Source organism: Dermacentor silvarum, chromosome 2 (genome assembly GCF_013339745.2).
Source record: "Dermacentor silvarum isolate Dsil-2018 chromosome 2, BIME_Dsil_1.4, whole genome shotgun sequence".
Classification (NCBI taxonomy): Eukaryota; Metazoa; Arthropoda; class Arachnida; order Ixodida; family Ixodidae; genus Dermacentor; species Dermacentor silvarum.
In genome coordinates this window covers 216,769,021-217,021,172 of record NC_051155.1, presented here as the reverse complement: position 1 = coordinate 217,021,172, position 252,152 = coordinate 216,769,021, and the positions used below count along the sequence as shown (strand labels likewise).

The following is a 252,152-nucleotide window of genomic DNA, read 5'->3' as shown; positions in this document are numbered from 1 at the left end:
CACCGTCATACAGTGAGTAGAGCGCATTGCGCGTTTGATTTTTCCCTCGGCAGCCGGAACAACGTGGTTCACAGGTTTATCACAGTTCCGCATGAAAGAGCGTCAGTAACAGAACTAGCTTATCCCCGCAACAATTGATATAGACCCGCGCGTGCTGCATTATCGTAGCATTATGACGCCGTCCCTGTCTCGCAGCGACGGGGACCTGTACATGTCGTGTGCATCCTGCGGCTTCCGAGGGCCACGACTACTCCGAGTACGCGGAGGACGCTACGGTCGCCGCCAACGGCAAGAAGCCCGACAGCTCACCGTTCCTGGAGGCATCGAACGCGAGAACTCGTCGGGGGCTTTCCCGCGAAACATCTCCAGCGCACAGCTCTCCATGGGTGAGGATATAAATGATGAGCAAGATCTATCTTCACAGCCTTATTACGCTCGGGAGGGCAGTAGCAGTGACACCAATCTCTGCGTACGTACCCTCCGGCAGATTAGAGAACATGATTAGAGATTAGAGAACTTCTAGAATAGGCTAGATGCTTGTGTCGGTGTTGTAATTGTAGTCGCATCGTCTAGATGCGGTTGCATCTAGTCAATGGCATCTAGTTTAATCTATATGCCAGCTATGCGATGCAATCGATTGCGATGCAGTCGCGAGCAGTTCTGTATAGTTATTGCGAGATAGGACGAAAGACCCTTGCTTGAATGCGTTTGTTTTGCCCTTCGTCCAATCTCGTGACTATGCAGAGCAACTGCACGTCAATAGAACAGACAGTTTCTATAGAGCAATAGACGGAGACCCAGTGCTCCCACTCCTGCGCCAATGCGCGAGATTGTGCCATACGAGATTTCCTGCACCATCTGATAAAAATACACGATTTTGCGCCGAAGTGCGCCAAAATTAGCGCCTGCGCATTACGTGTCTGGCCGCAGTGGCCCGCAGACGTGCGTAGCGTACATGACTAAAGCGGCTTCATAAACGAACGGCGACCGATAATTGGGCTCGATTGGGACGCCTAAAAGTACAAATAAATGGGAGCCGGAAGTATCCAAATTCGCCAGAAGAGACCCGAATTTATTCCGCCAGTGGCTAAAAAAGACAGTATTCGTGGTTTGACCACTTTCGGGGATACGTTCACTTTCGCGGGATTTCGCGTCACTAGCGTCAGCCTCGGCATACTTGGTAGTGTGCCAGGAACGCTATCATCCGTCGACGTGTCCAGTGCTAGTCGCGCGAAATGTCGCGCAAGTGAAAGTATCCCGAAAGGGATCGTCCAAAAATAAAGCCGAAGTTTGTCAACGCGTCCTGGGCGCACGTATACGCTTGCCTACTATCTGGTCAGTCCGTACCTCTACCATTGTTATGCTGTCGCCACAAATAGACGAAAGTACAATTAATGCGTGCACCGAATCTTCAACCTTTGGCAACAGGGCCCGCGATCTTGTAGCGATGCCTTCCTCTGCCGCTTCTTGCGTTTCGTCAGTGTATAAGAGCGGCCCCCGCTGCGTTATATGGTATCAGCTGGCAGAGAACGGTGGATGATAAGGCGGCATATAGAATTGAGCGGAATGCATGGCGACAAAATCGCCGCGCAGGCGTCGACCGCGCTATCATAGCGAATGACGGCGTTCTTCTTCTTCTTTTTTATGCGATAGCAATTATATGGAGACTCAAAAAGCAGATTTCTGCCGTCGGCGTCGCCGTCGCCGTGAGGTTCCGTATGACGTCAATGGAGATGAAATCGTCGCCGCGCGCCGAACGCTGTATGTGCGATGGGGGTGAAAGGGCGCGAGGGCACGCGCGCTTACGGGGAGTGGGAGTGAACGCACGGCGGAGAACAAACGCGCGTTCTGCTCTGTGCTCCCTTAAGGGCTGCAGAAGTAGGCGTCTCTTTCCTCCTCTACAATCACCATATATGTAGAGCAAACGTGCCTTCTTCCGACGCACGAAAGGCGTGAGGGGGAGGGGGAGGGAAGGAGGCGACGTTTAGCTGCGGCACCAAGTGCCTATTTATATCAGAGGCTCCGGCAACAGTCACCAACGGCGCAAGCATTTTGAGCGAACGAGGCAAAACGCCGACGGCGTCGACAACAGTTCTGCGTGTTGCCGGTGCTGCTGCATGTCCAAGTTTATACAGCTGATAAAGCTGCTATCATTACTCCGTATAGTGTCTTCAAAATTTGCTATCGCAATTGATGCTTCACCTTCAGGTGAAACTGCGACAACTTTTTTTAATGAAACAGTCACTGTCCTCGTCGGCGGAGACATCGAGGGTGTAGTCGTGCCGCTTAAACACACAAGTCGCCGCGACCGTGTCGCTAGTTAACACGTCAATGAATAAACGGTGGACGCGCGGAGCCAACCCGGATGCACTCCCGATGGCTTGCCGGAGTTCGCTAATTGCCCGATGGTTGGGGGCGCGGTCGGTGCTGGATCACTAGGCTTCGCTAGTTTCGGTTTCCAGCAGGTGTCGGCAACATGGCCGACCACATGCTGCGGTGATGCCAGCGACGTATCAACGCCAAAATATTGCTATTTCCGCTCAACTCGGTGGTCAAATTAGCACGCAGTCGTGCAGGCAGAGTCCGAATTATATAGAATGGCGTACCTTAAGGTGTCCGAAATTTCGGTCGTACTTGTACTTTATATTTATGGGCCAGTGATGGTGCCTCAAAGTAGCCCGAATAATCGAGCTTGTTTGAATTGCTGGTGTCGAATAATAGGTCGACGGCAGTTGTGAATCGCCCGGTTGCCGAACAGAGGATTCAGCAGAACAGAGGGGCGCTGCGCCCTTTGGCATGAAGCCTGGCTGCTGTCGATATGCAGCTAGTCGGGAGTCGCAGCAGGGTGGCCTTGTAGTGTCCTTTAATCACGTAGCCACCCACATCTAACGCCATAATTTTCTTAGCGCGAAAGAAATGAAAGGCTGGACACGAGACCACAAGCACGCTTTCGTGTACAGTCGTTGTGTTTTCCGTGGCAAGAGACTTGGCTACTATTCACCAACTAGCCCGAACGGACGCGTTAATCTCTCCGAGTCTTTTCTCTAGAACATTGGATGCGACGTCCGCGACTGTACTTTACGAGTTATGCGTTTTATTGCCACCCAAACATCCATCGCGACGTCCCGGTTCCAGCCACTAGCACTTAAAAGCGAAGTTTTCGTTTGCTGACCTCCCGGGGTTTGCCGTGGGTCGTTTGGTTGCCTCGATGGCTTAGGGGGTGGGGTGGGAGCGAGGTTTTAGTGCTCGCACTCTAGAAGCGTATAGGTACGAGCGAGGACGTGCTGCATATTAACAAAAGCTGTGACCCAATAAATAAAAATTACGTCTCCGGCGGAGGTGCTCAAACAAGGGTCCCCCAGCGGCGAGTGCCGAACCCCGACGCTCTACCCATTAGGCATGCATAGCACGGCCGAACTATACGTTACCAGTCCTCCCCTCGTGCAAGCCAGTGCACTGAGACGCTTGGCGCGTTCTTCGCGGCGAATATCAACAGTTTACTGATGAAAGTGAAAGCGCGCCACTTTGCTCAATCCTTCCCTCCCGGAAGCTAGCGCTTTGAGACGCTATTTGACATTGCACCGCCTTCGGGATCGCTCCAAGCGTAATGAACGCGTCCGACATTGCGCATCACGTGACACATTTTAATGCACGATGAAAGCGAGGCGTATGTTCACGCGCAGCAGTGGTTCTCGCCGTTTCTGTGCTGAACCGCCAGATGCAGTCGTGCAGCAGCCGCACAACACAACGACGCTTCAAGTAGGTAAGCAAAGAGCAGGGACGAGCGCAGTATGGGGCTCAAAACAGTGTTACTCTTGGCTTACTTTGACAATCGTCTTTGACTGTTTATGGCGCGCTAACTTTCCTCCAATGTTCGGCTCCTTCCTATACGCGCGAAATTTCTCGCGTTTGCCGTCGTTACGTGTACAAGTCTTTAACGAGGCGGCACGACGTCGACGCAGGCGGCAGCTCCCGGGAGCCCTCCCCGCCGGCGACTCCGCACATGGGCCGTGCGGTGGGCATGCCGGGCAACGCCTTGGAGAAGGCGCCGCTGGCCGAGCCCGAGCCGGTCTCCGTGGTGGTCAACGTGATGCCTCAGCAGAACCAGGGTGCCGAGGATGCCAACAAGACGTCCGACGAGCCCAAGGAACTGCCTTATGCCGTCAACCAGTTCCTGCGCAAGCAGAGGAAAGGAACCATCGACGTCTGGTGGCTGTACGACGACGGAGGTGAGGACGAAAGGGGTTGTTCGTACGACGAAACAGTTACAGTGATGACGATGATGAAGTCTTAGTTAAAATTTGGATGCCTCGTCGGTCTACTAAGGTAATCGGCTTGGGAAATCGGGAGTTACAAGGCCAGCTTTCGTGGAATCATTCCCCGCTTGGTTATGTACACGGTGCGGAGAATGGTGCGAGGACAAGCACACTCTCGCAGGCGCGAGCACCCGCTTGTCCTCGCGCCTGCTAGAGAGAAACGATGGTATTCCTAAATAAAAGCATCACTGTTTTGATGATCCAAATATAATCTCACTATCAGGGAGGGAGCAGTATACCTGACTGGAGCAGTATTTTTTTATTTGCGATGTTGCTGAGCGCAGCGTAGAAACACCCCAACGACCGCCGCTTCACGTCGGCGCCCGGCACCACGGCTTCCGCCGCGGCACCGCGGCACAAACGCGAGCAGTATCCGCTTGTTTACACCACCACAGTTTACCAAGATCAAAAGCCGTCATGCCACACAACCACTACTGCAAGGATTTCCGCCGCTAGAACAAACGCTACAATAATAAAGCGCGGCCGGCGTGAGCCAGACACCGCCAGACATTCAACGCGCCCTAAACGATTCGCTCCATACGCACGTAGGAGCTGTGCTCGGCAAGGTCGCTGCGCGCGGTCCCAGAGATAAAAAGAGCCACGCTCAGTAACTAGCAGCCGCTGCGCCAGACCAGTGCCTCAAAATTCCCTAAGCGATTATGTCCCTAGGCACCTAGGAGCTCCACGATTGCCATGACAACACGTGTTAAGCGGAAGTCACGTGACCCGCAGTGCCACGCCCCTGCTGTACCTACTAGCAATTGTAAAGTCGCGTCCGGGTCTTCGAATATCGAATTGCATCCTATAAAATTAAGCAGCTCGCTTTTGCCGAGTGCACGTACTAACGCGAAAAAACAAATAAAAAAAGTGAAACGCGAATAGGACAGTTAAGCAATGAGCACAGGAAATACGAAATTTTGTTCAGGAATAATACATAAGCGACTACTTAAATTTCTCCTACAGAAAGAAAATGGTTATGACGCGTCGATGTTCTGATTAATAATCTGCGCCCGAACTCACAACAATCTCTTACGCTAGAATTGTTCGTAGGAGAAAATTCCAGCCAATCATGATACTCTATATATTATTAGTGAAGGCCGCCGGCCAATGGCAACTAGCACTTCTTGCACTTACGAGCGACAAGTTTTGTGATTCGGCCCCCCTTCCCTGACTTAAGCAAATTAATTCGATTTCGCTGCTGTGGTTTGTATTTTCGCGTTCAGGTTTCATTTGTTCACCATGGCACTATCGTGGGAAAAGGCAGCTCCGAATTCCAGGGCTTATGCTAGGCTCCGGGCATACTCTTTTTTTTTTTTGGGGGGGGGGGGGAGATGCCGCATTAAGTCCCTTGCATCAATAGTATACATTTTTCATATAATGTCGTAACGTGTGCTTCAGGTACACAAACTTGCTGCCGGGCCAGTCGGTACAGATGTGAAGAACGTGCAGCAGATGCCAAGTCATGTATTTTCTTTTCTTCGCGGTTTGTTCGGCTGTGTGGTATACCGTGCACTCTTGCCATGCCTCGTGTGCCCATATCCAAACAATGGTAGAGCATCGTATGTGCACAATGCAAAGTTTGTATGTTCGGCTCCCACCTGCGACAAGTTGCCTTGTCGTCCCCTGTAATTTCCATTTCGATTGCGATAGCAATTCTACGAACGTTCGAGGCGCAAAAAACGCCGTCGGTGCCGCCGTTATAGTGATCTCTCGCTGGAAGGCGCATGTGCGGCTCATGCGCAGCATAGAGTTTCCTACAATAATGTTGACAGTCACTTAAGTATCCTTACGTGATTTGAAGGCGAAATCATGAGGACTTGTCTAAGTTGCCACCTTAAATTAAAACTCAACCTTAAACAACCTAGTTCTAATTTCAATCAACCTTAACCCACTTTAATCCACCTTAATTCAATTTCGGGAGTGGGCCAGGTCGGTTTTTTGGGTGTGGCCGCGGCGTGGCTGTTCACCGTGAGATTTCAAAGTGCGAGCCGCTACAGGCCCTGCAGGTCCAGTGCCGGGAACGTGACGTCACCTCTTGGTCACATGGGTTTTGGTACCATCGGATGATAACGCCGGATTCTTCGCTTCATGGCGCACATAAGGCTTCCGCCTTAATATAATTGCGCGCGGAGGGTGAACAGGCTGGTTAAGAGGGCCTCCAGGGACGACGGAGTACGTTTGTCCGCAACAACGACGAAGCGAAGTCGGTTTCACCGTCGACGCTACGCTCAGTCGCCTCGGTGGCGGAGCCAGGACGGTGTTCTACCTTCCGCTATCTGGCACGAGCGTTGTGCGCACGCGCAATGTAAGCACATTATAGCGTTCCTGCTGAGCGTGTACGTACCGCTTAAACGTCAAGCTAACGTTATCTGATGTTTCTCTGGGCGCCGACTAACGGCCGATGGTTTCCCGTCGGTCTTATCTCCTGCACCGTCGAGGTGCGACGCCTTGCGGCGCCGCTGGCGCCGCTCCTTATCACACCAGCGTTGGGAGACGCCTGGTAGCTGCCTGCGCAGCAGCAGTTGCCTCGCACGCTCCGTCGCGCCAGCGTGACGCACCCGCGCGTGGTTAGAACACCGTCCGGGGAATCCAAGTGCAACACTAAAACTTGCTATGGCTATCAATGGTTCACGCTTTGGTTGAAAACTGTCATTTTTAAAAAAAAATTCTACAGTTCAGTTAAGGAGAACAGTTGACTTCCCTTAGGCTTTTTTCTTTTTCTTGGCTTCGTTGCGTGTTAGATTCACATGGTTGTCAAAACAAGACAGGGACTCGCAGAAAGATGGAGACTTGCAAAGTGATAAACAGTGCTCGAAGAATAAGGGATACGTCTCAGACTTGGGAAAACGTTTCGACAAGGGGGACTTGTCACTGCTGATCGCTTGAGTGTGTGTTTGTGTGTCTACCCCTTTTCTAGATGGATATAAACTTTATTGGTGAAAGTGGAAAGAGGGTTTGGGGAGTCCTCTAGCCCAGGGTCCCACTGGCTTTAGCGGCAGCTACGGCAAACGCGGAAGCAAGGGCAAAGACAGATACACGGTAGCCATCACAGACAGCAATAGCGTCAAGGTGGTGGGTGTCCCTTTTATATAACTGACATTGCGCGGCGGTCTCTGCAGGTCTCACGATGCTCATTCCGTACCTACTGACCAATCGCAACAACTGGAGTGGATGCAAGCTGCGCGTCTTCTCGCTGGCCAACAAGAAGGAGGAACTGGACCGGGATCAGCGAAAGTGAGCATACCTCACTCCGAATCACCACACATTTTCAATCAATGGCCACCACAGGAATTTCTGGCACTATAGTGTCGAGGCTCACCCCAACAAGAAGCCGGTTTAACAATAGCCTGTGATATGACTGGTTGTGCATTCGTTTAATAAGAGCGCATATTTGCACTTGTATAGGTAACAGCCGTGATGAGACCTTAAGTAAGAGTAATGCTGTACGAGTTTTGACGTTGTGTTTATTTTTCGTTAGGTCTGAAGCTAGCAACACTCTAGAATAAATTTACAGCGAAAATTCGCAGGTGATTGTGAATTCGAACGTCACGTTATGAACGTTATGACCTCGCGGCATATGTACACAGAACTGTCGTCATTTAATTTCATGAATGCAAACATTCTGAACGTTAAATATTTCATTGCTGGAAATAAACACTGCGCAGTCAGTAGGCAGTGAGATTGAATCTGAAGTGCACATGCAATTAATGAAGTCACACTTGCGCTTTCAATTAACACCATGACCAAGTCAAGTATAAACGAACTCCATGTGAGTCCCATTGTCATTCCTACGGTGATTGAGCGATTGCAACTTCGGGATGCTGCCTATCATATGTATTAAGCTCTAGGCAATAGTTAGTGTCTAACACCTGAATTTCCGGCGTAGTTCCGTTCTCCTTGAGTGAGACCATCCAAAATTACGTAATTATCTGCTCTACCCGTCGTGGTGGTGTAGCGGCTTTGGCGAGAGCGCGGGATCAAATCCCTACCGCTGCCGCCGCACTTCGATTTGGGCGAAATGCAAGAACGCCCGTGTTTGGCGTGCATTGGGTGCACGCTAAAGAACGCCAAGTGGTCAAAATTAATCCGGAGTCCCCCCCACTACGGCGTCCCTCATAACCATATCGTGATTTTGGCACGTAAAGCCCAAGAACATAATTTTAAATGATTCCCTGTGCGAAGCAAGGCAGATGACAAAGCATCCGGGAGTTTTCTCGCGACTCTTGTACCCGTAATATAGTGATATAGCTGCATATCGGTCGTCGATGTCACGCTGAATACGCTGGTTCTAGTCAGATCACCGAAGCACATCATTCTAGAAACATGTATTGACACAAATGGGGCCTTTGTAAATGGGAGGCGCTGGTGCCAGAGTAGCAGCCGCCACCATAGGCGCTGTCTTCAGTATGGTGTGTCAATCTGGTACTATCCCTAGCTCATCAAGCTTCTCTTTGTTTAAACGTGTAAAAAGAGTATCACGCACGTGTTTCGCCGCGCCATTGAGGAACCTTGCGTTCTCGCGGTACGCCCAAGGAAACAAAGCAATATTTGTGTGCGGAGCTGCTGTAATTTAAGCGTAGGTAATAAATTACCCACCAAATATTAATTTAAGCGCCCGCGGCCTGCGCGACGGTGAGAGCCTCACGCGGAACAACTGTTGCCACGAGAACTGAAGAGCCAGTCTTTCGGCGTCACGGTGACCCCAGAAATTGCTATCGCTATGCTTAGGAGCCTCAAAATCGATCCGTGATCTCATAGAGGAAACCACATTGCGTTTCGTCGCTTCTGAATTTCAAGAGATGCATTAAAGCAATAGCCTGTAGCGCGATTTTTTGACACTAATCATAAAAAGTAATGGGGAAAAAGAAACGAGAAACTAAGGGAAATTTTTGACTAAAACGGGCGGCGCTTGCTTCTATGGGCGTTGCCATATTTATGACCCTTAGCTCAATTTCTGAACTCCTTATGGCACTGCTTTGGCATTTCTCAGCGGTACCTGCTTTCCGGAATCATTAGCTTTAGACTTTCACTTTTGCAGCTATGTAGGTACTTGTGGATCACTGCAATAAAGCTAAGAAGCATCGGACTGTGTCAGTCCTTGAGAGCGAGACGCCTTAGGAACGCTGAGTGATCGATGGCTCCTTTTCTGTCTTAGCACAGTTCAGGTCTCGTATTCATAAAACGTCACTTACGTAAGAGCGTTTCCTTATTGGATGGCATTCAAGAGCCCGCTATACTTGCGATAGCGATCGGCACCATGACAAGACGGACGGCGCGGTGATAGCCAATCGTATAGACGGCACTTTCGCATAAAAAAAAGTATTGCGAGTACAAACCCAGGGGTGCTATTCCAGACACTGTCAGATTCGGCCGTATTGTCGAACTCGCCATGTCGTCAGCTCTGACTGATTCACAAGACTGCTACGGCTTCTTTGATTGGCTGAAATGGTCCACGTGGCGAAATTCGACAGTGTTAAGAATAGTACCGAGGTGTCCGCTCGAAGCGAGGCAGCGGTGCCCGCATCGAAGGATGTCACTCTATGCCGTCACAGCCTGTGAAACCATGCGAAGCTCGCTCGAGCAGATAAATGCAGTGGCTAGTGCTTCAAAGCTGACCACTGTATCGGTTGCGTTCGCAGTATGGCGTCGCTGCTGAGCAAGTTCCGGATCGAGTACTCTGACGTCACAGTCATCCCGGACATCGTGCGACCCCCGGCTGAATCCAGGTATGGCACATTTTCCAGCTGTCAAGCACTTTATTCTCTGTTCGTGCCATCAGCGTCATTCATAGGATTCGCACTTTGCGTTAGCGTGCAATGCCTGACGCAAAGACCATGATACTAATAGAGTGACTAGTCAAAGAAGTTTCGCTCTTCTGAAACGTTTGCGCGGAGACAAAAAATAAAATGTGGGGATCTTTTCGCCAGAGCTTGAACTCAAGTTGCATTTCAGCGTGAGATGCAAGTACATCCGCAAGTGCATGCAGTTTAAGTCGGGACCGCTGCCTACAAGCAGAAAGCACGTGAGGCAAGTGCTGATTTAGCAAACGAAATGCATACGTAGAAAACAAGAGAACATCCAGGTAAATGCACATTTCGCCAGCTCGTTTATTATTTTTTTTTGTCCTTCGCGTATGAGCACCCTGGTCCCGACTTTCCTCGCGAAGCGGTCGAGAACCCTATGGTTGGGCAACACAGTGAAGGGCGCAAATTGGGCCGTAGTAAGCGTTTCACGCGTGTACATAATGTGTAAGGTAACACGGATTTTGCGTTCTGGTCCGTTATGTGTTCTTGTTTTAGCACCAAATTATTTATAGTTTAGAGAGGCACATTCCACTGGAAGATAGCCAAGCAAGTACTAGCAATTGATGTGTAAACTGTGAGTCTCGCAGCAATCTTAACTTCAGTGTCTCTTAAACGTTACCTTTTACATTGGACCACCCTGTACAAAGATGCAGTATAGCGATACCAGCGCAGTCGGACACCCGCTGCACAAATAATTGCGATAGCTTCCACAGTCGCCGTCGGCGTGAGGTTCCGTATAAAGTTCAAGAGCGATAAGATCTTATCGTGTCGTATGCTGTAGGTGTGCGGGAAAGCGCGCGAGGGCCAGCCGCGATGTCCCGTGGCTTGAGTGCGCTGTGTTCTCGCAAGCCTCTTTCTCTTGGAGGTCGCGTAATCAAGTTTCGGAGCCGCTTTGAAGCGAGAGGCAGCACTAAGCGTTAGCTCGCCGCTCCTTCTGCTCTTCATCACGGCAGCGTTGTGACAGCGGGTGTCCGTGACAACCGCATCTGTTAAGTAAGCGATTGTTTACTGCAATTTATACGACAGATATAACTATGACCCTTACTTCATGTAGTTGTCTAATAGTTTGTCACCGCTATCAATATCGCCTTTCGGGCGAAACTGTGATGTTTTGTTTTGTTGCGTCTCATGTCGCTGCTACTTTAGTTGGGAGATCGCGTGCATAATGTACATCGAGATGGGTATTTATGTTTGTTTGTTTATTTTGCTGCGCCTTTGCAGCAAGCGCGAGTTCGAGGACCTGGTCCGCAAGTGGCGCCGGACGGAGGACGACGACACTGAGGTGGAGCACGATCCACTCGAGATCTCGGACTCCGAGATGCTCGCGCTAAGGGACAAGGTGAGCGATCCTGGCCTCTCCGAAGAAATTTGTTGAAGAACATGTTTAAGGATGGACTTTATGATTAGATCAATCAGCGGAACATTTCATCATTAGACGTGCCATGTCCTTGCATTACCGACTGACGAATACATCAAACACATGATCAATCAAGCGAATGGTCACATTTGTGATGCACGAGGCAAGCGAGCTGCGTAAAGGCAGATAGCTCTACCATCAGTTCAACGTGACTAATACTTGACCCGATAGGTCGATTCGTTTTTTTTTGTTTCATGTATTTCATACATGAGAACATATATGCTCGAACAATTATGACACCGATAATTTTAGGGATGATCCTGACAGTGGAGTGAATCGGAGCATTCGTGTGCGTTTCACCAATTTGTGACCGTAAATTGGCAAAAAAGATACGCGACGCAGGACGAGTAATATGCTATGTGCTTCTAGACGTTCCTGGGAGCAAAAGAGAACGTAAAAAATTATATATATATATATATATATATATATATATATGTGTGTGTGTGTGTGTGTGTGTGTGTGTGTGTGTGTGTGTGTGTGTGTGTGTGTGTGTGTGTGTGTGTGATATAAACATTGCTGCTGCTCGAGCTCAGATGTGTCCACAACACAAGTCTTCAGGGTACTATATCAACAACGTCACCAAATCACTTTCTTGAGTTGTCAGCTGCGTGGAGTAATTTTCGGTAAGAGCGAGCCAACTCTCCGGAGAGCCCATATACATGCACAGGAGTTCCCAAACTGATATTACCTGACTGGCAACTAGTAACGGCCTGCCGCTGTAGTTTCGAATGGCAACGTTTTTCGTTCCCTTCCAAATTAACAAAATTTGGGGGTCTTTTTCAGATTGGGTAGTCACAGCACTGTAACTTTTGCGTAGTCGCGCTTAAGTGGGAAGCGTAACAGAACGCAATGAAGGTGAACAAATAAGGAGCATATTTTTTAGACTCTTTAGCACCCGTTCCTGGGGCGAACGTAGGAGTCATCGGCGTAACCGAGCGAACGAGCACAGCGAAGATGACAGAGCGAGCGCGGAGCGCAGCGGGAAATGAAAGACAGCGATAGCGAAGAGAGCGCGAGGTGGAAAGCGGAGGAGGGGGGTATGGCGAAAGCGTCAGAAGAAAAGCGTAGTACCGCGCAAGACAAGCGTAGTGCCGCGCAAGACAAGTTCTGCGGTGAAGATGGCTACGAGATGGCGCCAGAGTAGCACGCGTCGTCTGTTCACCGATGACGCCAACGATAAGGCATGCGGCGAGCGCGTCCGCTGATACCATATATGGAAACAAAGCGCTGCATGAGCGGAGGTCTGTCTGCGGCGGCTGCTGTGAATGGCGATCTCCCTATTAGCGAGGCAGTCGCGCCACATATCGCTCCGTTTGCAATGTGCCGTACGAGACAAATGGTTCGCGCCAGCCAATATATCGCGAAGTGAAAACACGTGTAGAGCTGCGCTCAAATTTCGCATTATGGAGTATCGTAATCGTAGGTGAAATTTTTTCCCTCTCCTTTGTATTTGTCCGCAATTACTTTGTCATTTTTGTATAGTATGCAGTTCTCGAAGAGATACATTACCCGTTGCTCTGCTCGGGCACACGCGTAAGAAGTTAGCGTGTGTTTCGAGCTTCGTGCCTCTGTCCGTTTACCGATTGAGGCGCAGTATACGCGCTTATCTGCGACGAGAGCGGGATATGTGTACGGTCAGTACAGGATGAGATTAGATTGAAGGGTGTTGCGTCGTTTGGACTCCTTGTCTGGTGCCCGCCTTAAGCCCGACCACGCAAACGATGGCCGCCCTATCGTTGGGCTGTATCAGCTGAAGACGAATCGCTGAACTCACCAAACGTTGTTCAACTGCAGGAAATTCCGCGGCCTATTCGCAATGTTTACTCTCCTCTGTAGAACAGGCGTGGCAATGTTTCTGTGCCGAGGGTTATGAACGTACTCTTTGGAATACCAGCAGTTTTAGAGCAGTCCGGCTGTGGATGACAGAAACGTTTTGTCTTTTGCTGCAAGAATCGTTCGTGTAACGGCAGAACTGACACGAAAATAGTAAATGCGTTTTCTTGGCAGGAAGACCACATCTGTTGCATAAAGACAAAACTTTCGCTGCTGCGACATTTCGCGCAGAGGAACTGCTGCCCGAAAATAGGAATTTTAGCCATCACATGGGAAAAAAATATTTTTATCTGTGAGAGAGCATTCATTTCTGCTCAATGGTTTTTCAATCAATGCTACTTTTTTTATAACGTGAAACTAATTGGGTAAACGGTCACAAGCGGCATGAAAAAAAGAGCATTTGTGCTACAAATACCAGCCAAAGAAAACAAGAAAGAAAAGTAAAAGCGCGGTAACCGCAAAAGTAAAAATTGATGAAAGCACACTGGAAGTTTCCTTGCAGTTTTGCTTAACCTATGGTATGTTTGAGTGCTTTTGAGGATAAATGTTGCCTAGACTTTTTGACCGGTGCATAGAACAACCAAGTCAGCAGCTATGAAAAAACGGGCATAGCGTAGGATCCAGCGCACAGTAAAGTGAGTAAAATACGAAAGATTCACGATCGCAAGAAACTAGGGATTAATGATGCGAATACGATTTGGAAAGTTTCCCTGAAGGAAATCGTATCACTAGTTTAGACTAATGTTTTAGCCCAGTGAAAGAGTCATTCCTTACTCAGAGTTGCGTAGTATATTTATTCATGCTTGAGTAAGGGCATGAATATACAGTGACTGATCAATGAAAGCCTGCCAACGTTCAGCATGAATTTGCATACTAAATACAAGTAGCACAGAAAACTTGCAGCAGAGAATACAAGCAGCAGAGAAAATGACGGTAATACGTTTTGCGTACGAGGTGGCGTCTGCCCCATTTCATAACGTCACCTTCTTAAGATAAACTGTGCACCTATACTCCATGTAAGTTGCGTAACACAGTTCAGTCTCGGAACACTCCTCCACGTTGATAAACCATCAGTGCGAATGGTGGCGTGTGCGGTGGAGTAATTTCTTTCGCGATAACACGTAACCAATAAAATCCCTCACTGTATAATAGATAAGGTGAATGTGGGGCATTTTTTGCTAGAACATCAATCTGCATTGTCAGTAGCCACAAACACGTAGGTATCAGGATCAGTAGCGTTGAAACAAAAACAAACAACAAATAATAAAACTGGCAGGTATGGGGCACACGCATGGAGCCTTTCATTCGACGAGATAGACGAGATATCGCGGGACGACGCACGCAACGTATTCTTGACGTCGTACACCTCTCGAGATGCCTGATGAAACGCCGATGAGTGCCGTTTGGTAATGGAATGTGTCGCGACAGACACTTGCGCACTCGCGCGCCTTGTGACAGAGTTCGCTGCAACCGTGCCGGTGTGTCGATCAAGTCGCCTGATAGCGATTGACGAGAAGGTATATGGCGTTACACACGGCATATCGGGGGGGGGGGGGGGGGGGGGGGTTTCTTCCGCAAGACAATCTTTGTGACCTTTGAGCCAACGTTTCTTAGCCGGTGGAAAGTACATGTACTCTGTATATGCGCACTTCAGCCAAGCTATCCGGCGAGGAAAAGAAAAAAAAAAAGTGAGCGAAGATAACGACCGCTACGAACGTATATAGGCATTCGTTAAACGTAACGAGTAATTGTGGCTAATGTCTGCGTGTGTTTGCAGGCATGCAGTAAGCGTAATTAAGCAAAGGCCTATGAATTTTCTTGTCACTACTTGAGCACGTACAGGCTGTTTTGTGTATTCCCCTAAACGTGTTGTGGTTTAAGCTCCCAGTAAGCTTTGCGCTCTTAAAAAAAAAAAAAAAGTCTGATGCAGTTTCATTCGCATTAGCGAAGGTACCAAATCTCTTGCCATGTCGTTTGCGCGCATCGTGGAGATTCATATGTGGGCGTGGCAGTTCAGTAAAAGCAGCTAATGCGTACTGTTACCGCCTGCTCTTTCGAAAAAAAAAATACTTTCTGACTATCAGTTCAATAGTCACTTATGCATAGCTTGGGTTAACCTCCCCTCCTTTCCCACCCCGTTTCTCTCTCTCTATGCATAACTTGTCAACAAACCGGTATTCGCTACGTGGAAACTGATCAATACGTCGATGCTGGACGCCATTCTTCTAACTCTCCGTGATACCTACAGGAGGTATGAATCTGGACTGACTAGTTTCAACAGGGCAGAAAACGTCCAGCCAAGTTACAGTTCGGCCACTTTTGGATTTGGATAGGAACATTTCGAACTCGCAGTGCGGCTTGGATTCACGAGTGGCCGATACAGTAGAAATGTGAGAAACGATGGTCGCTGACTTGACTGCAATGAACAGCTGTCAACATGTTACATCTCATGACTGTGTCCACGCCATCTCTTTTTCTTTTTTTTTTTTGCTTCTCCAGACGTACCGACATCTGCGTCTTCGCGAGCTGCTGCAGAAACATTCCAAGAATGCCACTTTGGTCGCTATGTGAGTACATCCTCCCTTTGTATCTTTCTCTGTCTCTTTTTATTGCGATAGCAATTATATGGACACTTCAACCGGATTTCTGCCGTCGTCGTCGCCGTCGCCGTGAGGTTCCCTATAGATAAAATCTTCGCCGCGCGCCGTATGTCCGAGCGGAAGCGTGCGGGGACGCGCGCTATCACGGAGAGCGAACGCACTCAATCTCCCACGCGCAAGCAAGGAAGCAGGAAGCCAGCGCCGGGGGAGCGGAGGGGGGGGGGGGGGGGCGCACTTCCACTCTGCCAACAACCGCGCTCGTCGCTCGCTCGCACCGTCGCTTATCTCCACACGGCTCTGACCTTTATGGGCCGTGCATTCGCCGCTCAGTTTCCGTTGAAGCGATAGACCGCACGTACCTTCGCCCGTTGGTGCGGCGTATGCGCTTGCTGCCAGCGTTTTGACAGTCGTTGTCTGCAGTCATTCAGTGTGATCTGTTCATGTTTGCTTGTGCGCGCTCACACCACGCTTGTTCAATCAGTTAGTAATAGTCGGGCCACATTTTCCAACGCACGCTACACATGCAATGCTGCCCGGGTCGGCAGTGCAGCGCTACAGGTGTGTCCCTTCGCACGCGCGCTGCCCACGGGAAGCGCTTCTCAACAACACCACCGTTTCACACGCGCCTTCTCGTGGTCATCGAGTCTCTCTTCATGTCGGTCTACTTACGCCGCAGCACACCTGCTTACTTAATCAGCTCATGTTTACTACAATTCATATTGCTACCAAAGCCGCTCACCTTACTTCGTATGACATTGCTGTGTTGCTATCGCATTCATTGCTTCGCCCTTAGGGCGAAACTGTGACATTTTTGTCTACGTAGAACATACTCTTATAGACTGCTTTCGGCGATGTCAATCACACGCGAGCGAGTTTCTGCAGAGTACTTACCAGCCATCTCAAGCACAGCTAACGATGACAACGTCTCTAGCGACAGTAAGCGCGATCTTCGTATACGTTTATGCAAATAACATCGTCAAACGTGTGTTGATTTTTCGACGCTCTACAGAGAAGGTGAGAAAAAGACCCACCCTGAGACACTCAGGCTGACATTTGGAGTACAAGCAGAGTGTTTTGCGAATTATTTTGTATATCCGCACACATATATCTCCATGTTTTGCTGATATTTTGGATCGAAGTATATGCAATAATGAGAAGGCGCTTCTCGCTATATCTCGAATCTTGCACACCTTACCGTGGCCTTAATGGGTTGACCTGTGAAGCGTGGTAGTTGTCAGGACTGAAAAACTTTAGCCCAAAAATATAGATTCAAATCGAAGCGATACACAGTTTAGCAGCGAAGAAACAGAAAATTAACAAAATCCACCTTTCGCAACATTCTAGTACGGGGACAGGAGGGAAATATCCCTGAGTTTTCAATACTTTGAAGGCCCTTCCGCTGACATAAAAGACCCACTACGACGATTCAGAAGCCACCTTCATCACAAACCCATCGGGAATAGTGCTTCTGATGAAAAGTAGCACGCTGTGAAAAGTAACACACTTATAGCACTGCGGATTCTACAGGAGGTTGGCCTGCACCCACATTCACGATACCTTTAAAAGCGTAGCTTTTCTTTGCGAACCTCGCCGGGTTTCGTGACCGTGAGTGCTGCGGCCTGGCTGTTCTCCTGCCAAATAGGCCTACCAGTCGCAGCGGAGCACGCGCGCCGCTTGGTTCCTTGCACCACCACCAGATGGCGCTCGCCTCTGTGCATCCACGGCAGCGGCGGTGGCATTGCATTAGCATCTCTACAATGCCTAAACAAAGCCTTGCGTGTCACTTTGTGCCGACATTCGATAAACACAAACTCGTGTTTCGACTCTTTATGCACTCACGCAAAGCTTCGATGTATATAGATTCCAACTCGTTCGATCTGCTGCATTTTTCTTACGTAAGGGCTCTCTGCAATTGGTCACTTTTGCGGCTATCATTTCACCATCACGCCGATCGCTATCTTTTGTGGCGAGCGTCATAATGCCGGCCGAAAAGAAAACGCTCTTCCGTAGCATAAATTTCGGGAATACCAGCTGAGACGAGGTCCCGGAACCAACCGCTGTCGCGCGCGCACTACCCTTTAAAGCGAATAGTTTCCTTTGGCTCTTTCGCCCGTTTTCGTGGTGTTCGGTGGACGGACTGCAAAGGCGCCGATGCATATGGCTCGTGCTCTAGCGCAACCGGATTTCGTGGCGAGTTTGTCGCTTTTTAGTGCGTTGAGCCGCGCGTGATGTCGCACGAGAACGTTAAATTAAAAATTAAATTATGGGGTTTTACGTGCCAAAACCAGTTCTGATTATGAGGCACGCCGTAGTGGGGGACTCCGGAAATTCGCACGAGAACGTTGCGGCGTCTGAAGGTTCAGACGCTGTGGGGGAACGCTCGGGAAGGACAGCCCTCGACTTCTCCCTTTCCTACTGTGGTAGCAGCGGGAGAGGAGTATTGCAGTCACCGTCCACGTCGACGCTCGCGCCGTTGGGGACGGCACACACATGAACGAATAGGCTTATATGTGTAGCCACCTATAGTACTACTTCTACTGCAACGGCTTTGTAACGGCTTTGTTCTCTGTGCAGTTATGCTATGAAACAAGAAACGATACCTAAGCATCTTCACTGCGACAGATATACGACTTCGCGTTCGGCTCCTCGCTCACATTGTCGATCATTAAAGTTTGTTTCTCTCTCTCTCTCTGACAATCATCGTCGACGGTTTTCTGCACGATTTGCGTTTTTCTATTTCTTTCGTTTACAAAGAACGTACAGTACATGGCCTGCACGTTCTCCCTGTTCCATTGGCGACTATGTGGTTGCAGGCAGCTCACAAACCGTCTTCTGAAGCGTGCGCGGGCACCTTATTCTGCCGTCACATTCACGTCCGCCTTTCCCGACCTCCTCTTTCGGCAGGACCCTCCCGATGCCGCGCAAGAACACCTGCTCGGCCTCCATGTACATGGCGTGGCTGGAGACCCTAACCAGGGACCTGCCACCGTTCCTGCTCATCCGAGGCAACCAGACTAGCGTGCTCACCTTCTACTCTTAGTGACGGCGTCGCGACGTGCCTTCTTCTGGCGCGAGCGCCTTGGGCCACGCAGCGAAACGTATAGCACATGCTGCGTCGTCGAAGCAACCTGATGGCGACGACGACGACGATGACTAGTGCGTCTTCGAAGACGACCAATCTTGATTCCCTGCTGGCGGCATTGTGCGCGCGTCTCGCTGTTTGGACACGGGCGCGAGCCGGTGCAACTGGGCTTCCAGCCCTCTCTTATTTTTGTGTACGTGTGCGTGCGTGCGTGTGTGCGCGTGTGTGTGTGTCGCGTTTATTGTTTCTTACGGCCACCGTGGCGTCGAAGTAGCAGCCGCCGCGAGCACTTTCTTTCGAGGGTCCACTACACTATAGAACACTCCGGCTGGACAACAGCCGTGCCAAGGTGAACAGACTCTTGTCGTCGTTACATGGTGGTGACGGCGGTGCGTCTCGAAGAGACGTCAGTGTGTTGTTGTCCGCCTAGAACTTTAGTATTAAGTTTCGTTGTTAGTCTTTTCTTTTCATTGTTCTTTTATCCTTTTTTACGCTCTTCTGTTCCGTACCCTTCTTTTGTGTGTTGGCGACTATAGCATCACATAGTGACGGGCCGTAGCTCGTCGGACATATCGAAGAACTGGGTGGTCTTCCCTAGGCGCAGTCTGTTAGCGCGACCGTCGCGCCCCCCATGTACAAATGTTTCGGCGGCCCCTGCCCCCTCTGGCGATGCCTTATAGTTTGGTTGGGAAAACGCCCTCTACCTCTGCTGTAATTCTGTCGTGATATATGTCTTCTGTTCTGACCGATTCGTCAATAAGTGCCCACGTTGGCAAGCACCTGAAAACGATCTCCAGATTGTGTGTTCTGTAGGAACAGTGCAACCCTGTTACAAAATAACTTCTAACTTCCCGTACACCGGTGTAGTGCATGTCCGGTGATATTGTATTGTGCCATCGTGGAATCATTTGGACCGCCCTGGCCCTTTGTTTAACGCTTGTATAATAACCTGCGATCATGACCACATTTCGGCGTCGTGTGCAAATGTGCGTGTGAGATCTGAGTGCGCAATCATAAGTCATCTCGCCTTGTGCCTTACGAATGCATAAGCACGAAATACTTGCGAAAACATAATGGTTCAGGCAGCATAGCCATGCAGTAATCCCATTTTCATTCAAACCTGCCCGTCATGCAACTTTTAGAACTCGCTGCACTGGTAGACTAAGTGGTAGTTTTTCTTTACAATTATTATAGATTAGCTCTTGTGGTGCGTTTGCGCTCCCGACTTGTTTTGTACCTTTAAAATGACGCGATGATCTGCATGTACAGCTCGGCCAACATTACGTTACTAAGAATCATGCAATGTGTCCCTCTCATGACTGTTTCTGTAAGGCACTGTCCCTACAGTATAAGGATGGGACGTAAGCTCATAGAAAGAAGGAAAAGTAGGTTTAGCATTAAACTGTTGCGTGTACCCAATGTTAACCCACAAATCCGCCCATTGAATGGACTTCCATGCGACCCACCTAAAAAAAACTGTAAGCTTTGGGACATCGTTGTTATGCGTTCGATCGCCTGTAGCCCAGTTTTTTCTTTCTTTTTTGTCACAGGTCAATAATTTTGATTAAGCACGTAGTACCGGGTCGCTTTACTAACGCATAGCTGTAGACTGCTTTTGGGCGGCGTCGCATACATATATTTAACACCACGACGACAACATTTTTGTTCCAGTCAATGCATTTATGAGTGTAGAGTTTGCCCGCGGATCGCATTTTAAGTCTGCGGCCAACAAACTAGCTGACGCGAAGAATTTTTACTATTGTTAGTCTCGAGTGTTGTTCGTCAACTCCGTTGTGAATCTCTCTGTCATTTTGTTCTTTCTTGACAAGCCTCGTGGATGCTTTTTTTTTTTTTTTTTTAAACCGCTGTCTCCGGTTAGAACGACCCCGTGCACGAAGTTTTACTCTTAGGCGACTGCGGTATTGTATTGTTAACTGCTGCGGTATTCTGAAAGAAACTGGCTCGCAGGATATTTTACTTTTAAGAAAATTTCTCATCGAAAAATAGACAACGACCGGCCGAGGAGAAAAGCAAATTTTGCTTTTAACGTTGCGTTGTCGCTACAGTCTGAAGTGCCAGTTTGTTTCCCGGAAGACTAAAGTAACGGGGCGAATCTTTACATCGCCTTTCCGTCGAACAGCATACATTAACCATTTAGGCATCGTGGCAGTGCCTTTCACGCCGCGGACATCGGTAATTCCTTGTGGTTTTATTTGCCTGCTGGCCAGCTTTAGTTAACGTTTCACCGTGAGCCAGGCAAGCAGAAAGGGAGTATACGTATATGGATATTTGTGAAGTAGTACCGCGCTGTTATATTTTTTCCATGTTATGCGTGAAGCGACGTTTTAAATGTCGACTTCTCCCGTTCACGAGCACGTCTTCCAGCTTCCCCTACGAGTACTTATCCTGTAACTTTTCTTTCTGTACTGTTAGCAATGCGCGTCTGTAACTTACAATGTATAGACGTATACTGTTAGTGGCACAGCTCATTTTTCCGCATTTTTTTTTTTTATTGGTGAGCATAAACGAAACGTCGTCACATTTCCGAGTTCAGTTATTTCGCAGGGGGCCCTTAGGTACATTGAGTCAAAGCTTCAGTTTATTTACCTCTCAATCCCCCCCCCCCCCCCCCCCCCTTCTTAACATGGATTACAAGCGTTTTCTTTAATGTTGGGGTGAGGGAGTGCCCTCTAAGTAGCGTGACGCAGAGAAGCGTGAAATTGTGACGTCACGCTATTCGTCTGGGTGCTCATACAGTCAAAGGCGAGCGCTAGCAATGCGTGCTTTGCGGTGGAAACGTCGGCCCACTAACGTCGAGTCCTTTTGCCATGCGGAACGCCTTGGTTCGTTTATAAGACTTCGTGAAGAACATGCGATTTCCGGTCAAGCACGGTCAACTTCGCTTCACTTTGCTTTGCCATCTCGCGGCAAAATTTGTTCCTGCGTATGTTTTTACTTTGTCATGCATGGAAACAATCCCGTGTTGGATGTTGTTCCTTGTGACGTAACAACAATTCTGACGCAGCTGAACGACACCTTCTATATGTCAGAAGAGCTGCGCGTTTTGATCGTAACGTCATCTAGGAAGACAGCATTGGCTAAGAGATGTCCGAGGCTGCAAAGAAAACACAAATACGCAAGTGTTCTTTTTTTTTCAGGGCCCCTTTATATTCTGTTATCATTTATAATAGAGATAGAGTGTAGTTCCCTGGAGATTGCAGTGGCTATAAATATAATGGCTTCACGGCAGATTTTTCCTCCCTCGATAACTCTGTGTGTAATTTGTCAGGAGCCGCATCATTCGGAGACGCCGGTTCCGTCTTCGCTAGAAATACAACTATTTTTGTACTGCAATGTAAATAGGAAAAGTTTTCGACTACCACTTGAGGCAGTATTTTAGTTGTACATAGTTTGTCGCAGTGTCCTCTTCTGTGCATTTTTTTTTTTTTTTGCGTTGGTGTAAAGTTGGCAAATAACGCGATATATATATTTTTTGCGCCTTATTTGACGCTGACCTGTATCCGTTCAGCTTTTTTTTTTTTTTTTTCTCGAGTATGCGTAGCAATTTGCAGTGTCAAAACAAAGTGCCTTTGGATAGGGAGCGCATTTGAACGCGCCTTTCACTGTTCACACTTGTTTTTAGAAAACTCAATTTGCCTGGCCCACATGGTCATCTGCATCTCCTCATATTGACTGTTCCAATTTGTTTCTTGGGCTTCAATAAATGAGAGGATGTGGTCCACTTACCTTCTCGATCGTGTTCTTTCTTCGATCTCGACATTTCACTGAAAAGATTTCGCATGCTTTGCATTACCAGTGCAGGCTGCGTCAAAACTTTACGGACAGCGGAATCTGCGAAAGCGTTGCATTACTGAGCTGTTTGTGAGCGTAGCCAGTAAAAACTGCAGGCAGTTAAATCCAATGTCAAGCTGCCTGCCTACGCTGTGGAAGTATTCGTATTAAGGGGAAAGCCTTAGGTTTTCTATGTTGGCGGTGACCTTGCAGTGACCTTGGCGAAACTGTGACGTGACGAAAAAATGGCCGACGCCGCAAAGAGTAAGAACGCGTCTAAAAATGCTCGGATTGACGTCACATTTCTCAGGGAGGTTCCTGTAAACAGAGTAAATTGGTGGCTTCGAAAACAAAATTTGGTAAATTTCGGTCTGAGTGGGAATCGAACCCGGGGCTTCCGCGGGGCGAGACTAGCACGCTTCTCTGAAGCCACAACTTCTAGGCTGTTGTGGGCTTACTAAATGTGTGCCTAGAGCGCGCCTGATTGCACACGTCACGCGGTCACAGAGACGTTCGCGTGCCACTGCTCGCGCGTTCGTAATCGTCGTCTTCCACTGCTGGCAGGCTTTCGCCTTCACGTTTCACAAACGTGTAACACTTGGTCACTTTTTTTTTCTCTGACCTCGCGGTCCGTAAACTTCTGACGCTGGCTGTAAATTAGCATGAACGGCCATACTTTAGAAATTGCTGCAATATATTTGAAGTAGTTGCGAACATAGGATGAAAGCACATACAAACTAAGCGGAATTAACTTGACAATCATATATTCAGTGCGTGAACATTGGGTGACTCCACGCCAAATCAACCAACATTTTCTCGGCCGTCACAGATATAGCTGCAAAAATGTTCGCATGTTTGTCGAAGTTTGACACTCATCCTCCACGTTTATATTTCTTGTCAAAAATTTCTAGCATTTTGGCAAATATTCATTGTTCTTGCCCAGTTGAGCTAGAAGCCACAATCAACATTGTTTTTTTCAGCGGCATGTTGTATGACTCAGACATTTAGATTATATGTATATGGGAAGACAATGAAGTGTGACAGCCAAAATAGCAAATTTTTCACATATTTGAATGAAATACTTCGTGCGGTTCTGGCTCCGGCAAAAGCGAGTAAAATATCATAGTTTGAAATTTTTGCTCGGGACGCAGAGAAATGCAGAAGGCACAAATTAAACAGACAATGGTAGCCCGGTTGACATAGTATAGCTGAAAAATATTTGAAGGTTTGAAGATTCGGTATATCGCCTGAAAAATAACTGTAAAGTTCTTTTTTTTTTTTTTTGCAAGAAGCTTGGTTTTGTTCGTTTCGAAAAATTGGCTATTTTGGCAGTCAGACCACTTCATTGGCCTGCCATACACACCATTTGAACGACTGGTCGTACATTGCGCCTTTGAAAAAAAAAATATTGATTGATGCCTTCTAGGTCAGCTGGACAGGAAAAATAAATTGTCGCCAAAATGGTATAAAATGTTCTGCAAGAAAAATAAACGTGGAGAACGAGTTTGGAACTTAAAAAATTATGTGGCAATTGCTTCAGCTATATCTGTTATGTCCGAAAGAAACGCTGGTTTATCTGGCCTGGAATGACCCATTGAATGTGACAGGAGACTTCAGTGTGCCGACAGTGCACGATTCATTTCTAATTCGTGGCACTTCAATTCTTGTGACGGTCTTCTGAACTACGGATCCAGCAATGTTTGAAGAAAAGGCCTGCACTGCTTTGTGCGGCCACCACCATTAAACACGCAGGACATAGGTCTGCGTATAGCGCTTAAGCAACCGACACGGAAAGAACGGCACACTGCACAACGGGGAGGATGCGTACCCTCTACAGCCGTTCTTGTTTCTGTGTGGAACCACCTTTTTGGTACCTGTGCAAAACCAACTAGCTCAAAAGTATGTTCTCTTGGACGCAGGGCATGGTTTAAAAACAAGCGCTTTGAAAATCGCACACGTTGTTACAAATATGACGTAGAGACCTGGCACAACCAATGCCAAAATAATCCTAGTCGCTAAATCTGGAGCTGGGTGTATTCTCAATACATTAGAGTTGCGATGCGGGCTGGCTGTATGCCATCTTGAAGTACTAGTGTAGTGCAAAGTAAACGAAGAACGCAAAAAAAAAAAAAAAAAAAAAAACTCCACGAGCACAGCTGCAGTGCCCTGTCTCAGCGCTCATCAGCTTTTCTCGCGTTCTCGTCTATTTTTCACTACACAAGAATTTCGAGCTAAATACACCGCACACAGCAACCTCCGTTTGCCCTCTGAACTTACAGCTCAGCATCGACACTTGTATGACGACTACAGGACGCCCTGTACTTAGCTAAAACACTATTTCGAGTGCGTTCTAAACTACTGCACAGCATGTAAACTACTAGGACGCACCTAATACGTCCAAATGCAGAACTAACCCTTCAAAATCGACGGCCCGAACGGTAAATGCTGATTCACACTAGGCCGACACGGCGCCGATTTTGGTCTGCCGTCTGTTGGCGACAGCGTGTTTCTTCCTTTAAACCGTTGGCCAGAGCGCTTTCCGTCCTGTAAACTGCTGTCGTCATCAGCCGGCAGACCAAAAATCGTTGTCGTTGAATCAGCCTTAACGAACGGCGGCACCAGTGCATGGATAATCTTTTGGCAGAGCTGTGACGTCGTGCAGCGTATATAGTCTGCATTGTGTATACTTACGCACTTGACACCGTTCTTGCGTCAATTGTCGCTTACGGGGATCATTGTGCAACCTAAGCCGTCCCGAGTGAGGATTGCTTTCGAGATATGGAGTTCAATACGCACGTCTCGATACGCACGACCGTTCGTCGCGAGAGCAGTAACCGTTCGCTGCAGAACACTTTATATGATTTATATTAAACCAAGCATGCGTAGCATTACGTATACGTCAACTGGAGTTGAGTCTGCTTTTTCGTGTCAAGCATTCTTGTCCGAGCAGTTTTTGTAAGCAAGGCAGAAAACTCGACTATTCGCATAAAACTGCGACAGAAGGGACTCGCGAAAGCAAGTTGAGATTTATCTTTAACACCGTGTCGGCTGATCTATACGCTCTCTTGCCCATCAAACTCAGTTTGAGATGCGTATTAACGATCTCAAGGCGCAGATACTGCGCGCCTAGGTTTATCCCCTGTGGCGCCGTGTATACGGCAGGTATGCCAGCTACATATCATGCATCGCGTTTTTAACAAAAGCCAGATCATTGTACGCGAAGATAACCAAGTGCCTATTGTTCACAGTCGAGCGGAGCAGCCGCGAGTATTATTTTGTTGATACCATTCCATTTATTACTTAATTGCAATTAGCTACTTCTTTAATTACTGCTCTGAATGGCGTGCTGTCGATGAAGAATTTGTATAAAATTGAACGAAACTTAAAACTGGCTCGTTTTCAGCCAGGTACTGGTTGCCCATTTATTTATTTTTTTCTGGCTGATTAAGAAAGCCCGCGAGAAATAATAATATATATATATATATATATATATATATATATATATATATATATATATCACGTGACTAACCGTCAGCCCGCATCAAAAGGCGCTGCGGCCTCGATAGCGCGACGCCTTGGTGTTGCTACGGGAAGAGCGCTGGTCCCTCTGCTAATTGCTATGCACCTCGTTTAAGGGTGCTGATTTTGATGCGGGTGGGCGGTTAGTCACGTGATATTTTTCATTTTTTCGCGGGCTTTCTTGATCAGTCGGGAAAAATAAACGGGCAAACAGTACCTGGCTGAAAACATGCCAGCTTCAAGTTTCTTTCGATTTCCTCCAAATTCTTAATTGTCCGCACGGCATTCAGAGCAGTAAATAATAATAATAATAATAATAATAATAATAATAATAATAATAATAATAATAATAATAATAATAATAATAATAATAATAATAATAATAATAATAATAATAATGTAATTGTAATTAATTAATCAATTGAATTGCATCAACAGAAAATTACTGGCGGCTACTCCACTCGACTATGAACAATTTGTGCTTGGTTATCTTCGCCTATAGAATGGCACGTCTTTTAAAAACGCGGTGCATGATAGCTGGTACACTCTGTATATTGTGGGGCCAGCTTATTCCTTTTCTTCTTTCTGGGGTTTTACGGGCCAAAACCAGCTAAAGCTTGCACTTGGCAAAGACCTGATGTTGCATTCGAGATATCGGTGCGCACCTTTGAGTCTTCTCCCGCCTTATTTTTTTTAATCACGTGATTAGACATATCACTCAAAGAGGCTTACCCGCCGCGATAGCTCAGTGGCTATATGTGGCACTGCGCAGCTGAGCTCGAGGTCCCGGGTTCGAATCCGGGCCGCGGGGGGCCACAATCCAAAGAGGGGCGGCATGCAAGAACACTCGTTTACCGTACATTGAGTGCACGTTAAAGAACCCCAAGTGGTCAAATTCAACCCGGAGTCCCCCACTATACGGCGTGCCTCATCATGAGATGGTGGCTCTGGCACGTATTTAATTAATTAAATTACCGGAGAGGCTTCAGGCAAGACGGCACCAACGAGTGCAAACATTACATAACCTGCTATCGCAAGTAAAAACGCACATTACCCGACGCCACATTCATCGTAGATCTTACATACAGGGTGTCCCAACTACCTTGCACCAAGATTTAAAAATATGCAAATGCGACGTAGCTGGACAAAACCAAGGTATTCTTACCAAGATTAATTTTTTTTGCGTTCCTCCCAATTACGTAATTAGTCTTAGTAATTAACTTCTCAAATGTTACAACTATATGAAAAGTGTCAATGAGAAAATTGTAGAGCAACATGAGAAACTCCCGAAACAGCTTTCTGTTTCTCAATACGCGCTAAATAAAAGGTTTTTCCGAGCGTGAAAGAAGCCCGCGAATGCACGCAAAGTGCCTCGAGCGGCCAGTCGCGCTGTGGCGGTGTTTATCACTTGTTCGCTCTGTTTCGGAGGTACTCGATCACCTAGTCGAAGCGAAGAACATGCCACCGTTTTCTATTGTATGACGCTTCCGCATGTTTTCTATAAATGCATACACCACGCTAGCGCCCAATTCAACTAGAAGCGCCTCCAGACTCTTTCACTATCCTCGGTTCCTGTTAGCACAAGTTGCGATAGCGTGAGGTGCTCGTATCGTTACGAGCCTCTGTGCGGCGTAAGCATGTGACATTGTTCGCTGGCACGTGACAACGAGATTGCTTTACTCATTTCAAGTGACGTAAGAAAAAGCGCGATGCCTGCACTCCACAGGTCTCGTGAGTTTTATTTTTGCTCCGCTAAGACGACTGATATCTTCTGTCCTGATAGAAACAAATATCTTATGTGCCTGCAAAGCAGGGAAACTCCTATCTAGCCCATTTTGCACTTCCCTTACAATGCACACCTTGCCGCTGAAGCTTTTTACAGTTGACAGCTGCGCCAGATGCACACTACCTATAGCGAGCGGTGGAAGCAAAATGGAAGGGACGTGATGCACATTTGCCGTGACACCTCCGATCGCTTATCACATGACTTGGGGGTCATAGACTTGAAGCGCGAACGTTGCTGAACTTGAGATTGTCAAAGCGGGGGGCGTGTAACACTCAGACAAGCGATGAACCATGGGTCGTTGTCATTTGGACTGTCATCTCATTTTATTCGCGTCTTGAGCATCTTTGGCGGCCGGAGTTGGTGACGTTGGGGTGATAAATGAAAGCTTCGTGCAGCGCCATCTTGCCGTTGGGAGGTGCCTATATAGTTCTAATCGATCCAAGTGCACATTTTGAACCAGTTCTGCAGGTTGCCTTGCTCGGTGTACCGCACGAGTTTCACGTCGTGCGGGCGCAGCACCTGCGGCGTGCACAAGAAAAGTGCCGCCATGAATGACGCTATGTCAACTGCTGAGGGTGGTGGGCAACCATACAGGCACAGAAATTGCAAGTTTGGTCCGGCTAGACTGGCTGTTGTAACCAAAGCGGGGGACGTTGACGTCCGCGCACGAATGATCAACTATAGCGTTGTATGTCATGTCGTTTGCTAAAAAGAGCTCAGTGAACGACGCCTGCACTTCCAAAGTAACGAGTGCAGGCGAACCGTGAGCAAGTGCTGAACTGGCTCCTGCATGATTTCAATTCGAAGAGCGCTATGCAGGCGGTACGCACTATAACTACATGAACGAGGACGAAAGTTCGGCATTTCCTGAATTAGTATATACATAAATTGCAGTCAAACTGAAGAAATGCAATGAGCCTATATTCCAGCACAGCCTTCGAGGACCCGGGGACCAACTTTTCTTGATCACAGGGCTTCCAAGCTCGTAGCTTTGCGGTTACAATATACTCGTAGAATGACGGTCTACCTAATCAAACAGAATCACCGACTACGAGTGAGCAAGTGCTGCTTGTTGCGTTTATGCTTTCCTCGCTCCCGACTGTCGCGCGGGTCAACAAAACGGGGCTAGGACAATCCGAAACAGAAAGAAAATATACCGTGATTTCATTAGGGAACTTTAAATAAAGACCTGATTCGTTGTCCCCTTCAAATTGCGGCGTTATCACACATCAGAGTTCTATAATCGAAGACATTGATACCTCTCCTTCATAATGTCAGAATTTGAGCTTGTTAACCGATCATCTTGAATTGAGGACAAGAAAAGTGCCGCCATGAATGACGCTTTGTCAACTGCTGAAGGTGGTGGACAACCATACAGGCACCGAAATTGCAAGTTTGATCCGGCTAGACTGGCTGTTGTAACCAAAGCGGGGGACGTTGACGTCCCCCGCTTTGCAAAACGAGACATGGCCAGAAAAAAACGCAGACTAGTGCTGACTCCCAGAACTTCTTTATTCCGAAGAAGCAGACGTATACAAATAGACGAAAATAATTAAAAAAAAACAGTAGGATGAAAAATGAAACTGATATGTAATCATGTCATGTCACCACCTCCACTGACACCCAAGTAGCGTAAATCTTTTCGGGACAGTGCCACTGACGTCATGCCATCCTCCCAAGCGACATCTCATTTGCTTCTAGGATTTGTCTAGCCAAACGATTGTAATGCCTGCGAAGAATCCTAGGACGATTAACATCCGGGCCTCAACCACACTGCTGGCGATGACTTGCCAATATAGCATCTTCCTTCTTCCTACTAAGGTTGCCTTCATGCTCATTCAGCCTATCATTAATACACCTTCCATTTGCACGTATGTTTCACGAAGGCGCGCGTTGGTGACACGACAGATGGCGGGAGCTTTAAACACAGCCGCTGGAAAAGACCGCGACGGCGCCGCTCAGGGTGATAGATGGAAAGACGGTCAAGAGAAAAGATTGGCGGACGAAGGAAAGAAGAAACAATGCGCGGCTCGCGTGGCTCTGGCCACGCTCTGGCGCTGCGAGCAGCCGACGCGAACGGTGGGGGAAGGGGCGGAGGAGGGAGAGAGAGAGGCAGCGAGCGGCATTTCGAGTTCGCGTCGCTCTTCGCTTCCACCTCCGCAGCGCGCTTATAAAGTCGCGCCCGGCGCGAGTCGGCGGGTTCGAACCGCCCAGAAAGCGTCGTCGTTGAGCGCTCGGTGGCGAACGCAAAAGACAGTGGTGACGAGAAGGCGTGCGCGCACGCCATCGGGTACGGGCGGGGTGGGCTCTGCAAAAAAGAGAAAAACAACAACAACAAAACCGTTTAACCTTTTCGTCAATTCCGCCGCTTCGGGAGCACGCGCTAGCGAGACGCGATGGCGGAGAAGTCGCGCTTCCAAGTGGCCAAGGTGGACTACGTGAACGAGGCGATGGCGCCGGACGAAGACGATGAGGACGTGCCCGGGACGCCTACGGCCGTGGCCGCCGCATCCATGGGTGGTGGTCCCCAGTGCGTGGTGACCAGCGCGTCGACGTCGCCCACCGAGCTGGCCAACTACGGCACCGTGTACGACACCGTGAACGTGAAGAGTCTGCTCCACTACACTCACGAGGCGCTTCCCCGCGTCGACCACTACCGGAACGTGATGTCGGTGCACGGACACATCAGTCGGCCCACGCTCGACGAGCTGCACTACAGCGGACGGGGATCCATCGCGGGACTCACGCAGGTCAGTGCGACTCGATTGAAAATACCGATGAGCGCGAAATCAAGTGCGAACGCGGCGTCTAGGAAAAGCGATGACAGGCACGACCTGTCTCTCATTGTTGGGAACATAAGCAAGGTTGGTTTAAAACATGGTTTAAGAAGCGTCGCACAACGCTCAGCGCGTCGTCTTTCTTGAAGTGAGGAGCACTTCTGGGAGGCTAATGTTGTTGTCACTAGTAATTCTAACTCGGGCTGCGGAGTATTTTTACAAAATATGGGTGACTTTTCACCGTCGTGTCACATTGCTTTTCTTTCCCTTATTCTTCTTTTTTTTTTCTCGTTTGCCGCCTGCGTGCTCTTTTCTAGATTGACATACGAGCAGCTGCACACGGGAACAAACGTGGAACAATACCTATCCGCCAGCGAGAGGGAGCTCAAGAAATCTTGGCCACAGATACAGAAAGCGAGCTATCTTGCGCTGCGCGTGTGTGCGATTATATGTTTTAAATGACTGCCTTAGTACAACAGCACTCGCAAGGAGAAAGCGACGCTGAATGGGAAGTTCTGTAAGCTAGGACACTTAGCGCAGTTCATAGGCACTATCTTATGTGGGTGCGAGATATACTAAAAAAGGACGATCTTGTCTTCTCAGCATTTTTCGTTAGCTCGCTTAAGTATAGTTTTGCCGTGGCTAAGTGGCTGAAACTGAACCTCGCAACTATATAGTTTAGGAGTTCCGAATTATTCCAGAGTACAAAAGCACAACCCGTATAAACGCATAGCCGACGCCAAAAAGCCGTATATCGGTGACTCCAAGTTAGCGAGGATGGGAAAAACATTGCTCGATCCGCAGCTTGTCACGCCGAGATAAATTCGGGCTTCAAGTACCTAACTGAAGCTGACCGTTTCCAGTGGCACCCCTCAATCGCTGGCTCGTCCTGTGTATTTGTAGATTAGTTATCTGATATGGCGGATTCAGACTACATAGCCGCCATGCGCACGTAAACAGCTACACTACACACGTGCCTGTTCAGATCCGACTCGCGAGGGTGTTTCCATACCGAAGCGCTTTAGCACATTGTGTGTATACCACGCGGCGCGTAGTGACGTTCGAATGCAAATGACGATGCACCAGCTGTGTAGTTTGCTCCGCCTCTCGCCGTCGAACAAATATCGGCGCGTAGACGATCCACCAGGGCATCGCCGCCTGTTCAAACGAGAACGCCGGGAGAAGCGCGTCAGTGCGAGATGACGCTTTCAGTTGGAATGTGCGCGCATGGCGCCGATGCGGTTTACGTTTGAATTTCCCGCCGTCGGATCCGGATTATTTTTTCTTTTCAACCTATGGAGTGTTCGCGAATGGAGAAAACGATATCACGACTTATTCAGCGTGCCTACGGTCAGTTTTTCATAAGGTATATACTTAGCAAACGCTATGCGATCATAGCTAAACTTTTCTTGTGCAATAATATAACAACCAAACGCCGATGGGCCAGATAATTATGAAAACAATAATAAAGTATTCAACGAGGCAAATTCGCACTTTGGCTTTGGTGTAGTGAACACTGCAACTTCATGGGTAGTGTTACCTGGCGTTATTTTGCTCGTCCTGAGGTCTCCTTTCACGAAAGAGTTTATTTTCTTTTTCTTCGTTTATAAAAATGTCTTGTTCCCGTTTCCAACGAAACGTGGTCTCTCCGCGATTCTTGTATTAAACATGCCGCCTCGCTATCGCCATGTAGCTGTTGTCGCCAATGGCACCAATTCTTATAACTAGTAAACACAAAGTGCAGCTTTGGCAAATCGCGATGTCCCTGTTTGATACTCGAATCGTCAAATGCGATCCTGTTCTGTTCTGTTGGCGAACACTGTCTTTTCAGCTCTTGTTTACTTGCTTCTATAGGTAAAGCGTTATCTCTATTTCAGTGCTTATCTTTTTATTTGTTTCCCCTTACCCAGGGCAGGGTCGCAAACTGCATAGTTATCTTCCGGTTAACCTTACCACCTTTCGCATCTCGCTCTCTCTCTTTTCGACTCACCATCGCCAAATTCAATTTTTTTCCCGCCTCATATCTACTTCGGCATCCAATCAATTTTATTTGCAGTATCGGCGGCTTTTCCGTCCGTATGCTTCTTCGTATTTCGCCATATACGCGTCGCATTACTCGAACGACACCTCGATATATCGGGACGTGCTTCCAGAAGCAAGAGACGAGCGATATTCTCGCCTTTCAGTTCGGGCGCACCGCGATTCGAACCTCTCTCGCTCGCGTATAATCCCTCGCTTAAGCCCTGGCAGTTCCGGCGTGACCCATTCAACAAACGCCAACGTTAATGAAAATGACGGCCCGCGTCAGGCCGCTCAGTTAAGTGCTATATTCATTAGCCCCCTATGCTCATTTAGAGTTCACACGCTCGTGTAAGGTCTTTGTAGTTGTGTTCAATGTTTCGAACTTTATTTGGCATTGATTTTTTTAGCATACAGTTAAGGCAACCGGGATAACATCTTGCGATACAGTAAACCCGTCAAAGGTCTTTTCGTAGTAATTAGGCTGGATGCCTCCGCACGCGTTCAAACAACACTTTATTTTTAATGTTAATGCAGTTTTGTTTATTTATTACTTATAATTGGAAGTTATAAGGCCGTGGCAATTACCATCGGTGTCCAGCAAAGTTCAAATGCAAGTGAGCTGGTACACTGTTTAGTTGACAATGAACACTGTCATTGCCCTATACGTTTAGGGGGATTGAATAGCCGAGCGAGTGAGCTATCAATGTTAAATATTAAGCACGGAAAAAAAAGTGTTTGTGTCATAGTGATGACGTTAAGATAACGTCAGTGTCAGGAACGTGTCGGTGAGAAGGACAGCTACTTGCATATTCTGACGCTTACGTGGCAGACGGTTCCGTTTTGCGTGCATATGAAGTCACAAATCTGATGTCGTGGACACGCGCCATTAAAGTTGTGCCGCAAAAGCCAAAGGCAAACCGCTCCGCCAACTATGCCCCATGAGCCACGAGATAAGGGCAACTTTTCCGCGTGATAACCGCCGACCATAAACGCACGACCAAGCGCACACGCATGCATGCGCGGACGCAAAGACGAAACAAAACGGACATTTTCACAATTCTCTGCTCGGGAATTCATCAAATTCTTGACTGCATTTTTTAAATCTCGCGCACCGATTAACCAAACAGGATCAATCGCTGCATTGTCGATGAATTAAGCTTCAATTCAGTGATGTATAGTGCAACCAACATGTTCATTGCCTTACAATAAGCAGCACTCAAACATGATATGCAGTCTTTTCGCGACTAGTGGCCCAAAAAGATGTACTTGTTACTTGACATTGAATGAAGGATGGAGCGAACGCTTTTCAGCAACTGTTGTAAAGGCTGATCTGAGCATACAACCGAAGTCGGGGTGTTAGTCACGACATGCTTTCTCTTTATCTCTTTACTTTATTACGTCTCGAAGCCCGTGCAGAGATTTAAGTACCGAAGTCGCGTATACCACTAAAAGCTTCTAGATAAACAAGGTTTATCTTGGCGCCTTACGTAATGCAGGGCGCACCCGTGCTTCAGCGCTCGTCTGACCGTTACGCACCGAGATTTGCACAACAGTTCGTTTGCGAGTATAGTGCTGTTAAACGGGATAGTTGACTTCGAGCTTCTTGATTCACGTTACAAGTGTGATGGAATCGGGATACAAGTGGGAGGATACAGACATGAGAGACGTCGGTGGTGTCTGCATCTCCTCTTTGAGTCAGGTGCATGGAGTAAGATAGACAGGAGCGCCGACTCAGCTCGTCTGGAAGGGACAGATCCTGTGACCCCAGTTGCCGGTTCACAACGCGTTTGCCAGACGGCGCTATGCATGAGAGAAAGATGTGGAGGGGAGGGGTGGGGGGTCTACTCCAATCAACCATGGTTTCCTACAATGAGTAATTACTGTAGGAAACTCTATGCAATCAACCGATGGAGTGGTTGCGCGGCTGCGCCAAGCTCGGCTCTCTCGGCCGTTGCTATAGCAACGACGCTAGGCCATGCTTGGCCATGCTCCCGCCCCTCCTTGCAATAGGTGCATGGCCTGGCGCCAGTATCGCGCATGCGTATTGCAGTTCGCGGAGAGACGTTAGCAGAATAAACATTTTACTTTAATTCATTCACTCGAATTTTACCTCACAGGCCCCATGCCTTGCCTCTATTAATGGAGGTTACATGTAATTGTGCTAGGAACAGGAACAAAAAAACACAGAAAATAAAAGAAATACGAAGACTGTGCAAGAAAAAAGAAGCTGAAAGGTGGTGGAGGGGGCGGATACAACAGCCGTCTGCGTGGTCTCGAGCTATGTCAGAAGACAGTGAAAACAAGATTTTAGGGCAAGGGTGCCTTTTAAACTGTTTCTCCGTATACCTTGTGGCGGTTCCATGAAGGCGGAAGCTGATTGACTCATTCTGGACGCAGAAATTGCTTCGGCAAAAGTGAACTTTTTTTACTTGCGCTCGGAGAGTGTGTTCTGTCGCTATTTCGTACTGTGGAACTGCTTGAGCCGCTTTCTTCAGCAATATCGTCGTTTCAAGGCATATTCAAGCTATGCTCTTCGCTGACCGGATTCCTGTAGACTCCAGGCTGTGAATCGGGGGAATCATTAACTTTTTGAAGGCAACGCTGAAAATTATCATTACGGCACGTGCCTTAATAAGGGAACACACCTACAGCCTGTGCAGTTGTAGACAAACTGTTGTCCTTCTGCCTTTCCGCATCGGTGTCTTGTGGTTGCTTTTGACATTCAGCATCCTTGAGTCGCATCTGGCTTCCCTCGAAAATTATAGAAACTGCTTCCTTTCGGAGTCGGTAAAAGGGCTTTCTTTTCGTCTAGTAGGACATTCCCTTTATGTTTGCTGCAGTACTTATCAAAAGTCGCGCGCTACTCGAAATGTCGCGCACATGTTTTGCCTTTTGATTTAGACGGTCGCATACTTCCAGGAATTTTCTGTCGCCACTGCTGTAGCAGCTGCGGATTAGATGTTGTTGCGAAGAGAGAAAGCTTCTCCCGTCCTTTGCCATACCTGGATTTACAGCGGGGCACAAAACACTTCATCAATTACTATTCGGTTGTTCCGCTGTTTCAAGCGCGAGTATCAACACACCTTGTTCCGTCGGGCATGATTGAACATAGTGCACGCATGGTAAACAAAGCGCCCAGCACAAAATTACGTGGCACATAACCTTCTTACTCGCAGACGTTCGGACGAGGAAAAAAAAAACACGTGCACATCTGCTGTGCCTTTTCGTACATTTTTTTTCGTCTTCTTTCTCCAGGGACGTGTACAGTCAATCACAAAATATTACGGACCATGAAATCCGAGGAAAAAAAAAAAAAAAGGCCGAATATCTCCGCAGTCTCACAACGCAGCCTGGTATTTGCAATTCGGGTCTCCACTAGAGTATGCGAACAACATTGTCGTGTACAGTGTTACTGGCCACTGCTACAGGCTGATCGGAAATTGAACTTTTTCTGAGATCCCGTGGTCCGTAAACTTCTGCGGTCGACTGTACAAATGCTTTGCGTGCGTGCAAAAAAAAAAAAAAAAAAAAAAGAAAGAAAGAAAAACAGGGGCACGTTTTCATTTGCGTTCTTTTTATTTAATCGCTGTCGAATCGAGACGGCCGAGGTCCGAGATTCTAGCATGAGCTCGACGCACGCCGCGCCGCCGTTCTCCGCCACTGTAGCGCATGCGCATATGGAAGCAACCTGTGGAATAGTTTCCACGCGTCTCAGCAGAAGGTGCTATGAGTAACTACCTAAGAGGAAAAAAAATGGAGGACGCTGAAGTTTAAGAGTGTAACGCGATAGCATTCAAACATCTCTGGCTGCTTCTCAGGCTTTTTTCTCGTGTATTTAAATTACAATCCGACGATATCACGTCTGTAGGTTGCGGTTAAGTCGTACTTTACGATTTTTTTTGACAGATTTTACTTTGAGAAGTTCAATTTCTGTTCACTAATGCCTTGCGCCACGCAAAGGGCCTGCCCGGGCGGGGTGGTTCATGATCATGTGGTTCGGCATGATTATTTCCGCCAACGACGCCGGCGCTTACACCGACGCCGGATTTTCTGCGACACGGGGCCCTTAACGCTGTCGCGTTAAAAAAATGGAATCAGCAATGAAACAATTTATGTTAAATCAAAGGGAAGCGCCTTACTTTTCGAAGTGAGATCAGGGTGCCTTAGAACGCGCAGTTGTAAAGCGAAGTACACCAAGGAAGAGCATGTGCTTGCTGCGGTAAAGTTAGGGAAATGATGGGACATGTTTTCTTGGAATAGGAAGAGATCTGCCCGGCGGTCGGTTTAGGCTCCTTGGCCCTTGGGTTCAGAGATAATTGGGGGAAAGTAAACATGAGTTGATTGCAGGTTTGGTGGCAGAATATAGGGAGACCACAAACAACGGAGGCGTACAAAAAGCAAAGTTCCCAGTAGTGGTTCAGAAAGTTTGATGCTGGGAATTTTTTTTTTTCCAGAAAAGGGGGGGGGGGGGGGGTATAGGTAGGACATTAGGCAAAAATAAGAACAAGAGCTTAGGGTTGTAACCCTCCACCCGGTTCCAAAAGCACGCTCATAGCATCCATCCATCCAGCTGGTCGGATTCGGAAAGAGGAGAAAGCATGTGCGAACGCTCGGAAGTGGAGCGGAGGGAGAGAGCACAGACGTGAGCTACAAACCCCGCGTCCGCGTTTCACGATTTGTCCCGAGCGAATGCGTTGCGCGGAGGCGGAGTCGGCGCTTAATATCCGTGGTCTCGTACTTGTCTGTTGCGCTGGTGACGTGAAACGAGTGTTGTTGTGGCCTTGCGCATCGCAGACGCACGATGTCATGCATGTTCCCAGGATGTTCCCTTCCATAAAAGGGGTGCCATCAATTTTTTTTTTCTTAAGCGTGTACGACTCACGTTTGCACACTACCGAAGAAGCTGTATTTGAGTCTCAACTGGAGATAATGTTTTATTTTTCTTCGCCGTAAGACGAGGGTCAACCTTGCGATGAGGAGGTGGTTTGGCGACGACACGATAGCTAAGGACGACGACGCCGTAACGCAAAGGACATACACCGCAAAGCCACTTTCATGTTCTTGGCTGCTGTGAGAGTAATTTTTTTAGCGATTATGACAGAACGTCCTGTGATCTGATGGATATGTCCAATATAGACGAACCAGCTGGAGCTAACCGGGGCATCCTGCCGTTTTCCTCGCTCTATCGAAAACTCGCATTGTCACCTCTACAAACGTCTCGCATCACACGCACACACGTGGCTGAGGAGGCATGCGTAGCACGCGCCGACTTCACTGGCTCGCCGTGTTAGGCGAAGAGCTCGTCGCCCTCTTTCCGACAGGAAGCGTGTGACGGGGCTTCCGACCGCAGTGGCCTCTGTCAGCCGCAGTTTGCGACACGACATTCTTTCTTTACGTAAAGTCTGAGCGTTCTTTCGGCGGTGCGTCACTCTCTTGTGTTGCGTAAGCTTGCACTTCGCGCCCTGCAGTGATGCGCCTGCCGGCTGCTGATGAGGCTACGTACTGCTTCTGTCACTGCTGCTGAAAGGTCAATGTTACTACGCTGGAGAAACGGCGCACAGCTGTTCAAATTGAAGAAATTGCGTGCAGTAAAAATAAAAGGGAATACCGTGCGGGGACGCTGACGCGCAGGTCGACATTCCGGTTAATGATAAAGGTGGCGTAAGCCTCATCTACATATTTGTTCGCGCTGATTGATCTCGTAAAAACTTTCAAGCCGTTGTGGTCGTACTTTCACTACGTATCGAAAGGTGTCCATGCAAACGGCCGCGTACTCTCGCGCGATTAATCGTGTTGCGGGGAGCGTTCTTAGCCGAACACCAACTATATTCCAGCTCTCTGAGACGTACGTCGTGAAGCTCGAGAGGCTCGAGGCGTCCGAAGGGTTTAGCTGCTGTGGTAGAGGGCTCGGAAAGGACTGCCTTCCTCTGCCTTCGAAATTCTTTGGCGTTCACTTTACTTTCCCAGAAAGTCGTCCTTACGTACTGTGAAACAGGGCACAATTTTGGTGACGAATGTCTCAAAGGTGGCGAGTGGCGGTTTCAGGTTTCCCGCTAAATGCATATTCTTCGAGCAGTCGACCAACTTCAGTTCCACAATTTCAAAGCGGGACACAAGTAATTATCACGAGAGTTTATTAGTGAAGTTAGTTATAATTAATTAACTATTGGTTGTCACGGCATTGCTGACGTCTACCGCCACTAACAATGCGTCGTCCAAAAAAAGCGTTATCTCCGCTATCATCACTGCAGTATATTCAAGCAAGTAGGCTTTTTTTTTTTTTTGTTAATGTACACAATACAAGGGTGATGTTGGCGCACATATATAAAGCCGGCTTTCCTTTTGTCTCTCGTGAACAGGTAGTGCACTCACACATACTCGTATATTATTGTACAGTGTACACCCCCCCCCCCCCCCCCCCCCACACACACACACACTTTGTGTACTCTTTTCTTCATTTTTATTTCATTTCAGGTATCCTTCTGTCATATTCAATACACCTCCCCCCCTCCCACCACCTATAGTACGGGGTAGCCAGCCATTTACACTGGCTACTCTTTTTCCCGCTCCTCCTTCGTACACTTTCCCTTCTGATTTTTTCTCTCTATGCACTTGGTTTGTCTCAGGCCATGTTCTCTCTCTCTCTCTCTCTCTCATCTTTCTGTTCTCCTGTTACCGTTCGCCAACGAAGGGCGACCAATCAGACGCTTTTATGGTTAACATTCGTGACTTGTCTATATATATATATATATATATATATATATATATATATATATATATATATTGCTTGCTCTCTACTTTGTGTAGAATAACGAGTAGAGGAGCAGTTAATGTACACGCAACGACATTACAACATAATTCAAAACATGCACTCGGCGACATTACGAAGAATCTAACAAAGCAACGATACGGACAAGAACAATATCTCTTAATTAGTCGAGACAACTGGCATATATCCTAAACGGAACGAAGAGCGCCGGCCTCCGCAAGCAAGAGCTGATCGAGCGAATATCGTACACTGGCTCGTCGACTTCGAGAAGCGCCCGTTTTTTCGCGTGCGTGCAACCGGAGCGCGGATCGGTTTCCGTGGCTGCTCATACCGCCTCGCGTGTCGGCAGCAGCACCGTGACGAACACGTGCGCCTGGACCGAACACGTATGGTAGTTTGCTTCTGTTATTACAGCGTTCGACGCTGCGCTTGCGATGACCAAGTCATCGATCAACCTTCCGGTCAATCGGCAGACGCTTTAATTGCAATCACCGTAAAAGCCCATTTAGTTTTGCGTCCCGTAACATTTCAGGGAACGGTCTCAATGAGTCTTTTTCTTGTTCCTTCCTTTTTTTTTAAATTCGTGAACACTTAATATCGTGGAATGGAAGGATGTGTCCTTTCATTCCAATCTGTGTCTCGGTGCCAATTTTTTTCCCGAGCGGCCGGCCGTACATGGAAATCACGAAAATTAGATCCTCTAGAAAATTGACTAGGCGTGGTATATTCAACTGCTGCTGTTTTTTGCGGTGCTGGTGGTGGCAGGCCGAGCTGGTACGACCCGTGGTGGTGGCAAAGCACCTGCCGCAGTCGCATAGTGCGTGGCCACGTATGTCCTGCCGCTGAACACAGGCTCTCGGATTGAATTCTTAGTCCTGGCGGCCGCATGCCGATGGGGACCACAAGCCGAAGACGCACTTGTACGCAGATTTAAGCGCGCGTTATATAGTAAAGAACATCAGGTGGTCAGAATGCAGAGCCCTCTACTATGACATCTCAAAACCCACCTCAGTCGCGTAAACTATGATGTTCTATATAGCTGTTCCTCAGCGCCGTTTTATACTTCCGAGCACCAGGTCGCGGATTCGATGTGGTGGCCGCATTTTGATTGGCAGCGGAATAGGAAAAAAAAAAAAAAAGCTGGTTTACCGCATTTTGGCGGCAGGTCAAAGAAGCCCATGTGGTCGAAATGAATACGGAGCCCACCGTAACAGTGTCCTTCGTAGCTCTTGGGCTGCTTTGGCAGGTTGAACTGCGCAAGTTAACTTCATTTTTTTTCTCTTTTTTTCTTTCTTACTTTGTCGTATTTTTCTTTCTTTTTCTTTTACGCTGGAACAGTTGCTTCTTCCACGCTTGACTTCAGTTTTCATACTCCCCGAAAGAGAGTACGTCGTTTAGTAAAAGAAAATTCAGTGGCGATTTAGCGGTAAATGGGAGAGAAATGTGTTGTCATTGACTCGCACATCTTTGAGGTTCCGGATCCAGGGTTTAAACCGCATTAACCACATTGCAAGGTGTTGTTCAGGAGCTCGCTCGACGTGAACCTCCGGCCTATTCGAGGAGCGAAGTGCAACTGACAGCGGAGCGGAGTAAACCACCGTCAACTCCCGACAGTGACTTTTAATATGTAACAATCAGTTGCTTCTGCTGGAGGAAATGCCAACACCTTGTTACGTTAGGCTGCGCGGGCTGTTCTCGGGGTTACAGAAAGAACAGTAAACAGGACGATACAAAAAGGAGCATGCAGACAGACGCAGTTCCGGCTGACAGCTGTACCTAATCAGAGTTGTTACGAGTTGTTAGTCCCTGAATAACAAATGGCGGTATTTAACACCTCTGACTGGATACCGATTAACAGCTGGCGGTCTTGCTGTTCGCAAATCATGTTGGGTACTGTTGTCAAACAGCACTATGATCGCGCGCTCCTTTTGCTTTTTTCTGTCAGATATAGCGCTGTTCTTTTTCTTTCTTTCTTTTCTTTTTTGTTATGAACCAACTAACCTGTCAATCGATCTCTGCTGCTTTTTTTTTTTTTTTCAGCGGGCGTGGACGGCGGTGATTCGTGATATATTTCAAAAGCCTGTGACAGCGTTGCTGTAACTTGACTGACGCTTCTCGTGATTAACTTTCTACCACGTTGGATACGCTGTATATACTGGTCGGTACTGCCCGTGAGGCCGAACTGCAATGCGTACATTCACTACCACGCTCCGCGTAGGCGCTCTTTTACTGGCTGTTATCTGCTGCGTTATTTCTGTGGAGTTTTCTTTTTTTTTTGTGTGTGTGTGTTTCTGTCTCGTCGGTTCGTGCTGCTGGATTCTCGTGTCGCTCGCATACCGACCGCTCGTTTGCGAAGCGCTATTGTTTTGCAGAAACTCGCGAGGAAGTCGAAAAATGCGTGGGTCGATAGCGAAAACCATGCGTCGACGCCGACAGCAGCTGCAGCGAAGGCTACTTCCCTAAAGCTATGTCCTTTATACTTTTATTTATTTTTTCCCCCACGCATCTCGTTATGTTTTCGATTTGTTCGATTTTTCTAGTGTTATTGTGGAGATGCATTTGTGAGCACCGGCGTTCTTTTTTATCTCGACACGTTCCGAAACACTTCATTTCAAATTTCGTGCAGTTAAATCACGCGTGAAAAGATATGCCAGAGACACGGACTATAGCCAGAAGGCTATCACCGCTGAGCTTTTTCGGCCCCCGTTCGCTGCCTCGGACACCGTAGTTGTATCGCTATTCGCCGGCAAATGGGAAGCCGTGAGCGCTCGGCTTTCACGGGTGGTTTCCCTCCCAAGGTTGGAGCGAACCCATAGCTGCTTAGCTTCGACGACGTACGACGGGTTAGTCTGCACCACGGACAATAAAAGGGAAGCTACAGGTGCTGTTCTTCTACACGTGTTAATGCGCCAAGTAGTCCGGCAGAGCTTGACAGCGTTTTCGGTTTCTTGGAACAAATATATACCGACTCCGTGTAACATAAACGCGCGACGCTTTCTCGTTTGCCCTAACGCAGAAGGGAAAAGCAGAAAATTTTGTAAAATTTACCACTCAGTTGAGTACTTTCTCTTATTTTGCTTCTGTGAATAAGATGCTTGTTTCCTTTTCCCGAGCTTCAATGTAACGCGAATGAGAATGTGGGACTTTTTTTTTTTTTTTTTTTTTCAGGAGCGCTCTGTGCACGCTTCTCCTCCGTAGCTTGCCTTTCATGGCCGCTGAAGGTCATCCGCGAGTGTAACAGTGCATTCAATATAATGACATCGCATTGCTTCACTGGCCTCGATGTTTTCGTCACTACGTGCCTTGCTACGGAAACGTCAACTCAGCAGTGTTACGTCGTAACCTTAATTGAGTCTACTGTTTTTGTGAGACATTGGTATAGGTGAGAGCTCTTGTCCTCACCCTGAGGTTTGTCGGGCTCTAACGAGTTTGTTATACGGGTATTTCTGGTCGTACGCCTTCCAGAGGCCTCCAAATGAGCCAACCTGTAAACACTTCTGAGTCTCGTAAATATAGAATACGGCTAGTTCATCTCGTCGTTGCTATACACGCGTATACGTAATCAGTCCATATTTCAACTCATTCAGAACGAAGCGACTAACGTGAGAGGCAGCTCCAGGAACGTCGCCATAAGCTGACAACACCAATCCGATCGGCTGTCTGAACTCGGTTCATTTTTAAAGCGAAGCTTTATATGTCTAGGCTAAATCGTATATGGCTAGGCGAAATTGCCTTTGTACATAACACTGTCATCATCAGCATTGGCTCGAGCGTCGTCGCGTTCTTCCGCAGCTGGCTCGTTGGCGCCCCTAGGGTGGCGCTCGTGCTCGGCACGCGCTCGTGCCACTGCTCCCGCGTTCGTCGTCGTCGTCTTGTTCCACAGCTGGCTGTGTTGCCGCTCATCATTCCAGCGTTGAATTTCACTTCTCTTCTGTCGTCGTAATGGGGAGGCCGCGTTTACGGGGGTATGACCCATTCATTGTCTTACGTAACGGACAGATTTAATTTTGAAGCAATTTAATTTCGAAGAATCGCAAACGGAAATGACTGGTGAATGCTGCTAACCAGCCGCCGAGCAAACTCGAGACATCGGACGCAAGCGATAACGGCGGACTGCGGGCATACCGTCAGTGACGTCGTTCTCTCCGTCGCAGCCGAACGTGGGTGTAACCTCATAATTGAGAAATACTTTAATGAACCCTCGGGATTAACCCAGTGATAAACACCGGCGCCGCACGTGTCAGCTTCGCTGGTTAACTATCTTCACGCAGTAGAAGCGCCGACGAATTTTAAGCATGAAGTGCTTTTAGCTCCCGTTGTCGGCGACTTTCAAGCGACCTTGAGCCAAAAGCCAGAGCCGTTATCCGGGCACTCAAAACGAGAACATGCCGCCAAGTTGCGAGAACAAAACGAGATTATCCGGGCAATCAGTCAAAATTTAAGAGAATGCGCTGTCTGGCCCCCAGCACTTTGTACAGCTAGGACCGCATTACATACGTTAGTTAATCTCTAAACAAGTTACAAAAAAATAGTGCTTCCGAGTTCTTCCTAATGTTTCTTCACAATACTCAAGCTGTAACTTCTAGTACGCTGAAGTTTTATTTGTCATTTCCAATAGCCACGTTCAAAAGGCAGATACAGGGGACCTAAGGCCGTACATTTGCAGCCGACCACTTCGATGCGACAAGAAGAAAAAGTGGCGACAGACGCTGAGCGTGTTGGACTGTTACAAAAGGAGGAGGAGGAAAAAGAAGGAACGAAAGGCAGGGATGCTAACCAGACGCACTTCCGGTTTGCTACCCTGCACGGGGAAGGGGTTTAAATGGATGAAAAGAAAGGAGAGCGAGGGAAGGGAGTACTCTCAGTATGAACACGTGCGGTTTGTCCAACACTTCACAAAGAAACGCAGTTGAAGACGGCGGCACCACAGGCAGCAAAAGATGCCATCTGATAGCCATTTCATGCTTACAACTACTCTCGATTACGGGGGAGCCAGCAATTTTTTTTCGAGCGCGTTGATCACAGATTAGAGCTGTTTTGATTCCTACAAGAACATATCCAAACGTGGTGAGGTCTCAACGCCAGCATGCCAGTGACAAAAACACAAATAAAAAAATTATAAATACATATGCAAGCCACAGCGCTACCGCGTGGGCTGCCCGGAACAGGCTTCTGAGCTTGCCCATGCCATTTTATGGCCCCTGATACGTCGACGCGACCTCGGCATCAAATTGAGTTGAAGTCACGGATGCTAGTTCGGAAATAAAATTGGACGTTTCTTGGTTTAAAGCTCCTTGCCCTTTAAATATGTTTGCCTAGCGTTTCTTTTACATGCGTCAATTTCCTTTGTTCCTTTCTGCGCCATGAAAGCATTGAACCGTGCACTAAGCTGTCGGTCCCGCGGTCGTCAACCGTGCCCGGGAAACGCCGGAAAGCGTTGGTTCCCGGTGACGTCATTCTCTTCGTTTTACGTAGTATGCGTTTCCATGTCTTGCGTCATTGCCCCCCAATCCACCCCGTCCGTCTTTTTAACACGAAAGTGTTTTATGCCGGGGTCCACCAAGACTTCACTGACGTATTTCCGTCACGGAAATACGTCAGCTTACAATGTACACGAACATAATACAAAGAAAGAAACCAGAAGAAAAAGTTCCACAAACATGCAAAATTTGGAATTCGAACCCACGACCTCTCGGTCCGCGACGATAGATCGCCGAGCGTTTAACCCATTGCGCCACAAACGCATTTGCAGAGAGCTACACAGACGCGCCTTATATATCTAACACTCCTCCGTGTACCCGCGCTCTTGCTCGGGGCGGTGCCGCCGCCTACGAGCAGAAAAGAGAAGTACTGCATTATGACACTAACGCGCACCGACAGTGAACGCTTCGGTGGTCTCAGCACTACGACGCCTCGATGCCAGCATTCGAAGGGACGCTGGCATCAAGAAGCACTACCAACGCCACCTAGGTGGCGTTCACCGTACTCAGCACAGCGGAGCGTGGCCTCCGCAATTAGCTCTGAAAATGTTTCTGAAGTTGATCGCGGAGGCTGCAATTACGACGCGCTGTACGCGCTGATTTGACTCGGTGACGATTCAGTTACGTGCTTTGTCTTGCGCGTTGTATTAGTGTGTCAGTTACGTGCTTCGTCTTTCACGTTGTGCTAGCGTGTGCAGCGTAGTGCAGCTTCCATATGCACGACGGTTGCTCATGGTCATCGACGTTGGTAGTCGTGATGGAGGAGACGTGCCACCAGGCGTCAGCGTGGGTGCATCAACGCCTAAGTATAGTGCCTAGAATATACTTACTAGTGTGCCGACCGTCGGGCGTTTCTAATGGGAGACGCTGGCACCGCCGGTGATGCCTTCCGCCGGAGGCCACCAGACGGCGACACTGTTTGGGACCGTGCTAACCGAGCGGCGCATCGCGCGTCGCTTGCGCTTCGGATGCACTTTGGATGCAGAAAGAGGTCATCTAGTAACGTTGCTTTGGATGTGCATTCGTAAGCGCAGTCGGTTGCGGCGCGTTGTAGCTTTCGAGCAAGTAGCATGTGGTACCTCCGCATGTCATTGCTGGGTTTCTTTTCTGTGCGCGTGGTTCGCACTTGTGTCTGTTCACGGACGCAACCGAGATGTCGCAGAAAACGAGGCGTAAAGACAGCACCTGTTTTGTCCCATATTGTACAACTGGATAGCGCTCAAACAACGACCAAGTCTCATTATTCAGCGCGCCTGCTAAACCAGAATGTTTTGCGAGTGGGAGAAGAATATAAGAGGGCAGATCGAAGGCTAACTCTGGCGGCTGTCGCTTGTGAGAAACAGTTTAATAATTGCTACATTGAGCGCTCGTTCAAAATTAGTCGACGGTGTTTCGCCCATGAAAATGTGCCCTGTTTAATTACCGTCATTTATGGTAATTAATTTAATTTATGGTAATTAGATACAACTTGGTGTGAATTTAGCATTTGTGGACATGTCTGTCTCGCATATAATAGTTTACTGTGGAAAAAAAGTTACACTTCTTCGGAAACCACGTATTTATTTATTGGTATTTTTCGCAGGAACACCCGGTAGCGTGTAACGTTATAATGATAACTGTGCGTACGATCGTTTGTAAGTGCAACGAAATCATATTCTTTCGATTACACTTTGCACCTCAACCAACGTTCCGCAAAGCGAAACGGGCTGGGGCAGCCCATTGGCGTCTGTCACACACGCGCGCGTTGGCTAGAGACGCCGCTCGGCATAGCACAGTCCGTACGGCTATCGCCGTCTGGTGGCCGCCGGCGGAAGGCATCATTCTCCGTGCCACCGGAAAGCCCGCGGTCGGCACACTAGTAAGTATATTCTAGGCACTATAGCCTAAGGGCGCTTTAGCCACAAAACACCAATAGACATTATATATCAATGTGCAATAAACATTACACTACTTCTGTGAAGACACGTTTCACTTTCGTGTTCTATACCGATTCCTATATAAGAGGGATCAACCACATTTTTTCTATACAAAACCAAGCCCAGCATATAGCTTCCAAAATTTTCTAGAAGTGGGTCAGAAGTTTTTTAACAGCGAAGCTGTTTAAGCCAGCCGTAATTTATGGTTCGTAATCAAGAAACAAAAGAATAAACTTTCTTGCCGAAGCGGTATTTAAACCCGCGTACGCCCGGTCCCAAGGCGAGCGCTTGCAGAACATGTATTTATGCGAACCATATGATTGCGTTCGAGCGTCGTTGTCTTTGTCCACAGCTGGCGCGTTCGCACGCTTGTGCTCTGCGAGGTGAAGAGTTTTTGCGCGCTATGCTCGGGAGAGAGATAAAGAAAATGAGAGAGAGAGAGAGAGAGAGAGAGAGAGAGAGAGACGCATTCACGGAGCGGGTCTGCTGGAACGTGTTGTCGGCATTGCAACGCGGCGTCGGTGATTCAAGCTGCGCTATGCAACGCGCAGTGACAGCCGTAAGTTCGAGACGCGCGAGAAGACATTATCATCATCATGAGGAATAAGATGAAAAGTACGCGCGCACTTCCGGAAAATGCTGGGCTACGATCGCCCAGCTTTGCTGTTTTAAGCGTTGCGCGGTCGAGTGCAAGATTCAGCGGGGTTTTTTTTTTTTCTTTTTTTGTTTTTTTTGCTGGTAAGCGTAAAGCACATTGGCGTCCGTGTGCCGCGCGTGTTGACGCACTCTCTACAATTCAAGTCAAATGGCGTGAACGGCTCCATTCTCTTGAAAACCAGCAGAGGATGATGCTCTCGTGCATTATGATGGCTGCTACACGCAAAAGAATGCTAACGCATTAAGCATCGCAGGTTAAGTGCTTGCAGACAGCGAAGTTTGAACATCTGCTTCGTTGCCCCGAGTTCGCCGCAGGAGGATATATAAAACGCTAACCCGTACCACTTGGCTTAACACTCTAAAAAAAGTTTACGCCCTTTGGGTGGTTTCTTGTTCCCAAACAATAATTGTCATCTGTCTTGTCCGCATTTCCTTTCTTTAACGCTGCGAGCGCGGTACTTCCTAGTCACGAACGGCACGCACGTTATCAGCGTGACATTGCATTCTAGACAGGAAAGTAGCGAGCGCCGAGTTTTCAAGAAAGGAAACGTAAGCAAGGCAGATGACGACTATTGTTTGGGGACAAGATACAACCCAAAGGGCGTAAACTTTTTTTAGAGTATCCGCTGACAAGTGGGGTGTCTGCTCTGGCCGCGTGGGCCCGCGGACAGGGGCCAGATAACGCCCATTGTAGCTGGACCAACATCATTTACCAGTAGCGACTTGCAGTGTGCCTTGTGTTCGCAGAGTGGCTTGGCAACAGGGCGTTACAGACACGGCAGGCGCAGCGGCATTTTTTTGCATTCCCTGTTCTTACTAATGCGTTTAGCGTTCAGCTGGTGAGCAGCTTCTGTAGGGAGATCTTCAGCTTGAAATCTAGAGTATGACCAGAGCCCTCTGAATGCTTTTGGTATGACGCAATTCTGTGTGCTCGTGATGTAACGCGGTGAAAGTTGATACTAATAACCAGCCACGAAAGATTTAGTGAGGTTGCCACACTTGATTTAGTGTTTCGGCTGCCACACGGCATCCTCTTTCATTGTGGACTGGCTCCCCTCCCCCGTGGGAGCCGGAACGCTAACCTTACTAAATATTTTCTGGGTGTTGTTCGTCTCCATATTTCTTCTCTTCAGCTTCTTGTCCCATTCTATTTCATATTTTGTCCTTTTCACCTCTTTTTCCCACACTGACGACTGATGTTCACATTCCGGCTACTACTAGGACAGTTGCGGTAACTGTCAGTTACCGAGCTGCCCAGCAGGCTTTCACTTCTATGTCAACCAATCTGTCTCACTTTTTCTCCAAATTTAACCTGAAGCATCTCATTTCACTCAACTACGACCTTTCATATATAGACTAGGCACGTATAAGTGGTGGCCACGCTCTGTATACGAGATCTGCCTTATATTGAAGGACGCCTGTCTAGTGTCGGTTACCTTAGGCTTTAAGGGGCTCTACTGCACGTGAGGTACAGTTCTCAGTCCTGGCAAATATCTATTACCTACTATTAGTTGCTGGTAGATAATTCATATCTCTACATGTGTGTGTTACATTTCTATTCCTTTATGCCGGTCATTTTAGCAGAAGTCGCGCACTTATAACGCCTTACCGGCGCGGAACAAGAAATATCATTAAAGTACCATTCAGCTATCGGTGAAGGCAGCATCTCAGTTCTCCAGTGCTACCTTGTAGATTGAAACCGGGCCAGCATAGTTGACCAGGTTTTTGCACTCAATGACCGCGTTTTTGAGAGGTGGAAGCTGCCTCGAGTAGCAGTCGGCCATATCTGTTATTCCTCCGCGATAAGGCATCGAGCATGTAAGTATGGCTAAAACAACCGAGATAAATGCAGTGCGCGAAGATAACAGAAGAATCGTGACAGACAGGATGGCTGCCAAAAAGTGGACGCCAGTTTTCTTTCTCCCGCTTCTTGTATGACCACACGTGTCCTGCTCCTGATGTCCAACATCAATTGTGACCTCATGTGCTGAGGCTGTATAGCGCGAAGTGTATTAAAGTTTAAGTGCTTAGGTTTCCTCTGTATGATCGTCTACGACATACGTACTGTGCGTAAGGCTCTAAGGTCCGTCGCGTACTGCCTTCGGAAAGGCTTTGAACCCGCCAAAGTTTCGGGTAGGCCAAATATAAATGTGAGAAAAGCTGAATAAATCCAGCAGTAAGGAACTAAAGGGTTGTTTTAGTAGAGACCAGTTGCTAAGTTCGCACAGATATGAGGGGGAAGTAAATAATTCTTTCCACTACACCACTGGGAGGAGCAACTTCCACAAACGAATAAGATTGACGCTTCTTTTGCTTCTCGGGAGGACATCGCTCGCTCGCACCTGCTGACGTTCACTCCAACAAACACCACATGAAACAGTCGAAGGGTTGCTGCGTATTGCATTTCGCCAGCTGCCGCTTCACGTTTTTCTTTTTTTTGCCTTCAAGGCGAGCGCGAGCCAAATATCACAGCGCCTCTCCCATCTCCTTCCATGGTACGTTGTCTTTTTATTGGGTTAATATCTATCGAATTCACCCTAGGCTGTCTGTTTATATTGGGAGCACTGAGTCATCAATAAGCAGCTAGCGTACCTCAATGCCGGTATTTGTAGGGAGTCGGGAGCACTGCACTGGTTCGCCACCGGAGTGGCTGGCTTTTCATCCGTGAAAGATGCTCTTGCCAGACGCGCGTGTCGATCTGGCCATGGCGCCCTCTTGTACAGCGCCGCGTCTTAAGAGACGCGTTCACAGCCTATCCAGCCAAGCTCCTTTCAGGGAGAAGAACCTTCAACGAAATCTCGCCTAGTGACGCAGGCACGTTCCTGCTACCGCGCGGCCGGCTTCGGTTTCTTCGGCGCGCGCGCTGTGTGGGGCCTCCATTCTCAATGAGCCCTGGCGCCGGTGATCGTGCAATAAATATTTCGAGGACGCTGTAGACCGCGTCACTATATAAGTCCGGTGTCGGCCTGAACACTTGTAGGTCCCTCGAACGGTGGCTGTCAAATAGCAGCTAATCGCAGTTTGCTTTGAAGTACGACTGTCAAAATAGTGTTCTAATGAGGCTGTTGGACTGAATGCAGCCCCTATACACACACGTGGGCACTAAGTGCAAGTTCGCTGTAAAAGCACCGCGATATACAAAGTGAGCGCAAATATTTCCGCCTCAACATGAACTTCAATTTCCTAGCTGAGAACTGTAGGCTAAGCTGAACAACCTAAATAGAATCCAAGGTATCCAAGCTTTCAGGATATGCTTTGGTCTAGCTCGAAGCGCGTCAATGACAGAAGTTATTGCAATCGCTCGAGATTACACTATCAGAACGCACATTACCATTGAAACAATGCGTCTGCACATAATACATTTCGCCCGGACCCCTACCCAGCACCTCACCCCACACGACATTCAGTACAACTGTATTCGCGCACCGTGGCTCTCTTACGTCAGGGTACGCCAGGGTCTTACGTCAGGGTCCATGGTGTGCAAGCCGTACTGAAGTGAACCTCACAATCCCCGGACTTCAGAAAAAGTCGGACTTACCTCCATATGCACTGAAGCAACTTTTTACTCCGCTTGCACGAGAAAAACGGTGACTGCACACACGTCTATACTGATGGCAACACAGCAGAGACTTAGGCTAGACATACTCGACAGGGGAACAGTGCAAAAAACACGAAAGACAAGAAGGGAGACACGCCAGCGCTGGGGTGTGTCTCCTTTCTTGTCTTTCGTGTTATTTGCACTGTTCCACTGTCGACTATACTGATGGCTCAACTACATCAACGAGTTCCGGAGGCGCTGTAGTTATACCAACGAGGGGAATAACCCAACTGTTCAGGACTTCCCATATCAGTACGTCTGCAGCTGCAGAGCTCGCGACTCTCCGCTGTGCGCTTCATGTGATCAATACAGAGAGTCCAGAAAAAGGGGCAGTCTTCTGCGATTCAAGGCCAAGCCTTTTACATTGTATACAGTCGTGTCTCCGACATGGAACTCACGATCAACTGACGTCCCAAACCGTGGAATTTATCCATCACTTGAGCGAAAAAGGCCGTTATATCTCTTTTCAATGGATACCAGACCATTGCGGTATCATTGGAAATGATGACGCAGATAAGCTTGCTCGGACGTCAAACCAAGAACACCGCCGCGTCCCCATTCATCTCTCAAGGACAGACGCTGCGAGGCAGCTTCGCATTCTAGCACGCACACTCTCGTTAGCTGAGTGGAATACCGCACATGCAAGAAGCACCAGACTGCACAGAGTAAACCCTCCGCTGCAACTCGGACGTCCGGCCGGACCGCACCGACGCGAAGCATCCCTTCTGGTGTCGGTTGTGGTTGGGAGTTGCCTTCTCGAAGGGCTTATTCAGCAGTAATTGGGATGGATGACAGTCCTGCATGTATGATGTCTGAGGCTGCGAGGAGAACATTGACCACATATTGTGCCAACGTCCTCGGTTTGAAGCACAAAGACAATCCATGGCCAACGCATTCGGGAAACTAGATGATCGTCTTCTGAGTGAACAGACAACGCTAGAACATCGGCCCCACCGATCATCAGCTCAGAAGGCAATGAAGGCACTTTTGTGCTTTCTGAGAACGTCTGACTTGTGCGAGCGCCTTTGACTCTGTGGTGCTGTCTGTGCACATCTCTCTCACTCCCTTATTTCTATTCCCCTTCTCCCTTCCCCCAGCGTAGGCTAGTCAACCGGACTCTTGACTGGTTAACATCCTTGCCTTCCTTTTATCTTTCTCTCTCTCTCTAGCCGAGAGCTCAGTAGGTTGCAAAACATCGCGTTTAGGTCAAGCATTCATTAGTATAGATTATACGGCGATTATTGATCCGTTATAGCGAGTTGCAATAGACCAGGAATTATTAATAACGCTCTACCATATTGCAAAACGCGCATTTGTCTGTCGTATGTTTAGCGTGCGCGCTTAGTGTATCGTGTTATTCAGACTGGTTCTTGAAATATCGTCAGATATCCAGGAAGTTTTACCCTGGTATGCATACACTATTTAACGGTTCTCTACATACATATTGTTGGATTATGCAATGCGCCAGCTGCATTCGAGCGCATGATGGACTCTATGCTGCGCGGCTTGAAGTGGTCTACATGCCTCTGTTACCTCGACGATGTGATTGTGTTTTCGTCGAACTTTGAGAGCCACCTGAGGCGCCTCACGACCATACTCTCAGTGTTTCGCAGGGCTGGCCTTCAGCTAAACTCCTCCAAGTGCCATTTCGGTCGCCGTGAAATTACCATGCTCGGCTATCTCGTAAACGCCGCCGGAATCCACCCTGATCCACAGAAAGTCCACGCTGTGCGCAATTTTCCTGTACCTTGTTCAACAAACGATGTCCGTAGTTTTCTGGGCTTATGCTCTTATTTCCGGTGATTTGTGAAACAATTTGCCGACATCGCTCGCCCTCTCACTGACCTTCTTAAGAAAGATGCCTCTTTCTCTTGGGAACCACTGCAGGAGCAAGCCTTCTCTGGACGCCTTCACGTCGAGTCGGCTTGTCGGAAAAACTACTTTCCCGTTATTCTGGTCCATACCCGATCTTACGACAACTGTCCGACGTGACATACGAGATCGCCCCAGTCGGTCAGCCTTCAGTGTCTCCCAACGTCACCAGCGATGTTGTTCACGTCGCCAGGCTCAAGCCCTATGTCTCCCCATTAAGCGACGCTCCATAACCTGCACCGGGACGGAGCTAACCCCACCGGGAGGGTGATGTTACGGTGAAGGGAAAGAAGGTGACGCGAACGAGAGGAAGACGAAGACTCTGGCCGTTGCCTGAACGCCATATTTCTTCGCTTGTAAATATACATCCTTCTACACTCGTGGGCCTGCTTTCTTCCTGCAACAATATATATATATATATATATATATATATATATATATATATATAAGGAGAGACTTTTTAGAATATGAGCACGTCATACCTACGTCTTGCAAGCCTTGCCCCGTCAGTCTGCGATTATTAATGTGGTATGAAAGAAGCGATAAGGATCCTACACATACGCAAGCGCACGAACGACGTGTGCACAAACCTCAAAAAGTCTCTCCATTAGTCTTGGCTGCCGCACGTGTCACCGAGGCGCTGTATGGCGCGGGCACGGCGTTGTCGTTCGATCCCGGATGAAAAAAAGAAATCATTTGACTAAAGCTGGCGTACACGAAACGCTGTCTACGCTTTCGATGCCAAACGCTGTCTACGCTTTCGTGCTCAATCCCTGTTCACTTCGCTCTCTCACAAGCCGCGTCGTTCTTGTTTTGCTGCTGTTTTGTTTGCGTTTACAACAATTTAAGAAAAATCGGATGTTATACAGACAGCTTCATTTCGCTTTTTCAGTGAGTTCCGTGAACAGGCGGGCATTACTTGCACGACAAATATCAATGTATGCTTAGCTATAGTTAACGCTGCCTTTCTAATTAACATTCTAACTAAGCACTTCAGTGCCCTTGTTGCAACGGAGGAATTAGCCTTAAATTACGGCCGCGGCGGCCGAATTTCGGTGGGGGGCGAAATGCAAAAACGCCAGTGTACCGTGCATTGGTTCGCACGTTAAAGAACCCCAGGTGGTCTAAATTATTCCGGAGTTCCCCATTACGGCGTGACTCAAGATTAGATTGTTGTTTTCAGTGGATTTTTGCGGGAGGCACCCACTTGACCGGGGAGGGGGAGGAAGTTGAGAGGGGGGGCTCAGAAGGCCGCATAGAAACACAGAAAGTTCGGGGCAAGGGGTAGGAGGGGGGAAGGAACGTGCCCGGTGTGCCACCTCCCGGCTACACCACTGGTGGTTTTGGTACGTAAAACTTAAGGCTTTTTTTAAACTAGCCTTAAAGACTAAATGAATACATGCCCGTTTAATAGCAATCCCTCGACAAGCTTTGCAAGATAACTTCTCCGAGAAAGCAAGACAATTTGCCGGAAGATAGATTGACGCTCTAGCTCAGCTTCCCAGAATAATATTCACAAGTGACACTCATCTCCGGAAGTGTTTCAGGGTCAATTGCTCCATAGTGGTTAAGTGTAGATGCTTGAAGAGAACAGGAATGGTACAAGCTATCACTGCTTCGCGTTTTTGGACAAAACAGCTTTTTTTTTCGGTCTGCCTTTAAGTTTACGTTGGCAGTACGTGACTTCTGTGCTCTGTATATGATCCATAGATGTCCGGATATTCATTTCTTTATCATGAGACTTCCCACACCGTTCAGCGCAAGCAGCAACTCGAACTGCGAGTTTATACACGAGAGTCACACGTACACGCGTGTTCTTTCCACGCAGCTCGAAGAACTAGGTCCTGCAATCGATGTTTCGAGCCTCTTGAGACATATCGATAATGCGACGTTCCCGTTGGCCCTATCGCGCAGCCCTTGTTCAGTTCCAAGAACGTGGGCTTTGTTCCTTTGTTGTGCAAGCGAGCAGGCTAAAAGGCTCGAAACTGCCCGGCTATGTCCACCGTGTGAAGGTCTATGGAGCTCGACATTCTTTCCGTGTCGTTTACAGGGGACATAGCGAAAGCTGTTATGCCTGAGCAGTCTCTACTGGAAGCTCATGAAAGTCGCGGGTTACATAGATGCTACAATACTAGTCCATCGTCTGCACGTGGTCCTCCAGTTAGTGGTTTGTTTATTTCTTGACCCACACATGTAGAGCGATATTGCCGAGTTTTGAAGCGGAGATTTCTATTGGCGTGTGAATTCACCGCCTCATTTTTCTCTCGCAGCCAAAGCAAAGTGAATATTCGCTACCGACGCTCTCGAAGATCGATCGCATCCGGCATTCATTCCCTCACGTTCTGACGCGAAACATTTAGACGGCATGTTCGACATTCCCTAGATTTATTACACTTGATAATGCGCCATAAAAAGTCCGTGGGTGATATTTTGTGTACGGACGTACGGCTGGTGGTGCGAAGGATTAACTAACTAGGGTTATCTTTCTAATTAACAGTCTAAGCACTTCAGTGCACGTTTCGCAATTGCGGAATTAGCCTAATGCCGAGATGAAGCTATGCCCGTTTAAAAGAAACCTCGAGACCAGCACGATTTGCAGGTTAACCTTTCCGAGAAAGGAAGAAAAAAATTGTGCAGAAAGGTAGGTTGATGTTCTTGCTAAGTTTCCTGAATGCCCTCTTCTTGCGCCACCTGGCGTTGGCCCATATTTGTGTTCCGATCAACGAAGTATGTGGTGCTGTGTATTTTGCCTAATTTAGAACAGGGCATATAGTATGGAAACTAAACCTTACGATGAACGGATGAATGTGTGTATATTACGTGCGTCCCCCTCGAAACGGGGTGGAGGCTCGTGCGACCAAGCTCGTTACGTTTAACTCATCTTTGGTCCGTGTTAACAAACAGTTGTCACTTATAAAAGCGTGTTGCACTAAAGAGCAATTTCTTTTCATTCTGTGTGTACCACAATTTTAGGAGGCCGCCAAGGCGGCAGCCCTCTTTTACTGATATTCATCGTGGATTCATTCACCTTTACTCTCATATCTCTAAAGTTCAAGCCTCTGGCAGGGTAACTGTCCATTTACCGCTGGATGAGGCGTACACGTTGATAATTTATTGGCATTCCCTTTGAAATGGGCCGGTGCCGAATAGTCACTTAGCCTGCTTGATTTAATCAGGTATGTTATACATGCTTTTCATTCTAGCATTTTTTTATACATCTCCTTAATATTTTTTTCTATTCCGAAAAACTCCTATCTACCTTGTAGCGCTACCTATGCCTGTAACGGATCCGGTTGTATCAATCTTCCCTGATTTTTTCCCCACCAATACTCTAAACGTATCTTGCTTATCTCGACTGCTTAACGAATGATGCTTCCGTCCACTTTAAATCCAAGCGCTTTTGGAAGGTGTACGTTACCTACGGGTCTCACTGGGTGAATCGAGTACACAGATATCAAATATAGCACCATCAGGTGGCGAACCTGCGTTTGGAAGGGCGAAGTTATTTCCCAAGTTATTAGTTCTCCCCAAGTTATTACATTTCAAACTTATACCTGGGTGGCCCCAAACACGTAGAGGTGTGCATATTGTTTCCCGAGTTTTGCATACGCTTTGCAATCGTGATGAACTTCATGACACATCGCACCTGCAGCCATTGATTATGCCCCGGTGGTTCACCTGCTCTCTTTCTTATACCCGCCATCCTCGTCTTCCTTATGTGCTTACATTAGCTGTTGGTATAGCTTTCTGGTCGCATGACAGCAATATCAATGCATTTTGTTTTTACCGTCTGGTTAGATTATTTTTGCAGCGTCCAGTGACCGATTTCCTGGAGCTGTCACGTGCGCTAGCAATTAGCTCATCTATCTCTCCTGCATATCGGTGAAGGGCTTGGACAGTCAACCGCGCGGCCACCTCCTTGTTTTGAGCCTCGCCACATCTCTCTCCACTTCCCGCGTCCTCTCCTGTTTCGTCGAGGAAACTGCAAATGTTTCTCCAGCGTATGTCACACCACGTGACCTCGTGTGGAAAGCCATCCATTTTTTTTCTTTCCACTTATTTGAAATTCAGGAGAACGCATTCCTATCTTTGACCTAGTGGGGTCTGTTGCTAGGCGCATTCTTTCCCGTTTCTCATCTTTGTTGTCTTCTATGATTACAGCAAGAGATATGAAAAAAAAATTGTTTTTCTCCTGCACACGCATCTTCTCCTTCGTGAGCTAAGCCATTTTCAGGGCACGTGGCCTGCAGACGCACATTCGTTTCACTTTCGCCGAGTTCCAAGAAATTTCAGAGGCCCGCCGCGCTTCGCCTATACCCGCGGACTACTGTTTTCTTCTGTTTGAGGCAGCGACATTTCTCGCGGTATGAGCTCCTCAGAGCTATATAGACGTCGCACATACCCAGCTGCCGTACGTCGCGCGGCTTAAGTGCGTCGTTGATTCCTTTCGTCCTTTCTAGGACGAAGAGAGAAAGAGAGCGGGTCGCTTTTTCACTCGTCCGTCGTACTCCTCCTTAAGCGAGTCGCACAATAAGCCCCTCCATACCCATCCTCGCTCCTTCCGTCGACGCTTGTGAGACGCTCCTCCTGCTGCGTTGGTATTCAGCTGTGTTTATGCGGTACTAGATCAATGTCTTTCCTTCCTGGCGTTTTGTGTATTCAGTAAGATGCACGCGTCTCCTTCTTTTTTGTGTTGTTTATTGTTATCTGCCCCCCCCCCCCCCCCCCCCCTAGCTGAGTTGATGTCAAATGTGACACGGACGAGACATACCTCCGCTATGAGCTCAGTATTCGGCTTCATGACAAGGACGTCCTGGTTCATGCCAGCTGTGCTTTGTAGAGAAGCCGCAAAGTTAGAGTGCGGTGCTGAGTCAGCATAATTGTGACCGGTCATTGTACCGGTAAGCTCACTGTACTTGGGGTGACTTGATCGCTGGAGAAAGGCATTTTTTCGAATACGAAATAAATTTTGCACAGCTTGGAGTAGACCCCCGCGAGACAATGTGAGTCATGGCGGCGAATTACTGGCAGCGACCCCAAACAATGAAGTGTTGTCTATAGTACTTTCTCTTGAAAGTATTCATTTGGTGAATGGCCGCGCTGCGCGCGGCAGCTCGTGGTTTGGCGAAGTACCTTAAACACAGCAGCCTGCTTGCCAAGAGTATCTAACTTCAGAATCTATGTATAGGCACTCAAAACGCAGGTACTCCGCACTTAATGAGAATTTTCTGAGCATATCGTGGTTATTAACGCGATAGCGTTAAGGGCCCCGTGTCGCGGAAAATCCGGCGTGAGCGTGGATGGCGGCGTCCGTGGCGCAGAAAATCATCCCCAACCACCCGGACCTCCGAATGCGCAGGCCCTCCGCGTGGCGCAAGGTGTTAGTGAAAAAAAAATTGAATTTCTCACGGGGAAATCTGTCAGAAAAATGGTAAAGTACGACTTGACCACAACCTACAGACATGGTGGCGTTGGATTGTAATTTCAATGTACGAAAAAACATAATTCTGTTATCAGGAAACTCAAACACAAACCCCTTTTCCAGCATTTCTACCATACGAACACGACGCGCTCGGATAGGTTAGTTGCGAAATTCATATCCAGATGGCTCTCGTATCCTCGGCAGGTCAAATTGGGACTTCACCTGCCTAATGCGTTTGGGACACGCGCGCGCGTCGGGGCAATAGCAAACAATTAATACAATAATAAAAAAGGTGCTAGGGCCTTCACTTTTTTATATAAGACGATTTATATTGCCCCTGGAAAAACGTTTTTCCAGCAATGCATTTCTGTTCTGAAATGCAATGCATTTCTGTTCAAAAATGAAGCCGACTTTTAGGGGATCGGTGTAAGCTTGGTCTTTGTAAGCTGGCTTTCCCACGTTCTGTGTTGCAGCGAAGCCTACTCAAAGAAAAATGCGATGCGAACTGGGCATGATAACGCTGTCGCGTTCCACTCTAATATGCGAAGGTTAAGCGTCCTACAATTTTTTATTACATCATGGTGAACGAACAGAGGGATTCAACCTTGAGTCGCAGATAACGAAAGTTCTATTACAGCATTCGACAGGAAGCTGCAGGGTGAAAAAGTTGAACAAAAAGGAAGGTGGAAATGCTTCCACTTTAGAAAGGGCCTTGTTGGAAGAAGCGTCGTCCGCGTCGGCGCGGAACGTTGCAGTCGCTCGGCACTTACGCGAAAGCAAGCGTGTTGCACGTGTTTTTCGAGGTGAATTTCTTAATCGCGCGCCGTGTTTGAGTGGTCTTGTGCATTTTTCTCCTCAGTTTCACGCGTACGTCGTCAGAGTTGTCGTTTCATGCCCTCGGAATGTTTCGCCTTCACCGCGACTGACCTTTAGTTGTGTACGTGCTCCTGTCCGCGTAGCCCTGCGGTGTCACAGTAGTGTCGCGTGACGCATTTACATACACGCCGCACTCTGGCTCCTCTAGCTTTCCCAACGCCAATGCAGACAAGCCTGGCATTCTGAAGCATTGTCAACCACAGCACTGAACGACGTTTTTACGTTTACGTGAGCCTAATTTCAGCTAAAGTGAATGGAAAAGACGATTCTTCCGCTATAAAACGCGGCTTAGTTGCAAACACACGCGCTAGTATGTTTTAAGCTATTAGAAGGTGTCGCAGTTTCGTGGTGTCCATCACCCTTGGCAGCGTGCATACCGGTAGAACGACTTTGTGTTGTAATTGGAAATCGCCTTGTGACGAATATGTTTTGCGAACGTGAATAGCCGACATTTGTGACGTGTCAGTAGCACTGTAGGGGCACAGCGCAAACCTTTTCCTCTATACTGTAGAAGATTATAAATTAGGCCACGAACACAGCCTTCTGTCGGGGTCATGGTCCGCAATCAATAAGATGACATCAGTACAAACAACTCATATCTGGCTCATAACTGGTTATCTGTCTGAATATTCTAAAATTTTATGTCTTCACATTTCTTTTAGGTCTAATTTGACAACCAACGTTACCTGCTTTCCATCGCTTCCGGTCCTGGTGGCATTAGCGGATCGTTCGGCTATTAGATGTCCTGGTGTTCGCCACATCTGAGGAAATCTTGTTTTCCGAAGCTGAGCACTCAAGCCAGGTGAAATATTCCGGCTGAATTAGCTAAATAACGATTTGATCCTGCAGTGCAACACAATCTGATTTGTTCTGACATATTCCACGTCAGTTTCCGCAGCGTTTGTTGTTGTCGGGAAACTGTTACGCGACTGCCGTTCCTGTGACAACCAAAAGCTTGTTCCTCGCACCGCCCGAAGTATGTTAGACGATCCTTTCTTCTGGAGGAAAATATTTCGGGACTGTCATAGCTCGTGCTTCTGAGAAGCAGAAGGACACAAGTCTGCTCCTTCGTCTGGAAGTGCACCGGTTATAGTGACTTTTGCAACTAGGTGACGAACTCTCGAGAATGCGCGTGCATGCTTGTCCTTGAAAGTTGTGTCCCCTTAGCTCTAGTGAGTGGTAGCAAGCTGGACTAAGTCCTGGCTCAACCCACTACCTTTGCCTGGTCAGCTGTCGCTCGCGCCGGCTGGAAGTGGAATGCGGCTGTAGATTAACGCCGAACAGGATCCTTTATTGTCATCTTGTAGAAAAATAACGTGATCGCCACTTAAAATTGAATATGCGACCACATGACCAAACTTCTGAAATACGCCGACCAGACAACGGGATGTCAACCTTCCTTATTAGAGGCTCGAGCACTAAATTCCCGGAGTACACTTAGGCGCAAAAAAAAAAAAAAAAAAAAAAAAAAACAGCCGGAGCTCACTGATGAAGTCTGACAGGCTCAAATTATGCAGGAGCCTCCCGCACACGAGAGAATAACGTGTTGAGAAGCGTGTTTGGCAATTAAGGTTTATTATTTTGCTCTCTTCGGCGTGACTGAAATCTCTTCTGGCAAGGTAAGATTGATTACGTCCACCGTCGTATGCGGAAGTAATTATATCCGCGCATTATGCTTAGGGCTGATGACGACGCTGACAGAATATAGATATCGCGTCGAGACCGTGACAGATTTTAGAAGATTACGTACGTGCACGTCGTGTTGTGCAGCTGCGCATCTGATGATGAAAATAATTTGGAGGACACTGGGACGGAAAGCCGCGAAATACGACTGCGAAAGATTTCTCGTCGCTGGTAATGTTGTGGGCCCTACATGCCGACGTTCAGTATTGCTAAGCGCTAAGGTAGAACTGCGACTTCACGAGGAAAAGAAAACAACAAAAAACATGGTTACAAAGGTTCACGGGCAGGGCCCATACGAATGAAAGCTGGCATGCGTGACGAACGTGCCGCACAGGTTGACAGCTTGAATAGCGGACTTCCACCACCGTGAAGCCAAGCGTGCCACTTTCAGACGGGCAGGATGAGTCACGCAGTCGTTACGTTTTCGTTCGTAACTCTCGTGCAGATTTCTTTATTTAGCAGTTATTTCTCTGTACAGCGACAAGAACGAATTCTCGGACAGGAGCAAAGCTCCTGCGACAGTATAGCTTGACGGCTTGGTGCGGAGGACAATCATCAAAACAGAACTTCCTTGCATTAAATTTGTTATAAAGGAATTTTTGTACATTTTTTTTCAACGCGAAAGCCCAGATGTATCTGAATAACGTGACTTAAAGAAATAACACGCAGTTTCAGGTCACAGATGTCGCATATTGTACATAAAGTTAGGAAAGGTACTTTGTAGCATTAACAATGTTACTTTTCATACTGCAGCGGTTATGAACACAATTAGGAGCACAAACGAACGCGATAGTGCACTTGTAAGCAGTTCCTGATGGGCATATTTCATTCCGAGAGAGATCACGCCAGCAATTTTGTGACGAATGTCTGATGCATTTGCCCTTCCAGCGCATAAGTGCTCTAAAAACCACACGAATGGTTTTACTTTTGCGTGCGCAATCAATATGGTTCCGTGCGCGAAGAAACACAAGCTACACTGCAGTAGTAGTTACTTAATAATAATTCGTTCGTTCGTTCGTTGGTTGGTTGGTTGGTTGGTACGTACACCTGTTGATAAAGGTGTACGGAGGCCTTGTTTTACCGAAATGTGAAAGGGAGTAGCCGGAAACGTGTTGCTTTCGACCGTAATTTACTGGTATAATAATAACATATTTACTGGCAGCTTTTCAGTCTAACGGATGCCTTTTACTTAAAAAAAAAGAACACTTGTAATTGCTGCTCATGCTTTGTATTATCCTCAGTTTCTGTCGCGTTCCACGCATACACTCCAGAGCTGTCAATGACCGCCACCCTAATCTGTATCCCGTCTCTTCTGTCAACGGCTGCTGATAAGCAGAGTGAACAGCATAATACGCGAGCTTTATAGTGTTACGGGAAGTTCAAGGTTTACGTCACGTGTTCTGTCACTTACTCACGTGAACTTGATTCCCTCTCACGTAGCGAACGGCGCGAGAACACTCGCCGCATAGTTTGCATTGCAAATCAGCCCGTACGGCCTCCACCCCTCGCGCGCCGATACCATTCACTGCTGTCTCAAACATTTGCACTCCACAGATAAGCGCTGTTAAAGATAAGCAAGCAGTCCCTCGCGAACCTCTGTAACAAGCGTGCGCTTAGAAAGCTGCATTTAGAATCACTAACTGTCGCGTTCTGGTTCCATTTTTAAAGGTTTGTTTTTTATTCATGGAAGTGATGGAACTCTGATACTTATTAAAGGTCTGAACTATACGTTTTAATAGTGTTGTGAGCATTACAACAGCCGTTTACACGGACGATCAAAACATGGAGCTGTTCCGATGATCTTCTCCTTCCTCCTGTTGCTACAGATAGTCTACTGAAGTCTGGTGGCACTTTATCATGAAGCAAAAGAGGCTTCGATGGGTCTAAGATCGAATGGAAATGGCAACGTACAACGTAAAGAGGAGGAGGAGGAGGAGGAAAGAGAGAGGGAAGGCAGGGGTGTTGACCAGAAATGCGCGTGATTGGCTACCATAATCTGGGAAAGAGGGAATATAAAGATGAGGATAGAGAGATGAGAGGTGGGGGGGGGGGGGGGGGGTGTAGGACACGGTGATCTCGCGCACGCACGCGGAGGGCCTGAGCAAGTCAAAGGCGTTCAGATAGGCCAGTCGCCCTCAAGAAAGCCAAATGTGCCTTCACAGCTTTGTGGGCCGACGAGCGATGGTTGGAACGGTCTTCAAGCAACACCTGCACGGACAACGGCAGTAGTGAATTTTCAGCAGTCAAAGATAAGGTAAAATGAAAAACGCTAACTCCCTTATCGTCCTGGTAGAAATGACGTATGGTAGACGATTCAAGCTGGTAAAGCCCGCATACATACGGGCAGATGTAAGCACTTTAGTATTACTGCGTTGACATTAACCACACGCATCAAGGTTATCCCCTGTATGTACGCACATAACGTCTATTCAATTCCAGCAAAGTTTCGATCTCTGTATTCTCATTTCCCGCGACTATCATGCGAACATCGTCCGCAAACTTCATCCTCCATGAGTACGACGATTAGAGGCGAAGGAAACGCCAACACGGCATAGATGTGCACAGAAACTCTGCTGAACGCTATAAAAGTTCCTTTCTTACGCAATCACGTATCTCTGCCATGCGTCGGTGCTGCACTAAAGACATCTCTGTTCATGTCAAGCAGAATCAAAACACAAACAAACAGACAAAGGCATCAGGCAAGTTACTATGTCGAGGCAATAAACTATTCAAATTAATTCGTTCCGCGTTTCAATTTGTGGGCACGATGTCGTTAGAACAAAGATTTATGCCTTTATTTTCTTAAGCGCTGTTGTTCAACCGGTCAGGGCGGATACTTCTCTCTCCCCGTCTTTTGTAATGCGTCGTCGCAGCGGCAATTTTTTCCCCCCTTCCGCAGCTGCTCAACACTCGCAGTATCTAAAAGCGGATCTTATTTATGCGAACTGCATTGTGGCGTGCGTGGAAGGCGTCACCCATTCAGTGCGGCTTTCTCCTTGCAAAACGCCCACCACGCCACGGTTTAAACGCTGTCGCCGCTCGCCATGCAAGCCATAAAGCCCGCTAGAAATTGCGTCGTGTTCTTTGGCTCAGCCCTCGCTCTCTGTTCGGCGGTGCGTACACATTGCGGTGCTTGACTGGTCGCGTGTCGGCGGGGCCAGTCCAGGGGAGAAAAGCAGACAAAGCCTCGAACTTAAGCGCGTGCGATCGACCGCTCGTCTAATGGCCCGGCTTCGCTGCCTGCAGTGATTGATCGCTGTTGCTCCGTAGCAACGAGGAAATATGAAAATTAACAATATACAATTAGTCAAACGTTTAATTCTATCTTGCACCCTCGCCGCACAAAGTATTGTTCTTGAGAAAAACGTTCACCTATAACTGTGGCAATAACGTCATTCTCAAAGTAGAGGTAGCAGTTGCTGTTAACTGATGTCTCACTACCGAGGATTTGAAGCGCCACGATCGTTGACTAACTGTAGCATTAATTAGTATCAAAATGAGCGGTCACGTATAGTATAGTGTTTTGCTGTTAACCCGCCGGCGGTGGCTGAGTGGCGATAGCATTGCGCTGCTGAGTTCGAGGTCGCGGATTCGATTCCCATCCGCATGCCGATGGGACGTATTGCAAACACGATCGCGTATCGTACATTAGGTCATAGCCTCCACATATACATGGGTGCACGTTAAAGAGCCCGAGCCCTCTATATTGCGGCATCTCTCGTAGCCTGCTGTATACAGCTTCGGACGTCAAACCCCGCAATTTATTTAGTCTTTTACTGCTGAGCACGACGTCACAGGCTCTATTCCAGATCATGGCTTCGACCAAATCAAATTATGAGGTTTAACGTCCCAGTGCAACAAACGGGCTATGAGGGTTCCATGATAGGGGATTCGCCTCCTTTGTCGACAACTTGGGTATTTTTTAACATGCACCTAGGAGTATAAGTACACGAGAATTTTTTGCACTCCGCCGCCTAAAAGTGGACCGCCACGCCACGGTCTCGGATCGAACCCAGGACCTCGTGTTCGGCGGCAGAAACACCATAGCCACTGAGCTACCACGGCAGCTCGAGGCGTCGACATTTTAAGGGTGCGGAATGCACCAACGCCCGTGTATACAGTACATAAATGCTGGTTCACGTGAGTTAACCTCACGTGATCAAAGTGAATGCGGTGATTTCTACTTCGGCGCCTTTCACATTTGATGGCGTTGCTCCGGGATGGTTAAAACACCATCCACTAAGAGAATTCCTAAAGTTGAGTGTACTTACGCAGAGCGTGCTTGGAAGTCTCAACAACATGTTTTCTACAGCGCGTTAAAGTGAGAATGATTCATCACTCTGACGGTGAGATCGAAAGCGTCATTCCAAAATGTCATCGCGAGTTACTCATTCCCACGTGTATACCTCGTGAACAATGCGCGTCGCACGCTCTCGTCTACTTCTTTAGAACCTGGCGTTGCTATATAGCTTCCAGTGAAGCGCGATTCTGCATTGTGTCTCTCAACCTCTTCTCTCCGCCGATCGAAGCTCAATCATGTCGGTGCACCAACCGTGCAACGAGGCTTCCGCTGTTAAGCAGCTTTCCGGGTAGAACCGGCTTTGGGAACGCCGCTGCCTTGAGCTTCAACATTCTCTCATCTCTGCTCTTGACGTCATCTTCAATCCCTCTTCTGTTCCGTTTTTCCCTTCCCCAGAGCACAGTATATAGCAGGCTGGAGCCCACAAGGTCAGGCCGGCCTCTCTGTTCTCTCTAAATCTCATTGCTATCTCTCAGGATAGAGCAGCCATTCTTTTTTCTTAGCGGTGTTCGCAAAGCGCGCATGAAAAGGTGAGGAAAATTGACGAGATGTCACCTATGTATAGCATATGTGTCTGCTACATGGCGTTCGCGTGCGCTCCTTCCTACTAAACAAACGCTCGAGTCGCTTCGCTCTGTTTTCTATGAGCACGTCGGCACTCATCCGAAAAGCAGCTGTGTTCGAAACTATATGGGAACTGACGACTGGCGACGACGTCTTCTGAGAAAGTTTTGCAACTCAGCATTCGGGGCTTGTGCCGGCCTCATTTTTCTTTTACAGATAACTGTACAGCTGTGATGTAGGCGTGATCATCATCATGTCGTCGTGGAAACGACGAAGCTCATTTGTGCACAGATTTTAAGGCCGCACTCTTCGCCGAGGGTGTCCGGCCACGTCGCATACATAACATGATATGATCATCATGACGTTATCATGACAATAAAAGGAAATATAAGATTTCAATATAGGCGCCATAAATTGAATCGAACCTGGTACCTGGAACGTCTCGTCTGAATATTGGTGCTCCAGCCGATTGAGCAACAATAACGTTTTTCTTTCGCGCAGTCTTCCCATCGATGACGAAAGTCTCAGCTACGCCACTGCCTATGTTATATGCCGTCTTTCGTACCCGTGTCCCTCTTACCCAGTACATGATAGCCAACTGGAAATATCCTCTGGTTTATCTCTTACCCACATCGTCTTACCAACGATTTCATTCAGTACGCGGATCGTTGCTCATAGAAGGCACACGTAATTATTCGTTTACCCCCTCCCCTAATGAATCCACCCCCCCCCCCTTTTTTTCTTCGGCGCTTACTGCATGCTTGCACCAACGGTGCAAGATACAGCGGACCTGTGTCGAGATCTCCAGCCACGCTAATCGTGTTAACGAGCAGCGCTTGCGGTCCAGAAGCCACCGATTCGCACACTACAGCATTTCTGACCAAAACTACCCCATGCGGCCAAGCAGGAACTTTCTGCTCCTTTCGATCGACCAAGCTAACCACGTAGTCTTTTTTTTTTTTTTTTTGATAACATCTTCGTCAGCCGTTTTTGCTAGAACCTGATTTAAGTACCTGTTGGTCTACCTCGTTTTCTATAACACGTACCCCTCTAGCTATGACGGTCTGTCAGTATACGTGCTGCATCCATACGCACGAGGGTGCTCGCTATTCGGGCAGATCAAACACACGAGCAGTCGAGGAAGGGAAGCGATAACGCAGATGGTTGTGATTTTTTTTTTTTTTTTCTTTCCTGCTTCCGAGATTCGATGCGTAGGACCTCCTTTCGGACTCATTTGGTACTTGTGTTTGTTCTTTCCATCCGTTCTCCCCTCTTCCTTCGCGGTTCCCGTGAGGGGAATACTGAGGAGGTTGTGAAGAGAGGAGAGGGGGGGGGGGGGGGCGCTAACAATAACGAAAAGAAAAAAAAAACGCCGAAGTTCGTTGACCGACCGGCGGCGCGGTGACGACGTGCCGTCGGGCACCGCTGGGTCCGCCGCTCTGACCTGACGATCCGGGGGCGCAATTTCATCGAGCAGCCCGCTTTGGGTTCATGTAAGAGGCCTGAAGGGGAGAATGGGAGAAAAGGATTGAAGGCAAGAATGGGGAGATTGCGGTGCTTTGCAGGCAGCGCACACTGCAAACGAAAGGAACAAAACAAGAGCGACACGGAGCCTGATAGAGACGCAGTCGGGAAGTCTGACAGTGTGACAGAGACAGAGCAAACTGTCCTGGTGCTCGACCGGTGGCCCCCTTTCTCTCGACGAGTAATTGCGTGACTCTCGTAACTTGCACCGCTGTGTAACACACACACACTCTCTCTCTGGCCGATGCTTCCGCGTCCCGCACCGGAAGCCAACCGTGCAGCCTTGTCTGTGGCTATATGTTCTTGCTTCTACTGCGCAGCCTGCTTCCTGTGTACTTGGCTGAACAGGGTTTTGTGCCAATTGATTAAGCCCCCGGAAGAAAGGACCATGCGTCCACAAACAAGAACATGCTTTTCTTGTTTCTTTTACTTCTCTTGCTGGCGTTTTTCAAAAGCTTTGCTATCGCACGTGACCACAACGTCGCTGGCCGTGTCTGCTTTCCGTAACACGTTTCCGGGAGAGAAACAATTGACAAGGACAGGATAAAAAAATCTAGGATGAGCCTTACACTTTTCATATATCTGACTCATTATTATTCATGTAAAGCTGCGGAGTGCCCGTACTTCAAGTGTCTTCAGCTCTGCGTGATCGCAGCTTCGTTCTACGCGAAGCGAGCTCCACTCCGAAGTGTTGGTAACTTAGTGAGAAAGCCGCTAAATGTAGGGAGATTTTTATCATATTAGTGACCACCTTACCTTTTTAGACTTGTCGTGATTTTAGGGCCTTTTCCAGTGACGTAAATAGCCAGCAAATTATCCGGATAAGGTTTCCCAAAAAGCTTCGGCTAAGTTCATTGCCTCGATCCCACTTCGTGCCAAGGGAATGTGTGAGCATCGAATTACTTTATACTGTTTAATACATATCGAGGAGCTAATTAATGAGTAATTTGCAGCATAAAAGCTGATTTTCTAGATTCTTTACTGATACCGCTTTAGAAAATGGCTTCACCTTTTCACATTCCCGCCGTTGACTTGCCATCGCAGGAGACGATTCAAAGCTATCGATTTATAGTTATAATTTATGTATTTTATTTATTGATACTGAAATCCTGGTATAATGAACACGTCTTGAAGGTAATGAAGCACAAGAAAAACAAAACAATTCATCATCGTCGTCATCAACACTCGGCGACATTTTGCTAAATATGAAAGGTTTAGGGCCACGGCCTGGCGTCATTGTCAAAAAAAATAGCTACCAACACTGCCACTCTATTTACGTTGGATGGAGACGTTTAGCCACTCTACGCGACCGTGCCTCGTGAAGGCGGCGCCGCGCTGTCCGTTATTTTAAAAAAGAGCTACCAACGCTGCCACTCCATTTACGTTGGATGGAGACGTTTAGCCACTCTACGCGACCGTGCCTCGTGAAAGGCGGCGCCGCGCTGTCGTTATTGTTTTACGAGGCGGCAAACAAAAAAGGGTTTCGACGGAGTCGCTGGCCAGTGATAAACGGTTGTTCGCTTCCACCGCGCGCTTTCGCTACGACGGGGGTCTTTCTTCACTGTCGTGCCTGCCAAGTGCATTTTCGGTTATGGAGCGCCACCGCTAACTGCAGCCCCCGACCTTGCAGCAGCGCGCACTTCTTCAAGGACTCCTGACGTGTTCTTGCTTTTGTTGACAGTACTGGGAGTGTAGAAAATACGAGCACGTCACTAAAGGGCAGTGTACTCTGTGGTTTGAGTTTCCGATGATTTAGCGTGAGTGGAATCTCGTGCGCGATTCAGAATGTCGTCGCCATTCCTTACGACAGTTCGGTTCGGTTTTCGCTGGACGATACACCGCTTATAGGAACGTGAACTTCCGAATCAATGAAACTGCGAACTTAAATGCGGCCAAGCTACGGCATTGAATTGTTTTGTTTTTTTTGAGCTATAAATTGCGCTCGTCCGTTCCAGCCAGTGCACAGTATAGATTCCTGAGTGTGCCATCTCGAATGAATGTGCTCGCGGTTGTTACTGAAGTTCGTACTGACAAGTAGATGAATAACGGTATAAATTCATTTACCTGAGGAATGCATTGCTCTTTATCGTTATAGACGTTCGCGTGACGAACACAGAAGAGAGAAAAACAAAACTTGCCCAGTTCGCGTGCGCTGATGATTGACTGTGGTTTGTCCTGGACGCCGACTTCGACATTCCGTACACGAGTGAATGTTCGAGTATTCGAAAATAGGAATCGAAATGTTTGTTAGCGTCTTGATTCGGGCTTTTTGGTATGTCATCACGAAAGCATTCAGTGTAGAGCAACTACTACGTCGACGCAGAGTACGCAGACGCTGTGTTACTATTTACTATTAACGCTACACTGAACGCTTTCGAAATGACTAACTAAACAAGCTACTGGTACCAGGTCTCAAGGGGCGCCCACAGTTAACTTACTCAAACCGAATCAGTTTTTATTTTCCATCTATACAAAAATACAGAAAATATTAATTGATGGGGTTTATTCACAAATCAACTCAGGAGTTATCAGATGCCGTGCAGAGGTGGGCTCTTAAATAGCTCCGACCGTCTGGTGGTTCTCGCACACCCAATGCTCGTTGAAAGAACATTTCTTGCATTCCACCCGCAAACAAAAATAAATCAATGATTCATTGAAATAAATCATGGCCGCGAGCGGCGCTCGTTGACTGAAGCTCGATGTAATGCTAAACGTAATAGAATTAGTAAAACCTGATTAGCGTAAGCAGGCTAGGCGACTATTTGTGCACTACCTTGTTGCGAAGGGGACGTCAATAGAAATAATGATCATCCGCGTAGGTTGCACGTACATGTACAGTGTTCGTCACGAGTTGCGACGTCCCGACGCTCGCTCGCGTGCCTCTTGTTGGGCCTAGTGTATACACCGGGGGCTCTGCATTGCCCATAACAGCTACAGCGGTAAACTTTAAGTGACCCTTTGTTGCTTGACAAGGTTTCAGCTGTCTCTCTCTTTAATTGAAGGAATAGAACGATTCTATTGAAATCCTAGAAACTTTGTGGCATATAGCAGCTGACGACCCCTTTAACCGCCCCAGCTATTCTCCCCGCCCTTCCGCGTTTTGCGTTAACGGTCACGCGTAAATGTCGCGCAGACTGCAAAGGCATCTTATTCCCTCTGCAATGCCGAGCACATTTCCCGTGCTCGGCGTTGCGATGCGGTTGTTTCGAAATGCGACCAGTAAAGAAAAAGAAAACGTGAAAGAAAGGCGCAAAGGAAAGCTTCATTGCGTGCGTGGCTGCAAGACGTAGACGTTCAAGAAGAGGGCCGTGTAATGTTACGGAAAGCGGCAATTTCGGAGGCGAGAAGCGGCGTGGGCGTCTGTCTTCTGTGTGCTTCGTTGATTACTTTACTGCCGGAACGGCACTGCTGCGGCCGTGTTCTTCCGTCGGCGAGAATGCGCGGTACCCCTAAACCCATTCGCGGTCGGGCGCCGTTCCATATGCCGTTGCAAAAGTATGTTATCTTGTGTCTTCCTCTGCTCACCCCCCCCCCCCTTTTTCTTCTTCTTCTTCTTATTATTTTTTTTTGAGCAGTGAGGTTTCATGCGTTTTGAATGACTCTGTAACGTTGGCATGACGTTCAAGATTGGTGCTATTTGGCCGTATATGTTCCTTGCGCCTTAAACTAGACGTCAATCAATGACCTTCAAGATTATATGCTCGCTGCGGTAGCACAGTGGATATATGGCATTCCCGCTGCTGAGCTCGAGGTCACGGGTTCGGTTCCAAACGACTAGGCCGCGTTTCAATGTGGGCGAACTGGAAAAAAAGAAAAAAACAAGAAAAAACCTCGTATATTTATGTACACCTTTAGGGAACCCCAGGCAGATAAAACTAATCCGCAGTCCCCCTTGGACTAAGGCGTTGCCTCATAATCATAGCACGGTTTTTGTGCGTGAAACCCCAAAATTTAAATTAAATTAATTACTACAAGCATAGTTTTACAAAAACGACTCTGGTGGTGCGATCTTTGGGCTGCCATGGGTATTATGGGCAATACATTCTAATCTTCGTGATCGTGGACGCTCTTGTGGCCTTACTTGCTGTTGCTGCTGAGCAACGCGGGATTGAATCCCGGCCGCGGCGGTTGCATTTCAATAGAGGCGAAATGCAAAAACGCCCGTGTGCTTGCGTTGTAGTGCACGTTAAAGAACCCCAGGTGGACAAAATTATTCCAGAGCCTTCCACTACGGCGTGCCTCATAATCAGAACTGGTTTTGGCACGTAAAACCCCAGAAAGAAGTGGCCTTACCACGTTTTAGCTTTATAAATTTCTAAGCACTCGTAGCTTTCTAAACATAGCAAAGCAATAAATCCCTGCGTTTAGGCATGCATTTAATTATTTCTAACTGTCACACTTATAACAAACATTTCTTAGCCGCCCTCCTCAGCGAGGCACCCGAAGACCAGGAGTGGGCCGTCCAGCGGGCCAGGGCTATTGCCGAGGATCTCGAGAGATTTTTCTCCGGCGATGGACCCCTGGCAGCCTAGCCCCGGGCACCAACAGCCATATCCGTTGGACATATAAAGTTTATTCCTATCCTATCCTATCCTATCCTTGACTGACTCCTGGTTTTTTTTTTCTTTGATCTTTATCTGCTCTTCTCCATCCCCCCAACCCCACCCGCCGCTCGCGCCCGCTCGGGCGGCTGTATCGTAAACGCAATCTGCGGCGAGAGCACAGTAAACCCTGCGCTGTGTTTTCGCGGGTTCGTTAGTGTGTTGATGCGAGCGGCGCAAGGAGGCCAATGTACTCGCTGCTGCTACCGTGCTTAATCACTCCGGCGTTTTGACAGCGAGTTTCCGCTTGCATCTAGTGAGACGCGTTCATGTTTACTTGTGCGCGTGACACCATGGAGCGGGTCTGCTGGAACGCGTTGTCGGCATTGCAACGTGGTGGAACGCGGTGTCGGCATTTCGGCCAGCTTTGCTGTGTCTTCAGCTGTTAAGTTACTTAGTATGCCTATGTTTACGAGCTTATACGGCCGCTAAAAGTAATATAGCTGTCCACTAAATTTGCTACCGCAATCGATACTTCGCCTTTACGGCGAAACTGCGCCATTTTTTAACAGCGAAGCTGTTTAGGCCCGCCGTAATTGGTGGTTCGTATCAAGAAACTATCATCATCAGCAATGAAGAAAGAAATGAACATTCTTGCCGAGGCGGGATTCCAACCCGCGTACCCATGGTCCCAAGGCGAGCGTCGTAACCACTAGGCTATACAGCCACGCTTGCAGAACATGCATTCATGCGAACCATATGATTGCGTTCGAGCGTCGTCGTCTTCGTCCACAGCTGGCGCGTTTGCACGCGCTCGTGCCAATGCTCTGCGATGTGAAGAGGTATTGCGCGCTATGCTCGGGAGAGAGATAAAGAAAATGAGAGCTAGAGAGAGAGAGACGCATTCACGGAGCGGGTCTGCTGGAACGCGTTGTCGGCAGTGGAACGCGGTGTTGGTGTTGCGAGTTGCGCTATGCAACGCGCAGTGACAGCCGTAAGTCCGAGAGAGAGAGAGAGACACGCATTCACGGAGCGGGTCTGCTGGAACGCGTTGTCGGCATTGCAATGTGGTGGAATTAACGCGGTGTCGGCATTTCGGCTAGCTTCGCTTTGTCTTGAGCTTTGCGCGGCCTAGTGCAAGCTTTCGCCTTTTTTTTTTGTAGGTAACTCTGATTTTGATGGCACGCGACATGTCTTTGTATACATGTTTTGTGTTTTTTGCGAACAAGTTTCTCGTGAGGAAAGGGCACAGTGACAGCTTTCCCTTTTACAGCGAAGCTGTATACCTCTACCAGCCAAGGAACTTTTCGTGTCGTTGGCGTAAGAAAAAAACGCCAGGCTAAACATTAAATACGAACAGCATATCTCCTTTGAAGTCAGGCATACAGCATACAGCTCAGCACTCGTTTTCAAAAGAAAAACCACAAAACAAGCATCAAAACCACATGATGGATGATAAGGCGCGTGTGAACAATGGGAACACCATCCGACGCGTTCCGGTAAAGATTAGCTTTGCAGCTGCCTCGAAAGGGGTTGACGTCATTCAAAATCCTCGTGTGAAGTGCAAACTTTATAATGTATGATAATGACGGCTGCGAATAATGCGAAGCACGTTCCTTCTCCTGCGTGTTTCCCGGTAAAGATTACGATTGCGTAAGCTACTCCGAGTGGAAAAGTACCCAACGGCATAGAAACCACGTAGTGACGTCACCACGGTCTAGCAACTAATTCAGTTCATTCCAGGCTACGATGGGTAGACCACGGAAAGTGAAGACGCCAGAAGAACAGCGTGAATATAATGTCGTTGTGAATAAAGGGTATTTTAAAGTACATTTCAATTGTCTTGGGTTTCACTCTTTGTCGAGCCACATGTCTGAATTCAAGTGACGACACAATGGTTAACCGTTGTGGGTGTCGTTTACAGCTTCGCTCTCCAAACACCTTCACGGCGTGGATTAAAGCCAGTTTTCTGTTACAAGAATTCAAAACTTCTCCAGCTATATATACAGGGTGTTTCAGCGAACACTTTGAAAAATTCTTCAAGGTTGCCTGTGGCAGATAGCACAATTCTAGTTCATGAGCTGGTCTACTCGAAGAAGCGGACATTACTTGCACAAGAAATTGAAATGCATAGTCGAATAATTAACAAAAATTACTAATTAAGTTTTTAACTAATTACCTGATGGCCCATATTGCAATTTACAAATTGTAGCCGTGGAGTTCGCAAGGCGGATCCATTTGGAACGAATACTCGGGATAACACCAGTTTCTAGATATTAATTCCCGAACTTTGCGGAGAAATGCCTTGGCATTCCAGTTAGTTTCTTAACAAAACGTCGCTTTATGCATTGGAGCACAAAATTAACTGGAACGCCAATGCAATTTTCCGAAAAGTTTGGGAATTTATTTCTTGAAACTGCTGTCATCCTGAGAATTAATTCCAAGTGATCCGCCTTGCTAACTCCAAGGCTACAAGTTATTAATTGCAATATGGGCCATCAGAAAATTAGTTAAAAACTTGATTAGTGCATTTTTGTTTATTAGTCGATTATGCATTTCAATTTTTTGTGCAAGTAATGTGCGCCTCTTCGAGAAGACCAGCTCATTAACTAGAATTGGGCTATCTGCCACGGGCAACCTTAAATAAACTTTGAAAGTATTCGCTGAAACACCCTGTATATACAATTCTCTTGGGCGAGTTTCACATCGCTGTTGTGTTAAGACGTGGAACAGCAAAAGTAGTGAGCTGGCACTTCTGCTTCTTTTGTTGCGGCTCTCCTGACTTATCGATCAACAACTTCTACGGCTTTTTTTTTTTTTAGTTATTATTGTTCAATGCATCTGCGTGCCAGCTCTGCTCGTGCGTCAAAGCATTTCCGAAACTCTTGCGGCAGCGAGCAGTTTCTAATTCTATTTATACATTGGGCCGTTTCTATTTATACGGATGTTCATTGTCATATGCAAGCGATTGAATTCCGTATTGCTCGTGATCTGTATAGCTGCGTGTTTAGTATTTTTCTTCCAAGGGTTTTCACACGGCGTACCATGTTCTATAGGGATGTTATGCCCTGCGTCTAAAAATGCCCTATCTTGCTCATAACGCGTCTAAATTTGTGCGATATTCGTGTGTACAGAGTCTTCAACACTTACAGTAAATAGAAATGAGGTGTTTCTCCTATTTTCTGTTTGTCTTTTCAACATGTAAGTGAAATGGAGTACTGCATCCAACCTCTCCAGTTCTATCGTTCCCACACTGTTCAACCCTACCTCATCTCATCGTCTTATCTGCCTACTTTACTACCTTAGCTTCCTACATATACTATATATATATCTTCTGACATACATATACCTACCTTGCTACCAACCAACCAAATGTCTAATCGAGCTTTCCGGAGAGCAAATTTTAATAAAAACACAAATATTGGCGTATTATTAGTTGGTATGTGCTTATAGTGGTAAATTGGCCGCCTTTCGTGTGCCACAATCTGGCATAAATGAAGCTATACTGTCTTGAACAATAATTAAGTGTCGCATCTAAAAAACGCTTTTCAAGAAAGCACATCAAGCAAACACACTAAGTGTCGCATCTAAAGCACAAAAAAAAAAAAAAACAGGACGGAAGCTGCCACTGAGACATATGTACCAAATCACTGCAACTGACTAGGGGGAATGAGGGAAAGAGAGTTAGGGGAGAAGGGAAGAAAAATGGACTACAATGGTGGCCGCAAGGCAACGCAAAAAGTGAAAGAGCCCACCGCGCTTAATGTGATCGTAACAATAGACTTCCGGGATTTTTTTTTTTAAGCACAGTGCCAGAAGGTTTATGTCAGTAACGTTGTTTGCCGGGATAGTTGGTTCAGATTTCGTGGGTAGAAAGGTCCAGCGAGCGAATAAACATGAACACAAATATGAACTGGCGAGGGCAAGTTATCCTGTCCCGTTCTTCTTATTCGCTGTTCGTGTTTTCACCCACCAGAAGATGTTTCATCCAATGCATGCTGTTCGCGTATACGCCTTCCAGTAGGTACGTCTGCGCCACAATGTAGCCTGTTATAGCCAGTACAGTGCACTATAAGAAGTTCTTAGGTATACGATGCTACGAAAAGAATGGAAGAGCTGTACGCAGGTCCAACCACTACATCTTGTTTTCACTGTCCCACATTTGACCCGTTGATAAATAAGCGTCACACATCAAGCAGCCCGTCCATCAGCTGTGAAGGCGTTATAGGAAAAACAAAAACATTTAGGCTTCTGTACAAGAGCCAGGAGACTGTATCGACTTATCCCTGAAGTCATTACATCTTCCTCGCCCGTGTGTATTCTGTTCACAAAAAAATGACAGATGTCGAGAGAGCCATAATCCGATGTGTAGTACGCCACGCCGGGACCAATACTCATGTAGATTTCTGAGCAGCAAGCTCGATCACCGCGTCCTCGTCTATACTCACGCTCCAGGTGGTCCGATTGCTATCCACCAGTCGTTCTCAGCGCCACGACGTGGATTAGCGTACGTAGTTTATATCAGCTTCGGTTGTTTACGCCACGCCGCTTCGATCTGACCGAAGAGTCGGCCCAGATCCCGGAAGTCGCGTAGGTATCCTGGTAGTGGCTGAAAAACATTCTTGCGTCACAAAGCTCGCTCGTCCGCCTTAGAACCGTTCAACGACTACGCGTGCTTCTGATCAAGACCCTCTTCCAGAGAGTGAATGTGCCACAGCGTACACGCACGACCTCTCAGAAATTGCTAGGCATTCTTCATATTTTAATGCTTTTAACCCTGCAGTACAATACAGAAAGAAGCATGTTTAACATAATTCACAGGTGCTGAACGATTTTCATACAGCACACTTCTTGTAATGAACCTCTAGCATTGTTTTACAGAAAGGTTGATTGTGTACGCGTGATAGACGTTTTCAGTCATACGATTCAGCGGGAAATGGCGCCGTATACTACCGACTTTTCTGTAAGAGCACCTCCAAATGTACAATTCGCTCATTTATATTGGCTCGCCGCCTGTGCCACGTAATTACAAACTTACAAACTTTATTTGTTGGTCAAACCATCGCTAAAGGCTTTAAACTCTCCTTTGGTCCGATTTGTTCTAGACCTACGCGGTCATCAGCACTTTACTACCCATGCTCCAATTCCGATGGCATATACGTCAATGCGGTTGCTGCTGCACCATGACTTCATTTGTGCCAATTATTCCGGCGGTATTTTTGTCGCAGCGCCGTCGCATCTATAACATACTCCGCGCTGCGGTCAAGGCTGAAATGTGCTCTCTGTAGCTACCGCTTTAAGGTGAAATCACTACCATTCAGCCCTGATATACTGTTTATAGTGTCTAAATAGATTTGAGCTATAAACACAGACGCCGCAACGAAATTATTTGGAAACTATGTACGTTCGCTATATTTGTTTTCTGCCGCAGTCTTGTTGCGATATCTGGTAGCGTCACTGAGGGGGTTTAGAGTGCAACGTCATGAGGGCGGGACGGCTCTTCCGTCCGTTTCAGTGCAAGTCCACGTGTTCTACTGATGTGAACTTTTCCCAGAGACAAGATGAATACTTAAGCGCAAATATTGACGAACGACGTCTCAAAGATTATTCATCGAGGCAGCAAACAGCGAACAATTGCAGTGTCAAAAAGTTCGTGTGGCAGCCTTTTTTTGCCTGCACAAAACTTACGTGCGAGAGTTTGCGAATTCAGGGTTTCAATCTTACACATGACAGCGACGACCGCATTCCCATAGCCGTATAGAATGCGAAATTGCTGCGATTTGAATTGAATTGAAATTAAAATTGAATGCGACTTCCGAGATCGAGGTTGACCTGCCGAGGTGTTCCACCGGGTGCTGTGAGCCGCAGCTGGTGCTTGTGGCGTGGTCGCACACGGGAACTGGTATTAAAGGCCGAGTAATAAAGTGCACCATAGGGTGCTAAACAGATCAGCGGGTTAAGGTCAAGACCCTGAGACCAGATTGAAACAGCCGAGTAGTGGCGCCGGGTTTCGCTTGAAATTCGTCTGGCCTTGCATCTGTGTAGGGAGGTCAAGTGAGCGCGCCGTACATCGGCGCTTCCAACGACGTCATCTTATCGGGTAGTCTTTGTCTTTGACCCGCGGTATTTTTTATTTATTTTTTTTTTCAAATCTCCGCTGTAGTCACATTTGTCCTACTTCAGTTTGCCGTATCGCTCGCGCTGTCCAGGCCCGGTATAGGATGCCCCACAGTTTGCGAGTCCGCACTTATAGGGGCTTTTATTTTTGCATTAGGAACGTTTGGTACAGTACGTGTTTCTCAAGACGAATTCTAACGTCATCAAATATGGGAATAACAATTACAATTTTGTGTGCGCGTGTCGTGAATTGGTTGTCGGGGTTTGTAAATTTCGCAGCGCTATTCCCGTTTTCGGGAATAGCACTACGTCATTGGGGTTCTTTCTCCCTGCTGCGTCGCGCTGTTAGTCTTCTTTTCACTAAGATGAACTAATAGGCTCGACTGAGTATCTTAATAAATTATTTACTACAAATACATTCAGTACAGCTCCAGCGATTGCGGCGTTATCTTAACTGGACGAGCTACCATTACGAATGGATTGGGATAGAAAGCTTGAGGAGGGTGGCCAGGACAAACCATTGTTTTGATTAATTTGGAATTGATTGATTGGTTGGTTGATTGATTGGTTTGCTGACTAATTTAATTGGAGCAACGTGCGTCTTCGATTCCTCCACAATTCTTTCGTGAATTTGACTTGTCACAGCCTCCTTAGGCTGAAATCCTTTAGACATGAAATAAACCTATTAGATCAATAAGGCAACTCACTAAATAAATAAATCTGGGGTTTTAGGTGCCAAAACCACGATCTGATCTGATTAAGAGGCACGCTGTAGTTGGTGACTCCGGATTAATTTTGTTTACCTGTCTTAAATTTTTTTTTAACGTGCGCCCTGTGCGGTAAGCAAGTAATTTCTTATCAAAGCCAAAGATGGGAATTGTACGCACCGCAAGCTATCCGGGATATGGAACATTGTCATCACCAATAGAATCGCTTCTCTAGAAAATGTAATGAATTCATTTCGTTACAGAAAGGAAATAAAACAAAAATAGGTATAAGGCTCCTTAGGCACGCATATTACCTATATACCTATACGGATATTTAATTTGCTCGGTGCACAAAAACGTCGCCGCATTTGACCGAAGAGGTCGTTAGATGGTCGAGGTTAGGTGAAAGAGAAAGATGGTCTTTCGTGGCGATGTTTAGTTGTATACAAGGTGCTTCATCTAGAGAGCTCAACAGCCAAAATATTGTGGCAACGTGACCGGATTGCAAGAATAGTGTTGAGGGCAGTCGTAACGCCTGTGTTACGTCTGGCTAGCTACGTGTTCATTTTTGCTTTTATTTCTTTTATTGGACCTGTACCGACTGTTAATGCACCGTATGTTAGTGCAGCCGTACTCGTTCCAAGGCAATTCCTTCGGCAATGACATCTCTGCCTTTCTAATAAAACGTATATATCCTTCGGCAGCGCGTTGACTCGTTCCTTAATGCGCAGGCAGCTCGGTTCTTTGGGTTGATAGCACGTATCGCCGTCTTAATCGTGCGTCGACGGATTGCGGAAAATGCGCTGACAAGGGACCTATTTCCCAATACGAGTGTCTTATCGATTGACGCACGCGCAACCACTCGAGCAAAAGCTGCGCCTTCCGTCTGAAAACCGGTGACGTAACAAGTGTTCAAGCTTTCCATTGCGCACTCTCTCACCAACCACACACGCAAGATATACAACGCTTATGGGCTACACTTGAAAAACGCGTATCCATCCGAGCGCGCGTCTATCGCGGGACCACAATGGCAGGTTAAAGACGATGTCCAGATTCGGCTGTGCATTTAGCGCGTGACGAATATTTTGTGCTATTTTTCGGTTAAAGGAAGCCTCGGGTGATAATTCGACAGCGTAATATTTGTTTTCGTTGCATTGATTCATGGCTGGTAATGTCCCACAGTAACTGCGGCGCTATTAGAGACATTAAAGTGGAGGTCTACAGAATAAATTTTGCGACATGAAATCCTTCATCGTTCACTCAAGTCCAAATATACGACGGTTCTTGCACTCCACTTCTATAGGATTGCGGCTGCCGCTAACGGGATTCGAAACCGTGACCATGCATTCAGATGAACACCGCAACCACTGAGCCGCCGCGGCTGGTCAGACGTGTATTAGGCACTTCGTCTTTGCGAGTTTTAATATGGGCAGTGCGTCGGTGCGTCGGAGTATAGTCACAAAGAGTGTTCGGGTTCTATCATTAGCTCTAGCTATCAACCATAAATGGAATAGCCGTTATCTTATTTTTTCTCTTCTTAGCGCCGTTCTGTGTCTGTAAATCTATGAATGAATTAATTAATAATTAATTATTTAATTAATGAGGAAAAGTATTTGGGCAGTTTATCTAGCATATATAAAGCTTCGTGCTAAGCCATGGTGTGACCCGATTCCGAAAATAACTGCACTGCGCTTGATACACGCACCGAGCGGACAATCTTCATTCTTGCAGTTATGTGAAAGGAAAATAACAAAATGTAAAAAAAAATTGTCGCAGTTATACGACATTGATGCGACTGGATTGTTTTGCAAAAAGAACATAATGTAGTAGAGGCATAAATTTTGCAGTGCCGCATTTCTGTTTCGAAGTGGAGCGTGCCTTAAAACTTTTCTCGTTCGTTCGTAAGAATTCGGTATACTTTGCTCTATCATTGTAGTTCCTATCTCCCGTTTTTCTTTCTCTCAACCGTTTCCGTTATACAAAAAAAGCAAATGAAAGGCGAAGGATATTTATCTTCCTCAAGCCAGCTATCGGCGCGTTCTTCAGCTAGTGTGCAGGGTGTAAAATGGATCTTTGTACTGCCCAGACAGACGTCATAATGGCAACGTCGGGAGAGAGCCCACTTCACTCGACAAACGACAGACACCCAGACGAGTCGGTTTTCCGCACTTTTTCTCACGTGCGCACCTGTTTCTGGTGCACATAGCTTATCAGCCAAGGGGAAAACAATGGACATAACTGCGAACGTGAGCGTCGGGCGCACTGCTTGACCGCTTCCAGTATTTACTTTCGTATCGGCACACCGTTTGCACGTCTGCACTCGGCTGACGTCTGCTCCGGTGGTATACTCTTTCACGTGGGACGTATACTTAGGCCTAACCGTTGTCACACTGTATGGGTTGACCAGGCATGGGCACCCGGCACACGAGTGCGTGGATTGAGGGCGCTATAGCTTACAAAAGCGTATGGTTGTGCCGGCGGTCACTGAGGTCACGAGGAAATTATCGACCCCATTCTGCGTCTCCATTTTGTCCACCGCCCCTTATCTCTTCGATGACAGGTCGCTGTCGGAACACAAAATATGACAATGGCCACCTTACCATGCACTTCTCATATCAGAAGAGAATGCGGGCTGTGCGAACGTGTGTAATGCTTCAGCATGTTCTTTTTTTTTTTACTTTTCATTCGGCTGTTGCGCTGCTTCTCCTGCTGTTTTGTGCTCTTTTTGTCCTTCCTTACCGCTATACACTGTGTAGAGTGGCAAACTGGAAACTGTCTACCTGCTGTTAACCTCCGCGCACTACCTTTTTTTTTTTTTTTAGAATTGAGGCTTTTAGAATTGAGGCTACTAGATGATCGCCAACTGAGCGTACGCACAATACTGGAATACCGTTCCCACCGTTGATCGGGCCAGAAGGCTTTTTGAAAATGGCGGGCTTGTGCGAGCGCCTTGGAATGATATGTCCGTGCACGTGCTCGCATTCACCGCCTTCCTCTCTCTCTAAATTCTTTCGATTCCCATTTTCTCCTTCCCCAGTGTAGGGTAGCCAGCCAGACGCTTTTCTGGTTAACATCCCAGCCTTCTCCCTTTCTTTTCTCTCTCTCCTTTTTTAGGAAACGCCACAGAAGCGTTGACAATGTAATTTTTCTTGCTAAGTGGGTGAAAATCGACGAGGTTGCATTCCTATAATGGTTGAAAAACGCGACTGACTAGGCTACCTTGTTGAGTGCGGCCCACTGCTAAAGGGAACGGCTCAATGAGTGACTCTCACTTCGATGGCGCTCTAACTGCAAATGCCAGCTCAAATTATGGCAACGTAGTGCACAGATTGCCATCAAACGCAAGTAATCTCCTTCAAAGTTGGGTCATTGTTCTTACATTTATACCAGAAGGAAAATTTCGCACATGTTCGACACACATGTTTAACCGTGCGCCACACTGTACGCTCTGAGGTCTCCAGAAGATGGCGGCCGTATTCAACAGCTGAATCTCCGGCTACCACTCCAACTCCACTGAAGTGAAAAAAATATTTGGAGCATATTATTGTAACCTAGCAAATGAGCATTCCTTAGCAGTCGACCCTGTTTAGATTGCTATTTCCCCAACCTAGTTACCTTTCGTAAGCCGATGGGCCATCTGTTTTTCAATAAAGCTTTATCATTATCCTTCAGTTGGACGCAAGTGTGGCGAAACAATTAGACACACCCCCTCTCCTGCGTGCTTCGCGGAGGATTCGCCTAGAGCATCGGAACGATGTGCTCTGTGGATGCCTTCACATCAGGCTCAACGTGGCATACACAATATTTTTTTTTTAGGTGCAAGTTCAGTGGACACACTCGCCGATGTGTTCTGTGCGTGATGTTCACGAGTGTTGGCAACATTTTCTGTGCAGCTGCAGTCACGACTTCTCAAGCACACAATCTCTGAAGGCTGCGACGCAGGTGACACGAGCTCAAACGGCATGACAATAATCTGACCTGAGGAGCCTGTTCCGCGCAGCGAACGCGCTTCTAGATATTATGTATTGTGGTGGCCTTTGATACGACGTGTAAAGGGATATGTGACTAAGTGTTCCCTGACAGTTTTGTTTACCGCGCAAATCGGCGGCAGCATTTGCGCATGTCAGTAAACAAGAGCGCACTTGCTGTGGATTTGCCGCATGGTTTTACTGCTAAACGGAGAAGAAAATGGCTCGGTTCTGCGAGCGCCAACCGAACAGAAAACTTGAAAAGGCAGCAGACCACAAGTTACAGGACTCGCGTAACCAGAAATATATATTAACTTATGCTACGAAGACATTTCTGAGGATTTACTTAATTGAGCGACATGGGCACACGGTATATCCTGGCGGACAATGCTGAAATTATCCGTGCATTGTTACATAAAGCGGTGGTGCCACACGTGTTATGTAGGAGTGTACATGTCAGAGACAGTGGCACATTATTATGCGTGTTTCCGACTAAGTGGCCTCTCCTAGCAAAATTAAATGCTTCCTGGGTGGCTACTAAATGATCATTTGCACTGATAAGTCTTTAAAAAGCTTTTAATTCATCCTAATCTAATCCACAGCTTGTACTAGTACTGCTTTATCACGACGGCGTCTGCAAATACTTTGTTACTAGGTGGCCAAATGTACGGCGACATTAAATCCGTGCCAAAACTGTGCTGAAGATAGTGAATTATGGTTGTTCTTATTGCTAGTTATCGTGTACTGTTTCATTAAATGGTTCCGTGTGCTGTATGAAAGGTATTTGCTCATAAAACTTGGTTTTCTTTTTCCGCAGTCGAAGTCCTTCAGCGAGAAAATTCAGGGTGAAGTCAGCACATCGGCTGCTGTAAAGTTCGGCTGGATACAAGGAGTGCTGGTGAGTTTCTACGTTTTGGAGCAATAGTCACGCTAAAGCGTTCAAATTTACAACGTTAAATTTGTCGTTGGTAGTAGAGGCGTATTCTATATATCCTCCTGGACTTGTTTGTCATCTTCTCTACTCTTACTTCCATAGCATTGATCTGATGCCATCTGCAACACTGCCAAATAATTAGTTTCTCTGAGCTTGGTCCTCCCTTTCCAACACTTCTTGTCCATGTAGCTCCAAGAGTTTGATGCATTGCTTGTATTCCACCATCTGGCCAGGTCCGATGCCTTCTCAACATATGGGGTGTGATGCTGTTTCTCCGGCTATCCTGGGTCGTAGGACAAGCTGGAATCGGTGAGTGTTCTACATTTTCGATGGAAATGTATTAAGATGGAGAAAATGCAGAAAGCGAAAAATGATGTGCCATCATTCTACGCTGAGGAATTTTCATAACGTCAGTGCGAAACCACGACTGAAATCACAAGTCCTCATTTTTTTTAACATCGAGCGTTCATGCAAGCTATTATTTTTAGCATGACGTTAGTGTATAAAACATAATTGGACGCATCCTGACAATAAGCTACTGGTAGTGCCGTTTCTTTCGTTCGCGTCTTCGTAAAAAGCTAATTTTTTTTTAAATCCAGAAGTAATGCGTGCTTCTTAGGCTAAAAATCGCTACTGATACAAAGTTTGAAAGAACACTGGCCAAAAGGGTCATATATGCAGTTTGACCAATTACACCCCACAAAATTAAATAGGTTATCGCACGCTAGAACTTCGGGTACCTCGTATTTGACTTTAACAGTCGCCAAGCGCTGGAGTGATGTCGTGGAAGTTGTTGCGATTCTTTGATGTGTCATGTGTGATGTGTCAACTTGCAGCGTTTTCATACCAAGTTTATTTTAAGGCAGCACTGGAAAGGAATAACTTTTATAGGTGTGTGGCTCCTTTGTCGAAGCTACCATTCGATTCAAAGCTGCCAGATTTAATCCCGTTTAGGTTCGTTGGCACGTAAGCCTCGAAAGTTAAGCGATGAAATGTTGCGAAATCATGCGCACGCTTCAAGAACATTCGCGGCTGCGTCTGCATTTATTCCTGTCAATTCTTCAAAGAAAACAGTGTTTACTGTAATTGACAGCATTTTTTATAAGTCGTTTGCATAGTTTTCAAGGTTACAGGGATACTTCAGGAAATTGGTTGCTGTTTCCTCATCCGGGTTCATAAGCAAGGGTATTTTATTTCACTTTGCCCAACCGTTAGGAAACAGAAAGCACTTGAGGTGCGTTTAGTGCGCCGATCTGCTAAGAAACGTTGTTTCCGGTTGGCAGTAATTCGAGAATATATAGGCCGTAAAAGTACTTTGTAAAATTAAATCTTGATGTTGAAGCTGTATATAGCAAATCTTGTTTCGGGTTATGACAGAAGCTTTCGAAATGAACTGCAAGTTGTAGCCATGAGGAGATCACAAATTTGACTAGATGCGTATTCTTCTAACTCATTTTTCTAGCGTCAGTTCCTTGCAAGTTCATTCTTTAAGTGTGGTACATTGCGTTCGCGCTAAGCGTAGTGAGGTGTAGTCATCTTATGGTCAAATCTGTCGTTATTGGAAGCACATGATGTAATCGGAGGTTCTACTATACGGAAGAAATAAAATGTTCACGCTTTTTAAGTGAAGCTTTATATGTCTAAGCCAAAACGTATATGGCTAGGCGAAATCGCCTGTGTACAGAAAACTATCATCATCCGCATTGGCTCGAGCGTCATCGCCTTCTTCCACAGCTGGCTCTTTGGCGCATCTCGAGTTGCGCTCGTGCTCGGCATGCGCTCGTGCCACTGCTCCCGCATTCATCGTCGTCTCCTTCCCCAGCTGGCTGCGTTGCCGCTCATCATTCCAGCGTAGAATTTCACTTCTCTTCTGTCGTCGTAATGGGGAGGCCACGTTTACGAGGGTATGAGCCATTGTTTAAGGGGGTATGAGCCATTCATTGTCTTACGTAACGAACACATTTAATTTTGAAGCAATTTAATTTCGAAGAATCGCAAGCGGCAATGGCGGGCGAATGCTGCTAACCACGCCGCCGAGCAAACTCGAGAGATCGAACGCAAGAGGCAACGGCGGACTGCGAGCATACTGTCAGTGACATCATTCTCTCCATCGCAGCCGAACGTGTGTGTAACATCATAATTGAGAAATACTTTAATGAACACTCGGGATTAACCCAATGATAATCACCGGAGTCGCATGTTTCAGCTTCGCTGGTTAACCATCTTCACGGAGTGGAAGGACCGACGATTTTTTTTCCTTGCAATTGCAGTTCAATGGCCAACTATTTATCAAAGGTTTCCAGAAGCGCGAGAGTTCAACTGTTCAATCATTACAGGTCTCGCCATCGCCATCATCCTACTAGCATCTGCAGTCACCATGCTGACAACGCTTTCCATGTCGGCAATTTGCACAAATGGAGAAGTAAGAGGAGGTACGTAGATCTGGAACGCGAGCATAAGACGAATTGGTATTGAGAAAAACAAAACATGAGCATATAAGTTCGACTGGTGCATTTGCTTTCTAGCGTATATGATGCAAAGGCGTTCATGTGCAAACGAGTTTCTATGTATATGTACAACTGAAGCTTACTCAATGGCGATATGCACATGAACTAAGGCAGTACTGGTAAAACCAATGTAAACAATCATTTTAGCCATTCTTTCCATCATTCCACTGTGTTAATTAGCAAACGAGATGTTTATCAAAAATGCATCTTTATATTTGTTTTCTTAAGAAAGATCGCGTTTATGCATTACCTAAGTGCGTGGTCAGAGAAATGCACCACTTAACTTTCGTCGCCACTGTACGTTGCACTATCCACCAACTTTTGTTTAAATTCACAAATGCAGGTGGGACGTACTACATGATATCACGGAGTCTTGGGCCGGAGTTTGGCGGCGCCATCGGGTTGATTTTCTCATTAGCAAACGCTGTGGCCGTTGCCATGTACGTCGTTGGTTTTGCAGAAACTGTGCAAGCCGTATTGAAGGTGAGGACTCTAATCATAAGTGTTGCTTGCGCCTCCTTTTTTTTCGTAAAATATTTCATAAAGGGAAAGGCGATGAGATTTATTTGCGAGAAAAAGACATCGTTGCCCATCGTTTCATTCTTCATTTCACATATTTGCGTTTATGCAACTTTTTTGCACTGGATCGTTTAGCATTCTCAAGTACACACTCCCCCTAATGTTTAGAAAGAGGTATCTTGTGCTTTGTTGCACGTGATTGGATGATGTAGTACAGGAACGTTAAGCGTAAGGATTTGCTGTTCGACGTCACGCCACGTTTAAAATGTCTTGTACGGTATTTCTGTGTCGTACGTCTGTCGAGACGTGAGAATTTTGCTGCTTAAAATGTTTGTTTTGGACAAATGAAATTGGCCTATCACGAATATCTGCACCATTGCCAGTACCCCGCATTTGCGATTCGCTATTAGTATCGCCTAAATAGCAGGCGTTTGCTCACCGTGATGCGGTTGCGAAGCTTAAAACTGTGATTTGTGTGGTGGCTGTCCATCCACAGAGGCAAGACCAGCTGATCGTGGACGGTGACATGAACGACATCCGCATCATCAGCTGCGCCACGGTGGTCGTGCTTCTCTGCATCGCGCTCATCGGCACTGAGTGGGAGTCCAAGGTGGGTGGATTTTGCGTCGGCCTCTCCGGTCGTTGTAGTGCAATGTTTTCTTACATTAGCAGCCATGTTCAACTTTTCTTTCTGGCACATTGCATCGAATACCAGGCGCAAATCGTGCTGCTCGTGATCCTGTTGGCGGCTATGGTTGACTTCGTTGTCGGATCCTTCTTCCTGCCCAGCACAGACCTCATGGCCAAGGGCTTTATTGGCTACTCCGGTGAGTCAGCCGCGGAGACGAAATCTGACTGCTGCCGGTCTCGCCTAAACACACTGGCATGCTTGCTTTACAATGTGCAGTGTACGGACTCTTGACAGTCTGGCGAGAAGGTTCTGCAAGTTTTACAATTCGCAGAAAGATGACCTTTTCTCGTTATTACTCTAGGCTCTGCCCGTGATGTCTCCGGTTGTGTGTACGTAGAAGCTTCATTATCTGGATATTTCCACCAGGGGGTGCTAGAAATTGTTTCAGATTTTTTTCTACCAGTGTTACTGGTACTGCTATTACCGTTACTTGCTCAATAGGACTCACGGATCAGATTTCCGCTTTTTTTTAAAGCTTTATGCGGGAGGAGACAGTGCCGCATTATCACATGTAGCAAATTTTGACGGCAAAAAGCCAAAGTAACATGAAACAAAATTTTGTTTCAGCATAGCGAACAACGCTCCATAGAAGTGAACACACACGCACACAAACCGTCTTGCACGGCACATATATACCTAAGGTCGGCATTTACAACACTTTACCAGAGAGCGGTGTTGATTAGAGAGCAAACGGGTGCATCCGACATTCTAGTTAGGATTAAAGGAATAAAAAGATGGGTGGGCCATGATCATTGTGCGCACCAGAGAACCGGCTGTCTGTTATGCCAATGTCACACAGGGCGCTTCCGATCGCGATCGAGCCCGATCGGGATCGAATTCCTCAACTGCGATTGGCTGGCCTCCGTAACTTACACTTAGGCGCCAGTCGATATCGGGATATTCAATTGCAATCGAGCTAAATCAGTGATCTGTGTGGCAACGGTATTATTCAGATTGCGAACCAAGGGAAGGGAAACGAAGCACAGGGATGGCTGAGCGCTAGGTTGTCCGAGGAAATTAGGAAATTGGCAGGCGGAGGATGGAGTGAGTTGACGCAAAAGAAGGGTAATTGGAGATCACTAGGAGAGGCCGCCTTCGTCCTGCTATGAACATAAAATAGGTTGATGATGACGATGGCCCCGACAGAGGTACTATCTGTCCAGGGACAAAGTTCAGCCCTTCAGACATGTCTTTCTTCTTCCAGCGAGATTTTTCACTCCGCAGTTGGGGCTCCTGTGGCGTTGGCCGAAATTTCGAACGCCGAGAAGGGCAAACTATTCAAGCGTCCAAATTTGCCATTGAACCCAACACGTTATATTGTCGTGCAAACTGTGTGTACTTTTGTGTGAAAACGTTGTTCGTCTCATTTGTACAGGCACTCTGTTCATGGAGAACTTAAAGCCTGGCTTTAGGGACGGCGAGACTTTCTTCGACGTCTTCTCTATCTTCTTTCCGGCGGCCACGGGTATCCTGGCCGGTGCCAATATATCCGGTGATCTAAAGGTGCGAAATTTAATACCTTCCTTTGTTTCCTAATATTATGAAATTGTGTGCATTGCAGGGAAATTGCGGAGCCTATGCATAATATTAGACAATTCATCAACCTTCAACGATTCTCATATATTCATGGAAGGCGTCGTTCCTTCCTTTTATTGATGAGAAATACGCAATCAGAAGATAATCATGATTGTTGGGAGGGGATGTTTATAGCGAATGCTCTTGAAGTGCATGGTCTTGGATGTTCTGAATTGACGAACCTCAGCCTGTGGTAGTGAATACATAACTGTAGGGCATAAACGCTATCTGATAATGCGTTTCAGTGCAAATCTTAAATTAAGAAAATAGTTCATAGGTATCGTTTGGCACAAATGACGTTCGACACGATTGGACAATCTACTTCACCTTAACGCTGTTTCTAAAACAGTTTAGACGAATTTAGAAAGCGATAGCGATGAACACCTATGTAATTTTACTGCGGTTCAATCGGTGACTCAGCCCTGTCTTCAAAACTTATTCACAGTATAACACGATCGAAGTTCTCAAAACGTTCTTGTTCCCACCGTTAAACCACTCATGCAGGATCCTCAAAAGGCGATCCCCCGTGGCACCCTGTTGGCCATCTTTATCACGACGTTGTCGTACATCGCCTTCGCCGTCATAGCAGGCACCACAGTCCTGCGTGACGCCAACGGCTTCCCTTTCAACCTGACCGAAGCCGGAGTCAACTTCGCCGACATCGCCAACTGCACCATGTCCGAGGCTGACAAGTGCGAGTATGGACTCATGAACTACTTCCAGGTGCGGTCGCTATTTCCCGATTGTCCCCTTTTGCGCACTGGCCCAAAACTGCACTTTTACGTTCTGATCACGCTGAAGCACATTTCACTAGACTGCAATAGCGTTTGCCAGAGCTTACACATTTCTTAAGAATGGCTACATCCCAAAATTAGCCTCCCCCTTGTCGATGGACAGAAGCAGCTATGGTGTTCGCAGATAGCTTTCAGAACCCGTGATGTTCGTTACTTTTTTTGTGGCTGTTAGAAATAAATGGTATTGCATCAGATATGTTTGAAGCTTGCATCAACACCAGCATTGCTTATGACTTCTGTAGACGTATTTTGTTAGAACTATTTTCCTCCGATTTAGAACTATTTTCCTCCGATTCAGCCCGTCCGTCTGAGTGGTCGATCCCGGGGATAACGGCTGCGCGGCTTCGTCCAAGCCAATGACGAAAGGCAAAAAGAACAGAAAAATATTTTTTAACTATTGCGGAATACGGCCACCACACTGGTACTGCTAACGAATGTAAATGAACCACCAAGCAAAACTTGGTGACTCGCCTGTGTTCAACGGTCATCGCAGGTCATGGAAATGGTGTCCGCTTATGGCCCTCTGGTCGTCGCCGGTGTCTTCGCTGCCACGCTGTCCTCGGCGTTGGCCAGCCTGGTCAGCGCCCCCAAGGTCTTCCAGGTAAGTGACCACTGTCAGTCTTGTTAACAGACACAGTGGACACTGTTGGTGTGTTGGGCTTTCCACGATGTTCATTAGTGACACGGCAAGTATAGTGTTATTGCTGTCCTGGGAACATAACCCACCAGTCGTCACTGTGATCTTGTAGTGAGCATTCTCATTTCGGTGGTGACAGGCTCTGTGCAACGACAAGCTCTTCCCGTACATCCACTGGTTCGGCAAGGGCTTCGGCAAGAACAACGAACCTCGGCGAGGTTACCTGCTCGCCTTCGGCATTTCTCTTGCCTGCTGTGCCATCGGCAAGTTCACTTTGTTTAATTCTCTGAACTTGGTGAATGTCCCGACGATTTCCAGCTGTACTTATGTAAGTGCAGTGCGTCAATGCTGACGATATGACACCAACAATTTTTTCGTGCTTACAATTTGCGCCATTTATTTATTCATTTTTTTACATCTAACGCAAGTTACAATGCAGTGCAAGATTTCAAAACAGAGAAACGTGCAGCAAAAATTACTTGTATTTATAGTACGAATCAGTACTGTGCAACTTATAAAACCAAGAATAGCTATTACATCATCTTCACACAGAACGTTCTCTTCCTATCTGATTTCCGATCTAACTTTCCTATCCAATTTTGCAACTAAACAGTTGAAGATCGACAGCGTGCTTCTAGTGCTAAAGGGTTTCTATGCGTTTCAACTTGTCGCAATTCATAACCGGATGCCCAAGCTGCGTTTCTTATACTCTTTATTCTAACCGCCAGTTCCATATATTTTGTTTGTGTTATTTTATAGACATTACTCGCTTAAAGTTTTGGTCTTTCTTTTTTTGCAGGCGAGCTGAATGCTATCGCGCCCATCATCTCCAACTTCTTCCTTGCGGCCTACTGTCTCATCAACTTCTCCTGTTTCCATGCTTCGTTCACCAGGATGCCTGGTGAGCACACTGAACTTTGAGCAGAAATGAAGACAAATTATTCCCTTTTCAAAACCCAACATACACAAACAACTGGGATTACAGGTCTCTCTCTTGTAATGTAAAGCATTACAAAATTAGCTTCATAGTTAGCTCGCATAAATTTTTCTTGATTTTGCCTCTACAATAGCAGATATGTGATGGGCATTAAACGGAATTTACGGCTTATGAAGTCCAAATGATTCTCGGATGCCCGTTTTGTTCTGGATAAACATTGTGAAGAGCGAAAAAGAGGGACGCTACTCCGACAGCAATAAATCCAAAATTTAACGAGAAAGGACTGTACCCCCGCAGCCTTGTTTACAAGTGTATTTGGGCTTTGTATTTGTAACCAAGGGATCCCGCACGAATATGCAGCCGTTCTTTTTATTGCGCTAAATTTTGGTCGGTGGAGCATCCGATTGTTACCTTTCCCAACGAAAGGACTTGTTTCGATGTTACAAATCCACGCTGCTTGCTTTTATATCGCGTAAACGACGACAAAGGGGGGCCGAACGGAAGGGTAAATTAAAAACAGTTTTTTTTTTCGGCTGTTAACAATTAAGGTACTTCCTATTATAGGGAAAAGTGAAGAAAAGAGTGACGTCAGCGGGTATTCGATGATGTCATTCGATGATTGTTCTCCATTGTCACACTTTTGTGGCACCGGCTTACAATCGACTGCGTCCATTACGACCCTTTCTAAGCTTGGATCAATCTCCCTCTTGTGTTTACTTTCTTCTTACTACGCGTACTTACCAAGAGAGAATTAGGAACGTATCCGCTCATTGCAGGCAGTCTTATGTCGTTACTTCTTGTCGAATGTTTTCACCGAAACTATGGCGCAGAATCTGTAAATGCCAAGGACGTGAGTGCTGAACCCGATCGTCCTAATCTTCCTTTTTCTTTTCCTTAAATGTAGGTTTCCGGCCTGCATTCCGCTACTACAACCTGTGGGTGAGCCTACTGGGTGCCATTCTCTGCCTGAGCGTCATGTTCATAACCAACTGGCCCACGGCACTCGGCACGTTCGCCATCATCCTAGGGCTCTATATCTTCATCTACAACCGAAAGCCCGGTACGCCCGAACACATTTAGCTCTCTGAACTTTCGGCGAGGTCATCGGGCGCATTTTCGGTTGGATTGCTGTGCAAGTTTACTTCGGCAACGATGTAGCTCACTTACGTGAGCTGTGCCTACCGCGCAGCTCACCAACTTCGCCGAGTACAGAGCCAGCTACGAGTCGTGTCAAGCAAACAAGAGCAAGGATCAGACGCGTGTTTCGGTGACTAAAGAAAATTGTCTGTCCCGTTCGTGCGCTTTTATTTCTCGTTATTACGATAGCAATCATATGGACACTCCAGGCGCATTTCTGCCGTCGGCATCACCGTGACGTTCGGTATAAAGTCCAAGGGCGATAAAATGCTAGCCGCGCGCCGTACGGTGTATGCGCGAGTAAAAGCGTGCAAGGGTGAGCGGGCGATCGCGGCTCAATCTCGCGCACGCAAGGGAGGAAAGCGGGAAGGAAGTGCGCCGTCTTCCGTCGCACGCAACGCTCCGAGCGGAGGGCAAGTAGGTGGAGGGGGCGTTGTTCTCCAGGCGGCCCACCTGTGCTGCTATGCTCCGGGGGTAGGGTAGGGTAGGGTAGGGTAGGGGGGGGGGGCGGTCTACTTATGGCAGGCCGGTTGGCGGCGCGCGCCCGCCCGAGCCGCTGAATTTTGAAAGCCATCCTCTACGGGGACAGAGTTTGCCTTGCGCAAAGGGGGCTTCGCGGCTTAGTTCGCGTTAATGCGAGACGCAGCGCGAAGGTCAAATCGCTCGCTACTGGAGCGCTTCCTCACTCCGCAGTTTTGACAGCGAGTACCCGCGGTCATCGAGTGAGATGCGTTCATGTTTGCTTGTGCGCGCGTGACACCATTCATGTTCACTAGTTAGTATGCCTATGTTTACAAGTTTATACGGCTGATAAAACTATACTATCCTTACTTCGTAAAGCTGTTAACTAATTTGCTATCGCAATCGATGCTTCGCCTTTCGGGCCAAACTACGACTTCTTTAGTGTCACACCTTACCAGTTAATCCAGATGACCAACCTTCTGCAAAATCTTGACCGATTGGCGCCCTAACCATTACGTGATTCCTCCTTTCAGCTAGCGTTCCGTTCAAGAGGATTAGCACCGAACTAATAGCGAGACACTCCGATGGCTCTTTAGATGTTTGGGTCATAGTGCCTCAGCTAGAACTACGTTTCATGGATTTCATGAGACGGGGTATTATTAATGTGCTGCTTCTTGCGTAAAGTAGTCAAAGATTCTACTCGCAAGTGCAGTGACCCTGTTTTTATCTGCGGAGAGAGAGAGAGAGCGAGAGAAACAAGTTTTATTTAAAATGGCAATTGTAAGAGGAGTTTATATCCGCTCCCCTAGATGACGGCCAGGAGCCCTTGGGTCCTAGCGGCATCTTCGGCTTGCCTGATGACTTGTAGTTGGTGCTCACTGTCTGAACTAAGCAGCGCGGTCTGCCATTGCTCCGCGTTAGTATATGTGTTGTTTGGCCCTTCCACATTGTTGGGGCAAGCCCAGATTATGTGTCTGAGGTCTGCCTGCTGATTAGTCTTCACATCTATCTGAGTATAGTTCTGGATAACAATGATTAAAAGCGATCGGGTTTGGGAAGGTGTTCGTTTGTAGTAGGCGCCATGCTGTCGCCTGCTGCTTATTTAATGAGGAGGATGGTGGAGGGTAATGCTGCCTCCCTAATCTGTAGTGCTTCGTGATTTCATTATATTTGAACATACAGTCTCTCTCCGCACTCGGGCCCCGCGTTGTTCCTGCTCCTGCTCGGCTCGCTAACTCTCGAGCTAGGTAGGGTTTTTGCGGTTTCGTTGCCCGGGAGGGAGGAGAGGGCGAGCGTCCATATGACATGAACGTCTCGCTCCCCGCGAAAGTTGCTCATGATCCTTAGCGCTCTTTCGAGACCCTTCCCTTAGTGAAGTTATAGTGTGCAGGTTTAGAATCACTAATTACGACGCTGGCCGTTGTGGAGGCGAGCGCCAGCGCTATGGCCGCTTCTTCCGCGATTTCTGATTTTCTTGTTTTAATGGTGCCGCTGGCAAGCGAGTGGCCCGCTTGATTTGAGGTGACCACTGCCATGTGTCGACCGTCTGCATATTCCGCCGCGTCTACATAGACCACGACCGCGTCGTTTTGAAACTTCTTATGCAGTGCTTTCGCTCTTGCATTCCTCCGCTCTCGGTGATGTTCGGGGTGCATGTTTCTGGGTAATGGGGGTATGACGATGCGCTCTCTGGTTTCTCTTGGGATGTCGTATTTATCCCCGCTTTGTCCAGCATACGTGATACCGCGCTTTTGTAGGATGTCTTCCCGTGTTGCTTTGCGGGAGCCTTTCGTATTGTGCGATTGTATGAGCCTCAATGAGCTCGTCTAGCGTGTTGTGCACTCCTAACGCTTCGACCTTCTCGTTAGACGTGGTGATCGGTAGGCCGAAGGCTTGCGTATATGCCTTTTTGATGATGCACTCTCTTTTGTTTTTCCGCCACGTGTAACTTGAGGTATGGGGTCACATAAACTATGCGGCTGACGACGAAGTCTTGCATGAGCCGCACTAACTAGGTTGTGTTCTTTCAAACCGTAGTTCGTGTTGGCGATTCTTCGAATCAACCTGATGATTTGCTGGGTGCTGTTATCCAGTATTCTTATTGCTTCTCCGTTATGTCCGTTCTCAGAGTCCCAGTATTCCAAGGTGATGTACCTGGGGAATCGGGTGACACCCTACCGAGATTGTGATGCTGGGTTGTTCTTGATTGCGCTTGCGTCCTCTGCTTGTAAGTCTGTAGAGCAGTATAGCTCCGATTTTTGGGGAGAACATTTTACGCCCTTGTTCTCCACGTATCTCTCTACCGTATTGACTGCTTGCTGTAAATTCTCTTCGATGTGGCCATCGCTTCCGCCCGTCACCATAGGGTGATGTCGTCCGCCTACAGACTGTGCTGAAGTCCTTCGATGCGTTCCAGCTCTGCGGGCAGGCCGAGCATCGCCGCATTAAATAGGAAGGGGGAAAGCACCGAGCCTTGTGGTGTTCCCTTGTTGCCTAGTTCTATTTCTTTGGATTTCGCGTCCCCGGCTGTGATTATGGCTTTACGGTTAGCGAGGAAATCTTTCACGTGGCCGTACGCTCTTTAGCCTACGTCGAGGTTTTGCAAGTTGCACAATATGGCCTCGTGCGTGACGTTATCAAACGCCTTCTGTAAGTTGAGACCCAGGATGGCTTTTGTATCCAGGTTGTGCGTTTCAGCATCTATGATTTGGTTCTTTAATTGCAGCATGACGTCTTGCGTCGACAGTTTTGGTTTAAAGCCGATCATGGATCTGCGGAAAGTACAAACTTATACTCAAATCCATATACCATGTGCTGAATGCACATACCGTATTCTTGCACTTGAATCTGGAGAAATAATTTGATATTTTATCTTAAGCATCTCCCATAGCTCTGAGGCTGAAATGTGCTGTACTCAAGTTACAAACTCTGATACGAATTGCTAGATTTATTTTTAGAGCGAAAGCTCTACTACGCTACGTCTCGCACGGTCATTAATCGCGTCGCAATGACCTTGAGCCAACGGAGCGCAAGTGTGGCAGGTGTGACGTCACGCCACGTGATCCGCTGCGGAGAGGCGTCGCAGCTGCGCTCGCTCGGAGCCTCGCCGCTGCGGTACCACGTGGCTAGGCGAGGGTTTAACGGCTGCTTCGCCGGCGCTTGTCGCTCAGTCTCGCCATGGATGGCTTGCCGGCTGGGCCGTCCGTGCGTGCGCTTCAGCGCAAGCGACAGGTTGAATCTAATCATCCAGTAGATATAGCTAGACAGCAGCCTTATACTTGGTCTTCCAGAGAGCACCACTTGATTCCTTAATGTGTGTAGCCAAAGTTGTCGCGATTGGTAACTACTTCACGGACCATAAGACCGTCTTTGTCACCATTCAAGATACACAGAGACATACCATCAGATTTGCAATAAAGCCAAGCTTTCAAGAAACACCATGTGCATATGGTGTTTGCAAAACCAAGCCAAACAGACCTTTCGTTTGTGATAACTAGGTTTACACGAGTTAAACCTCAGCCAATTTTCTTGTTTAACTATCGAAGGTCGGTGTGCAGTTATCCAAACTATACAAAGGGAATTTATTTACACAGTACATCGTTACACGTTTCTTAGTGTACATATATATCTGCGGAACATAACCACATTCTTAAGTACAAATTATCTTTTATATACAATTATATGCACTTATGTTCATGCACACATATACTACATATATTAAATTGCATATTACAAAAGGGGAATTCATTTACACAGTACATAATTACACATTTCTTAGTGTACATATATCTGCGGAAAGTACACACATTTCTTAATTACATATTATCGTTTATATACAATACTGTACACTTATATTCATGCACATATATATTAAATACATCACATATATTATCCAAAACCAAACTATAGTGTGAATGCGAGCGCAGACACACTGCCAATGGAGCCAACTGTTCGAGGACGTTGTCAGTATAGGCCACCTTAAAAAGCCTCCTTGCTTGCTCTGGCCAGTCTGGAAGCTTTATCTGTATATTCGATTAGCATTATGAGCAACGATCACATAAATTCCTATAGAGAAAACTCTTCTTGCTTCGTTCATGTCCTTTAAGCAAGAGTTCGAGCTCGGCGATGAACGCCCTTTGCATCGGCGGTAAAAGTCCGATCACCGATCCCGAAAACGGGCAAAAGAGCAAAAGAAAGCTATTTACTCTCAAGAGAAGACAGAAACAGGCGCATTTGAGACAGGCATACACATGCGATAGCTTTGTGCCCACAATCACTTCCTTTCTAGCGCTGCGTGTTTCTCGCTCTTCAATCTCACTCATGGAAAGGGCCCTAGAGCTGTTCTTTCGAAAGCGTCTAGCTATTTGCGTACTCAATGCTTGCCCTACCACTGTTATCCAGATGTCAACTGGGGTTCGTCAACTCAAGCGCAGACGTACTTGGATGCGCTCAACAGCGTCGTGAAACTCAACAACGTCCGCGATCACATCAAGAATTACAGGTGAGGCGCCTTGCTTTTATTGCGATGGCAATTATACGGACACTCAAAGCGGATTTCTGCCGTCGGCGTCGCCGTTGCCGTCGCTGTGAGGTTCCGTATGACGTCAAACGGCAATGAAATCGTCGCCGCGCGCCGTATGCTGTATGTGCGAGTGAAAGCGCGCGAGGGACGCGCGCTTTCACGGGGAGCGAACGCACGGCGGAGAGCAAACGCGCGTTCAGGGAGGGAGGGGAGGCGACGTTTAGCTGCGGCACCAAATGCGTATTTATATAAAACGTTGCGACGCGAGAACGCGGGCAAAACGCCGACGGCGTCGACAACAGTTCTGCGCGTTGCTGGTGCGAAATGCGGTTTAGTGGAAGACTGTGGCAGAGACGAATAGGGCTTTCGAAGAAGCTATTTTGAGGGTTTGCGCCTTGAGCGTCAGTAAAAATAGAGATATTGGAGAAGACAAACATTATATCAGGTGGCGAAATTCAAGCTACGGAAGACGCAACGCGTTTTAACTGGGTCACACGAGATTTCCATGGATACTGCGCAGCGATAAATTTGGTAGCGCGATACTGGTTGGCGTTGAGATTAAAGGGGGATAGCTATGTTTGTTGTAGCTGACAGGTAGATGTACCGTACTACCATACGCAAGTTCTGAGCTCACAAATTTAGACGTGCTAGCAATTTTTGATCCCTGGAGACTCATATACCTGGAGTTACGATACATGTAGTGTGTGTGTGGCGCTTCCCAGTAGGTTATCTTGATTTGTGTGATCACTAAGAACGTTGTCATATGGGCCCCGAGGTGTTTGTAGGACGGTGTTGGTCGATTAAAACTTTATGTGATAGGTAGCTTTTTGTCGGTGTGTATAGGCAAGAAAACAGCACGAGATTGAGAAACTTGTTTTAAATAAACGTTTGTTGCGTGTGTATGCGTTTGATCATTATTTGTCCTCCAAATGCTACAGGCCTCAGATCTTGGTGCTTACTGGAAACCCTGCTGACCGCCTGCCTCTCGTCGACTTCGCCTACTTGCTCACCAAGAAGCTTTCCCTCATGGTATGCGGAGACATCCGCAAGGTGAGGTCACATTTTATGATACGGCTCAAGGACGTGTTTAGCATTCGTACCAGGGGTGCACGCGCTTCAAAATCATGTCAGCGAGTTTTCAATTGTGTGAAATGGCCCAGCAAGCGGCCCAGCAAGCGGCCCAGCAAGCGGCCCAGCAAGCGGCCCAGCAAGCGGCCCAGCAACCTTCTTAATAACCCACCGTATTGAGAAATGCATCTTAAATTTAAATCCACGCTTGACTTTATCTAAATGATGCCTCTCGCAAACGTGCCGAAGGAAACGCAATGAGTGTCCGGTAGCACGTTCTCGACAGGCGTCATTTAGATTAAGTCAGTCAAGCATGGGCTTCAACTTAAGATGCATTTCTGAATACGGGATAAAGTTGGTCCAGCAACTTCGACATATTGCTTCCGCGGTGGCTGAGTGGATGTGGCATTTTGCCTCGGTGTCGCTGGCCGCATTTCGAGTGGGTCACAACGCAATATAACTTCTCTGCCATGAATTGGGCGCATGGTATAGAGAATCAGGTTGAGCCGTGTTGCCAAAATTAATCTAGCATCCTTCATTTTCGTAGCCCCTGCGTTGCTTTGGGACGTTAAATCTTGGATATCAATCAACGCATAAAAATGAAACATAGCAATATCTACTGAGTACAAGCCCTATTTCCTACCCCTTACTGGGGCAAACCCAATACAAATGATCGAAGGGAGAAAGTGAGAGAATGCGATCTACGTACGCACGCTATGACGCTCAATTTTGATAAGAATTGCTTCTTCTCAATGTCTGGACGGAGTTTGACGCAGTCTTTAATATCTATGAAGTTAACCAGTCCTCTACTCTGGCTGCAGCTGTTCACGAGCCTCGCGTTCGTTTCCCGTTCTAGCCTCCGGTGTCGTACAGATCGCGCAACGCCCTAATGTCCAAGGCGTACAGCTGCTTCGAACAGCGCAAGGTCAAGGCCTTCTACAGCGTGGTCGTGGACAACAGCTTTTCCAAGGGCGTCCTCTCGCTGATACAGGTAAAAAGCTAGCGGATGACTTTGCCGAATCATTAACACTCACTGCCTTCTTTGGTGTGAAGTTGCTACAGTGTTTGCCGTTTTCTGCTTGTTCCGCCAGCTTGTCGGCGTTGGCAAGCTTCGGCCCAACGTTGTCCTCATGGGCTTCAAGGCTGATTGGCAGACTTGCCCGAAGCAGGAGCTCCAGGAGTACTTCGACGCCATTCAGTGAGTCGGGGGTAGCATGCGCAGTGTCCCTGCGATGAAATTATGCCGAGACGAGTGCCGCCTTGAGCTGTAAGATGTTCTCGACCCATGGCAATATTCTGCTTGCACGTTGCATGCGACTGAGACACTTGTCATGTTCTCAAGAGTTGCAGGATTCGGTGAGCCGTTGTAATTAGTTTTGAGAGAGAGAGAGTGTGTGTGTGTGTGTGTGTGTGTGTGTGTGTGTGTGTGTGTGTGTGTGTGTGTGTGTGTGTGTGTGTGTGTGTGTGTGTGTGTGTGTGTGTGTGTGTGTGTGTGTGTGTGTGTGTGTGTGTGCGTGTTTTCGCCTGGTGTGAGTGAAATCATGGAGTACATGTCGAGTGATATTTCGCCCATATTTCTCATAAAGTAGCATGTCAGGCCTGCGCCTATAATAAATGCTTCAGATTTCATCAAAGTTATCTGTGTCATGGACACCTAATCGTCATTACTGGCAGATTCAGTTGAAAATGAATTTAAGGTTCTTTATGCTAATACGTTGCTAGCACCTTCGAATCTACTGTTTTATGTATTAGAAGCGAGACTGGCTAGCTGGTCGCAGGATCCTGTTGTGGCTTTAACGGTAAGGTTACATCAACTTAGTGCACGTCAGGGATGCGACAGTTTTGAGAAATGGTATGTAGTTAATGAATTCTTGAAGGATTATTCTTACCTTATTTGAGTGCGAAGCGTCTGAGAATACTTGAATTGTAATTCAATATTTAGCGCAGCAAACCGGCTACGTTGGGATTCCTGGTTCGAAAACAGTGTGCCTAAACCTTTTAAAATTCTGCTGGTGGATTGTATGTCTGTAGTCTGGTGGCTAGCAATCACCCGCAGTACCTGTCATTAGTTTTAGAGCTGAGGTATAGCGAATGATGAATCAAGAACGATACACTTCACGCTGTAAATATCTACCAATGTACCATATCCTAAACGCCACAGTTTAAAACAGCTGGCTTCTTGCTCCCCGCTTTCGAAGTCCGCCCACCGGTTTCGAAGCCAAGTAAGAAGGCGTCTCCCTGTAAAAAAAATTGAAATTGACAACAGTGCTTTAAAGGGCGCGTCAGTTTTTACAAACAAGCTAGGTCATATATCCAGAGACATGTGACAGTTTCAGCATAAAAAAGACCCTAAAGCGCACGTTTGGTGCTAAAGAAAATGCTCTTATTTCCTTACGTCGTAATTTTGATGCAAATGCACGAAGCTTGCTCTTTCTCTTGACGTAGTTTTCTTTCACCAAAACAGCCAGCTTGCGCCATCGCTTGCGGCCAGTGCTTGCGGCCATTACTCGAGGGTTGTCTTAAGACGCTAGGAGCTTCCTTAATATGACCAGCACACGGCTCCCAGTACAGAGGTTGTGTAAAATAACTGCAATTCGTCATAGCGTGTTGGAAGATTACGGCAACAACATGGACACGGCGTTCGCGCAGCGTGTTAGCTGTATCACTGGGTAACGATGCTGTGAAGCATAGCCAACTGAAAATGTTTCGGAGGCACAACGGAAACTGGATGAATATTTATGGGCTGCACACCAGACACAGGGTCACATTGTGCAGGTAGCGCACTCGATCGCATTGCACATACGCATATGACGAGGCCGTTGAAGATGATAGATAATTTGGCAAGTTTGTATTGGTTCATGGCTGATAACAAAAGCACATTGAAAACGAAGACGACAGAAGGCGTAGACACAACACAAGCACTGGTGTTTCGTCTACGCCTTTCACTTTGTTTTCAGTGTGGTGTTATTAGCCATGAGCCCAGCCCAGCTTCAGCTGCGGCGGCTGCACTTTAGATCGGTGCGAGTGCAAAAGTGCTCGCGTATTAGGCGCCCGAGCGGTGCACGTTAAAGAAACCTAGGTGACCAAAATTGATCCGGAATCCCCCTCAACGGCGTGCCGCATTATCGTATTGGCACGTAAAACCGTAGAAAAAAAAATGTTAGTACTTACCGCTCTTCGTTATATGGCCTGAGCGGTGCCCTGTCTATAAGTTGGCACCAGAAGCATTGCTAAGATTAGACCACAGTTTGCACTCGGCGCTTCCACAGGCGAAAGCGCTTTCTTCTGTTGCTTGCAAAAAAAAAAAAAAAAGAGCATCGCCACTGTGCAAGGTAAAAGATAAAATGGAATACATTTTCAAGCACAGCAATGCGAAATATATTAGCGCCTCTTTCCCGGCATGCTTTAATCATCTGTAGGAGAAGTGCGACTCCTGAAACAGACAAACATAATTGAACACACCCAAACCACTGGTACGTGTCATTTCTTTCCCACGCAGCCATTCATTCGACTCGCACATGTCCCTGTGCATCCTGCGCCTCAACGAGGGCATCGACTTTTCCAAGTACTCGGCCGAGGAAATGTCTGCCGGCGCGACCACGAGTTCGGACGCCGCGTCGGCAGGGCCCGCGGGCACCGAAGGCAGCCTCAACCGGGACGCCTCCTCGACTGACAACCTTCCCAGGCACGGCTCCAACTCGCAGCTCTCGCAAGGTACGGGCCCCGCGCGTGTTTCCTCCTAAAGATCTCGCGATACGGAGCGATGTAAGCAGGCTTCTGACTGTCAGCGAGTTATGTTAACCCGATAAATACACGTTGGCAGGCACGCACGTATGCGTGGGAGCGGGAGACACCAGGACAGCGTGAGCCCCCGCCTTCAAACTAGTTATTCCTCTTTGTTTCTGTTGTATACTGTGCCATTGTGACTGTATGGCGAGCTCTTGTACGCGCTTGTGTGTGCGTGTGTAGATGAACTCTCTTCATTCGCTCCCCTTTCGCTCCCTTTCTCCCCTGCCACATTGAAAGGTAGCCAATTTGGTTCAGATTTGTTTACCTCCCTACATTTCCCTTGTCATTTCTGTTTCTGGCTCTTATCTTCTCCGCCTTCTCTTCCCTCGATGTGGGTCCTTTAATCATCGGTACTACCGCCAGTTTTACCCTGTGTGAATTAGAGTAAGGAATTCAGAAAATGAACTGCGTTTGGCGGTGCAGAAAGTGACTGGGATGCAAGCAAAATGTTTCTTGGACTAAGAAAATAGGCGATCCTGAGGTGCTAGTATAAGAGATTAATGGCATATAGGAGCGGAATAGGCCATGCAGAATACCGGTCAATGTAGTAGCAGTGTGAAAGAATCGCGCGTATAGAAAAGGCCACACCGAGAATTTAACAAGACGGAGCGCTGTCTAAAATCTACTCTTTCTTTTTTGCGAGAGACGAACATTTGTAGAAGCAAATAAGCGCACTTTAAAACAAACAACTAGAAACGTGCGCGTGAACTGTATGTGGTCGCAAGTTTTGTGGTAGACACGCAATTTCTTCAGCGTTTGTTTGGTACGTGCCTAACCAACTAATGTGACCTTCGTCTGTGGAAAGAATAAGCAACTTGTTTGCCAGTGTCGAGTCTCGGCGTTTTTGTGTCTGCCTTTTTATACGACAATGTCTTTCGAAGCGTTCCGGATTTTTATCATTAACCCATTAGCTGATATTCACACATCACTGCGCCAGACTCGCTAGCAGCTTCCTTGAGCACCGTGTGATTTTCCATGGCAGGCGATCACCAGCTGAATTCACTGTGGCAGCCTATACGATGACATGGCGTTTTAAGCTCTTCGAAATTGAAACCTGTATTGTCCCTATAAAAATTAACTATTCGTCGCACAGTGAATCAATTGACTACATCCCATGACAACTGGGTCAGCAATACATACTCCGGTAAGAAAAAAAAATGCGACTTGCGTGCAGCAAGGTATGTCGCAAAGATATAATTTTCTTCTGGCTACATGGTTACCCGTTGCAGAAAATGTCTGGTCACTCCTTGCTTTCGAGAGCGTGGGACATGTTATTCGCCCATTTTTAAATATATGCTGGGTGTTGCTTTTCACTGTATAGACAAATTAAACACGAGTACAGACACTAGAACATAAGTAGCCGTTGCTTAGTTATCTACCTCCGTTGATATATTTGATTTGTTTCGCGTACAAAGTACGAGGCAGCGCAACAGAACTGAACTTCGACGAACAAGCCCCATTCACTGCCCCATTTAATCTTCACTTCCTCCGTATTGTACAAACCCGCCGCCAAACCCGTGCTGTACCCGCGCTTGGCACTTTCTCTGCAAGCGTGCTCAGAACGTTGAATTATCTCACCAAGTGTTCTCTCTCTTGCTTCTCTTCCTTTCTTTCTCCCTCTTGCCGCTTTCGCTGTCCTGTCCTCTACGCAGCCCTGAGACCAACCGCTTCCTGGTTGGTCTTTCTGGCAGCCCTCACGCTGGCTGGTGAGTCGATCGACGCGCACTTCGGCACACAATACTGTTCCATGGCAACGATGTGATATACTAATTTGCCACTTCGATATGGCTTTGTGTGCGGAGTCTAAATTCCTTTCAGGTACGCAGTGCTTCGTTTATTGGGTTTTTTTTTCTTTCTTTTTTTTCTCTCTCTCTCGTGGCGCACTTTTATAGTATGCTCGTCCCTGGAGTTGGGCTGCTCGCATGCCCCCCTCATAACACAATTAATTTTGATCCGCATTTGTCGTGTGTTGTATGCTCCTTGTCTTGTGTTTTTTGACGCTCAGCAACAAATAATCGGAAGTGATACCCAAAGAGTAAGTATGCAAAAGCCTACAACTTTCGTCAACAGCATGTATAGGTGACCGACGTGATCTGAGAGACGACGAAGAAGATTTGGGCTATTAAACAACCCTTAACTACATATACCGTACTCCCTTTACCGTAACCCGCCGTGGCTGCTTAGTGGCTTTTACCTTGCGCTGCTAAGCACGAGGTCGCAGGATCGAATCCCGGCCGCGGCGGCAGCATTTCGGTGGGGGCGAAGTGCAAAAAAAAAACAAAAAAAAAAAAACAGTGCGACGTGAGAGAGTGGTGAACACACTCGGGGCACAGCGCTACCAAGCGAATTCTTTTATTTCTGGAAAGGCATGTAATGCACACAAAAGTAATAAGGGTAAGCGTTATCTGTAACCTATTTCTTTCCACAAACATTCAGAAGGCAATGCTTACCAGTGCTTGAAACGACGCGATATAGGATAACCGATTTCTCGACGCGGTTGGGTGCAGCGGGCAGCTCGTGCGACGAAGACGAGTCGTCGACGCCGCCGCAGACTCCAACCGCGGAGAGGACGAACAGGGACTCCGGCCTGGGCACGTACCGCAAGAACAGCTCTTCCCCGTCGGCCAACCCCAACGGCGACGCCTCGGCCGGTGGAGGCGCTGCGAGAAAGCAGAGCAGCGGCGCCGGGGCCGCGGTCATCGGCCACGAGAGCGTCACGGTGACGTTCCGGCGCGACTCCTCGGCGCCCACGGTGCTGCAGCGCTGGACGCGGCGCACCTCGTCCCAGGCCTTCGAGCGGAGCGTGCCTAAGAACGTGGTGCAGTCGGTGAACCAGTTCCAGCGCAAGCAGAAGAAAGGCTCCATCGACGTCTGGTGGCTCTACGACGACGGAGGTATGCGCGCCCTAAGGTTTTGGGTGCTGTGTTGAGACTTGTTTGAGAGGGGGTTCCCAAGATGGTTTTTTTTTTCGCCAATGGCTTTCTTTTTTTATATTGCGATAACAATTATATGGACACTCAAAGCGGATTTCTGCCGTCGGCGTCGCCGTCGCCGTGAGGTTCCGTATGGAGTCCAACGGTGATGAAATCGTCGCCGCGCACTGCATGCTGTATGTGCGAGTGAAAGCGCGCTTTCACGGGGGAGCGAACGCACGGCGGAGAGCAAACGCGACTTCTTACGCCGCACGAAAGGCCGTGGGGGACAGGAGGGAGGGGAGGCGACGTTTAGCTGCGGCGCCAAATGCGTATTTATATAAAAACGTTGCGAGGCGAGAAGGTGGTAAAGACTTCCGACGCTGCTCGACGAGTGTCCCGTTCTGATCTCGTCAAAAACCTCCGAGCTGCCCCCAGAGGCACTGGCAACAGTCACCAACGCCGCGCCCGTTCGGTGCGAACGCGGGCAAAACGCCGACGGCGTCGACAAGTTCTGCGCGTTGCTGGTGCTACTGCATGTCCAAATTTACACAGCTGATAAAACTACTATCCTTACTCCGTATATCTCTCAACTAATTTGCTATCGCAATTGATGCTTCGCCTTTCGGGTGAAACTGCGACATTTTTTTTAACAGACGCACGGGCGTTGCAGGCACTGGTTCAACAAAGTCGCAGTTTCGCCTGAAAGGCGAAGTATCAATTGCTATAGCAAATTAGTAGACAACTATGCGAAGTAAGGATAGTATTTCTAGCGGCCGTACAAACTTGTAAACAATCGCTTACTAAGTTAACAAGCATTGTGACACGCGCGCACAAGCAAACATGAACACATCTCACTCGATGACCGCGGAAACTCGCTGTCAAAACGCTGCAGTGAGGAAATGCGGCAGCAGATGCGAGCGAATTGGCATTCGTGCTGCTTATCGCTTCAACGCGAACTAAGCGGCGAAAACACACCGCACACGAAGCTCTGTCCCCATCGCAGATCGCGTTCTAGATAGGACCCGCGAGGCTGCGCCACACGCAGCAGCCACCGGAGCATAGCCTCCTATATATAGGAGGCTATGACCGGAGTAGAACGCTCCCCCCCCGGTACCTTACACACGGCGGAAGACGGCGCGCTTCCTTCCCGACTTCCTCCCTTGCGCGCGCGAAATTGAGCCACCATCATCGGCTGCACCATCGCACGCTTTCACTCGCATACACAGCGTGCCGCGCGCGATAGCGATGTTATCGCCCTGGGACTTTATACGGAACATCACGGCGACGGCAGAAATGCGCCTGGATTGTCCATATAATTGCTATCGCAATAAAACGCACCCCGGAGCTCTTGCTTGACAAACAGTTGCTTGATAAACGCACCTTCACACTGTTGCATTAGTAATGAGTGCGTGGCTTTCAAAGAGTAGTGACTGCGTCAGTCGAGAGGTGTCGCTTCAACCCAATTTCTCAAGGGGACACTAAAAAGAGAAATAATTTGAGCTGTGTTAGCGATAAGCCTTCTTACCGACTTCATAAGCCGGAAAAGATGCGAAAACGAAAGGTGTGTCGTGAGGCCATCTGAAAGCTACCGCACCATCTCGCCATGAGGTCACGAACTTCGACGTCGTCTGCTACGTTAAGATTGGCTCCATTAAAATGCAGTGTAGTTCAAGCCTGAACTTATGTTTGGAGCCACAAACGCGGAAACGAAAAAGTATTTTGAAATCCGTGACGTCACTCTGATGCACCATCGCGAAATTCAAGAAATGGAACTTTGATCCACCTTTCCTTTTCTAATAATAATCATATTACCGCGAAATTATAGCAAATAGTGTTTTTTAATGTGCTCCTTATCAGTACAAACTGATTTATGTGTCTTTGGTATCCCTTTAAGTCAAAATTAAGCGTCGAATAGAGATCTCGGAATCTTCTAAAATATGAACTTAGTCCTGCCGTCGTGTAATTATGGAGTGATCAACAAGGTGGCGGCATGGGCCAATCGGTGCTGCATTTTCCTCTAAAATATCTTCGGAGGGACAGCACTTCTCTTTGTACCTGTTATCTGCGCTGTTACACTGTCAATGTGGAGCGATATATTTCATGTCGGTCAGTGCAAGTCTAGTCCAGTCCAGTCCAGTTGACTGCAGTTCAGCCAAATTTTGTTTAAAATGGTGAAACCCTGCAGCAAAAATGTTAGAGACGCTCGGGCGGAGCAATTGCCGGCCTTGATCGCCAGGCTAAACCCGCCTGTTGCTACAATTCACCACCAGATGCTTAAAATTATTTGTGTCTTGTTAGCCAACTATGGCAGCTAGCTCTAAAAGCGGCCGCTTGTATTTATGCACATTTTAACCAAGTTGTTATAAATTTCCTACGTGTACAAAAAGTAGTTTGAATCTGGGGAAGTACGTCGTTTACTGACTTACAATGCCACTGACCTCTACAAATGTTTTCATTTCTTTGTTTTTGTCCACAGGCTTGACAATGCTTATCCCGTACCTTTTGTCGACGAGGTCCCAGTTCTCAAGCTGTCACCTCAGGGTGTTCGCGCTCGCCAACAAAAAGTACGAGCTGGACAAGGAACAGCGCAAGTGAGTCTTCTTGTGTCAGTGGCAGTGAGCCTATATGTAACTTAAGATATATAATCACTGTCCTCCGTTACGGCGTATGGCCCTTGCGCCATAAGTTATCGCGGCGTATTTTATAGCTCGCTTGTTGATTTGAGACGTTAAACTCAATCTTCAATGAATAAATTAATGAATGAACAAACTAATGAGCAGATGAATGAATATCAATCGTTAGATCACTCCACCAAAACAATACTCCCGTGAGTAAATGAGTCAGTCAATATACATTCGAACCCGGATATATCGAATCTGAAGGGGATCGCAAGGAAGTTCGATATATAGGTAATTCAATATATAAAATTAATATTTTGTACAGAAATTTTCAAGAGGATTTTACTGCTGTTCGTTATACAGAATAATTCGTTATATGTGGGTACGATATATCCGGGTTCGACTGTATCGATCAATAAGTCAACCAGTCATTGTCAGTAAATAAGTGAATCAATCCGTAATTCAGCATTTTACTCTGCAGAATGCCCTTGAAACGTTTTTGCGTGAATGAAAATGTCGCTCTTCCTAGCACTCATGCCTTAGAAAGTATATTTTACTACTAAAGGGTGTACGCATAGACTTCGTTTCACCGGGTAGGAAGAATCACATTTAAAACCCATGCTCCTTAATGTTTAGTGTGAATTTTATTATCTAAAATGATTAATTGCTGTAAGTCTAGAGAAACTTTGTAGACTTGGGGGAAAGAGATCTGGTCACACCTGTTTCCTCAGAGTGTCTGGTATTGCGTTGCCTTGTAAGTTCCATGTCTCACGCGCGAGGTTGTTGAATAACCGAACTCTCTTGCTCCGCTTTTCAGCATGGCTGCCCTCTTGAGCAAATTTCGCATAGAATATTCTGACGTGACCATCATTCCCGATATCGTGAAACCACCGCAGGAATCAACGTAAGAAAACCTTCTGTCCTCCTATTTCTGTTGTCGGCTTCAGACAAAACTCTTCTATGCGCGATAGCACTGTTTTTACTATTTCTGATGGCACATCAGATATTGCACCACTGTCCTCGTGAATTGCAGGAAGGAAGAATTCTTTAAACTCCTGAACCCATGGAGGCGATCGTCGAAGGATGCAGAGTCCGATCAGATGCCAGCGCCGTTCGTGTCAGAGTCCGAGATTCTAGCCGTTAAAGAAAAGGTACGCGTTAAGCGTTTGCGTCTCTCAATCCCCCTCAGAACTCTATTTGCTCACTTTTAGGCACACGCTAAACTTTCCTATATTGTTATTTTTTTCTTCCAGACAAACCGAAATTTGAGACTGCACGAGCTTCTGCGGCAATACTCAACAGGTGCATCGCTAATAGTGATGTAAGTCTTCTTTTTTTTTTTTCGGACTGGATTGTGCATCACATACGCGTCATCTGCAGCCTAGGTCCGGATGACTTGAATAGCGAAGCATGCTGCACACAACTAGGCACAAACGTACGCCGTTTACAAATTGTGCATGTACGTGTCGTGGAACAAGGAACTTGTTACTAAACGAAACATTGTTGCAGCACTTCATAACGAAAACGAAAGGCAAGCTTGCTGCTCAGACTTCACGGGTATTCTCGAGGCTGGCTCTTCATCTACCACTCGCCACTATTCTGTAACATTCTTTTGCAGTGGTCGTGTGCGGTAAATACGCATTATCACATAATGTCGGCGCTCTAGATGCATTCTTTATATCACGGTGTTCCTGTATCTCTAATGTTGTTGAACCACTCGGTTTCCCTTCTTCTTGTTCACTGTGTAGCAAAGACCTCGACTCCAGCAGGCTTGATGCCTTAAGGTAGCATACGAGGGTTTCGATTTGTCAGCTGCCTGCTCATAAACGTTAACGTACTACGTGACATCACTGGTCAAAATGATGTTCAACATCCTCCCCCATGACGATCTGTAGCGCTGGCTAACACTCGCCAGGTTAGATCTTGTGCACTGACATAACCTTTTATTAAAGGCACATATAATTTCTCGAAGAAAATTCTTAATGTGTAAAAGTGTCAAGTGTGCAAAACACAACGACAATAAGCGTAATCAAGGAAAGGAAAAAAATATTTTGCGGGAACGTTTTCAGCAGTAGGGAGAAAACACCAGGCAGAAAACTGGAAGTGAGCTTCACCCCAAGTCACCTACGGCTTCGTTTAGAATTTGTACAGACGTCTCCCTACGTAGGAGCGGCCCGATTCGGGATGAGTCACGATGTACAGGGCTTCAATAAAGTTTATTCCGTCCATCCATCCATCCATCTCTCGACATATGTGAACCATGGGTGTACATCTGATTTGCTTTGCATCCCGTGTGTGACCCCACTGCAGCCAGAGATCTTGCATCAGTCTGTCTCTGACGATGCTTTCAAAAGAGAGCGAGTCGCATGCCAAACCACTTCCTCGTCACGTGTTCCTGCTCGAAACCAACAAATGATGCTTGCTGCCTGTCATTCAGTGTTGTTGAAGAGATTTAGCCAGAAACTGTGTACTCTGTACCGAAACTGAGCAAAAAAAGAACACTGACGATACTCTCTAATGCGACATTTGCGCACAGCTCTATGCGTGTTTTCATTTCTCGATATATTGGCTGGCGCGAACAATCTGTCCCGTGCGGCACGTTGCAGACGGAGCGAAGTGTGGCGTGACTGCCTCACTAATCGGGAGATTGCGAGAGGCAGCGCGTGGGTGACGATGGGCGCGATTCACAGCAGCCGCCACAGACAGACCTCCGCACATGCGGCGCTTTGTTTCCATACAGACTATGCGCGCTACTCTGGCGCCATCTCGTAGCCATCGTCGCCGCATAGCCCGTCTTGCGCGGCACTTCTCACGCTTTCGCCATACCTTCCTCCTCCGATTTAGACCTGATGGTTCCGCTGCGCCCTCCTCCGATTTCCTCCTCGCGCTTTCTTCGCTATCGCCGTCTTTCATCCTTCGCTGTGCTTGTTCGCTCGGTTACGAGGGACGCCGAGGGACGACGCCGATGCTCGCCACAGGAACGGGCGTCTTATAGCTGCGCACTAAAAAAAATTCTGGTATGTTGCCTGTAGGCAACATACAGGCAACATACCCAATAAGTGTATAATACAGGCAATTCCCCAATAAAGTGTTAAATATCCCAGAATATAGACACGCGAACAGCCATCTCTGTATAGCACAATTGGTAGTGCAAGCATGCGTAATGCGGATGTTGTGGTTTCAGCTCCCACTGGCGGCAAGTTGTTTTTTCGTCCCCTTACACTTTCCTTTAGCTTATCATTTCTAGACTTCAATTAAAAACTCAAAATAACATCCCCTATTGGTGTCTTTGGCGTCATTAACTGGTGTCTTCATGCAGTTGTGACTAACAAAAACCAAGCCCCTTGATTCCCCTTCTCCTGTAATGGTGTGGCCACATGTAGAAAGACGTGCTCGACCTATCATACAGTGTAGAGTTTACGGTGCCCCGCTCTCCAACTTAAGCGGATACCTCAATGTAATCTATAATGTACAGTTACTCTCCTATAAATTGAGGACAACATGATAGCCGCGTCATACAACTCGTACGAAAACGCTTGTCGCAATCACCGCTGCCGTTTCAGGGCAAACGTTCGCCCAAAATGAACAGCTCGATGTTAGTTCTCCAGTAATTTTGCTTCCTGGCCTTTCCCCATCACTATACTCTGTGACATCTGTTTGGTCTCACGAAACGTTATTCCTCGCAGGACCTTGCCCATGCCTCGCAAGGGAACCTGCACTGCGCCTATGTACATGGCGTGGCTGGAAATGCTCACGAAGGACATGCCTCCGTTCCTGCTTGTACGGGGGAACCAGACCAGCGTGCTCACCTTCTACTCGTAGAGAACAGCGTAAAGCACACCGTTTCCAGAAAACCCTGCATAAAGAAGAAAAAAAAGCACCGCCAATATGAAGGGTGAAGAGCCTTGCGCCACCTATACGGCGTGCCGCGGTGCGTGGCCTGGTGCTGTGACGTCACAAATCAGTCTCCCTCCACTGGACTGCATGTGCGAGTTTTATATATAGTTCATCATTTGATTTTTTTTCTTCCGTTCATTTTCTTTTTCGGAATTTGTAGTTCAGATTTTATTGAAGAATAATATGTAAAAGGGATGTAGTTTATGTATTAGAGGGAAAGAAACAGCTGTCGTTTCACGCTCAGTGCACGCTCATTTGTAAATATCGTCATGTGCAATCAAAGTCAGGCTGTCAGTCACTCGCCATCGCTTTGATTCTTGTTGATTTTTGATTCTGTATATTTGTGGGCAGAATATTCGACGCTTATAGATGCAACTAGGAACACCGGATTTAATTCTGCAGCAGCGCTCGCGATGGCACCGTCGTATTTTTCGTGTGCTAAGATCGCCAGCGAAGGGCTTTTTATACTCGAGGGCGCTCGAAATTTCGTTCTCGACTCATATCGAGTACTATGGTTCATTATGAATCCGAGCTTACATTAACCGGTGGCAGTACTTTGCGCAGTCTTAACATTCGTAGCTACAGCACGGGCTTCCTCGTTATTTTTAGGTGTTGAACGCTAATCTCCATAGAGCGTGCGAAAGACTGCGCATCGCCGTTTGACACGAAGTATCTAGCTTGCCAAACAGCTGGCGTGACGGCTACGTGCGTTAGCAGAGCTTGTGAAACGACAGTCGGCATCAGCATGCCTGCAAATGTCGTATAAAATTTATGTTCCAAATAAGTCATATCTCCAGGTCTCCCTGCCAAAGTGTCCATCAGTCAATAAAAAAACGTAACATACAAAAAAAGTTTATGGCGCACTCCGCAGACCTGAGTGCCGAAAAACTCTTTTCCAAAAGTCAGCGTTGCTCCCCCCCCCCCCCCCCCCCCCCACCCCCCGTAAAGAAAACATTCGACTTAGTACAAATACAAAGCTGTACATAATTCACGGGGTGTTACTAGAGCATTCCGAGCCAGCCCTCGCTTGCTAGTGATCCTAAAGCGAGTCGTTCCTTCATGAATTGCTATAGTTGCAGTCCGATTTGCGATGGTCACGAGAGAACTTATATTCTTGAACGAGTGCAAATGTACTCCTCCTTTCCCTCTCGCCCAGCTCTTGCTTTCGTCGCTCGATTTGCTGCCATACGTTGCGCAGTAGATCAACGTCTAGTCCTTTCGTGAAATCGAGTGTGTGTGTGTGTGTGCGAGTGCGTTTTTTTTTTTATACATATATGATATAATCCTGCAATAGATTGTACAGCAGAGGAGCTAAATAAAGGGCACAAGCCAAGGGCGTGATTGCTTTTAGCCTGCGTAAGTTGTGGCTTTGTTCTTCACTATAGCGATCGTCGCGTAATCGGCTACACACCCTTTTGGGTAAGTTCCGGTAAGTATTGTATTATAAAGCATCTAGACTCTAAAAGCAAAGTTAGTTGCTGGCAGATATTTCCTAGTGAGTGAGTGTTCGTAACATGTTCAATAGGTCCATCTTAGAGAATTCTTGTACTGCCGGTGGGGGAGAGGGGGGGGGAGGGGAGGTACGTTCAGTATTACTTTATAGCGTAAGCACTTTTTTTCCCTCACTTATCTAAAGTACTCGGTTGCCATTGAAATGACATTATTCCTGCCGCTGCCATTGAAATGACATTATTCACGGCTGATCATGAACGTAGGTATACAATGTACCCGATACCTCCTCCCATAGTGGATGCCTGAGCAAGCCGCTAGGCTATGCAATGCTGTAAAAAGAAAAAAAAAATAAAGTTTTTCAAACTGCGGAGACCTGCAGTTTGAAAACCTTTCTATTTTTTTTTTCGCAGCTATCGGCGTCATTACTTTCTATATAGTGTGAAACTTCTTTTTATTTATTTTTTTTTTGCTTCTCCATGTGTGCGATAGCACATTCTATTTGATGTGGTTCGTGAATCCCGTGTCTTAAGTCTCGTATCTGTCCTGTGTACCTCCGACATGTGCGCTCAGCTGGTAATTGCGAGAGCATTGCTTGCTTGCTTGTTCCTCACTTGTGGCGTGTACACACTACGGGGGATTGGTCAAGAAGCCGGCGGTTGAATGTTAAAGGGAAGGGGGATAGAGAAAAAAGCTAAACGAAAAAGTAAATCGGGGTGAAGTATAACGTTTATTACAATTAGGAATTGGATTTGCCTGACAGATACGGAAATAAAAGTAATTGTAATTATATATGAAGAGCAATTTTTGATGGTATTACAATTTCGAACACAATCAGCGATTTAATGAGCTATCCAATCATTGATTTTGAGAATTAACATGGTAGCCTTGTTGTGTCAAAGCGCAGATGTTCCTGTAGCTAAAACCCAATGAAGAAGCTCCGAAGGAGAGGATTCGCAATGAAATTTCTAATTTCTTCCTCTGATTTCTAAATCGACGGCATGCTAGTAGAAAGTGGTCAATGTTTTCGGGTTCCTGACAGGTAGGGCACAGAGGGGACAGTGCCAGACCGGACCTGTATAGGTAAAAGTTTAATGGTGGGATGCGGCAGCGTAATATTTTGCTACGGAGATTTCTGATTTACCTGTGGGACACCATTTATTGTCCCACGAAAAAGGACAAATGATTAAATTCCGAAGTTTGGATTTTCAGTTTTGTAGGATCTTGGGAAAGAGAGAAAACTTTCTAAAACCTAGCCGCAGTGACATAAGCTGAACAAGGCATAACGAACATAACTGGTCCATCAAGAGTTATCCGCGCAAGTGTGTCAGCCATTTCATTTAAGAATATACCACAACGCCCTGGAAACCATACCAATCGTACCGTACTTAAATTTTGAGGAGTTAATGACTTAAATGTATTGTACTTTGTGTTAGCACTCGTCCACGTCTTCTTCTTTGAAGCCTCTTGCGTGCCAATCGTCTAATCGCACAAAAACAAAATTAAGGCAAAAGGAAAATCTTGAATATCGAAGGTAACAGCCGCCTAGTTTATATTTTAGGTAAACCTGCCACCGTAGCTTGGGGGATATATTATGGTATAAAATGCTGTGGTGACTGGCTTCCCACAACTTCACACTCGTACTTTCTTCCACTTGGACACTCCTAATGCTTACCGCATTAAAAACGATCGTGTATGTAGATTTAGGTGCAGGTTAAAGTACCCCCGGTCGCCAAAATTGATCCGGAGTCTCACATTACGGCAGGCCTCATAATGAGATCCTGTTTTTGGCACCTAAAATCCTGGAATTTAATAATTCATCGTACGTAAGGTAGAAATCATCAGGCGATGACGCATAACCAGACGACGCCTCACAGCTGTTTATAACGGCAGGACACTTGGCTATTTTGTGGATACTTGTGATGCGGGAAGGCTAGCGTACAAAAACACTGACACGAGGACAACACAAACACTTCACTATCTTATAATTTGGGAGTACACTTACAATCGCGACAGTGTATGGAAACATTAGAAGAAAAGAAGGTCATTGCATCTATTACATATTATTTGAGTCCACACAATGGTTGACCGGTGGTACACCGTCTATAAACTTTCGTTTCACTGTCGCGAGTACCATCATAGAGAAACATACTTGCGTAAAGAGCGGATACTCGATCCGTTTCGCGGCTGAGCAAGTATGGGTCTGACCACCCGCCAGACGGCGTAGCGACGTCGCTTCCACTTCGCCTCAAAGGTAGGCAGCTTATGATACATCCACTGGGTAGCGTCCATGCGTCCCGTTTCCATAGAAACGTTGACGCTGCCTCGGTCAGGTGCCGCTGGTTACGCCCACCGCACCGCGCTTTTCAACGCGTCGCCTCGCTCTTGCGGTCAGGTGTTTCCTTTTGTATGCGGAAATAATTTAATAATGTGCAGAAAAACGCAAGAAACAGCTCTGTTTCTTGCGTTAAGAACATTGTTAGAAAGACGTTTGTTATGCTGGGTGAGCGTATTTTGCACGGGTAGCATAGAATATGAGCCGTGGCCTCCCTTTACCATGCAGCCACCCGTTTGTTTTTGCACCCATTCTTTTTTTTTTTTTTTCGGAAGAGCATGCGCATTACTTCCAACGCGGAATTTCCAAAAAGTCACTGGCAGCACGTTCGGCTTCAAGCACAGAATTTGTTATCTGTGGCTCACCCGTATCATCACACAAATGTTTTATTTGGCGTGGCTCGAGCGTTTTGTGAAGGCTGTTTACCTGTTTACCTCACTGTATATGCATAATGCATGTGTCCGGGCCGGTTCGCAAGAGCCAGCTTTACTTGACGCGTTGCTGGTCATGGCTAAAACGTTCTTGTTGTTTTTCTTTTTAGTCTGGATGTTTGTCTTTATCAAGTGTGTGATCCAGTATTTTTACTGTGCAATTCCCAATGTAAACAAGAAAAAATAATCTTTTTTGTATGGGACCACTGCTTCCTATTGTGTGCAACTGAGAAAAGCGGCTCAAGAACGGCGAAAAATTGCAACCAAAACTGCTGTGATCGCATTATTTTTCCAATCTGCATGAGCTAATTCAGCCTTGCTTAGGTTCTTCGAGAAACTTGACGGTTTTTCCAGTAAAAATTTAGGTTGCGATCCGCGAGCTTATTACGCCTGTATGTACGGTATGCTTAAAAATAAACTGTCAAAGCTTATGCGCTCCACTATAAACGACGTAGTTGAACATTTTAACAGCCAAAGGTAAACCAGGATAGAAAGCATTGCTATCGAAACCGAAACCAAAACAGAGCTAAACCACGCGTCCGAAATCTCGGAAGACAAAATTAGCGGTCTGACAAGCCGCTCGGGACGCTGGCGGAAGTGCAGTAGCTCAGCCGCAGGGCCCTACGGGAGTGTCCGCTCTTTACCTACGTGTTTCCCTATGGCACTACCATAAAATCGTAACATTCAATTCAGACGTGTGAATGAAGTGCGTCTTATGGTCAAGGCATGGTATATTGGCATCAGCGCTATAGAGTGTAAGCCCTAGATGATCTTACATATATGAAAATAATTGTCATGACTATACCATTATCTATCGAGAATGTCCACGCGTGTTTATCATTGACAGGTTGGCGCTACCTTCTCCTAATCATGCGCAGATAGTCGTCAGTTCGGTCTTGTGTCCGTGTTTTGTAAGCTGCCTTTGCGAACCATGAATGACCCCTGGGTACTGAACGCGCGACTTCCGTAGTGCTAAATGAAAACGAGAGCACTGTAAAAACGTTTTTATTTGATCTTAAAAATTTTACTCCTCATGGAGGACAGTGATTAATTTCTGCTTTGGCATTGAGCAGCGGTGTGGAATAATAAAAAAATAGGGGGAGCGGGTGGGCGGCGTTCACTTCTTCAGTTTCTGCAGCTTCTTGATCTCTTCGCTCGACGTGGCCTCTTTCTGTTGCTTCAGCTCCTCGTTGCCAGCCGTGACGCCCCAGTTGTCCGGTTGCGAGAAGGCGCTCGAGAAAGGTCGGCCCGTGGACGGCCTTAGGCTCTCCCAATAGGCGCGCGACGCCCTGCGACAAAGGAAAGGTTTATCGAAGCGTCAGTTTACGCGGGCAGAGCTGGTGGTGTGCGGAGGGCAGAGCGGTCAAATGTTAAAATAGAACACTCCGATGTGTGGCTATCACGCTGATGGGCACTTTTTCCGCTGGAAGATCCGGCTGAAACTGCGCACTGTGCAAGGGTGTAGAAAGGTGATAGCGCCATCAATCACAAGTCGTTCGCTGCAAAGCCGGGCGATTCCACACTATAGCTGAAAGGAAATATTCACGCGCGCCCTACAACCTCGTGTTACCTTTAACAGCAGACCGTACTGGAAAGCCGGCATGAAAAGTTTAGTGGGCGTGGGTTTAACGAAAGGAAGCTTAATTTCACGGCAGTTATTGCCCACATGCCAGTAAAGCTTTACTACGCCATGGTGTTCATATCTACTAGTACAGGCTGGAAATATGAATACCATCTGTGCCAAGGCTGCGGAAATATTAAGCTATTTTCTCAAATTCTGTTATCCGTAAACTTCGCACGCCCAATGTACAGGGTCGTCCACTCTTAGTACGAACACGGCGCAGCGTGGCCGCGCTCCGCGGAGCGCCAGCGCACACGGCGCGGCCGCGCATCGAAGCTAAGCGGCGCATGCGCACAAGGACTTGCAGGTGGGGCTTCGTGTCGTGTGTCGTCTGCTAAAGCGCCGGAGCACGCCGTGTTTTAGCAGACGACACGAAGCCCCGCCTTTAATTCCCTATGCGCCTGCGCCGCTTAGCTTCGATGCGCGGCCGCGCCGAGTGCGCTGGCGCTCCGCGGAGCGCGGCCACGCTGCACCGTGTTCGTACTAAGAGTGGACGACCCTGTACGTCTGACGAATACGCTTTCTGGCACTATAAATCTGCAGTCGGTGACAACAAAAATATGTCGCAAGTACACCGCTGTCCAACCCGGATAACGTGTATACATTCGTGGACCAGCAACGTTCACTCGTTTTTGCGACGTCCACGGCTGTTGCGAGCTCGGAGACACAGGAGGATGGCGCCGCGTGGGTTTGTTGCTGGAGCTTGTCCTGAATCTTTCGGTTGTCGCAGAGTAGGCAGTCAGCAAAGAAGGCACTGCGACGCATAGCGCAGCAAAGCTGCTTTGCTAGAGCACGTGCGTACGTGGCAAGAGAGGGAGATAGAGGAGGTTTGCTTGGTGGTGTTTAACGTACCAGAGAAACAGACAGGTTATCCGCGTTTATCGCACGCCTACTGGCTTGAATATGTCGGGAGTTGCCATAGGTGGCAGCTACTGTCATAAAATATTCTGCACGCTTCCTCGAAATAGTATTGCAATGGTTCTACAATGGAACCGAACTCAATAAGGGTCTCATTTATACATAATGTGCTTAATAATAATAAGGCATAGTGTGTCTTGCTACATATGAAACACAGCTGCTGGTTAACAGCTTTCCTTTAGCTATCCCTTACGTGTCGTCGCTATTTATTGCAATGAGTGTCCCAATTTAGTGTGACGAAGGGAAGAAAATAAAATGAAAATTTTTGCACCGTGAAGTGAAACCCCAGTTTGAAGCGCTCCCGCTATGCGTGGCCTGTCTCGGGCTGCGGCGTTCCTGAACATGTGGCCTTGCGTTAGGAGGGCAGTTGAAGACGTTAGGAGGGCAGTTGAAGACGTTAGGAGGGCAGTTGAAGACGTTAGGAGGGCAGTTGAAGACGTCAGGAGAGCAATTGAAGCGGCAGAACGCTAGCTGCGCGTGCGATAAAAGCTGCAGCTCAATGCCGGAGGCGCCACGACGTGGCAGTGCCGGAACACGTGGTCGAGGAAAATGCGACAACGCCGACAGACCGAGCGCCGTGTGCGTGTATGCGGTGCGCGCGTGTGCGTTCGTGTGTGCGCGCGTGCGGGCAAAATATAACAAGTTGCGTTGATTATTAAGTTTCTTTCTGCAACATAACATATAGGCCGCATGTTGTTCCGGTTTCTTTTCTTATCGTTTTCTTATTGCTGACATATTCTAATGGTAGCTTCAGAGCGCTCTGATGCCATTTCTACATATTATAACATCGTGAAACATTACGAGAATAAGGTTGTCAACGTCGTTATTTGTACTTCAACATCGTTGACGTTTGATGCGCTTTCGGAGCACTCCGAAGCGACCAAATAAATATGACATGTATACGGAACAAGCATACATTCAAGTGCCAACTGGATGAACTGGAAATGCGAAGCAGCGAAGCATCTAATGCCGTGCCTTGCTTTTGACCAAGGGTGCTATTCTGGACGTCGTCAAATTCCGCCACATTGTCAAATTCGACATCTTGTCAGCTCCTGTTGGCCCAGAGAGCTCATATACGGCATCTCTGATTGGCTCAAAATGCCGCCATTACAGAATTCGACAGTATGACGGAATTTGAGTATGTCCAAAATAGGTACCCCGGTCCTTTAAAGGAGCGCACTGCACGTAAAAGAAGCGCATCCAGAAAGTATGGAGCTTGGGAAAAACATGTATATCCTTTTTGTGCTATATTTGTCTCGCAGTGCCATACCTGGTATCATCGACATTATTGTAACCTCATGACACAGCGCGAAACATGCTGAAGTAGTGTAACAAGAATGCAATGTATAAACAAAACATAAGCTCTACAGCTGCATTCGTTTCTTTAGGCTGCGCTTGCTTGTGGCAGCTGCAGCAATCAGATGGAACGGAGTGGGTCAGTCTATGGTGACGACACGACGCGTCCATCTCATGAGTACCGAAACCGAAACTAATTTGTAAAAAAATATGTATCAGTAAATTGTATAAGGTAATTTGTCGCTTGCGAGTAAATTTCTTTTTTCCAAATCTTTAGCGAGTTCGGACGTTCAGTTAGAGTGCAAGAACGGCCAGTTGAAAATGTAACGTTCGTAAACTCTCAAGTGCTGCTTTGTTCCTCGCAATGCTTGAAATAATAGCCACGAGGGCAAAAGATGAGCCATGCTTACCGTGCTCGCACCCAGGGTTTTGTGTGCATGCGCAGACCCTCGCCCCAGAGGTCGTGCTTCTGCGAGGCGTCGGGCAGCTGGTCGCCGCGCTCGGCCGACAGCTCCTCGGCGATGGCGCGCACGTGGTACGGCTCGAAGCCGCAGCAGCCGCCGATGTAGCGCACGCCCTTCTCGTAGGCCTCGCGCGCATACCGCTGGATGTCCCAGCGGGTACACACGCGGGGCTCCAAGGCTGCGTTCGGTCAAGGGAAATGGGATCTGTCAATTCGGGTACTGCGACATCGAAGGCGAGGTTTTCTAAGGTTGGCCTAAATATTATAATGCACTTGAATCTCGTTATAACGAAGTCGCCTCCGACGCCAGAACGCCTTCGTTATATTCGATATTCGTTATAGGCTAGACTCACTGTTTTGTTACATTCGAACCTCAACGAAGTCGCGTTCGACACGAAAATATATTTGTTATATTTGACATTTATCAGCAATATTCGTTATATGAAGCGTCTATCAATTCGATTGGCGGCTACGACATAAGGAATTTTTGCTACCGTAATAAATACCTCGAGCCAAGCATAAACAAAAAAAAATCGTTTCGCTATAACTGACACCCCATCAGATTCTGCACTTTTGGTTTTGTTTGAGCAGGATGATACTTGTTGAAATAACCAACATTTAGATGCCTATGTTAGTTATATCAAGGTTCGACTGCACTGGTTGTTGTTTGTTTTTTCGTTCAAGAAGGGTTGCCTCAAGGCATTGTCGGCGAAAACCTACAAAAGAGTGCCACCCCGCATAATGCTAAAATTTCAGTGGGTTTCCGCAATGACAGTCCGTTCGAGCCCATTTGCTGAAACCAACAAGTGGCTAATGTCGGAAGCAGGTCCTACTCAGCAAAAGCTTCTGGGTGTACTGCCGCTCACGATAACGCTCCAAAGCGTCTGGTCATTCATCTTTATTTTTTTTATACGAAAGCGTCAAATGGCCCATTGAGCGAGAAAGCCGCCTTCTGTCGTCTGTTGCAGCGAAACAGCCGGTAAATTCCCATTGGCCTCGCCACGACGTCACGAGCGCGCCTCGACGGAGCGGAGCCGGCGAAATGTTACACCCGCGTTAGCGCGCCAGGTGTTGCATGAGGGGAGAGGGCATCGCCGCAACGCCACGTCATCCTCGCTCTCGCTCTGGGAAGCCTGTGTTATCCGCGCGTTCCTCGTCCGCGCAAGCTCTCTCCTGCGTTCTAACTGTTTTCAAAGTTTGGTCACTGACCAATACGTGAACGGAACTGAGATTGGTTCAAACACACAAGGTTTACAAAGCCATTGGCTGATTTTTCTTCCCCTTTTCGGCTTACGTAGGCGCGCTGCTGGATACAGCATTCTGCTGTCATTTTACTGTCTATGTGAGGCAACCAGCGCGATGTCTGCCGCAGTTATAACTTGCAGAAACACGATCACGCGACAATATGAGAGTGACTGAATAATAAACGTTTGCTTGCAAATAACCTGTCGCTAATGTTGCGTCGTTGAGGGAAAATACGGGCGGAATAAAAAGACGAGGACAAGACAGAGCGCCTGTCCTCTCCACATAGCTTTATTCCTCCCTTATTCCGCTCAACGACACAACCTGACGCACCAACTGGCCCAACAGTCAGCGAACATGTCGCTCTTCACCTCTTGAACCAAATGTCCTACCCTCCAGTGTCATCTTTTATCCTTCCACTTTCTTTTTCTTTCTATTTATTTCTCCCCCCCCCCCCCCCTCCGTGCACCCGGTGCAGGGCTACTTCCGCAGCCATTTTTCTTTTTGTCCAGTGTCACTCAGCTAGGCGCGCAACGAACAGAAGAGGTGCACGAGAGACTCGACACAATTGTGTGTGCGAGTGCCCCCGCAAGATGTCTCACCAAAGGGGAACTCCGGAAGGTCGATGAATCCCTGCTTGCCGGCGTCGGGTGTATGGTACGCGAGCGGCTGCGTGATGAAGTGTGCTTTCAGCCCAGCAGCGCGCACAGCGTCGATCATGAGCTGCACGCCCTCGAGCACCACGAACGGGTCGAAGTGGCAGTTGATGCCCACCACATGCGCACCTGTAAAGGCGAGAAGTGCAAACGGGAACGTTACATACACTGCAGGCCCATATATATATATATATATATATATATATATATATATATATATATATATATATACGAGGAGGTCAAACTAGCACGCACAAAGTATGCTCAGGCTGTCGCTCATTTCGACGCCCATATCCTCCTGAGACACCTTGTACATTATATTGAACGCTGCGTTCGATACGCTTCAGAACAAACTCGGAAGCGCTTACGTAAACCATTCATCCAAGATATGAAGTCACGTGTGTGCAGAAGCGTACGAAAGCGGTTTACTCATGTGCATGCCATCAGGTCTAGAGAAAATCGACACTAATTTGATCCAGATCGTCGTGTCATCACGGACAAAAAAGAAAATAACTTGCGAAGTGCGTTTCGAGTATCGCGAGATTACATGAAAATATAGGATTCAGCATGAACATGTGATCGCACCACATGGCGTCACACCTTCATTTCTTCGTTTAGGCAAATAAACCAAAGCAAACATGAAAACACGGTTATTTAGTCCACCTACATGGAGATGCTGATTTCATCATCTAACCATGGTATTTAAAAAAAGTCACATTCGTGGCATACGAGTCGGTAATAATAACCGACTTCAAAAGCTATTAAAAGCTATTATGTCCCATAGCTGTCTTCGTGTCTCAGGAGAATATAGGCCACAACAAGGCATCAGGAGTTGTGAAAAATCATTCAGCAATTATGCGCTATAAGTTCACTCCTTTAGGCGAGACCGGCTGTCATAGAAGAGTGTGGTTTGGTCTCAAGTCCACTGTTTAAAGTTTAACTAGAGAATGATCAAAGAGTCTTGAAGAATACAGGAAATTAGCGAAAAACCAGTTGGATGAATTTGGTTTAAAAACAGATTACACCGTAAGTAGTATAATGAACTTCGTCAAACGTTTGAACAAGGAAACTCCTTGTTCTTACTGCTAAGTCGGTATATTTTGCTTGAGAGACCATCTTTGTTTTGTTTTGGCTGTTGCGTTATTCATCAATACGTTGATTTACTGCCTAACTGATGCGCTGGTAATCCTTGAAAGAATAAGTACAAATGAAAATCTATCTGCAGTTACGCAAGGTCTCCTCCGCTGAACAGCGTTATGGTCGTTCACGTGAGAGTCGCAAGCAACGTCGCGTATAACTTGGTCAATCCGGGGAAACGGTGCCACACCGCACGTAACATTTACGGACCACCGGAGCGGCAAAATACCTAAATTCTCGCACTGCTAGTGCATGCACGCTTGAAATGAAACATGCAGGCCGTCTAGCATCCACAGAGAAATTAATTTCGAAATCCTCAAAGAAGTTTAATCTTCATGAGTGTGAGCATAATCAACATTCAGGAACACGAATCAAATAGCAAAGTATATCGAATTCGATTCGAAAATTTACTATTCAGTATTGTTGAACGTTATCTTGTGTTCGAACATATAAGGGATAACAACATTTGAGGGAGTATAGTGCAAGAAAGAGTGGCACAAGCAGGGACTTTCACGAGTGAGATTGCTGAAATTGATTATTTTTTTTTTTTTGCATGTCGGAACCACGTTTTTCTCTGGGGGGAGGGGGGGCGGGCAATTTTGACAATCTAGGGTTCTTTAACATGCACCTAATGCACGGTGCATAAGCGTTTTCTATAGTTTTCCTCGATCGAAATACGGCCGCCATGGCCGCGGGGATCGAACCCGTGAATTCGTGCCCTGGTAGCAGCGCACCAACCATAGCCGCAAAGACACCGTGGCGGGTAGATTATGGTGCAGGGCGGCCGCGGATGCTGCAGAGAGGCATCAATTCCTCGTCGAACGCATGGGGCTGTTATGTTCCGTGCATTGTTGCATGCTGTATGCTCTACGCATGCTCCAACTACTGTGCAATGACTTCCAGTCATTCAGTACTGACAATGACTGGCATTTAACAGACACCCATGAATTTGCTGTCTCGATTTAGGCAGATCGATTTTTCTTTTCATTGGGCTAGTTATCTCATCCCGGTTGTATCAACAAACACTACACTCTACGTGCATGTGGGGATGCGTTGTTTTTTCGTTTCATTACCGTCATTGTCGTGGCACACGAGATAACTGAAAAAAGTTGGTTATCATGTACAATCTCCTCATTTGACCAGTCGTCCATGTATGTATTGAATAATGTAAATGAACCTTCATTTTTCATTATTTTTTACCAGGACAACTCCGCGGCCACCTTTGTATTTCACTTTGTTTAGAAATTGGAAAATATTTGGTGTTCGATTCGATATTCGAAGGTCTTGTTTTCTACAATATTTGTGTTCGATTCGATTAGGAAATCAAACAATTCGATCGCCCCTATTTACAGTAGTCATTCAACCAGCTCCCGCGCACTCCTTCAAAAAAATGGCGGTAAAGGGGAAGCGTGGCCTTTTTTTAAGCCACAGGAGGCATTCCAATAGGCATTGCACTTACCGGCTTTGACCATGCGCACCGCGCACTCGCCGGCAGAAACACCGTGCATGTCTCCCAGGGGTCCGATGCACATGGTGGCCACCACGGGAAGCCCCGTCGCCTTGCACACCTCGATGGCCATCTCGATCTCTTCAACGTGTTCGAAGTACTGCGAACGAGGAGGTGCACAAACAAATTGGTCGCTGTGCAGTTCGTGTGCGGTGGCCATGGCATCCGGCTGCACCTCTGTCACTGTTGAGTTCAAGTTAAAGGAGCACTAAAGACAAGCAACGAGTCAGACACGACTAGTACAACATTCTTCCAAAATTCTAGATATGTTCGATTTGTCGGCCCGCACTGCAAAGGGCTGCCCGGGACGGTGGGCGCCCGCCAACCGCCTACGCTTCAGCTGGCGATCAAAGTAGTGCGCTCGCGGGCAGTCCTCAGCAGTCCAAGACGTCAAATTAAATAGACACACTATTTGCATTTTCTTGGTGGCTATAGTATAGTCATTGTGACACAGCAAGGTTGTTAGCAGCCTTTCCTTTAATGTCTTCGTTTATCTTTAAACTTTCATTTCTACTGTACTTGACACCTCTAACTTTAACTCTCTCTCCCTCTTGTCATTTTGATTGTTTCCTTGTTCCACCACATGGCTTGTAAATATGACGTTTCACCCACGCCGAACCCGTGGTCGCAAAGCGTACCTCGCAGATGAGGAAGTCGAGCTTGTTCTTGACGAAAACGTCGACCTGCTTGCGGAACACGTCCTGGATTTCTGCCTTGGGACGACCCGTGAGGTAAGAAGGCGTCTGCGAAATGCCGCCGGCCACGAGGGCGTTCTTCTCCTTGGCTACCTCCAGGGCCAATTTGCAGGCCGCCGCGTTGATGTCAACCCCCTGCAGAAAGACGACGACAAACCGAATGGATATGGTGGTGAATTGGCGAACATGCTAGCAGGTCACTTATGCGCATGCATCTGTGTTATTGAGCATAAAAACCTCATGTTTCGCTCAAACTGTAGACGCAACAGTATGCCAACTTAGGCTGGCTGGTTTATGGTCAACGTGGTGGACAACGCAAAGGTTAACGAACGGTTAACGTCTCCTGTAGCATGCCACCTGCATTTTCATTTTTTGAAACGATTAAAGAGTACTTGATTTCTGCAAAGAAAATAACAGGCACTAGCGCTAATTATCGCGTATTGCCTCTACTACACGAAGCGACAGTGTAAGTAGGAAGAAAGCGTTGAATTTGCAAGGAAGTTCTGTGGAAGCGCGGGAGGTGGAGAAAGGCTCATCAAAGAAAAAAAAATTGTCATCCTCCTGAATACAGCAAGAAGCTACAAAAGAAACCCGAGTTTCCTTTGTAGCTTCGGGCTACGTTCGGGCGGATGACAATTTTTCGTTTCAGAAAAGCGTTCAATTGAGACAACTAATGACGTAGGAAGTTTGAAAGCGGGTGTCCTGTTTGAGACACAAGAGTTCTACAAGTTCTCTGGTTCTTTTCGTTGTTCTATCGAGAACAATGTAAATAGAAGTAGCATGAATAATTAGGCACGGGATTTCACAGTACTGTGTTTCGAACCATTCCAAGTAATGCTATTAGTTAACAGTCGGTGCCCATGTGCCCAGACTGTCTTTCTTGTTTCGTTATTTTCGCATCTCATCATGATCTACGAAACAGTGGTGGATGTCCCTTATGGTTAAACTTGCTGCTCGAGCTTGCGATAACTTATTTCCTGTAAATTACGTATTCAAGGTTGTTTTTTTTTACATTAGTCACTCGTGCGACGCGCGCACGTGCTGATGCTCGTTAAAGTAGAGACGTTATCAGTCATTACGTGTATGCTAATACGGCTCATTTATGTATATGTGTGCACACTCTTTCTGTGAACTTGAATGCAGTGCAAACACGGTCCTTATATAGACAGCGCTTGCTGCCAGGCGATATCGTTTAAGGTGCCAATAAAAACGCCTTGCTACATCTTTAAGAAAGTGTGTTTGGACGACCAAGCAGCTAAATAAAACAGATGCATTTCGCACGGAGCATCATAATTTCTGTAGCTTGACGTTTCAGAACTACACAGCACGTGCTCGATCAAAGGACGAATAATTTATCATAAATAAGTAACAATAACTAGTAGGGCAATCAGACGGGTTTGAGCCCATGAATATCAGGTAACAACCTCACACTGTAACACACTGCAGCCTTGCCAGTGCCTTCGGGGTATACTATAGGTAAATGTCTAACAATCTGCGATAATCTTGTGTGACACCTGTTTTTAAGGGGTGTACAGACACTTTCTTGAAGGATGTAAGACGGTTTCATGCTCGCGATAACAGCAGCGAGCGTGCCGCCCCCAAGAAACTTCCGGTCACGTGCGGTATCAGTCTGCTACGCGGAACAAAAAGCATGTTTCCAAGTTGTTTCCGTGTACGGAAAAGAATGACGCATAATGCCTCAAGGCTAATAGTTACATTGTTTTTTTTTCGTGTAATTCACTGGAAACTGCACTTGTAAAACTATGGTTATATATATAGAGGGTAAAAGTGTTGCAAATGTGAGGGCTTTCATCGTCCAATCGGAGATACAAGAGAGAGCGAAGCGGCGTTGATCAAAGGATGGTGGTACTTTTATATAGGGACTTTACTTCAAATCGGCTTGCAGCGACGCGTAGCCTTCTCGATATTGAAGCCAGATAAAGCCTTGTCCAGCCGAACGTTCTGCTGCTCCCAGAGCAATCGGGATAGTCACGTGACCGAGATTCTGTTGGATCACGATCGCGCTCCCTGTTCAAAGGTGACAGCGCCTCCGAACGCTCTGATCTTGAGCACGCCGCTCTGAATGAACCAGTCGAATGTGTACTGAGCGCTCGATTTTGACCAGTTCAATATAAACCGCACCTAGAGAGCGCTCGAAAGCGACCATTCGAATCTACCAGATTGAGCTGGGCATCGCCGTAACGCCCTCTGGAGTGTCGTGGTCCAGCAATAGCCTCCGCTCATAAGCACTGCAGAAACGGCAGTACAGGCTCTTTGCATTCATGCTCAACAGTCCAGAGAAGTGGTATGCTCTTTCACCTCGAGTTGAAGAGTTCATATAGTACACAATGCGTGAACGACGAGTTTGTACGAAAAGTTTGGGGAATACGTGGCCGATGAATAGCCACGCGTCGTACCGTGTAGTGCTGGCCGGCCAGGTTGCCACGGTTGATGAGCTTGTCGTCACTAGCGTAGAAGGTGAACGCCTGCATCACGTCCGATCCCGCGCGCAGGAACTCTCGGTGAAGTTGGCGGACTGGCATGAGGGGAGAGAAAAGAAAGAAATGGATCGCCTGCATCAGCTACGCAGTGCAAACCAGAGCAAAGCCGGGTCTGCCATCAGTTTCCAAGCTAAAGTTTCGGCGTAGGTTGCTTGAGATAGAAATCCCAGAGTTAGGATGCCCCCACCAGCGACCGCTTCCCGTTCCTGAGGCAGCTTCGCTTGGATGCCTTTTAGTATGGTGTTCCCGGCTTACGTTAGAGTTGGGCATGCACTTTCAAGCGCTCTTACAAGTGAAAAAGGAAATTTTAGAAATACTGCTGTGAACAAAATGATCAATTACTGTAATACGCACACTTATTACGCGTTTAAAACTCTAGCTGGGATGTAATAGTTATCAATGAGGCTGAGGCGAGATCAACAGAAACAAGCAGTCGTCATCAGCCAAGGCAATTCAAGGTCATGGTACGCCAGCCGAAATTTTCTCACTTTAGGCCTATACGAGCTCTCGCATCGACAACCTGCCTCGAGTAGAGCGGTGATTTACCGTTCAATATTTGTCATTTACGTAAGATGAGATAAAGCGATAGCCCTACAATGTAACCTGCTTCTTAATATCGTTACGTGTTAGTCATAATTCAGGTCATTTTCAGGGTTAGACGAGAGCCTTCAGTTCGATGGGTGCTGCCACATTTGATTACGCCAAGATTAAGCGCACCCACGCTATAATACAAAGCCAAGAAAGCAGTTAGCTTTCAGCGCATGCGCAATGGCCAGACGATATATTCGCTAGTGGCAACTTATAGTTTCGGGTGCCACTAGTTTAATGCTTCCTAAAGTTTGTGTTATCTCAAGCAAAAAGAAGACAATGTTATCAAGGTAAAGCCAGTCAATTACCAAATAGTTTTTGAATATCGGTTAGCTTCAGACAACTTAATACTTCAAAAAAGAAATGTTCCTAACAAGATGACGTACATGAAATTTAACGGAAACAATTGTTCATATCATGTCAGAATGCAGAGGATCAAGCTTCGATCCTCGCTGCGTAGTGTTTATCCTAAATACCCCATAAGTTTCTCAGCATTGTTTAAAACTACGCTAAAGAGGAAGGTTAAGCTAAGGTTACATCAAGCTCTATTAAGTATATTATATTTAGGGAATGCCATAAACGTCAGTTTAATCGTGATTAGAGTCCTAGTAAGCCAAAAAAGACGCAAGAACGAAAGAAGACAGCCTTGAAAATGAAAGTTCAGGCGCAAGCCTCTTGTAATGACATGAGATTTGGACAGCTGTTTCTTGGTCCTGGTTAATAGCTTACCGGTAAAAAGAGACTACATTATTCCCGAAAGGAACTAAAGGCTCAACATGACGGGTGAAATGCAAGAACGCGCTCGTGTACTCAGATCTAGGTGCGCGTTAACGAACCCCAGGTGGTCAAAATTAATTCGGAGTCGCCCACTATACGGACGCGTGCCTCATATTCAGATCGTTGGTTTTCCCACGTAAAACCTTAAGAATTCGAGCCCCGGGTTCATTTTGACCACCTGTGCGTTTTTTTTTTTTTTTTTTTTGTTTTTATCGTGCGCCTAAATCTGAGTACGCGAGCGCGTTTTTTGCTTAACCCTCTGCTGATGCTTAACCCTCGACCTCGGGATAAGCATCAGAACGCCATAGGCACTGCGCCACTGCGGCATTTCCATACGACGTCGATCTGTATACTGTAGAGGGGGCTAGGAAGACCTCTCGAGCTCTGTAGAGCTTCTACGGGTTCTCTGCTCTTCGATGTGAAAATTGATTGATTGATTGATTGATTGATTGATTGATTGATTGATTGATTGATTGATTGATTGATTGATTGATTGATTGATTGATTGATTGATTGATTGATAATACGCACCGGCCTCCGGGTGCTCGATGCTCGCTTCGGGGGTCCAGGGGCCGGCCTGGACGTAGCCCCTTTTCTCCAGCGCGAACACGAAGCCGCCATCGCCGATCACGACGCCCTTGTCGAGACGTTCCAGCAGTCCTCCTCCGGTCTGCAACCACATCAATGCGAACAAGGTGTGATCACTTCCAAAGTCACCACTCATAGAAGAAAAGCAACACGAGGGCAGAGAAATCTAGGGATGGACAAACAGCGCTAGGCTTGAGGGCGCGAGCTGGTCACAGGCACCAAAACACTGCATTTTGCGAATATTAATCACAAACGCCACGAACTGTAAGTGCCGTGCAAGAAAAAAGATTTGTGTGTGCCTCCTAGCCGCGCATTACGCGTTCAACGGTGCTGTTGGTTGATTGAGTGAGTGATTGATTTGATGATATTGGAAACGTTTTAAACATTGGTCGCCGACTTTTGCACTACATTTGATTGTTTAATGAATATACAGAAAAGGCATGAATAAATGTGGAAATGAGGAAATTATAGGAAATACGCATAGCGTTAGTATGCTTAAGCAACTTTGTTATTTCCTGCTGCCGAATTTCGGGGCCGAATGATTGTGAAATTTTGACTGCGAGAGCTTGCAAAAATGAAGATTTGCAAGGAAAGGTTCACTTCGAAGCAAGTGCCTCATGGAGTACTGACCGGTAATGGCGCTGAATTGTTCGTGACACCTGCTACTATTTCTTTCAAACTAAATGCCTCCGACGCAACCTATTTCTCTTTCCATTAATCGCAGTTGTTCCAGCACAGCCTCATCATCTACGATACTGAAAGCGTAGAAATGAACCAGTCAGACTACACAGCCTGAACCAGCTGGACGTTTCCGCATCAGTTTCGACTATCGCAACATACTTTTCCTTTAAGCTCATCGTGAGTTCACTGTCTCGGTTCCGGCCCAGGTCTGTTATATACGTATATCGAAGTTGTAAGTTTTTTTAGTAGTCTCACACAAGTCATTGAACCCCTTCACTGTGCTTCTATCTCCGATGGATTTTCGAATGATGGAGCCATAGTATATAGTAGTAATGAATGTCGCGAGACACCATGTAGTGGAGGAGTAGGCGCGAATTCAACCCAAATTTTGCGTATTTCAGTAATGATTGCTCGAGTTTAAAAAAAAAAAAAACGCTGGCGGTGAAAAGTAGCTGGATTATTCTGCCTAATAAAAAAGTCCAGCATTTTTTTTTCGTCCTCTAATATTAATTTCAGCGCAACGAATCCCAGGAAACTTTTCTTTTTCTTTCTTTTTCCTTCGTGTCGACGTATATTAAGCTGAACGCAAACGGCAAACAGTCGTGCGCCAAGCTTTATGGTCCCATATGCCAACACGGGCTGCGCGAGCATGTTGAAGAAATGCCGAGCTTGCGTCAACATTTGCTGTCTTCTCGACTGCGAGAGAAACGCGCACTCGAGACTCGCCCCCGGTGCGTTTGTGCACGAGGCGATAACGAGGGTCACGAGAGAGACCAGCCGGCGGGCTCTTATCGTGCAGCGAGATAAATCGCCGATGAAGCAGAGCTCCGCACGGCATTCCGATAGCGTGCATCCGTAACACTCCCATTGTTTACACGGGACTAGCGAGTTGATCGGCCGCAACGAAAACAGTTCGCCAGTTCACTCCTGCTCGCGCGCATATACGTATGCACAGTCGGCAGCAAAATAGTCTATAGAGACCACGACGTCAGCAATAAAAAAAAAATAGTTTTTTTTTCCTGCACAGCCTTGCAATGTGAAATTGTCTTAATGCATGACACTGGTGAAACAGGCGCACGTAGGCAGTACCAACTGATTTCAGCCTTTATGACTAGGCTGCTAAGAAAGAAAGAAAAAATTAGTGACGCCTCTGGTCCCCAGACGTTTTCTCTCGACTGTATACCTACGTGGCCGGCGTGGGTATCTAACCAGGTGAACATAACTGTGAATATACAATGTGTTAATTACGCCCTTGCTTACGTTATACTAGATTGTAGCACGTAAACACCCATATTGAAGCACTTATATTTTTCAGAAGCGTCGGAGTGCCGCCAACGTGGACTGTTGGGCTTTAACACGGGCGCTTAATAACTGTAACAACCAATGCACGGTGCAATGGTCAATTCTTATACGTGAAAATGGCTACATAAACGCATTCCATGTTCTGAAAATTAAAGAAAGAAAATACGTATAGTAAGTAGCCCAATGTGGCAGCACCCATTAACCAAAATTGAAATTGTGTATAACAAGAATAAAACACAACAAATTCTATGTAGAAAAGCATTACAGAAAACAGAACGAAATGCGACCAAGTATTTTGACCCTTCTTTGTCGCTTTCTCAAGTTGAATTAGTACACTAAGTCACCGACCAATGGGAAAAACACAAATGGACGTTTAGGGATCTGTACAGATCCCTTGTTCACGATCTTCTCAAGTTTCGCAGTGGAAGAAAAAAACTATCAAATTTCTTTTGGCATGTAAAACGTAAGCAGCCTGCATAATTATCACGATGACATGTCACCATAACTATATTAAATACAGCAATGTCTATCTCGCAGTTCCATTATATTGGCCCTTTGGGTACGAAGAACTCGTGCAGTTCTTGAACGTAGAGGGTACTGGAGCTTGGAAGACCACCAAATCTGTCGTTCACGTGTGTATGTAATAGATACTAGTTAACCAAGAGGTGCATTCAAAGCCCTTTCCACAGATGCGACATGTAACTGTGATATAATTGCACTGATGTCTAGTAACCCGAAAGTATTTTTTTTTCGAATCGTTCTGCTTTCTTTCGTTTCGCTGTATCTTTCTCTATATTTATTTTTTGTTTCAGACACGAACATCGGTGCCACACAATGAAGCGAGCAGAAAAAACGTTTAGAGAAATCCGTCCTGACAACGTACTGTCGTCGGTTTTCATATGTAAGTTAGTGTAAATGCAATCAGACAAGTACAGATGTTGAATAAAAATCACAGAGACGCTATATCCAATGCATATGAGACGAACGAAGCGGGAACATGGCGGTATAGACAGAGAATAAATTTTCAGATACAGAAAATTTTTAATTGAGCGAGGCGCACGTCTTAGCCAATATCTTCATCTATATTGTCTCAAATATTTTCCACCGTGTATTTTGCTTGTTCCCGACGATCCCTCCGTTTCTGACACATTACCAATGTCGCGGCCTAAAGAGTGAGATGTGCTTTGCACCGCTTGTCGGTAGCTTCGCACTGACAACTAGTGTGCGCGATGCGACTCATAAGAGCTGACATGAGCTTCCGAAATCTCCCGTGCGGAGCGACAGGCCACGCCGGAGATTTCGGAGGCATTTTCGCAGCTAGCAATACCAATTCGTGCGGTGCCTTAAGAGCTGTGGGGTTAGCTTCACAGCGCAATGCCCGTATCTCAAGCAATGAATCCAGGTTCGGGTCTGGCTGAGGTGATATTTCTTAGTGTACGATTAATATCCTGCGCGTAGCCATGTTTCCAAGTATAAAAAAGATAAGAAAAGAATAAGGCCAACGCAACACAGACAGCTATTCGCTATAAGTAGGCATACGCTATAAGTGGAACGGTCCCCTTTCAACTGAGGCGTACTTACATGATGTTTCTTTCCTGTGAAGAACGAAAGGCACAATTAAATAAATTATACGCGTTATCTACCATAGAAGTATGGTATGGAGCAGTTAGTTGCAACAACAGTTGAAAAACAACTTTCTCTACAAATGACAGAAACATTCCCTAATGACCATCGCACCCTCTATTTTCCTTTTTGTGTACGCTCCTCTTGAATGCACTTCCCTGATTTACTGGGCTAAGCGGGCCCAGTGAGTTATTGTAACGGTGCTTCAGTTTACAAACCATGCCTCCTATTTAACGTTTGAGATCCTCTGGACCGTTTATAGAGCAGGGGTTTCAAACTCGGGTTCACATTAGGCGCCCATAAACAGCGCACTTATTCCCGCTAGCCACACTGTGGCGTTATGATCCGTGGCGCAGGGTCGGGGCCTTGGAGGAAGTGAAAAAAAAAATTGCGTCAGGCAGCCAGCTTTCACGAGAGCCCACTCTGTGTAAAGCCATCCCTTCGCTTTTTCCTCTCTCAACACGTTGGCCTGGCACGTGCCTCGGACCAATGTGCTTGGTTCCCGTTAGGTTTTCATCAATATGCGCACTTGTTGGGATGCTTTGCTGTGCACATTTTCAACGTCGGTCGCTTTCTTCATTGCCAAGCACGAGTGCGGCAGCCGCACGCTGCGCGGTCACGCCCGTTGTCCTTTCGGGAGAGCGTACGTTGAGAGCGGCGACGATGGGAGGCGGTAAAAAAACCAACCGCGACATGATCACGCGCTGCGCCGGCGTTTTCTGGTTCCCCCCAATTTTATCACGGTTAATCTTTCCTTCCTCCCAGGTGGAAGCGGAGAGTTGCCCAGGTATAACTCCCAACTTCGACACGCTCACAGGTAACAAGCACACAGGGAAGAGGAACGGAATACCCGCCGCTATACGTCCTATGTCGGCGAACGACCAGATCAAAATTTGCAACTGGAGGCTCAGAAGGGCTAACGTCTTGGTGAATCGCACAAGACAGTGAGCGGGCTATGTATGAGGATCGATCGCTGGCTGCTGTGCTTGAGAGCTGGCGCCCGTGGCGCATCCACTGCGTGTCACGTTCGCTCCCGCAGTAGTCAAAGTGCATGAGCTACACTTTGCCCGAACAGGCAATAGCTGAACCATTTAACGGCGCCACCTACTGAGTACTACAACTGCGCGTTTTCTGGTTGTTGTTTTTTTCTCGTTTTTTTTTTTTTTAATCTCCGAGTTAGTATAGAGGAGGTCGGCTTTGCTTCCACGTAGCAATTTTCTTCGACTTTCCGTGAAACTTACTGAACTTTTAACACAGCGTACTAGTTCCACCAGACGTTCGACGCCCTTTTGCTGAAGCCAGTAAGTTTAAGGCACCACACGGTTACAGCAGAGTGGTGTTCCTGACCGGCCCGCAGCTAACGCTAACACAGCTAACTCCCCCCCCCCCCCCCCCAAAAAAAAAAAAAAAATCCTCCTCCCTTCTTTTTTTTTTTTCGTCTGTTATGCGCGAAATGAACTGGCTTCAGTCTCTCACGAGAGCGTTGCACTGTAATCGTACAGCTGGCTTGCTAGCAGCGTCAGAAATACCACCTGGCCGGAACGGCTTTTTGTTGTCAGAAGACCGGCTGCATTTCCCTCAAACTGGCCGTGTACCGCAAGCGCTCATGTGTAAATATCTCGCGCAGGACTACACATGGCTGTCGTCTTGCGGCATTTGTGACCCTGTCGTCACTGATTCCCGGTCCGAGTTTGTTTTCCTTAGTCCAATACACGATACGCAGCAATACGATAACTTAAGCTAACGTCATCGACATTTGCGACCGCCAGAGAAGGGGCCTCAAAAATAGCGAAACCGACTTTGGTCTATAAATAATGACTTCCCTATTGACACAAAGCACCAAGTTTAGTCGAAAGCATTATCATTAACTAGTTGAACCGCACGCTGACGCATTACAAACAGCGTGATCTTAAACACGGATGAGCTATGAAAACACACGAAAGGCGAAAGCACACTGGAAGGAGTTGTGTTCTGTCTGTGGGAGTTTCTGAGGCGCCCCGCAGCCAGACAACTCGATTACTTTCTCGCCCCGAGAAAAAAACTCGCCCGAGACCACCTCAATATTTTACTTCTGACGGCATCACCATGCCAGGCAAATTAGTTTGTATACTTATTCGTCCTGGCACAACTGTCCCGTGACTATAAGTATCAGTAGTCCGTTTCATTCCTGATCGCGAAGATGCCTGCGAAAATTTGCAACATAGTTAGCATCCAACGCCTGGTGAAGTCGTAATTACATGGTAATTACAAAGCACGTTTGCCGCTTAACTGCACACGCACACGCACAGTCATTAAGCGGGCACCAGACGATTTGAAACAGCGTCTTCCAAATAACGATTACTCCACGACAGCCTATTCCCGTTTGCTATAAAAGTGAGCACCGACTCGTTAACGCCGATAATAGTCGCATGCCACCGGAGAAAACAAGCGCACATGGACACACGTTCGTAAGGTGCACGCTCCGCTGCACTCACCTTCTTTCGGTGGCAACGATGTTGAAGACATGGCCTTGTGCCCCGCCGCTCCCCCTCAATTTTGCCCGGTCTGCCCGTATAATCATGCCTTCCTAATGATGGGAACGTCTCCCCATGACCACTGCGGGTCAAGCTGGAGAATTTGCACAGGCGCCATGATCTTTCGTTTATTACGATTGTAATGATGATTTCCTCAAACAATATGGCCCAAACCCACTATGGGGGAGTGACCAAGAAACAAGTAGTATTGCAAGAACAAAAAATATACGTGAAAATACAAAAAAAAGCACGATCTAGTTTCGATCTAGCTAAATAAACGTATGGGCGTACGGTAGTATACTTGCAAAACCAAAATAAGAAATAGGAAACTTAGAAAATATTAAGGAATATTAAAGAACGAGTGTAGTGAAGAGTATCTCAAAGACATATAACTGATTTTTTTTTTTTTTTTACTCGTCCGAGCGTTCGCCAAGGGCACCGTTTCGGAGCAGGTCTTGCGGATTCTGCGGGACAAGGACATCAAGTCGCACACGATCATTTGGTTTCCCGCACACATGGGGCAGATCGAGGGCGCCCCGCCCAACCTCAACGAGTCGGCCCACAGAGCTACGCGAGGAGTCGTTGACCGCGTAGCTACCGCGTGGCGCGGCGCTGATGTTATGGACAATCGGGACCCTCCCTCCTCATATAACGAACTTACCAAGCATTTTTACATGGGTCGGAGATGATATCCTCCGCCACATAGGAAACTAGGCAGACCACAGGCGTTGACACTCAGGTTACTCCAGGTCGCGGCATACCCTAACCCCGCACTGTTACGCAGAATCTATCCAGAGATATAATCGACCAATGTTTGCGAGCTATGCTCAGACCTAGCTGACTTGCAACACATGCTCTGGCGGTGTCCCGCGTTACGCGACGGCAAACGGCGTCACGTCGTCCAAATGGGAGGCTGCCCTAAGCAGCCCCGATCTTAAAGCACAGCTATAGGCTGTCCATCGGGCCCGCGACGCAGCAGAGAGGCTCGGCCTTTCTGTACCGACGTGGCAACGGCCCGCTACGTGCTAACGCGCGTTCCGAGGGACCTTAATAAATACCATTTGGAAATGTGCATTTATAATTTCATGAAGGAGAAACAAATAATTTCTCGGCTGGAGGTGACGAAGCGCCACAAGCTCCGTACCAGTTAGTGGCAGAGCTAGCGCTTTATCTGGGGTGCCCCACCCGTGACAGTGCGGCGCGACAAATCGCTCACTAACTCCTGTGAAGCGGGTTTGAATGCGCTGCTTTCTGATGCGAGCAGACGGTTAGTCACGTGACGTTTCATTTCTCATGGCATTTCTTTATCAGCCGGAAAATTTAAACGGGCAAAAAGTATCTGGCTGAAAACATGCCAGTTTAGGTTCTTTTCAATTTTCTACAAGTTCTTCATTGACAGCACGTCATTCAAAGCAGTAATTAAAAAATAACTAATTGCAATTAATTAAATGAATGGCATCAACAAAATAATTACTGGCGGTTGCTCTACTCGACTGTGAACAATATGCGCTTGGTTATCTTCGTATATAAAAAATGCCCCGTGCCTTTTTTGTTTAAAACGCGATGCATGGTAGCTTGGATACCCTGTATATAGCTAACATGTAACGTAAGTCTCACTTTGCCCCGAAATCTATAGCAAGTCCTGTTGCAATAATACTCGCAGATGCGCTTTCACCTTCCGTAACCAGAACAGTGTCTTCTACGCGTCTGATGACAAACATTGCCCGCGTCAACAATGATGATATTGCACTGCCTAAGGAGTTGAAAGGCTGATCAGTATAACAAAATTCCCGTCTTTTCGGACGTGCAATTTCAGCTGGAAATCATATATCCAAAAGGACCACCGAACACTCGATTCTGTTCGATTTCGATTCTGAAGTGTCGATTTTCGGAAAAAGATTGTATCTGCAACACGAGCGAAAAGTAGTACTGCTTTCCACTCGCGAGTTTTTTTTTTTTTTCTGATTAATGAGTTTTTCAGTGCTTACGCCAAACCATATCGTCCTTATTCTAGGAAAGCAGTTCGATAAACGGCCGATACCACCGACAGCTGTGCGCGCGAGAAGTGAGAGAGCGTCGATGCAGGACGTTCCGAGAAAACGACGGGGGGATTCACGGTGAAGCAGTGGCGTAGGCTCGTCTGGAGGTCGAGGTCCCGCGCGAACTTGTTCCCCCGCTCTTGACCTTCGTTCTCAGGGTAGTGGTCGAAAGAAATGAAGCATATCAACGTGGAAGAGTCGCCAGCTGAGTTGCGATGACATTAATGATCGTCGGACAAGTGAAAAGTTATTTTGCATGGCCACTGGCGCATATAGCCCATCCATTCACGGTGTATATATTCGTGCACCCAACTTGTTTTCGTCAGTTATGCCCAGTGGTTGAGAGGGGGAAAAAAGTTATAGGCGTTGAGCTGCGAGTGAATTGAATCCTCTGCTTATATACTTGGTGTGGTCTAAATGCAATGATAGTGTGACCCACTAAAAATTGTCATACCATTTAATTTTTTTTTTCAATACAGTCAGTGGTACTTTGGATTAATTTACGTATCTTTGACACATTAGTCTGCGATTTATTGTAATTCATGGCTGAAGGGGATAGAATATTTTATAAGCAACTCTGCACACTCCTGACAGGCGTTCACCAAGAACAGCTTCAGCTGCCTCCTCCAGGGAGTCCACCCGCCCTATCAAGATTCACTACAATTTTACTATTTAGGAGCTTGATGATTTCGCCATATATATTCTGGGCCTACTCAATACCTTAAAAGTTTCATTTCTATACGTCCATATTGTGCGGATTCCTTGAAAGTCGTCCCTTCACACATTGAAAACTGGACGAAAGACGAACACGGCAAAGAGTGGATGGAGCAGTTACCAGCTATCGCTACAAAACGCTGATTGAATCAAAAGCCGTTACAACAAGAAGCATAAGGAAAGCAAGTTTCTGAGCTGCATATTATTTGTCGTCAACGACGCTAAGTTGCTTGGTGGCCGTTTAGGGCGTGTAAGAGCAAACAAGTTCATGCCTGTGTAGCAGGCTTCCGGGAGCATAATGACAACGTGAAAAGGGCACCTAGTGACGGCTATGTACACAAATAGATGTTCATTGTAACAAATTCGTAGGTCGGTGGAGGGCAGCAGATCAAACGATATGACACGACCCATGGTTGAACCCACTGTAGGGAGCAAAACGTAGGCCTGCCTTGGTTAAAAAAAAAAAAGTTCACACGCACAAAATAAAAGTTTCAAAATTAAAAAAGAAAACCTATCACTTGTGCGAATGTGCTGCATTTCGCTACCGATCCTCATTTCTAACAAGCCTAATTCAGTCACTGCATGCAGGGCGAATCAATGTTGATTAGTAATTGGCACACAAGGCATGATTTTATTTGATTCATCATGCCCTTGTTCGTGGTTTGCCGTGTAGCTGCGTGGCAAGTGAAATATATAAGTCGCTCGTGGACAATGCTGCCAACTTTCTAGGGCGTGTCGCTAAACGGTGACGAAGTCGCTAAACTTCCGCTATATTTTGCTGCAATGTTGCTGGAATTGTCGCTAAAACTGTCCAGTCAATTTTTCACAATGTAGGTGATTTTGAACACTATAATATAGGCTAACATGGCGTAGATCTTCAAGTGAAACGAATCACGTTCATCTAATGCCCATACAGGTGACGAATAAACCATGAATTTATCAGAAGGGTGTAGAGGGCTTTCACTGTGCGCATTTACAAAACAACAGATGATGACAGCTGGAATTGTGCTCTTGCCTTCCGATTGTAAGGTGGCAAATTCAGCAAGGTTGAGAAACGCGTGAGTAACCTGATTTTCCAAGCACGAAAACGCATTTGATCAGGTTATGCCTGCAAATTTTCAAGTGTGCGGCGCTCCTGACAGGAGAATAAAGTTTTGCGGCCATGCCCTTCGTCATGTTAAGACATCGATGACCATTCCGCGACCTTTCTACAGGTCAAACACTGTGTTCTCACCCTTTCACCAACTAGAAAGCTGTACGCAGCTTATATTTTTAGGAAAGCTGCGAGAAAGGCTTTCAAACAAATGTTTTGAAACTGGTGCATTCAGTCTCAGGTGAACGCGTCCAGCCACTTCAACATACGTACGCCCTTACAAATGAAAGTAAAAATGTTTACTTGAAGGGGAGAAAATTACGGTTAATCTGTCTTTCATTATTCACCTCCTTCGTTCAAAATCTCATCATACAATTTATAATGTTTTGGTAACTTAATTTACTCACACGTTTGCGAAATTTCACCAATCGAACATTTTTAATGAAACTGCAGCACCAACTACGATAATGCACACCCCAATGGGTTTTATAAAGTACTTAAAAAGGAAAACATGCATTTGGTGAGGACAATGTACGAACCCGCCGCCTTCGGCTCCATTAACCGCAGTTTAGACCGCTGAGAGTATTGAATAATTCGGTTTAAAAAAAAAGCGTGTTACGAGTTATTTACTGTCGCAGAAGGATCTCTCTTTATCACATGCAATGGTTGATCAGCCGTAGCAATGCACACTCGCCGAAGCGGTGTTAGATTTCAGAAACGTGATCGGCGGCTGCTTCGACGTACCAGGAGCCTGCGGCATCTTCTTGATTCTTAATTGCTTCGCGCGTGTTTTCGGAGATCGGAGTACTTGAACGCAAGCCCACATCGACAATATTTACACTATGCAAGTTCGGCCCTTCCTTCGTCGACTCGCAGTGGAGCCCGTTGCATAAAAGTAAGTCCTTAATTAAGCCACTGTCTCTGAATTTCCAAGTATACTTTACTTTCGGCATCCTTCCCACCACGAGATCACGTGCACGAAAGCTATACTGCAGCTATCACCGAAAACTCAGTGAAGTTAGGAGATACCTGGTGGGACAAATGAAGATAACGGACGGCAGCGTACGACCACGTACGACCGTCGTGAGTAGAGGCCACTTTTGAATTATGGTCAGGGAGCACACGGGGCGTTAAGCCATTTTCGACCGCCTACTTCTAGCTCTTTATTGTTAAAGTGCGTTCTGGAAATTGTTTTTCAAGGAAACTTGCTTAACATTGTAGTAGCTAAAATGGGGCCAAATTGTCTTGTCGTGTCGCTAAAAAAGACGCTAGTCGCTAAATAGAAAAAAAATTATTGTCGCTAAACAGACCCAAAACTCATGAAATTTAGCGACAAAATCGCTAAAGTATGACAACACTGCAGCCGTACACTAACGCTATGTGTGTGCTCAAATATTTTTAATCTTGTGCCGTTAGCTTTCATTACGTTCGTTCGGCCGCGCTTAGAAGCGCTACGCTGAAACTGCCTATTACATGAGGGCGGTTCAGTGCAGTCGCCCTTCACTGTCGTACAACAATGTAACCGTGCTTTCTTTTTTTTTTTACGTTCGCAATGCTCGTAATACACATAAAAAAATATACCGTGGAAAAGCACGGGACGCAGATAACACCTTATCTTCTTTTATCGGAAGCCGGATGTGGCGTCGAGATTGAGCGTGGAGTTTATTTGCTCGCAATGAATTGGTTTGTTTGCCCAGTCCGGCGCGTGCCAGATATACCTCTGCTCGCGCAACAAATCTAGACTGTGTGCACTCTGGACGTGTACTTGTTTGTACCGGCAAGCCTTGTTCCTATCGCTAGAATTTGCTTTACAAGTATGCTTGAAGCTACAACGGCCGCATGTATCTACGTGACCAGTGACCCGTCGGACACTGATATTGGCTCAGTTTCGCGCGAAGCTCGGAGCAGCAGTGCAACTACGCTCACTCACGATAAAAGGATAGAAACCAGTTTTATTTGCGAATTGAAAGTTTACATCGTGGGATAGAAAGCTTGTATCGCGTTTTCTCGTGAATCCGCTTATCTGTAGCCTTTTATGTGACATATGTCATATACGCAGGCGCACTTCGTAACTTTATTTCCTTTCATTTCATTTACTTGAGTGTAAATGCAAATTATAGCAATACCTTCTATCCAGATGCATTAAAATTAAGGGTGTTTGAATGTTGAAACTTTCAATTCTAATCAAAAACGAATATTCGAGAAAAACGACCTGCGAATATCGACTCGAATAGCGAATTTCCTTTTTTTCATTTCTAAGCAAAGGAGAGTGTAAAGTTTGCGTGGAGTGCAGTGTAGCAAAAAGGGTTTATTTACGCTGTTTGACACATGCATGTGATGCCGTTTTCAACTGGGCGTCCAGTGAACTGGGGAGCTTGTAAATGATAAATAATTTCGTTTAGTTACCCGGTCTCCCATGACAATGGCAATCACGAAACGAGATAAGTGTACGCCGCCACACGCATGTCAAATATCGGGGACGTCGGTTGAAAGAGATGCACCCGGTATGAGATAGGCCAAATTCAAAATTGCTTTGTTTATATCGAGACGGCAAATTCATAGACTGCCTAATGGGGAGGCAATCTTATTGGATGACTGGATGTTATTAAGCTAGCTGCTCCAAGCGTTCGTCGAGGAAATGGTGCTTCTATGCAGTACGCGCCGGGGAATCATTCGCCGTCGTCGACTCTGTCGTAACACATTCAATGAAACACAGCTTTACACCGGCATATAAAGTGCTACTGGCGAGCCACCGCTCTTGGTGGTAGAGCAGTGTATCTTTTTTACTCAATAGCCTGGCAAGAGAACAAAAATTCAGGATCACCAGTCAACCTCTAGAGTCTGTAAAGGAGTACGTTTATCTAGGTCAATTACTCACAGGGGACCCTGATCATGAGAAAGAAATTTACAGAAGAATAAAATTGTGTTGGAGTGCATACGGAAGGCATTACCAAATCCTGACTGGGAGCTTACCACTGTCATTGAAAAGAAAAGTGTGCGATCATTGCATTCTACGGGTACTAACATATGGGGCAGAAACTTGGAGGTTAACAAAGAAGCTCGAGAACAAGTTAAGGACCGCACATAGAGCGATGGAACGAAAAATTATAGGCCTAACGTTAAGAGACAGGAAGAGAGCGGTGTGGATCAGAGAAGAAACGGGGATAGCCGATATTCTAGTTGACATTAAGCGGGGGAAAATGAAGCTTGGCAGGCCATGTAATGCGTAGGATGGATAACCGGTGGACCATTAGAGTCACAGAATGGATACCAAGAGAAGGGAAGCGCAGTCGCGGACGGCAGAAAACTAGGTGGAGCGATGAAGTTAGGAAATTCGCAGGCGCAAGTTGGAATCCGCTAGCGCAAGACAGGGGTAATTGGAGATCGCAGGGAGATGCCTTCATCCTGCAGTGGATATAAATATAGGCTGATGGTGATGATGATGATTTTAAGTACTCCTTACCCGTCAAGAAGAATGTCTAAATCCACCAGCATTAAAGAGTACGCTTATATGACTGGGGACTATGCGTTTTACTGGGCCATTTCTTTGATTGTATTTAAAATATTTTCAACTTTTGTTACTTGCTTTTGCAGAGTGCTTCGTTAACATGTGAAGAAAGATGACAACATGAAATAAGAAAGAGAAAAAAAGCATTTGCCTATGAGTGGACGCGCCTGATTAATGACGTCTGAAGCCAGAAGACTCGTCCGCGCGAACTACGAGTCTGAGTCGCAATACCTGCATATAGTCGCCCACGTCACTATAAACTGTGCGCCTATAGTGTTTGCGTGCTACACAGTGAAGTCGATTGAGCCTACTATTTTTTTCACACTCTTGCAGTACAAAGTGGAACTAATCACTGCTGCGCGTTTTCTGAGTTAAACACAGCCGTACTGCTTGGCTCTAATAGACAAAGGCCGGCAAACTCACGCACGAGTCAAGTCATCCAGACTCATGCCGACCCATGAATCTGAGTGCCCGCCTGAGTAGAATTATGGTGGGTCCGAATACTAGTGAGCCCAGATGAGTAGAATTCTTGTCAGTCTGCAGAGTCCGAATGAGCCCGGCTGAGTAAATGTTGAGTCTGAGCCAGCCCTCAGCAAAGAATATATTTTGCGAGCGAGTCTGAGAGAGCTCCGTTAATTTGGCTGACTTGTTTTTGTTTTGGTTTTATGGGGGTTCTTTTTCGTGCCTTTAATTCGGCAATCGTGGCCGTTGTCGTCGAAGATGCGAGTGCGTGCAGTGCAGGAGAATGTATCAGTCACTTGACTACAAGGACGGCTGGGAATGAGTAATCACCAGAGATGAACAAATCGAATGATAACTCGGGAGACGGCAACAACTGAGTTTGACTTGCTGTGCGTGTTTTCTGGGGGTATCCGACATGCACGCCGTAATCAACAAAGGGTACCAAGATAAGCAGTTTCCCGCAACAACAAGAACGCTGATTTGAGCTGCAATCCCCGACATGATAGACTACGCGCAGCAAATTTGTGTGACTGTATGTGTGCATCATGAAGGCATCGCAAGCGTACTTGTCTTACCGTAAATAACGCGCTTTTCCAGACGAGAAAGGTTTCAGCTATCATTACCGCCACAGTGGAAACCTACGAAATACGATCTTTTTCATTCAGTGCGAAGCCAAAGGTTCTCTTGCTTTGCGAGTTTATCGCGAGGTTAACATGTAATTTTAGTGTGGCATACAAAAGTATCTTGTCTGCGTGCGACACACCCTGCCAATGTGTAAACTTGCGCGTGTAGCCGACCACTTTGAAACAAGCGAATCGTACTGAAGAAATTCAGTTCATATAGGTCATCTTTCTGGGGTTTTTCTTGCCAAAATCAGTTCTGATTATGAATCACGCCGTAGTGGAGAGCTCCTGATTAATTCTGACCACCTGGGGTTGTTTAACGCGCGCTACAACGCAAGCACACGGGCGTTAGTTCATATAGGTCAGTATGTGTGGTTATTGACCTGTGTTCTTCGTGAACGTGATATAGCCGCTAATAAATATGCCACTGTCCAGCTCAAAAGTAATATGTAGATTATCCAGTCAATTATTTTTGCTAATTTCCATCACCTCACGGCAGCGACGAACTTCTTTCAACATGAGCGCGTATCGGCGAACGAAAGTCATGGAGCGCGGAGGTACAGGGGGTGGTCGCAATGTGGTTTTATAAGCGGAGCTCGTGCTAAATTTTTTGGTTGTCACCGATTGTAGGAAATGTTGGCGACGCTCTCATTTTGAGCGCTGCGCTATAAAGTAACATGACATTGCAGCAATCCGAACAAGACACAGTGTTCATAAGAAAATGGAGGCTTCAAGTTACCAGCAGGGAGAGAACAAGGGAAGCCTCACAAGAGGACTCATCATCGTAAGGGCAGCAACTGCGTTCCTTGGGTGTCGTTTATACACGTAGTTCAATTCCTGCCAAGGGTTGAGGGTCATAAGCGGGTACGAAAGGGCGCGAAAGAGGTGACACTACATGTTGTGGAAGTTACAAGCGATACGGCCGACGACTGGCAATACTTAGGAGGGAGTTATTGGCGTATTTTTCCCATCCATTATTATTTATCCAGCCAGCCATACGTCGGCAATAGGCGGGCCATGTTTGGTGTCCAACCACGCTGGTGCATAATCGGTCAGAGACCTCGGCCCAAGAACGCAGTAAGACCATTTCCCCATTTCCTAGCACGCCGGCTAGAATGCGAAGTTGCAATAGCACTGTGTCGCGACATAAGGCCGACGTAGTGCGGTCGCGGTCGCAAACAGCAATTAGTCGACAGTTTTGTTTTAGTGCGAGATTTCTGAAATACCTACATTATAACCATACGCTATACCAGCTACGCAGCTCAAGTGTACTCGATGTCTTGCGCAATAATTTGATTAATAATTTGTGATTTGTAATTTGTGAATAACAAGCAAAAACTTCTGATTCGTCACACCGCAGCCTCGAGAGCTGTCGTGGTTCAAGAAACAGGGGATATATCGTATACTGGGTGTCCCGCGTTACTTTTTCATATTTCGCGTGATTTCTCAGGCTTGGAGAAAGGACTGTTACGTAGCACGTATTGAGCAACAGAAAGCTGGATCGGGAATCTTTTAGGATAGTCTACAATTCTCCCCTTGATGCCTTTGCTCTGAATATAATGTTTGAGCAGTTAACTAATAATCACTGATTATGTAATTAAGCGAAATAGATTACACGCAATACACCCTGCACTGTACTCGTACAAATGCCCCCTTTGCAACGACTACGCTTCCCTATATCACACCACATGGGCATGCCCCAAAATACAGGTAGTCCCGCATATACCCAACCCCACACCCGAGCAGTGGGAGGCCGTGCTGACTAGCTCGGACCCTCGTGACCAGCAACAACTGGTGCGGCGGGCCCGGGAGACAGCAAGAGCCGCAGGAGCCCTGGACCGAGGGCACCTCCCAACACAAGCAGGAAGACGCCTGCTTGTTTTTGTTTTCTTAATAAATGTTTTTCCTCCTCCTCCTCCTCCTCCTAAGCGAAATGAAAAAAATTGTCTGATTTGCTCCAAGTGACGGCAAACAACATTACCTCCTCCTGTCCAGCTAGTGACACTTGTATATATATATTTTAATTTTGACCCAGGTTGCGTGGGACACATAGCATATTTGCTGCACTTTCGATCACCATATACTATAGATATACGTTTGCCTGTAAGAAGTATTTCTTCTTCACATTGTCGCGTCAGTCGGAGTACAGAGCTTAATATGAGATTCTATGGCAAGAAGAGGTACATGAAGGCAGCGATAAATGCACCACGCGAAAGATGAATAAGTAAATAAATGTACGATGAGATGTGCACGGGGACTCAATGCTTATCGAAACGAAGTGTCCGGGTCTACTCAAAAGCGTGTTCTTTTGATTTCGGACATATCAGAGCCACCCAAGAAATTATGTCAAGCCCCGCAACAACTGGCAGCCGTCGTGAGGTAGATGTCGATCCCCAAGTTATGTTGGCAAGCTATGTCCTACCAGTTCTTCGTCGGCCACTAGCCATCTATCCAAGGCTGGGCAAGAAGATTTGTTGTTTACCGATTGGGTGAGTCGTTTCTGTCTCCTAAAAAAATATTGCTACTAGTTGTCCGTCGATTCAGTCCCCACCGTGCCACCACATAATTGGACTATGATACCATACTTGAGCGGCTGCCGCATCATAAGGTCCGTGGTGTGGCCAGCGACTGCTGCGCCACCCCACGGAAGCTAAAGCTTATCCACGTCGATAAGCTAAAGTACAACTCCTTGTAAAGTACATCTGCAAACTTCAGTTTCAATCACAGTGCCATATTATTTTGAAACAGCTTGCGGCTCTGTCGCGAATGGCTTGGGAGTCACTGGTGGCCCTAGGCGGACATGACAGGAAGTACCCACTATCCGAAAGGCATCGACAATAGTAAGGGCGTGCAGGACGCAGAGACGCGGGAAGTGATCAATCACCGGAGGTATGTCGAAAAACGCATGTGGCATCCTGTACGCACCGTTTTATTACTCGTAATTTATCCCCTAACGCATAGTAAAATGTTCGGCGCTGTACATTAACTCGGGCGGTTTAAAGTGGAATGCACTACGACAAATGCGACAAAAGATAAAGACGATATATGAAGAGGCTCTGGCAACACTGTCTGACGACGAGTTTCGAGTCCCTGCTAACAGATATGTAACAGTTTTTCATAACTTTTGAATCGTTGCCTTCGCAAAAGTTCACCGTTCGTGGGGTTCACCGTTCGAGTTAGGAGCAATGAATGGGACACGAAGTGATGCAAAAGTTATTTTGGGTGTTTCATGTTTGGACCATGGACGACAAAACACTGATGCTATGGCCTTCTTGGCAGCTAACACAAGGTCGGCAATAAAGCTTTTGCCGTATACACCGGCAAAGCATTTAAACCGAACGTCCGCTCAAGGGATTACATTTGACTGTCCTCAGGTCTCCGAATATCAGAACGAAATGAAACACTCTTTGGGGGTGTCGAAATTACAGACAGGGGAGGCTTCTTTCCTTGATAAGATTGAAGGGGACACCGGAGTCACTGGACGTGGAGTCTTGCGATCCAATAATGAAAGAACAACACTACTGGGATAAGGAAGGAACGCGCGTGTCTTCGCAAGGAAAAGAAGGTGAACTTTCTGCTGCGGGCTCACCATGGCGGTATCTGGAATTCGGGGCAGCAGAGGGACCACTTGTTGCGCTCCGACACCAGCAGTGCGACAAAGGAATTTGCTCGTGGAGGGCGTACCCCGCCTAAATAGGTGTCCGGTGTGCACACGGCCCGAAACCCCCGGAGAGGGCTATCCCTCTCTCGTCGTGTATACATACTCCTGTACGTGGGGGTGGGGAAAGCAGGAAACAAGAGTCTATCGATCTTCGGGACTGTATAGTAAGAGCGCTCCCGCTACGGGGCACGTGAAGGTTGCCCTTCAAATCGGCCAGTGCGGAGAATCGGTCCCCGCTCCCGCGGTGGCCTCTCTCCTCTCTCTGGACCGCCTCTGTTATCCGCCGAGTGCGGGAGAGGAACTCGAACAAGGAGGAGTGTGATGGAGGAGAAGGAAAACACCATTTCGTCAGAAAACAAAAACAAAACACACACACAAAAAACGGCGGGGTCTGCTGGCTCTCATCCGGATTGTGGCAGCCCGCCGCCGGTTGAGAGAGTCGGAGGGGTTGGAAGGGGAGGGGGTGTCCGGCGGAGATGGCCAGCACGTGCCCGGAGTCCCCTACCCCCCGCGCGTATTGTCGATAACGGCTCTCCCAAGAGCGAGAAATTGCCAAGAAAGAGACTACACCGAATGTGCGCACAGCCAGCTGTCCTCAGTTCACACGGTCTGATCGAGCGCCTACAAAAGCGCTACGAGTTTGGTTTCGGGACCGTTAATCGCTTGTTTTGTACCGGGCCTTCCAGCATCGTTGATGCGAGATGCTCTATAGTGAGGTTGCATAAGCGTGCAACGAGAGAGTCTGCTCGTCTTTTCACGTGTTGGCGCAGCGGCGACGGCGGAGAATGGTGACCTTGGGCAGCGTACCAGCCGAGCTGGGACAACGTGCAAGCCGGCTCTGGCATTGCGTGAGACGCGCCGACCGCCTCGGCACACGGCACCTGAGGTGGGGATTCGCTCAGACCTGCAATTTGCTCGCGTTTAGCGAGCAGCGCACGTGCGTCGTTCGTTGCACCGCGCGCACGCTTTCGCGAGCTATAGAAGAGGCTCCCCCTGGGCAGCGTTTGGTGCTGCTAACATTGAGCGACCCAGTCGTCTGCTCGAACCATGGCTCGAGCAGACGAAACAATCCTTTGGGCGGTTCAATGGCCGCCCGGCTCGAGTTTGCGTCATCCCGCTATCTCTTTGCGGGCGTTGTATATTCGTCGTTCTGGGATTTATTGCATCCGATGCGCGCCGCTGTCACCCGCACGTTCTCCCCATGTTTCCGATCGTACAACTGTTATGAGGAGCAGAGGTTATTACCCTACCAACTATCGTCGTCAGCGCGATATTTACCGCTCGTTAAAAATGGGGCAGTTTCTTCGGGCCTCTCGTCGAGCAGCACAGCTCGAAACGCACACAACAGCGCAGCTTTGCCTCAAAACTGTTTTAGAAGTGTGAATGCGTAAATGGATTAGCCAGTGAACGCGTACGCCATTCGTGCACAAAAAAAAAAAAAAACGAAAGCCAGCACAATTGCGTTTCTACATTTGACAACAGTGCAGCTGGGTGGCAAGTACAGAGAGTTGGAAGTCATTCGTTAGACACAAGCCTAAAATGTCAACACAGTTGCTTACGTTTCATTAGGCTCCTTTCATTTGACAGCAGAGCAGAGGGGTTGTAACAGATTCATTAGACCCCCGCCCCACCATCCTTAGTATGTCAATACCTGTCAACAGTGCGACGTTGTTAGTTGATCCGAGAAGAACACACAGCGCGTGGCCGCTCTCAATGGATGCCTCTGTTCCGTGTGTGGCAGGTGGTGTAGACGCTTCGTAGAAAACGCGCGAAGAAAGACTTATGACACCACAATCACTGCTCACTAACAAGCCAATCACATAATGCGCTATAGCACAGCGACGAAATGAGAACCACGTGACGTACTGCGAATCGCTCGCTCAAGTCACTCGGAGAATGAGAGAAAAAGAAATACAAGGTGGTCTTATCCCCAACGCTCCTGATCGATCACAATCTTGTTGTAGTTTAGGCATTGTGTTAACGGCTAATCACCAAAGCAAGCAAGGTCGTCTTTACGAACGCCGTAGCCTTTGAGCCCCTGCGGCGGTTCGTATAGGGACGTTTGTGACCACAATCGCAGCGACTCGCTACATCTTTGCCTGTGCGCTGGCGTCCTTCGTTGTTAGGCAAACAAACAAGACAAGATCCTCAAGATATCATCGTATCTCTGCGCGCACTCTGCCTAGACACGTTACCCGAAGATAACGCGCCATCGTCTACTGTCCGCGGGCACTCAGCGTGTGTGTTTGGTTGCACTTGCAGATATAGCGGTCTCTGCGTGGTTGACTTTGGTATTCGCGAATAAATCAACGGGGCATGGCATGAGTGTAATTTTAAGCGTATTGTTGAGATACAAGAAGACGGGGGTGTAGATTAGACAGCAAACGGGGGTAGCCGATATTCTAGTTGAGGGGGGGAAATGGAGCTGATCTGGCCATGTAATGCGTAGGTCAGATACCCAGTGGTCTATATTAGAGTTACAGAAGAGGTACCAAGGGAAGAGAAGCGCAGTCGTGGACGGCAGAGAAGTAGGTGGGGTGATGAGGTTAGGAAATAATTTGCAGGGACTACTTGGAATCAGCTAGCGCAGGACAGGGGTAATTGTTGCCATGCGAAAGAGTAGCCGTCATCATTATAGGGTGACTACATCTCTTTCTTTTATTTTCATTTCAATAAAAACGGGGCAATTGAAGATCGCTTGGAAAGGCCTTCGACCTGCAGTTGACCTAAATATATGACGATGATGATACTGCGCGAATATGCAGATACCCGTATCGCTTCGTGACGCTAGAAAGGTTTTGGCGCAGTCAGCAGGCACATTTGGTCTCATACCACGTGTTTCTGCAAAGGCTGCTCAAGTTCAGTACAGCTCATATTTGTACGTCGAAATGTCCAGGAGTTTGGTGTCTAAAGGCAAGCTAAAATGCCGGACGTGTTCCTGGTCGCCTATGACGCACTAAGCATGGGCAACACAAATGAAAACTGATTGCAACACTTACAGACGTTACAAGGGTTTAATCACTGCATTTGCAGATGTGACAAGGGCCAAATAATAACAATAATATGTAGCCACGAAACGAACACTCACGAATGAAAATTAAGTTCCCGAGCATGTTTACATGCGTGCTACTGCCTGTGACTTGAATAACTTTTTAAAAACGTAACCGATTTCGTATCTATTAGTTAGATATACACAAGAGGGAAACGATGAACTCAGAAATGCTGATGTGACATATGCAAACGTCTGAGCGCCATAGAATGTTCTACTTCTAGAGGCAATAAACTGTAGATGTCACAGAAAAACAGAATCACGCAAGCGATTGAAATTGGCGTTTTCGAATGAGTTATAAAACGTATTGTTCGCATATCTGCTGTTAATGTAATAATTAAAAACTTAATAAATTTGCGATCACAAACTAATTAATCATGAACAGTACAAAAAACTGGACGCTTTAATTTGCTGCTAACAACACATGGTTGGTTTCGTTCGTTTAGAAAGCTTGGCTTTGTTTTTCTTTTTACTCGGTGCATAATAGATGCAACACTCTGTATAATTCTGCTCTCCAAACTTTCAGTTAGTTTGACATCGGCTCGCTGCAGAGCATTCTAACGGCATTAGATGTATCGTTGACGACGTCGGCATTTATTTTTGCTGTTCCTCGTAGACGACGCAAGTGTACCTAAAAGAGCGGTGTTTTACAACACTTTAACGTGAACTTCTCTTCCTCGTTCCTTTGGCGTAAGAGCAGCTGCGTAGCTTCGTGTGCGAAATTTCACAGGAAACTGTAAGGAGCTGCTTCTGATAAAGTTTTCTTTTTTTTTTTACTTGTATATAACTGAAAAGCGCACACCTGCAACACGTGCTCTGACAGTAGATAAAGGCGTTCTGTTGCATTATACAGTTGTAGCGTGTCGCGTTATCGTAAAGTTGTTTCCGATGGCAGATGGTCATGTGTTATCCACTACATGTTTTATCGGTCGACTTTGTGCGAAGTCGTGCATGTTCCGAGGCGCGAAAGCTTTCTCACGACTGTCCCAGTTTCTACTAGGCGTTCATTTCTTTACTGACAATGATTTTTTTTTTTAGTTGCCTGCGGCAGATAGCACAATTCCTTGAACTGGATTTCTCGCAGTGGCAGATATTATTTGAGCTAAATGTGCACTATTGCTCCACTTACTTTTCTCACGAAACGCCGCCGTTTTACGCATTGAATTTCAGAAGTAATTGGAATTTCAATGTGTTTCACCGCAATTTGGGTAAGCATATATATCTCAACTGGTGTCATCCTCAGAATTCGTTTCAAGTGAATAGACCTCGTGAACTCATCGGCGATAATTTGTAAATGACAATATGTGCCGTAATGTAATTAGTTAAAATTTTTGTTATTTGGTCAAACAATTCATTTCTACTTCTCGTTCAAGTAATGTCCGTCTCTCCAAGATATCCATTCGAATACTAAGTAGAATTGTGGTACCTACCATAGGCGATTTCTAAACATTTTTGTCAGTTAAAGGAAAGTTCTGCAGAAAGCATCGACGATGATTGTCAGTGTAAGCGCGTTAGTGTCAGCTTGATTGCCAGTGTCAGCCTGAACGAACCAACCAACCAACCAACCGACCAACCAATCAACCGACCAACGAAAGTTCACGCACGACAGTCCCCCCACCACTCTCTCCTCTTCCTCACACCTCCCCGCGATCGCGCGACAGCATCCCACAGTTTAGGCGTATGCAGCAGATCGAAGGGCTCAATAATGTCGTCCATTTTTGGAGTACATGAGAAAATTTCCCGATGAAAGGCTGTAACCATGCGGTGTCTGGTGTCTGAAGGCGGGTTGCAGCCGATAGGAAAATGCACTGTATTTGGAATCGACTGCTGCGTTCAGACAGAACGTTAATCCACCATGTTTGACGCACCTACACCTGCACTATGAAGGACTTCGTAATGGAGGGCTTCCTAAATAGCGCCTAATTCAAAGCCCGAGTTTACTTCTTGCATTGCGCACTTTTGCAAAGAAGCCAAGGAAAGCATAGGAAAAGTTTACTTGTTTTATGTGCAGCGTCAAATTATTTATTGGCGATGGTTGAGTTTATAACAAATATTCTTGATAAAAGAAAAAAAAATAATGGGAAATTAATGTGGAATGTAAGAACAACTTACCGCCGGTGGGAGTCGTACAAACTTCTGCATAACGCGTTCTTGAGATGCAGAGTTGATAAATACGCTCTTCTTCAGAACCTACGATGGAAGGACCTTCCACATGCTTGACTGTACGCCTTGTGTTTCCAGAAAGGTCTGTTATAACCTGCAAGGGGAAGTTCCACGTCTTCTTGCATTCCGTAGAGCGACTGATTTGATGGAAATGTGGTAACGTATCGCAGTGACGCTGCAAGAGGAGGTCAGGCGAAGCAAGTGCTGCCTCGATAGCCAGGCTAAACTAGGAGCCGCTGGCTAAACGCGCCTATTTCTATATGCGACCCACCGCTACCATCCATAGTTCAATAAACAAAACAGTTAAACAGTTGATTTACCTTGTGGTTTTCTTGGCGTCCTTGTCGGTTGCATTCATATGGCTGTAACTAAAAAAAATCACCGCCCCCCACCCCCCCCTCCCCCTCCATGAAGAATTTCGCTCAATTCTCTGTACGTGTGTCTTTCACGGCACTTTGCGGTTTCAGTCTCGCAATGCCCAACCAGGAATAAACAATGGTGCGTCGCTAAAGTCATGCGATGTACTACTTTGCAGCACGATAGCGGCAGCGTGTGAGACAGGGAAGGAGGCCCCCGCCGAGGCTCTGCCTTCCACCGTTGAGGTGGCTGTGATCGGAGGTGGCGCCGTGGGCACCAGCCTCACCTACCACTTGGCCAGGATGGGCAACCCGAACGTCGTGCTGCTCGAGAAAAGCGAGCTGACGGCAGGCTCAACATGGCACGCGGTATGCCACCCCATTGATTGATTGATTGATTGATTGATTGATTGATTGATTGATTGATTGATTGATTGATTGATTGATTGATTGATTTAGTATATCAACGGACTCCCGGCCAATTGCTCCATCTTTAAATCCTCCTGATGTATCGTATTTGCTTTAGAGCAGGACTTTTTTTTTTTTTTTCGCCTGACTTTTTTTTTGTCTGTATTGATGTGCTTCAGTTTCAGTTTATTGCACACTATATAGTTGCAAAGTGGGGATCATACGTACAGAGTGAGGCCCCAGAGTCGCCTGATTCTCCTGATTCTAAAGGACACCTCCCGTTGTTATTGTATAGAAAACCTAAATACCATACGACTGTTACACGAGGTGGTATCAAAAGATTTCGAGACTGCGCTCTGTTTTGAAGAAAGTTATTTATTTATGTGCATTCAAACGTTCTAACCTTCGAAATAGTCCCGTCGCACAGCAATACAGCGCTCCCAGCGCTCCTGCCAATTTGCGAATATGTCCTGGAAGTCTCTTTTCCGGAACGAATCCTTCTGCGATTCGAGCTGGATTTCGAGCTGGTCAAAATGACGACCTTTGAGTTGGGCTTCTAATTTTAGGAAGAGAGCGAATAAAGCGGAAGGGAATCCTTAGCAATTATCTGTCTTTCACGTCGAAGGTCATCACTACGGACGAAACTTAGGTGTACGGGTACTACTACCCTAAGACGAAACAACAAGCGTCGCTGTGAAAAAGCCCAGCATCTTCACGATCGAAAAAAAGAAGAAGAAAAAAAGGCTAGGGCATGTCCGCCGCTCGGCAAATTGTACGCTAATCGTGTTTTTCGGCATTCACGCTATTGTGTATCTGAAACTCGTTCCAAATGGCCACACTATGAAAAGCTAGTTTTACTGCCAAGGTTTAGGGCGTCGAGGAGTTGGATTCTGCCACGACGACCTGTCACCCTGTCACACCCTGTCACACCCTGTCACACCCTGTCACACCCTGTCACACCCTGTCACACCCTGTCACACCCTGTCACAGATTCACCCTGTCACAGATCACTCCACGCACGCGAGTCTTTCACCGGAAACAGCATGGTCTCTACCCTACTTGTCAGATTCGGTTCCTGCTTATTTCACTCTCTTACCAAAATTACGAACTCAGCTCAAAGGTTGCCATTTCGGCATGATCGCCTTAATCAAGCTCGAATCGCAGAAGGGTGCTTCGACTCCTTCCGGAAAAAAAAGATGCCCAGGACATATTCGCAAGCTGGCAAGAACGTTGGGAGCTCTGCATTGCTGCGCAAGGAGACCATTTAAAAGGTGACAGTGTTCTAATGCAACAGAAATAAATAACTTTTTTTTTTAACAGAGCCAGTCTCGAAACTTTTTGAGGCAACGTGTTTCCGGAGTAGGTAACTAACACGAAAAATTACTTTAATGACAAAATACTGTTGTTTCTTTACCTGTTGATTAAATTTATTGGTCGAGGCAACATACTGTTTACGGCTAAATCTTACCTGCGGTGAGTACAGGTATATGTAATTTAGCAACTTAAAGGCCCTTTCGGACAACTTTTGAGCGAGGTGCTGTAGTAACTTTATTTGGTTTCCCTCAAGTTAATTTTGCTTTATACGCTTGTATCACCTATGGCTTTTAGAATGAATGAATGAATGAATGAATGAATGAATGAATGAATGAATGAATGAATGAATGAATGAATGAATGAATGAATGAATGAATGAAATAACTCTTCACGGCAGATGTCTCATTGGCGTCGATTGTGCAGGCAGGCCTCGCGGCGCTCTACAACCCGGGAATCAACATGAAGAGGATCCACTACGACAGCATCAACTTGTTCGCAGCACTTCAGCTCGACACTGGACGAGTAGGTGAAGGGACGAGTACACTGTCTTCTCGGGGTTTCGTCGCGAACAGAATGGCTGAACTTATGCTGATCGACCGATTGTTTCCAATGCACCGAGGCAGCAGGGCTCCAGAATAAGCATGCTTACCTGGAATTAATTAACCTATCATGAAATCTCAGAACAGGGATGACTAGGCAGCTACGCAGCGCTTGTCGATACAACAAACAACAAAAATTTTTTAAAATAGAGATCCAAAACGAGATTCTCCGTCATGTGGGAAACGAGACCAGCACCACTTTTGTCGAGATCGTAAAGGTCAGAACCAAGTTAGAACTCCCACGCGAAACCCTCCACGTGCTTAGAGCACGCGATGCAAACGTCAATTTGCAATTTGCATGCGCCCATAGGATGTGTGCCAGGTAATTGCGTTATTCGAATGAGTACCTCTTACCAGCAAAAGTTCCACGTGCGCGAGGCCACCTTGCGTGTGAGGGCTGTAATGGAAAACCAGAAAATAAATCACATAAGGGTGGGAAAAACGGCCTTGTTGTCGAACCACCCGACGACGAGGTCACAGCAGCGAAGACATGAAAAGCGAAATGATATGTATAGAACCTGAGCGAACCCTGCGAATATAAGATATATAACCAGGCGGGAAAAGTGCGGGATCAACAAGTCCAGTTGAACTGAAGCCGCCGGTGGTTACGAGGCTGCCGGGTGTCGAACCGCTTCTTAATACTTGCGATGAAGATACAAGGCGTCGGGCATAAAGAAATCGGAAAAGGTGAAGAAAAAAAAGAATGTCCATTAGAAGCAGGGTTGATAAAACGCACCTGCGCCAAAAAACCCGTCCCTCTCCGCAAATAGTTATTCAATAGCAAAACATATAGAGTGTAACCGGCTTCCACACTCAACTCGAGGCTGTCTTGAGCACAAGTTGTGCGAATAAATTACCGAGGCGCACGTGCTGTCAGAGATTGGCGAGATTGGTCTGTTTTAAAAGTGCAATATATACCAAACGTAGCGTAGCTTAATATTTCTCTTATATTTGCACTTTAATAAAGCTGTTTCAGTGTATCACAGCTTTGACGCTCAGGGTATGACGAATGGCGTACAGATTTCAAATCTTTGACTGGCTGCAGGACCTTGGCTTTCACCGTCCGGGCAGTATCCGGCTGGCGTCGGACCCGATTAGGATGGACGAATTTCGGTACCAGATGCAGCGGCAGGGCTGGAACAAGGCGCCGCAGAAGCTTATCACCGTCGACGAAATCAGGCAACATGTGCCCTTCATCAACCTGGACAAGGTATATGTGCTTCGGCACGCACCATACGGCTCATCTTCGTTATGCGCCTTCTCTTGTACGGAATTAGCCTGTGGGAACTGCGACACATCATGGATGGCTTGAGGCAACAAAATAGGCTGTCCACTTATCAAATTAGCAAGAACATATGTGCCTGGTATCTTTGAATTTGTCTTCCCAGGCATAAGCATGCGGACTCTTCACAAATCACTCCCGATTCCACGGAACCTTATTGATGTTCCTTGTCTGGAAGGAGACTCGGCTTTCATTCATTCATGACTAGGCACTGACTAGGCGAGCGCGGCGCTCCTGTTAGCCAGGCGCGCGACTAGTCACGTGGTCAGGCGGCGACCCAGCTGCGGGGAGCGCATGCGCCAAGCCGGCGGCGGCGGCGGAGCTCAGCGCGGCGAGTCACGTGATGCGTTGCCAAGACTGCGGCACAGCTGAGGTCAAATGAAGGTCAAATTGCTGGCGACGGTGAAACATCCGCTCGACTATGTTAGTAAAGCTTTCGCTTTAAAGAGAATGTACAGATCCCACGGACAGCGAGCCAGTAAGGCAAAATGGCGCATTACAAGAGACGCGCTGCAGATTTCAATGATGAACGCGTACCCCAGCCATCATGCTGGACCTTGCAGAGAAAGTGGATTCAGCATCAACGTCTTTTGAATCACTTGGCACATAATGCCCGGGTGGCCTGAGCCCGGGCCAGCAATCTCGCAGGGTGTTTTTGTCATTAAAGTTTTTTTCCGTCAGTCCCGAATCACAAAACACAGCGCGCAGTAGAACTTTGACTTGACATTGCAGGAACGCGCCACGATGACACTAGCGCGATTAGAGACACGCAGTTAATTTCGGCGAACAACGCATCCCCTAACTTGAAACTTTTACCTTCATCGTCAGTGAAAATATGCTCTCGCTCGCTTTTCTATACGTAAATTGTTGCTATGCGACGTGCTTAACGCGCTAAGCGTCTCAATGTTCTGGCTTGCACAATAGAAATTCGTAAAGGCGCTTTATTCCGTCATTCTACGCATGCCTCCGTGGTCACATATTCTGCCAGGCAGCAACACACTTACATACAAACTGCAGAGTGGCGGAAGATAACCAAAGAAAGCTATCGCTTTAAAATGTGGTTCCCGCCTATCGCCCAGGTGCTGGGCGGCTTGTACAACCCGGCGGATGGCCACATCGACCCGTACTCCCTGACCATGGCCATGGCCTCCGAAGCGAAGCGGTACGGGGCGCGCATCTTCCAGGGTACGGCGGTGCTGGGCCTCCGCAAGGACCACAAGGACAACCGATGGCTCGTCGAGACAAGCCGAGGTCCCGTACGTGCGAAGCACGTCGTCAATTGCGCCGGTGAGTCGTTGAACAGAAAAAGAATTTCTGAGAACTGTCTATACTAATGCGTAAGCATTCTTTGGATCGGCTGTAATTTCAAGTTGGCCCATCCTCAAATTCCAGTTGCACCCCCCCCCCCCTCCCCAGTTATAGGCTTCCCAAGCATTTTCTATGGAGCCCTATGTATTCCTTCTGGTAAGGTGTCACACTTATCGCGTTACGGACACGATGTTGCTAACGAAATTTCCGGGGTACTCGTCAGAGAATGCTTATGCATTAACATGCTACGCATTAAAATGAAGGGGTTAGGAAATGCGTTACAGCGACGGGGGAAAATAAATAATGTGAGCTATGTGCGAAGGAGGTTAAAGTGAAATAGAAGGTCCCATTACAGCCTCTGACCTCGGGATCTCCTCCTGTGTATCAGTATATTGTATTATACCTTTTTTTTTTCCTAATAAACCTCATTATTTTCTTTAAAAAGGCAGTTAACAGTGATGACTAGCGAAACTTGGAGAACCGTCGCGCCACTTGTGGTACGTCAGCTTTCCTTTTCTCGGTTGAAGATGCAGCGGAAAGAAAGGATACGTATTTTGAAGTCTCGCAGGGAAGCATCAACAATTCTCAACACACCATCCTACACGCATTCGAGAGAGGACGCCTCAATCATACGAAAAGCACAAACACACACATTACTCACACCACACTATACGCATTATATTAACAGGGACCCAGGCTCCCCCACTTGTAAACAGTGCGGGGCCTATCCATCAAATAAACACATCGTGTGGGAGTGCCCTGCAAACGCCATCTTCAAAAAGACAATACTTTCCAAATTACCACACAACCAGCGTCCTGGCCGCTGGGAGGAGTGGACCACTCCCCCACGAAGGTTTGAAAAACTATGGTGGCCGCTTCTGGTGCAGCACGTCAAGAACGTTCTGGGCCAGGAGGCATGAGCCTACCAGGAGGCCCGGACTTGGGCTTTAGTTCCTTCGGGGCTAATAAATGTTATTTCTCTCTCTCTCTCTCGGTTCCACTTCGTGCTTCTAAGAAGTACTAGCTGTGAAACGATGCGCTTTTACAGCCTTTTCTTCTATTCAGATCTTTCGCTGCTGCAGCTTTCTTATTTATTGCAAAAACTCCTTCCACATTACCCGATAGAAAAGATGTGAGGTATTAACATCTTCCCATTTTGCAGAGATATTCGGGTGTCATGATAGTTAGATGTGAAGATACACCGCCGATAGTTCTGTTATACGACATATACGTATAAAACATGGTCGGTGTCGTTTGCTTCGCGAGTTACGTCGGTGGCGTGTTCTAGTTAGCGCTTACGGTTGGAGCAGAGTGTATCTATGATAGAATGATAAAGCGGCGTGGAATTATTCTTCTGTTTAGCCTGCGAATAATATATATGCCACGTTCAACGTTGTAAAAAGAAAAAAAAAAAGAACCAAGCGGAGGATGGGCATTCGGCTCCTACTAGCGGCAAGTTGGTTTTATCGCCCAATTTCATTTCCCTTTACCTTTACCATTTTTACATTTCAAATAAAACAATAAATAGTTTCCTCAATTGTTTTCTTGGCCTCAGTATCTGTTGGCTTCATATGCTTGTGATTAACAAAAGGCTGTCCCCACGGCTACAGAACTTCTAACTTCTCGTTACGTAATCATTTCTTCTGCGTCCTAAAGAAAGCCAGTAAAATATTTTTTTAAAGGCACGTGACATGCCCACTTGCGCAACACCTCCTGCAGTTCTCTCAAACATGCCGCGTATGAACGAGCATATCTATCTTGGCTAAAGTTAGGATAGGAGATAATAATAATAATAATAATAATAATAATAATAATAATAATAATAATAATAATAATAATAATAATAATAATAATAATAATAACTTGTTTATTTTCATCGACGATGGAGGAGACTGCGGGTCACTTGAGAAACAAGCAACTTGATTGAAGCCCACAACCACCTCCTTTGTACATGTACTGTAGGTATGCCGGCTTCAGCCCAGCACTTTAAAAACGACCTCGGCTTTGGGCATGACCACGCTACGGCTCCGTTCATTCTCTCCTATACGAAGTCCCTTCGCGTCGAAGACCTCTGCAGACGCGACACAATACTCCATATGAGATCCACTCCCTTCGTAGCGAGCCCCTCGCCTTGGACGGGATGTCGCGGCGTGATGCACAAGCGGCAAGAAAAAAAAATGTTTTGGCACAGACTGGTAATCGAAGCTCTTGCCTCAGCATACGGCAGTCGTCCTCCACAACGCCCGGACAACGACATCCTGCACCTATCAAACGGTTTATATAAATGTTTTGGCACAGACTGGTAATCGAAGCTCTTGCCTCAGCATACGGCAGTCGTCCTCCACAACGCCCGGACAACGACATCCTGCACCTATCAAACGGTTTATATTCTCGATATCACCGAGAGCGTGTAAGTTTGGCGAAAACGGCGAGGGTATACAGCGAGGCGCTGATAAGGTTACCGAAGTGCGTAGTTCGAGTTTGCATTGTGCGAAGCTAGCTATAGGCACCGCGTCGCAGCAACAGCAGATGAACAGCGTGAAGGTCGGTGAACCAATGCTGAGTCGACCAGTCCTCTGAAAATTGTGCACCTAGCGTTTATTCGTATCGTTGGGCGAGTCAGGCTTGCTATACGCGAGCTTGCCATAAGCAGGGAAAGCTGTCCGTTACAGAGGGTTGCTGCAATGAAAAATTTTATGAGCCATTCCACTTTGTGAAGGATGGATGACCAGCGAAGCTGTTTAGTACACGACACACAGGTGACACAGAATTTTGAACAAGTGTACGAACATATTTAATGTCCTGATCGGCGGTCATTGTGACGATAGGTACGCACAGACATTCGCGTATCATTTCTGTTATTAAATACGTCCGTCACGTAAGGCAAAGAATGGGTCATACCTAAGCAATAGCTCATATCCCCGTACACGCGGCCTACCCATTACGACGACAGAAGAGAAGTGAAATTATACGCTGGAATGATGAGCGGCAACGGAGCAGGCTGTGGAAGAAGACGACGACGACGAACGCGTGATCAGTGGCACGAGCGTGTTCGCGCGCCAACGAGGCAGTTGTGGAAGAAGACAACGACGGCTCGAGCCATTGCTGATGATGATAGTTTCGGCACATAGACGCCACGAAACCCCGGACCTTAGCCATATACAGCTTCGCTGTAAAGAGAATAGCGAGCGCCGGAATCAAGCCACCGGAGGTCTTGCGTCGAAATAATAACCGGCTCACCTGTACAGGCAAACACTATTCCAGACTCCACTACTGAATAATTTACACCCTTAAAGTAAATAAGGGTATAAATCGGTTTAAGCTCGAAATCTTACACCCTTTAGTGTAAGGATGTGAGTTGTACACCGTTTACACCCTCATTCACTTGTAAGGGTGGAAATTATTTTACAGTGTACATACTCTGTTTCTCAGTACTGGAACTGAAGATTCGGTCTGTGTCAGCCTATCAGCAGCGCGATCGCGGGAATGCACGTGTCCGTGCGTAGTTTGAACTTTCACCCCTAACGCCAGAGAGGTCATTTGCTCAACCTCGAGCAATCTGCTGCAAGCTGCGCGAAGCCTTCTATTTTTCCAGCGTGCTATAAGCAGCTGCCTGTACGAAAACGCGTGCGACCGGTGGGGCGCCGCATCACATGCACGCGCGCAACTTCCCGCGACTCAATCGGTCCACTCGCGGAAAATGACGTAATATACTACAGGTGTATCTCGAGCGCATTCAGTAAGTGTTCTCTAGCATCATCATGTGCGTTATGCGGACTAACGCTCTTTCGTTCAGCCACGTCTGCTAGTTTTGCCGGCAGAATGGACTATACGCTATACGTATATACGTATGTATATACCTTTCAAGAAGCCGCAGACTCAGAAAATTTCCGGTGACAGAAACTGCGGACCAAAGAGCGTCTACAAGAGAAGTGCGATGCAAATTCGTCTAAGAAAGAAAAAAGGAAAATATGGGCTACGTGCTCGAATAAAAATCATTGTTCTTTATCATCGATGCGCTGCCGAACAGACTGCTCGACAGCGCCTTTGGTAGAAGGTGACGTCAAATGGGCCTCGGAGGTAACTCAAGCCATCGCTATCAGTGCTATTGCATCAGACGTGTATCTTTGACTAAAGTGGAGGAAATGTCGTAGCTGTTGCTAGGAGTCGCCGACTGGGTGTACAGGCGAGAAAGGACCGCATCGCGTTCCACGAAGCTCACTACTCCCGTGTGTCTCACTTTTTCACGCGGCGGTCGTTTTCCGCATTGGCGCTTCGCCAAGCCGCACGCAAGACCTCATATACGCCGCCCGTGTGCGGATCAACATGGTATCACGTTTCACTTCCTGCATGAGCAGGAGAGCATTGATTTGTGTATACAATTAGACGTATAACGCTGTACCGTAAGAAAAATTGAATTGCAGGATTTATTTATTTATTTATTTATTTATTTATTTATTTATTTATTTATTTATTTATTTATTTATTTATTTATTTATTTATTTATTTATTTATTTATTTATTTATCACCACGCACTATGTTGGCTGGCGTCGTCGAAAGATCCGTCCGGCCGTCTTGCACGTTGGGCACTTCGCCTGCAAGACAACGACATCCGCGTACTCTACCGCAGCGGACGACACCACTCGGACGCCGATGCCCTCTCCCGCTCTCCCTTGGCTGACAACAATATATCTCGGTTGACTGTGTCTTCCATCGACCTTCGCACCATCGCTTCCGAGCAGCGCAAGGACCCCTGCATTGCGTCACTTATAGGCTGGCTCTCTGATCCATCGACCAGGTCTACAACCCGCGCATTGCGCCGTCAAGCTCACCATTTCGCCATTCGCGACGACCTGCTTCACCGGCGCAATTACAGCTCCTACGGTCGCCAGTGGTTGTTAGTAGTGCCTCGCAGCCTGCGTTCCGAAATATGCGCAGCTTTCCACGCCGATCCACAGTGTGCCCATGCTGGCGTTTTCAAGACTTACCAGCGCATTCAAAAGCGGTACTACTGGCGAGGGATGTACAGCTACGTTCAAAAGTTCGTACGCTCTTGTCCCGATTGCCAGCGCCGGAAATCTTCACCCCGCCTCTCGCCAGCTGGGCTGCAACCTTTACCTTGCCCCACCCGACCTTTTGGACGCGTCGGTATAGATTTGTACGGGCCCCTTCCCATGACTTCGGCTGGAAACCGCTGGGCCATTGTGGCAGTCGACCATCTTACGCGATAAGCTGAAACTGCGGCACTTCCGGCAGATACAGCGCGTGACGTTGCCTCCGTCCTTCTTCGTCGATTCATCCTACGTCATGGGCCACCCGGGAGCTGCTCAGTGACCGCGGACGGGTCTTCCTCTCTGAAGTAGTCGAAGCTGTTCTCAAAGAGTGCCACGTCGTTCTTCGCACAACAATGGCTTACCATCCTCAAACGAATGGACTCACGGAACGATTCAACCGTACGCTCGGTTACATGCTCAATGTACGTCTCCTCCGACCACACCAACTGGGACGCCATTCTACCCTTCGTCACCTACGCGTACAATACCACTACGCAGAGCACTACTGGGTTTTCGCCATATTATTGTACGGCCGGCACCCATAGCACACCATCGACACAATGCTACCATACCGGCCCGACGCATCTGAATGTGCGCCCATTTCTGATACGGTGCGACATGCCGAAGAGTGCCGCGACCTCGCCCGTGCCTTTACCTCCACTGACCAAGAGCGCCAGAAGAACACTCGCGGTGACACCACCTCTGCACCCACCTTTCTTCCTGGAGCGCTTGTGTGGCTCTCAGTTCCTTCCGCTGCACCTGGTCTGTCTTCCAAGTTAATGCCCAAGTATGAAGGTCCCTACCGCATCGTCGAGCGTGCATCACCCGTCAACTATGTTATTGAGCCTGTTGAACCGTCTTCGGACATGCTCCACTATGGTCCACTAATAGTGACGAACTGTTAGGTCGCCGGACGGCTCCCTTTTTCGTCCCCCGGGGTAATTGTAGTGAAGAAGAGGGACGATGCAGTGGGGCATCCTTATCAGCGCTGTCTAGTGGGTCAGTCTCTCCAGCGCATCGCTCGGACTACGCCGCTCGCGCTCGCGGTTCCTTGAACTGATCGGACGGTTGGCCCTAGCGCCTCTGTGCAATAAACGCCTTTACAATTTGTTTATTTATTTGTCTGTTCTTTAACGACCTGGTTAAGAGGGAAACCACAGAGGAGGACACCGGACTAATATTTATCACCTCGGGTTCTTGTGGCTGCCGCGGCAGCGATTAAACCAGCTACTTCACGATCAGCAGCGCATGCGCCCAAGTCATGCACTCAGCCAGCGTGGCGGGTGCACTTAAATAAAAAGGCTCTTCCGTAAGAGTGTTTCCTTATTGGATGGCGTTCAGGCGCCAGCCGCGATGTAATAACCACAGAATCAAAGCGGCGATCGCCAATCAGGAATGGCACTTATAAGTTTTATGGATACGGATTCTTATCTTGCTGCGGACTGCTGCTACAAACATTGCGAAAGCGCTGGTGTACTCACGACGACGAACGACGACGAGGGACAAGGCTCGGCCCTAAGGTGCTTCGCCCCTAAAACTAAAACAGTATACGAAAGACTTCCATAATGGCCAAATTTTAGCATATGTTGCGGGCCGACATTAGAAAATAACCTGTAGCGACTTGAAACGTAGGCTTGTGGCACTGCGTTGGCTTTTATTGCGCGGCCGGCATCGCGTACGGCGAACGTGTGGCGGCACACAACGAAGGCAGCTTTGTCCCAAGCCGGATTGGATACCGCAGGAAACGGCCATATTGTAATAAGACGTGGTCATGAGCGCGTGAAAAGGCAAGAAAGGGCTCGATCATCGCCTAGTTGTGCTCATCCATGCCGGCCTAGCCGCCGTCGTCGGCGATACGACGTATAGCAATTGTAGAAAAGTATTCACAAACCATTAACAGCCCTGCTTGTGTATTTAATAACATCTATAATGATTAATTGGCGCTGATACGTTATACGACTTATGGAAGTTTTTGTAATGTATACACATATCGCATTCACATGTGCATCTATTGTTTACTTCAGCATGCAACAAACGAAAGGTTGTGATACTCCACCTGTATAATTTCACCAGAAATATGCTTTTCTTCTTCTTCTTCTTCGTCTTCTTCTTCTTCTTCTGCTCCCTATAAGTCGAGGTGGATTGAGCCCATGGATATGTTGACTAAAATTCATGTAAAAATACAGTACAACATGTACAAATAATTTATATGTTATTTCTGCACTACTCAACCACTTCATAATAGCATATCAGATATTTATTTTTATTATTGTTTTTAAGCTTGCATTTAGTATGACACAGATCACACTTAATTCGCTTAGTGCTTAACAAATTCCTGGTCAACGGCGACACATACGAGTATTTTTGAGACACTGAAGCAAACTTTGCAGTGCATGTGTCGCAGCATGTTTCGGAATGACAAGCCGAACCTCTGCTCTCTGTAAGTGAGGAAACTAGACAGCTTTCGCAACCACACACCAATAACACTTCTATACCAACCTGTCATTCTCATACACCAACACTGGCAGTGTGATGTCAAGAAACGTGTCACTTTCATCTCTCATTGATTCATGCTCGCCATCGCTTGTAGTACGTACTGCCCAAAATGTGGTTAAACGCTACCATCTCCAATAAAAAAAATTTTCTTTCCACATCTGCATACAACACTTTTCATTGTGATCGACACAACTGCAGAGGAGGGGGCATGCTCATAGTAAAAAAAAAAAAAAAAAAAAAAAAATCTTGCCGTTCCCAACTGACATTCCTTCATTTAGGCCTAGAGAACATTTTCATTTCACTTCAATGCTCAAGCAGAAATGTTATCATAGGTGTGTTCTACTACCCTCCAGATATAAATGATGCATTTTCAAGCCAGTTTCGAAACGTTCTAAATGAAATGTGTGTGCTATATTTTTTAATTTGGTGCAGCTAAAGAAATACACCCTGTATATTTATGTGTTCGTCAAATATCCCCGGGTGGTCAAAATTCATCCACAGTTCTCCACTGTAAGGCATCTCTCATAGCCACAATAAGTGTTGCTTTGAAACTTCAAACCACATCAATCAATCAACGTCTGCTGTCCACACTGCTTCCTCCGATAGCCGAGTCATCCTGACAGCTAAATTTGGCCTCCTTAAGTTCTGAGAATGATGACATTATATTTAAGCTAACGCTTACGAAATGAACGACGTTTTTGACGACAGAGTTTTCAATACCGTGCTCAGGTGACGCAATATGCTGCATTAAATTTTCTTCGTGCCTCCCAGTGAACTGCAACCGTCGCTATACGGCTCGCCTGCGGAATGCGGCGGAAAACGGTATATACTATAGTACAAACGCAGTTAACTGCTGCGAATGTAGTTTTGTCATTCTAGTCAGTTATAGCCTACTGCGCAATCGTAGCACGCGCGTGCACACGGATATCATCGCGTTGCTAAATGAGGTATAGCGTGTACAGACGTGACGCTAAGCGCGACCAGTATATATACTGTAGTATAGTGTGTCTGAGCGTGTATGTGTTTAATGAGGTAGTACTTAAGAACCATCACCTCGTCGTCACGCTACATTAAGCGTCGCCCCGACTATGTAATGAATGTTTTATTCCATGCAGGGATCAGCTAGTTGCGGTATGAAATGGAAACGATGCGCACGTGAATGTAGGTGAAATAATTCGACGCAAGAAGAGGCAGCTGTTAGGTTTGTTTTGCACCGCGATGCTTATCACATTGGGTTTCTCTGAGACTGTCGAAGGACGCGCAAAGGCCTTTCATTGTATCGTCCACTTACCTCTGCGTACTTTTCCGCCTGATAACATGTGTGTTTATTTCAATAGCCACTCTGCACTGTTCGTATCGCAGGATTTTGGGCCCACGAGGTAAACGCCTTAGCAGGCGTCGACCTTCCGCTCGTGCCCATCCATCATCAGTACTTCATCACAAGCTCCATACCAGAAGTGAAGAATCTCAAGGTACAACACGGTAATCAAAGCGTACACCGCATGTTCTGTCCGTCTACCTGCAATTCAGAGCATCTTTTAGAGCGAACATCCGTTAATGCCACAATCGGCGCCAACTATGTCCGTCGCGCTGACCATTCGAAACAGGCCAAATACGTACGCGCCTGTTCGCCACATGCAGCTTGCCCTCTTCGCCACTTGCACGCCTCCCTGCGCATTCGTGGCCTCTAAGATCGTGTGCGCCTGTCATCTCTAAGGTCAAAGCGCGATGTAGCAAGTTAACCTCAATTGTCTAGAGGGAATGGTGGCACTGACAGAGATAGAGAGAAGGTGGAATGAAAGGGCAAGGAATATGATATTGCATGCATATACGAGTGCTGGGAAGTGCTGGCTTTTGGTTGGCATCTTCTTTCTTTTTTTTTTTTTTTCTGGGCGTCAGGACATCATGACGACGTATCCGGCTAACCTTCTCCTCTCGCACTGCCTGTGTTCCAATCTGTCACGATAATTTAGCCTCTTCTAAATCAGCATGTAATGTGCTAGTTTTGTTATATCGCATGAAGCTATGATATTAAACTTCATCGTCTGTCTTTCAATACTTCTGATACTCCCGCGGGCGTTCCCCACCTCTTCCATTTTCTCTTCCCGCACATTTTATTTACTTCTGCGCTATTCTTTCCGTCTTTCTTTCCCACTTTACCCTTCCACAGTGTAGGTTAGAAAACCAGAAACCTATCTTCCGGTTAACTTCCCTGCCAAATTTCCCATGTCATGGCTTTCTTTCTTCCTTCCTTCCTTCCTTCCTTCGTGTATTTCTTTATTTTTTTCTCTCTCTTTCTGTGGCTAATGTATCCGACCAAAGTTGCGCAGATCTCAAATATCGCTGTCTTTTTTTTTTTCTGCGACACCTTCTCATTACAGAAGGAAATACCCGTCCTCAGACACCTGGAAGGCGGCTTCTACATGCGCCAAGAGCGCGACGGCCTGCTCATAGGTCCTTACGAGCACCAGGACAAAATGAAGATATGCGACGACTGGGTCACCAACAGGGTACCTCCCGGTGAGAAATCGCGCTATATATACCTGTAATAGTGACTGCTACATGTACAAGTCTCTGCCACGTTTTCTTCACATTTCATTTATGTCACTCAGAAGGTGGGTGGGGTGATCCTGGTTCTTTGGCGCTGTCGTTGAGCGACGCAAGAAGCGTTTGACGTTTTACTTAAAAGAAGAAAAAAAAAGGGGGGGGGGGGGGGGGGGAATCGGAAAGTTGAGTTCTTGTGTTTGCGGTGTTAGGCCGACTCCCACAAATCAAACGTCTCATCCTGCGTACCAGAACCCACGCCGTCATTCAGACCCCATACAATTTTAAGCACAATGTTTAGCAGTTGGAGCACATAATCTCGTACACAACATACTCCCGTCAATGTATTATTGGCCTCACTAGAGATAAGGGGGGGGGGGGGGGGGGGGGATCATGACACTTTCGTAATCCTTGTCATGACTCCCGGTTACAACTCTATGACTTTGGTTACAGGTGAAAGGAGGTATTTAGTTGGTTGACCTAGGATAAAGTACTATGTTTTCCGGCTATTAAGAAAAATATGGGGTTTTACGACCGGAAACTGCACAGCGGGTTATCAGCTCATGAGAGACGTCGGAGTGGAAGCATCCGGACTTTTTTTGACATCTGGAGTTCCGTGCACCCAATGATCGGTACACAAATGTTATTGCCCACCGCTTCCATAGAATGTGGACGCCGCGGCTAGGAATTGAACACGCGACCTCGTGCTCAGTAGCAGAACGCCTTAACCAGTGAGCCACCGCGGCGGGCATTTAAAACAAAAATGTTCATGGAAGAAATAACAAATAGAGAAATTACAATGAATCCACCGTCTTTCCTTTTCTTCTGTAAACATTTTTTACTGTCGGAAAACACGTTGCATCTAACTACTCGCTGACACGCGCATACATGCCAACATGTTGTAAACCTTAAAATTCGAAACAGATCGCTGCGACATAACACTGGAAGGGAGAAGAGGGGTGAAAATTACACACGTCTTTTTTTCTTTTTTTTTAAGTTTGCCCTGAGCCCACACCTTTTGTGAGATACGTACGCACTTGATACACAACGATTTACCTTAGATGCAACAGACGAGCAGCAGCAAACGTGGAACAGCACGAATTGACAGGCAACACACTGTTTCTTTAGATCATGGTCATTTTTTAGCAACTTCGCTGTTTCTGATTTCGCTTGCGTCTGGAACTTTTCTGAATAAATTTGATCTAAGCAGGTACCTCTCTGGTGTCATTTTACAATCAGGAAATCGGAGACCGGAGCATCTCTATAATCGGAGACCAACGAGCCAAACTTTATGGTTAACGGAATTGATTTTTCTTTTCTTAAAATTTGAAGAAACATTCATCAAACTGTACAGGCAGTCAGAATTCGTAATAATAATAATTTGTCGCAAACAGGACGACACAAGGAAGCAGACAAGACAAAATGCTACTCTCAACTTACATCTTTATTACGCTCCACCTCTACGACCGTGGTCTCTACTTATAAGAAAGCAAACCAAAGGAGCATATGCGCTGAAATGCCGTGATGACGGACAGATCAAAAGAACAAATCATACAAATAACTGTAGAAAAGGAAGATTAACAAAGATATCAGTCGATAGTAGTGCATTGTCCTGTCTCCTTTCCTATGTCGTCCTGTTTGCGCTAGAAGTCGTTATGAATACGCACCAGCTAGCCCGTCAACGCATCCTGCCGAATTCGTAAACTTCACGGGAAATTCGGGAGAGTTCACAGGTACGTGACACGGGCACTGCGACAAGTCACGCCTGTCTTCACCGCGTGGCAGGCTTCGGCAAGGAGCTGTTCAACCCGGACCTGGACCGTCTCACGGAGCACATCGAGTCCGCCATGGAGCTGGTGCCGGCGCTGAGGACGGCTGAGATCCGCACCACGGTATCCGGGCCCATCACGTACACGGCTGACAGCCTGCCCTGCATCGGACCCATTCCTCGATTCCCGAACTACTGGGTGGCCGTTGGATTTGCGTGAGCGTTTATTCTACATCATTCTCAAATCTGTATTTCTTTTCCCATTCATACATATAATGAATTATTCGTCGTCCATTCCGTAAAGGGAAAGAACATATATATATATATATATATATATATATATATATATATATATATATATATATATATATCCTTGATGAAGGCAGGACCCCAGCCGGAACGTCAGTAAAGTCCTGTTATATGTTTTTCCTACGTGCTTCTATGTTTTTAACTATTTCTGTGCCGGCTCCTGTGATTCTTTTCTTCACTGATAAACGTATATATATGAGATGAAAACTACTGATTGCGCTCTGGCTGCTGTAGCACTGTAATGCGAACAGGTTTGCATGTGGAAAATAATTTATTGACTTTTATATAATACGCTTACCGGGAACGGTATCAAATGTATAATAGTAGACAACGGTGCCACGTTGAGGGCCCGTGAAGCGAGGAAATTTAGTTAGTGGCTTCTGTGCTTTAAAGTGCGTGTACCAGCTGAAAAAGATTACAAGGAATGTCCCAGAACATAGGTGGAATTGATGTCGTAAGCGTGACGTCGTGTCGCTACGACATAGTTTTCTACCTTCACGACAGAAGAAGCCTTGTCAGCAGCAAGACGTTAGGCTTATGCGAGAAAAAAATGCTGCCCCTACGACAATATAGGCTGTGTTGCGAGGGAAGGACTTCAGACTGCAAACTAAAGAAATTTCTGTCGGTACAATGGCAATTTCCGCCGCTACGAGAAATGCTTTTGATTTGACGACAACAGTTCGTTACGAAACAGGATAGACATTTCGATTGTATCCTGTCAAGTAGTTTTTTGACTGATATATGCGCGGCGGCTGCGTTTTTTCAGCAAATTTTTGCCACAACATTTCGTATAGTTTTAGTTTGTTTATTTGCTAGGTCAATTTCATAGAAGAAAGTTATATAGAAATACTAATTTTCGCGTTTTAATTTACAGGTACGGAATCATTCACTCCGGAGGAGCGGGCCGGTATCTGGCAGAGTGGATGACAAAGGGAGAGCCGCCTTACGACCTCGTTGAAACTGATCCGGGTCGGTTTGGAAAATGGGCCACAAGGTGCGTCAATAGTAAACAACGTCGCACTACAAGTGGCTTCTGCGACGAAGCTGCGCCCTACGCGTAAGAATAGCGGGGACCACGACAGTGCTCGTAAAACACATGACCATTAACTTCTCCTAGCTATGCACCAATGTTTCGCAGACAGCATATCTCAGCTGGCGAATAGCCTCCTCTTCTCGCTTTTCTTACATTGGACCTTATTGGTGTTGCGCTGCTGATCACGAGGTCGCGGCTTTGATCCCGGCTCCGGCGGCTATATTTTAGTGGCGGTGGAATGCAAAAACGGTCGTGTACGCAATTGTTAAAGACGTTAAAGACAGTAAAGGAGGCAGGTTAAAGAACCCCAAGAGGTCAAAATTAATCCAGAGCCCTTCACTGCAGCGTCCATCGTAACTCACTGTGCAGTTTAGGGACGCTCAAACTCACAATTTCGTTTTTAACACGAAAGTGTTTTATGCCGGGGTCCACCAAGACTTCACTGACGTATTTCCGTCACGGAAATACGTCACACGAACATACACGAACATAATACAAAGAAAGAAACCAGAAGAAAAAGTTCCACAAACATGCAAAATTTGGAAATCGAACTCACGACCTCTCGGTCCGCGACGATAGATCGCCGAGCGTTTAACCCATTGCGCCACAAACGCATTTGCAGAGAGCTACACAGACGCGCCTTATATATCTAACACTCCTCCGTGTACCCGCGCTCTTGCTCGGGGCGGTGCCGCCACCTACGAGCAGAAAAGAGAAGTACTGCATTATGACACTAACGCGCACCGACAGTGAACGCTTCGGTGGTCTCAGCACTAGGGAGCCTACATAAAACGGTGTTGCATGTAGGCTCCCTACTCAGCACTACGACGCCTCGATGCCAGCATTCGAAGGGACGCTGGCATCAAGAAGCACTACCAACGCGTTCTCGCAGAAGCACTACTAGTTGGCGTTCACCGTACTCAGCACAGCGGAGCGTGGCCTCCGCAATTAGCTCTGAAAATGTTTCTGAAGTTGATCGCGGAGGCTGCAATTACGACGCGCTGTACGCGCTGATTTGACTCGGTGACGATTCAGTTACGTGCTTTGTCTTGCGCGTTGTATTAGTGTGTCAGTTACGTGCTTCGTCTTTCGCGTTGTGCTAGCGTGTGCAGCGTAGTGCAGCTTCCATATGCACGACGGTTGCTCATGGTCATCGACGTTGGTAGTCGTGATGGAGGAGACGTGCCACCAGGCGTCAGCGTGGGTGCATCAACGCCTAAGGGCGCTTTAGCCACAAAACACCAATAGACATTATATATCAATGTGCAATAAACATTACACTACTTCTGTGAAGACACGTTTCACTTTCGTGTTCTATACCGATTCCTATATAAGAGGGATCAACCACATTTTTTTAACACTGAACCGTTGTTGTTGTTGTTGTTGTTGTTGTTGTTGTTGTTGTTGTTGTTGTTGTTGTTGTTGTTGTTGTTGTTGTTGTTGTTGTTGTTGTTGTTGTTGTTGTTGTTGTTGTTGTTGTTGTTGTTGTTGTTGTTGTTTCCTCGTGTTCCATGGTTTCGAAATCCGGAGCAGGCGGGAGCCTCCGAGATCTCCTTCCCGCAGCAACGCGCCACGTGGCAGATTTCGAAGACCGTGTGGCATCTGGTTATAACCACTGGTTCGGCGCTTTGCGAGCAGAAGGAGCTAGTCTGTGAGCTAGTTTTGCTTCGAGTCGACAGGTAGACGCTAACGCACCGTCGCAACCAGACGCGGAGCTACCAAGCATCGTTACACGCATTCATGCTCGCTCACGGGGTCAACGACCGTACTTAGCAGCGTTGACCATAGCCGAGAGACACAGTGAGGTCGACGATGGCGAAGACACCACAGACGAAATTTTACTGAGTGTACAAGCAACGAGTGACGAATAATAAAGCGAAGCCTAATAATGCTTGCGATAAATTTCCGAGGTCCCGATTACGGCTCAAACTTCAGCGTCCCTGAAACCTACAAACATTTGCATCTTAGACAAAAGCAGATATGCACTGAATATACTACCGGTGAGTGTGTAGGTGCTAACTACGCCTGTTTGATTACTTGCATGTCACATTTTAATATAAGCACGAAAATAAAGCTATATCGACGAGCCACAATACTCACTCATTCTTCATTTTTTCCTTCTTAATTCTTTGCAGATCGTACCTGTTCTCCAAGTCGAAGGAAACGTACGGCATGAACAACAGCTTCACGTTCCCGAAGGAAGAACGCTGGGCCGGAAGGCCGACGGAGCGGGTGAGCGGGATCCACGACCAGCTCGTCGAGCGAGGAGCCGAGATGGGATTCCACGCCGGTGAGTAACTGCATCGCCTGTTGTGCGCATACATTCATATTTCATATTCATTCATATTTTGCATACATTCATATTCCACCACAAGTGAGATGGATCAGTCGGACGTGTGCTCCCTTATGACAATGGTGATATCCTATATGTTTACTGTATTTTTGCTGGAGGTCACACGAGGAAACGTCCTTTATGTTTCCTACATGTTGAAATTTGGTCACTGCGTTTATGTTTCCTTCATGTGTCCGTGCTTTGTATCCTTAATGTTACCGTCCCTTATGTATCCTAGACGTTGAAATTTAGCCATCGTTTTTATGTTTCCATCATGTGTCCGTCCTTTATGTATCTTTTATGTTACCGTGATTTATGTATCCTAGATGCTGAAACATGGCCACTGCTTTTATGTGTCCTTCATGTGTCCCACATTTATGGCATCCTTTATGTGGACACCGTCTTCCTATGTCATTACAATTAACTCTACTCTGAACACTGATGGGAGAGCGAGCACGCGGGCGTAGCCTCAGTGCAAACTCCCGTCCCAAAACACTGCTAAGTGAGCACGTTTGTCGGTATAGTTATACAGATGACGGGATGCGTAAGTTAGACACGGACTGGTTCACTCACGGCACTGCTCTCCTTCACACTCCAAGGTTGGGAGCAGCCAGCGTGGTTCTCCCAGCCTGGTGACGTCAGCGGCTACCACCCTAGTTTCCGGCGCAGCAACTGGTTCGAGCCTATGAAGCGCGAGTGTCGCAGTGTCCTCGACAGTGTTGGCGTCATCGACCTGACGCCGTTCGCCAAGTTTGAAGTGACCGGCAAGGGAGCCAGTCGATTCCTCGACAAGCTTCTGGCGAACAAACTGCCCGCGGTGAGTCGACGCATTCCTGACAGGAGAAAATGTGGCGGGTTCGATCGAGACTGCAGGCGCAGAGATACAAGATTGTAAATGCGGTAGAACGTCTCGGAAGCGCAGCGTGTATGCGGCGTCAACCGTCCTTGACACTTTTCCTTACGCGCAAAAATATATCAGATCGTTCAAAATCTCGTACGCACGTGATTAAGGAGAGTGCCGTAGAAGTACAGTCAGCCGTGGAATATTACGGACCATGAAATCTGAGAAAAAGCTGAACATCTCGACCGCCTCAGCAACGCCGGCCTTGTAATTGCATTTCGGGACTCGGCTAGAATATGCTAACAACATTGCCGTATACAGTTTTACTAGATACTGCTACAGGCTGCTCGCGAATTGAACGTTGTTTGGGATCCCGTGGTCCGTATACTTTTGTGGTTGATTGTACGTGATTCTCGGCAAGTTGTATTTTTTCGCATTAAAGGAAACACTGCTTATGTCTGAAGATAACAATTATTGCAGAAAAAGTCAAAGGAACGCGATGTACATGAGACGGGAGCGTCAGTGACATCGCTGCGCAATTGAAAAACGTACATTTTTTTTGTTTGCTTGCTTGCTTGTTTAACAGCACCAAGAATTGCAGTTTTAATTCGATATTTCCCTTCTACCTATAATGTTCTTAAGTCATCACTGCGCTGATAGCAGATATTCGGTCATAACCTCCTTCCTTTTGAAACATCAGTTTATGAATGATGAACACATCCGTAGTTAACACATAATATTAACCTAAAACCGGAATCTGAGTCAACGGCCCGATTCTATCAATCCACGCAAGTACAAATCGACCGCATAATCAGCAACTATAGCGAATCTTTCCAAATGACAACGTGGGCTTGCTCTCCGCCATCTGAACTGCGCAGCTGTATTGGTGGATGTGTAACCCGACAAATTTCCCTATATAAATGTGCTCGTGCCGCAATGGTGCACAGGTGAACTCCATCAACATCTCGCACATGCTGACGCCCAGAGGTAGAGTCTACGCCGAGGTGACGGTGACCAGGCTGGAGGAAAATCGCTACTTCGTCATCACGGGATCCGGCTCGGAGCTTCACGACTTCAGGCAAGGCTGCCCCGAAGTACAGAAGCATTTGTGATATCCTAGTCATGCCGTGAACCTACACCTGCTGTAGGTTTCTTTCCCAACATCGATAGCCCAAAATTTCATGAGAGCGTCACCTTGTACTATACTTGACTTTGTCATGAGCTGTCTTTCTTGAAGGCGACTGGGCTATGTGAACGCCTTTGAATTGGGCAGGCCCTCCGCGTGCATGCGCGAGCTCACCGCGTCTCCCCCCCCCCCCCTCCTCTCTATCTCATCTTTCTATTCCCTCTTTCCCATCCCCCAGTCTGGTAGCCAACCAGACGCTTTTCTGATTAACATCCCTGCTTTCTCTCTTTCTCTCCTCCTCCTCCTCATGAGTTCGCAAGGTCAGACAGTCCCGGCGCAAGTATCCGCGCATGCTTAACAAGAGGTGAGGGCAGCTGAGAGACATTGTCAGGTAATGCCCAACAGCCCGTCACGAATACAATGCAAAAAGGAACGCCGATAGGAAATACGTGACAGTATAATGTTCTTGGACACGTACGAGTATATATCATATAATGCCAAACAACGCGCCGCATCTCATGCATTTCATGGCTCTCTCCTGCTAAGCACACTTCTAATAAATATTTGCGTCATCGTTACGCGAATTGGAAGAAAAACTTCTGGTTACATATTATATAAGAAAGGTTTACACTATCGTAGCCTGGGCTGTCCGGCAGGTTAAGTACCCTAACCAAACGCAATGCACGCTCTGAAAGCCACCAACCTTCCTGTCGCAGGTGGATGGACGATCACCTCAGGCTCTGGAAGATGGACGACGTCAAGATTGATAACGTCACGGACAGCGTAGCAGCGCTCGGCATAGCGGGTCCGCATTCGGCTAACGTCCTGGCGTCGCTCACAGACGTGCCCCTAAGCGACGACAAATTCCCATTCCTGCACGCCAGGCAGATGAGCGTCTCTGGCATTCCCGTGACCGCCATGCGAGTATCCTACACCGGTAAGCGTATAACGTCTCGCTCCCGCTCGATAAGCGTCTGTAGCTTCACGCGTGCCGTCGGGTGGCGCGGGTGGTACTAGCCTTCCTTGCACCGAATCGTCGCCCATTTGCGGACGTGCTACACGTGTTCACGGTCGCTGTTCACACAGTGGTGCGATATTTGCATGCGCAGAGGAACTCGAGAGCGCCGTTCATAATTGACGCTCGAGCTTGTGCTGAACTGAAGCGCACGTCTCCTCTAACGGCAGCTTCACCTCAGTAAAGGCAAGCATACAGTGGTGCACTCTTTACGACTGGATTAAAAAAAAAAAAAGAAAGAAAACAAACTGCAGGTTCTTCCATTGTCGTGAAAGTGCACCTCTGCCTTCGCTTAAAAAAAATAATACAGTCGCGCTTCGTTAATGTTGACAACTTGGTTAGCTACCACTGCTGCTTGCAAAGCGGGTCATCCATAATAATAAATGTTGACGTGAAACAAAGAACATTTTTGAGAAAAAGCACTGTAATTAAAGGGGTCCTGAACCACCCCTCGGGCTTGGTGAAATAACATACGAGGAGTCCGAGGGTAGCATACGCTGCTGTGAACATCTCAGCTAAGTTTTGCTGTCGTACGCGGTGCGTGGAGCTCGCAAGCGGAGCGCGAAGTCACCTTTCTCTGAAACGCTCTCTTTTCATCAGAAGCGATGTTCCTCACTCTTTTCTGGACGCTTCATTTCGTAATAAAGTGGGTTCCTGTACACGGCTGCTATTGGTAGCTGCGGTCGGCTACGTAGCCTAGATACCGCGGTCGCCGCGGGGTGCCGCCATGAGTCCAGTGGCTAAGCGCACCGTGACTCGCTCAGGACAACCGCGTTTGGCTTACGTTCAGCACGCCGTAGGCATCAAAATCGGGAGTCGTGGCGTCTACGTTAACATTCAGAATGAAATCTGAACTGCGTACCATGGTGACATTTAGAAGGCGGGGCGTTGTGACCCCGCCCCACTCCGCCGTAGCCTTCACAGTGCAAGGCTTTCAAGAAGGAACGGGAGCATAGTGGAGGCCGTGTTTGATTGCCAATAACTCCGCTTCTGCTGAACGGAGTTATTTTCACTTGAAATACCTTTTTCTACTGCGATAAAAAGTGGTTCAGGGCCCCTTTAAGGTTTATTTTTGCGCATAGCACTGCGCATTGAAATTGAAGTTAGACAACATCTTAGCAAGTTATACAGGTCACCACCATATTTACGAAAATCGCAATGCAGCTTGAAGCGCTTCGGGGACCACGAGGGTTGTGACTGCAGCCTTTTCATTGATGTATTTCCCAACGACGCATCTTTCACTGAAATACATTCAATAAAACAGAAGATGAAGGGATGTGCAGTATGTACAGTTACAGCTTGTTGGCGAAGCTAGCACGTAGGTCGAAAAAAAACATGTCACCTGTAATACGTGGAAAACCCAGTTTTCGTCTCAGAAACACGTACGCTTCGGAGGGCGCCTGAGTACCGAAGCTATCACGTGGTTGTCGCAGCGATACAGACACTGACTAATACTGCCGTGCCAACAGCGATACTACAGCCGGCGGCACATCCTCCGAGTTTCACCGCCAGTATGTGCGGGGCGGGGCCTTCAGCTCCTTTCATTTAGAGGAGATCACCATACCGACGCTGTTCATATCAACGAGACAAAAATACATAGTCTTCTACGGGCTTCGTATGTTTCTGCCCTGTCCACTGTCCAGACGGCGAGTTTCCACAATAACGAGCTGCAAACTCATCGGAGAACTTTGGTACCCGCATAAATTGTCCGTAATTCGAGTCGTCTATGTTAACAAAGCCGGTAATAACAGGGCACGACTGTAATAATACTGCGGCAATTGTGCCTCAAAGCCCGCGCCGTACCTTTCACCAAGAAACATCAGGCAATGACAATCACGTGGTGCGGTTCCAGTATAGCACCCACGAAACAGCATCCGGCGCTGCGCGAAATCCACACGATCGTGCAATCGAAAACGAAAACGAAAAAGAAAAAAAAAAAAGCGTGGCCGGGAATTATTACGGAGCGATACAAATGGCGTTGCCTTTTTCAATTTCTATTTTACAACTCTTAGATACTTTATTCTGTAAATAAGGCTTTGTCCAAGCAAAATGCGTTGTTAAAAAAGAAAGCTGTCAGCGGAAAAACGAAGTTGCAGAAAAAAGTCATTAGGAAAAAAAGGAGAAAGGCATGTTCTGCTGTAATTGTTTCTATAGTTTCTATAGTTTCTGAGTAGGTTACACCAACTCGCCCACATCAAGCTCATGCTTCTATAGTTTTGTATGCAGTTAAGTTTCAAGAAAGAGGGAGAGATTATGTATAGAAAGGCTGGGAGGTTAATCAGAGGTAGATCCGGTTGGCTATCCTGCACAGCGGGAAGGGGACAAAATATAGAGAGTAAGGGAATGGGAACGGAAAAGGAAAAGCGCAATAACGAACTAAATCGCATACACAATCTAGCAGTAGCAGGCAATCTATAAGTCTGTCAAGTAGGCTTGTAGACCTTACAAACTTAAGCAGCGCAGATACAGCCTTCCGCTCGGAGTTACTCAGTTGAGAGCACTAGCTTAAGCTTTCTGTGCTGACAGTAGACGATTTACCAGTCTGTCAAGCACGGCGCACATAGAGCAGACAGAAAGAAGGTTTGTGAATGCATCGTCACAGCATGATGCGTCGCACGTGGGTGCTTCCTACAGGGAAGCAGCAATAACGCATCTTTTCTCTATGCGACAGATCTATCTATCTATCTATCTATCTATCTATCTATCTATCTATCTATCTATCTATCTATCTATCTATCTATCTATCTATCTATCTATCTATCTATCTATCTATCTATCTCTCTCTCTCTCTCTCTCTCTCTCTCTCTCTCTCTCTCTAGCATGTGGGCCTGTCAGTCATTCCAGTGAGACATGTGTACGAATTTGGCAAATCGCTAGGCCTATCCCACAAGCGATACAACATGGTCTGTTTCCAAGTGCCCTGTTTACGCAATAGGACGGACGCTGTGGTAAATGTTTTAATCCAGGGACAATGCCGAAAGCACACAGCTGGTCACACGGATTATACTAACGCTCTCAGTCGAGTAGAGTACACACCCGCGGGACGGTTTTTCTTTTCTTTTTTTTCTTTGTGCATTTTAGGTGAACTTGGATGGGAACTCTATCACGACAGAAAGCACACCGCCGCACTGTACAACCAACTGCTCCGATTCGGCGAGCCCTATGACATCAAAGATTTCGGAACGTACGCTCTGAACAGCCTACGCATCGAGAAAGGCTTCAGGCTTTGGGGTGCCGACGTAAGTAAACAAACGAGCGCATAGATGTGCTCGTTGTGTATTTATTTATTTATTTATTTATTTATTTATTTATTTATTTATTTATTTATTTATTATTTATTTATTTATTTATTTATTTATTTATTTATTATTTATTTATTTATTTATTTATTTATTTATTTATTTATTTATTTATTTATTTATTTATTTATTTATTTATTTATTTATTTATTTATTTATTTATTTATTTATTTATTAAAGACAAAGATCTTTCTTCGCGAGTTGTTAGGTACAAACATACATAGAAAGCACCCTGAAAGCGCGTGAAATACCCAAAGAATGCTAATGCATTAAAGTTCTGAAAGTGAGTTAACCTCAATCTTGTTGACGTTGATCAAACGGTGTTCTTCCAGCGCGTCTCTCACAATAAATTTTCACCCCAAACTCGCTCAAGAAGACTTCATCTTTCATTGACCTCAGAATCGCCTTCCCCCCCCCCCCCTTTTTTTTTTTTTTTGTACTCTAGACTAAAAAGATTTTGCTCGTATGAAGGCCTCAGAACAGCTATAGCATCATACGTTTGCGTTGTTGTTAGCAATTTTGAGCGCTCTTAAGCTGTTCCCCCTCCCCTCCCCCTTGTTAAATGGCTACCGCTTCCCAATCTCCCGCGCTTCTATAGTGTTGTAATTTTTATGTATACGTTCTTGTGTTTTTAAACACGCTCATAGATGACTGTTGACACCAACCCATTTGAAGCCGGTCTCGGACCATTCGTCAGGATGAAGAAGGCCGCAGATTTTATAGGCAAGGCAGCTCTTCAGCAAATCCTGAGTGAAGGACTGTCGCGAAAGCTGGTTCACCTCGCCGTATACGCCCCGGATGTTGATCCAGAAGGCAACGAGTCCGTCTGGTGTTCAGACAAGGTAAGTGCATCGCAAAGAGAAGACCACCATCTGCATTAACGAGATCCCTGCGTATGTTGGCCATACATTCCTGCTATAAAACGGCTCACGCATTGCGCGTCCTATCACTGGTTCCAAAGCCATAAGCAAATCGGGTCCTGCCTTACCGCCCCACTATGCAACATAGATTGCTGAATAAATAAAAAAAAGCGGTGCTACCAGACAGGATGAAACAAGAAGTACACAGATAGAACTCTGTGGGCTCTATTTCGTTTCGTCCCGTACGGTAGCGCTGTCTTTTCATCGAATCATGAACCAACTAACCAATTCATGCGAAAGGATTTGTGAAACAGGTGATAAGGCCACGCTTCACTGAGATTAGAAGGCCAGAAACCAGGGACAGCTTGCACGAACATTTAATAACGAAAACAATAACGAATTTAAGAACGCGTTCTAGAGCAGACTAACAGTTGTCTATGGATCATTTGAGAACGCGTTCTTAAATTCGTTCTTATTTTCGTTATTAAATGTTCGTGCAAGCAACCCCAGCCACGCGTGCACTGGTAGCCGATGCGATATGTTCAGACTTCCACGATGCGAAACTTTCAGCGCAGCGCCTTTCAATATTTCGCTCACGAGACTGTGCTTCAGCGCGCGATACTTCCGAGAAAAGCGGCAACGCCGCGTCCAAAGAAAACTGTGCATTCATGAAACGTCTCCTATAGTTTCAGTGAACGACGCGTATACGTTTTCTGCAGGGCGGCAGCGCAGTGGGCTGAGCTAGTGTTCCTGTATACAGTATATAACTCCAGGCTAAGCAGTATTCATACCATGGCCCTCACGCGGCGCTATATGCGTCGAGTATGCAATCTCGCCACCACTCACAACAATTTCCCCAAACGCAGTGTCTGCGATGACTTCTCATAGCCATTGTAGCATATGTAACTCGCCGCAGTTAAACACTTTCTTTTTTTTTTACGACATCTCCGTGATACAAAAATATAGCCGCATTCCAGTGGACGAAAATGAACTCCCAAAAGCCCGCTTAAAAGTGCTCGCTCGAAATCCCATGCCTTCCAGAGGAGAACAGGGGTAGGAGCGCTGCCATCCATTGGCACAAGAGCATCGTGGCGGTGCCGAGAGCACTTGAGAGGGTTGATAGCACTTCGCACTACACTTTATCGCATAAAAACGTGAGTGAAACGGAAATCACGCGACTGTATTGCATCAGATCATTTTGTCTTGCTTTTATCTTGCTTCAGCCTGCGTGCGCGAACAATGGCATCAGCAAAGCGCCGTGAGTGGGTCGACGGTGAGACGAGCAAAGCTTGCGACACCTCGGGTTGCATCCAAAGGTGCCCTTCTCGTTCGCCGACAAAAACGCGGGGAAAGCTCTAGCAAAGTGTTCCTCTCTGTGCCGAGATGTCCGAAACACTGGACGCCGATATAGTGGTATCGTCGCTGATGTCCTCCGCGCTGGTGTCCTCCGCAGTGTCCTCCGCGATCACGTGTTTTACAGCCAACTCGCAGCAAATGTTGGGAGGCCAGGCAATCTTGTCTTGCGGTCACTCTCGCCTCTGTTTGTTCGAGCGCAACGAGTTTTCCAATGCCCCTCCCCCCCCCCCCCCCCCCCGTCCGCCTTCTCCCCCTCCCTTCACACACAAACTTTTCTTCTCTTCGATATCAGCCATCCACATACGATGCGTACTGCCTTTCATTTAATTCCTACTGTCGCGCTTTCCGCTCGCTAATCCATGGCACTTACATTTCGCCAGACGTACGACGTACCCAACCGTTTCATGCCCTTGTGCAGGTTGTCGGGTACACGACCTCCGGAACTTACGGAGTCCAGTCCCAACAGAGCCTGGCAATGGCATATCTCCCGATGTACCTCGCAATTCCAGGAAGCGAGGTGCAGGTGGAGCTGCTGGGGAAGCTCTGCTCGGCCACAGTCTTGCCATCGGCCCCCGTTCCCGTGCAAGTCAAGCGGAGGAAACCGCCCATAACAAGCAGCTGATTTGCGACGAAGGACCATAACAAGCCAAGCACTGTCCAGTGCAGCGGGACAATATCTGCTTAGTAATTAACTGGCGCGTGACGTGTACCCTTGACGGGTAACACGATTGAGTTTCATGAAAATGTACAAACAGTGTTCTAACATTCCATTTAATCAGACATGTTGTTGTTGTTGTTGTTGTCCTGAGTGGTTGTGGCGCATACCCACAGTGGGTGATTGGCCATGAATCGGGTGGTTAAATTAGGTGTATAAAAACAAGGGAACCGACAATTTGAACGTAATCAGACATAATTATTCGGGCCCTCCTCGCCTCTTCTCTTGGTCTCTCCTGTGCGCTTCTTCATTCTCTTTCACGAGTGTTACAACTGTCAGTGAAAAACCCTACCCGTAGCATGGAAAGGAAGGAAAAAAGAAGAAAAGAAAGTGAATTTCTTAGAGGGCCCCTATACCACTCTTAGCTCGAACATTTGTTTCATAGTGGTAGCTGTGTACCAGTCTACAATGAGCACACAGCCGCAAGAATTCTTAAACTGTTGTAATGGCAAAGTCACAGGCGTAACTTTGCCTGGACTATGCGGCCTCTGCAGTTTCTCGCTACCTTCGCTACCCTCCCCAACGGCACTCTCTCCTCCCAGCCGCTTGCTTTCACCAACTCCATGCAGTGAAGCGGAAGCTACGGGTCACTCCAACCCTTTTTTTTTTTTTTTTTTTTTTTTCAGCGGCCATGCTTCAACACATCAGAAGAAAGGCTCGTATGCTTCCATTTCTAATCGCCTTCCGTGCGATGCCGTCTGAATGGAAGCTTAACAAAACACGTTGCGGGACTAGTTGGTGATGCAGTTGGTAACGCCGCTTCTTTTACGCTCCTCCTGTGCGGCGTTACAATATTTTCTTTCTTACGAAAGTACTTTTCAAGACGAGGACACAGAACGTCATGTCATATCTTTCTGCAATGTATTTCAGTGTCATGTCTTGAAAAGTAGCGCTGGATATTACTTTCGTAAGAAAGAAAATATAACGAATGGAAGCTTCATACGAGATTCAGTGGCGCCACAATGGCCGGGGCCAATCCATTTTCACAACACGCAGCTGTCTCTCGTTACTGTACTCTCGTCTTGCTGGCGCTCTCGTTCCTCGTCGACCGACCAATCGACAGCACTTTTCCAGCTTACACCACACGAAGCACCCTGATGTCGTCACGACGTGCGAAGCAACGTTGGTGCGAAGGAGGAATTGGAAAATCCTCGAGAGGAGCGCAAAAGAAGCACGTCGTTCTTTTTCTTTTTTTTTTTTATGACGAAGTCTTTAAAAAATTATAACAGCTTCTCAGTCGACCGCGCTGTGCGTAGTCAAGTTGTCGTAATCCATCTACTGACGAGAAATAAATATCGTTGCAACTTCTGACGTTCTTTCCGTTTCTGCTTCGCGTCACGCGTGACGTCAATCCTTCATGTGACAATGACGGGGGAAAAAAGAGGGAAGGAAGACCCCCCCCCCCCTCCCCCGTTGAGTATACAGACCATGATACGTACGTGACTAATTAAAAAAAAATAAGTTTGTTCAAAACTCCACAAAGTTATTTAGTGTGTCCAAAGTTTGCTCTACTTGGTACATGCAGGTAATTGGAGTGCTACCACGCCGTGTCAGTGTAACTTGATGTAACTTTGGGAAATAAGACAACTAGGGAAAACACCACCTCCGTAGTTGCTTGTTGGGTGTAGCGCCACATGGCTATGAAATACAGTTATACAAAAAAAAGAATTTAAAAAAAAAAGTTTAGTGGTGATTTAGCGGTAAATGCGAGAGAAATGCGGTAGCATTACGTCGCACCTCTCTGAGGTGCCGAATCCAGGCTTTAAACCGCCAACACATTGCAAGGTGGTGTTCAAGAGCTCACTCGACGCACGTCCTGCCTCATCGAGGAGCGGAGTTGTTTCATGTTGAGTTAATTTTGTGCTTCAATGCAAAAAGCGACGTTTTGTTAAGAACCTAACTGGAACGCCATGCAATGCATTTCTCCGCAAAGTTCGGGAATTAATATCTCGAAACTGGTGTCATCCCGAGAATTCGTTCCAAGTGGATCCGCCTTGTGAACTCCGCGGCTACAATTTGTAAATTGTAATATGGGCCATCAGGTAATTAGTTAAAAACTTCATTAGTGAATTTCTGTTAATTATTCGATTATGCATTTCAATTTCTTGTGGAAGTAATGTCTGCCTCTTCGATTAGACCAGCTCATGAACTATAATTGTGCTATCTGCCACAGGCAACCTTTAAGAATTTTTGAAAGTGTTCGCGGAAACCCCCTGTATATATTATATATATATATATATATATATATATATATATATATCGCATTTTATGTTACTGTGACTGAGTTTGTGGCAAATAATAACATGCAAGATATTGTAATTGTATACTGAGCGTTATTTTACACAACTGTATCATAACCAATTTCTATGTAATAACATGAAAGTATCTAGACGTACTTGTGTTTAAAATACTCTTAGATCAACACTTTATGCATTATTATTGTATTGATATACCAGCCGCTGCCGTGTCTGTCTGGGAGACCAGAGCTTCGTCAAGCCGAAGAAATTTGGCTTTTTTTTTTCCGGTTCTCCCTCTTTCACCTTGTGTATCCAGTGGTGAAAAAAAAATATGATGATGATGATGATGATGATGATGATGATGATGATGATGATTATACATGGCTCTCAAGTAAACTACTAATTTGTGAGTAGACCTTTTGCAAAACACTTGTAAACGATATGTAACAAATTCCCGTAAGATATGAATTGACATTTCGAATTTGACCGCTTTTGGTGCTCTAATGAATGCAGTTTACAGACCTTTGATATCTGTTCTTGGTGCCGAGATACAGATTTGTAAACTTCGTGCTTCGTGGTTTTTTTTTTCTTACCGTGGGGGTCATCTATCTATCTATCTATCTATCTATCTATCTATCTATCTATCTATCTATCTATCTATCTATCTATCTATCTATCTATCTATCTATCTGTCTATCTGTCTATCTATCTATCTATCTATCTATCTATCTATCTATCAAGCTAACCAATTTTTTTGAAATTCCTTTTAAAACATTCAGTCCCTAAATCGAAATTCCGCTTCCAACAGTCACTGCAATCTAACTTGCTATCTCAAGTGCAACAAATTTCATTAAAATAGGCCCAGTGGTTTTCTCAGAAAAGCGTTTCTGCGTTTTACATGTATTTGAATATGCGGCATCGGAGTTGGGCCCGAGCTAAAGCTTCCTCTTAAGCTTCACACTGATACATTACCTGTCACAACTTTTCCAGAAGATCGTGGTTTTTTTCTTACCGTGGGGGGTCACATTGCTTGATCTGCAAGAAACCAGAAACCTTGGATTATTGTTACGTTGTTGGGAAGGTGTCTATTTTTGGGATGTGCTTCAGAGGAACGTCAAGAAAAAAATTTCCGTCAGACCCACATGGTATTAGATTTTTGCCTAAAGAAAACGAAGACGGATTGCCGTTTGACTTTGTTGTGCTATCCGGTATTGCGGGATTTCATTTGGAGCCGGAAGCACGGCCCGCGTGAATGTATTTTTGAGAATGAATGCCCAGATTTGTAGAAATTCGGAAAGCACAAGAGTGTGCATAGCTGCGTGGGTGTCGAGAGTGGAAACCTTGACAGTGCTCAAAGAATTCTAAACTAGTGACACTCCATTGGCGCTGACACTTTACATTGTAAATGTATTGCTTTATCTTGTTTTTGCAATGAGTGCTTTCTGGTGTTATAAGTACGAAACAGGCAATAAAGAAAAGAAAGGCGTGCGTGGCCTACTTGTCAAATATAGGGCTCCGGTGCCGGAAGTAATGTTCGAATCAGGCCGTCGAACATCTCCATTTAGGTTGATAAATTGATACAGAACAGCCGCCACAATGTGGCGCTGCACTGAAGCGGAGGAAGACGATGTGTTCCCGTTTGATATATGGGTCGCCATCTTGGCCTCCGTTGGCTTCCATGTAAACAAATTGTAAATAGCCTTCGGCATTAGCTACACGTAACATTATTGTGGGGTTTCAAACGTGCTCTTGGGACAAAGGAACGACAACGCAGTATTGGGGGCGAGGACTTATGGAGTCGCCATCTGTCGGAAGCGTCTCGCTTGCGTAGTATGAGGGATAACGCGGCGCGCTCCTCATAGCTAGGTTTGGCTGTCGGCGCTCAATAAAAACACCACGTGGGAGCCTTCCTGGCCATTTCTGTAAGTGCTCTCGAAACGAGGGATTTTTTTTTTTTTTTTACTGTCAAAAGAATAATCTTGGGCAAACAGAAAGCACGCAATGGTTTACAGACGCTCTCTCTTTACTGAATGCGTATACAGTGAGCTGCCACTGCGCGCGGTCACCGCGACGGAGTCCCTCGAACCAGCTTCTTGCGTGAAAGGTAGCCATTTGCTGAGAGCAAGTTATGTGAACTATGTTCTTATAGTGGGCTGTCTATATAACGAAATTAAGCATAACATAATGAAGCATCAATGCAGCGATCGCACGGTTGCGCAGCGTCCGACTGCGCGTCTGCAGGCATGTCCGTGCACAATGTTTCGCTTTCGGTGCGAGCACATTTTCGCACCATGCAGTGAGCTTTAGGCAGCAGCATATGAACATTTGACAGTACACAAGCAACCATTCTTGCGTGGACGCTATCAGAGCTGTTCAAAAATATACATTCATTGTTTGGTGTTAACGCAAACATGAGCATATGCCATTAAAGCGCCTCTGTTAAAAGTAGCGACACGCTTTGAAGAATGCCGCCTCCTCCTCGCACGCCTTGTCCGAGGCGGTATTGGCCTAATGGCATCACGTGGACCGTCGCTCGTTTACAATCGCGCTCCATCACCATTTTCGCCCGAGAAGCGTCTACCGACTGGCGAGGAGCACAACGATAGCGGCGAACACAGTTGGCGATCGTCGAAATCTGATCAGGGGTGAAACGCGTCAGCTTTTATACACGAGTCATCGAAGATTCGACAGTAATCCCTGGTGCCCGCGTGTCTTCCAGAAAGTACTACACAATTCGCGACGCTCAAATAATCAGATTACATAAGCGTCGGTGACAACAGACAACGGAGACGCATCGATAACGTTCGAGAAACTTCCGATACATGCAGGCGCGTCCTGCGCCGAGAGATAACGTTTAACATTTGTTAGCCGGTGAAAAGCGGTCAACGGTGAAAGATAAACAAGTGCATGTGTCTCAAGCGGTGTAGGCGGCGCCACGGTCGAGAAAGGAGCGCGAAAGAGAGAAACGAGGAGGGGGAAGGCGGAGGAGGAGAGTGTCGCTACTTTTCGCGGTGATCCCGGAACGCTGCCATGTTTGATCACGTGGTGACGCGTCCATTGCTTGCCTCCTTGTTTACAATGGAAGTGTATGACGCCGCCGCGGCTCAGAAAACCTCTGTTTTCGGAGATATCGTAGACGGTGATTAGGTGGCCGACACGAAGCTTTGATTACCGCTTCAGAGAACATGCAAAAGCGCTTTCGGAGCTGATTAAGCTATGTCCAAACGGCGCAAGCAGCGTATATGGTGCTCGTTCTAAAAGCGCGGCTAAATATGTATTCCAAGCTTTCCAATTATGGATTCAGTCACGATTAGTGTGTTTTGCTCTTTGTTCTTTATTCGGCAAATATTTTGAAGCAGTAGCTTGTAAGTTTCTGACTCAGTGAAGTTTCTCGGTGCGGCCACTATCTGATTATTTTCTGCCTAATCGCTCGCGGGTGTGCTCAGTTCCGATAGATTTGTTCTAGCTGCGCACAAGGCGTAGCTGTTTTGTACATTGTAATACCTTGTAGCAAATGTATATTACAGCTAGTAACTCGCTTAGTCTTGTGGAACGTCACGAAACATTCAGCTTCGACCATTCGTGCGCCATAGGTGTAGTCCGTCATTCATTGTGCGTATACAGTACGCATATATTCAAGTGTGCGCCCATTTCGTCGGCGATAAAGTGGGCGTAAGTTTTCCTGCCATTTGGGACAGATGTGTATAGATAACGTGCGCGAAACTCACTATGACAGGAAGCGGCGCTACTCTCTTTGTTATTGTTTAACGAGTGGTACTCACTCTTGCCGACGTTCTGGGGATGAATCCCTTTCTTTGAAGGTTAGCGATACAAGGCTGGCGGATAAGCAAATTTCGGTATCCTCGAGGAAAGCCATACATCACGAAGTGCTGGTAATACGCTCGGACAGGTGCAGCAGCGGTCCGCGAACTTGGCTGCACAGATTCATTATATTCCTTAACATGCCAGTCACTATTTTTGCAGCCAACTACTGCACACGTCTTCAATCCACATGATTCAATCTAGCATGATTGGAGCACAGCGTGTTAGCGAAAACTCAGTTGCATTTCCGACAGCTGATCGCACAGAAGCAAGGTAGAAGCGGTAATGGTTTCGTATTCGTGCGCGGTCGCTGAGGAGAGGTATGGCGCGTAAAGCCCCTTAGCGCGCCATCTCGTTTCTCTAAAACAACTGCTTCGCGAAAAGGGTCAATAGAGGGGCTTTATATGCCATGCCTTTTTTTAATGTGGTTCTTACCGTTCCCTTTCCATTCTGGTGAACTTGCCAGTATCTAGCATCAACAAGTTCATAGACCAAATCTTCATGACATTAACCGGGCAGTGTGCGCGGGCGAGCGGCGGGCGAGCTTCTCAGTGCGCGCTTTCTGCTAGCGAACATCGCAGCCCCAACACCGTAGCAGAAATCTTCCTCGCGGAAGTGCTTGCCAAACACCCGAGTTGTAGCCGATGGCTGCTTGCCAAATCCAAGCTACACGCAGCTTCTCAGCCTGCGGGTAAGTGTGAAGGCTGGCACCGGGCTCCGCTGCGTACGCGTCCGGCACTGCGGTACCGAGCAATAGTCTACCATGTCGGACGCCTTCAAATGCAGCCACTACCCATTATAGTGCTTTCAATTGTTATCAAGCCCGAAGCGGGTAAACATCCCCACTTAATCAGAACCGTAGCGCAGGTGAGACTACAATTTCGTTTTCAGCACGCTTCGGCGCTTCCGAAGCAGAAGAGAGAGAGAGAGAGAAACAACTTTATTTAAATAAAGATCGTGCTTGGTTACTGTGGGTGGAGCCCGAAGCAGAAGACGCGGCCGCTGTGTCCACGTGATCCCTCATACCATGTCATGACGACGGTGGCGCCAGCCTTTCCAGTGGTGGAGCTCGCCTCCAATATGCAATCACAAGGGCATTTATTGCACCTTTCATACACCATTGCCAGCTAGCCGAATTGCTAGCAAGAGAAAGACGCTGTTGAGCGCTGACTAATTGAGGAAATGCGACTCACCACGACAGGATATCGAGCGAATATGCCCCCCCCCCCCCCCCCCCCCCATGCCGGACACCAACGCCCAATCGTTCGCGTGTACAGTCAAGCGAACAGTAGCGCGTTCGAACGATCCTGTTCGTCCATCCCGGTGTCCTGCTCCGAAGCCTTTCTCGGGCCAGTCCCGCGACGCGTGCCGGCCGACATCCGAGTCTACTGCACACGCCGCCAACTACAAACCAAGAAGAAAGAGGCTACTCCCTTTTGCATCCGAGCGACACCGCCGTCAGGCGGCGTTAGCAGCGCAACATTCGTGCCATCTCCCGTACTATTCAGCAACTACAGCGACCTCTCACTTGAGTGAACTTCAAGGGACCTAAGGAAATAGTTCACTTAACTGAAAGTTCACTAAAGTGAATACTCACTAGAACATGGAACAACATAGGGCACAGCAAACATCGAGTCAAAAGTGTGAAATGCAATTTATGGATTTATGGTTTATGAGCGTACCAGTTACGTTGCTGCCTCTCATCTTGAAAAAAAAAATCTAATTTTCATTTGCACTGGCGCTCTTAAAGTGCAAGAAGTAACAAAGCTGTCCAGAGAGTCTATCTTTTTGGGCAGTTCCTCTGGCACAGCTTGTTGCTGAGACATGAAGTCTCGCAACTTACCAAGGCGTCCTACAGCCTCGGCTAGAGTTACACAAGATTTGAATCTGCCTCTGCCATTGCAACTTCCTCATGACACTCTTCTTCTTCGGAACGGACACTGAAAACAATTTCCAAATCAATTTCCTGAGCGCAAAACTTTGTTGCACTGATTCCAAAATGAGCCTGGGTCCACTGAGCAAGTACAGCCACCCGCATTTTTACCTATATTGCACAAGAACACTATAATATGGTCGTATGTCGTCCTGAAGGGAAGGTCGCATTAGATGGCTCTTGCACAGGAGAGTGCTTGGTGCACTGGCGAATACTTCTGCCAGTCTCACTGATTATCGCTGCTTAAGGCGCGAAAATGACACGTGATGGACGCTCGCACGATATAGCTAAAAATGCGGGAGGCTGTACGTTAAACTGAAATATTCGCTATTCACACATTCGTTTACCTGAAAGATTTTTGCATGGAATGCATAGGAAAACCGCCGGGGATTTTCTAAAAGTTTCTTATTCTGAAATATTCGTTAAACTGTAAACTCTCAGTTAAGTACAACTGAGAGTTTACTGTACACCGACCGCCGGATGTATCATGCTACAATCGCTCCATTCCTGTGATCACTGCAGCTGCCACGTACGAGCACAGCCAGAAGCAACCTGTAATGCAGTCTTTTTTTTTTTACGTGCCACACCATCGTACTTAGCCTTATTGCAACACAACATCAGCCAATTTTTCACTGTCACATCGTCACAGTGATGTCGATGATGCGAAGTTTGGCACTGCAAGATGACTTTAGTAACAAAATAAAATGTTTTGTGTTTCCCAACCTTCATACTGTTGTGTCTGGCGGTCCCTCGGGACAAAGGGAGGCCGGCGCCGACTCAGACGCGCCAATCTGGAGCCCCTTTCTCGCGGCCGAGAATTGTCACCTGGGACTGAGGGATTAGCGATTGGACTCCGGGCTACCTCATGCGTCGCTAAACGGCAGCATCGCCCCTTCGGTGCGGTTCTGTGAATTACCAGCGCCGCCCGAACCACGATGAGGCCCGGCGCCGATTGCGACGCGCCAAACTGGCGCCCTTTCGAGACAGCCACCGCCCTACCTGGTTCCGCGAACTGACCGCTATGGAGAGGCGAATCTTGAAAGGGCCAGTGTCTGGCAATCCCGGGGGAACGACATCAACGTTCGGTTCCCAAGGTGTCAACCGCTGCCTGTGTTCAGGGACGACCTAGCAAGACTGGAGGCGGAGCCCGGCGGGAAACAACGACACATCACGTGCGGGATATGGCCACCTGATCCAAGATGCTGATTGGCTAAAAGAACTACAGTGTATTCCCTCGTGGAGGGAAAGAGGGAAACGGAAGGGATAAAACAGGGGACTTGAGTGTTGTGAGGGAGGCTTGACGATGTAGAGCACGCTTGACGATGTAGAGCACGCTTGACCATGGAGAGACGCTCGACAAGGTAAAAACGCTCGGAGGTGTAAACGCTACTACATGCAAATATGTTAGCATGTAGATGGCTCCAATATCATGGAGCCCATCTTGTAATATACCATGTACAGTGTATATAAAACAGTTTTCTAATCTCCCTGGATATCTCCTCCTCTTCACACCTGGCACGGCACAATACATGGAAACCTTCGTGGACCCTCGGACATCGACATTCGCAACACCTACTAAATGTAATCCTTTTACGAGCAAGAAGCGTGTTGTAAAGTTTATACAACTTTGAAAATATGTGTCCATATTCCATTCAGAAAAGATATTGAGAGAGACCAGTCTGGTGGGACAAGCAACTCTGCGTGTATTTATTATATAATTGCTCACAATTAATAACCCAACTGTCCCAAGGTTTTAAAGCAGGCTCAGCTTCTCATTGAGCGCAAGTTGGGTCTTTGTAAGCTGCGAAAGGTAAACAACCATAAGCAAGTCCTTCATGTTGCTGTTAAGCATGTTCTGGAACTTGTCATTCTCCATCTGAGGGATGCTCTGGATGATGTCGAGAAGCATACGCCCCACGTGGTTGTCTGGCGGCGTTTTACCCGTGAGCACGTCATCCACGTAACTGATGACCACTTCCAGCGACTCGCGCATCTCGCGGCAGGACTGACCCACGGCGTCGAAGTCCGGCACGCACTCCACGCTCCGCTGCTTGCTGTGCTTTGTGCCCTGAGTCAGCTTGAGACCCACCATCTCAGCCTCGTAGCCGACGACCTCCACTTTGCATGGAGTGAACATGGTGCCCACATTCTTCCCTGCAAACGAAAACACAGGGAAACACAATAAGTTGCAGTTCCCAAATATTCAGGTGCTACCATATGAAAAAAAAAAAAAAAAAACACTCATAAGAGCAGTGCAATGAAACATAAAGCAAACCTTTTCAGTCAATTAAAATTTCAGTGCAACTCAATTAATTTCAGTGCAGTTATTTACGCTGAACAAAAGTGGTCACGAAATCATGGCTGAATGACACGGAATTAAGCTGTAAGTCATCTTGTGAACAACACATCCAGTTACACTTAAAAGAGAGCATACACTTTTTTTTTTTTTTCGTGCGCGTGTTTCTGCCCACCGATATCTGAGAGGGGCTACTTTAGCAGTTCTGAAGAAGCGGAGGGGCTCTGCTTTGTTAGGGGCGTCTTTCATCCATATGTTAGACACAGGTGAACCAGCTGCCTGGCTTTCAGCTGCTAACTTACAACACCTGCTATTAGAGCCACTAGAGATAAAAAGAAAGAAATAATCAGTCGACAACCACATTGTCTAGCTCTACTCTACTGTACGTCGCTGTTACTGTTACAAGGTAAGCTTTATTATTTTTTTTTCTAAACTAAACAGCCATAGAGGTCGTGAAATTAAACGAAACTACTCTCATTTAGGCTACAATTATGGAATAATAAAAAAACTAACGAACTAGCAAGAACGAGTAAAAACTCAGCAGCGGCACTACTTCAGACAGAACATTGCAATGGGATCATAGCGACCATTTTTATGTTCACTCTTGTGGTAGTACATAAGGCCACTAACGTTTCGAAAACATGATGGATACGAAGTATAGCATAAACAACACGTCCTCCGTCAGCTCACTAGTGACCACGCCATATGCCCGTCGTTCGTAAAAAGGCAACCGCTCAGGTTGGATTTCTGCACCTCATCGCGACGACTGCATGCAGTGCGCAACATTGGCCGAATTATTCGCCCACTGTACCTGGGACTCCGAAAGGCGTGCTCGTGTACGCTTTGATGGTAATCTTGTTGTCTGCCATCAGAGTGTCCAGTGTCAAGTGAATGGGGCTAGTAGCCTCACGGCTGTAGTAGTCGTGGATGAGAACCGAGTGGCTGGTCACATCGGGGCCGGTCGCGTACCAGCCGACGATCACTTCGGCGGGGTTCACTTTCTTGTGCAATTCAAACATGTTCTTGGCGAACTCCAGGTCGACCGCGACTTCGTCCTGGGACTCGTTGTGGGGCACGCAGAAGCAGTTTGTCACTTCTACGCCTCCTTTCTCATAAGAGCCGAGCAAGGTGCCGATGACGCGCTCCGCGCCGTCATTTCTCCGCTCGTAGGAGTCAACGATGGAGAAAAGTACTACGGGGTGCACTTTCACCGTTATGTTCGGAGCCATGATGAACGCTGTAACACGGCACAACTAGTGAAATTCACTGAAAGCTGTCAAAGAGTACCACTTTCCGGCCGTCCGGCTAAACATGCGCCAACGAAGAGAAAAATTCAACATGGCCGACATATGTTGCTAGACTCCTCACTGTCTTCGCTTCTTTTAGCCGCACTATCTAGCCACCATAGCCGCACAATGCATGGTTCTTTTTTTTTTTTTTGTCACTCAAAAAACACAAAAGAAAGATCACAATGTGAAACTGCATATATTTAGTTTAAAAACACAGTTCGATAGCCAAATATCCTATGTAATACTGCTTTCTTTTATCTTTTATAGCAGACGATGGGGCAAACACGTTGGGCTGCGTGCGTGTTGCGTGTACAAACCGTGTCGTGGTACAAACAGTGGACACCGTGTTCTTGCTTTTACTTAACGATTAATTATGCTTTAACTCAATGTTCAGGTCTGTCTTAGTTTGTCCTAACGTCAAATGCCTTACTGATAGCATGTGGAATCAATACGTGCCTCCTTACAATTGCTGATAAAGATTTCTCATCATGTGTTCGTCGCAGATACAGCGAGCGAGCCGCCCCTGTGTTTTGCAGTTGACCACTCATCAAATAGCGGCCGCTACAAACGAAGATGACGCTTGTCGCCAAAAGTAGGTCTTTTAAAACTTGTGTTCTCACATTCTATTTCTCAATATGCACGATCGGCTTATATTCCATCAGAGATAAGAAAACGATCGTGTATGCTTTCTTACTTCAGAGCACCCTCACATTCGATACAACCCACTTAAGGACGAATGGGTCCTCGTGTCTCCGCAAAGAACGCTTCGTCCCTGGCAGGGTAAAACCGAGAACGCTACCGACATGTCGACGGCACGCGCTGTGGATCCAAGCAACCCACTGTGTCCGGGAGCCATGAGAGCTAATGGCGAAGTATTCACCATTTGCTACTTGCTGTCTCGATATAACGAAAGTTTCGTTATTTACTGTGATATTTACCACGTGCACGCAATTAATGTACCCGCCACTTAATTGCATTTCCTTTCGACGTGTCTCTTTCGTCATGTGCTTTCTGTTTTACAGGTCAATCCGATGTATCAATCTACCTTTACATTCAGAAATGACTTTCCAGCTCTCCTAGAGGATGCCCCAAGTCTTGGTATGTTATTACTATCATCATCAATACTTTGTGCCTGATTTAACTCCACTGCAGGACAAATATTTTTTTTTTTTTTTTTCAGTTGTTCACATCTCTTTTCCTTTTTCAGTTTAGTAGACATGTACCTTTTGCGTTCATGTCTACTTCAAAATGTCAAGCCAGCTTTGCCCTATGTGAGTTAGAATAGTAAGGCAAAACTCTGTACTGAGTGCATGCATACATCTGCAGGCAGAAATTGTATGACTTGCTGCAAATAAAGTGACAGGTGCAGCATATATTAGTCTTCGTGAAAGTTCTTGTTCCACTCTGTCATCTGTGGAACCACAGAGCAGCAGTCTCAAAATATAACGCGCTGCACAACTTCCTAACTGAGGGCCTGTGCCGCATAACATGCTACTCTAGACAGCACTTTCAAAAGCTGAAGCATGATTCCATCCTTAATATCTATCAGGTAAAAATAACCATGTAGCAGCACAGTGCAAACATTGACATGCATGCTTCAGCTGAACTTCCACTCTCTTTTATCTTTTTCTATGCTTTTAGCAGATGCTGAATATGCAGAAGTGAAAGTCCCATCATGACTCTAGTAGAGTTAAACAGCATGCAGAGAAGGCCTGCTTTGGCATGGCTCAAAAAACTGTTTAATGAACTTGAACTCAATGTTCGCAACTCTTTTTCTTCTGTTTAAAATGCATTGTAGAATCTGAAGAGAATGCTGATGAATCTGGCCTCTTCCGCATGGCCGAGGCTAGAGGCACTTGCCGAGTGATGTGCTTCCATCCATGCTCTAATGTGACTCTGCCCCTGATGAGTCAATCCGAAGTGGAGACGGTGATCGATGAGTGGGCTCTACAGACCGAGCAGTTAGGCCAAACTTATACATGGGTTCAGGTGAGTGGGCGTAGCACAATACAGGTTTTGCACTTTGAAGTATCTTAGTTTCTTGCCTCTCAGCCAGTGTGCGCTACATGCATGCAGGGAAAGCGAGGAGAACACAGTTATTTTATCTGTGTGACCTGACGTACAACTTGGTGGAAATTGGGAGATATGGCATGCTACAGTCACGGTAGCACTGTTCGCTTATGAGAACAACACTCCTCTTAAATTCTGAAAAATCACGCAACAAGATAATTTGATCTCAGAAATTTGTTCTGATTAATTATAATGTGTCTTAGGTGCGACTACGTTCGACCTAATAGCATCATTAAGATTACACCACAGGCCAATAACAAATAAAGGCTGACCTGGAAGGATTCATGCAATTCATGACAGCTTCAGTTTATGTTAATGTTCTCTCCAGCTAAACTATTCTCCTCTGTATTAAAACTTTCACTGTTCCATTTCTTGCACAAAACAAATCTTGCAGTTGTACTTTCTGCTTCCAGGTTTTTGAAAACAAGGGCCAAATTATGGGCTGCTCCAACCCTCATCCACACTGCCAGGTAATCTATGGACTCGTTTAGATTTGGGGACATCTGCTACCTGCACTTCAGCTTAGTGAAACTTCGAATACTTTGTCCAATATCCTGATGCCTTGCTGGTGGCTTCTCTTACTCAAAAGTTATGTTCTTGTTCCTTAGAACATTCCTTTCAAAGCCCCGTTCCTTTTGCAATAATTTGCCTCACTTCGGTGTCAGGAGTTCATCTCTCTTCTTGCATAGCAAAGAGCTGAGCTGTATGACTACCTGTAGATTGCAATTTCTAGGTGTGGCTGATCAAGCTTGCGGGTGAAGTGCTGTAAAGGGGCTTATAAAAGCACAGCATGAACAGCAGTGTAAAATTTATTGCCAGCTGCAAAATGAGCATTTTTACACATTCTAGCTTGTTTTCATCAAGGCGATAGACGTGGTACTTCATTCTTCTCTAATGCAGATTTGGGCAAGTTCATTTATGCCAAATCAACCAAGACTGAAGGACAAATCCCAGAAGGCTTACCTTGAAAAAACAGGGAAACCACTTCTTGTGGACTATGTGTCCCAAGAACTGAAAAAGAATGTGAGTGCCTCTCCTGTCTAGGCTTGCTGCAGTGAAATGTGATGCCCTGATATCATTGTGTGTGCTCTTGTTACCTTATCACCCTTCAGGAACGCATTGTTTTGGTGTCTGACCACTGGGTTGCTCTGGTGCCATTTTGGGCTGTCTGGCCATATGAGACCATGCTTGTACCTAAACGTCATGTGACCAGGCTGTATGAACTGAACGCTGCGGAAAAATCAGGTGACATGACAAGTTTCAAACAATATACTATGTACTTATGCAGATCTGCATCTCTTCTTGGTTTGTTGACATGTTGTAAAACGGTTTGGTCTTATCAACAAAATTGTGGTGTCAAATACTGCACAGTCAGCACCTAAGTTTATGGACTGCAAGATCTGACAAAAAAAACAAAATTGACTATTTTCACAGCCTTGGCACACAGCCTGGTATTCTGATTTCTAGCCTGTGCTAGTATATGTGAATAACATAGTGTTGTACTGTTTTAGTGGCTGCAATCAAATTCAATCTTTAGTAATATCTTGCAGTCTGTAAACTTTTGATGCCGACTGTACTGATAAGGTCAGTTGTGTGAACATAACCTTCAATTTTAGCTCTCTTGCAATGCTGTGTGCTTGCCTCCAACTCGTGAGCAGAACTATAGGCTGCAACACTGCCTTATAATACACTCTTATAATTTAATTTGTTTGTATTAAACAAATTAGGCTTAATTGTAGCTCACTAGAACTGTGGGGGCTGAACAGCTGAAAAAGACACAGAATGCAGCCCAAAATTTTACAATATGTGCTCTGTTCTCTCTAGCATAAAAACATGTACTACAGACATGCTGTGAAACAGAGATAAACCTATTGATGAATTACTTGAATTCATAGGCGTGTAGCTTGTCCACCATGCAATAACATAAAAAAAAAAAACTCTTGGTTTCCTGTGCCATTTTTTATCACACTCCCCACAATATCCCACTGAAGCCTACACGCAAAGAGTGTGCTTTACCTTGCTAAGCTCTCTGCCTAGCGCTAGGGTGTGCGAATATTCAGGCTGCTCACATAATGAACAAAATAAGAAGGCACTCAATGTGCCACTTAAAAATAGGTGCCATTTGATTTTAGGAATACATCCTGGGGACGTATTCTGCGACGATCGCCGCGGCGATACTATCGCCTTCGCGTGACGTAGTGCTCAACCAGCCATTCAGCTCATCCAATTTTGCTCAACCAGTCAGTCAGCGCGCACTTGACGGTGATACTATTGCCAAAAGTGATCGTTGCAGTGTACATCCCCTGAATATCGTTTGTATTATATGTAGCAATAGAGAACCTGATAAAGTTTACCTTTGAGGAGCTGTAAATGACATCTGTAGCCATGGCATGTGGGGTGCATAATGCTTGGATCACTCACACACACACACTTTCACAGAGTTTCTATCATCATCAAGCAGCACTAAGAAAACCATTCATGCACACATTCCCTAAAATGCTTACTGCCCCTTGTGTTTGCATCTTGAATTTGCAGATTTGGCAAGTATCATGAGAAAGCTACTTACAAAGTATGACAACCTCTTCAGTACCTCATTCCCATACTCTATGGGTTGGCACGGTGAGATTTTGTCCTTGGTGTTGTTATTAACCACGTGTTACCCAGCACTATGACAAAAATTTGCGATGTTCACAGGTATTCAATCATAAGGTGCCGCTAGACAATAAGTATCATTGGTCAAGTGTGTGACTTTTGGAAAAGGCTTTAGTGCAGGGTTAACCTTATGGAGAAGTAACTCTCAAAAGCTTTGAAGAGTGCACAGATTTTCAGTATACAGATTCGATCTTGGAGCAGCACACGTTTTATTACCCCTGGTTCCAAATATAACAATTATGTAAAAAAGTTGACGGACCTCTAGAGAAGAAAAATTGCACTTTGTGAAAGGGTTACTAACTTCAGTTTGAGGAATCCCAGTGCCTTGCTTGCACTGTTGTCATCCAAAATGAAAAAGCACAATAGCACACATTGCTACCTCAGTTTTTATTCTACATACCCAGGTGTTTCAGCGAACTGTAAAAAAATTTTGAAGTTTGCCTGTGGCAGATAGCACAATTCTAGTTCATGAGCTGGTCTAACTCGAAGAGGCCGACATTACTTACACTAAATATTGAAATGCATAATTGACTAATTAAAAAAATTCACTAGTTACGTTTTTAACTAATTACTTTATCGCCCATATTGAAGTTTACAAATTCTAGCCGTGGAGTTCAAAAGGCGGGATCCACTTGGAACCAATTCTCAGGATGACACCAGTTTCGAGATATTAATTCCCGAACTTTGCGGAGAAATGCATTGGTGTTCCAGTTACTTTTGTGCTTCAATGCATAAACGACGTTTTGTTAAGAAAGTAACTGTAACGGCCATGCATTTCTCTGCAAAGTTCGGGAATGAATACCTCGAGACTGGTGTCATCCTGAGAATTCATTCCAAATGGATCTGCCTTGCGAACTCCACAGCTAGCAATTTGTAAATTGGAATATGGGCCATAAGGTAATTAGTTCAAAACTTAATTAGTGAATTATGTTAATTAGTCGATAATGCATTTCAATTTTTTGTGCAAGTAATGCCCGCCTCTTCGAGTAGACCAGCTCATGGACTGGAATGGTGCTTATCTGCCACAGGCAACCTTTAAAAAATTTTGGAAGTGTTCGCTGAAACACGCTGTATATTCCACTCTATATATTCCCAACACATTTGTCTAGAGCACAATAGCAGTGAGCTGCAGTAAAGACCCTCAATAAACTTATAGTTTTCATGTGATCTTACGGACACAGCTCTCACTGCGCTAGTACCAAACATGGCGGCCACGATGATGTCAGTGCATTGTATTATCACGCGCGTACTGTTTTGCTTAATGACAGTGACTATTTTACCCCGGTTTATCACTGTTATCACTTTGTCTTCCGACGCAAGATGGGCCCGTCGTCATGCTGTCACGTTTCTTGATTACACTCCTTCTCGACGTGCTAGTACCCAAAGATGGCGGCCACAATGATGTCTATGCAAACTATCTATTGAGGGGCTTTAAGCTGCAGTGAGTGTGTTAGCACCATCTACTGGTGGTTCCCAGGTCAGAACAACTTGCTGTACCTCCCATTGAGCAGTGCCTAATCGGCTGGCCACCACTAGTTGCAGTGAACGACCAACCAAAAAATGCAGGGAAGGAAGGAACATTGCCATTTTAAGATTTCCAAGGCTTGCCTAACAAAGAATGTAGCCTTTGACAAAAAGACCACTTCTGGAGAGAGAAGCGTGAGCAGTGGCTGCATCCATCAGGCAATGCATACTCAAAGCCAGCTGTCTCAATCTGTTTGCCTCCAATAAGTGGCTCTAGTGTACCTTTAAGTGCAACATTCCTCCCACTTCCTGATAACTGTGCCAGGAGCTGTACATATTGCAAAGCTTGCCAGTTTGTTTCATAATTTGTTAAAGTCTCAGTGGAGTGTGCTGAAATGTAGCATCTGCATTCTTCGTGCTAGGTGCACCTACTGGCAAATATTTGAATGAGGATGTGTCACATTGGCAGCTACATGCCATCTATCTGCCCCCGCTGCTTCGATCAGCTACTGTGCAGAAGTTCATGGTTGGCTACGAGATGCTTGCTCAGCCTCAGAGAGATCTAACACCAGAACAAGTACGTGAACTGCTTTACCTGAAAAAGAATTTCTAGTTGCCATGCTAGTTAGTACGGTGATTTTTGCTGGTACTAGTACATCCTTCACAGCTTCTCCCTTTTACCTTTTAATGCGTCAGCATTAGGAGTGTCAAAGTGGGGGGAAATGTGTGTGTGTGTGTGAGACGTGTGGGAGATCTTAGAAGAGCATGTGTACAGATATATATATATATATATATACACTTATGGAACGAAAAATGTTAGGTCTAACGTTAGGAGACTGGAAGAGAGCGGTGTGGATCAGCGAGCAAACGGCGACTGCCGATATTCTAGTTGACATTAAGAGGGGGAAATGGAGCTGGGCAGGCCATGTACTGCGTAGGATAACCGTTGGACCATTAGAGTTACAGAATGGATACCAAGAGAAGGGAAGCGCAGTCGAGCACGGCAGAAAACTAGGTGGGGTGATGAAGTTAGGAAATTTGCAGGCGCAAGTTGGAATCAGCTAGCGCGCAAGACAGGGGTAATTGGAGGTCACAGGGAGAGGCCTTCGTCCTGCAGTGAACATAAATATAGGCTGATGATTTGTCACACACACACTGTATGTGAACATGGATCCGAGACCTCAAAGAGATGCAACGTAATGCCGTTACACATTTTCCTTGCATTTACCGCTAAATCACCACTGAATTTCTCGTTTTTCTTGCCTTCCTTGTACCCATTCCCTTGCTTAAAAAACAAAATTGTTTGTCAGTGCTATGTGTCGTCTCTTCCCATCCTGTTTCTGTGCTGTTCCAGTTAGATGCAAAACCTTCACACTTGCTGCTGGAATCACCATATGCTCAAAAATGTTTTTTTAAAGGGGCATTGAAAGCAATCACAAAATCAAGCTATCTGACACAGTAGTGCTAATACCCTCAGAATTCGTTTCGTGTAGAAAAAAACCTACGTATTAGTGCGAAAAATTATTACGCTACTGAACTTTCTCTCATGCTCCGATACTGGGTCTGATGATGTCATTGTGTCATGTCTAGTATATCGTGCCCTTTAAACAAATTTTCCCTTTCTGCAATAAAGAACAACTAGAAAAATCATCCAGGTTAAACTGTTTATTACTGAAATTGTAATACAGTATAATGTCTTTAACATTAAAAAAATTCCATATAAACACGAATAGCATGTAAGGGCCAATTAAGGAGCTATGAAAGAAAGGGAGAAAAGAGAGCTCCGAACTCCAGCAACTCCAGCAACTCCAGCAACTACCTCAGTTACTGGAGCCCCTGACCCTTCAGTGCGTTGAGGCTGTCGCATGATTTTTTAGAATCTTTGGTACCTTTAAAAAACTTTCGAGTAAACTGCACTGCCACTGAAAGGGGAAAGAGCCGGAGCTAAGCTCTTGCACCCCACACTATGTCACAAACATCATAATGGAAACAAGCCCTTCGCCCTCATTCGTCTGTTGTGCAATGTTCTGCCAGCTACACAAATGCCCTCAGCTCTATGCATTTAATGTTACTTTCTGAACCACACAAGTATGTACATACATCTAAGCCTTTCTTTAAAAAAGGCTTTACACACTTTTCCTTTAATCTGCCGAGTAATCTTTCAAAGCTACATTACATCCAATGCAATTTCTTGCTGTATGCTGTGCACATTGTGTGCTTCACACAAGTATTCACAAAGCAAACACGACATGCACTCATTTTGCTCATTCTGGATGTTTTTCGATGTGGAAGGACAATTTAACAATGCAATGCAAGTGTTATTAACCTGTTCACCTATTTAAACAACCTGTGGTGTAGTGCTTACAATTTTTGGCTTGAAAGTGAATAATCACTGGTTCTATAATACTGTCTACAGTAATAAGAATGTTGTGTGTGATAAACACATATTCTAGAATTACTTATACTTATGTCACTAAAATGTTTCATTTTATTACATTTGAATTATATGAGAAGCAAACATGATGTGCTGCAATTTATGGTGTGTTTTAGGGTTGCTAAACTTGTATTATAAGTGGGATTTCATTAATTAGCCTCTGGCAAAACAACAAGCCCACAGATACTACAGAAAGCTGATGCATGAATGTAAAGGTAGCATAAGCACAAGTTTTTCATCTTTGCATTAGCCAGGCAACATAGCAAGTATTTGCTGTCAGTATAGAAATAGTCATAATCTTTGCCTGTACTGTGTGCAGGAATTACCCCCCCCCTTTCTTTTTTTCCCCCTTTCTTTATTTTTTTTTTTCAGGCTGCCGATACACTACGAGCCCAGTCCGAGGTTCACTACACACAGTGCTCAAGCTGATTAGTGACAAAGCTGGTTCTGCTAAGCTAGTCTTCTTTTTTACACTATTGGCAGATAACCTACCTCTACTTATATTTATATATATATATATATCTTTGTGCAACTACTTGAGCAAGTCGATAAGTCTTGAGCGGCACCAATCTTTATTAACAACCTGCGATTCAATGTTTTCTAGCTTTGTGTATACTACGAATGCAATTTTGCGCACTGCCTTTTCTTCGTGACGCTAGAGGTCATTTGAGAGGTTCGAAATATGCTGCAGAATGAGTTTCAGTTTGCAATATTTACCATTTTTATGCACTTACAGGCAGGGTCAAAAGTTTACATTCCGGAATGCAGGTTCCTTGAAAAAGTCTAATGGCAGCCCAGTTTTAGTGGATTGAAACAGTCATTGAAACAATACATTATGTTCATCGCATACACTATTACAAATAGCACATTTTAAATCCAGGCTGCGTGCCCAGGCTCAGGAAATATTTTTCCCAAATCCCACACCCTGTTAACTTGTATAAGAAAAAAAAAACTTATCAAATAATTGTGTTAATGCACTGATGCACTAGTGTTAATGCAGCCACTTGTGCTTTTCAACACACGAGGCAGGCATGAGAAATAGGTGCCTGCAAGTTCCTTTTCATAATGTTCATAGTCAAATTGGATGTACATAGGTTGTTTGAATGTTAAGATCTAGTCCCTTATAGAGTATATTCGAGTCAAAATTGAGTTCCTAGCAAGGGAGCTGCTGGTCCTATTTTTTAATTGATACACGTGCATGGACTTGCTACTGACAGAATATTAAAGCATTCTTTTTACTCAAGAACGAAACGTGCCATTGTGTACTTTGGTCACCACTGCAACCAGAATTTCTTTGCAAGTGAGCCATAACTCGCATGGTCATGCTCTTGTTCCGCTAATCCCACACATGACAATGGACACAGAAGCACAATTTCATGGAGGTTTTATTTCAAACACCTATATGATGCCAATGTGGTGTCTATGCATTCTCTCTGAATCATTCATGCCAATGATAAATCAAGTTGACATCCACTCCACAGGGAGGCAATGAAAAAAAAGGGGGGGGGGGGAGCCACCACGCACCAGGTAAGGGGAGGTGTACAGAGAAGTTAGTCAAGCACCCCATCATCAGTGTGATACAACATGTGACAAAAATATATGTATATAATAGTACATTCCTTGTAAATATATTGCAGGTGTTGTAAAAACACAGCCATCTGCAGAAAGGCTAAAAAAAAAAAAAGAAGGCAGGCCAACACAAAGAGCCCTGCACCTCGGTGACGACAGAACACACGCGCTACTGCTCGTGAAAAGCTGCATGGTCCGCGAATGGATAGCATAGAAACGAGAGAAGGAATGGTTGCAAATTACAATCACCAAAGCAAAAGGGAAGAAAGGGGCAGGGGGTCTCTTTGGATCTTAGCAGACATCACAAAACAGTAGCAAGCGGCACACGGCAGATGACACGACAGGACCGATGCTAAAATCTCTTGAGAGATGCCTGGGACACCCATCAGCATGTCCCAACCAAGACATCAGCTAGAAACTTACAAGTTCTGTAAACAACATGACAATCCACGCTTGGACACAGTTAAAGAGGTCAGGTGTGTTGCTATTTTATAACAGTCCTTACCTGACCTCTCAATTTAGTCTGCATCGCAAACTTGTGAGCTAAGTGTACATGCATTGTCTCACATTACACGTACACTAAGAGAAATAAAAAAAATAAAAAGAAGGGTCACAGGTGAACTGAACACAACAGAAGAATGATCTCAATAACAAAACACCTCTCCTGGTGACGGGGGACGCGGCTAAGGTAAAAAAGAAAGTGTAGGGGAGGGGAGAGTAAGGGGAGCACTGGAGGCGCTTTTCACGCAAACCTTATCAGCAACTACACCAAAGTTTCAAACATATCATCTGGCAAAGTCTGCACAAGCAGCCTTTCTTTCTGTGCACTCGGTCTCCCTCTCAATCAGCGAGCAGCTTTACCACATACATTTTTTGTTTTACTGATTCACGAAAAGTACCAAATTTGACTTTTACTAGTTGATGTGATGTTAGAGCTGAAAGGACTGAAGTAATGACCTATAATGAGAGAAATGGAGAGAGTGAGAAAAAAAAAGTATGCAGTGGAAATAACGAGGCATGCAAAAACAAGGAACAGCCTCCTTCCACATGCCAGTTATGGGACCTAAAAAAAAAAGAAAAAAAAAAAAAAAAGATGTGAGAGGGACAAAATCAGCTGACCAAAGAGTGAGTGAGAGAAAATTGTGCATGCACAGATCGTACGCCTCGTTGTCAGGCCTGCCGCTGCATCTGGATCACCACTGGATGGTGGTGCAGACTGTTGTTGTGAGATGGTAGGGCGCTGTAGTTTCCAAGCCGAGCCCTCTTGTCTGGCGGGATGGTCGTGGCGGTGCCCACTGGGCGAGCCGTGTCCTCGGACACCGCTGTCCAGTGGCGCTTGCCTCCAGCGAGGCTGAAGCTGAGGTCTAAGCCCCAGCCTAGGCTCTTGCTGGAGGACGGCGCCCACTTGGACGCCTGTGATGAGGGCAACGGCGACGATGCCGAGACGCCCTCGTCGTCCGAGGCGTCAATGTCCTCCTCGATGTATTGGGCTCCAGCCTTGGTGGCTTCAGTGTACTCCTGGTGGAAGTCTCTCGCTGGCTCCGAGGCGTAGAGCAGGGAACGAGAACGCCCTGCATGCATATGACAATCACAATAATTGACACACATCCTTTTAAATACAAAGCATTTCTTGCCGGCGGCTCTGTCTGTTGTCCCGCGTCCCGCACCCCCACAGCGCATGCGCGTCCCCTCCCCCTCTCTCTCCTCTCCTACGCTCCCCCCCTTCTCTCCTCTAGGAATCCTGTACGGAGCGGTGCCCGCGTCCCACACCCCAACAGCGCATGCGCCTCCCCTCCCCCTCTCTCACCTCTAGGAATATTCTATGGAGCGGCGCCCGCGTGCCACACCCCCACAATGCATGCAAGTCCCCTCCCCCTCTCTCTCCTCTCCTACGCTCCCCCCCTTTCTCTCCTCTAGGAATCTGAAGCGGCGCGCTCGACAGGTGGTGCGACAGCTGCATACTCCGCTGGGGGCGCCACGGTAGTTCCGCAGTATGAAAATGACGGAGCGCGCACGCCTCATTCTCTCTCCTGTGCAGCGCCGCGATGATCGCTCGGGCCACTGCCGCAAAACCATCTCCCGCTCAAGCTAACCATCTCCCTGCTGCTTCGCATCCACACATGGTTCCCTTTAGCGGGAGATGGAGTACTTTTTTTTCTTTTTCTTTATTTTTTATGAGTGGCTCGCCCTCCAACACAAATGTGTATCTAAATAATGGCATGGAGGCCCTTCTCATGTGGAAATTACAGTAGTGGCCTAGCCAACTTATCGTCAATGAGCCAATATCAACAACTGTCTGTTTGATCCATTCGTAGCTTGGCAACTCTTGGAACCCTCTCTTCAGCAGCCCTCGTTCTTGGCCACAGCAGGCGGTGAATTACCGCTGTGTGTGCCAAGACAGCACGCTTTGAACAGTTCGCGCAGTCTTCGCATTCACTCATTACTATTTTAAATTTTCTTAATTCCGTCCCTTTAGGCCAGCTGATTTGGTTTACTCTTTTTACTGTCTCATCAACATTCGCAACATTTTCTGTATTTACTAAAAGAACACAATTTGCCAATCCTCAAATTGAGACTTGCTTTTCAAAATAACTTATGAACACTTATCATGCGACTGTTAAGAGCCCGCACTGAAATTTTGCACAATCCAGTAGTAGTATAAATTCGAAAATAAATTACAATCATGGCACCCAGCTTTATGCTACAATGATTTGCCATCCCTGTCATACTGTTAGACCTACATATGCAACTTTGAAGGGCTTCAAAGTACACTTAAATCTCAATATAACAATGTCGGTAAAATCTGCAATTTGCTTCGTTATATTGACAGTGGAACATTTATGCTAATAAGTACAGGCGCCAATGAATTTGTCTTACCCGGAAGGGGCCGCAAAATTGTTCTAATCATCAGGCATTCGGAAAAAGCAAATTTGAATTAGAAAAAAGAATCATTTTGTTCAGTTTGAGAGTCAGCGACGAAAGATAACAGTCCCATGCTGCATCGATAATATCTTCACAGCGCCGGTACAAAGCGGCATGGTCTTGCCGAGCACCTCTTGCCGAGGCATGAGCAACGCACTATCAGCTCGGCTGTAAAACAGTCAAGAAGCCAAGCAGACTTGCTCTCACGCTCTGCTCATTCGGCTTTATAAGCGGACTGAGGGAAGCGATCTTCGTTACGCTGCTGGCATGAGCATTGCGCGCAAGCGCACTAGCGTTCCCGTTAAGTGGTTGTGTACAAATTTCTAGCATATGCCAGTCTGAGCAGAGCAGACCGTTAACGCTCAACTAAAACACTCTATTGTCTCGGTACTCCTGCGCGGCGACAGTGAAATTTTGTTATATTGAAATCGCATGTAAACACACTTCGTTATAATGAGGTTCTAAATAAGTGATGTTTTATGGACAAGAAGTTATAAGGAGTTATATACTTTGTTACATAGTGAATTTCATTATATTGAAATTCATTATATCAAGATTTAACTGTATTCTTTCGTATCGATGGCTCAAGATATACTATGTTGATGTAAGCTCTAACAGAAATCATTGTGATTAGTTATTATGATCGCAACAGATGATAGTCACGACCCAAAAACTAAAGTTCTCCTTGTGTGCAGCATGCACAGGAAAAGTTACACTTCCATGCTTTAGGGTCTTTCTCAACTGTATAGATCCGCCATACCAAAATATTTTATCCATTGTTTCCAGGGGGGGGGGGGGGGGGGCGTCTTGCTGGCCCTTTGCTAACATTAAACTGGTCCCGTGTCTCTTAGACCATCACTAGCTACAAAATACCAGTTGATATTTTATGGATTGTTATTTCTCCAGTCTTAAAAAACGTAGTGTGAGATTGTTTTCGTGTCAACCTTGTCTTATTGGATATTTGAGCTGGTGTTATCGTAAGCCTGTCCACATCTGTTCTCACAGCTAGCATGAAGACTGCAACACTGGATCCATATCGTCCAGCACTAACTGTGTCTTACTCGTGTCTCTCCACGTCTTTTATGTTTTTATTATTTTTTTGCCCACTCACACTCTGAAGCAACACACACGAAACCAGCAAACCAAGCTATGCTATCCCCACACAATAAATAATGACTGCACCAACATTACGCAGACCAGATAGCAACAACTAAACAGGCACGCAGGAGAGATTACATGCCTGAAATCGGGGCCAGTTTCTCAGACGCCGACTTCAATATGAGATCAAGGTTGTCCCCGGAGTTTGTACGCAGGTTCGGGAACAGCAGCAGGGCGAAAGAGAGCAGTAAAACCTGCACAAAAAGACAACAATAAAAAGAAATTAGAATGTCAAGCTCACTGGAAAAACGAGCACAGCCCATTCCTCATTCAATCCATGAAGACTGCTCCACTGTGGCTGTGACTGCCAGCAACTGCAGTTTTTATTGGGAGTGAATGGCAGCTGAATGAATTTGATTTGTCAGGTGTCAAATTCCCTGTCCTTCTATACCAAATGTCACACATAACCTTGCAGTTGATTAAGCAGTCACATTAACAGTCACAAAGCAGAAAGAAACCACCAACACAACATGTGGCCAGGCGATGCGTGCACCATGAAACTGTCTTAATATGCACTTACAGGAACGTACCTTTACACTCTGTAGGCAAGACAAAGCACATCCTCATCCAGTAACTGAAGTCTGTTGTAAGTCAAGTGCATCTTTGCCTTAATAAGAAAAACACAGCCGATGGGAGCCAGCGAATTCTACAATGTGTCGTTACAGCTGCAGACCTTGTATAAAGGCTATGTGATGGTAACACAAAGCTTTTGCCTCATGCTCGTAGCTGGTTTTGCTTTTGAGTGAATGTTTAGCACCCTGAGACTTGAAAGACACCACACCATGAAGAGATGGATTGCTTACCATGACACAAGTGCTTGTCTGTGCACTGCGGCCAGAAGAATTTGCAACTAAAGCTTGCAAACGCTTGAGCTGAAGAAGCAGAGAGCTGAAATAGAGTGATACAATTACTTAGGTTAACATAGCTAACTAGCTAGGGCAGACAGAAATTGCAAACAAAACAGGCTATAATGCATTAACATGGAATTAGCAATTATACATTCGCTGTTCTATACCGACAGTAACTAGGAATGCAAGCATGTTAAAATGGTGTTTGATTTAGCGTTCAATGCTGGAAGCATGCAGGCATGAAAAGGCAACCTTAGTAGGAAGTTCCCACTCTGTCAACAGCACTATCTGTCGTATTATCATTGTTTTAGTATATTGTTAGTATTTATTATTCATATAATAGTTTTTATTGTCATTGTATTATCAGGTCAATCATCCTCTGATGACTCGTTCATTTTAGAAGCTGCAGCCACCATTTGTTGTCCTCATGCCAACATATGAACATTTTATCAGTTTATTTTACTGTGGGGCACCTGCTGAAGGTAAATAAAAAAAAAATAGTGCTTTCAAATACATAAAGTGCAATGAATGAATAAAAGTTTTTCCATCAGCTGGAGCATATGAACGCCCAGTGAATCAATATACAATCAACCTTACAGTTTTATAATAGTTTTGTAAAGACAAACATGAAGACACACTGGAGATCTGTCTGACTTAAAATTTCAGCTTAAAAGCTTTAGCTCAGTGCCAACTATAAATTTGCATATTAAAATAAATGTGTAGCACAGAAACACACTCATTAGGCACCCGCTCAAAAGATTCCAATGAGATCTGTTGCATTTAAATGTACAAGTGAAAATATAGTGAACATAAGGAGCAGAATTTTTATTTTGGCTCTCAAATTTCTTTCACAGAAGTTATGATAAATCATACAACTTGAAAAAAAAAAAAAAAAGAAAATATACCACATTTACAACATGGTACCACTGCACTAAAAAGAGATATCACAATTTGGTGAATCGCATGTATCAGAGCTCCTAAACAGGACAGATCTAACACATTAGGAAGTAGACTGCATAAAATTTTTCACATTGCCTACGCGAGCTGCGAGTCTTTTTCATAGATTTATTTTAGAGTTTTGTGTAATGAAGAATGTTAGTTCATTTTACACCTTCTATTACATACAGCAGTTCTGGTTCTAAAAAAAAAAATTAGGGCCTAGTAATAGAAAATCTGCACCCAACAGGCAATAGAATTTCAGCTTCCTCCTTTAAAATGCAAGAAGCGTCATTCAGTTTGGTTCAGCGATTGGCAAATCAGAGACCTTCATTTCACATGTATTTGAACAGCGCTACTTCAGAAATGCAGTGAATCTACGAGAACCAGACAACAGTCATTTAAAACTCATCATTTATCAAAGATTGTGGCTAAACAGAGTTCATGCTAAAATGAATTTGCTATGTGTAGGTAACTTTTCTTAAACTCACCCGTTCTGTTTTTCCAGTAGCTCTACTTTCTTCTGGAGCTGGACGTTCTGTGCAGTGCAAAGTTTAACTCTGGAATAAAGGGTGAGAAAAATAGATGTCATAATTGAAACAAAAAAGGGGGCAAACAACATTTCTGACCTACAGAATTAGCTACCACTGGACATTCACTGAACAAATTACTGTGCAAATGCTGCGAACAGTATATTGAATTCACGAGTTTCAAAACTGGGTTCTGAGGAACCTAAAGTGTTTTGGGAATGGCCCGATTTTTAAAACCACCAAATCATGCTCCCACCCTTCTCTTAGCTTTCGTTCACAGCTAATACACAAATATATAAATACAAATAAAAGCCTGCATTAACAGGCTGGTTAAGTGCAGCTATTAACGATGGGCCGTACACAATATTGTTAATGTGTGCATGCAATAAGGACATCTTTGTTTCTGTAACGTTTTTGAAAAATATAGTGAAATTACTTGAGGACAAAAAAAAGTACACAACACCTTGTGCTAGAAGCAAAATATTTGCGGTTGACGACAGCTAGAGCCTCTGATCAGAATTTTAGCCTTTAACAACTTGATTGTGCATAGATAATTACTGGTAGGCTATGCATGTTTACTTTGTATGCATGTACCTTGACAAAGAAATCATGGGGCTTTCTCAGCACTTGTTTCAGTGATTCCTCACAGCCAAATTAGAGAACCCATGATAATGACGAGTGCCTTACTCACCTGCTCTCTAATCCATCAACGTATTCTTTCTTTCTTTTTCGGCTGTCCTGTGCCGATTGCTGCAAAGAAGATCAAGGCAGTGTTAAGGCGCATACACACTAGCGGAAAAATGCGCGCGGCGTGCCACCGGTGATAAAAGGCAGCTGCGGCAGGGACGGCGCGCCGCTGTGGCAGTCACGTGACAGCATAGACTTCTCACCCCTTCTTGAACTATCCGTCAGCTCCGTCCAGGAGCTGACGTGTGCAGACGATAGTGCGAAACGAGTTTCCGGCTGACACCGGACACGAGTACGAAACGAGCGGTCGGGCAGGTCCACATGAAACCAGTTTCCTATACGCACGTCACGGAAGCGGCCGCTCTCATTGGTTTTCTTCATCCGCGGCACGCAGAAACCGCAAAAAATCGGTCCAGGACCGATCCCTCCCACGGCAAGAAAAAGCTGCTGTGCGGCTGCTTGCGTGGCGTGCGTTTTGACACCGCCGGCGCACCGCGCGCATTTTTCCACTAGTGTGTACACGCCTTTACGTTATATATTTAAGAATAACGACAATCCGCTACAAGCCGCTGTGGCAGTCACGTGACAGCATAGACTTCTCACCCCTTCTTGAACTATCCGTCAGCTCCGTCCAGGAGCTGACGTGTGCAGACGATAGTGCGAAACGAGTTTCCAGCTGACACCGGACGCGAGTACGAAACGAGCGGTCGGGCAGGTCCACATGAAACCAGTTTCCTATACGCACGTCACGGAAGCGGCCGCTCTCATTGGTTTTCTTCATCCGCGGCACGCAGAAACCGCAAAAAATCGGTCCAGGACCGATCCCTCCCACGGCAAGAAAAAGCTGCTGTGCGGCTGCTTGCGTGGCGTGCGTTTTGACACCGCCGGCGCACCGCGCGCATTTTTCCACTAGTGTGTACGCGCCTTTACGTTATATATTTAAGAATAACGACAATGAAATGTTTTTGAACAATTATTTGTGCTGGTTACCCTGACCATGATGCTTTATGCTGGCGTTCACAAAAGCTGTCTTGCACTGATTTGCATTGGTAAAGCAAAAAAAAATTTTAAATGTGAAGACAACTGGCAACAAAAATCAGTGATATATTGAAGCTTTTCTTTTTAAGACAGTCAGAATGCTTGCTGGATGCAGGTTATTTATAAAAAGAGTGTTTTTTTACCACTGCCAGAAGTTTTTTTTTTTTTTTTTTTAAACACCAGTGAACATTCGGGTCATATGAAAATTTTTTCGTGCTTTGCATTGCTATTTGGATGAGCAGCGCGGCTTGAGAGTGCAGTAAGAGTGGTTAATGGCAGAACGCAACCCAAGCATACAAAACTCTACATACAAAGCATACAAAGATCTGTTACCAGAGCTTTGCTTTGTGCCAATATACTAAGTGTGTGCTAGTGCTCACATAAAGATTTCAGCATAGCTGCATGTGGTTATTAGCACGCACTATATACATAAGGCATTTTCCCCCCCTTCCGATGGTTCTAATCGGAAATCATGTTATGCGTCGCGGCCAGGCTATACATGCAAAAATGTGCTACTCTCATCAATCAACAATGACAATGAGCATACAATCAATGCGGTCATAGCCTACCTTATTTCGAATCTTTCTTCGAATCTTTTTGAGCTCCCTTTCTTCAGCCTGCAACACAAGCATATATAAACAGAAGTTTATCTACCTGCAATAACGTCAGTGAACTGGGCTCTCTCTGTTCATATGATAAACCCAGCAGCCCCACATAAACATCACTGTTCTACACCACTGGATGATGTGTAATTTACTATATTAGCTTACCATCAAAAACACAGCACAGAAGAGCACAAATGTGAAGAGGTCTACAATACATTAGCAAGGGACAGGCAGTTTTAAATGCATCTTGTCACTGTGCATGCACCACATACAGACTTCTGAATTTCTGGTTGATGTCTGAATCAATCCCAAATGCCACAAAATAGCAGGCAAATAACAGCATTACTAGTGAAATACGTATAAGTTGTAGTATTAAGCTATGCTTGACCTATGTTTCTTTAGTGTGTCTTCGTGCTACTACACAATTTATTTGGGGATAATGGAGCAACGTCAAGGCACTACACCAGCAACATATTTATCCCTTCCAATTACTGGGCCTTTGAGCTAACCAAAAAGGAAAAAAATGTGCATCAGTCAGCATCATCATCAATTTCCTCAGTCACATAAAGTACATGTCTAATATGAGAATTCTAAGGCACAACTCGAAGCTGATACCGTCCAGGAATGCAACATAAGCCGGCAAAGCAGGAGTGTGACATCATTCACACACTATATGTCATGTTTGAAACAAAAGCATTGTGCAATGGATTTTCACACACTGCCTTCACTGCCTGATCTGCATAGAAAATTCTGTCTGCTTTTAAGAGTACTTCTCGAGCATCTTTGGTAATGACGGAAACAGTGCTTTAGAACAGGACAATGAGCAGAAGACACACACTCTGCTGACATATATGTCTCGTGTTGAGATATTCTAGGGCCGTATTTTATTCTTTTCCTTTTCATATAATGATCATTTTCATCTGTGACAATGAGTGGCAGACTGTGGTGTGTGGGCCAATCACAAAGTGCAACCAACCATTAATTATGTCAGAAGTTGTGACAGGCTAATTTAGAGATCCAAATGAATTCTGGAATATTCCATGCCAAGACCACACTCTGATTATGAGGCACGCTGTAGTCGGTGTGAGATTACACCTAAGTGTACACCTAAATCTAAGTTCATGGATGTTATCACATTTTGCCCCCATCGAAATGCAGCCACCGAGGCCGGAAGCGAACCCACTACCTTGAGTTCAGAACAATGCCATAGCCAATGGCCTACCGCAGCAGGTAGAGCCAAATATGGATACAATTTTCGTTTCATGTAATTGTACATACTGCTATGTATTCTCCCAGCAGCTTTGCAATGTTCAGAAATTGTTGTATGTAAGTGATAGTTTGATTAAACTCGATTTGATACAATAAAGTTTGACTGTACAAAATGACCGCACACTAAATGCACTAGAGCATCTGATGCCATGTGCGTCAACTCACCTTAGTGAGGGGCATTGTTGTCGGCAGGACAATGCCTTCTTTGTGCATAAGCCGTTTCTCTTCTTCTGTCAGGTGTAAAACATCTTCCGTCTTCTGAAACACAATTGCGAAACGCCACAGTCACGTGCGGGGATGCAGCTGTATTCTCTTGTCATCCCCATTTCACACTTTTCTTCTCGCGCTGAACTTCGTAGCAGAAGGCACAGGTGTTCCCCAAGAAAATTTTCAGGACACACGGTCGACAAAAATGCGTATTTCATTATGGTCGAGGTTAACTGGAATTGAGCGGTTCAGTGCATAAGCCATTCACACAGATGCACAGAACACTGCCAGTGCCTCGCTGCGTTTTGAACTGCAACACCACACTTTTCCATGGTTTTCGTGCTTTCTTGTAATGCATAAATTTTGCAACATGCCGTGCATTACAAGACCCTGGACTGACAATTAGATCCCCAGCTCAATGCCGTCCTTTATCTAACAAGCAAGTATGCACACATTCATGAACAGATTTAGCTTGTTTTTCGTACTTTAAAAGGTCAAAAAGCTGTTCAGGTAATGCACAAATTCCATCGAAGAAGCAATCGCGTTCGGTGCCGTGATGCTGCGGGCACGCTTCAGCTAATTTTCGCTCACTGCGTACTTCCGCGTGCCGCTACTAAATGGCAAGAGCTACGCGTTGACCTCTGATGTAATGGTAGACCCGGAAATCCCGGGTGTGCAGTAGTCGTCAGCTGCGCCGACACCATTTTGACCAAAAAATTCGGTCCAGTGTAAGGGCCGCACCTTGTCGAAATTGTGAAAGAAAAGTGCGGCCCTTACTCGAGTCTATACACTAGTGTACAACGGAAGGGGAGACGAAGACAGGTGGTTGTCTTCACCTTTGCATTTCTCTTAACGCAATATAATAATAAAAAAATATATATATATAATGTCCCTCGCTAACACGAGAGGGACAAAAGATCTGTGATGGGCAGAAGTCTGAGGATCAATTACCTAGCCAAAGCCTACAATGGCTACATTCTCAATCAATCCCTCCATTTTCAGATATAGTGCTAGTATTACTTTCAATATATACTTACTAGCTAAGCCTGCAGAAGCAGATAAGACGAAAGGTTTAGCACAACCAATCAGCATCACTCATAAGCCTTCTAGCTGTTTTGGTGCATTGAGGTGATGCTCACTTCCCATTTGAAGTGGCACCCTAGACATATGTCGCACGAAATCAAAAGTATTCCCAACAGTGTTCGATTAAAAATATGGCGTTAACAGGTGGTACCCTGCTGGAAATGACCTAGAGCTACAAGTTCAAACAACCTTATTGGATCGGCTCCCAGCACTTGGGGAACTGTGTGTTGAACTGCAGGATGACATTGCAGAGGGGCTCAGCGGAGCTTCAGGGCTGTCAGGAGCTTCCAAGACATCAGGCAGAACAATGTCCTGCATATAAAAGTGTATGCTAAATTGTGCTATACTGTCAACTATACAAGATTGTGCAGGTGTCACACATAATCAGACATGCAAGCTGGGCTTTTAACACAATCTGTTGCTCTGATTTCAATCTGATTCAGCCAAGTTTCGTATGAACTGCACTTGAAGATCCAAGCTGCACCAGCAGGACAATGAATAAGAGGCACAGATAAAAAACGAGATAGAGCCAACACCCTCCTACAATTAAAGATAGCATTATATGTATTACATTAAGATTAAGAAGCATATGAAGAACATTGCTTCACGATGGGACAGATCCATCACATATATGGACATGCGCTAAATATGTGACACTGCTACTGATAATTCTTAGTTCATCTACCATAATACCGAAAACCATGCAGCCATGTGAATAAGGGCACATCCTATTCAGAGTCAAAAGGTCTTTTTTTTTTTTCTTTTTTTTGTGAAATCGTCAAGCACTGATGAGAACATAAAACTGTGGCTCTGTCATGGTGTGCATGGTGCAATAGTAATTGCACAATATTTGCTCCACACAAAACATTTTTATAGAGGTTAAAATCCTTGTTACATGTAGCTCTACTAAAAGCACGAAACTTTCGTCAACAGCAGGACCAATATACTGTAAGGATTCTTTTCGCTCTATTCTATGCCTTTGTTATCCAGCACCATCCACTGCTGGACGATCCTAGTGACAACATGGGCAGAGCACCACTTGGACCAATTACAAAGCATCAAAAATGGAATCGCATTGGAATAGCATTGTTACATTATCCAGGCCTAGGTCATTATTTGTGACTAGAGGCACTACCCTACACCTTTCTGGCAATACTAGCAAAGAAAGCAGTGCAACGCAAGTGAGGTTCCCAGATAATTATTTACTTACATCAACAATCACCACAGGCTCACACTCTTTCGCATCCGTAGTAGCAACAATCACATCAGCCGCTGCAATATAAAGAAGCACATGGAGCAAATGTCACATTTTTTTGGTAACACTGAGTGAAGCTGTATGTTGTTCACAATGACAAAACAAAGCATCGCTACTTACAAGCATGAGAAACCAGAGAGAGCAGGAACATGCTCACACAACAAAAAAAGAAAAAATTAAACATGCATGAAAAGTTATCACATCATATTCCTTTCATGAAATGCATTACTGCTACAGAAAATGAAAACAGTCACTAATAGTAGGTCATTTCATGGTCCCTGCGAACGTGTACCCAAAACATCAGGGCCAAATTCTCGTGACTGATTCAGTAGTACCTGTCAAAGTGCACAGCAGCCTGAACATGAAATGCAGCCATGTTTTTACTCATGCCTTCTCAATGTTCTTTGAAAAGTGCGAATTGACTGTATTACCAGCAAGTTTCATTTCAATTAAACAGTTTCACAATGCCTTTTAAAATTTAGAGGGCCACAAATTTTTTTGTGATTGGCTTCAAGTTGAGTTTGACTGATCCAAGTCTGTTGACTCTTTAAACTTTAGTTTCACTTGCCCATAATATTAAACACTGTCACGAGCACTTAAGCATATCCCTCTGTTGAATATTAAGCATGAGACAATCAAGTGGTTACATGTGATGTGGTTTACATGTGATGTACTATGTTACACACAAGAAAATTGCAGCACACATATTACTGAATCCACTTTCTTTGAGTTGGGAAATAATGCATGGCCACATGAAAACATCAAATAAGCCATTATCATTAACGCTTTCAGGCACCGATTAATTCTGTGGACTGAAAACTTACTTTCACCACACTTCTGGCTTCTACGGAATCATTAAATGCACACATCTGCAGAATAGACTAAGAATTTTCAATTCTTTCGCAACGCTTGTCAAGTTTACAGATTGTGGACTCCATGCGAAAACTCACTACAGAACATCAAATATTATAGCATCAACTACTTCAAGTCCAGCAGGCTTGAAAAGCACCTATTTAGCAACTTTAATGTAATGCCTGGTGCAAAACAACAATCTGAAAAACAATGAAAGAAGTGAACCTGCTACATACAACGACATACTGACACCAAGCAAGAACACCTAACCATCTACCTTCCCACTCATTTTACTAACACCTTTTGCACTTTTTATTCAAACTTGCAGCATTATTCCAATCAGAAGTGTTTCAAGATGCATGCAACACATTTTAAATATCATTACTTTCATCAATGCTTTTGCTGTTGATGCACTATGCTGGTGTACACGTTGTGTATGCAGTACCTTAAAGAGTTAAGTTAGTTTCATTTAGTCAGGGCTTCTGTTTTAAGAATCATGTAGTATAATTCTATACATCCTACAGCCCATTAAGGGAGTGAACTCACCGATGTCATCCGGGGGTGATGATGTTGATACACACTCTTCCACAACTGAGGACGGTGAAACTGAACTGTTGTCATACTCTTCCAAGCCAACAACGTCAACGTACAGGGGATCATCAAAGTCCATTGCCTCTTCCTGCAGTTGAGATGACAGATGAATTAGACACCTAAGCAGGCCCTTAGCACAAAGTTACAAGTATCAACTTAGCATCATAGACACTGATGCACAATCAGTGTAAACATTTTCCAGACACAGAACTCCTATAAAAAAACAGGAACATAACTTTTACATGCACTTGTCAAAGGTGCAAAAGCTTATTATAGTAAGACAAAGTAAAATAAAATGCATGCAATAAGGCACCATAATTTGCATTCTATATCTTCCAAATACGAATGTGCAGGTTCTTTTGTTAACAGTACATGTGTATTGTGAGCATCAGGTGAAATATTAAACAGTTATCCATGTAATGGTCCGTGTATGTTTCATGTTTCTGTGCAAGTTACCTGAGCAACGCCCCCCCCCCCCCCCCCCCAATTCAGACTATCAAGAATTCAAACATTCACCTCCCTATGGGCATAATGGGCAGTCAAGCTTCCTTTCGCACTCAAGTGGCTATGCTCACAGTTGAAGCACAATCGAAGCTGGCTATTATGAGCTAAGAAGCATGACGACAGCAACCTCGGCTACCTTGGTTGCATTTTAGGGAAACCCACTTGAGGAATTTCACGTCGCATCTGCCATATAAGCTATGGAACTGGGCAAGCCCCACTGGCGGAAGTCCCACCTGATGGCCATCTAGTGTGGAGAATTCAGAGCTGTCGGACCCCGGGCCTGTCCGAGGTGACAGCAAGCTGGCCACGCTGCCGTCAGGAGACAGGCTGTAGCTGTGCTCCTGCGACGGCAACGCTGGCAACATCGCCGACACAAGGTCTGGCACGGAGTCGGGCACGTCATCGTGCAGCGAGGGCAAGGCCGAGTCTCCAATCAGATACTTGGTCCAGAAGTCGATGCTTTCACTCTCGAGTTCCGGCTGCAAAGATACAAAAGAGGTGGATGAAAATGCACATGCATTTTCATTTGCTAGCGGCCAAGAATGTATTAAGGAGAGACGCACAAAAATAAAAAAGGTAAAAAAAAGGAAGTCTTAAAACAGCAAATCATTAACCCTTTATTGACGAGTGTTGCCTACAGGCAACATACCAGAAAAAAAATATCTTCTCACCCAGTTTCAGCATTAAGTACGAAGTTCTTGGCTAAATATCTTTGGCCAACACTGAATGACAGGCAGCAAGCATCATATATTGGTTTAGAGCAGGAAAACTGGATGAGGAAGAAGAAGTTTGGCACGCGACTCACTGTCTTTTGAAAACGAGGTCAGAGGAGCAACGCCGATGCAAGGTATCTAGCTGCAGTGGTGTCACACATGTGATGTAAAGCAAATGAAATGTACACCTATGGTTCACATATGATGAGAGCTGTCTGTAAAAATTGAAAACGAAGCCTTAGGTGCCTTGGGGTGAAGCCCACTTCCAATTTCCCGCCTGGGGTTTTCCCCCGATTGCTGAAAAATATTGTACAAAATATTTTTTCTTTTTGTGAATTATGCCTATTCTTGATGTGTTTTGTACATTTAGATAGAAAATAATTATTTTTTCTGGCTATTTATATGTCTCGTCCTTAAAGGGTTAAATGAGAAAAACCTTTACAAAAGAAGATACAAAAAAGAGCATGCTTTGGAAGTGGCAAGGTCAACATGAAATGCAAAGAAAATGAGTAATGAAAGAGGTGCTATTGTAGCTCGGAGTGCACAACAGGTTATTGGCATTCAGCAAATGACTAGACATTCCATGACGCAGTACACGACTACAAACTGCTATATTAAAATAATGTATCCAAAAATTACTAAGAAAAGCAGGATGCAAACATCTGCTCTATTATTAAAATGTGTAAATTACTATGTTAAAATAATAGCATGTACAGTCGAATCATGTTATAACAAAGCCACATATGAAATGAAAATACCTTCATTATATGCAATGTTCATTATAAGCGAATATTCTTGCATTGTGATATTGACACATAAAATTTAATATTTACTTAGTGGTACTCCGTGTTCATTGTATGAAGGCTGGACTGTGTCACGTAACATGCTATCATGGGCATGAATGCCTGCCCTATTTATATACGTATAGTTGCATTCAATATGAGCTACAGCACCGAAGCCTGTAGTTGAAGGGGCTCCAAGATTTCACGGCAGTACTGGCATATGAAAAAGTGCATAACCAAACACAGTTCCAATTACTGCTACTTACTAAAAAAATTAGAGCTGCCATGCAGCCTTGAAGCCTCTTTGACCATGGTCACCGGTGTTGCAGCTCATATTGAATGTGACTACATTTACAAAAGGTGACAATAGGCACTGTTACTGTAAAACAATACTTCTAACGCAGGGACAATCAGCAGAACAAATCACTAAATTTTCACATACTTAGCTGACTATAGCTTGCGTCAATTTCATGGGCTCATTCACACTGGCGACGAAAAAGTGACTCAAGGCAACCGATGTTCAGATCGGCATGTGCTACCGACCTGTCCCCGTACCGAAATGTCTCGTGATTGATGCCATTCATGTCTGCTTGCCAGATGAAATAAGCGCCAGCATAAACAAACGTTCTGTTCCTGTGCACCTGATTAGTTCAGAAGCACTGCGAGTGCAGTCGCGCGACTGAAAAATCAAGCAGTGAGAAATTGACCCAAAACAGTCGCTATTCGAGAAAAAAGCGATCATTTGTGACTGGTCACTTTGCAGCCAACTTCGTCACCCAACCTTCTCATGTCGCCGATGTGAATGATCCTTTATAAAATGCTATGTAAACACTACAATAAAAAAGTGCATAACGTTCCAACAGCGAACCAATAACTAGCATTTTACCACTACCAGTTCCTAACTGCATATCATAAGCTAGCCATGGAGCTTTACCAAGACAAAACTCATATCATGCACTCCCATCTGTATAACGCTAAAACAGTACTTTACTTGAAATGCACACAAGACCCAAAGCAAACTCTGCAATGATAACACGCGTGCTGTATCTTACAGACTACGTGTCAGCTAAAGCACTCCTGCTTCAAAACAACTGAAGCCAGCTAAGCATTATGCAACAACAAGATAGTTAGAAAGACTCAATGTAACGTTTTCTTAAATGCGTAGCTTGCAATAAAGCAGGTTATATAAGTAAACGTAGAAAGAAATTACATATGCTCTCACATAACATGCTTGAATCAAGAACACAACCGAAGGGCTTTCGTGTAAAGAACCAACAGCCAATGATCAAGCACGTTATCAAATAGTTACACAGACCTCATAACTTTTGTTTAACAAATGGTACGTGGCTGGCAGAAACAACCAAACACAGTGGTAGATGTGACATGCCTACGTGGTAGGCACATTTTGCATCAGCAAATTCCACCCTGCTAAGCATACAAACTATTTCACATGAAATGTATTAAAGCCTTAATTAGCAAACACTTTTTGAGATGTCAGTGCTGCTGCGTAATAACGAACAGGATTTGTCATCGTAAAACGCCACGCGCACAGCGTTGATCACATGTTACACGGAGGAGAACGCAATCAGGCCACGTGCATCTTATGGAAACAGCCGGTACCGCTTTTCTGTGACGTTAACGTCCAAAGACGCTTCTATACCGCACAGGTCAAAACAAACAGAAAGTAAAACACAGACCAACAATCCGGCGTCTGGAAGATCGCTGGTGAACAGGCCGCCGGTATCTTTGAGGAAGGGGTCCTCCTTCTCAAAGAGGTCAAGAATACCCAGCGTACTGCCAAACGACATGTCGGCGGGATTTGTTCGTCCAGTCTTCCGAGGTCAGCACCTAGGCACGATCAAAGAGAGCGAAACGAAATGTTCGCCAAAAAAGTAGGGCCCACCATAAACGAAACGGCTTTGATCAAACGCAGCATAACATTTACATCGCCGCACGTGTTCAGAGCACATCCATATGGCCTGCAGCACTATCCGCCCTGCACTTCGCTGTCGACGTCAGAACGATCATCCTCCCGGGAGTTCCGCCCTCGGACGGAGGTCTTTGCTTTTTTTGTGAAAATTGAGGCACACTGCGACGAATCTCCAATTGCGCCGCGATTCCTTGAATATCGCTGCGATCACTGAAGTCGAGGTAAGTAAAGAAAAATAAAACTGCTCCGGTTGTGTACGCAAGCAGGCAAGGAGGTGAGAACTGGTTGTGACGACAGGTGCATATACTACGTCGATCACAGCTAGTAGAGAAGCCGGCTCGCCTCACAGCCGCGTTCCTTTGCAGCAACCGCTGGGACAGGGAGCCCTCTCTCAAATGGCTGGTCGGAATTAAATGCGGCAAGCGACGCAGCCTACTTTGACGGCCCCGCACTGATCATCGCGACCTTGCTATAGGAGCTACGCCGTTGAAAGATGCGAGAAGCGACGACGATGCCTCACCCAACTTGTTCCGCGATTAGTAGGCGATCACAGAACAAGCAATCCAGTCGTGTCAGCTAAATATCCCCGCGATCCACACCCATGCAGGAACCAGATCGCAAATTTTACATTTTCGTGTTTACGTTTAGATCTGAAACACCAGTTGGATGACTCAAGACCGTTCGGGCAGAGCGAAGTACTGCAGCGAGCAGTGCGTACTATGGCGAAGGTGAGGCCGTGCTCCTTGGTGGAGCCTTAGGCGGATCAGTGAAGGCTTTCGGTAACGAATTGTGAGCCGGTATTTCGGACTGTTATAAAAGCCCAACTCCAGGAATAAATAAACATGCCAAAATTACCACATCTCCTTTTTTTCCGCGACCTTGCCAACTCCACAAAGTGACGTCACGACAATTATTCTATTTACGCATGCGCGTGCTAACGTAACGCTAGATAAATAATGTAGACTTGAAGCTGCTTAAGACTTGAAACAAAATAATGTGCAGCGCATAGAGTTTCTCACTATGAAACTATGCTGCAGCGTCTTTGCATAAAGCAAGCGTCATTAGATGTTAAAAAATAAAAATCGTTTTGCTGTGTAAGTGTTAAAATATTCGTACGTAAAAATAATTTAAGGACTTTTATAACAAATATTATTATCGTCGGGTTGTAACGTTTGATGGTTCTTTATTCTATGCTGTGGTGGCAGTAGGTAGCTAAAAACAATTCTTTTTGAAAATGAGAGACTCCCGATTCTTGGCCTATCCCATGCCTATACCCATGTTTTGTTTCTTGCCTCCATGCCCCTCAGTGGGTGCGAGCCATAATAAAGGATCATCATCATCATCTGTGGCAAGAGGCGGCTTGTTCGTATCGTAGCAGGCGCTGTATCTGCACTGTTTCAGCAGAACCGTAAATAGATGATCGTTGCTGAGTAAGAAAAAGATGGAGAGATTCCAAAAGATGGACAGTAGTTCCCAACCACCAGCTGAGGCCGCTTCACGAGTGGAGCAAGAGAAACAGGTTTCCTATTTATTTGACGTGCTTGCAACGATAAACTTGCTGCGTGTTGTAAGTTGACTCCGTCTGCTTTTAGGTGAGAGCCTGGCTTCGCAAAATGCTCAAGAAAGACGTCACCCGCAGAATGAACGAAAAAGCGTTCATCGCTTTGCGCAAGCTTATGACTCTTCAAGAAGCTGCAGAAGCGGACGCACTTCACCAAATTGAAGTTTTGAAAGCAAGGTCCAAGTTTTTCAACGAGAAAGGTAGCGTATGGTTTTGACTGTTCTAGTTCACAACAGCCAATAGTTGTGGAAGCCGTATTCTGCCTCAGTTTCTTTCGGGAGCGCTACTTTTACTTTTCCGCGGACGCGTCTGGTCCGACGCCTCACTGGCGACGAGCGTCAGACAGGGTTTGCTGAAAGTACCTCGGCGATTTATACACACACGTACCCCCCAGCACCCCCCCCCCCCTAAAAAAATAAAATAAATAAAAGTAAAAAAAAAAAAAAAAACGTACGAGACCCCTTAACCCCCTTCTCCTGCGAGAGGTATTGCCAAGGGTGAGGCTATTCTCCCGGCAGCCGGCAGAATTTCTGAAACGAATTTCTCCTGACGCTCACCTCCTATTGGCACTCGGAAGTCACATGAAAAACTGCCGGTAAAAACGGACTGCAGGTGCGCCCTAACCTAACATAACGTAACCTAAACTAATCTCACCTAATCTAACCTGCCCTAACCTTCCGAGAGCCAATAGAAGGTGAGTGCCGGCAGAAATTCGTTGCAGAAATTCTCCCGGCTGCTGGGAGAATAGCCACTGCCTATTGGCCAAATGCCGGATGGGCGGGAAAAGACATAAGGACAAAATTTGGCAGAATCAACTATACTCAACATCTACATAATGTGAAGCGAATGGCTAAGTAGAGATATATGCTGTAGTGTTTATAATAAGTAACATAGAATGTTTCTAATGGATATATATATACGATTGAAAGCAAACCAAAACCAAGGGCCATATTCTGAAACGTTCCACTACGGTGAAATTTATTTTTTCACTTTCAGGCGTGCGCTGATTGGCTGGTTGAGCAAAATTGAATGATGTCAGGCTCTACCAGCCAATCAGCTCATCCAATTTTGCTAAAACAGCCAATCAAAGCGCCCGTAAGCAAAAAAGAAATTTCGCCGAAGTGGAATGTTTCAGAATACGGCCCCAAATGACATTTACCCAGTGACTTTACAATGTGACAAAAGCAGTCGGAGGCCATCTGGGTGTACATTGTAAGAAGTATGGTTGTTAGCCTAAATTCGAAAAATGTGAAGTGTTAGCAAAGAACAGCAACCAAAAGATCAGGAAAATATCTGAACCCCATTGAATATCAACATTGAAAGAAAAATGTATCAATGTGCCATCTGTGTTGCTGTCGACAAGGAAATTGCATATTTATCTGCCAACCTATGACCAGGTGCATTTGCCACACGCATGCCATGCACCATTGGGTAAGGCTGACCAGCCCCTGCCTTTTTTTTATGCTTTTGACGACTCACTTTAGCGTATTTGAATGTTTGTCTGTTGCTATAATAAATCAGTTGATAGACAGCACAACACATTGTTTTCCTTGTTCCTTCAGCTGTGTTCATGTCTTAGTGCTGTTCCCGCCTGAAAATGAATAACCAACCAGCCGATGCTTTCACATTAATTAACCCCACAAAGCCATTTCTACTGCAATATATATATTGGGGCAGTAGTGCATACAGCCTTTTATTCAAACCAAGAGGCTCGGTGAAGAGACAGCGCAGCCCACGATAATGATGATCACACACACATGCACTTAGAAAGACATACGGCTGATGACAATGTACAGATAAGGAAGAAGTTCATAATAAACTCTCTGTATACATATATATATATTGTGAGACGTCGGCCGATGCGATGCCTTTATTTCCGAGCAGCCGCCCGAGTCAGAGACGAAGCACCGCACGAGACAAAAGATGATGATGAGTCGTATGTACAAATGACGACGACGATATGCACAAATAGCGCTCACACAAGATGATGAGTCGTATGTACAGATGACGACGACGATATGCACAAAATGCACTCACACTAACTTCCCCCCCTTCCCTTCAGAAAGCGGTCAACAAGACCGCAAGCTAGAAAGGGTAGGTACGGTGAATGTAGGGTTTCAGGCGAGATACGTGAATGATTTCCGTAGTGCGGCGGCGGCGGTCAGTAGCTGAGCTGACAGGAGTGACACAGTAGTTAACGGCCGAAGTTCTTTGCAAAACGGTGTAGGGGCCAATATATCTGTGGAGAAACTTTTCACAGAGGCCCAGTGCGCGAACAGGTGTCCACAAAAGAACTTTGTCGCCTGGGCGGAACGAAGCAGCGCGACGCGTCGCATCATAGCAAATTTTCCTTTTGTCCTGAATGGTAGCGGTGTTTGCGCGGGCAATTTCACGGCAGCGGGCGATGTGAGCGGCAAATTCTTCAGGAAGAGACGCGGATGGAGCAGCAGGTGCTGAAAGGAGTGTAGTGTCCAAAACGAAAGACGGCACACGACCGTACACAAGGAAGAAGGGACTGTAATTGGTTGTACGTTGGGTGGAAGTATTGTACGCAAACGTCACGAAAGGTAAGATGGTGTCCCAGTTGGTGTGATCGGGTCGAACATACATTGACATCATGTTGGACAAAGTTCGATGAAAACGGTCGGTAAGACCATTTGTTTGCGGATGGTACGCTGATGTGGTCTTATGGGTGGTGTCAGAGGCCTGGAGGACTTCACGAAGGACATGCGAAAGGAACGTCTTGCCACGGTCACTCAGAAGCACACGAGGTGCGCCGTGGCGCAAAACGATACTGTGCACGAAAAACTCGGCGACTTCTGAGGCAGTACCAGAGCGAAGAGCAGCTGTCTCAGCGTACCGCGTTAGATGATCCACTGCGGTAACGATCCAGCGGTGACTAGCGGGCGTGAGTGGGAGGGGTCCGTACAAGTCTATGCCCACAATTTCGAAGGGGGTGGACGGGCATGGTAGAGGCTGCAGAGGACCGGCTGGAAGGGATGTCGAGCACAAATATGCACAAATAGCGCTCACACAAGATGATGAGTCATATGTACAGATGACGACGACGATATGCACAAAATGCGCTCACAATATATATATATATATATAGAGAGAGAGAGAGAAAGAGATGTACATCTTCCCACAATTTGGTAGCACCGTCCCCAAAACCAAAATCCTGTATCACCAAAAGGTGATTGACTGAGAATACCACTTACCAGCTCTGGTGTTTATGTGCTTGCGTGTTTGCGTACAGCTGCCACTTCACTGTCACCTAGCTAATAGCGAAATGTTTAAAAACATCATGAGTGAAGCCGCCACATTTGCTGCTGCTAAGACACAAGGTCTCGAATTCGACTCCCGGCCATGGCGACCACATTTTATTGTGGTCAAATTGCAGAAACGCTTGTTTACCTCCTGAGGCCCTGTGACAGTCCTGCTTTCAAGAGGCTGCAACAACTAAACATGCATGCACCACATAAAAGTGTTCAATTAGACTAAATGTGCAAGACACAAGCTACTCATTACATACTGCCACGTTAGATTCGAATCCACACGTCATGAGTAATCGTATAAAAAATAAAAAAAACTGCAACATATCTACAGTCTGGAGTTGATTGGCAACATTAATGCAATTAGCAGTCTATCTTATGAATTATGTGTAATTGGTGATGATATACTTTACATATGATGATCATTATGAAGAGTTGCACATACCGAGTGGCATATACTGGTGGCCCCAATTGGCATCAAATAGGTTCATTGAAAAGCTGAAAATAACCGGTGGACCTCTTTGATTATCCGTCCCTGGCAGTCTAAGACTGCCTGAGGCGGTGCTTTCTTTCAGCCAATGAGTGTTGTGTATACCAGCATCTCGGACAGTCCTGGACAGTCCGGCACGACAAATCGAAGAGGCCCAGTGGCATATACCCATTGACACAAGTTTGCGTGAAAGGAAAACAGGTTAGATCCGAATACAGATAGATACCAGAAAGTCCATAGCATATCCTAACAATGCTAATCGCATTCAAGCGAATTTGGTGTTCTCGCTCATATTGCTTGCAACTGTTCTTAGACTTAGGTGCATGCCGCAGATGGTCAAAATTAATCTACAGCGTCACTGCTAGACAGGATTCCAGGAAAAAAATTAATGAAAAGTGTGAATCAGTAAGTCAACAGCCATGATAGCTGTGTCTTGGCGACAAAATAAGTAAGATTCTGATGCAATCAAGCAAAGCAATTCCTATTGGCAAGCTAACAAAGTAGGGCTTCTTACAGCATGAACTAGTGATACAGCAGACACTTACGCTATGCACACCTTTAACAAAGTCAGGACAGGAAACGTATTTCGTTATAAGCAGTATTTCGTTAAAGGCAAAGAGGCCTTAAAAGACCCAAAATAGGGTGGAACTTGCATTAGAACAGCGCAGGAGCTCACCACATTATATCGTAACAAAGCCACGGTCACTAGTGGTGACGTCGCAATGGTGAAATTCTTCCAACACGTATGAACAGCTGCGTCATGTCGGTCATCATCACGTAGGCGTAGTCTAGTGCCACTGCATTTCGAATAACACGGTAAAAATTGCATGCACTCCGATCACAATCTTCGAACAAATCAACATTTTGAATAATACGGATTTCATTATAACAAAGGCCTACTATTTTACGCTAGAGAAAGCAGGTCCAATCACTGCGGAATTCCACAAAAAATGCACTCTGATTTATTATAATGAATGATGCTTACGCTACAGCTGAAAACATAGAAGCTGGTCTCCGAGCTGGAAAACTGGCACCGGACCAATTGCCCGAAGAAGTACGCAGCAAAATAAAGCATATGGCCCACCTAGCAACCCTTCTGGACTGTCATGATATGGATTTTGAAAGGTGAGAAAGTTACGCTATTTGCCTGCGGTAGTCAGGCTGCAAGGGATTATCATGGCTAGGGTTTTTCCCAGGTAAATCTTCACTAACGTACATTTGGCAGACTTAGACAGCCATCCAACAGGGGGCGGAACTTTACTGATCCAACTGCATTGCTGTAAAGAAGTTGCAACCATTTAAAACTTGATCAGGAAAAAAATTTAAAGAAAAGCAGCGTGAAAGTAAAGCACACCTAATCAATAGTTACAATCAGAAGTGAACACACAAGCTGTTCAACTTCTACACTGGCGATGCCTTATATAAATGCCAATCTCTCACTTTCTATACTACAGCGCTATAGAAAAGTATGAAGGACTTTGCCAGCAACGTGAAGGAACTGCGGGTCAAGCAATCCAAGCTGCAAGCCGATGTTGAAAATCTCAAACAGCTCACCCATACGATGGAGCAGCACTTGTAAGCGCTGAAAACTTGCTTTAATTTAGGCAGTGGTTAGAACATTATTTCAATAAAAGTGTCACTTCTTGTTGCTCATCCATGCTACAAAGGTTAGATGTGGCCAACAAAGACTTGCATACAACAGCAGCGGATGAGAATAGGAAACTTGAAAAGTGGCAAAGACACGAGATGAGGTACAGGTCAAGAGTGACCCAGCTAAAGGTAAGACACGCTTCATGTAATTCAAAATGATTCAGTCTTGATTATCCATGCTTCAAAGCTGCCTTTGCCTGGACAAGTCACATGCGCAGTGCGAAATCGTGCGATTGCACATGCTCAGTTACTCATTCATTGTTGAATCTTTCAGGAACATCCAGACTACAGCAAAAAATTGGAAGAGCTAACCAACATGTTTTCCATCTCCAAGGTACACACTGTCTCCTGTTTCACTGGCAACTCTATTGTTGGCTCCTTGGCGTTTGATGTTTTCATTTGACATGGGTACAACTGGCCTAGATTTCAAAGATTTCAAAAGCTCTATGAAACACAAGCCACAGCAATACTTCAAAAGGGCATTAAAGGCAGACACTAAGTCAAGCTGATTAACGACACCGAAGTGTCCGGAACATATAAGTCGCATCGTTCTATAAGATGCACCGACGAAAAATTCAGAAAATAATCGCGACTTATACACCGGGAAATATGGTATATAGAGGACAACCGGCATTTATGAGCATGAAGACAAAAAAAAGTAAAAAAAGAGGCCACAAGTAACAGTGGCTCTAGCTGTAGTACCATTCAGGCACCTGCTTTTGTTGCCTTTAAATTCTCACTGCATTACTGCTGAGAAGAATTGGTGCAAAAAAATTTATGCACACACAGGAAGAGCAGTGTGTGCTTCTTTTCTTCAGCACTGACACCCCTCAACAGTTATGCAAGACAAGTTAGCCTAACAGTTAGTTCTTAAGTATATTTCTCATTCCATTGCATTGCTTTTTCTGCAGAAACTCCACGGACTTGAGCTACAGTTAAAGGACGTTGAAAACGAGCTGCCCACACTTGACCTGCCAGCGGTTAGTCCACAGTATTTCATTATGTTATTGTTTCACTGATTTGAGATGTCAATTAATTTGTGCCTCATCTAACAACCCATCTGTGCTAGCCTCCTGATTAGCCCATTTAGTAGAGTGACACCCTGGGAGAGGTGGTGGCACACGGTGCTTGCTCTATCCTAACGTGCACTAATATTTTTCAGACAAAATTCACCCAATATGAAATGCGCATTGGAATCAAGTCCAAAGTAAAAACAGCAATCGGTGGAGTTCAAATCTTTCCTTCCTTTAGCAAGAATAAATCGCTGTTTTTCTCCGGCTGTGTAAATCGGTTGCACATTACAATCAAGGGTAGATTAGAATAGAGTAAATACAGTAATTTTTTAAGTTGCACTTTCACCTTGAGGAGCTCACATGGGCCTTTGTTGCTTTGCATTACCTTTGGATAAATGCCACTTTTATGGTTCACGAAATTTGATCTACATTGAAGGGATGGCCCTTATTTCTGATCTACATGTACAGTTAAACCTGCGTATAACGAACCTCCATATAACGAATTCCTGCATATAATGAAGTTTTTCTATTCCCCGCCGTTACTCCATAGAAGCACATGTATTTGAGACCTCTACCTAACAAAGTGGCAGCAAGAGACCCCCTCGAAATAACGAATTTTCCCTGCCAACAACCTAGAGAATTCGCCCCAAATTTTGTCACTTTTGCGCGAGCAGCAACCGGAAGCACCTTCTCCGCCGTGACGGAATGCGAAGCGGCGGCGGCGCGCTTGGCGCACTCGAATTCACGGCGACTGCGAGGCCAGAGCGAGCGCATGTGTGCGTGCGTGCGTGAGGCGGGCCTGCATCCCTCGAACCAGCGATCTTGCCGCCGCGGGCGTGACCTTTCCCCCTCCCTTCATTCAAACCTGATCCCGCCGCTTGCTGCAGCTGGCCTAGCCCGCCAACCCGGCACTCTCCTTTTCCAGTTGATGTTGCCGAAGGGAAAAAAAAAACATTTTTTTTGTTCCAAAAATTCATCCACTAATTGCCTGCGCGTTAGAATCGAGTACATTTGTTCATCGCAACTTTAGTGTATTGGGTGTAAATCTTGAGCGATAGTTGTATTTCTGTATGAAAGCATGAGGTGCGCGGTACTGTAAAGGATTTTTTTTTCCTCTCTTTTGGTCACGGAAAACGGGTGCGCGTTACATTCGAGGGCGCGTTACAATCGAGTAAATACGGTAAGTGTTTCTTTTTCGAATTTTCATGCCGAACCTGCATATAACGAAGTCCTCTTTATAACAAAGTTTCTCAGGAATTTATCAATTTCGTTATAACCAGGTTTAACTGTACTACAATTATCCTCTGAAAAATCACGGGTGCTTATTGATGCCAGACATTCGTGTGTTACTGTTAAACTGTATTGCATAGAGAGTAGCGCTCTTTGAACATTAGTGCAACCTGCGCTAAGCATTTCTAAGCAATATTTGAATGTTCAAACGCTAGATCGGAGGCAGGAGCGATAAGAAAAATGTTGCCACCTGAAGCTCAATAGTAAGGGCACAACAGCACAGCAATATGATTTAAATGGTATGCTAAACTAGCAGCTCCTCCATTTACTCCTCCATGTATGCAAAACATATTTTGACTTGCTGCTTCTATTGCACGAAGCTAAGCCATAGCAGGTCTGCAATATGTATCCTGTATCCTTCACAGATTAGGATGCGACACTACTTTGCAGTTTTCAGTCATCTGTTTGATCTATGTTTTTGTCCCAAATCTAACCGAAACTGACCATTTAAATAACATTAATCCAAAGTACTGTAGCCTCCATGCAATGAAGAGGCCTGTGATTTTTTACAGCTTTCTCGAAAAACTTCTGGTTCACCCTGATCTTCACTTTCTATTATTGTTGTAGCTGCGTAGTGAAGATGTTAGCAGAGATTTATGTAAATCAAACTAACCTACAGCTGCAGAACATTGACACAAATTGTAGGATTTTTTTTTTTTTTTTGTAGCATACATGAGATGTGCTCATAAAGCCATTGGCTTTGAAAGAACGCAGTGGCAGTCATCTTGTTGGACTTACCTTTACTTTTATTTTGTGCAGGATGAGGACGCCATCAAGATTGCACTTGATTCTGTGACAAAGCGTTGTGAACAATTGGAAGAGGCCTTTTCAAAGAACTTAGCAAAACAGCGAGCTGTAAGTAGAAGTGGTTCCCTCATGTTATTCTTTCTTGTATTGCTGGCAGGGAAAAAGCAACACTGTTGTCACGTGACCTAAGCACATTGATAGAACTGTATGGTGCATGTTAATACCTTCCAGGACATAGCTGACCTCGCAAACATTTTTGTTTGTAGGAACTGTTTGCCATTGTCTGGTGCCTGTTCTTACAAACTAATCGTAACATATGAAATTATTCATGAATAAGGGCCAAGAAATTTACTACTATATTGTGTAGTCCAACTAAACATCACATATGTGTAAGACTGCGGGGTATATATTAAGGGCTTGTAAAATCGAACTGTATAATATAGACATTGTGAGCATTGTTATAAGTGTACTAAAATGTAAAAGCTTTGATAACCTTCTACTCTCCCGCCTCCCTTTTTTTAAAATTTCCCCCTCCTCCCTTTTGTCAGAACAACAATAGAGTGTGCAAGCGTAAGACATGTAAAGCGTAGAAACCAAAAAATGGTTTGACACTTGCGCAAAGCCATCATAGTAAAACTATGGTTACAAAGAGCAGTGCCACTGCACTATGGTGTTGTAGCACAACCACGACGCCATACAGCAAATCTGTGAAATGCTAAATACACAACGCGTGGTATGAGAAGTGGCAATGCAGTGACATTTTTGGGGGAATAGGCCACTCATCTGTGGCAGAGGCAAGAGCATTTGACAAAAAAACATCCTTGGACGATGAGCATTGAAGGGTGAGCGTGCCGCTCCACTTTCTGAGTTTGGCAACTGCAGAGTAACAACCCTTTTCAAGGAGTTTGCAGGACAGGTAGTGAAGCCCTTCCAGTCATTTCTGCAAGTCTGGAAAGTTGAGAGACTACTATGAAACCCAGCAGTAATACTAACAAACCATTCGCTAAGTTAGACGTTATGCTAGTGTACACTGTTTATCCTCTGTCTAAAGAACAGCAATTATTGTCCAGACCTGTGCCAATGAAACCAGAGAAAGCTGGAAGTTGGTAACAGTGACAGTCGTCACAATTCAAAAGCTGTATAACAAATGTGCATCCGTAATTGGCTAAATTGGTTATAAATAAGCACTATATCTTTCTAAGACCTCTTCTACAATACATTGCACATTGCCTTGCACATTGCACATCTAGGCATCTCTGTTGTCCCAGACGGCAGAAAGCAACTTTGAGGTATGTTTCAAAATCACTGAAATTGCGTGAAAATACCGGACGCGGCAACAACATGGCAATGTACTACACGTACTTCCATCTTAATCTCTGCGTTTAGGCAATGGAGTGCAGTTTTTACCATAGGAAACATGAGGTAGGTAGCTATCTATCCTGAGATAGTTATTTTAAAGCGAAGCTTTATGTGGCTAGGTGAAATTGCCTGTCCACTGAAAACTATCATCATCAGCATTGGCTCAAGCGTAGTCGTCGTCGTCTTCCACAGCTGGCTTGTTGGTGCCCCTCGGGTTGCGCTCATGCTCGGCAGCTTGTGCCCCTGCTCCTGCATTCGTTGTCATCTTCCACGGCTGGCTGCGTTGCCGCTCATCATTCCAGCGTAGAATTTCACTTCTCTTCTTTCATCGTAATGGGGAGGCCGCATTTATGGGGGTACGAGCAGAGTTGCCAGATGCCGCCAAGCAAACAAGCTTATAATTATCCCAAAAGAAGCTTCAAAAAAGTGGCGTGACTTTTGTGAAGCCCAAAAGAAGCGGAAGCTGAACAAATTTTCTCTTTCCTGAAAAATAGTGTAATTATAGTGTGAAAAAAAACCCTTAAAGTTACGAAGGAAAGGTAAACAAATAATTCTAATCATTGTGTACAAAGAAAATATGTGCAAGAATGAACGAAGGCACTCATTTACTTTTCACTTTCTAATCCTTTAAGACCAATTGTAGCTCCATTTTCTTTTTACTGCAGGACTCTTTTTAAAAAAATGTTAATATTTTAAATGTTTGTATAAAATCTTAACTATTCTTGCATAGGTGGAGCTTAACAGCATTGTATGAAAAAATGAAAATTACAAGAAAATCAAAAGTACCATTGCCAAGCTGAGCTTTTCCATGGCCACAAAATGGGTTAAACAATCAAAAAGCTTTCACAGGCATGTGGCTGTAATTCTATTTGCAGAATTTGTCTAGCAATTTTACAGCTACTGTTTAATTTCAGTAAGCCTAAAATTAAAAAAAAAATTACCTGTAACAAGTCCTGTGCTAAGCTCAGTGTGATATGAAGTCGCTCATTATTGAGCACTTTCTTACTATTTCCCACTGCAGGAACAGTCAGAAGAAAATGCAGCAGCGTCATCATCAAAATAATAAAAGCATCTGTCTTCTACAAGACCACAACTGGAGCTTGTCTGCTGTTTATGTACACAAGATTCGAGAAAGCCACCTACTGTGTGTGTGACTAGTGCCAGCAGTTGGTGAAAATTTGCATTTTGCTTCATTGTCAGCAATTCTCGTATTTATATCCTCAAGTAGTTCTTTACGTTACTGTACTACAAGAGTGCTTGTAATGTGTTGTGCATCGAAATAATCAAATTACGTTGGCTATTGCATTTCACCGCTGTTGTAATATAAGCTATTAAAAGAGGTTTTTGCGTAGTAAATGTGTCACTGTTTCTCTTTGTAGATTTGTATGTATATCAAGTATGTATCAATTATGCATGTGAAGCATATAATGTATACTCCTTTAAATGTGTACAGGCATAGTATAACCTCATTGACACAATTCCGTTTTGTACAATTTCCGGTCACTAACGTTCACAATCAAAAACAAAAAATATGACCCAACACAGTTACGAGTCTTTTTTGCCTGTTAAAAGGACCCGAAAATATTTTGACAATATTGTACAAGCGTACCGACTCGTTAGGGTATGTCCCTCTGATCATTAAGTGACCCATTTAAGCGCTCTGCGTATAGCGTGGAATTTATTATAAAGATTTATACGTGTGCATTGCTGCCAATCGCAGCGGCGCAGCTCTCCTGAGTTTTCAGCCGCCCCGTTACCATCTACATAGCGAGCACGCATGACGTCAGTTGGGCAAGCTATGCAATTGGCTGTTCACATTGTCATCAATAATTTTTCCAACTTTATAGTTAACAAATGGTGTTTGTAATAGTTGGAATGTTGGTCAACTTGTTTCTACAAATCAAAAAGTCACAGAAATTGATCACTCAAGCACTTCCGGAACACAGCAATTGTCTGCTTGTGGCTTGTGTTAAACGTGCTCCATGTTGACGCGAGCTGCGGGGGTAATGTTGGTCTCGAAGTTTATTTTCACAAGGACTATGAATCACCCTTGTTGAATTGTTGGCTGCAAACCTAGCTATTGGCAACATTTCAAGCTGCAACACTGTCCCTCCGCAAGGCAACATGCCAACGTGTGGCTGGAGTGCATCAGGCAGCCGGTATTCAATCGGCACCAGGATCTACGCGTCTGCAACCGTCACTTCACACTGGAGGATTACTGCCACTATTGAGTTTTAGCGTGTCCGGTAAACGCAGGTGGACTGGGCATTTGGCCAGGTGGGCAGAGACACAAACATGAGCAGCCTAGGGAGCGTTGCATGTAGGCTCTCTAGAGTGGCCTGCAGGGTGCCAGCCATCTGATGGCACAGAGCTCGACCAGACAAACACGGAGCTAATATAGCAGTAACTAGATGTATTCTACATTGCTGCTCATGTGAATATTCGGCAGCAACATACTCATGAACTCATCTTTTTAAATGTTTTGAACTTGGTTACAACAATATTAGCTCTGTGTTTGGCTGCTTAAGGTCTGTGCCACCAGGTGGCTGCACCCTGCAGGCAGCTCCTACTTGCGCTAGAGTCTCTACTTGCACTAAAGCTCTTTCATCATTCTATGCTTTCATCATGCTTTCATCACAGAGGTAGTAGTATGTCACGTCAGTATGGAGGGGCTTTAGTTTACGCCTCCGCTCGTGCATCAAAACGGCCAGCTCGCCTGCGTTTATGGGAATACCGGACACATTCGGTGCTGCGACAGAACGCTCGCAACGCACGCTGCTTGGATAGCTCTCGCTGGGGATCGGCGGCCAGGTAGATAGCGGGGAGGTTGGAGCAAGTTCGAGCAGTCAGAGAGGCTTCGCACGCTGGCTCCAAGACACCAGAACTAGGCGACACGACGTCACATCATGACACAGAGCCAGTGAATTAAGGCAGAGCTTAGCGGCCCCAATCGCTCGGTGAACGAGTTGAGTATTCATGGCATTATGCGGCTAATCCTGAAGCCGGATTTGTTGCAACGCTGGCAAGTCTCGTATGTACATAATTTAGGTGCAAGAAAAAGTTTTTAATTACAGCATAAGCCTATCAGCCCCTGGAATTCGTGCCTACTGCTGATACTGACTTCTTTCCTGTTATAAAGAGAAAGGTAAATAGGGCTGTATTTGTAAATTATGCTTCAACAATACCGAAAAAAGTTGCAGTTTCGCCTGAAAGACAAAGCATCGATTGCGATAGCAAATTACTAGACAGCTATACGAAGTAAGGATAGTAGTTTTATCGGCCATATAAAGATGTAAATATTTGCTTACTAACATTTTTTTCTGCTTTGTTGGTAGCGTGCTCCATTATGCGTCATCATTTGCTCATTTGTTATTGTGATGTTGTTGCCTTGTTTTTGGTACAGCATTTGGTTCCTTCTTATTAGCCTTATTGTAGAGCTTATAGGTGTGTAAAGGCACCCTCTTTTAGTTTTTTTTAATCAATCTTTCTACCTTATTTTGTTATTATATAGTACTTGGTGTAATTGTATTGATCCATCTGTATTGTATGTACCCGTATACTTGTGTTACTTGAATGTATCTATATCCACTCCTGCTAGGGCCTCCGATGGTCTGCAGTATTCTCTAAATAAATTAAAAAAAAATGTTGCAGTTCTGCCCGAAAGGCGAAGCATCAATTGCGATAGCAAATTAGTAGAGAGCTGTTCGGAGTAGGGATAGTAGTTTTATCGGCTGCATAAACTTGGACACATTCGCTTACTAACTGAATTAACAAGTGTGGTGTCAGCGCGCACAAGCAAACATGAATAGATCACACTGAATTACCGCAGACAACAACTGTCAAAACGCTGGCAGCAAGCACAACCGCCGCAGCGGGCGAAGGTTCGTGCGGTCTATCGCTTCAACGGGAACTGAGCAGCGAATGCACAGCGCATACAGAGGTCAGAGCCGTGTGGAGATAAGAGACGGTACGGGCGACGGCCACAGCCGGGCAAAGTACGAGCGCAGTTGGCAGAGTAGAAGCTGCACCGCCCCCCCCCCCTCCCTCCCGTGCTGCCTTCCCGCTTTCTTGCTTTCGCGTGGGAGATTGAGTGGCAAGTTCCCCTTACGCCCGGTTGCAAGATACGCCTTTGGTGCCGGAGCACAGCGTCGCCCCGCCTCCCTCCCTGCTTCCCATACCATCACGGCCGTTCGCGCGACGGTCGCGTTTGCTTTCCGCCGTGCGTTCGCTCTCCGTGATAGCGCGTGTCCCCCGCGCGCTTTCGCTCGCGCATACGGCGCACGGCGACGATTTTATCACCCTTGGACCCTTGGCTGCAGTTGCCGGGTAGCCTGATAAGCAGCCAGGGATCATAGGCGTATTTACCGGGGGGCTGGAGGGGGGGGGGGGGGGACCTGCCCCCTTATTGGCAAAAGTGAGGGGGGGGGGGGTCAAAGTATGCCATTTGCCTCCCACCACCCCACACACACACTTTTGAAAGCGGGCACTTCCGGAAAGTCCAACAGAACTATAACTGACGCTCAATTTTCTTGCTTAATAGAGTGGCCACGTAAGTAATGCTTGTCTGCACTACGCATATATCCGCTCGGGCGGCGAGCATTGTCTTTTGTGCCTCCTCGAGACGCGCTGTAGCAGACGATCGACGCGCGCGTTTGCGGAGAAGGTGTGCGGCTTGGCAGTTCCCGCCCTAGCAAATGTCAACTTGCGCTACTTGCATCATGCCAAGCTCATGATGCTTATATTTCGTGGAAGGGAGAGGGGGGTCACGGCAGTGGCGCACCGACGGGGGGGGGGGGGGGTTGTAACCCCCCCCCCTGAGGCCGACCTACCCCCCACCCCCCCCCTTTTGTTTAAGCCCTTTTGTTTCCTTGCCCATTTGAGTACTGCAACTAAGATGTAAGACGCGCAATCATCTGCGCACTCGCACAAAGCGCATGTTTTGACAATTTCCCGCGAAGAAATTGAAATTAGTACTGTTTAGATGGTATTGGCAAACTGTCAACGCCCCCCCCCCCCCCCCCCTGGCATAGATCCTGGGTGCGCTACTGGGTCACGGTAAGTGCAATGTACGACATTTTTTTTTTTTTTACTTTGTTTGTCCAGCTAGAAGTGTTGCGAATAACGACTGAGCCGTCGTTTTTACCGCCCTATTTTCATGCGCCATAAGAGGTTCCTACTTGGTTTCCGCGTTGTCATCGGTGAGCTAAACAACACACTTATTTGTTTATATTTGGTGAAAACAAAGGGCGCGTTATGGGTAATGTGTAGGTAAACTTTAAAGACCGGGGACTAAATATGACATTTGCAGTAAATTACGCATCTATGCGATCCGGAGCTTTGTGGATGTGTTTTAAGAACAAAGTAGAATTTATTCCGCTGCCATAGGAGAACAGTGAACTCAACCGATATCAAATCTGGCGAAAATTGAGTCGTGGGGGAGGAAGAGTAAGGGAGTAATAACCCCATAGTAAATGTTATGGCGAAGTAACATACGTGTTGATGAATTACTGACTTTTTAGAAATTCCCAACAAGAAGTGCTCAAAAGCATGACAGGCTGACAAGGTTTCCAACAGACCAGTCATAGACTAGCGAAAAAGCCGCGTCGTCGTCTGTACCAGCTAAACGGCACCTAAATCCCCAATGGCTGTGACGCCACGTCAAGAGCGCGCCTGGACGGAGCAGCGCGGGCGAATCGGAACAACTGCTTACGCCAAGTGTTGCGTAGAGGGGGGGCATTGCCGAGGCGCCACGTCACCAGTGCGCCTCGATGGAGCAGATACGGTGACGCGACGCAGAACGTCTTCGATATGCATTGCAGTGTGGCTCAGAACGCGAACGTCGACTGGCTCGAAAACGCGACATGTAGCGGCGTCGAGGGGCGGCGATGAGCCCCGAGGAACGTAGTGAACATTTAGCACAGAAACGCGAAGTGCAGATGCGTCAATCCGATGCAGTGAGGCAGCAGCGGATCTTCAAAACTCGACAACCACATACCACGCAGCAGAACTCTAAAACATTACTCGCAGCGCACAAATCGAAGGACAGCTCAGCGGCGTTCAATTGGATATTGTTACGGGGATGTTGGGAGTATAGACTGAATGTATTTACAATATATACACAAGTAGAGTTAGTGGGGTCAAGATAGCTGACCAGCAACAACACGCAGCAGCCAGTGTCTCTCTGATCTTCTTCTTTTCTTTCCTCCTATCCTTCCGTAACAGGACCCCCGGGTGCTGAAGCGCCGTCTAGGCGCATGTCAGGCGAATAACTGCGAGCGAAGTATGGCTTCAACCGCGAAACGTGCACGATGGCAACTGGTGTCGGACTTGAGGACGGATCAAACTGTAACGGCGAGATCTGGTAATTGACGTTGTTAACCTGACGGACTTCATAAGGCCCTGTGTAGCGAGAGAGAAGCTTCTGAGAGAGACCGACACGACGACATGGTGACCAGAGGAGCACCCAAGCACCTGGGGCGAACTTAACGTCGCGATGGCGGCGATCGTACCGCTATTTTTGTATATCCTGCGATGCCAATAAACGAGATCGGGCGACTTGACGCGCCATGTGAGCGCGATCGATGACTTCACGAGCGTACTCAGTTGTAACACGTGGCACAGAAGGTAGGATAGTGTCAAATGGCAATGTGTGGTCGCGACCATATATACAAAAGATAAAAGGGTGAATATCCTGCGGTGTCATGTCTGGACGAGTTATACGCGAATGTCACGTAGGCCAGCGTGGCGTCCCAGTCGCGGTGATCATTGGAGACGCGTACATCGACATCATCTCTGTGAGTGTTCGGTTGAGACGTTCCGTAAGACCGTTCGTTTGTGGGTGGTAGGCGGTGGACAGCTTATGCTCTGTGGCACAAGAGCGGAGGAGGTCGTCAACAACTCGGGTCAAGAACGAGCGGCCGCGGTCGGTAAGTAACTGTCGAGGTGCACCGTGGTAGAGGATGACGTCATGGAGGAGAAAATCTGCAACGTCAGTTGCGCAACTAGTCGGCAACGCCTTGGATATCGCGTAGCGTGTCGCGTAATCTGTAGCGACGGCGATCCACTTATTCCCTCGAGTCGTCGTCGGAAAAGGGCCAAGCAGGTCAAGGCCTACGTGATAGAAAGGTTCAGAGGGAACTTCAATTGGATGGAGTCGTCCGACAGGTGGCAGGGGAGGTTTTTTCCGGCGCTGACACAATTCGCAAGTTGCGACATAACGACGCCCAGAGCGGTAGAGTCCCGGCCAGAAGAACCGGCGTCGTACGCGGTCGTATGTGCACAAAACTCCAAGGTGTCCCGCCGTTGATGCATCGTGAAGTTGTTCGAGAACGACGGATCGTAGATGACGAGGAAGGACAAGGAGAAACTCAGGGCCCTCAGGGTTGATATTGCGGCGGTAGAGGATGCCGTCGTGCAGCACGAACATGCGGCACGGGCCGTCGGTGCTGCCAGATTGCACTCCGGCGATGATGGCCTGCAAGGACTCCTCGCGATGTTGTTCAGCGCGCATGATGACAAAGAAAATTCCTGGAGCCGCCAGTGGCGCACCGACGGGAGTTAACCCCCACTTTTGTTTAACCTCTTTTCTTTCCTTGCGCCTTTGAGTACTGCAACTAAGATGTAATACCCCTGACACACGGGCACTCTAAAGTCCTTTAGGTAAGGGGACATCTACCGGACAGGCGTTCAAGCGCAGTGACACACGACAAAGGAGTATCTCCCTCCCGGCAAAGTTCCTTTGCGGGAAAGAAGATCGGGCATCTACTTTTCGCGCGGAAAGGTGTACTCTCGCATACAGCGTGCACAATTCATCAATAGACGAAAACGTGTTACATAACTTCGGTGCCCCGTAAGTATCTTTTTACCTTGGAAAATGTATTAATCTTTAGCGGTAATTTGGCGGAAAGGGGCGCCCACCTAAAGGCAACCCCCCCCCCCCGGAAGAGGAAGAGATCCAATTAACAGCATCAAACGGCCTACCCATCCCGATGGTAGACAAGATTCGGGTACTAGGAATGATGATTGAACACAAGGGCGGCAATGGCGAAGCACTTCGCAAGATAACAGCAAAGGCCACCAGCACGATGCAGCTCATCCGACGCATCACCAACAAACACGCGGGCATGCGCGAAGGCAACGTCATACGACTTATACAAGCCTTCGTTATTTCTCAAATAACGTACACGGCAGCGTTTCACAACTGGACGGTTGCAGAAAGAAACAAGCTCAACGCCCTCATACGCAAGGCGTACAAATGTGCGTTGGGACTTGCGCCCGGAGTGAGCACCACCAAGCTCCTAGAACTAGGCTTGCACAACACGCTCGAGGAACTCGTGGAGGCGCAACAAGTGTCCCAACTCGAGCGCCTATCCAAGACCCGCTCGGGCAGGCACGTGCTCGAAAAGCTCGGCATTACATACCACACGCAGCACGGCATCAAAGTGGAAATGCCAAGAACCATACGCGAGCAACTATACGTGCCCCATTGCCTCGCAACATGCACCCCCAACACCACACGGGGAGACGTAAAGCCAGGGCACAACACATGAACAAAAGTTACTCCAACGACAAGGAGGCAGTCTTCACCGACGCAGCCCGTTATCGAGACAGGAAGAGTTTCGTGGCGGCAGTTACTAGCCACCGAGGTAACCACCTCACGAGCGTCACCGTGAACACGACATATGCCGAAGCTGCAGAGGAAGCGGCCATAGCACTGGCCCTTACACAAACCAAGGCTACATACGTGATCTGCGATTCGCAAACGGCAATTCGCAATTTTTCAAATGGGCGCATATCGCAAGAGGGGTATCACATACTCAAGCGACATCCCATAAACCAGGGAGAGGCCGACGTCGATAACCGATGGCACTTGCTTTGGATCCCGGCACACACTGGACTGAGCACCCCCAACGAAGCGGCTCACCGCGTTGCTCGAGGCCTCACTCACCGAGCATCATCGGAAGAAGAGCCCCCGCGGGGTACTGCAAACGTCTGGGCGTGGGAGGATCGTTTGACCAGGTTCCACGACATCACGACACACTACCAGTTACAGAGACGCGTATACCCATTCCCTCACGGTAGGTTAGACAGGGCGCAAGCAGTACACTACAGGCAATTACAAACTGATTCTTACATAAACCCAAGACTCATGCACGCCATGTATCCAGACATGTACACTACAAACAGATGCACATCCTGTGGCGAGGTTGCCACACTTAATCACATGTTATGGGAATGTCAGGTCATAACAAACAATTCGGGCAGTGCCGACACCTCCGTCTCTTCCAGCGCCAGCCTCCGCTCGCGTTGGAAGACCGCACTGCTCAGCTCGAACCTGACAGTACAGCTCTGGGCCGTCCAGCGAGCCGAGGAAGCCGCTTCGAGACAAGGTCTCAGAACCGCGTCCGCGGCGGGTGCCCAGACCCACTAAAAATACGCCGGACTCAAATCTTATCGATTTGATAATAAAGTTTACGTTCTTCTTTTTAGCGGTAATGTGATTTGTCAAACAGTAAAGATTTACTGTAGCTATGCTCTCAAACGCTCGCACCGACGTCGCTAGCGCCGCTATGTTGAATCCCGAATAAGCGCCTTATAAGCCATAAAAAATGGGGAAAAAATGTTTTTAAGTTGTACAATCCCTAAATGTAATCTACATGAGCAGCTTCTTGCAAATGTTTTCTCTCTTGCTGATTTAACAAGCAGCGCGTTTTTCTTTCTTTTCTTGCGGCGTTCATTTGAGGAACCACCTAAAGAAGTTAGTGCGCTGCCGTGTGTCATCGGCGCAACTCGATCCTTTCTGCAAAGGGTCCTTCGGAGTAAGAAAAGTGGTTTCCTGCAAGGGACTTTACTTTTACCTGTGTGTCAGGGGTATAAGACGCGCAATCGTCTGCACACTCACAAACTTGCGCAAAAAGCGCATTTTTTGACAATTTCCCGTGGGAAAAAATAAATGAAATTAGTGCTGTTTAGATGGTATTGGTAAACTAAGGCAAACAGTCAACTCCCCCTGGCAGAGATCGTGGGTGCGCTACTGGGAGCCGCAAAGCCCGGCGACCAAGCCGTCCTGTCGGGTCCCGGAGGGAAGACAGCCATGAGCAGCTAGAGGGCATGATGGTATGTAATGACCGAAAACGCGCGGCCGTACAAATATGGCTGGAACTTGGCGACAGCCCACACTAAAGCCAAGCATTCAGGCTCGGTGATGGAGTAATTCCTCTCAGAAGGTGACAGCAGGCGGCTGGCGTAAGCTATCACGCACTCGGTACCATTCTGCTGCTGGGCGAGAACAGCACCGATGCCGTGGCCGCTGGCGTCAGTGTGGACTTCGGTCAGTGCAGATGGATCAAAGTGGGCAAGTATGGGAGGGCGACTATTAATGCATTCGCATTCACAATTCCTAAAAAGTGCTTAGGTGCCCTGAGATTTTTTTAAAGTATGCAATATAAGTGCAGGAAATTGAAACTTTTATTGAAACAGATCGAAAGAAACAGCGTCGCTGAAAATTGGGTTGTAATTCTCCAAGGTCGCAGACATCTGCTCTTTTCTATACTTGTGAATATTGCACGTGATTCATGTTGATTGTACTTCGTCGTGTATGACCTCGACAATACTATTACCTAAACTAGCGATACGTTTATGTTGTAGACTTAAACATCAAGCAAAATTCTTTGTTCAATTACTAAAATTGTTTGTAGCAAGTGAGCATTTTTTATGAGTGCTACGTGCTGCTTCTATTTGGTGGGGTGAGGGACCACTGTCATGTACTCATTGCCTTTTTTCCCTGTATCATCTTGAGATTTTATGTAGTTGCAAGAAATAAATGCAAATCCAAATAATTTTGCAGGCCCCCATGCTTGACCATGTGATTCATAAATAGGTATATGTCTGTTAAGTATAAAATAACAGACCGACGCATTTCGAGGCTCTTTCACTTATTGTAATAGTAATTCGCAATATATACATGTATATATATGCATCCGCTTATGACTGGAACGTCGAAATAAGTTTAGGCTCAGTTTGTTCTTTCCCCTTGAAGTCGATCAAGTCTCTTCAAAGTGATCATCGGCGTTGATGAAGCAGGAGGCAGGTTGGAGGTAATAAGACTTGAATATATATTCTAACGAAAATATTTACACAGTCAAATGCAGAGTTAGCAAAAGAACACTGATGCAATAAAACACACAAGTAAACAACGCCTTACTCTTCTACTTTTTCTTAAGTTAGAGCCTTGGAAAACTGTCACTACGAGGGCGGTAGGGCCTTTGGCTCGTCCCACAGAAGCGCCAATGAGAGCTAAACGTTTGTTAAGCCACAACCCCAAGGGATGGGTTACTCTTAAAAGTATAAATGCATTGGAAAACAACCCTGTTTTCCTTGTTCCTTGAACTTCGTTTCCCTCTCCCATTTCCACGTGGTCAGTGACGGCCACAGCAAAACACGCCAGGCCCGCACAATTTATTGCCAGGCCATCTCAAACCTCGGCGGCGTCTCTAGCCAGCAAAGGACGCGGCAGCTGGTGTCGTAGCACCACGTACCGCAGTCCCACTCAAGGTTTGTCCGCGTGGAAGAATTATTACCGTCGGCGGCGGCATCCGAACTCGGTGTATCACAAGACGACGTTCTCCGAACGTCGCATGCTTAACGCGCCTCTACGGCTAAGTCGCCACTCGACACCACGTGGTTGAAGTGGACCCCCGCTCCGTACACGCAACACGTATACGTGGTCAACATTGCTAGGCCACTCTAAACATCGGCGACGTCTCTAGCCAGCAAAGGACTCGGGAGCCGGCGCCACAACACCGCGTACAGCAGTCCTACTCAAGGTTTGTCCGCGTGGACCTATTATGACCATCAGCGGAATGCCAACCCAGTGCGCACGAGACCGCGTTCTCCGAATCCGTTCTTCGCATCCGCACCGCGCGCCACTGGCGCGCGCCGCGGCTCGTCACTCGACACCACGCGGGCCTTCCGACCCCTCAAAAACACAAACGGTTGCTGCCCGGACGCGTAGGGAGGGCACCTCCCTATTCACAAAGCACGTGAGCAACTCGCGACACTGCGAAAGTATATACTACATATTCACTACAGCGATTCTAGATATTTGCTACAAGCTATATTACAAAGAACAGTACAGCTACGTTCCAAGCTATACAGCTAGAACAAATCTATTGCAAAAACTGAGCACACCCGCGAGCGACTAGGCAGAAAATAATCAAATAGTGACCGGCACCGACGAACTTCAATGAGTCAGAAACATGACAAGCCGCTGCTTTTAAGTATTTGCCAAATAAAGAACGAAGAGCAAAACACACTGATCCTGATCCAATTCCTAAGCGGAAAGCTTGGAATACATCTTTAACCTCGTTTTTAGTACAAACACATACATACGCTGCTCGCGCCGTTTTGGACAAAGCTTAATGAGCTTCGAAAACGCTTTTACATGTCCTCTAGCTGTGGCCAAAGCTTGGTGTCCACCACCCAGTCAGCGTATACGATACCCCCCGAAAGAGAGGTTCCCTGAGCCGCACCGAGCGTCATGTGTATCCATTGTAAACACGGAGGCAATGGAGGCAGCTGAGGCAAGCAATGGACGCGTCACCATCGCCGCGAAAAGGGTCAACACTCTAAGAACAGTTGCACCCTTTGGGGTGCATTTTTGTCACACAACAATAATCGTCATCTGTCTTGCTTGCGTTTCCTATCTTGAAAACTCTGCACTTGCTACTTTCCTGTCGAGAACGCTGTGTCACGCTGATAACGCTCTTGTCGTTCGTGACCGAGAAGTGCCGGGCGCACAGCGTTAAAGAAAGGAAAGCCACGCAAGTCAGATGACGATTATTGTTCTGTGGCAAAAATACGCCCCAAAGGGTGCAACTGTTTTTAGAGTGAATACGAAGCGGGTTTATCGTGAACAGAAACGGCGAATTTCGGTAAATAAGAAAGGCTACTATCATCATCATCATTGACAGAAGTTGCCCCCCCCCCCCCCCCTCCCTCCTTTCAGAAAGAAACGTGATCCGCCCCTGAATGGAATTATGCTATCTGCCGTAGGTCATTCTAAAAAATCAGTAAAACTTAAAAGTGATAGTGTACTAGAAGAGCTGGCTTTGTCGTACCGGCGCCATGACCGGCGTGGTCGACCAATGTAATACAGAATACGAAACCATGCACTATCATCTGTCTCCCGCTCGTTCCACCACGCAACGTTGCACCACGCGCCTTGAGGCGCGCCGTTGTCTTGGGGCCGTAACCTGAAACGTTCCACTTCGGCGATATTTCTTTCTCGCTTTCAGGCGCGAGATGATTGGCTGTTTTAGCAAAATTGGATGAGCTGATTGGCTGCTTAACCCGACGTCATTAAATTTTGCTCAACCAGCCAATCAGCGCGCGCCTGAAAGCGAAAAAGAAATATCGCTGAAGTGGAACGTTTCAGAATACGGCCACTGGATACACGCGGTGGTCTCATTAATTTTCACCTGCGATGAAGGAAAGCTGTAATACCGTGTGAAGATAAATACATACCGGAAAGAGCTTGTGAGCGCCGGTCAAATACATATGGCTCCGTCCAGGAACGCCGTACCCGACAGGTGGCCGGACTACACAGACCACGGCAGCATCGTTCCTGGGACCCGATTCGTACCTTTCAAGGTGCCGCTTCGCGAAGCTATATGTTCGAGCCTTCCAAGTAACATGCGGTTCACGCCGGAACGTTTGCTTCAGCAAGTACAGGGCCTAGGCCTCGTCATCGATTTGACGAACACGGATCGCTACTACGACCCCAACTGCATGGTCTCCCGCGGCGTCGCCCACACCAAGATCATGTGCCCCGGTGCTCGTGTTGCTCGTGTACCCAACGCGCAAGTCGTGAAGTCGTTCTTCGCAGCCGTCGGCGAATTCGTCGCGGAGCCAGACAACGATGGCAAGCTTGTAGGGGTTCACTGCACGCACGGCGTCAACAGGACCGGATACGTGGTGTGCAGGTACATGGTCGACAAGCTTGGCATAGCGCCCGCAACGGCCATTGAAAGTTTCCAGAAGGCCCGGGGTACACGTTTTCGACAGGCAAGAGTACGTCAGCGACCTGCGAGCGAGAAGTCGGCAATTGCCGAAGTAGCGCGCGAACTGCCAACAGACCGCAGTGTCAGCGATGTTTTTTCTTATTTTTATTTTATTTTTTATTTTTTAGAAACTGGCTTTTTAAATTGCTTCATGTTGCTAAACACTTTGTGTGTGTGTGATTGCTTACCGTGGACGATGAAATGAAAACCAGAAAAGTGCGGTAATTTGAGTTTAAAAATAGAATGTTTTCTTTAGCATCTGTCCGTAAATTCACCCTGCTGCATTGAGCCTCGCCGTTGTTGTGTTGTGTTCCTTCAGTGTTGTAGAGTTCTTCTACTCTAAAGTGGTAATTGTTATGCTGGCAGATCGAAGAGATAGAACTCCTACAACATTTCCATTACTTTTAAGCAAGCTTGTGATTGTGGCTTGTTGATTTGTATCTTTTAGCCACATACTGTGTGTTTTAATTGAAGGTTAAACAACTTTTGCAATTTCTGCAACAATAGCAATGCTCTGCCTATTGCTTATATTTATCTTTCTTATTTTCATGGTGTGCTTATAGTAGTGACCTGTTGAGGCTGGTGCATGACTGAGGTGTAATGACACATTAATAATTTGTGCTTCCCTGTTTTCTAGAAAGACTGGAAGGGTATGCATGCATGTGTGCAATGGCTGCAGTTTGTGGACTGTCATGCTTTATAGCTTCATAGAATTCATATAGAATTCATAGCTGATGTTGGAAAGAGATCAGGGGTTTGGATAGAGCAAGCAATTTCTTATGCGAGCTTGTTAGCTTCCTGCACTTACAGTGGAATAATATTTGGCTTGCATGTACATATAGCAACATTGTCTGCAGATAGGGAATGCTGTGTTAAAGAAGTGTTCCAGTGCCCCCTTTAATGATTGAATAGTGGAGACAAGTGCATCTGCTGCAAGACTGGCCACGTGTTCTTGTGTTGATAGGAAAATCACCATGGAAGGAGTCAAAGTGTCTAGAAGAAATAAAGTGACAAGCTGCCGCTTCAACTGAATTTCTTTGGCATCGAGCCCTAGCGAGTCATCGAGTTCGAGAAAAGTCTACCGCCCGTGAAAACAACATGAATGACAATGTGACTGTCATTCGGAAGCTCCACATTCCAGATGTCATGGAAGTGTTGGATAAAGGACCTTAGTTCTGTTTCCCACCGTCGTTCCGACGCCAGGGCATGATAGTCATGGTCCGGCAAGTCGCTGACCGGTGTGAACAAAGAAAGCCATTGTGGACGGCGTTGAGTGCCTGAAACGATGCACTAATTTATTTATTTACGGGATACTGCCAGCCTTAGTCTTAGGCCTTGGGCACGAGTGGACAGTGCGATATGCAGATGAAAAAAAAAAAAAAATGAACTGCAAAAAGCATTACAAGAATTCAATACATTGCAGTAGACATATTCCCTGATCCGCACGAGCTGTACAGAGCATTCCAACGAAAAGCTTTAAAAAATTTCAATATATTTTAGAATACAGATATTTGCTGGACCGCACGAGCTGTACAGAGCATATTGATAACAAGGAGTAAAAAAAAAAGACTCGCATTCATACTGGTATGCTGAAAGACATCGCGCATGATTGGTCGGTTGAGCAGCAAAATTTTACAAAGAATAATGACAAGCAAGCAAGCGAACAAAGGACTTGCATATAATGTAAATCAAAAAGAAAAAAAATATGTGCATACACATACATATAATATATAATATGTCTGAATGCTATTCAGATGTTGCAGAATGACTGGATGGTCGGGCATTCCACTGTACTGGCGGATAGCGCATTCCACTCGCCTATCGTCCGAGGAAAAAATGAGTTTTTAAATACGTTTGTTCTGCAAGAAAATTCCTTTTATTTTTTTTGGATGATTAGATCGTGTTGCACGCCTGGTAACTAAAGTAATATACATATCCTTATCTATCCCCACCATATCATGATAAAGTAAATACAGGTATTTCAGTCGGTCCCTATATCGCCTTAATTTTAATGTCTCCAGGTTGGTTTTGTTAATAAGAACAGTCGGAGATACGTGCCAGCTATAACAGTTAAATACGCATCTAACAGATTTTCTTTGAATGCTTTCCAATTGTGTAATGTTCTTCAGGGTGTATAGGTCCCGTACTACTAGGCGTACTCAAGAATTGGTCTAATATACGTTTTGTACGCTAAAAGACGGATGTCTTGTATGTACTGTAGTAGCGACCTTCTCAAGCAACCAATTTGGCGCATTGCCATTTTTGTAATATGAGATATGTGTTCGTTCCATCTAAGGTCTGATGAAATTACGAGGCCCAAGTATTTGTAGTTACTAACCGTAGATAGATTATTACCACTGAAACTAAGCAAATTTTAAGGGGTGGTGTTTTCGTGTTACTGACATAGCAACTGTTTTCTTTGCATTAATATTCATTCGCCATGTGGCGCACCACGCTTCTACCTTGGCTAAGGAAGAATTCAAACAGACCTGATTATTTACGTTATTAACTTCTTGATATAGTATACAGTCATCTGCAAATAATCATATTTTCACATTCACTTCTTTTATTAGGTCATTGACAAAGATGAGAAAGAAAAGAGGTCCAAGGACGGGGACCCCTGTGGAATGCTCGACCGAACCGGTGCCGATTCAGAATGCGCACCGTCGATAAACACACTTTGCCGCCTTAACGACAGATATGCAGAAATCCATGAAATCAAAGAATCATTTTTAAGCATTGTTTGTAGTTTTAAAAGCAGTTTAGTGCGAGACACACGGTCGAATGCTTTTTCGAAATCTATGAATATTATATCAGTTTGGCCCTGTCTGTCTAGAATTGCTGCGAGTTCGTGGATAGTTTCGAGTAGCTGTGTTGTTATCGACAGTCCCTTCCGAAACCCATGCTGTCTGGAATCAATTATATTGTTGTCATTCAGGAAGACCGAAATATGTTTAAATATAATATGCTCAAGAGTTTTTGCACATGTGGGTAACAATGAAATCGGTCTGTACGAAGTGATAAGTAACGTGTTTTCTGATTTGGGTATTGGGGTAACCTTTGCGTACTTCCAGTCATCCGGAACTTCTGCACACGATAAAGACTTGCTTAATAGGATGCACAGATATTTTGAGCACCACTCGGCATATCTCGCGAGAAAAGCAGTAGGTATGCCGTCCATTCCAGGCGATTTCTTTGTATTCAAATTAAACAAGAGGGATAAAATGCCTTCTTCGGTCACTGAGATGTTTTCAATTGGCGGGCAATCAACTGGAAGGTTAAAGCTTGGTTTGCAACCATCGTCATCCATAAATACCAAACAGAAAAATTGATTGAAAGATTTTGCGATCAAACGTTTATCAGTTAGGGTTTCCCCATCGATGCAGAAACTGGACAAGGGCTGCTTTTTCAAAGAAAATTGACGCCAGAAGTTTGCCGG

The 252,152-nt window shown here is 46.3% G+C and overlaps 9 protein-coding genes across 13 annotated transcripts; 6 read left to right on the top strand and 3 right to left on the bottom strand.

Moving 5' to 3' along the window:
• Positions 1-172: 172 nt before the first annotated feature.
• LOC119440704 (bumetanide-sensitive sodium-(potassium)-chloride cotransporter) lies at positions 173-22,798 on the top strand. The gene is made up of 7 exons (XM_037705593.2): positions 173-386; positions 3,963-4,229; positions 7,436-7,550; positions 9,956-10,042; positions 11,342-11,459; positions 15,870-15,937; positions 18,875-22,798. The coding sequence occupies exons 1-7, from the start codon at positions 173-175 to the stop codon at positions 19,008-19,010; spliced, it is 1,005 nt and encodes a 334-aa protein (XP_037561521.1). The 3' UTR covers positions 19,011-22,798.
• A 7,488-nt stretch (positions 22,799-30,286) lies between these two features.
• On the top strand, positions 30,287-113,294 carry LOC119442632 (solute carrier family 12 member 1-like). The gene is made up of 24 exons (XM_037707575.2): positions 30,287-30,899; positions 83,760-83,840; positions 84,110-84,185; positions 86,213-86,308; positions 86,727-86,866; positions 87,399-87,512; positions 87,618-87,729; positions 88,969-89,096; positions 89,673-89,891; positions 90,456-90,563; positions 90,739-90,862; positions 91,399-91,500; positions 92,441-92,596; positions 97,537-97,636; positions 98,596-98,707; positions 99,582-99,716; positions 99,817-99,923; positions 102,225-102,439; positions 105,022-105,408; positions 107,906-108,020; positions 108,865-108,951; positions 109,081-109,198; positions 109,301-109,368; positions 111,734-113,294. The coding sequence occupies exons 1-24, from the start codon at positions 30,546-30,548 to the stop codon at positions 111,867-111,869; spliced, it is 3,390 nt and encodes a 1,129-aa protein (XP_037563503.1). The 5' UTR covers positions 30,287-30,545; the 3' UTR covers positions 111,870-113,294.
• Positions 113,295-117,147: 3,853 nt separating this feature from the next.
• LOC119442634 (betaine--homocysteine S-methyltransferase 1) lies at positions 117,148-148,449 on the bottom strand. The gene is made up of 8 exons (XM_037707578.2): positions 148,296-148,449; positions 130,092-130,230; positions 128,112-128,230; positions 125,638-125,829; positions 124,952-125,099; positions 122,302-122,484; positions 120,405-120,636; positions 117,148-117,448 (listed from the first exon to the last, which is right to left on the bottom strand). The coding sequence occupies exons 1-8, from the start codon at positions 148,296-148,298 to the stop codon at positions 117,277-117,279; spliced, it is 1,188 nt and encodes a 395-aa protein (XP_037563506.1). The 5' UTR covers positions 148,299-148,449; the 3' UTR covers positions 117,148-117,276.
• A 395-nt stretch (positions 148,450-148,844) lies between these two features.
• LOC119442633 (dimethylglycine dehydrogenase, mitochondrial) lies at positions 148,845-184,906 on the top strand. Of its 2 annotated transcripts, XM_037707576.2 has the most exons (16): positions 148,845-149,253; positions 154,115-154,304; positions 156,081-156,179; positions 157,302-157,466; positions 158,618-158,825; positions 167,760-167,869; positions 168,779-168,917; positions 170,727-170,925; positions 171,893-172,012; positions 174,187-174,341; positions 174,983-175,200; positions 176,172-176,302; positions 177,067-177,287; positions 180,447-180,604; positions 181,312-181,506; positions 183,299-184,906. In XM_037707576.2, exons 1-16 carry the CDS (start codon positions 149,153-149,155, stop codon positions 183,500-183,502), a joined length of 2,613 nt encoding a protein of 870 aa, XP_037563504.1. In that variant the 5' UTR covers positions 148,845-149,152; the 3' UTR covers positions 183,503-184,906. The 2 variants fall into 2 exon arrangements, with proteins under 2 accessions (XP_037563504.1, XP_049518229.1); XM_049662272.1 differs by lacking the exons at positions 148,845-149,253; positions 154,115-154,304 and having other exon boundaries at positions 156,079-156,183.
• Positions 184,907-193,267: 8,361 nt separating this feature from the next.
• LOC119442631 (eukaryotic translation initiation factor 3 subunit F) lies at positions 193,268-195,227 on the bottom strand. Its single transcript, XM_037707574.2, has 2 exons — positions 194,695-195,227; positions 193,268-193,741 (listed from the first exon to the last, which is right to left on the bottom strand). Exons 1-2 carry the CDS (start codon positions 195,110-195,112, stop codon positions 193,341-193,343), a joined length of 819 nt encoding a protein of 272 aa, XP_037563502.1. The 5' UTR covers positions 195,113-195,227; the 3' UTR covers positions 193,268-193,340.
• Positions 195,228-195,449: 222 nt separating this feature from the next.
• LOC119442630 (galactose-1-phosphate uridylyltransferase-like) lies at positions 195,450-205,043 on the top strand. Of its 2 annotated transcripts, XM_037707573.2 has the most exons (11): positions 195,450-195,566; positions 195,676-195,764; positions 195,872-196,044; positions 196,195-196,270; positions 196,971-197,161; positions 197,656-197,712; positions 198,143-198,265; positions 198,355-198,487; positions 199,778-199,861; positions 201,781-201,935; positions 204,165-205,043. In XM_037707573.2, the coding sequence occupies exons 2-11, from the start codon at positions 195,746-195,748 to the stop codon at positions 204,219-204,221; spliced, it is 1,068 nt and encodes a 355-aa protein (XP_037563501.1). In that variant the 5' UTR covers positions 195,450-195,566; positions 195,676-195,745; the 3' UTR covers positions 204,222-205,043. The 2 variants fall into 2 exon arrangements, with proteins under 2 accessions (XP_037563501.1, XP_049518228.1); XM_049662271.1 differs by lacking the exons at positions 195,450-195,566; positions 195,872-196,044.
• Positions 205,044-205,159: 116 nt separating this feature from the next.
• On the bottom strand, positions 205,160-224,202 carry LOC119442629 (cyclic AMP-responsive element-binding protein 3-like protein 2). Of its 3 annotated transcripts, none has more exons than XM_037707569.2 (13): positions 224,127-224,202; positions 223,039-223,189; positions 220,080-220,325; positions 219,298-219,430; positions 217,855-217,916; positions 216,834-216,956; positions 215,520-215,612; positions 214,050-214,097; positions 212,447-212,505; positions 211,717-211,785; positions 210,245-210,329; positions 209,524-209,635; positions 205,160-206,932 (listed from the first exon to the last, which is right to left on the bottom strand). In XM_037707569.2, the coding sequence occupies exons 2-13, from the start codon at positions 223,147-223,149 to the stop codon at positions 206,532-206,534; spliced, it is 1,542 nt and encodes a 513-aa protein (XP_037563497.1). In that variant the 5' UTR covers positions 223,150-223,189; positions 224,127-224,202; the 3' UTR covers positions 205,160-206,531. The 3 variants fall into 3 exon arrangements, with proteins under 3 accessions (XP_037563497.1, XP_037563500.1, XP_037563498.1); XM_037707572.2 differs by having other exon boundaries at positions 215,520-215,609; XM_037707570.2 differs by lacking the exon at positions 224,127-224,202 and adding an exon at positions 223,792-223,816.
• A 402-nt stretch (positions 224,203-224,604) lies between these two features.
• LOC119442628 (uncharacterized) lies at positions 224,605-235,738 on the top strand. The gene is made up of 9 exons (XM_037707568.2): positions 224,605-224,790; positions 224,864-225,032; positions 229,587-229,719; positions 230,049-230,169; positions 230,262-230,373; positions 230,519-230,578; positions 231,156-231,224; positions 233,307-233,402; positions 235,675-235,738. Exons 4-9 carry the CDS (start codon positions 230,063-230,065, stop codon positions 235,714-235,716), a joined length of 486 nt encoding a protein of 161 aa, XP_037563496.1. The 5' UTR covers positions 224,605-224,790; positions 224,864-225,032; positions 229,587-229,719; positions 230,049-230,062; the 3' UTR covers positions 235,717-235,738.
• Positions 235,739-247,852: 12,114 nt separating this feature from the next.
• On the top strand, positions 247,853-248,915 carry LOC119442627 (RNA/RNP complex-1-interacting phosphatase homolog). The gene is given in 2 exon segments (XM_037707567.2): positions 247,853-248,702; positions 248,704-248,915. Coding segments are annotated over 2 exon segments (558 nt in total). The 5' UTR covers positions 247,853-248,210; the 3' UTR covers positions 248,770-248,915.
• The last annotated feature ends 3,237 nt before the right edge of the window (positions 248,916-252,152 follow it).

Coding starts and splice junctions, on each gene's coding strand:
- LOC119440704 (XM_037705593.2), top strand. CDS start 173: ATGACGCCGTCCCTGTCTCGCAGCGACGGGGACCTGTACATGTCGTGT. Junction 4,230..7,435: donor GTGGCTGTACGACGACGGAG/GTGAGGACGAAA, acceptor CGGTCTCTGCAG/GTCTCACGATGCTCATTCCG. Junction 11,460..15,869: donor TGCTCGCGCTAAGGGACAAG/GTGAGCGATCCT, acceptor TTGCTTCTCCAG/ACGTACCGACATCTGCGTCT.
- LOC119442632 (XM_037707575.2), top strand. CDS start 30,546: ATGGCGGAGAAGTCGCGCTTCCAAGTGGCCAAGGTGGACTACGTGAAC. Junction 83,841..84,109: donor GCTGGATACAAGGAGTGCTG/GTGAGTTTCTAC, acceptor CCATCTGGCCAG/GTCCGATGCCTTCTCAACAT. Junction 102,440..105,021: donor CAACTCGCAGCTCTCGCAAG/GTACGGGCCCCG, acceptor GGTTGGGTGCAG/CGGGCAGCTCGTGCGACGAA.
- LOC119442634 (XM_037707578.2), bottom strand. Junction 128,231..130,091: donor CATCGAGCACCCGGAGGCCG/GTGCGTATTATC, acceptor CCCTCATGCCAG/TCCGCCAACTTCACCGAGAG. Junction 122,485..124,951: donor GGTGCGCATGGTCAAAGCCG/GTAAGTGCAATG, acceptor TCGCCTTTACAG/GTGCGCATGTGGTGGGCATC.
- LOC119442633 (XM_037707576.2), top strand. CDS start 149,153: ATGGTGACCTTGGGCAGCGTACCAGCCGAGCTGGGACAACGTGCAAGC. Junction 176,303..177,066: donor TCGGAGCTTCACGACTTCAG/GCAAGGCTGCCC, acceptor TTCCTGTCGCAG/GTGGATGGACGATCACCTCA. Junction 177,288..180,446: donor CATGCGAGTATCCTACACCG/GTAAGCGTATAA, acceptor TGTGCATTTTAG/GTGAACTTGGATGGGAACTC.
- LOC119442631 (XM_037707574.2), bottom strand. CDS start 195,112: ATGGCTCCGAACATAACGGTGAAAGTGCACCCCGTAGTACTTTTCTCC. Junction 193,742..194,694: donor CACGCCTTTCGGAGTCCCAG/GTACAGTGGGCG, acceptor TTTCGTTTGCAG/GGAAGAATGTGGGCACCATG.
- LOC119442630 (XM_037707573.2), top strand. Junction 198,266..198,354: donor CCCAAGAACTGAAAAAGAAT/GTGAGTGCCTCT, acceptor ATCACCCTTCAG/GAACGCATTGTTTTGGTGTC. Junction 201,936..204,164: donor GAGATCTAACACCAGAACAA/GTACGTGAACTG, acceptor TTTTTTTTTCAG/GCTGCCGATACACTACGAGC.
- LOC119442629 (XM_037707569.2), bottom strand. CDS start 223,149: ATGTCGTTTGGCAGTACGCTGGGTATTCTTGACCTCTTTGAGAAGGAG. Junction 216,957..217,854: donor AGCCTGTGGTGATTGTTGAT/GTAAGTAAATAA, acceptor TTTTATATGCAG/GACATTGTTCTGCCTGATGT. Junction 211,786..212,446: donor GTTGATGGATTAGAGAGCAG/GTGAGTAAGGCA, acceptor CCTTTATTCCAG/AGTTAAACTTTGCACTGCAC.
- LOC119442628 (XM_037707568.2), top strand. CDS start 230,063: ATGAAGGACTTTGCCAGCAACGTGAAGGAACTGCGGGTCAAGCAATCC. Junction 230,170..230,261: donor CATACGATGGAGCAGCACTT/GTAAGCGCTGAA, acceptor CATGCTACAAAG/GTTAGATGTGGCCAACAAAG. Junction 230,579..231,155: donor ACATGTTTTCCATCTCCAAG/GTACACACTGTC, acceptor CTTTTTCTGCAG/AAACTCCACGGACTTGAGCT.